Source organism: Macaca thibetana, chromosome 11 (assembly GCF_024542745.1).
Source record: "Macaca thibetana thibetana isolate TM-01 chromosome 11, ASM2454274v1, whole genome shotgun sequence".
Taxonomy (NCBI): domain Eukaryota; kingdom Metazoa; phylum Chordata; class Mammalia; order Primates; family Cercopithecidae; genus Macaca; species Macaca thibetana.
This window is the reverse complement of record NC_065588.1, coordinates 89023266-89311623: the sequence shown is the minus strand read 5'-3', so window position 1 is coordinate 89311623 and position 288358 is coordinate 89023266. Positions and strand designations below refer to the sequence as shown.

Sequence of the window (288358 nt, the reverse complement as noted above, 5' to 3'; positions counted from 1 at the left end):
TAATCTTCGAAACTGCAGTCCTTTGGATGGAGTTTTTTGCTTTTATATTCTTTGACGTCCTTGAGGGTTTGATTGTGATATAAGGCTCATTCAGCTGACTGGCTTTGTTTCTGGAATATTGTAGGGACCCAAGGCTCAGCTCAGCACTCCTGAGCTGTATGTACTAACCCTGTGGGGCTGGTACTAGAGCTCCAGCTTTGTTCTTTGGCCCCTTGAAATTAAGAACTTGCTGCGCTGGTGGGGGGTCAAAGTATTCCTGGCTAGTTGGCAACAATACTCTGATGGAGAGTGCTGCTCAAAGTACTTTGTTGTGGTGGTAGTGACAGGATCTGTGCTCATGTATATTTCAGCAGCAGCAGTGGCACAAATGGGGCACTGGTGGGCGTGGGGTGGGGGCAGGGTGGTAGCATCCAGGCACATGCTCACAGTGGCAGTGGGGTGGTGGAATGCACGCACACCACCAGTGGGAAAAGGGAAGTAGGGTCCACCCATGCAGACACACATGCAAAGCAGTATGTGTATGTGTTGGGTGGGGGCAGGGCAGGAGGAGGGTAGCAGGCATGGGCAAGTGTACATGGGTAAAGTGACAGGGAGAGGCTGCGGTTCAGGGAGGCTTCAGGTGGGTGTTTGCATGTCAGCATAGGTTAGTCTGCTGGAACTCTCCAATGGTTAAGAGTGCTCTGCCAGTGAAAGAGCTAAAATGAAGGCCCTCAGGAAGCACCCTGATTGGGCATCCAAGGCTATCCTGCAAGCAAACACAGCAAAGCTGGGGCTCCAGAAGAAGCTGGATGACAGTGGAGCACTCAGATTAGACTGGCCCCATCCCACAAGGAAGACTGCCCTGCTCGTCCAGGTCTGGCAGTCACCAAGGGCCAAAGCCACCCAGAGGAGCATGGCAAACCCTGAAGGATGGGCATCCCTGGCCATGCTCCACTGTAGCCATTCTCATGCCAAACCCTCTGGGCTCCACACAGGCTAGAGTTCTGTCCCTGCCACCTCTCTGAACAGCTCTCCTTGCCAGCTCAACTGGGGATCATGGGGTCTGCTGCACTAGAAGTCTGTAGGTCCATGGCGAGAGTAAGCTGATCCCCACCTGTTTAACTCACCCCTTCCCGAGGAACCACTGGGGGCCAGGAACGAGTCCTGGTGCTTGGCAGCCCTGTGCAGGATTCTCAGCTTCCTCTGCCTTCAGCCCGGGGTCTACTTCCTCCCTGCATTCACTTTCAATGCCTTACCTCCAAAGATCTGCTCAGAATATACTAGGTTTCCCTGATAGTCTGGTCTTTTGGTGGGAGATGCTCTTCCTGGCTGTGTCTAGTTGACCATCTTCAGAAATAATTTTAGAAATAAAAAAAAAGCATTGAACTGTTGCCACTTCCCAGCCTTAATCACCTTGGAGTGGCAGTGTCAGAAAATCTGGTCAACTGTGGGCCACAGTGGTGGTGACGGAGTAGAGAGTTGGTAGCTTGGGTAAGGATATTTGCAGTTTTGAATGGGTGATCTTTTTAGTTTCTGAGAACTCACAATTTATTTGCCTGTGCAGAGTGGCTACTGCTGCTCAGAGCAGCAGGTGGAAGCAAAGAAATGAGTTCCATTTTATGAATGTTTGATGCTCTCTTCTCCATGTAGAGCTTACACCCAGGACATCAAGCAGCTGTAGAGAATTCAGTTAGATTTTTAATCAAAGGAAGTATTGTGATTGAGCCTTTACATAGGAGGCTGAGAATGTCATTTCCTCCCGGCTGAGTCTTGCACAAAGTGATATTTTGAGGGCAACTTGACACCCCTGGACAGCAACTGGGTTGGGCAGTGTTGTGTACACACTCCTCTCTGCCTCTCCACACAAGATTCCCTCATGATGTTGCTAGTCTCGAGACAGTGGACTAAAGCAGTGTCTCAAAGAGAAGCCAGATAGAAACAAGTCAGTCATGGGGGCACTTGGGGTGTGGTGAGAAAAATGAGAAAGAAAACATTTGGCAGATCAAATTGGTCTCTTCCAGGGCTTGCTTCCATGTTTAGAGCTGCCCAGTGCTGTTATAAGGCAAAATGATTGACTGATGACCAAAGATAAACTGATTCTGAAAACACAGAGTGATAGCGCAGTGCTTGACACATGGTAGTTGATTAATCCACAGTTAATGAAGAGATATGAAAAGCAATTAGAGTTGGAAATAGTATATAAATTCCGTCAGGTCCAGGTTTCAATTTCTTAAGGGTATTTTGAAATTATTTTTGAATGATTAAGTAAGAGGACTACAGTGGATTGAAAGTATGCATTACCGGGGGTTATAAGCTGCCTCTGAGGTCCAACGAGGTTCTTCAAAGCCTTATCTATGTCTGGAGGGTGTTTTGATTTTTTTTTTCATACTTCACAACACATATTTTGAGGTTTCTTTTTTTATCTGAGTTTTCTTGAGTTCCTGTCTTCCTTAGTGACAACTAGATTCCAAACTCCTGATTCTCTGTATGATTTGTAACTGACTGCTATTAATGAATAATAAATTCCATATGATGGAATAAACTGTGCCATTGTATTTAATTGCTTAAATTTATGTCTCTCTCCCTCTCTCTCTGTTTCTCTTTTTCTCTCCTTACATATTTATCTATCTACCTGCAAGTCCTTGACTTTACTAATTGGCTTGTTTTCCTGATTTGATTGTTCTGACTCTCTAGAGGCAATTCATAAGCATATTTGTTCTATACATGTATTTTCCTAGGAGCTGAGCTGACCTTAAAATTCTGGTTGTACAGACTACGCATCTTGATTAGTATGTATAAGTAGACCATCTTAAATATACTTGTTGAATGTATAAGAAATATGGACAGGATTGTCACCATGCCAAATTAACATATTTTTCCATAAAAGAATGAAACCTACTTTAATGAAAACTAGTTATCTCTTATAGACTAGAAAAGAGCTTCAACAGTAGTTTAAAAGAAAACAGAAGAAAGGATTACTGTCAAGTCATCTAAGAACGCTTTTACAGGTATTGTTTTGTTTATTATTCACCGAAAACAGGGCTTTCAGATCAAATATACGACACCCAGTTAAATTTGAATTTCAGATAAGCAACAACAACAACAACAACAAGAAAACGATTAGTGTAAATGTGTCCCAAATATTTTGTCGTTATCTGAAATTCACATTTCATTTTATTTATTTATTTATTGAGACAAGGTCTTCCTTTGTGGCCTAGGCTGCAGTGCAGTGGCATGATCAAGGCTCACTGCAGCTTTGAAATCCTGGGCTCAACTAATCCTCCCATGTCAGCTTCCTGAGTAGTTGGTACTACAGGTGTGCACTGCCATGTCCAGCTAATTTTTTAGAAAACTTTTTGTATAGATGGAGTCTCATTATGTTGCTTAGGCTCATCTTGAACTCCTGGGCTCAATTGATCCTCCAACCTCAGTCTCCCAAAGTGCTAGGATTACAGATGTGAACCACCTCACCTGACCTTGAAATTAAAATCTAACTGGGGGTCCTGTATTTATATTTGCTTTTCTGGCAACCCTACCTTAAAACTACTTAGTTTACAATCTTCAAGCATCCTTTCATTTTAATGCCTGTGAAACAGCTAATCTCTTGGCTAGAATGGCTTGATGTCCTCTGAGGCAATCTGATCATCAGGTGGAATCAGTAAGTACTTTACTTAATATCAAAGAGAAAAACAACGGACTTAGAAAAAAGAAAAGGACAGAAAAATTAGCATAATTTATACAGCTTGGAAACTAGATAATGGGTGAGATGCACTACAATACTACTAATCTATAAAATGGTTGATTATTCTTAGATCAAAAGGTTTTTATAAGGTCATATCAGTGAAGTGGTGGAGTAAGGACCTTCTCAATATTCTCTCTTCCATAAAAACAATGAGAATGATTCAAACATTTATGCAATCAACTTTTTCAGAATTCTGGAAAACCAAAAGCTTGCAGCAATCTGGAGAATGTTTATTCAAGAAAATAACTGAAACTCAGAAATGGAGAGTTTGTGTCATTTTAACTTTTTCTATTTCCATTCCCACTTTTTGCAGCTCTGAGAAAGTCTTACAAAGCAACAAGGCAGCCACAAGCCATGAAACCAATGACATGCAACCACATTTGTAATGATCACCATGGAAACCAGCAACCTGGCAGCCACAGTAAAGGTAGAATGATACTGGGGCTCCTTCAAAGCCCCATTACCAGGGAATGACCATTATTTAACCCATCTCATAGGTCCCTGGAAGACCTCAATTGCAAGGCTGTCATTGTTTGACTTGAGTTGGAGCTCATGCAGTGAAAAGAGCCTTTTCTCCATGAATATTTATTAAAAACAATTAGAGGCAATTGTTTAACATTATGGCTGCCTGATGCAATCACCTTTTTAAAGATTATGACAGCAAAAGAAGTCTAGCATAGCTGACTCCATCTTGTTTCAAGCCTCACAGACTGGCTGTCCTCACTCATTCTTGGGTGTAGGTCAAGCTAATCATGGGAGACATTTAGTTTATAGTTTAACTTTGCATCAAGGATGATAATAGTCCCTCCCTAAAACTGACCTCCTCCTTAAAACTGAAACCACCTTTGTAAGACTAATGAAAGGCCACAAGATTAGGATTATGGTGTGGGGCGGAGCTGATTTCTGCTAAAATGTAGGTACTGTTAAATAATAACCAGCCATTTGTTCCCTAGCTTGCTTTTCTATAATGCATTATGGCTTAAGAGTCATGTGGCCAGATATCACATGATTTGTAGCTTCTACTTGGCCAGACTTGCAATTATTAAATTCTTTCTTTGCTGCATAAATCTGCTGTTCTGATTGCATTGGCTTTTCTGGACAGTAAGCAAGAGGAACCCATTAGGTGATTACACTGAGGTGGTGGATAAACATGGGGACAAAATAATAGAACAATGAAAAAACTTTAAAAAAGGAAAATAAGGGGAATGAGATGTCCACAGGGGGCTTTGACATGCTGTGATAGATTCCTGGGAGTCTAGAAGGCAATACAAATGAAGCTGGGCACAATGGCTCATGCCTGTAATCCCCAACAATTTGGGGGGCCAAGGTGGGCGGATCATCTGAGGTTGGGAGTTTGAGACCAGCCTGACCAACATGGAAAACCCATCTCTACTAAAACTACAAAATTAGCCGGGCATGGTGGTGCATGCCTGTAATCCCAGCTACTCAGGAAGGCTGAGGCAGGAGAATCATGTGAGCCTGGGAGGCAGAGATTGCAGTGAGCTTTGCGCCACCGCACTCCAGCCTGGGCAACAAGAGCAAAACTCAGTCTCAAAAAAAAAAAAAAAAAAAAAAAAAAAAAAAAAAAAAAAAAAGAAAAGAAAAAGAAAAAGAAAGCAATACAAATGAGTAGAACTATATGCATGCCCAGGGCTGTGTACAAGTTTGGGAAAGAATTGAGAAGGCTCTAAACTCTCACCTCTGGCTGATCTTGAAACTACACTAGCAGGAAGTGAATGCTAAGTCAGAGTTGAAAACTGCCTGGCTGAGTGTTAAAGGCAAGTTCCAACATGCACACAGAGCTCCTTAGCAAAGACTGAGAGACTTACACGTTCCATTTAAGAAAATTTCAGTCCAACCATTACCTAACCATAAAGTTAACTGAGTAGAGAGAATTGACAACTTATTTCCACAAGTACAAATATGGACATAAATGCTCATAGCAGGTGGACACAGTGGCTCCCAGTGGCTCCCAGGCTTAGCGCTTTGGGAGGCCAACACAGGAGGAAAGCTTGGGGCCAGGATTTCAAGGCTGCAGTGAACTATGGCCATGCCACTGCACTCCAGCCTGGGCAACAGAGTGAGATTCTGTCTTAAATAAATAAATAAATAAAATGACATGGGATGGGCACGGTGGCTCACACCTGTAATCCTAACACTTTGGGAGGCCGAGCCGGGTGGATCACCTGAGGTCAGGAGTTTGAGGCCAGCCTGGCCAACATGGCGAAACCCTGTCTCTACTAAAAATACAAAAATTAGCTGGGCGTGGTGGTGCACGCCTGTAATCCTGGCTACTGGTGGGGGCTGTGGTAGGAGAATTGCCTGAACCTGGGAGGCAGAGGTGAAGCTATTGAAATGTTAATGAATCAAAAATGAATTTCTAGTTTTATACAACAGTTCTTATCCAATTTAGGCTGGGTGCGGTGGGTCACACCTGTAATCCCAGCACTTTGGGAGGTCAAGGTGGACGGATCACTTAAGGTCAGAAGTTTGAGACCAGCCTGGCCAACATGGTGAAACTCTGTCTCAACTAAAAATACAAAAATTAGCCAGACGCAGTGGCTGGCACCTGTAATCCCAGCTACTTGGGACACTGAGGCAGGAGAATCACTTGAGTCCGGGAGGTGGAGGTTGCAGTGAGCCGAGGTTACGCCAGGGTACTCCAGCCTGGGTGACAGAGCAAGACTCCATCTCTCAAAAAAAAAAGAAAAAAAGAAAGAAAGATCTTTATAAGAAAAAGGTCCCATCCACTCTTCTGTTGTGGAAGGATTAAATCCCATATACCTTTCTAGGGGTGGCCCTTAATATCTCACACATACTTTGAGATATATAAACTTTTTTTTTTTTTTTTTGAGACAGGATCTCAGCCCAAGCTGGAGTGCAGTGGTGCTATCTCACTTCAATGGAGCCTTGACCTCCCAGGCTTAAGCAATCTTCCCGCCTCAGTCCCCCAAGTATCTGGGACTACAGGTGCACACCAGCATGCATGGCTAGTTTTTGTATTTTTGTGGGGATGGGGTTTTGCCATGTTGTCCAGGCTGATCTTGAACTCCTGGACTCAAGCAATCCTCCTATGTTGGCCTCACTAAGTGCTGGGATTACAGGTGTGAACCTACCACACTCCACCATAACAACTTTATTTTTTTTTTCATTAAGCATCTAGATGTCTCGAGTATTTTGAAGTCTCAAACATCCTCCCCTCTACCCCACCCAAATGAAGAGCATATGACCCAAATGAAGCCGGAAATATGAATCTAGAACATAAAGACACACAGATAGAAGAGTGGGGTTGATGGACACAGCACTGTGACTCACCCCTGTAATCCCAATACTTTGGAAGGCTGAGGCAGGAGGATTGCCGGGCAATTTAGCAACATCCTGTCTCTACAAAAAATAAATTTTAAAAAATTAGCCAGACTTGGTGGTATGCACCTATAGTCTTAGCTGCTCAAGAGGTTGAGGCAAGAGATTTTCTGAGCCCAGGAGTTCTGGGATGCAGTGAGTCATGATAGGGCTACTGCACTCCTGTCTGGGCAACAGAGCAAGAGCCTGTCTCAAAAAAAAAAAAGACTGGATTGAGTTATTAAGTCATTTTCTTGGCAGCATCCAAAATGTACTGATTCAGGAATTTCTGGTACTGAAGCCCCTAGAGATCCCCTAGTCTGGTTCTTTTTGAGCCTGACTTTTTCTTTTTCTTGCTTGAATTCTGTATTTTCTTGTATTATTCCAATCAGTTCTTTATTGCTTGAATTAGTCAGAATCTATATCTGTTGTTTGCAAGCAAAGGGCCATAACCGAGACAAGTGACAATGTGAGAGTGGTGCTGTGTTCTGGGCCAGATTCTCTTGAGTTGAGCCTGCTTGCAGACTGTGGGATGACCCAGTGCTCCGAGAATTTTCTTCAGTAATTCTGCTGTGCAATCTCCGATCTTCCTGTGCACAATACGCTGAAATATCACTTGTCCCTCACTTGGTGCAAAAACATTACATCATGTATTACGTTCACATCTGTTTTTTTCTTACGAGTCTGTGTTGATAAAAGTAGTGGTATTGATGCCTATAAGAAACCATTTTGATCACAAAAGTAAATAACATCCTTCATTTATAAAGTGGCCATTCAAATGATCCAAAATATGCCTCTATTATTTTTGACATTATCATTGAATGAAAGCACATGGCTTTAAAAAAAACAATTTGTGGCAAAGGATTTTCAGATCCTTGAAGGCAGATTTGAGAAATCTTGTCCTGGCTATTAGAGACTATTGTGATACATCTATTTTTCTTGTAGTTTACAGACTTCATCTTTCTCCCTGTTACCTCAGTGATGATCAGGTCCAGGCTTAAAAATGTGTAGCTGAGTGTCATATGTTTAAAAAATTAACATGCAAGGACATGAGCAGAAAATTCACAAAAAGGGAAGTTCAAATGGTCAATAAATACAGGAAAATGTGTTCAGTCTCAGTAGTGAGCAAAGATGTTTAACGTATTAGTCAGGATGGTGTAGATAATGCTGCCATAATGCTCAACCCTAAATCTCAGTGGCTTACAACAACAAAGTTTTATTTTTTGTTCATACTCATCATGGCTTACTTGGAGTCCTTATTCCATGTTGTTCTATCAAACTGAATACAGTATGTTCATGTTAATCAATTATGGGACCCAGGCCATTTTCTGAAACATTGTTGGTAATCAATAGCAGAAGTGAAAGAGAGCTCTGTGAGGTCTTGCTCAACCCAGAAGTGACACATACCATTGCTATTCACAACTCAATGACCAGACCAGGTCACATGGCCCTGCCTAACCTCAAGGGCCATAAAATTAAATCATTTTTTGTGTTTTGTTTTTGTTTTTGGGACAGAGTCTCGCTCTGTTGCCCAGGCTGAAGTGCTGTGGTGTGATCTCGGCTCACTGCAACCTCTGCTGCCTCCCGGGTTCAAGCGATTCTCATGCCTCAGCCTCCCTAGTAGCTGGGACTACAGGCATGTGCCACCAAGCCCAGCTAATTTTTTTGTATTTTTAGTAGAAACGGGGTTTTGCTGTGTTGCCCAGGCTGTCTCAAACTCCTGAGCTCAGGCAATCTGCCTGGCTCAGCCTCCCAAAGTGCTAGGATTACAAGTATGAGCCACCACACCCAGCTCATAAAATAAAATTTTACCATGTGCTTGGAGGTAGAAGCCAGAGGTATTTGGTGGGGAGCATTAATGACTATAACATACAATCAAAACAATAAGTTATTATTTTTCAGCTACCAGATTGGCAACTTTAAAAAACAGCTAAAACCTTTTTAAACAAAAAAGTTAAAATATAGAGATGGGGGCCGGGCACGGTGGCTCACGCCTGTAATCCCAGCACTTTGGGAGGCCGAGGTGGGCGGATTGTCTGAGGTCAGGAGTTTGAGACCAGTCTGACCAACATGGAGAAACCCCGTCTCTACTAAAAATACAAAAAAATTAGCCAGGCATGGTGGCACATGCTGTAATCCCAGCTACTTGGGAGGCTGAGGTAAGAGAATTGCTTGAACCTAGGAGGCGGAGGTTGCAGTGAGCCAAGATCACGCCATTGCACTCAGCCTGGGCAACAAGAGCAAAACTCTGTCTCAAAAAAAAAAAAAAGTGTGTGTGTATGTATATGTATATATATATATGAGAGAGAGAGAGAGAGATGGGGTCTCCCTATGTTGCCCAGGCTGATCTGAAACTCCTGGACTCAAGGGACCCTCCCACCTCAGCCTCCCAAAGTGTTGGGATTATAGATGTGAACCACTGCACCCAGCCCAGCTAAAATCTTGTCTCATCAAATATGTATAAACATCTATAAATTGGGAATGAAAGTTAATACATCATTTCTGGGGGCAATTTGACAGTATACACAAATACATATGCGCACACACACACACACACACACACACACACACACACACACACAGAGTGCGTACTCTTTACCCTGCAATTCCATTTCCAGGAATTCAACCTAAGAAGATATTTATACAATTGTGAAAAGATAAGTTTACAAAAGCATTTATTGAAGCATTTTATATAACGGTTGAAAATGGATACAAGCCAGCCGGGCGCGGTAGCTCATGCCTGTAATTCCATCATTTTGGAAGGCCGAGGCAGGTGAATCACCTAAGGTCAGGAGTTCGAGACCAGCCTGGCCAACATGGTGAAACCCCATCTCTACTGAAAATAGAAAAATTACCCAGGTGTGGTTGTGCATGCCTGTAATCCCAGCTACCTGGGAGGCTGAGGCAGGAGAATCGCTTGAACCCAGGAGGCAGAGGTTGCAGTGAGCCGAGATCACATCACTACACTCCAGCCTAGGTGACAGAGTGAGACTCTGTCTCAAAAAAAAAAAAAAAAAGAAAAAAGAAAAAGAAAAAAAAATTGGATACAACCTATAAATGCAGCAGTAGAGTAATGACCAAACAATTTACGCCATGTCTGTTAGATTAAATATTATGGAGCCATTAAAATTATGCTAGCAAAGACTGAGCATGGTGGCTCACAGCTGTAATTCCAGCAGTTTGGGAGGCCGAGGTGAGCAGATCACTTGAGGTCAGGAGTTCAAGACCAGCCTGGCCAAGGTGGTGAAACCTCATTTCTACTAAAAATACAAAAATTAGTAGGGCATGGTGACAGGCACCTGTAATCCCAGCTCCTAGGAAAGCTGAAACAGGAGAATCCCTTGAACAGAGGTTGGGGTGCCTCAAGAAACCCTTGAAGCAGTGAGCCGAGATCGTGCCACTGCACTCCAGCCAGAGCGACAGAGTGAGATGCTGTCACCCCTCCCCACACACACAAAAGGAATTATGCTAACAAAGTACTATGTTATTCTATAATTTTAAATGCCAAAGCAGTCTATATGCATTCAGTGAAACTTCTTGCTGCACGTTACAAGTGCAAGTGAAAAAAAACCACCAAGGAGTTCTCCCTAATTGATTCTTTCCTGATAATCGGAGGTTATCACAATTCATTCAACAGAGTCTGTACATCCACAATTAAGATCCTTAACCAGGACTGCCCCTCCACGGGTAACACATTGTGCTATTTTATAGCTCAGCTCTTCACCATCCACAGAAGCTACCCTGGGAGAAAGATGGTGGGCGTTGTCTCTTCACAGAGTGCTTCCACTTCCCTAGAAGCTCATTTATGCTCAAGACTAGGAAAGAAATAAGAGTACTGACTGTTTTCTTCACAATTCTTCTTATGGTTGAGTTTTCCTTCCCCAAAGAACCATCTCCTGTTTTCTATGGATTAGCAAAGTGCCCTGATCTTCTCATGCTGATTCATTTCCTCCCTTCCTTCCCATCTCCCTCTCTCCTTCCCTCCCTCCCTTCCTTCCTTTTTTGTTTCCTTCAAAGAAACATTTATGAGCAGTTTAAGTCTCAGGCACTATGTCCAATGCTGGGAATACTCCCAAAGAACAGACACGACCTCTGTTCCCATGGAGCATATTATTTCTTGGAGAAAAGAAGGAAAATAGCAATTGCAATATATCCCTGTGGCAAGCACTTTTGAAACGGCTCAAATGATCACTGCTTCTTGGTATTCATTTCCTTGTGTCATCCCCCTCTCCTGAGTGTTGACTCAACTTATGACTTGCTTCTAACAAATAGAACATGGTAGAGTGATAGGATGTCATTTTGAGATTAGGTAATAAAAAGACTCACTTCCATCATGCGTCCCCATTCCCCAACCCTTGCTCTGGGGGAAGCAAGCTGCCGTGTGCTCCACCAATACGTTACAAGACTGGTGTCATTTATCAGAAAGGGAAGGCAATTGTAAAACGAATCACGACGAAAGCAAAACAGTGTTATTAAATCCTAATAAAACAGGATTGTCTACTGAAAGCTCTGAGCCTAAGGCTTCCTTGCACCTTCTCCCTCCATCATTCTTAAGAAAAGAAGTGGTTTAACTTGTGCAGCAGCAATAAAAAACAAAAAACAAACAAACAAAAAAGAGAAGTGGTTTAAAAAAAACTAGCAGTACCAAATCAAAATTTTCTTCCTGATGTAATCAGCAGGATTAAAGTGAATTTGAAAAGAAATCACAGAATAACTATTTCAGCTATTGCTGTGTCTGTATAGTACTAAAACTCATCTCTTATTTGTGAGGCACTTTGAAAACACTGGCCTACACTAACCAGCCAAGACCCTCAGCCACAAAATGGGTTCTTTATTTGTCAAGGAAAGCTTCCTTCCTAGCCAGAGTAAGCTGCTGTTTCAAACCAGACCTAAGACAATAGTTCTGTATCTGAATGCATGGCACAGTACTATTCCATGAATTTTTACGGTGTGTTGACAAATTTTAATCAGTATATAAACTTGACTTCCCCCTTCCAGCTAAGGATACACATTTTTATGTATGTGTGACAGAAGGCTCTGTAGAGTGGAGCTGGGAAAAGTGTATCCCACTCTCCAACTGTATTAGTCAGGGTTCTCTAGAGGGATAGGACTAATAGGATAGATGGATATATGAAACAGAGTTTACCAAGGAGTATTGACTCACACGATCATAGTGAGTCCCACAATAGGCTGTCTGCAAGCTGAGGAGCAAGGAAGCCAGTCCGAGTCCCAAAACCTCAAAAGTGGGGAAGCTGACAGTGAAGTCTTCAGTTTGTAGCTGAAAGCCTGAGAGCCCCCGGCAAACCACTGGTGTAAGTCCAAGAGTACAAAAGCTAAAGAACTTGGAGTCTGATGTTCGAGGGCAGGAAGCATCCAGCATGGGAGAAAGATGGAGGCCAGTCTAGTCCTTCTATGTTCTTCTGCCTGCTTTTTTTTTGCAGGCGCCGGGGGGACTGAGTCTTGCTCTATTGCCCAGGCTGGAGTGCAGTGGTGCAATCTCGGCTCACTTCAACGTCTGTCCCCCGGGTTCAAGCCATTCTCCTGCCTCAGCCTCACGAGTAGCTGGGATTGTAAGTGCCCACCACCATGTCTGGCTAATTTTTGTATATTTACTACAGATGAGGTTTCAGCATGTTTGTCAGGCTGCTTTTGAACTCACCTCAGGTGATCTGCTCACCTTGGCCTCCCAAAGTGCTGGGATTACAGGCATGAGCCACTGCACCCAGCCCTTCTACCTGCTTTATCCTAGCCATGCTGGCAGCTGATTAGATGGTGCCCACCTAGATTGAGGGTTGGTCTGTCTCTCCCTGTCCGCTGACTCAAATGTTAATCTCCTTTGGCAACACCCTCACAGAGGCACCCAGGAACAATACTTTGCATCCTTCAATCCAATCAAGTTGACACTCAAAATTAACCATCATACCATCCTTAAGAAATATCACCTTTCTAAACTACTTTAAATTTCATGTTTAAAGTACCAAAAAAGAGCCCATATAGCCAAGACAATCTTAAGCAGAAACAACAAAGCAGGCTACAGTAACCAAAACAGCATGGTACTGGTACCTAAACAGATATATAGACCAATGGAACAGAACAGAGACCTCAGAAAAAACACCACACATCTACAACCATCTGATCGTCGACAAACCTGACCAAAACAGGAAATGGGGAAGGATTCCCTATTTAATAAATGGTGCTGGGAAAACAGGCTAACCCTATGCAGAAAACAGAAACTGGACCCCTTCCTTATATCTTATACAAAAATTAACTTAAATGTAAAACCTAAAACCATAAAAACCCTAGAAGCAAACCAAGGCAATACCATTCAGGATGTAGGCATGGGTAATGACTTTGTGACTAAAACACCAAAAACAATGGCAACAAAAACCAAAATTGACAAATGGGATCTAATTAAATTAAAGAGCTTCTGCACAGCAAAAGAAACCATCATCAGAGTGAACAGGCAACCTACAGAATGAGAGAAAATTTTTGCACTCTATCCATCTGACAAAGGTCTAATATCCAGAATCTACAAGGAACTTAAACAAATTCACAAGAAAAAAACAAACAACCCCATCAAAAAGTGGGCAAAGGGTATGAACAGACACTTCTCAAAAGAAGACATTTATGTGGCCAACAAACATATGGAAAAAAGCTCATCATCACTGGTCATTACAGAAATGCAAATTAAAACCACAGTGAGATACCGTCTCATGCCAGTTAGAATGGCAATTATTAAAAAGTCAGGAAACAACAGATGCTGGTGAGGCTGTGGAGAAATAGGAATACTTTTACACTGTTGGTGGAAGTGTAAATTTAGTTCAACCATTGTGGAAGACAGTGTGGCGATTCCTCAAGGATCTAGAACCAGAAATACCATTTGACCCAGCAATCCCATTACTGGGTATATACCCAAAGGATTATAAATCATTCTACTATAAAGACACATGAACACGTATATTTATTGCAGCACTATTTACAATAGCAAAGACATGGAACCAACCCAAATGCCCATCAATGATATACTGGATAAGGAAAATGTGGCACATATACACCATGGAATACTATGCAGCCATAAAAAGAGTGAGTTCATGTCCTTTGGAGTGACGTGGATGAAGCTGGAAACCATCATTCTCAGGAAACTAACACAGGAACAGAAAACCAAACACTGCATGTTCTCATTCACAAGTGAGAGTTGAACAATGAGAACACATGGACACAGGGAGGAGAACATCACACACTGGGGCCTTTTGGAGTGTGGGGGGTAAGGGGAGGGGGAGCATTAGGACAAATACCTAATGCATTCAGGGCTTAAACCTAGATGATGGGTTGTTTTGACGTGCCAGCAAAACACCATGGCACATGTATACCTATGTAACAAAACTGCACATTCTACACATGCATCCCAGAGTTAAAGTAAAATTAAAAAAAAAACCCAAAAAACTCCCAAACCAGCAAAAATAAATAACGTATTATTTAAGAAAAAAAAAAGAAAGAAAAGAAATATCACCTTTCTGTGGGAACAGTGAACTGGAACACTGGTCAGGGCAATCTATACTCATAGGCTGCAGAGCAGTAGAGAATGACCAAGTGAGTGGTCAAACTATCTTCAATTTTCTAAAACTTGCTATCTAAAAACCACCATTTACCTATAGACAAAAAGAGTCAAACTCTGTAAAATATTTGAAGAGATTTGTTCTGAGCCAAATATGAGTGACCATGGCCCATGACACAGTCCTCAGGAGGTCCTGAGAACATGTGCCCAAGGTGGTCAGAGCACAGCTTAGTTTTATGCATTTTAGAGAAGCATGAGACATCAATCAAATATATTTAAGAAGTGCATTGGTTTGGTCCAGAAAGGTGGAACAACTCAAAGTGGGGGCTGTAGGTGAATTTCAACATTTTCTGGTTGACAATTTGTTGAGTTTGTCTAAAGACCTGGGATAGACAGAAAGGGAATGTTCAGGTTAAGATAAAAGATTGTGGAGACCAAAATTCTTTAGAAGTCTTATAGTGGCTGCCTTTAGAGACAATAGGTGACAAATGTTTCCTATTCCGATTTTAGTTAATCTCTTTAGGATTGGGAGGGTCTGGAAGAAAAAGATCTAGCTATATTAATAGAGATTCTTTACAGATGCAAATTTTCCCCCACAAAGAACAGCTTTGCAGGGCCATTTCAAAATATGGCAAAGAAACATGTTTTGGGGGTAAAATATTTTGATTTTCCTCTATGTCTCCTAGTGTTACGCCAGAGTCAGGTTGGAAAGTAAATCATGATATATAAGGTTGAATAAAACCCATCTTATGATAATTTATAATTTGTAGGGCATGGCTGCCCAGACCTCTTATATAGAAATTTGGGCAAGATAAAAAAAATTAGAGGTTAGTCCTCACCAAAAGCACTTGGATAGTGCTTATGAACTATCCAAATTTCTAGAATTCAAAAATGTGGCTAATCCTACCATTTTTGGGTTGATGTCAAATCCTAACACATGAAAAGGGTTGTAGTTCAGAGATTAGTGGTCAGACTCATTCCACTAGCAACAAAGTCAAATTTCAGAATTCTTGCAATCACAGTTGCACTTTTATGGGAACAAATATTTCTTATTCGTTTGTTTTGCCAAGGCAATAAAACATGACTAGTGATTTGCAGTGATAATATTTTCTCCGAAAAACTTCCTGATGTGCAACTTGATTTTTTTTTTTTTTCGTTTCTAAAATATATTATGGAAACATTTTAAGCTTGTAAATGATTTGTTCCAAGTGCCAGTAGAGAATAGCATTTCCGGCTGGGTGTGGTGGCTCATGACTGTAATCCCAGCACTTTCAGAGGCTGAGGCCTGTGGATCACGAGGTCAGGAGTTCGACACCAGCTTGGCCAACATGGTGAAATCCCGTCTCTACTAAAAATACAAAAATTAGCCGGGCGTAGTGGCAGACACCTGTAATCCCAGCCACTGGGGAGGCTGAGGCAGGAGGAGCACTTGAAACTGGAAGGTGAAGTTTGCAGTGAGCCCAGATCACGCCACTGCACTCTAGCCTGGGCAACAAGAGTGAAACTCTGTCTCAAAAAAAAAAAAAAGAGAATAACATTTCCTAAAAAAACAATGGTTTCCTCTCTCAGAATTTTGGAATCTGCCTGATATATTTCTGGACAAATGGGATCAAACAGCATAGTCATACCCTGGAAGTGCAGAGGTTGGAAAAGAGGTGTACAGGGCATAGTTGGGAGTGTAATTTTGTGCATAAGAACAGAAGAAGAAGGTACAAGGTTAGAAAATTTGTATTATGCTTTTCTCCTTCACTGCAGAATTGGGCCATGTTTGAGAACCTGGAATAAGCTTTGCAAAAAATCACTTGTTTCCCCATGCTGCTATGTTCTACAGAACTTTCTGTCCACATTACTGTTTGACTGAATGGCCTATTTTGTAAACCAAATGCCACAGTATTTCCACATACCTAAATTCAAAGAAATATGCTGACCTACAGCATGAAAACCCATTGAAATATCAGACAATTTTTTTCTTGTTTAAATTTTAAGAGGTACTTGCTTAGCCTTGCCAAAATGATTTTAATTCAGTATCTAACTTGTATTGAAATGTTTGAATCCTGGACAGGAAAACAATAAAAGTTATGAGGGTTACAAAAAACAAACAAACAAACAAAAGAAAAAACAGGCATGGTGGCTTACATCTGGAATCCCAGCAATTTGGGAAGCTGAGGCAGGAGAATCACTTGAGGCCAGGGGTTTCAGACCAGCTTGGGCAAACATAGTGAGATCCCATCTCTACTAAAAATTTTAAAAGTTAAAAAAAAAAAAAAAGTAAGTCAGCCGGGCATGGTGGCTCACGCCTGTAATCCCAGCACTTTGGGAGACTGAGGTGGGCGGATCACCTGAGGTCAGGAGTTTGAAACCAGCCTGGCCAACATAGTGAGACCCCATCTCTACTGAAAATACAAAAATTAGCCAGGCGGGGTGGCACATGCCTGTAATCCCAGCTACTTGGGAGGCTAAGGTAGGAGAATTGCTTGAACCCAGGAGGTGTGTGTTGCCATGTGCCAAGATCATGCCACTGCACACCAGCCTGGGTGACAGAACGAGACTCCGTCTCAAAAAAAAAAAAAATAAAAAAAAAAAAGTCATGAGAAGAGAAGAGATTGGGTAGGAGGGAATCAAGTCCAACTTCCCCTTTTTTTTAAGAAATATTTGCAGTGGAGCATAGTGGTTCATCCCTGTCATCTCATCATTTTGGGAAACTCATGGTCAGGAGTTTGAGACCAGCCTGGGCAACATAATGAGACCCCTGTACCTTCAAAAAAAAAAAAAAAAAAAAAAAAAGGCCAGGTGTGGTGGCACATACCTATAGTCCCAGCTAGTCAGGAAGATGAAGTGGTAGGATCGCCTGAGCCTGGGAGGTGGAGGCTGCAGTGAGCCATGATTGTGGCATTGCACCTCAGCCTGGGTAACAGAGCAAGACCTTGTCTCCAAAAAACATAAAATAAAATAAAAGGATTTGTGCATCATCATTTTTTGACCTCTAAGAAGAAGCTTTCAATGAAGCAAAACAATTTTTTATTTGCTTAAAAGTTCAAATCAATAAAAATTACATTTAATTGGGACTTTAATAACCGAGGAAAAAGGACAGATGTCATAATCTAGTAGGTCAGACTCAAGGCACGCAGGGACCTGGTGCCTGACTGGTGGGGAGAAAGTAGTGGTTGGAGCCAGGATGGGGTACATGACATGACTATGAGTCAGACCCCCAAGGATGCTAGCAGGTGGTCCAAGTTGGTGTTCAAAGGGCATGGGCAGATTTGACGTTAATGTATCCAATGCTAATACCTAAGAGAGTCCACTTTACAGGTGAAGTATGGCAGTAAAGGCCTCCATGAAGAGGTAATGCCTCAAGTTAGCATGGAACTTGCTTGTGAATGTTCATCTTTTTTTATTATTTTATTTTATTTTATTTTGAAGCTAAGTCTCTCTCTGTCATTCAGGCTAGAGTGCAGTGGCGCAATCTTGGCCCACTTCAACCTCCACCTCCCGGTTTAAGCGATTCTTCTCCTGCAGCCTCCCGAGTAGCTGGGATTACAGCCGCGCACCCCCAGGCCATGCTAGTTTTTGTATTTTTGGTAGAGACAGGGTTTCACCATGGTGGCCAGGTTGGTCTTGAACTCCTGGCCTCAGTTGATCCACCTGCCTTGGCCTCCCAAACTGCTGGGATTACAAGCGTGAGCCACCACACCTGGCCTGTTCATCTTTTTAGAGTAGAGCCCTAGATAGCAACTTGGGGATTAGTAGAGAGTCTCCAGACCCCAGGAAGAGGAATGCTAAGACTTCATAGGGTTCTAGTTGGGTAGAGCTGGATTTTAGCTCTTGAGGCAGAAGTTCAATTACACAGACTAGCCTCCCACAGTGAGATTTAGGAGAGTATTATAACTCAGTGGATCCAATACAGGGATCACAGATACTATGTCTACAGAAAAACAGCTATTTCCAGAACACACCCACTTACAAAGGTGGACTTCAGTGACCCCACTTAGAAGGTAGGAGCTAACGTTAACATTAGGAAACCAGGCAACATTGTCATGGCAAGTAGCATCAGCCATACTCATTGAGGGTATGCCCTATTGGCAGCCCTGTATTCGATTTCTTGGAAAGGAAGTGTAAAAAAATTCATAGACTCCCAAATGTCCAAGAAACAAATGAAAGATGCAAGCTGGAGAACTGGAAAGCCAGTGACAGAATTCAGTCGAGGCCAAAGGCTTGAGAAGCAGAGAAGCCAATGGTGCAAATCTCAGTCCAAGACTGATGGACTGAGAACTGGGATGGGGTGGTGGGAGCCCTGGTGCAAGTCCTAGAGTCCAAAGGCCTGAAAATGGGGAACTCTGATGTCCAAGGACAAGAGAAGATAGATGCCCTGGCTCAAGAAGAGAAAGTGATGTCACCCCACTTCTGCCTTTTTGTTTCATTTGTGCACTGAACACTGACATTGGTGAGAGCAGAGCATATTCACTCCATTACTGATTCAAATGCTAATCTCTTCTGGGACCGCTCTCACAGACACATCCAGAAGTGATGTTTTACTGGCTATCCTAGTATCTCTTAGCTCAGTCAAGTTGACTCATATAATTAACCATCACAGTGCACTTATCCAAAATAAAATGAGGGATTAGTAGAAAATGAAAGGGAATGGTGAGTGACTAAAAATCAACAAATTTCAGGCCAGGCGCAGTGGCTCATGCCTGTAATCCCAGCACTTTGGGAGGCCGAGGATGGATGGATCACCTGAGGTCAGAAGTTGGAGACCAGCCTGACCAACATGGAGAAACCCCGTCCCTATAAAAAATACAAAATTAGCCAAGTGTGATGGCACACACCTATAATCCCAGCTACTTCGGATACTGAGGCAGGAAAATCGCTTGAACCCGGGAGGCAGAGGTTTCAGTGACCCGATATCATGCACTGCACTCCTGCCTGGGTGACAGAGTGAGACTCTGTCTCAAAAAATAAAATAAAATAGGCTGGGTGCAGTGGCTCATGCCTGTAATCCCAGCACTCTGGGAAGCTGAAGTGGGCAGATTACTTAAGGTCAGGAGTTTGAGACCAGCCTGGCCAGTATGGTGAAGCTCTGTCTCTACTAAAAATACAAAAATTAGCCAGGCATGGTGGAGGGCACCTGTAATCCCAGCTACTCAGGAGGCTGAAGAAGGAGAATTGCTTGAACCCAGAAGGTGGAGGTTGCAGTGGGCAGAGATCATGCTATTGCACTCCAGCCTGGGCAGCAGAGTGAGACTCTGTCTCAAAAAAATAAACGAATAATTAATAAATAAATAAAATGTAAAACAAAATAAAATACCATAGGAACACCCTGAAGAGAAGGGTTACTTTGGCCATGAGGCAATTTCACATCTCCTTCCATGTCCTTGTAGATTACTCTGAGGGACTGAAATGAAGGAAGGGTGACAACACCACATGGCAAATTCACAGCGGGTTGAATGATATTCCTATGCAATGGAGGGAGAAGGCAGAGGGCAGTTCAAGGAAAGCAGCCTCTATATGAGCCCCACAAGACCATGGCTGTGACTGTCTCTGCAGCATCTGTGTCCAAGACTCAGACATACACAAAGAATAACTCTGAAATCTGCATGTGACACAGAATTGAGAAGAATGACTGCAGTACTGTCTTGCCCTGAAATTCTGTTGCTTTAAACATGCATTCTACGTTGTATTTCTTAATGGAACATTTGCTTTCTATTAATTACCATGTCTTTGTGTTTAAATACATTTGGTAACTATATTCAAGTGACTTGGTAAATGGAGTTTCTAAGAGAACAAATCAATAACTTGATTGTCAGGCCTCTGAACCCAAGCTAAGCCATCATATCCCCTGTGACCTGCATGTGTAACTCCAGATGGCCTGAAGCAACTGAAAAACCACAAAAGAAGTGAAAATAGGCAGTTCCTACCTTAACTGATGACATTCCACCATTGTGATTTGCTCCTGCCCCACCCTGGCTGATCAGTTAACCTTGTGACATTCCTTCTCCTGTACAATAAGTCTCCGGAGCTCCCCACCGAGCACCTTGTCACCCCCGCCCCTGCCCGCAAGAGAACAACCCCCTTTAACTGTAATTTTCCACTACCTACCCAAGTCCTATAAAACTGCCCCACCCCTATCTCCCTTTGCTGACTCTCTTTTCGGACTCAGCCCACTTGCACCCAAGTGAAATAAACAGCCTTATTGCTCACACAAAGCCTGTTGGTGGACTCTCTTTACACAGACTGGTGTGACATTGATATTCTGGAATGTTAAATATGTTACAAAGTAAATTCATGATGCCAGAGTTAAAAACAAAAACATGGCCGGGCCCAGTGGCTCATGCCTGTAATCCCAGCACTTTGGGAGGCCGAAGCAGGCAGATTGCCTGAGGTCAGGAGTTTGAGTCCAGCTTGGCTAACATGGTGAAACCCTGTCTCTGCTAAAAATACAAAAATTAGCCAGGCGTGGTGGTGGGTGCCTGTAATCCCAGCTACTCAGGAGGGTGAGGCAGAAGAATCCCTTGAACCCAGAAGGTGGAGGTTGCAGTGAGCCAAGATCATACCACTGCACTCCAGTCTGGGTGACAGAGCAAGACTCTGCCTCAAAAAACAAAACAAAACATACAAACTCTTTAACATTCCTTTTTCAAACACAAGCTGTGCTGTCATCCTTTCGATTATTACCATAACATAATTTTGATTAAACTCTTAATTTTATTTCATTTACAAGACTAGGCCTAAAATCAACATTTTAACCACACCATGAAAAAATCATTAGCCAATTTATACTCACTCAGTGGTTGAAATGAAGTAGTAAAAACCATTTTGCTTTTCCTTCCTCTCTCTCCCTTTTCCTTCCCCCCTTTTCCTTTTTCATTCCTCCCTCCTGTCTTCCACAAACATTCATCCTTTTATGAGCCTGAAGCTTTTCTAAGTGCACACATTTGGAAGATAGAATACTTAGATTCAAGCATACTTAGCCAGTCATGTCCAGAATAAGTTTAATATGATGCAATTGACCTATTGTAATATCCATCCAGACATCTCACATGTTTTTAAACTCTAATTTTGGCCCATTCATCTTTGAGTACTGACTCACCACCATGCAGTTCTTGATTAGATTATTGTTCACCCCTACTCTGAGAGCAAAATAAGAGTGTGCTCAGCTGACTCTAGTGAGTCAGTGGACCGTCTTTTCATTTCCTAATTCTAGTTCTACTTCGGGATTGAATAAGCAATTATATACACAGCAATTGTAATTAAACCCATTAATTTAAAAAATACACATAGACCTTAACACATCAATTAAAATGGTTATAGGTTGTGTCTAACAAAGCATGGGAATCAAACAAGTAAATATTTCTACGTACAAAGGCTGAAATAGAAAACAAGACTGAGTATGTTTAACGTAGCTGATACATCACTGTGGACCTGCTTCCATGTCTTCTGCTGTTTATAGAAATGATTTTTTTTCTTTTTTTTTTTTTTTTTCTGAGATGGAGTTTCACTCTTGTTGCCCAGGCTGGAGTGCAATGGTGCAATCTCAGCTCACTGCAACCTATGCCTCCCAGGTTCAAGTGATTCTCTTGCCTTAGCCTCTCGAGTGGCTGGGATTACAGGCGCATGCCACCACGCCCAGCTAATTTTGTATTTTTAGTAGAGACGGGGTTTCTCCATGTTGGTCAGGCTGGTCTCGAACTCTTGACCTCAGGTGATCTGCCTGCCTCAGCCTCCCAAAGTGCTGGGATTACAGGCGTGAGCCACTGCGCCCTGCCAGAAATTATTTTCTTCTGTTGCTTTTGTTGTTGTTGATATTTGGTAGGCTGCCCAGGTCTTCTAAAGTAAGGACAAAAGATAAGAATTTGTTAGCTCTTGTATATGATGTTTATTAACATCCCAATGACACATGAAAAAATGTCCTGAAGGGTATCATTTATATTTGAGCTTATCTTGGCTGGGTGCAGTGGCTCACACCTATAATCCCAGCACTTTGGGAGGCTGAGGCAGGAGGATCACTTGAGCTCAGGAGTTCGAGACTAGCCTGGGCAACATGGTGAAATCTCCATCTCTAGTAAAAATACAAAAATTAGCGGGGCATGGTGGTGCCCACCTATAGTCCCAGTTCCTTGGAAGGCTGAGCGGGGAAGATTGCTTGAGCCTGACAGGTTGAGGCTTCAGTGAGCAGTGATCATGCCACTGCACTCCAGCTTGGGTGACAGAACAAGACCCTGTCTCAAAAAAAAAATATATAGTTTCTCTAAGCTATTCATTTTAAAATAAACTTGGAAATTCTGGCCTGGCGCGGTGGCTCAAGCCTGTAATCCCAGCACTTTGGGAGGCCGAGACGGGAGGATCATGAGGTCAGGAGATCGAGACCATCCTGGCTAACCCAGTGAAACTCCGTCTCTACTAAAAAATACAAAAAACTAGCCGGGCGAGGTGGCGGGCGCCTGTAGTCCCAGCTACTCGGGAGGCTGAGGCAGGAGAATGGCGTGAACCCAGGAGGCGGAGCTTGCAGTGAGCTGAGATCCGGCCACTGCACTCCAGTCTGGGCGACAGAGCGAGACTCCGTCTCAAAAAAAAAAAAAAAAAAAAAAAAAAAAGAAAAAAACCTAGGAAATTCTGTATGTTCAGCTAAGCTACTTTATAAAATGAAGTCAAGGGGTAAATCTTAACAAACTTGTCTGAATATAGATGAGGACTTTCCTATTTATTTTTAGGATAATCCTCAGTGGTGCTAACAGTAGGTAGGAAGTAGCCCCCATTTTAAAAAGGGTGTCTGAACACATGTGCACAGGCCTTACTATGACACAGTCATTCTTTCTGGTGCAGGAATCGTCACTCCCAAAATCCTATAGCAGAGAAGGCTGGTGTTTCATTAAGATGGATGCATCTTTGGGGGTACCTCACAAAAAGAGAGAGCACACTGGCATTCATTCTCTGTTCTACATAGGATGGAGCCAAGTGAAAGCAGACAGTAAAAGCACCCCTTAGAGAATCGATGGGTTAGCGAGAAACAGGTATGGGACTCGTACTCCTTGGCCAGGTGCTTGCTGGGCTGGAGGAGTGTGTAGGCCTGCCCAGTGCTACTACAGGAGTGAAAGACAGTTGAATGTTGGGGAGAACCCAACAAGGGTCTGATAGAGGCAGGAGGCAGGCAAATGCCAGGCAGATAGGGGCAGGTCCCTGGTGAAACCCAACTTTCAAGACAGAAACTGTCCCGCGTAAATACTCGGATGGGATTAAGAACCCACCTTCCTGTTTGGTGCACTTTCCTTTGATTGATCCCCACTCTTCACCTATTTTACATATACCTACCCTTTCCTAATTGGTTTTCTACATTGTTGTGCCCACCTTTGAGTGGTGTCTTTGCTATGACTGTTTTTGCATACTCACAAACCAAACAGCACACACTCCCTATTCTGAACCTGTAAAAAGCCCCAGGCTCAGCCATGTCAGGGAACTTTCCTGTCTTCGGGTAGGAGAACTACTCCCACCCCCCTGCCATGTCCCCTCTTTTTGCTGAAAGCTTTCCTTTCACTTAATAAATTCTACTGCACTCACTCTTTGATGTTTGTGTGTCTAATTCTTCCTGGCCATGAGACAAGAACCCAGACTTAGCTGAGCTAAGGAGCAAAAATCCTGCATCAGGTCTCCTGGAGTTTGAGGGGTATAGAGGAACTAGAGTGATCTCTAGTGGCAGGGCAAGGACAGATGGTTGCTGTGGCACCAATTACACCACTGTGGTTTGGCTGGGCAAGAATGCATAAGGTTATCCACGAACCACGGGGACACTGTAGAGACTGTTCACCAGATGGAGTAAAGGGACAGGCCATGTACCATTTCCTCAATGCTGGTCCTGCCTGTCAGCTGTCATAGAATACAGGGGAGGAATAGGGATGAGAAGAGAGGACAGGAGATTTAAATTGGATGAGAAATTAAAGTTTAATATAGACTGAACTATAATTTTTCATAGCTGAAAATGAGTCTCTTCTCACATCTGAGAATGGCCCCAAAGCTAAGATCTCCCTGAAATGTCATCCAGAGACCAAGAAGGGAGATCTGCTTGCTTGAAGGTAGCAGTAGAGAATAAAAGGAGTTTACTGATTATAATAACCAATTCAGTACATTCAATAAATTAGTTACACAGTTTATTTTAAAAGTAAGCTACTGTACCATCTAAGGTCTAACCTTGTATGTGTGTGTGTATGTGTGTGTGTGTGTGTGTGTGTGTGTGTGTGTATATATATGTATATATATCCCACAAAGAAAAAATAAAAACAAATTAAAAAAAAAAAAAAAAAAGAAACTTGAACCTGAATTTAGCCTAGCCTCTTCAACAAACTCTCAGCTTACAGGAAGTATGGGTGGTGGAAGAACCCATTAATGACACCAGGAGAAAAGTGCCAGCCCAATCCTGAATGTAAGAAATTCAACAGGACAAACAGCCTTACTTCTTCAATGAACACATAGCATGTTACAAAGTTAATTCACGATCCCAGAGTTAAAAGCATTAGAAAAGGGAGGAAACACAAGGGAAGGGGAACTATCATACATTAAAAGAGACTTAAAAATTTTTTTTCTTTTTTGAAACAGAGTCTCGCTCTGTCGCCCAGGCTGGAGTGCAGTGGTACGATCTCGGCTCACTGCAAGCTCCGCCTCCTGGGTTCACACCATTGTCCTGCCTCAGCCTCCCGAGTAGCTGGGACTAGCGGCGCCCACCACCATGCACAGCTAATTTTTTGTATTTTTTTTTTTTAGTAGAGATGGGGTTTCACTGTGTGAACCAGGAAGGTTTGGATCTCCTGACTTTGTGATCCGCCCTCCTTGGCCTCCCAAAGTGCTGGAATTACAGGCATAAGCCACCGCGTCCGGACTAAAAAAAGTTTAATTTCAATTAATTAATTAATTAATTTTGGAACGTTTCACAAATTTACATGTCATTCTTGCACAGGGGCCATGCTAATCTTCTCTGTATCATTCCAATTTTAGTATATGTGCTGCTGAGGCGAGCAAAAAACAGACAAGAGAATATGCAAAATATGTAATGTCTGCACTGTGTTTGAATTTTTATTTGAACAGCCATAGAAATACTCTTGAAACAATCAAGAAAAGTTAAACTTGGACTGGATATTAAATATTATTCTTTGGAGGCATGACAATGTTATTGTTATGTTTCTTTTCTCAAGTTCTTATGCATGAGGGAAGCATACTGAAATATTCACAGGTAGAGAAATATGATGACTGGGATTTGTTTTAAAATACTCTATTTCACATGTGAAATTTTCCATAATAAAAGGTTTAAAGGCCAGGAACCATGGCTAGTGCCTCTAATCCCAGAAATTTGGGAGGCTGAGGTGGACAGATTGCTTGAACTCAGGAGTTCCAAGACCAGCCTGGGCAACGTGGTAAAGCCCTATCTCTATAAAAAATACAAAAATTAGACAGGTGTGGTGGCACATGCCTATAGTCCCAACTACTTGGGAGGTTGAGGTGGAAGGATTTCTTGAGCCCAGGAGGTTGAGACTGCAGAGAGTCATGATCACAGCACTGTACCCCATCCTGGGCAAGAGAGTAAGACTCTGTCTAGATATCAGATACCTTGATTTTATTTTTTTAAGGTGTGAATGTGATATGGCATAAGGAAGTTAACTTCAGTTTTGAATACTGGCTATATCTTTTATCAGCTATATGACTTAGGAAAGTCACTTAACTCTTACAAGCTCCATTTTCCCTATTGCCAAACAAGAATTACAATAATTCCTCTTGGCCAGGCGTGGTAGCTCACACCTATAATCCTAGCACTTTGGGAGGCCAAGGTGGGTGGATCACTTGAGGTCAGGAGTTCGAGACCAGCCTGGCCAATATGGTGAAACCCCATTTCTACTAAAAATACAAAATTAGCTGGGCATGGTGGTGCATGCCTGTAATCCCAGCTACCTGGGAGGCTGAAGCAGGAGAACGACTTAAACCCAGGAGCGGAGGTTGTGGTGAGCCGAGATGGTGCCACTGCACTCCAGTCTGGGTGACAGAGTAAAACTGTGTCTCAAATAATAATAATTAATAATAATAATAATAATAATTCCTCATTGCAATAAAGATTTAATGAAGCAGGGCGTGGTGACTCACATCTGTAATCCTACTACTTTGAGAGACTGAGGTGGGCAAATCGTTTGAGGTCAGGAGTTCAACATCAGCCCGGCCAACATGGTGAAGCCCCATCTCTACTAAAAAATACAAAACTTAGCCAGCATGGTGATACATGCCTGTAATCCCAGCTACTTGGGAGGCTGAGACAGGAGAATCTCTTGAACCTAGCAGGCAGAAATTGTAGCAAGACGAGATTGTACCACTGCACTCCAGCCTAAGCCACTGAGACTCTGTCTCAAATAAAAAGATTTAATGAAATAATGTGTGTAAAAGGTTTTGCAAAGCACCTGGTAGAGTAAATGCAAGTATTAGCCTAATCAGATTTAATTTTCATTTCTCACTATGTTCTCATTTAGCTTTTTTGTTTTTTGAGACAGAGTCTCCCTCTATTGATCAAGCTAGAGTGCATTGGCACCATCTTGGCTCACTGTAACCTTCCCCTCCTGGGTTCAAGCGATTCTCCTGCCTCAGCCTCCCGAGTAGCTGGTATTACAGGTACCAGCCCGGCTAATTTTTATTTTTAATAGAGACAGGGTTTCTCCATGTTGCCCATGCTGGTCTTGAAATCCTGGCCTCAGCTGATCCACCTGCCTCGGCCTCCCAAAGTGCTGGGATTACAGGCATAAGCCACCGCACCTGGCCTTATGCTCTCATTTTAAGCTACTATCTTTGAGTTTATACTTCGTCTTGTTACCTTATGTCTGAAAACTGCAAAAGTGAAAATGTACTTTTAAAAAATTCCTCAGGAATGGATAACTGGTGAACTGGCTTTATATCTTCTCATCTTTGGAATGCATCCAGACTTGACCTTTGATCTGTTAGGTTTTTATGACTACAAGTAACAGAAATGAAATCTGACCAACTTAAGAAAAAAAAAAAAAAGGTGGGATATCTTAGAGAACAAGGAAAATCTGGATGTGGAAAGGCAGACTAAGAGAAATCTCAGGAACCAGAAAAAACCCCAAAATAAAAAATCTAAGTAGTGTAAATCCATAATGCTTAGCTGAAGAAAGTAAGAGACCTGAAGAAGGTCTCCATTCATCAGGATGAATGAATCTCAACTACGTCAATTCTCTTTTTCTTTTGGTGTTTTCTTTTTTTTTTTTAGATGGAGTTTCACTCTTGTTGCCCAGGCTGGAGTGCAATGATGGGATTTCAGCTCACCACAACCTCCACCTCCTGGGTTCAAGCAATTGTCATGCCTCAGCCTCCCGAGTGGCTGGGATTACAGGTATGTGCCACCACGCCTGACTAATTTTGTATTTTTAGTAGAGATGGGGTTTCTCCATGTTGTTCAGGCTGATCTTGAATGCCTGACCTCAGGTGATTCCCCCAACCTCAGCCTCCCAAAGTGCTGGGATTACAGGTGTGAGCCACTGCACCCAGCTGAGATTATTATCTATGTGGGACTACTAGTTGTTTTCCTGTACCCATTCTTTTTTTCTTTCTTGGCAATAGAGTTTTAGCTGGCTACATGCCTGCCTAGCTAAAGACTACATTTCCCAGCTTCCTTAGAAGCTAAATGTGGAAACGCTTTGACCCATGGCATATGCACAGAAGTAATATGTGAGATGTGCTCCTTGAGCCTACTTAAACTCTTCCCATGGCTGAGTGGAGGCTAGAACTGGAACAGCCACCTTGTGTTGGACCAATGGTAGAAGCAGAGCTGCCAGATTTAGCAACTAAAAATACAGAACACCCAGTTACATTTGAATTTCATATAAACAAGGAATACTTTAAGAAAAAAAATGCATGTCCCATGTCATATTTGAGGTTCAATATATTGTTAAGTAAGAATAGAACAAGGAGCAGAATGATGTGTATAAATTGGTTAATGATTTATAGGCTAGGTTATGTTTAGGAAAAGAAATCTAGCTTTCGTTTAAATATGACCATTCTGACTGATATAAACAATGACTTTATTATTTTTGTTTTTGAGCCAGGATCTTGCTTTGTTGCCCAGGCTGGAGTGCAGTGGTGTGATCATGGCTCACTGCAGCCTTGACCTACTGGGTTTGAGTGATCCTCCTACTTCTTCAGCCAGTGTCTACCACACCTGGCTAATCCATCCCATCCCCTCCCCTCCTCTCCCCCCCCCCCCCCCTCCCCTCCCCTCCCCTCCCCTCCCCTCCCCTATTGCTTTCTCCCTCCCTCCCTTTCCCCCTCCTTCACTCCCTCCCTCCCTCTCTCCCTCTCTTCCTCCCTTCCTTCTTCCTTCCTTCTTTCCTTCATTGCTTCCTCCTTCCCTCCCTCCCTCCCTCTCTCACTATCTCCCTCTTTCCTTCCTTAGCTAGACTCCATCTAAAAAAAAAAAGAATGAGGGGGGTTGGTTAGTAGATTTTCTCCAGTTTCTCCATGTTTTTTTACCTCATCACATCATTTCTATTCATCTCTCCACAGATAGGTAGAAAGAAGCTTTTCTCTGTTCAATCACCATTATGAGGGCTTGGGTATCCTTCATACAGCTGATTGAATTTACATTTAAATGTACTTTGGGTTTGTTTACTTTACATTACCCCCATTTTTCCTTTTAAAATAACTGTGGGACCAGGTGCAGTGGCTCACACCTATAATCCCAGCACTTTGGGAGGCGGATGCAGGTGAATCACTTGAGCCCAGAAGGTCAAGACCAGCGTGGGCAACATGTCAAAACCCTGTCTCTACCAAAAATACAAAAATTAGCAGGGCGTGGTGGCATGCACCTGTAGTTTCAGCTACGTAGGGGGCTGAGGCAGGGGGATTGCTTGAGCCCAGGAGGTCAAGGCAGCAGTGAGCCAAGATAATGCCACTGCACTCCAACCTGGGCAACAGAGTGGGACCCAGTCTCAAAAAAAAAAAAAAAAAAAAAAAAAACCAAAAAAACAAAAAACGAAAAAGGTAAAAAGTAAAAAAACAAAAACAAAAACAAAAACAACAACAACAAAAAAACCCAGCTGTGGTTTTAAAGGCAAATGGATCTGCATTAAACATTTTTTTTTCTTATTTATTTATTCCACACATACTTTTAAGTACATGCTGTATGCTAGGCAGTGTTGTAGGCATTGGGGATATAGCAGTGTACAGAAATGGGGAAATGTTCTAATGGAGAAGACAGTAAACAAGGTAAATATGTAAGATATGCTATATAATAGATAGTGATATTTGGTAAAGATATAAGAGCAGAAAATAAATTGTAGAAAACCAGATAGTGATGCAAAAAATCATTGTGTAATATAAGTGCAAGTAACCTTTGTCCCATAGAGATGCAGATGATTTGAGGCTGGTAGAGAGACTACAACCCACAGTTAGTTTTATTACCCTATGCGGCACTAACCAGTTTTTATGTAATTTAGTAATCATAGTCTAGCATTTTTGTTTGTTCTAGCATAGTCTAGCATTTGTTTTTTCTTTCATTGACTACCTGTCCTATGCCCCTTTGAACTGGCTTTCTCCTCTTGCTGACTCTCTTATCTATGAGCTCTTTGATTTTTTTTTTTTTTTTTTTTTTTTTTTCTGAAACAGGGTCTTGCTCTGTCAGCCAGGCTGCTGGAATGTAGTGGTGCAATCATGGCTCACTGCAACTTTGACCTCCTGGGCTCAAGCGATCTTTCTGCTTCAGCCTCCTGAGTAGCTGGTTCCACAGGCACGTGCCACCACAGGTGGCTAAGTTATTTTATTTTTAGTAGAGACAGGGTCTCACTGTGTTGCCCAGGCTGGTCTCAAACTCCCAGGTTCAAGCAATCCTCCTGTCTTGGCCTCCCACAGTGTTGGGATTACAGATGTGAGGCAGCATGCTCAGCCAACTCTTTATATATGTACTGTGAGAGCCATGGCTTTTAGCTTTTTAAAAATTATACAATGACATATAGAATGCACTTTATATGCTTCTGATTTGTTACATACATTTTAATGAGCGAACAAAAACCTAAAATGTATATATTTAAAAATGAAACAATAGAGATAAAAAAAAACTTCCTTGTGGACTGATTTTCTACATTCTAATGTTGATAGACTGTTAGGCATTAGAAATTATAATTATGGGGCCAGGCGCGGTAGCTCACACCTAAAATCCCAGCACTTTGGGAGGCTGAGGCAGGTGGATTATCTGAGGTTGGGAGTTTGAGACCAGACTGACCAACATGGAGAAACCCCGTCTCTACTAAAAGTACAAAATTAGCGGGGCATGGGGGCACATGCCTGTAATCCCAGCTACTTGGGAGGCTGAGGCAGGAGAATTGCTTGAATCTGGGAGGCAGAGGTTGCGGTGAGCTGAGATCGTGCCATTGCACTCCAGCCTGGGCAACAAGAGCGAGACTCCACCTCAGAAAAAAAATAAAAATAAAAATAAATTAAAATTATGAAGACCATAGAGTTATATGCGATGAAAGTTTATGAGAATTTTTTTAAATATATAGATAAATAAGTAAATAAAACATTTAAACTCCTAGAATGATATTGCCTCTTTACTAGTGTAACCAGCATACTAGGTATTTAAGTATTAGAAATCATTGACATTGCAGAGCTCTCGAGTCAGGTTGTCTGGTTTTAAATCTTTGCCCAATCACTTCTTGATTTGGGCAAGTTATTTAATCTTTTTAAACCTCATTACTGGCTGGGCGCAGCGGCTCACGCCTGCAATCCCAGCACTTTGAGGCCAAGGCAGGCAGATCACCTGAGGTTGGGAGTTCGAGACCAGCCTGACCAACATGGAGAAACCCTGTCTCTACTAAAAATACAAATTAGCCAGGCGTGGTGGCGCATGCCTGTAATCCCAGCTACTCAGGAGGCTGAGGCAGGAGAATCGCTTGAACCTGGGAGGCAGAGGTTGCGGTGAGCCAAGATCACGCCATTGCACTCCAGCCTGGGCAACAAGAGTGAAACTCTGTCTCAAACAAACAACAACAACAACAACAACAACAACAAAACACCTCATTACTTTCTACCTCACAGGATTGTTATGAGGAATAAATGAAATAAGAAGCTTAAAACAGTGCTACCAAATGCTCACTCAATGTTAGTTACAAACTTTCTGTTTAGTTATTTTTATCTTTGCAATGAAAAGTTACAATATATAAAGTAATACAGAGCAAGTAAGTAACCAATGCAGCTTCCTATCATTGCATAAATTACTTTTAAAATCATATACAATGTTTGCAAAGTTCAATAGAATAATGGTACTCAGTGTTGAAACATTCTTACCAAAGCTTCTTTAAAGTCGAAACATTGATTTTAAAAAGAAACACAAAGCTTCTTTAAAGTCAAAACATTGATTAATTTTTATCCATCTAGAGTCTTGTATTTTATCTTTATTTTATTGAACTACAGAACATTTTACAACCACAGGTAAACTGTGTTGTCCAGTGAACCCCAGGTCAACCACAGGTAAATTGTGTTGTCCAGTGACACCAGGTTTCAACACCGATACTTCTTTTGCACGGAAAAACAAAACAAAACAAAAAACCTCAACAAAAACCTTCCTAAGTGAACTGTTGCTTAAGTTGCTTGAGTAAGCAAGTTAAAATATAAAGAAAAGCTCTGGCAAGCATTTCTTTAGAGGATTTATACTTAAACCAAATTTTAGTAGTTATTCTTCAAACCACAGAAACAAGACACGAAAATAAAAATTCAATACAATTAAGCAAAACAAGAATGGATATGGCGCCCTCTAAACTGTAGGCATAGTTATTCAAGCCAAGTTCCCCCTAGAGGTCAGAAGCTGCTATGCAAGCTTGAAAAATGACTCGGTGGCTCCGAATGCCTTCAGCTTTTAAAAATGGCTTGCTCTTTCCAAGTGTTTTCAACTTTTTAACTCAGAGCAAAAGGTATGAGAGATTCTTTTAATCTACTCTACCTCACGGTATTTAAAATTTAGCAAGATTGTCAATATGGAGGGACAAATACGTATTGTTTTTGTTTCTTGAGACAGAGACTCACTCTGTCATCCAGGCTGGAATGCAGTTGCTCCATCACGGCTCACTGCAACCTCCCCCTCCTGGGCTCTGAGTAGCTGGGACTATAGGCATGGACCAACATGCTGAGCTAAATTTTTTGGTATTTGTTGTACAGGCAGAGTTTCATCATGTTGTCCAGCCTGGACTCGAACTCCTGGACAAATATATTTATTTAACTAACAATACTGCAACTGCCCAGTGGGTTCTCCTTGCCCACTGCCCAAACAGAGATGATTTATTAAGACAGGGGAATTGGAATACAGAGAGTTTAATTCACACAGAGCGAGCTGAATGGAAGACTAGAGTTTTATTACTGAAATCAGTCTCCCCCAAAATTCAGAGACTGCATTTTTTTAAGGATAGTTTTGTGGGTAGAGGGCCAGGGAGTAAAGAGTGCTGATTGATCAGGAGGTGCCAGCTGATGCACCATAATGCAGGGTCTAAAAAATATCTTGAGCACCAATCTTAGGTTTTACAATAGTAATGTTATCGGTAGGAACAACTAGGGAGGATTGAAATCTTGTGGCTTCTGGCTGCATGGCTCCTAAGCCATCATTTCTAATCTTGTGGTTAATAGGTTAGTCTTACAAAGACGGTCTGGTCCCCCTGGCAAGAAGGGGGTTTGTTTCGGGAAACTACTGTTATCATCTTTGTTTCAAAGTTAGACTATAAATTAAATTCCTCCCAAAGTTAGTTTGGCCTGCACCCAGGAATGAAGAAGGGCAGCTTGGAGAGTGTAAGCAAGCTGGAGTCAGTTAGGTCAGACCTCTTTCATAATTTTCTCAGTGTTTATTTTTGCAAAGGTGGTTTCAATACTCCTAACTTTTCTTGTTAAAATTACAATATATACTATTTCAGACTTTTTCTTCAGTATATGAAAGGATTTAAAGGTTTTTGTCACTTCTCATAAAAAAACTGAATTATTTATTAGTTTTAAATTTTTTCCCATCATCTTATGCAGTAACAACATATACAGCACAGTATCTTGAATGAATTGAGGAAAGAAATATAGCTCAGAGCAATCTGAGCTCTGTGAGGTCTGCAAAATGTGCCAGGCCCAGAGAGACATGAGTACATGACTTTAGTTACATCTTACAACCCCCCACCATCTTGCATCCATGCCCAGGGGTAATTGTTTTTTGTTTGGGGTTTTGTTTTTGTTTTTGTTTTGATACAGGGTCCTGCTCTGTTTCCCAGGCTGGAGTACAATGGCATGATCCCAGCTCACTGCAGCCTCCACCTCCCTGGCTCAAGTGATCCGCCCCACTCAGCTTCAAGAGTAGCTGGGACTACAGGTGCATGCCACCATGTCTGGCTAATTTTTGTGTGAGTGTGAAGATGTGGTCTCACCATGTTACCCAGGCTGTGCTCAAGCTATCTTCCTTTCTTGGCCTCCCAAAGTTCTGGGATTATAGGCATGAGCCAACATGCCCTTTATCAGGTTTTTGTTTTTGTTTTTGTTTTTTTTTTTTCCAGACAGGATCTCACTCTGTTGCCCAGGCTGGAGTTCAGTGGCATGATCATGGATTTTGTTGCCCTGGCTGGTCTTTAACTCCTACCTTGGCCTCCCCGGGTGTTGGGATTACAGGTGTGAGCCACTGTGCCCAGTCAGGGACAATTGTTTAAAGGCATTCTGGCTGGCATGGTGGTTCATCCTGTAATCTTGGCATTTTGGAAAGACAAGAGAATCACTTGAACCTAGGAGTTTGAGATCAACCTCGGCAGTATAGAGGAAACCTGTCTCTATTTAAATACAACTATTTTGAAGAAAAAAAAAGGCATTTTGTTTCTGACTAGCTGACCTGCCCATTATCTTCATGTTCCTGAAATTTGTGATACAAAGAACGTCTTACAGCCAATCAATAAATTATATATTTAAATGTAAGTTATTGGCACATATATTAGCCCATTATCACACTGCTATAAAGAACTACCTGAGGTCTGGCATGGTGGCTCATGCCTGTAATCCCAGCACTTTGGGAGGCCGAGGCGGGTGAATCACTTGAGGTCAGGAGTTCGAGATGAGCCTGGCCAACATTGTGAAACCCCGTTTCTACTAAAAATGCAAAAATTAGCCCAGCGTGGTGGTGGACACCTGTAATCCCAGCTGCTGGGGAGGCTGAGGCAGGAGAATCACTCGAACCCTGGAGGCGGAGGTTGCATGGAGCCAAGATTGCACCACCGCACTCCAGCCTGGGTGATGAAGCGAGACTGTCTCAAAAAAAAAAAAAAAAAAAAAAAAAAAAAAAAAAAAAAAAAAAAAGAACTACCTGAGGTGGGTAATTTATTTAAAAAAGAGGTTAGATTGACTCACAATTCCGCATGGCTGGGAAGGCCTCAGGAAACTTACAATCATGGTGGAAGGCAAAGGAAAAGCAAAGAACGTCTTACTGTAGCAGATCAGGAAGAGAGAGAGAGAGAGAGTTTCACTCTCTCTCTCTCTGAGAACCACCAGATCTCAGGAGAACTCACTCACTATTATGAGAACAGTAAGGAGGAAATCCAACCCCCATGATCCAGTCACCTCCCACCAGGCCCCGTCCATGACACGTAGGGATTACAATTCAACATGAGATTTGGGTGGGGACACAGAGCCAAACCGTATCAGTAAACAGCGTAAGACCACCTCTTCTTGTCCCTTAAAAACCTACTTGTGGCTGGGTGTGGTGGTTTACACCTGTAATCCCAGTACTTTGGGAGGCAGAGGCGGGAAGATTGCTTGAGCCCAGGAGTTCAAAACCAGCCTGAGCAATACAGTGAGACCCTCTCTCTCTCTCTAAAAAAAAAAAAAAAAAAAAAAAGTCAAGAGGATTGCTTGAGCCCACGAGGCACAGGCTGCAGTGAGCCTTGATTGTGCCACTGCACTCAGCCTGGGTGACAGAGAAAGACCCTTTCTCGTAAATAAAATAAAATAAAACAAAACCCCAGCTACTTGTAATCGCTGCTAGTTGGAGTATATATTCAGGGAACTTTGAGTCTATGTTCTAGGTTGCAGTCTTTAAAGCTGGCCCAGATAAACTCTCTACTTACATTACATTTGCCTCAGTTTAGGTCAACAGAACAACAGTACAATCTGGATTTTAATTGAATTGAGCAAACGGATATTTTTTCTTGAAGGCCACACAATGCTCTACAACCTGAGGAAAGAGGCATTAGGGAAAAGGAAGAGGAGGGGTATTGTATTTTTCCAAGTGGTTCTTTAATTTTCTTTTCAGGTTAATTTGTTTGTTGCTTTTTTCATCACCTAAATGCCTATTTTGTATATTAACCAAAATATGTCAATAAAATATATTTTTGGATCACATTTTTAGCCAACTAACTCATAACAAGCATAGTCCTGAAAAAGTTTAAAAAAGGCATATTGGGCTGGGTGCGGTGGCTTACGCCTGCGATCCCAGCACTTTGGGAGGCCGAGATGGGCAGATCAGGAGGTCAGGAGTTTGAGACCTTCCTGGCCAACATGGTGAAACCCTGTCTGTACCAAAAGTACAAAAAAATTAGCTGGGAGTGGTGGTACACGCCTGTAATCCCAGCTACTCAGGAGGCTGAGGCAGAATTGCTTGAACCCACGAGGCAGAGGTTGCAGTGAGCCCAGATTGAGCCATTGCACTCCAACCTGGGCTACAGGGGGAGACTTCATCTCAAAAACAAAACAAAACAAAAGTGTGTTGTGTTTTTTATGTTATCTACCAAATTTTAATATTAAATTTCATTTGATATTACTTAGAAGCAATGACATAAATAAAGGATGATTGTGCTGAGTTATCAAGTTTTTCTCTCTTAACAACACAAAAAGATTTTTCTAGGTAGAAATAGATACAAATAAGAGGAGAGAGGGAGTGTGTGTATGTACTTCTTTCACTAGAATATATTTTTACAAAATAATAATGTCCCTAGTAATAATACTTTGGAGTGCTTTACCATCTCTATTCTTTACTTACGCTGCCATCTATATGCGAGCAAGACATTTTCAGATTAGTATTTCACAAAAGCCATTTATTTGAGTCCTTACTGCATTACTTTAAAAGTTCAGACCATTCTAAGTAATCTATGAGTTTAATCAATGGTACCGTTAGAATTAGCCTCTGGAATCTTCTACCATTGAGTTTCTATCAAATTCTAAGGGGAGATAGAAGTGCTGTAGGTCTAAATTGTATGCAACCCATCATCCTAATTATATCATGTAGGGAGGCCAGCTGGCTAGCTGTCAAGAGACCTCAGGAAGCTCATTTACATTGGTAAATTCACTGTGGTACAGGCTCTGAATCTTTGCTCAGCAGGTTCAAAACTTGAATTTTTGTCAGCATGTTGAAAGTAAATTCTTCTCTTAGCAGACTCATATTATTCAAACATACAGAGGCTGAAATGGTATTAATTTACAATGGGCAACAAATTTTTTATGTGAGTTGTGCATTTACTCTTAGAGACAAAACTACCTGGGAAGACAAGTATAATTGAAAGTTTGGGGGGTATGTATTCAGAACGAGAGAAGGTAGCTGGAAGATGTACCTTACATTTTTGTCAAATTTGTCATGTGGCCCAGAGTGTTTTGCATGTGTGACCCAAGGTCTCTTCTTCCCTGTAGTTACAGGGTTGAGTACGAAAATGTAGGTATACATAGGCCATGTAGTTTAGTTTGGGAGGCAAGGTAAGACTTGCAGATGAGTAGGAATTAGACAGGTAACAGTAGGATGAGTGTAGGGAACATTCCAGGCATATGAAATAGCATATATAATGGTTTGGAAGTAAGGGAGAGACTATGATGAGCCCAGAAATGTGTAATAGTTCAGCATGCCTGAAGTGTACAGTGTAAAGAAAATAATGTCAGGCTGGGCACAGTGGCTCACATCTGTAATCCCAGCGCGTGGGAGGCCAAGGTGGGAGAATCATTTGAGGCCAGGAGGTTGCGGCTGCAATGAGCTGAGATCGCAGCACTGCATTCCAGCCTGGGCGACAGTGTGAGATCCTATCTATATCCAAAAAGAAAAAAAAAAAAAAAAGAGAGAGAGAGAGAAAGAAAGAAAGAATTCTTCTTCAGCACCCTATTATGTAAAACAGATACAGATAAAAGTAAAGCTATATCAGCTAACTCAAGGGTGAATAACACAGGGCCTCAATTGCTTGATTTTCTCCATCCACTGAGGTGACTTCTGAGGACTCTAGGGCTTCAAGGAACACACTTTCAAAAACACTAAACTCCACAAATTTAAAGAAACCTAAGCTCTGACTAATGGTGGAATGACATCTCTATACTACACTCTAAATAACTTCACCTGACCACTGTTCTGTCGTGAGTAGGTCTATGCAAACCTACCCTAACATCTGAGGAAGCTGAGAGGCTGAAGAAAGAGGCTGATATAACCAATTCTCAGAAAGAAACATTTAACAGGGATTTACAAAAGGAAGGCACAGTCTCAGATGTCCACAAGGGAGATGGTGGACCCCCATTCCATTATCCCTCAGACCCAGAGCTTATATATATATATCTTTACCATAGGGAAAGAATGTGTAGAACAATTGAAGTTGACTTCCAAGGAGAAGGCAAGAATGCTGTGTGAGTCTGGCTAAGGTAGGATTTATGGCCAAGGGCAGGATTCACTGTAACAGTGGAAAAAGTAGAAATCTTAGAGGCCTTCCTGGAACAGTGATTAATCAGATGTCAACATGGTGGATTAGTATCCAAGATGGAGTTGCTTTAGCTCCCACAAACCCACAAACATATTTCAGAAATAGCTTCAGATATTAGTTCTGTTTCTAAAATTTGTCCACACCATCTTTTGTAGTACTTTATATGTTGTCTTACATTTTGTTGGCTGCTCAGCTTGGGGTCCACAGGCAGGTCTTGCTTAGGAGACACTGGCATTCGAGAGTCACCCTGTTATCATAGACGGGAATTTTTGTTGTGCTGCCTTTACACTGTCTATGTTGTACTCTACCAACTTGAAGTTTAAATGCGATAGACTTGGCTATTGCTTATCACATATATTAAAAACATCATTTTAACATTTTTTATTTTATTTTATTTTTATTTTGAGACAGAGTCTCACTCTGTCACCCAGGCTAGAGTACAGTGGTGTGATCTCAGCTCACTGCAACCTCCACCTCCCAGGTTCAAGTGATTCTTGTGCCTCCGTCTCCTGAGTAGCTGGGATTACAAGTGTGCACCACCATGCCCAGCTAACTTTTATATTTTTAGTAGAGACGGGATTTCTATGTTGGCCAGGCTGATCTTGAACTCCTGACCTCAAGTGATCCACCCGCCTTGGCCTCCCAAAGTGCTGGGATTACAGGCGTGAGCCACCGTGCCCAGCCAAGAACATCATTTTTATTTTCATTTATTAAAAAAAATTATTTATTTAGAGACAATGTCTCACTCTGTCACTCAGGCTAGCATGCACTGGTGCTGTCATAGCTCACTATAGCCTCAAACTCCTGCATGCAAGCTATTCTCCTGCTCCAGCTTCCCAAGTAGCTAGGACTACAGGTGTGTGCCACCACGCCTGGCTAATTTTTAAATTTTTGTAGAGACAGGGTCTTGCTGTGTTGCCTAGGCTGGAACAGCATTATTTATAATATATCTTAAAATATAATTATTGTCAACAAAAAGAGTCAAACTGTGTAAAATATTTTAAGATATTTATTCTGAGCCAAATATGAGTGACCATGGCTCATGACACAGCCCTCAGGAAGTCCTGAGAACATGTGCCGAAGGTGATTGGGGTACAGCGTGGTTTTATATATTTTAGGAAGGCATGAGACATCAATCAAATACATTTAAGAAATACATGAGTTTGGTTTAAAAAGGCGAGACAACTTAAAGTGGCGTATTCCAGGCTATCAGTAAATTTAAACATTTTCTGATTGACAACTGGTTGAGTTTATTTGAAGACCTGGGATTAATGGAAAGCAATGTTCAGGTTGAGATAAAGGATTGTGGAGACCAAGTTTTATTGTGCAGAAGATTCTCTCACTCCAGACTTCTGAGAGACAGCTGGTTGTGGTCTGGTGTGGTGGCTCATACCTGTAATCCTAGCATTTTGGGAGGCCAAGGCAGGTGGATCACCTGAGGTCAAGAGTTTGGGACTAACCTGGCCAAATGGTGAAACCTCGTCTCTACTAAAAATACAAAAATCAGCCAGGTGTAGTGACACACACCTGTAATCCCAGCTACTCAGGAGGCTGAGGCAGGAGAATCTCTTGAACCTGGGGGGCAGAGGTTGCAGTGAGCTGAGATGGCGCCACTTCACTCCAGCCTGGGTGAAAGAATGAAACTCCATCTCAGAAAAAAAAAAAAAAAAAAAAAAAAAAGAGAGAGAGAGCAGGTTGTAAAATGTTTCTTATTGGACCTAAAAGCACACCTGACTCTTAGTTGATCATCTCCTGGATCTGGAAAGGAAGGAAGGAAACCAAAGGGGAAAGAGGATTCTCCATAGGATGTGGATTTTTCCCACAAGAGACTTTGCAGGACAATTTCAAGGTATGGCAAGGAAATATATTTTGGGGTTATTTTTTCCTTGTATCATAATGTTATGCCAGAGTAAGATTGAAAAGTAAGTCACTATAGGCCAGGCGCGGTGGCTCATGCCTGTAATCGCAGCACTTTGGGAGGCTGAAGTGGGTGGATCACGAGGTCAGGAGATCGAGACCATCCTGACTAACATGGTGAAACCCCGTCTCTACTAAAAACACAAAACAAAATTAGCCGGGCATGGTGGCAGGCACCTGTAGTCCCAGCTACTCGGGAGGCTGAGGCAGGAGAACAGCGTGAACCCAGGACGCAGAGCTTGCAGTGAGCCGAGATCGTGCCACTGCACTCCAGCCTGGGCGACAGAGCGAGACTCCAAAAAACAAACAAACAAAAAAAGAAAAACAACAACAAAAAAGAAAAGTAAGTCACTATATATAGGATAAAATAAAACCCATCTGATGAGAATTTATGGTTTGTAGGACATGACTCCCTAGGCCCCTTAGGTAGGAATTTGGGCAAGATAAAAAAAAATCAGTACTTAGTCTTCACTATTATTTTGAATTTTCCCTAATCCTGCCTTCAAATAAATTCAATGGAGACCAGAGACTTTTCTTGAGGTTATGCAAGTCAGTTAGGGCCTGGAGAAAACCAGCAGGAAGTACTAGAGAATTCATGTATCTCCCAACTCCTCTGAGCTCCTCATCTTTACTGCCCTCTCTACCCTGCCCTCAAAGGCTGAAAGAAGCATAGATCAATGCTAGGCTTCAACTAGTTAGTTCAATGATGTTAACATAATTTGTGAACCATTCAGTTAATTTAAAACCAAAAAAAAAGAAAAAAGAAAGAAAAAGCTATTTTAGTTGGGTTAGTGATCATGTCTGAATTCTAAAGAATTCATAAACTGTTTTGGCCTTGCTTATACAGAGCCATCATTTACACTTTGCTTATTTTTGTTGTGATTTTTTTTTTTTTTTTTGGTGAGATGGTGTCTTGCTCTGTTGCCCAGGCTGGAGTGCAGTTGCGCGATCTTGGCTCACTGTAACCTCTTCCTCCCAGGTTCAAGCAATATTGTGATTTTTTCATGGACTTGCTTCTAGTTGGAAGTGAATTATTTGGTTATAGCACAGGAAATTGACAAGAAGGGTGCCTTAAAAATGTTTTTTTGTTTGCTTGCTTTGTTTTGTTTTTTGAGACAGAGTCTTGCTCTGTCACCCAGGCTAGAGTGCAATGGCCCGATCTTGGCTTACTGCAACCTTCACCTCCCGGGTTCAAGGGATTGTCCTGCCTCAGCCTCCTGAGTAGCTGGGATTACAGGCGCCCGCCATCATGCTCAGCTAATTTTTGTATTTTTGTAAAGACAGGGTTTCACCATGTTGGCCAGGCTGATCTTGAACTCCTGACCTCAGGTGATCTGCCTGCCTTGGCCTCCCAAGTGCTGGGATTACAGGCATGAGCCACCAAGCCCGGCCCAATGTTCTAATTTATGGAAAGTAAGAAATAGGTTGTTTCCCATAATAAATACTGGGAAATTTTGAAGAGTCAAGAAACATGCACACACATTATGTAAAAAGAAAAAAGATTGTCAGATTGGATCAAAAGATTGTTGGATTGCTTTCAGGATTGTTGCATTTGGATCACTTCTTCGTAAATAGGAAGATGTTAGCTTGAGGACCTTTGGAAGTTAACTGTTATAGCAGTAATTATATACCTTTCATTCCTTCAATCCTTCATTAATTCAACAAATATTTATTTAGTGTTTACCACAAATTGAGCAATGTTTTGGTTTTGAAGTCGCAGCACTGAAGAGGGGACAAGATCCTTGTGCTCAGAAAATTGACATTCTTGTTGGGAAGACATATGCAGACAAACAAGATAAGTCAGAAATGGTAGTTTCTCTACCATGTAGAGAATTAGAATGGGTGACTACAGATTCAAAGCACTTTGGATGAGGTTGTCCTTAAAGACCTCTCTAAGGAAGTGACTTTAAGAGAATTATCTGAATGACACAAAATTAACTACAAGATGTCAGGAGAAAGCATTCCCTAAATAGGAACTGGTTGGTGTACAGGAAGGAATAGGTTTTGTGCAACTGAGAAAAGTTCAGAGCAGCTGGGGCATAGTGGGCCAAGGGGAGGATGTTCTAAGTGGAAAGCAGAGAAGCAGGCAGGCCCAGATCAGCAGGGCATGTAAGCCAGGATGAGGTATTTGGATTTCATTATGATGATAATGGGAAGCTACAATCTAGGAGGGCAGTGACATTTTTGATTTGCATTTTTAAAAGTTGTGCCTGGCTTCTGTGTAATGAATGGATTACACAGAAGGCAAAGTAAAAGCCGGAAGCCCAACTAGGAGACTATTCTAGTAGTCTCAACAGGAGATGAAGGGGCTATAAACTAGGGTGAAAGTGGTGAGAAGTGGCAGATTTGGGATATATTTTGGAGGTGGATCTGTCAGGATATCCTGATGGATTTGCTGGAAGGAAAAGAAGTGGTGAGATAAAGAGATTTTTGGTTTGAACCAACAATCTGGTAGTGATACATACTGAGACAGGAAAACTGGTGAAGAAGTTTTCAGGATAAAAATGAAACAGTTTTGTTTGGGCCATGTTAAGTTTGAGATGCTCACTAGACATCCAAGAAGAAATATGAAGTAGATATATATATATAGATTTCTTTTTTTGAGATGGAATCTCACTCTATTGCCCAGGCTGGCATGCAGTGGCACCATCTCGGTTCACCACAACCTCCGCCTCCCAGGGTCAAGCCATTCTCCTGCCTCAGCCTCCCGAGTAGCTGGGATTACAGGCACATACCACCATGCTGGGCTCATTTTTGTATTTTGAGTACAGATGGGGTTTCACCATGTTGGCCAGGCTGGTTTTGAACTCCTGACCTCATGATCCACCCACCTTGGCCTCCCAAAGTGCTGGGATTACAGGTGTGAGCCACCCCACCCGGCCTGATAGATGAAATTTAAAGCCAGGGGACTAGTTGAGATTACTTCCAGGCTGAGTATGACAGATAAAAGCAAGGGCCCCAGAACAGAGTAGGGGCACTCCAACATTAAGATATGCAGTAGAGAAGCCATCAGACAGAGAGACAACGGGCACTGAGGAGAAAAACCAGAAAGTATAGTGTCAAGGAAGCCAAGAGAATAAAGTAACTCAAGGAGAGAGTGGTTAACTGTTTTCTATATAGGAAACAGTCAAAGTCAAAACAATAAAGTAGTCACTGGAATAGGAAACATGCAGGTCGTTAGTGATCATAAGAACAGCCTTATTGGAGTCAGTGGGACAGAGGCTACAGAGGCTCGATTGGAAAGGGTCGAGAAGAAAATATAGAGTGAAAAAGTGCAGCAAGTATAGATGTGTAGGCCATCTTGAAGATCTTGAGAAAGAAGACAGAAATAAAGCGTAACAGGAATGCTGCTGGGCAACTGTTAAAGGAGTAATTACATACCTTTCCTTTGAAGGATTCCTTCAATCCTTCCTTCATTCGTTCAACAAATATTTATTTAGTGCTAATCATGAATTGAGCAATGTTTTAGTTTTGGGGTCACAGCAGTGAAACAGGTACAAGATCCTTGTGCTCAGAAATTTGATATTCTTGTTGGGGAGACATATACCTGAGATCTGTGGTTATTAACGCAGAATGAGCCCAACAACCCAAGTTATATATGTGTACCTCTAGTGATATTTAGACACTTTCCTATTCCTATATATGTGTGTGTGTGTGTGTGTGTATATATGTATATATTAGATGAAGTCTCACTCTATCACCCAGGCTGGAGTGCAATGGCGTGATCTCAGCTTACTGCCACCTCCACCTCCTGCCTTCAAGCGATTCTCATGCCTTAGCCTCCCCAGTAGCTGGGACTACAGACATGCAGCACCATGCCTGGCTAATTTTTATATTTTCTGTAGAGACAGGATTTCACCATGTTCACCAGGCTGGTCTTGAACTCCTGATCTCAGGTGATCCACCCCCCCTCACCTCCCAAAGTGCTGGGATTACAGGAGTGAGCCACTGTGCCCAGCCTTCTATTCCTATTGATTCTGTGCAGCAGAGAGTAGGTGGTTAATTGAACTTAACCAGGGTTTGGCCTCTGCTAGACAAAAGCAATGGAGGAAGAGAAAGGTGAAGAAGTGGCCGGGTGTGGTGGCTCAAGTCTGTAATCATAGCATTTTGGTAGGCAGAGGTGGGTGGATTACCTGAGCTCAGGAGTTCGAGACCAACCCTGGCAACACGGTGAAACCCCGTCTCTACTAAAAGTACAAAAAATTAGCTGGGCATGGTGGTGGGTGCCTGTAGTCCCAGCTACTCGGGAGGCTGAGGCAGGAGAATCGCTTGAATCCAGGAGGCAGAGATTGTAGTGAGATTGCACCACTGCACTCCAGCCTAGGCAACAGAGCAAGACTACATCTCAAAAAAAAAAAAAAAAAAAAAAAAAAAAAAAAGAAACCTGAAGAAGTTAAGCATATTTGCAAAGGGAAGATTGTAAAGTTGTACCACGGGTTTCAGGAGGGGTTTTGATAGAAATGAGTAGGCTAGGGAAATGACTGATAGTAAGAAAATAAGAGGGGCCAATGGATTTGAGGTCTTGCTGGGGATCAAAGTAAATAGATGGTGGGGGAATATTAATGCACAAGAGCTGAACAGATAGGAATTAGTGGTCAGACACGGTAAGCAGAAATGCTATGTGTAGGAAGCTGCTAGATTAGTGAAGGGTATTCTTACATGATTGTCTCACCCACTGCTTATTTTCTTTTGGAGTAATTAAGTTCTCCAGTGTATTATCCCAGTGATGGAGTTATCATGAATTGTGCAGGGGAGTACACGGATTTTCAAATAATCCATGTAGCTCAGCTGTAGATGAGAGCCTATTATATTATTCAAAGGATTCTACAGGAGAATTCCAGTAAAGAAAGTCTTAGTATGTAACATTAATAAGCAGTTTTAAACTTTCTTTTTTTTAAAGACAGGGTCTCACTTTGTCACCCAGGATGGAGTACAGTGGTGAGATCATAGCTCACTGCAGCCTCAACCTCCCTGGGCTCAGGTGATCCTCCCAACTCAGCTTCCTGAGTAGCTGGGACCACAGGCTCACACCACCATACCCAGCTAATATTTTTTTAGACGAGTTATTGCCATGTTGTCCAGGCTGGTCTGGAACTTCTGGGCTCAAGCGATCTGTCTGCTTCCATCTCCCGAAGTGCTGGGATTACAGGCATAAAGTCAGTGTGCCTGACCCTAAACTAATTTTTGAAAAACAAAGAAGAGGGAAAAAGTCACTTTTATCACCCCATGTTGCTGAGAATGTTTCCCATATTGTCTGAAAATAAAGCACCTCATGTTTAGAAAGATGGAAAAGTATGTGCTTCGTAAGGGCATTATCACTGGTGATTACTAATAAATTAGCTGTAGGCATGACTGTTCTGCTGCACCATCAAGAGACACACACACATAATAATAAACCAAATATATCTGGAATAGCAATATCGTATTACATTATATAATGCATAATACTTTACAAAATATTTTCCTATTCATTAACTCGTTTGCAAATAATATTTAATTTTGTGCTGCTTTTCAAAAGATCTGGAAGTACTTTCCAAAAAGCACTCCATTCATTGCTTCATAGGCTTCATTCAGTGTTCAGTTGTTTTTTTTTTCCCCCTCCCAGCAAGGTTAGTTCCATTATTCCCTCTCCTTCCCTGTTCAAGCAATATTAAAGGCGTCTCTTTTTCTACCAGGGTGTTAAGTTGAGCCTCTTGGCTTGTGAATATTGGCAGAATAGTAGGATGCAGAAGCTGTGACTTCTCGAGTTAAATAATGACATCGCGCCTGGAGGTCAGTTCCAAGTCCACGCCGTTTTGGCACGATATTTATCTGTGACCTCTTTTTTTTCTTAATCTATAAAACAGAGGCATTAATGACAATTTACTTCATATATCTATTATCAGAATAGGACTTAAAATTCCTTAGGAGGTCAAGCACGGGCTTTAGGAAAAGGAAAGCACAACATGTGAACATCAGCCTGTTAAAAACTGTTTTGATCTAGAAAAGACAACCTCAAACTTCTCTTGACAATTCAAATTCCAGCTTCTTCCTACCCTTCTTTTTTAAATCTTTGCTTTCTCTTTGGCTGAAATTAGAAGCAGGAAGGGAGCAGGGAAAGGAAACCAGGGGCTGGAAAAGGGCAGGGGAGCCCAACAGACCGGTTAAGCACGTCTGAGATTCTCTAGTCGGCTTCAACCCAGAGGCTAAGAGGCAGAGTCAGCGTTTCCAGCAGAAACGAGGATATAGCTCAGGCTCAATACCTTGTCCACAGTCAGGAGCAACAGCCGGAAGAGTGACCTCGACACATTTTACAAAACAGCCTGAGGAGTCCCCTCCTCCCGCCTGGGTCAGGGAGGGACACCCCCAGGGGTTCTCGCCCGCCTCCCACTAGCTGGCACGCGGTCGTCGCGCGGGCGCGGCCCTCTGACGGAGCCCAGGCGTGCGCTCCGCAGCCTCGGCGTTCCCCAGCTAGCCGGAAGAAGCTGCGGCGACAGCGTCCTGCCGCCTGTCCGTCACGCAGCCGCCCACGCTGCCACCGCTTCCGATTGGTCGCTGGCCCGGACCGGCCCCCTTCAGCCCCGCCTCCCGCCGATGGACAGGCGAGGGGCGGGCCCGCCGCCGCCCCGCCCCCCGGCGGCCGCGGGCGGGCCCGCCCAGCTGTCAGTTACGGGGGCCGCCCGGCGGGCGGGCAGGAGGCGCTCGCAGGCTGTCTAGTCGTTTGCTCGCTCTCTCTCGCGTGCTCCCTCTCGCCGCCTGTGGGGAAGTCGGGGCCGCCCGAGCGGCCGCCGCCACCGCCTCGCCCCGACCTCCTTCCAGGTCCCCTCCCGGCCCAGTCCCTCCCGCCCGCGCACCCCGAGTAGTCAGTGGCCCCGCGCAGGGTTTGGAGAGTCACCGAGGCGGCGCCGGGTGGTGGTTAAACCATGTTAAGGAGGATTTTACAGAGGGTAAGAGAGTGAAACCGTCTTTCCGGCAGCACGTGAGCGGGACAGCCGGAGCTTGGGGCCGCGGCGCGGGCGCCCCTCCTCAGCGCGGGCTCTTTCCTTCTCTAGGCCCCACAGCCCGGCAGGCTCTTAGGCCTCGGTCGCCTGGCCCGGGGGCGGGGAGGGCGGGTGGGGCCGGCGCGGCGGGGCGGCAGGCGGAGCCCTGATGGCCCCGCGCGTCGAGGCCTGGCGCCCGCTCCGGCGCGAGGCTCGGTCTGTGCGAGCAGGCTGCGACCTGGAGGGTGTGGTGCCGGCGCGTTCCTCCCGGGATCCCGGAGTGGGAATGAAAATGGAGAGTTGGTGCCCGTGGGACGGGCCGACTGGCCGCCTGCCGGGCTGGAGAACGCCCCCTGGGAGATTGCGGGCGGCTTGCTTCGCCCTTCCCCACCCGCCGCACTCCCCGTGTCCCCCAATTTGACACTACGCGCACCTGCCACACACGGCCCCGCTTTCTCCTTTGGGCCACATTGGAGGGTGGTGTGGTGAGCCCCGGCCTAGCTTGGGCCCAGTCGTGAGACTGACACTGGCAAAGTCAGCCGAGAAGGAAGATGTTACTCACTGTTGGAAACTTTTTTTTAATTAAAAAGACGTTTTCTGTCCAAGCCCCACTACCTTATTTTAGCTATCCGAGAATAAATCCGCATAAGCTTGATCAAGTGGTATACACTTAGTTTCTGCCAGTGCTGTCTCTGAAATCTGGAAAACCTTGAGGATAGAAAAATTAGAGCAGTAGAAAACTGTAAGTGTATCATTTAGGAATCAGTTACTAGAATAACATAATTCACATCTCTTTTCTTATAAGAGTTGTTGTACCTATCAACTGTTAAATTTTTTTGGGGGCTATAGCTTTTTTCTTTTCTTTTTGAGGCTGATAGGGTGTAACAAAATGTAAATGATTGAAAAGTAGGTGCCAGGCCTATTAGTTCTTTACCGAGGGAGTAGCATAACTAGTTCAAAGGACAAAAGAAATTAGTTAATTTGTAGGATTCAGCCGAGGAATGTGCGGAAGAGAGTTGAGTCATCCAGTAGATAGGAAGGGAGTGCTCTTGCTTCTGCCTAGCTTTCTCCTAAAAGAACGAAGTCATGTGAAACTTGGTCAGTTATTAGAGGGAGAAATAGTTAACTTCTTTATCTGACAACCTGTATTGACATTTAATTGTATTTTGCAGTGTTTTGTCAGTTTTAAAATCCCGATCAGCGATGATTTTGGCAGTAGCAAGGGCGTGTCCTTTACTTTTCCCATCACTTCCTTAGTTCAGCAGTAAAGACATCTGTGCATTATTTACTTTGAGGCTTTAGGAGATTTTTCTTTTATCAGACCTGGAGGAACTGATTACCTCATGTTTCAGATTGTGTTTCTGTCATAGTTCCGCAAGTGAAAATTAGTTTGCCCGTGGTTTGCTTTGAAGTTTACAAATAAAAGTGTTTACTGGTTTAAGAATGGCTTCTGTAGTTATAGATTGGTTTTCAGAAATAAGGGATGCTTTCTAGTAATCTTGGTTTGAAGTTAAACATGGAGATTATATGAAGATCATTTTTAATGTTGGTGCGTACCTATCAACTGTTAAAAAGCTTCCGTTGAAACTACAAAAGTGAAATTGATTGTGGTTGTTGCCAGAGATGTGATATTGAATCATCACATCCGAGTAAGTCAGTTGACAACTGAGTTTCTTAACGTCGGCGCTATTGGCATTTGTGACTGGATAATTCTTTGTCGTGGGAGGCTGCCCTGTGCCTTGTAGGATGTTAGCAGCATCCTTGGCATCTACCCCCACTAGATGCCAGTAGCATTCCCCTATATTCCCTTCGCCCTTGTTGTGACAACCAAAAATACCTCCAGATTTTACCAGATGTCTCCTAGGGGCAAAATTGCCTCTGATTGAGAATCAATGTGTTAAATGCATTAACTCTTTAATAGGAAAGTTTGAAGTGTTTTTCACATTTAAGTACTTAACTTTCTTTTATTCGGTGTATTTATATTGAGTTTCAGTAAATGCTAGTCTTCATGCTAAGGGCTGGGAAACAGTTGATTAAGCTGTGGGTCCTCCCTTTGGAACTCACAGGCTGTTTGGGAGGTGAACTTTTAAAATGACAGTGGTATGTAATAGAATAATGAAGAGGACAGAGGACCCAGGAGGCACTCTTTGGGAGGAGGTGAGAGTAATTAGGAAAAGCTTCAGGGAGGAGGGCATATTCACAGCTCAGAAGAGGGAAGGGCATGTCAGGCAGAGGGAACAGCAAATGCAAAGAGATGGAGTCATAAAAGGCGCACTCCTCACACTATGGGGAATGTGAACAGTTAAGCTTAGGAAGTGAGATGGTCTGTAGCAATTAGTAAGAGATGAAGCTACCGTGGTGGCTAGAGACCAAATTGTGAGAGGACTTAAGAGTCCCTTTGAAGGAGCTCAGCTTTTATCGTGTAGTTGGGTCAGTGTTAATGCTGAGTATTTAATAGGGACATTTTGATAAATGTCTTAAATCTGGTGATTTACTAGTTTAGAAGGTAGAATATATATTTTATTAACTCTGCAAGTGGTATTTACCAACAAGTATAACTTGAATCTTTAAATTGTGTAACATGGCAACCTAATTTACCCCACACTGCTAGTCTTATTTCTCAGCGTAGATATTAAGATATAAGATGAAAGCTATTGTTAATTTAGAGATTTATTTGCAATGGACTCCATGCTTTGAAATTATGTGGCATTCCTTTAACATTTTGTTTTTAGATGACCTTTTCATTTTAACTATTCTTATTCTGAATAGTGTCCTTTAAATAGCATTTTTTAAAAGAAGAAAGAGACAAAGTGCTTACAATCAATTAGAAGTCAAAGTCTTTGAACATCATCAGTCTCAGGATACTTTACAGAAATTTGGTTTCTGGTTCTTCTGCTTCTGTCCCTCCTTCTGCTCGTGCTCCTCCTTTTTCATTAGCTTACTAAGGTGTTTCTCTGAGGCTTGAAAGAGGCTAGAAAACAAAAACAAAAACAAAAAAACCTCAAACAAAACCAAAATGAAGTAGCTCCAATATGTATGTATTGAATATTTTACTTTAGAGTCCTTTGAAGAAAAACATGAATTTAAAGTACTTAATGGTTAGAAATTTAATCAACATTTAGTACCTTAGGCAGCTTGTAAACCTTGTTGCCATTTCTTTCTTAAGTATTATAACTTACTGTGGGCTGGCTTAGTGGCTCATGCCTGTAATTCCAGCACTTTGGGAGGCCGAGGCGTGCAGATCACTGAGATCAGGAGTTCGAGATCAGCTTGGTCAATGTAGTGAAACCCTGTCTCTACCAAAAAATACAAAAATTAGCCTGGCATGGTGGTGCACGCCTGTAGTCCCAACTACTTGGGAGGCTGAGGTGGGAGAATTGCTTGAACCTGGGAGGCAGAGGTTACAGTGAGCCAAGTTTGCACCACTACATTCCAGCAACAGAGTGAGACCTTGCCTTAAAAAAAAAAAAAAAAAAAGAAAGTAACGTACTCTGATTAGTGGTTTTTTTTTTTTTGTTGAGACATCTATTGTGGGCCTACTGTGTGCTGTGCAGACAATGATGGGTAAAGCAGGCATGAATTTCTGTGGAGTTTAGTGTCCAGTGGAAGAGAGGAATTGTTCAGAGATTCATACAACTGTACTATTGAATGAGTTCTAGGAAGGACAAACACAGTCCCAAGAACACCCAGCAAGAGGGCCCTGGTCTTAGATGTTGGGAAGGCTTCCCAGATTAGTTGTACATCTAAGTTTGATGAAAGTATTGCTCATTTATTGAAGTGAATTTTAAAAAGTGACAGCTAATGGAATGATTTTTTTTTTGAGTGGTTTTTTTTTTTTTTTTTTGGGCATGTTAGGAATAAAGAGATTAAGATATTAAAGATCCAGGACTAGAACTGAAAATAAAGAAGACATTAAGAAATGAAAGAACCAGGGCTAGTACTCAGTTTTCTTCTCTAATTCCAGTGGACTTTTGGTTGAGCTAAAGAAATAATGTAATTTAGTAGTTAAGAACATGAACTCTGATGCCAGACTCCCTGGGTTTGTATCCTATTTCATTTACTATCTGTGTAGTTTTGGAGAAGTTACTTCTCTGTGTCTCAGTAAAATAGTTGTAATAATACTACCCTCCTTACAAAGTGGAGAACTAGATAATTAATATGTATAAAAGTCTTAGCCAGGCACGGTGGCTCACGCCTGTAATCCCAGCACTTTGGGAGGCTGAGGTGGGTGGATCACCTGAGGTCAGGAGTTTGAGACCAGCTTGGCCAACATAGTGAAACGCTGTCTCTACTAAAAATAGAAAAAATTAGCTGGGCGTGGTGGCGGGCACCTGTAATCCCAGCTATTAGGGAGGCTGAGGCAAGGGAACTGCTTGAACCCGGGAGGCGGAGGTTACAGTGAGCCGAGATCATGCTATTTCACTCTCCAGCCTGGGCAACAAGCAAAACTCCATCTCAAAAAAAAAAAAAAAAAAAAAAAAAAAAAAAGTCTTACATGTTAGCTGCTGCTAATGTTGGTATTTTCTTGTTGTTTTTGGTGTTTAACTTTCTTTTCTTTTTTGAAACAAGGTCTTGCTCTGTCAGCCAGGATGGAGTGCAGTGACACCATCACGTTCACTGCAGCCCCTGCCTCCTAGGCTCAAGTGGCCCTCCTGCCTAAGCCTCAGGAATAGCTGGGACTATAGGCGTGAACTACTACACCTGGCTGATTTTTTTAAATGATGTTTTAGTGTCATTATAAACTCCAAATTTCTTTAAGGAACACTTTTCTTATCACTTCCTTTATTTTTCTAGTCTCCATTTTTTTTTTTGTAGATGAGGTAGATGAGGACTTAGAACATAGGTGCATTCATTTTATGTACTACTGAATATTTATTTTGTGCTAACTACTGTGCAAAACACTCTTGAGAATAAAAAACAAAAAACAAAACAAAACAAAAACCTGCTGAGCTTTAATGGAGGAGACAGATAAATAATTACAAAACAATGTGATAAATGTTGTAATATATACACAGAGGAAAAGTTTGTAAGCACAAAAGAAAAAGTAACTATGTGGTGGAGAAGGGGTGTGGTAGGGGAGGGCAAGGAATAGAGATTGTGGAAGTCTTTGCAGAGGATAGAAGTGACTCAGGCAAGGAGGGACAAAGGACAGAAGGGCATTTTAGAGATCGGAACCAGACAAATCCAAGGCATGATATAGTTTAATATAGAGTAGGGGGATTGTAAGTATTTCTGGATGTGGATGGGATGGTTGCAACAGGTAGCTTGAAGGGTTTTGGACCTTATACTGTAGACAGTAAGGAGCCACAGAGAATTTTAAAGTTACCAAATTTGTAATAAGGAAAAACCTCCAAAAGTAGTTCTCCCAGATAATCTTTACTTTATTTTATTTTATTTTTGAGGCGGAGTTTTGCTCTTGTTCCCCAGGCTGAAATGCAATGATGCAATCTTGGCTCACTGCAACCTCCGCCTCCCGAGTTCAAGCAATTCTTCTGCCTCAGCCTCCCGAGTAGCTGGGATTACAGGTGCCTGCCACCATGCCCAGCTAATTTTTTTCTTGTATTTTTAGTAGAGACAGGGTTTCACTGTGTTGGCCAGGCTGGTCTTGAACTCCTGACCTCAGGCGATCCGCCCGCCTCGGCTTCCCAAAGTGCTGGGATTACAGGCGTGAGCCACTGCACCCGGCCAGGGTAGAGATTTTTTTGTTTTCCTTTGTATGTTTTGGTCTAACATGGTGCTTGATGCCTGGTGGTTTTTCAGTAGTACATATTAACTACTTGGTGGCCCTGTAGAGAGGATGACTTCATTAGGGAGACATCAGCTAGAAAGTTATTGTTGTTCTTAAAATTGTTGCATATTGGAATCATTTGGAATTCTTAAAAACAAACCAGATTTTTGAGTTTCTCAATTGAATCAGAATTTCTGGACCTCTGGCCCTTAGTCTAGGGGATAATGAAAGCTTGAATTCAGGCAGTGGTTTTGTGGATAGAGAGAGAATAAAGTGATTTTCAAGAAGAGGAATAGAATTGCTAGAACTTGTTGACTTGTGAGTAGTTTGGGTAGCTGTGAGGGTGGTGGAATAGACCTAAGATTAAGGATAGAGGTGGAGGAAAAGGTTGGGGAAGAAGATAAAAGTGAACTAGAGGTCTGGACTTTCCAAGTGGAGATGTTCAGTAGGCAAGTCTAGCACTCAGGAGACAAGTAGAGGCGGGTGTTAGGTATATGTAAATGTTGAAGAAAAGTTGAGTCAAATAAGGACTGAGAAGTGCCCACTGAATGTGACAATTGGGTCATACCTATTTCGGTTGCAAGAGAGTCACAGGGGGAAATGAATGACTAGGAAGTAAGGGAATAGAAACAGGGAATATAGACTACATGGAAAGTGTTGAAATATTAAATGCATTAATGTAATCTGTCATTCTTTGACCATCTTCTAATAACTTTCTTTTTTTTTTTTTTTTTGAGACAGAGTCTTGCTCTGTCGCCAGGCTGGAGTACAGTGGTGTGATCTCAGCTCACTGCAACCTCTGCCTCCTGGGTTCAAGCGATTCTCTTGCCTCAGCCTCCTGAGTAGCTGGGACTAAAGGCATGTGCCACCATATCCGGCAAATTTTTGTATTTTTTGTAGAGACAGGGTTTCACCATGTTGTCCAGGATGATCTCCTGACCTCGTGATCCGCCTGCCTCAGCCTCCCAGAGTGCTGGGATTATAGTCGTGAGCCACTACACCCAGCCAATAACTTTATTTTCAAAGATTACAGATCTCAAATTAGTTTAAGTTGAAAGAGGGATTTATTATAAGGTTTCATAGTGATCTAAGATCTGGAATTACTGTATACATAGTTGGGTCTCTGGAGAGCAGGACCTGGAATGTGTCAGGGACAGAGGCAGCTCTTTTCTCTGTCTCACACTTTCTGGTGGACCACTGGCTTCTTATACCCACTTCTCTGTGCCTAGTCTCGCTGCTGCTTACTAAGTGTGGCCAGGATTTTGATGGCCATCTGACATGATTCCACATGCCTTTCACGTTAACTTTGCATAGCCAACTGGCCCAATGTCTTGTTTCCAAAATCCCAACAGAATAATCTAAAACGTTTTTCTCATCTTTCCTAGTCAGGTCATGCATAGGTCTCTGGATGGCCAATAGAATTGTTTCCTCTGGGTCAAGTGTCCATTGCTGGTCTAATCAACCAACGTTGGGGGTGGGGTAATATTGTGTCTTCAGGAGTTGTGGCAGCATGAAACACATCTTTTGTAGGTCGTTCTTCTAGAAATAAACCTTACCATGGCTCTGTAACAGTGATAATGTTTCTGATTAAGTTCATTTGGTTCTAGGAGTAAAGAATCTATTGGGTTAGCTCAAATAGGATGGTAATGGTTATAAGGATACATTCTGCAATTAAAAAAAGGTAGAATTTCATAGAAATCCAAGGCCAAAAAATGTCATATGGGGCTGAGCCTCTGATACATCTTTACTGGAAGTCTTTGCAGGATTAAGGCAGTGCTCTTTGGGAGCTCTGTAACAGGGCTTTATAGATTTTTCACTGTAGGGTTCATCTGTGAAAGGACTTAGTTCACCTGTTTGCATGCTTGTTTCTGCTGTTAAGTAATTTGTTTTTTTTTTTTTTTTTTGAGATGGAGTCTCGTTCTTGTTACCCAGGCTGGAGTGCAATGGCGTGATCTCGGCTCACCACAACCTCTGCCTCCCTGGTTCAAGCGATTCTCCTGCCTCAGCCTCCTGAGTAGCTGGGATTACAGGCATGCGCCACCATGCCCGGCTAATTTTGTAGTTTTAGTAGAGGTGGGGTTTCTCCATGTTGGTCAGGCTGCTCTTTTTTTTTTTTTTTTTTTTTTTAATTTTTTTTTATTATACTTTAAGTTCTAGGGTACATGTGCATAACGTGCAGGTTTGTTACATATGTATACTTGTGCCACGTTGGTGTGCTGCACCCATCGACTCGTTAGCACCCATCAACTCGTCATTTACATCAGGTATAACTCCCAATGCAATCCCTCCCCCCTCCCCCCGGTCAGGCTGCTCTTGAACTCCCGACCTCAGATGATTCGCCTGCCAAAGTGCTGGGATTACAGGCATGAGCCACCGCGCCCAGCATTTCTTACTCTTTATTCTAGTTTTCTTAATACCATGGCTTCTGCACACTCAGAATCTATGGTCTTTTGAAACTTTGGCTGGGTTGTAACTTTGATTTGCTCAAGTCCTTCAAGTACTCTTACTTTGTCTCATAACTACAGTGTATGTCTGTTTAGTGTCAGTTTGTACAGATAATCAATCATTTCTCTTTTTAATTTGTAATTCACAGGCCTAAACATGGGACCCAGCTGTAGCTGTTCATTGCTGCATTGGCCTCCCCACACCCTGCACTGGGCCATTTCACTGGTGGCTAGCTAGCTGGTTGAGTCCAAGTGATCACATCTGGTTAGTCAGCAGTAAGCATGGGAATCATATAACTTGGCTGTCTTGGGCTTTGTTCTCAACACGAACAGTGGTAGGACAGCTTACTTTAGGATGGATCATGGCTGTTGCATGCCCTATGATTGATTGACATATTTAGCACAAAGATGCATAGACATCTGTTTTCGTGTTGCATGGGCCATAACAGTAGATGCAATTTAATAAAAATCATCTTCTTTCCCTTATCTCAGTTTTTAATATCAGACTGTGGCTAAATTTTACATATGTATGCGAATATAAAATTTTTTCCAGTGTGTTGATGGTATTTTATTTTGACTTAATTAACTAAATAATGTTTGGAAAATGTTTTAAGAGTTCCTTCCTTTATACTGTGCTGTGCCAAAATAATTGCTTTGTGAATGGATTAAGTGGTTGGTAGGTCATATGGAGTTAGATCCCCAATAAAGAAGTAGGAGTTTATTTTGTTTTGTAAAATTTTTTTTTGTTTGTTTCGTATAACTTGTTTGCAACTGCCCATATATTTTAAGCAATGATTTTATTTTAAAAATATTTAAAAATGATAAAATATATTTCTGATTATGAAAATAAATCATACACATCATGGAAATTTGAAAAGTTTAGAAAAGAAAAATTGAGAAGTAGCATAGGGCTGTACCACTGTGGGTAGTTTAACTTTAAAAGCGCAAGACTCAAAAGTCAGATGGAATCTCAGCTCTTCCCATTATTACATTTGTGGTCTTAGCTAACGACTAAGTTAGCTTTTTAAACTTTTTTTTTTTTTCCCACTTGGGTAAATGAGAGCAATCTGTTGTCTTTACTCAAAAGATTGTTGTGAGGATTAAATGTTATAAAGCAATTAAAGTGCCTGGCATAGTGCCCATCATAGAGTTTACATCTTACTATTATTATTGTTAATAAAAATATAGTCTTTCATTTAGCAGACTACCAACTGATATTTCTTCAACTAGTATAAAACACAAGTTTTATGTGCAGGAATTTGAAAATACACATAATCTAGGGGAAGTTGATATCCAGAGCTTTATAATAAGATTTATGCCTCAGGGTTATTTTGGTTTTATTAAGTTTTTGATTATAAAGGCACCAGAGCATGTTAAGAACTCACTGAATCTGGAATCAAAGACCTGAGTTCAGGTTCTGCTTCTGCTACCAGTGTGATCTTAGGCAAATCGTTGAGCTTTCCTGGGCTTTATTTTCCTTATCTGTTCAATGAAGGCATGGGCTAGGTGATCTCTCTCTTTTTTTTTTTTTTTTTTTTTTGAGATGGAGTCTTGCTCTGTTGCCCAGGCTGGAGTGCAGTGGCGCGATCTGGGCTCTCTGCAAGCTCCGCCTCCCGGGTTCACGCCATTCTCCTGCCTCAGCCTCCTGAGAAGCCAGGACTACAGGCGCCCACCACCACGCCCGGCTAATTTTTTTGTATTTTTAGTAGAGAGGGGTTTTGCTGTGTTAGCCAGGATGGTCTCGATCTCCTGACCTCATGATCCGCCTGCCTCGGTCTCCCAAAGTGCTGAGATTACAGGCGTGAACCACTGCACCCGGCCAGTGATCTCTCTTTTTTAGTTTTTTTAGACACAGTCTTGCTCTTTTGTCCAGGCTGGAGTGCAGTGGTGGAAACAGCACCTGCCAAATACCAGGCTCCAGAAGATAGTAGGTCTCTTTCTTTACTGAGGTCTTTGTCCCTCTAGTGTATAGCCCTTTTTGATATTTCAAAGGCAAGTAAGGTGCATTATTGTAGTGTGACATCTAGATCCCCATTCAGGGTGGAGACACCTTCCTTTAGCTGCCTAGAGTCATGGCTGCTAAAGGCCCATAGGTGCATCTTTTTCTTGGACTTGCCCTTGTCGAAGGAAGCAACCTGCATTTAATTAATGATTAATGTGGAAGATATGCATTGCCTCATTAGAGTCTTATATGAAGGACTGTCCCCACTTCAGAACTCTTAGTAGGATTCACTGAGGTTGCTGTTGTGATTGTGTTACTGTTCAGTACAGTTCAGTTTCTCCCTCTACCCAATCATGCTTTCCTCTATGCCCACACAGGTGTTGTTCTTGAGATTATTTCCCAATAATCCTCTTGTATGCAGATTTCAGTCCCAGAGTCTGTTTCCTTGGGAACCCAAGTTACGACAATCATCTACTATTTGGATCGTCTCTCTCAAAATTTTTGCATTATAGAAAATGATTATATTAAGGATGGATTTTAATTTTATTAATTTTGTGGTCTACTTCTTTGAAACTGATTCTATATATCTTTTATAATGGGAATCTGTAGCCAGTAGATTCAAATTTTTGTTAGATTATAAAGTGTTACTTAACAGATTATTATTATTATTTTTTTTGAGACAAAGTCTCACTGTTGCCCAGGATGGAGTGCAATGGTGCGATCTAGGCTCACTACAGCCTCCACTTTCCAGGTTCAAGTGATTCTCATGCCTCAGCCTCCCAAATAGCTGGGATTACAGACACATGCCACCATGCCTGGCTAATTTTTGTATTGTTAATAGAGATGGGATTTTGTCATGCAAACTCTTGGCCTCATGAGCCACTGCGCCTGGCCACCTAACAGATTTTTTTTTTTTTTTTTTTTTTTTTTTTTTATTGAGATGGAATCTCACCCTGTTGCCCAGGCTGGAGTGCAATGGCACGATCTCAGCTCACTGCAACCTCTGCCTCCAGGTTCAAGCGATTATCCTGCCTCAGCCTCCCCAGTAGCTGGGATTACAGGCGTGCGGCACCATGCCCGGCTAATTTTTGTATTTTTAGTAGAGACGGGGCTTCACCATTTTGGTCAGGCTGGTCTCGAACTCCTGACCTCATGATCCGCCCAACTCGACCACTCAAAGTGCTGGAATTATAGGCATGAGCCACTGTGCCCGGCCCAGATTTTTAAGTTTGTTTCATAGTCCATGATTTTGAGCATGATCCACAGATCCTCTGTTCAAGAAATTTTATTGTCAGTACCTTTCCCTGTTCCCTTAAGTGAGTTTAAGACTTAAATAAAATGAAAAGTAGCTACTTCTTTAAAGTAGACCGTTAACCCTTATTTTGGTATGTTTTTGTATCTGTCTATTCATATTTGATGAATCAGAACAGCCTATGCTTTAAACTTGCCTAACATATGTAGGTCAATTTTAATCAGATGGAGGGTATTTTTAAAACTTTTATTATTTCACCTAATATTACTTATATTCACTTAATATTTCACTTAATATTAAGTTAATTGTATGATATCTGTAAACCCAAATGAGGTACTAGGAACTTATCTATAATGAGTTCTGATAGTCTCAGTCTCTTACAGACTTGGCTGCTTGTGAGAGACAAATTATTTTCACTAGTAACTTAAGTTTTAGAGTTTTAAATATGACCATAAGAAAACTAAGCATATACAGATATTGGAAATATGTTTGACATCCTTTTAGGTCAGCCAATTTATGGCTCCAGATCAGTCATAGAATGAGAATTTTGGAGGTGGAAGGTCCTGTGAATTCATCCTGTCCTTATAGTTTATCAATGAAGAAATTGAGATTAGAGAAGTTAGGCTTAATTGGTATCAGAGAAATGAACAAGAAACGTTTTGAGATTGTAGGGAAAATATCAGTTGAGATCCCGGAAACCTAAGTGTTAATTGCAGCTCTACCATTAGATAGCAGAGCATTGTCAGGCAAGCCAGCTATTCTTTCTTTTAGTTTCTTCATGTATGAAGTGACTGCAATTGGACCAAATGATTTCTGAGTACCTTCCAGCTTTTTTTGTTTTTGTTTTGTTTTATTTTGCTTTGAGACAGGTTCTTGCCCTGTTGTCCAGGCTAGAGTGCAAGTAGCCTGATCACAGCTCACTGCAACCTCAGCCTTTCCAGGCTTAAGAAATCCTCCTGGCTCAGCCTCCCTAGTAGCTGGGATTACAGGCCCACACCAGCATACCTGGCTAATTTTTTTGTATTTTTTGTAGAGACGGGGTCTCACTTTGTTGTTCAGGCTAGTCTTGAATTCCTTGGCTCAAGTGATACTCTCACCTTGGCATCCCAAAGTGCTGGGATTACATGCATAATCCACTGTGTCCGGGCAGCTTTTAAATTTTGATTCTAGGTCTTTTTTGTGCAGAGAGATGTACTTAATAATAATATTTGTCTATAGTGTATCTACTATAATGCCAGACACTAATTTAAACATATTTATTATTTAATCTTTACAACAATTCTGTGAGGCTGTCATTATTAGTTTCACTTTACAAATGGGAATTTCAGGCTTAGAGAAGTTAAGTAAATTTACAAAGCTTTGGCCAGGTGCGGTGGTTCACGCCTGTAATCCCAGCACTTTGGGAAGCTGAGGCGGGTGGATTACCTGAGGTCAGGAGTTTGAGACCAGCCTGGCTAACGTGGCGAAACCCCGTCTCTACTGAAAAGACAAAAATTGGTCGTGGGGGTGCACGCCTTTACTCCCAGTTACTTGGGAGGCTGAAGTGGGAGAGTTGCTTGAACTCTCGAGGCAGAGGTTGCAGTGAGCTGAGCTCACACCACTGCACTCCAGCCTAGGTTACAGGGCGAGACTCCTCAAAAAAAAAAAAAAAAAAAAAAAAAAGTCTATAAAGGTCTTGCTATATTGCCCAGGGGCTGGTCTTGAACTCTTGGTCTCAAGTGATTCTTTCACGTCAGCCTCCAAAGTGCTGGGATTACAGGTGTGAGCCAGTGTGCCCAGCCTCAGTGCAATTCCTGTCAGATTGCCACATCATTTTTCATAGAATTAGAAAAAACAATTCTAAAATTCATGTGGAACCAAAAAAGAGTGCGAATAACCAAAGCAGAACAAAGTGGGAGGCATCAAATTACCTGACTTCATATTATGCTACAAGCTACAGTAAACATGGTACTGGTATAAAAATAGTCGCAAGTCAATGGAACAGAATAGAGAACCCAGGAATAAAGCCACATACTTATAACTAACTGATATTCGATGAAGTTGACAAAAATATGCACTGTGGCTTCTGATTATGGGCCTGGGATCTGAGTGCAGGGCTAGAGGCAAGCAAAGGCAGGGCCAGAGGTCATGGGGGCATGGGCTGGTGAGTAAGTGGTAGGGGGAGACCCGCGAGTGTGGTGGGGGTAGGGAAATGCAGTGGGGAAAGAATACTTTATTCAATAAATAGTGCTGGGAAAATTAGATAGCCATATGCAGAAGAATGAAGCTGGACCCATATTGTTCACCATATACAAAAGATAACTCAAATTAACTGAAGGATTAAAGACTTAGATGTAAGACCTCAAACTAGACCGGGTGTAGTGACTCCCAGCACTTTGGGAGGCCGAGGTGGGTGGATCACCTGAGGTCATGAGTTCAAGACCAGCTTGGCCAACATAGTGAAACCTTGTCTCTACTAAAAAGACAAAAATCAGCCAGGAGGCTGAAGCAGGAGAATCGCTTCAACCTGGGAGGTGGAGGTTGTGGTGAGCTGACATCACACCACTGTACTCCAGCCTGGGCAACAGAGTAAGACTCTGCCTCAAAAACAAACTAACAAATAAACAAAAAACCTGTAACTAAAAACCCTGGAAGAAAACCTAGGAAACTCTCTCTGGACTTTGGCCTGGGCGAAGAATTTATGACCGAGACCTCAAAAGCAAATACAAAAACAAAAAAAGGAAAAAATGGGAATTAATTAAAGTAAAAATCTTTTGTACAGCCCAAGAAATAATCAACAAACAGACAACCTACCAAATGGGAGAAAATGTTTGCAAACTATGCATCTGACAAAGGACTAACATCCAGAATCCACATGGAATGCAATAAGAAAAAAACAAACCCATCAAAAAGTAAACAAAGGACATTAGCAGATATTTCTCAAAAGAAGACATACAAGTGACCAACAAACATGAGAAAATGCTCAACATTGCTACTCATCAGAGAAATGCAAATTAAATTAAAAATACAATGAGATACCATCTTATACCAGTCAGAACAGCTGTTACAAAAAATTATAAAACAAAACCAACAACATGTTGGTGAGGAGGTAGAGAAAAGGGAATGCCCATACATTGCTGGTGGGAATGTAAATTAGTACAGCCTCTATGGAAAACAGTATGGAGATATCTCAAAGAGGTAAAAACAGCTACAGTTCAATCCAGCAGTCCCAGTACTGGGTATATATCCAAAGGAAAACAGATCATTGTATAAAAAAACAAATCTGCATATGGCTGTTTATCACAGCACTTTGTACCACAGCAAAGTCATGGAATCAACCTAAGTGTCCATCAACAGATGATTGGATAAAGAAAATGTGGTTTATATATACCATGGAATACTACTCAGCCATAAAAAAGAATGAGATCATGTCTTTTGTAGCAGCAGTGATGGAACTGGAGGCCATTATCCTAAGTGAAATCACTCAGAAACAGAAAGTAAAATATCACATGGTCTCACTTATAAGTGGGAGCTAAACAATGGATACAAATAGACATAAAGATGGAAATATGGGGGAAGGGTGAGGGTGGGAGGAGAGTGAGGGATGAAAAATTACCTATTCTGTACATTATTAGGGTGGTGGGTACACTAAAAGCGGAGACTTCACCACTATACAATATGCCCATCTAACAAAACTGCACTTGTACCCACTAAATCTATAAAAAGAAAATAAGGTGGAAAACAGAATGGATTATCTAAGGTACCTTCACTCATATTGCTGGTTTTATCCATTGGGCCACATGTGTCCAAGGCTAATCTGGGTTTAGGTGGTGGCAGAGAAGTTTCCAGCAACAAGAGAACAAATCCCATTGTGCAGACAGACACCTTTCAAGTCTCTGCTTGTGTCTCATTTGCTACTACCATTAGTCAAGGCAAGTCTCATGGCCAGCCCAGAGTTTATGTAAGGGAGGATTACATAAGAGAATTACAAGGGCATGAAAACATAGGCCTGATTCATTGATGGTAATTACCATAACGAACTACCACTGACACCACTTTGTTCTTCCTTCTATTATGAGTAAATGCTGCAAGAGGAAATATACATAAGGGACATAGTCGAGTTTAAAGGATAGAAAGATTTCTTATTTGAGTAAGAACACTCAGAGAAGATTTTGTGATGCCATTTGGGTTAGATTTCAGCAATATTTGCAAAATGATCTTCTAAATCTTTCATTGCTTCTACATATATTAACTGAAATTTTTCTGTAAAGAACTTTTTGATATCAACCAGGGCTATTTGGTTATCCCAAATTTCAATGCATACTTGCAAGGCACGATAAAGACTTAATTGTTTTTCTTTGATTGCTGTTAGCATAAGAGTTGGTACACTAGCTACTTCAGCAGTGATCATTGTGGTTTTCTGAGTTTTCTTTTGATTTTCTCTTTCTTGAGAAAAGGAAGTTCGTAGATTTGAAAAACAGAAGTTACTTTTTAGAGCAGTTATAGGTTCACAATAAAACTGAGTGAAGGTTACAGAGATTTCCCATATACTTCCTGCCCCTACACATACACAGACTCCCCCATTATCAACATTCCCCGCTAGAGTGGTACATTTGTTAGGATTTGTGAACATATATTGACATATCATTATCATTTAGAGTCTGCAGTTTACAGTAGGGTTCACTCTTGGTGTTGTACATTCTGTGGATTTTGGGACAAATTTTTATGTTTCTACCGTTATAATACCATAGAGAGTACTTTCACTTACATACAAATCCACTGTGTTTTGCCTATTCATCCTTCCCTTCCTCTTAACTCTTGGCAAACATTGATCTTTTCACTTTTTTCTTGGTTTTGCCTTTTCCAGAAGGCATTTTCAGATTGGCTTCTTTCACTTTATATTTCACTTAGTAATATACGTTTAAGTTTCTTCATTGTCTTTTCATGGCTTAATAGTTCATTTCTTTTTAACGCTGGAGAATATCATCTGGGTGTACTAGTAAGTTATTGATTCACGCACTGGAAGATATCTTGGTCAATTACAAGCTTTAGCTATTATGAATAAAGCTACTTTAAACAACTGTGTCCACGTTTTGGTGTGGACAGAAGTTTTTAATTCATTTGGGTAAATACCAAGGAGTGTGATTACTGAATTGTATAGTAAGAGTATGTTTGCTTTTGAAAGGAACTACCAAACTGTCTTCCAAGGTAGCTGTACCATTTTGTATTTCCACCAGCAATGAATTCCTGTTCCTGTTTCTCCACATCCTTGTCAGCATTTGATGGTGGTAGTGTTCTGGATTTTGGCCATTCTGCTAGGTATATTGTGGTATCCCATTGTTTTAATCTGCATTACCCTGATGGTGTATGCTGTGGAGCAACTTTTCATATGCATGTTTGCCATCTGTATATCTTCTTTTGTAAGATGTCTGTCTATTAAGGTCTTTGCCTTGGTTTTTAATTAGATTATTTATTTTTTTACAAATAAATTTAAAGAGTTGTTTGTATATTTTGGATAATAGTCCATTAAAAGGTTTGTCTTTTGTAAATATTTTTCTCTAGTCTATGAGTTGTCTTTTTATTCTTGACAATGTCTTTTGAAGAGCTGACATTTTTAATTTTAATGAAGTCCAGCTTATTAATTCTTTCATGGATTGCGCCTTTGGTGTTCTACCTAAAAAAATAATGGACAAACCACAGTCTTTTTCTCCTATGTTATCTTCTAGGGTTTATAGTTTTGTGTTTTACCTTTAGGTTTGTGATCCATTTTGAGTTAATTTTTTTTTTTTTTGAGACGGAATCTTGCTCTGTCGCCCAGGCTATAGTGCAGTGGCATGATCTTGGCCCACTGCAACCTCCGCCTCACGAGTTCAAGCGATTCTTCTGCCTTAGCCTCCTGAGTAGCTGGGATTACAGGCACGCACCACCATGCCCGGCTAATTTTTGTATTTTTAGTAGAGATGGGTTTCACCATGTTGGTCAGACTGGTCTCAAACTCCTGACCTCATGATCTGCCCGCCTTGGCCTCCCAAAGTGTTGGGATTACAGGCGTGAGCCACTGCACCTGGCCTTGAGTTAATTTTTTAAAATTAAAATAAAAATATAATTATTTATTTTTGAGATGGAATCTTGCTCTGTTGCCCAGGCTGGAGTGCAGTGACGTGATCTTGGCTCACTGCAACCTCCACCTTTTGGATTCAAGTGATTTTCCTGCTTCAGCCTCTCGAGTAGCTGGGATTACAGGCGCCTGCCACCACACCTGGCTAATTTTTGTAGTTTTAGCAGAGACAGGGTTTCTCCACATTGGCCAGGCTGGTCTCAAACTCCTGACCTCAGGTGATCAACCCTTCTCAGCCTCCCAAAGTGCTGGGATTACAGGTGTGAGCCACTGCACCTAGCCTAAATTTATTAAGACGGGTCTCACCATGTTGCCCAGGCTGGTCTTGGGCTCCTGGACTCCAGTGATCCTCCTACCTCGGCCCCCCAAATTGCTGGGATTGTAGCCATGAGCCACCGTGTCTACCCTTGAGTTAGTTTTTATGAAGAATATAAGGTCTGTATTTAGATTTTTTTTTTTTTTTGCATGTGAATATCCAATTGTTCCATTACCATTTGTTGAAAAGACTATTGTCTTAACCCATTTTTTTTTTCTTTTTTCTTTTTTTGCTACTATTACAGAATCCCACATACTAGGTAATTTATAACGAAGCTTATTTGGCTCACAGTTCTAGATGCTGGGGAGTCTAATCACATAGCACCTTTCTCTGAGATCCTGTCTGCTGTGTCATCTCATAGCAAATAGGAAGGGCAAGAGAGCAGGTGTGATGGAGAGCTTATTTTGTTTTTCTTTTTTTGAGACAAAGTTTTGCTCGTTACCCAGGCTGGAGTGCAGTGGCGCCATCTCAGCTCACTGCAACCTCCACCTCTCGGATTCAAGCGATTCTCCTGCTTTAGCCTCCCAAGTAGCTGGAATTACAGGCATGCACCACCACGTCCAGCTAATTTTGTATTTTTAGTAGAGACGGGGTTTCTCCATGTTGGTCAGGCTGGTCTCGAACTCCCGAACTCAGGTAATCTGCTTGCCTCTGCCTCTCAAAGTGCTGGGATTACAGGTGTGAGCCACCATGCTTGGCTGCGAGCTTGTTTTTATAACAAAACCATTCCCGTGATAACTGATCCATGTTCACAATAATGGCAATCCATTCATGAGGGTGGAACTCCCATGACCTAGTCACCTTTTAAAGGCCTCACTTCTCAATACCATTACATTTGCAATTAAATTTCAACATGAGTTTTGGTGGGGACATTCAAGCAATAGCAACTATCTTTTCTCGTTGTATTGCCTTTGTTCCATTGTCAAAGATTAGTTGACTAACTCCTGGATTTTTATATTATGAACTCATGGATTTACATATAATTAGTGTGTTTCAGTCAGTTACAGTCAATGTTTTTTGCTGATGTGAAAATGATCTCAGCTGTAGCTACTGGGAGTACCTTCAAGGTGACGTTTGTCATTTTGACAGGACCTTATTTGTGTTCAAAAAGCTTCCTTGCTTTTTGGCACAATAATATGTTTCAGATTAATAAATTCCCTCTCCCATGTCTGGAATCAGCCATTTCTCTAGAAAATTCCTTTGAGTGGGGAGTGATGGTTAGAGACCATAGTATAAGCACTGAGGGCGCACTTTGCTTTTGGGTTGTCTTTGCTTTTAAGCTTTTGAATGGTAAGAATTATTGTTAAGAAGCAAGGCCAGGCGTGGTGGCTCATGCCTGTAATCCCAGCACTTTGGGAGGCCGAGGCAGGCAGATCACAGGTCAGGAGTTTGAGACCAGCCTGGCCAACATGGTAAAACCCCGTCTCCACTAATTAGCTGGATGCACTCCTGTAATCCTAGCTACTCAGGAGGCTGAGGCAGGAGAATTGCTTGAACTTGGGAGGCGGAGGTTGCAGTGAGCTGAGATTGTACCACTGCACTCCAGCTTGGGTGAGAGAGTGAGACTCTGTCTCAGAAAAAAAAAGAAACAAAAACCAAAATAATAATTCAAATTTAAGATATAAAATGGTTTTTTATTTATTTGATTCTGTATTTATATCATTTTTTCTTATGCTGAATATCTTGGTTCTTAACATTAGCAAATGTTTTTGCTAAAATATGCATAAATAGCTTTAAAATTAACAATATGAATCTTATGGCTAAGATTATTGAATTAATTTTACTGTTTCTTTTTTTTAGCAGTGTTTTTTTGGCTTTGTGCTATAACCCAAAAGGATATGTAGTAAAAACTCTATGTTCTTAAATACTTAAAATAATTATTTTGTCTGTTTGGTAATGCCTGCAATATAATACTTATTTAGGTTTTAAAAATTTTATTAAAAATTAAAATTGTGACAAAATATACATAATTTAAAAGATACAATTTTTACCATTTTTTAAGTGTACAGTCCAGTGGCATTAGATGTATTCACAATGTTGTGCAATCATAACAACTAAACTCCATACTCATAAAACAATAACTTCATTCCTCCCCTCCCCTGAACCCACTGTAACCACAATTCCACTTCCTGTCACTATGAATTTAATTGTTCTAGGTACCTCATGTAAGTGGAATTATATGATAGTGATCCTTTTGTGTCTGGTTTATTTCACTTAGCATAATTATTTCTAGCTTCATTCATGTTGCAGCATGTTATCAGAATTTTCTTCCTTTTAAAGGCTGAATAATATTTCATTGTGAATGTTTATACTACATTTTGTTTATCCATTCATCCGTTGGCGGACATTGGGTTATTCACATGTTTTAGCTATTGTGAATAATCCTGCTATGCACATTGGTGTGCAAATATCTGTTTTAGTTCATTTAGGTTTTAATTTTTATTTGTTTGTTTGTTTTGAGACAGTCTCACTCTGTCACCCAGGCTGGAGTGCAGTGGTATGATCTTATTGCATTGCAACTTCCACCTCCTAGGTTCAAGTGATTCTCCTGCCTCAGCCTCCCAAGTAGCTGGGATTACAGGTGCCCACCACCATGCCTGGCTAATAGTTCATTTAGGTTTTAACTGAAGTTCTTGATAAATGAGGATATTATTGACTAAGCTGGAGAACGTAGTGAGGAAAGTAAACTTTTTCCTAGGATGGTAAAGTGTTGAGATGAATGAAGAGTTTGGTTTGGTTACAATACTTGGAGACATCCATTACTTGATTTCTTAGTAAACAACTAGAAATGTGGATGTAGAAGTATGGAGTGCAGTATTAGGTTTCTTTTATAATCCAAGTGAGAGATGATGGCAACATGAATTAAGGTAGTGGCTAAGGAGATGGAGAAAGGGGGATAGATTCAAAATGTATGTGGGCAGTTGAATTAACTTGGTGATTGGATGTGAAGGTTAAGGAATAGAGACGAGTAAGAATGATGCCTTGGATTTAGGCAAAATGAGTGTGTGATGGTTCTGTAATCTGAGGTGGAGAATGCAGATGGGTGAAAGGGTTGAGCAAAGATAAATGAATTTGGTTTTGAATAAGCTGACTTTGTGGTGCTCTCAAGGCATTCAATTAGGTATATTTGGCAAGACGGGAAAATATGAATTGGAAATTCAGCAAAGGTCTGGATTAGAGTTAGTGTTTTTATTATTGTCAGCAATGGTGATAATGAAAATTTAGGGAGTAAATGAATTTACCTAAACTATGTGATAAGCTAAGAGGTCAAGTATGAAAACTCCCTGGGAACCCCTCAATTACTTTACATGAATGTTTTTTTTTGTGAAATAGTATGTGGTTTTTGCAAAGATACCTTCTTGCTTTGTCTATATGTTATGTTTTTAGCTCCTAATAGTAGAAAAAGGTTAGTGAGAGCCGTTTGTCTATGCATTTAGTATAAGGCTTGCATAATGTATTTAAAGCATTGTTCTTAAGGTCTGCATATAGTAAATGGCTTTTCAAACTTTTTGAATTTGTGAAAATCTTTCTAATTAATTTTTATGGTGGGATGAGGATGAAATAGAGTAACAAAATCAGTGTTGAAAGTTACATTTTATTTTATTTTTTATTTTTATTTTTATTTGAAGACAGAGTCTAACTCTGTCACCCAGGCTGGAGTGCAGTGTCGTGATCTCGGTTCACTGCAAGCTCCATCTCCCAGGTTCACGCCATTCTCCTGCCTCAGCCTCCCCAGTAGCTACAGGCGCCCACCACCACGCCCAGCTAACTTTTTTTGTATTTTTAGTAGAGACGGGGTTTCACTGTGTTAGTCAGGATGATCTTGATCTCCTGACCTCGTGATCCGCCCGCCTTGGCCTCCCAGAGTGCTGGGATTACAGACGTGAGCCCCCGCACTCGGCCCCGAAAGTTACATTTTATAAGAAATCCTTATAGATATCTTATAAATCCCCAAGATTTTGAGTTGTATATTATTTAATTTAATTATTGAATTTCTAATACTTGTATCCTTTCCAGTGTTAGAAATAATTTTGCTTAAAGAAAATTAGCCAGGGCCGGACATGGTGACTCATGCCTGTAATCTCAGCCCTTTGGGAAGCTGAAGCAGGTGGATTGCTTGCACCCAAGAATTTGAGATCAGCCTGGGCAACGTGGCAAAACTCCATCTGTATAAAAAAACACAAAAATTAGTCGGGTGTGGTGGCATGTGCCTATAGTCCCAGCTACTCAGGAGGCTGAGGTGGGAGGGTGTCTTGAACCCCAGGAGGCAGAGGTTGCAATGAGCTGAGATTGCACCACTGCACTCCAACCTAGGTGACAGAGTAAGACCCTGTCTCAGCAAAAAAAAAAAAAAAAAAAAAAGAAAAAAAGAAAAGATTAGTCAGGTGTGGTGGCACTCATCTGTAGTCCTAGCTACTCAGTAGGCTGGGGCAGGAGGATGGCTTGAGCCCAGGAAATTCGAGGCTACGATGAGCCATGACTGTGTCACTGCACTTCAGCCTGGGTCACAGAGTGAGATTTTGCCTATTAAAAAAAAAAAGAAATATGTCTAAATTATACTCAGTAAACAACTAGTCTGCAATAGATAAATCATTTATTTCAAAAAAGTTGTAGGTTGTTAAAACTTCTGTGACAGTGATATTTCTTTTTAAGATATTTCACGTAGTAAACAATAACAATTTTTCTCCCAGTAAAGTGCTGTTCTTTCTCACATTTGTGTTTGCTTCTTTGATAGTTTTTTGCAGAGATTAATGCTGTTTTATACTGATCTTGTAGTATGAATTTGTTTTTTGCCAGCAATCTGGGATACCCTATTTATTGCAGACATCTGTTCTTTTTTTTTTTTTTTTTTTTTTGAGACAGAGTCTCTCTGTCACCCAAGCTGGAGTTCAGTGGCATGATGTCGGCTCACTGCAACCTCCGTCTCCTGGGTTCAAGTGATTCTCCTGCCCTGGGCTCCCCAGTAGCTGGAATTACAGGTGTGTGCCACCACGCTCAGCTATTTTTTTTTTTTTGTGTGCATGTATTTTTAGTAGAGATGGGGTTTTACCAAGTTGGCCAGGCTGATCTCTAACTCCTGACCTCAAATGATCCGCACGCTTTGGCCTCCCATTGTTGGGGATTAGAGGTGTGAGCTACCGCACCCAGCCAACATCTGTTCTTATTTGAAGTAAATACTTTGAATACTATGTATTTTTTTCATAATTTCAAATATTAATATAATATTGTGTTATAATAAGAAATACATATTTGTTTTTTTTTCTTGTTTCTGGCATGGACTCTTAAAACTTTTGGAATTCCTTGAGTGATGAAGGTGAAAGGAGTGTCATTTGTCATTCATAATAAGTACCTTTTGGCAATAGCTGAGTTTATGCTAATAAGGTGATATTGATGGGCCCCTAGATAGCTTCAGGTTGGGGCCTGGTTGCCATAGACACTAGCCACAAGATTAAGGATATGGAACTTTCAGCCCTACCCTCTGACCTTCAGGAATAGAGAGGGGCTAGAGATTGAGTTAATCACCAATGGCCAATGACTTAATCAATCATGCTTACATAATGGAACTCTGTAAAAACCTTAAACAATGGTTTTGGAGATTTGCCTAGTTGTCGAATGCATTCATGTGCTGGGAAGGTGACATATCTCCAAATTCATGGGGACAGAAGCTCCTGTGCTTGGGACCCCTCCAGACCTTCCCTAACATACTGCTTCATCTGGCTATTTGTATCCTTTAAGATATCTTTTAAAGTAAATATAAGTAAAATGTTTCCCTGAGTTCTTTGAGCTGCTGTAGCAAATTATCAAACTTGAGGAGGGGAGTTGTGAGAGTTTCCCATATGTAGCCAAGGTAGACAAAAGTGTGGATAACCTGTGGACCTTTTATTTGCTATTGGTGTTAGAAGGGGAGGGCAGTCTTAAGAGACTGGTCCCTTAGTCTGTGAGGTCTCTGCTAATTCCAGATAGTGTCAGAATTCAGTTAAATTGTAGGACATAACAGTTGGTGTCTGCAGAGAATTGGTGTGGAAAACTCAAACATTTGTTCAGAAGCATAGTGAATAGAGAAATAGTTTTGTTGTAGCTGGTTTTCCTTTAGTTGGTCTGTTTGGTTGTAGCTAATTAAACATTAATGATAAGTGTTTGATAATTAGAATTCTCTGGATCTTCTTGTCAAGCCCAAATAGTTTTTTAAAAATCAGAAAACTTTTGGCCGGGCGCGGTGGCTCATGCCTGTAATCCCAGCACTTTGGGCGGCCGAGGTGGGCGGATCACCTGAGGTCGGGAGTTCAAGACCAGCCTGACCAACATGGAGAAACCCTGTCTCTACTAAAAATACAAAATTAGCCAGGGTGGTGGTGCGTGCCTGTAATCCCAGCTACTCAGGAGGCTGAGGCAGGAGAATCGCTTGAACCCGGGAGGCAGAGGTTGCGGTGAGCCAAGTTCGCACCATTGCACTCCAGCCTGGGCAACAAGAGAGAAATTCCATCTCAAAAAAAAAGAAAAAGAAAAAAAAAAAGAAAACTTTAAAAAGTAATATGACAACACTAACAAAAAATTATGGGTGGAAGTAGCTGGGTGGTTAATAAAATCATCTTAACACAAATCTCATCTTTTCAGTAATATAAGGGGGAAAAGTAACAACAAAAAAATCACCCTAACATGAAACTCATTGATTTTGTATGATTACCTTTTAATCTTTTTGTGTGTGTATATTTTTATGTAATTGAAGTCATAATATATTCCAATGTTATATTTACCTCTTTGGCAAATTCAGGATTTATATCATATACATTCTTTTCTTTCTTTTTTTTGTTTTTTCTTTTTTTTATTTCTCATAGTAGCTATATCATATATCATATGCATTCTCATTTTTCTTTTTTTTTTTGAGATGGAGTTTTGCCCTTGTTGCCCAGGCTGGAGTGCAATGGTATTATCTTGGCTCACTGCAACCTCCACCTCCCGGGTTCAAGTGATTCTCCTGCCTCAGCCTCCCAAGTAGCTGAGACTACAGGCACCTGCCAGCATGCCCGGCTAATTTTTATATTTTAGTAGAGACGGGGTTTCTCCATGTTGGTCAGGCTGGTCTCGAATTCCCGACCTCAGGTAATCTGCCTGCCTCTGCCTCCCAAAGTGCTGGGATTACAGGCATGAGCCACCGCTTCTGACTGCATTCTCATTTTTCTACATAACCTTCATACTTTATAACCTACACAGTTATCCCATTAATTGTCAAGACTATTGAACAGTTACGTCATAGTTTAGTTAACAGTTTCTTCATTTTAACATATAGGTTGCTTATGATTTATAAGCTGTTACAAATAATGCTTTGGTTGGAATGCCCTCTCATCTCTACCTGGAAAAGCTCTGCTCAGATTTTGGGCCTAAACAGTGCATGGCAGGATTTACAGCTTTTTTTTTTTTGAGACAGAATTTTGCACCGTTGCCCAGGCTGGAGTGCAGTGGCGCAGTCTTGGCTCACTGCAACCTCTGCCTCCCAGGTTCAAATGATTCTACTGCCTCAGCCTCCCGAGTAGCTCAGATTACAGGTACCCACCACCACGCCCAGCTATTTTTGTATTTTTAGTAGAGATGGGGTTTCACCCTGTTGGCCAGGCTGGTCTTGAACTCCTGACCTCGTGTTATGCCCACCTCGGCCTCCCAAAGTGCTGGGATTACAGACGTGAGCCATCGCACCTGGCCGGATTTACAGCTTTTTAAAGAGTTTCTATTCATTGCAAGAGATAGTTGCCTTGTCCCGATTACTAAGTTTTCACAGTGGGCCTGGCTTCTTGTTACCTTGCACATCCAGGGCGATTTTGGTTCTTATTACTGAACTTAGCTGCCTCTACCTGTTTTAGGTTCCAGAATCCTGGATACTCTATGTTTCCATTTTATTTTTGGTCCATTGTGATACTTACCTTGTTTTTAAGATTGGTTCCATCTTAATAATATTTGAAATTCTTTTTTTTTTTTTTTTTTTTTTGGAGACAAGGTCTTACTCTGTTGCCCAGGCTGGAGTAAAGTGGCATAATCACAGTTCACTGCAGTGTTGACTTCCTGGGCTGACGTGATCCTCCCACCTCGACCTCCCAAAGTGGTAGATTACAGATGTGAATCATTGTGTCCAGCCTATCACTTTAAATTTTTAGCATAAATCATTCCAATCCCATTCTTTTTGCAAAATAAAACTTTTATAAGTGAAAAAGTCAGAATGCTTTATATTGTTTATTTAGAGTTAATTTTATTGTTTTTGGGCTTCTCATTGAAATAAAGGAATTTTAGTGGTTTAAAAATAGAACAAGAATGAAGGCTGGGCGCAATGGCTCACACCTGTAATCCCAGCACTTTGGGAGGCTGAGGTGGGCGGATCATCTGAGGTCAGGAGTTTGAGACCAGACTGACCAACATGGAAAAACCCCATTTCTACTAAAAATACAAAAAATTAGCTGGGCATGGTGGCGTGCACCTGTAGTCCCAGCTACTTGGGAGGCTGAGGCAGGAGAATCGCCTGAATCTGGGAGACAGAGGTTGCAATGAGCCGAGATCGTGCCATTGCACTCCTGCTTGGGCAACAAGAGTGAAACTCCGTCTGAAAAAAAAAAAAAAAAAAAAAGAGAACAAGAAGTTCTTAGATAATTTAACAGCAATCATGAGGAGTATACTTAAAATATGGGCATCAAAAACCCCTATCTTGTGAGGGTTTCCTTGTTTTTTTCCCCGTTTACTCCCTGTGCCTCTTGGGCTTTACTTAGGTATATTTACTAGGATTATTTTAGGCAAATTTGAGAAAGGGTATTTTTGGTGGTGATAATAGGATTATGTAGAAGTACCTTATTTCAGGTGGCCATGGTGGCTCACACCTGTAATCCCAGCATTTTGGGAGGCTGAGGCAGGAGAATCACTGGAGCCCGTAAGTTCGAGATGAGCCTAGGCAACATACGGAGACTTCATCTTTACAAAAATAAAAAAAAGTACAATATTTCTTTGAATTACTTACTTCCTCTCAGTCAAGAAAAACCTTAGTGAAAAGCCATCTGGCATCTGGAAAAATAAAGGAAACAGAAATGGGGAAAATACAGTTCTTTGGAAGTATAACTTCCTGTTTCCAGTATCTTTCATTATTCTTAATACCATCGTAGTGTGAAGCTATTGAAATGTTAATGAATCAAAAATGAATTTCTAGTTTTATAGAACAGTTCTTTATATTAAATATCCAATTTAGCCTGGACATGTTGGCTCACGCCTGTAATCCCAGCACTTTGGGAGACTGAGGCAGGTGGATCAATTGATGTCAGGAGTTCGAGATCAGCCTGGTCAACATGGTGAAACCCTGTCTCTACTAAAAATATAAAAATTAGCTGGGCGTGGTGGTGTGTGCCCGTAATTCCAGCTACTGGGGAGGCTGAGGCAGGAGAATCACTGAACCTGGGAGGCCGAGATGGCAGTGAGCCGAGATCACGCTGTTGTACTCCAGCCTGGGTGACAGAGCGAGACTGTCTCAAACAAAACAAAACAAAACAAAACAAAAACAAAACAAAGTTTAAGTGCTCTTTTAAAACGTTTTCGCCATTTACTTTTTGCCACATCCATGAATGTATCATTAAATCCAGAATTGGCTTTTATTTATTTATAAATTCATGTCTCAATTATATTATTTTGGGAATGAATCTTGCTTTGGTGTTGGCAGGACTGTAGCTGATAAGAAAACAAGAAAATTTTGTGGGCATTAAATGAACACAGTAAAAACATACTCTGGATAAATTTAGACAGTTTTAGAATGTTAGATTTTGGGAAAATTTAAAGGGACTGTGGAGACTGAGGCCTGCTCCTCCATACTGTACCAGGAAATCTGAGATTCCCTAGGCTGAGAAGAACTTGAGGATTTTTTTTCTGAAAGCCCTTGAATGCGTTTAGATAAGTCGAGGGGAGAAATCTGAGATCAGTATTCCTCCTGTATCTGTGATAGCTAAGGATACATCATTGGAAACAGTCAGGGTGTTAACTACCTTTTTAAAAAAATCATTTGACTTTTGGTCCCTTTTGTTGTGATTCCTTGTTTCTGCAAAGCTGGCTGGGATCAGCATAGTAGGTTAAAAAAAAAAAAAAAAAAACCTCAGTGACAGAGTTTAGGAATCTCCAATCGCCCAAACATGTCACTAAAGACTTGAGCCTGGGCCGGGCGCGGTGGCTCATACCTGTAATCCCAGCACTTTGGGAGGCTGAGGCAGGTGGATCACGAGGTCAGGAGATCGAGACCATCCTGGCTAACACGGTGAAACCCTCTCTCTACTAAAAATACAAAAATTAGCCAGTGGGCGCCTGTAGTCCCAGCTACTTGGGTGGCGGAGGCAGGAGAATGGCGTGGTCCTGGGAGTTGGAGCTTGCAGTGAGCCGAGATCGCGCCACTGCACTCCACCCTGGGAGACAGTGCGACACTCTGTCTCAAAAACAAGAAAACAAAAAAACAAAAAAAACACTTGAACCTATCACCAAATACTCAAGATGCAGAAGATAAATTCCACCCAAGGGAGAATGACCCTCTGAAGAAAAGTTTGGAATCATTATCACAGCCATTGGAGGAGACATCCAAGAGTCATGTGGCTGAGGTTTCACAATATCTTGCTGTGCCTCCAGTCCAGAAAAGAAAGCTAGATCAACTTCCAAAAAAGCATAGGCATTTTAGGAAGATTGTAAGGACAAAGAAAATGAGACTGAGCAAGAGGAAGGAGAAAATAGAGGCCCGCTGCTCCCTCTCCCCTAATTCTTCCAGCACCTTTGGTCCCACCACAAAGTGAAGAGACTAGATTAAAAGCTGACCCTGTTCAGTGCCCAGGAAGATGATCCTGACTTTCCCAATGAGGACAGATTACAGTGTCAGCAGGATGAATGTGCCTCTGTAATGCATCAGGAATGTCAAATCCAGCCCTGTGAGCTCTCAGTGGCTCAGGAACCCAGGCCTTCTGCCATGACATCCTTGGCATCACTGCTTTGATTATTTCACAAGCTTTGTCTGCTTGTCTAGAAAGTGGAAACTTCCCAGAAGAAGGGTCAGCAACCATGCTGAGGCAGGAGGTAGTGCTCAGGTTCTGAGACCTGGCAATAAGTGCAACCTCTCTAAAGCCTGTAGCAAATTGAAGTTAGGCTGAAGTGGGATTTGATCTAGATAGGTGGTATCTAAAATTCATGTTTATTTCACTCATGTATTGGTTGGCTTAACCTTCTCTAACTTCTCTGAGGATGAAAGCCTTACAATTTCATCATTTTGGGTAGTGTCTCCTGATACTGACAACCAAATGGAGACTCCTCATATCCAGCTCCTCTCATTTTTTTTTTTTTTTGCCTTTGGCCAGAGATTCATTTTGCATTCTTCATCTTTAGTACTTTATTGAAATTCTGCCACTTTCTACCTGTTTTCGATAAGCCTTGGTGTGGTGGTTGCTACTATTCTTGGACAGGATAGTTATTGCCTCCTCCATCTCTTAACAATGTTTCTGTTTTTTTTTTTTTTTTTTTTTTCTCATTAGTAGAGTGCCTGTCTCTTTCTGAACTGTGCCTCTGATGTTCTCTAACCATCTTTATTGAAACATAGGCTGGGTGCAGGGGCTCTTGCCTGTAATCTCAGCACTTTGGGAGGATGAAGTGGGCGGAGGATCACTTGAGCCTGGGAGTTCAAGACCAGCCTGGGCAGCATCGTGAGACCCGTCTCTAAGAAAGAAAAAAAAAAAAGAAAAAGACATAGTTACACAGTAATGTTCCTTTTTTTTTTTTTTTTTTTTTTTTGAGATGGAATCTCGCTCTGTCACCTAGGCTGGAGTGAGGTGGCACGATCTCGGCTCACTGCAACCTCTGCCTCCCAGGTTCAAGCAATTCTCCTGCCTCAGCCTCCCGAATAGCTGGGATTACAGGTGTGCACCATCATACCCAGCTAATGTTTGTATTTTTAGTAGAGACGGGGTTTTACCATATTGGCCAGGCTGGTCTCGAACTCCTAACCTGAAGTGATCCACCCACCTCAGCCTCCCAAAGTGCTAGGATTACAGACGTGAGCCATTTCACCCAGCTATAATGTTCCTTCTTTGTCATCTTTGGTTGACAGAACCTCACAGAACCCTGAGTTCTTTTGAGAATCCTAAAGAACATAAGTATTTTAAAAAAGGTTCAAGATCATTTTATTTCCACCTTGTCATGGCATGCTAGGTTAATACTGTATCCAGAATATGAAATAAAAGTTTAATCTTATACCCTTCTTTGAAAAAGTATGTTTAAGAAGAGTTTGGGAGTTTCTCTGTAGCTTTAATTACTGGTTGTTATTTTGTATTTGTTCTAGTTTCCCGATTTATATAAAAATTATACAAGTATATAGGCATACTTGTATATAGGCATATCTCGGAGATATTGCGGGCTTGGTTCTAGATCACTGCAATGAAACAAGTATCGCAACAAAATGAGTCACATAAATTCTTTGGTTTCACAGTGCATATAAAAATTATATTCACAGCATACTGTAGTCTATTAAGTGTGCAATAGCATTATGTCTAATTAAGTAGATACCTTAATTAAAAAATCTTATTGCTGTAAAATGCTAACAATCGTTTGAGCCTTCAGTGATTTGTAATCTTTTTTCTTTGATGAGACAGAGTCTCGCTCTGTCACCCAGTCTATAGTGCAGTTGTGTGATCATAGCTCACTGTATTTTTGAATTCCTGGGCTTAAGTGATCCTCCCACTTCAGCCTTCCTAGTGTCACTGGTAGAGGGTTGTGACTGCCAAGTTGTCCAGGTTCTTGGCGTTTTGAATAAAGAATTGGACAAAATGCCCAGCAAATCAAAGAAAGAATGAAGCAACAAAAGAACAAAAGCAGAGATTTACTGAAAACAAAAGTACACTCCACAGTGTGGGAGTGGGCCTGAGCAGCGGCTCAAGGGCCTGGATGCAGAATCTTCTTGGGTCCAAATACTCCCTGGACGTTTCCCATTAGCCACTTCACGCTCACCTCATGTAAATGAAGTAGTAGCCCACAATCAGTCTGGTTGGTTGCAGAAAGCAGCCAACCAGAGGCTGAAGTAAAATTACAGAGGTCACACTCCTGTGCAAACATCTGATTGGTTGCAAAAGGCAACCATTCAGAGCCTAGGGTGAAGCTACACAGTTATACTTCTATGCAAATGAAGAGTTGCCTGCAATCTGATTTGTTGTGGATAGCCAATTTCCCATCTGCCGTTCAGAAAAGGTTAAAGGGAGTAGCCTCTGGTCCTTTTGTTACTTAGGTGTGGAAAGTTAGGGTTTTCCTTTCAATTTAGTTCTAGGAAGTCGCTGTGAAACAGCCTTAGGTTCCCTGCCTCCAGACCCTATTCTCCTGCCTCATTAGTAGCTGGGACTACAGGTGCATGCCACCACACCTTGCTAATTTTTGTATTTTTTTTGGTAGAGATGGGGTCTCATTATGTTGCCCAGAGTGGTCTCAAATGCCTAGTCTCAAGCGATCTTCCTGCTTTGGCCTCCCAAAGCACTAGGATTACAGATGTGGGCCACCTTGCCCAGCTAGTCATAATCTTTTTGCTTGTGGAAGGTTTTGCCTCTATACTGATAGCTGCTGACTGACCAGGGTGGAGATTTCTGAAGGTTGGGATGGCTGTGTCAATTTCTTTTTTTTCCTTTTTTTATTTTCTTTCAGTGGTGCAATCTCACTGCAACCTCCGCCTCTCAGATTCAAGTGATTCTCCTGCCTCAGCCTCCTGAGTAGCTGGGATTACAGGCGTGCACCACCATGCATGGCTAATTTTTGTATTTTTAGTAGAGACGGAGTTTCACCATGTTGGTCAGGTTGGAGTTGTGGCAGTTTCTTAGAATAACAATGAAGTTTGCTGCTTTGCTTTGATTAACTCTTCCTTTCATGAAAAATTTCCCTGTAGCATTGTTTGATAGCATCTTACCCACAATAGAACTTCCTTCAAAACTTGAGTCAGTCCTCCCAAAAGCTGCTGATGCTTTATCAACTAAATTTATGGAATATTCTAAATTCTTGATTGTCATTTTAACAGTATTCACAGCATCTTCTCCAGTAGTAGATTTCATCTCAGGAAACCACCTTCTTTGCTCGTCCCTAAGAAGCCATTCCTCCTCCATTAAAGTTTTGTCATGAAAATTATCAGTCATGCTGGGCGCGGTGGCTCACACCTGTAATCCCAGCACTTTGGGAGGCCGAAGTGGGCGGATCACGAGGTCAAGAGATCGAGACCATCCTGGCCAACATGGTGAAACCCCGTCCCTGCTAAAAATACAAAAATTAGCTTGGCATGATGGCATGCACCTGTAGTCCCAGCTACTCAGGAGGCTGAGGCAGGAGAATCGCTTGAACCCGGGAGGCGGAGGTTGCAGTGAGCTGAGATCACGCCACTGCACTCCAGCCTGGTGACAGAGTGAGACTCCGTCTTGAGGAAAAAAAAAAAAAGAAAATTATCAGTCACATCTTCCGGCTCCACTTTTAATTCTAGTTTTCTTGCTGATTCCACCGTATCTGCTCTACTGGAGTCTTGAACCCCTCACAGTCATTATGAAGGTCGGAATCAACTTCTAAACTCTTGTTAGTGTTGATATTTTGACTTCCTCCCATGAATCACAAATGTTCTTAATCACATCTAGAGTGGTGACCTTTTTAGAAGGTTTTCCACACACTCTGCCCAGTTCTGTCAGAGGAATCACTATAGTAGTTATAGCCTTACAAAATATATTCTTAAATAATAAGACTTGAAAGTCAAAATTACTCCTTGATCCATGGGCTTCAGAGTGGATGTTATATTAATAGGCATGAAAACAACATTAAACTCCTTGTATGCCTCCAGGAGAGCTCTTGGGTGACCAGGTGACTTGTTAATAGACAGCGATATTTTTGAAAGGATTTTTTTTTTCCAGTAACAGCTCTTAATAGTGGGCTTAAAATATTCAGTGATCTGGACAGGCGCAGTGGCTCACGCCTGTAATCCCAGCACTTTGGGAGGCTGAGGCGGGCGGATCATGAGGTCAGGAGATCCAGACCATCCTGGCTAACACGGTGAAACCCTGTCTCTATTAAAAATACAAAAAAAAAAAAAAAAAAAAAAATTAGCTGGGCGTGGTGGCAGGTGCCTGTAGTCCCAGCTACTCTGAGGCAGGAGGCTGAGGCTGGGGAATGGCATGAACCCGGGAGGTGGAGCTTGCAGTGAGCCGAGATCGGGCCATTGCACTCCAGCCTGGACAACAGAGTGAGACTCCGTCTCAAAAAAAAAAAAAAAAAATTCAGTGATCCATGTGGTAAACAGATGTGCTATTAATTAGGCTTTCTCGTTCTATTTATAGAGCACAGAGTAGCATTAGCATAATTCTTAAGGGTCCTAGGAATTTCAGAACGGTATAAATGATCATTGGCTTGAACTTAAAAGTCATCAGCTGCATTAACCCCTAACAAGAATTACCCTGTTCTTTGAAGCTTGGAAGTCGAAACTTGGAAGCCCAGTATTGATTTCTCTTCTCCAGCCATAGTAGTTCTAGATGACATCTTCTTCCAATAGAAGGCTGTTTTTTCCTGAATTGAAAATCTGTTAACGTAGACATCTTCATCAGTTATCTCAGCTAGATCTTCTGGATAACTTGCTGCAGCTTCTTCATCATCACTTGCTGCTTCACTTTGCATTTTTATGTTATGGAGACAGCTTCTTTCCTTAAATCCCATGAACCGACCTCTGCTACCTTCAAACATTTCTTCTGCAGCTTCCTCGTCTCTGTCAGCCTTCGTAGAATTGAAGAGATGGCCTTTCTCTGAATTAGGCTTTGGTTTAAGGGAATGTTTTGGCTGGTTTGAACTTCTATCCAGGTCACTAAAATGTTCTCAGCAATTTGTGCTCTTATCATTTGTGTGTTCACTGGAGTAGCACTTTTAATTTCCTCAGGAACTTTTTCTTTGCATTCGCATTTGGCTGTTTGGCACAAAGGCCTAGCCTTTGGTCTGTTTCAGCTTTCCACATGCCTTCCTCATTAAGCTTAATCATTTCTAGCTTTTAATTTAAAGTGAGAAATGAGCAGCTCTTCTTTTCACTTGAACACTTAGAGGCCATTATAGGGTTATTAATTGGTCTAATTTTAATATGGTTGTATCTCAAGGAATAGGGAGGCTCAAGGAGAAGGGAGAGAGACTGGGAAATGGCCAGTGAGTGGAGCAGTCAGAACACATACAACATTTATCAATTAAGTTTGCCATCTTATATGGGTATGGGTTGTAGTGCCCCAAAATAATTGCAGTAACTTCAAAGATCATTCATCACAGGTCACCATAACAGATATGATAATAATAAAAAAGCTTGAAATATTGTGAGAATTACCAAAATGTGACACAGAGATACAAAGTGATCACACACTTTTGAAAAAATGGCAGCAATAGATTTGCTTGACGGCAGAGTTGACACAAACTTTCAATATCTAAAAAGCACCACATCTGCAAAGTGCAATAAAGTGACACACAATAAAATGAGATATGCCTCTAAATAAATGTGCAAAGTATCTGCATGAGGGAAAAAAAAGGAATGCTGTCTATTCAACTGGAGGTTTGCTTATCTTTAACATAAAACATTTTTTTCAAGATAAAAGCAATTCAAGTGTGGATCTAAAATTCTGAAAAAAAAAAGTAGCAAAAACTAAAACTGAAAAACATGAAAATGAAGATTCCTGTTTTACTACAGAAATCATAATTTGAATTTTGGAATATTTCTTTTTAGTCTTTTTTCTTATATCAGTAGTTTTCATATATAATTTAAATCATGTATATTTTTCCATTGTATGTAGTTTTTATAATCTTTTTGATGAATATAGCATTATGAATTCATCCTTATTTGGCATTTAGGTTGAACATTTAGTAGTGATGTACAGGATGTTACATCTTGAGGCAAATATGTAGTGAGGTGTTTTGAATCTTGGGTGATTGAGGGGCATTTCAGTGGAGATGTCTAACAGAGAAGGAGTATTGGTTAGTGATTAAGAGCCATACTGCTCTAATTAAAATCCCTTCTTCCCTTTATTACCCATCTGACTTTGGGCAATTTACTTAGTCTCTATGCCTTGGTTCCCTCATGTGTAAAGTGTGGATAATGCTAGCATGTACCTATATATTTTTTGATGAGTATTATTGAGTCAGTTTTTGTGCTTTAAATCTCTTTTTACGCAGTGTTTTACTATGTTTCAAATTCATCCAAAAAGCAATTTGATATAAAAGTAACACCTAGATTTTAATAAATGATAATGCTAAGTGATAAATGGTGTAGGGGGAAAAGAGCTTTAACCCTTCAAAATGTGCCTCTGATGGTGTCATATCAAGTATTGGAGATGGATGTTAATGACTGGTTTGAATGGTAGGTGATGGGGACTTGATAACTTGGGCTGCATTGGTCTTTTTTGCACACTTGAATCACTGTAGTTTTAGTTTGTGTAGAAAAGAGAGCATTGCCAGCTGGCGCTGTGGCTCACGCCTGTAATCCCAGCACTTTGGGAGGCCAAGGCGGGGATCACTTGGGGTCAGGAGTTCGAGAACAGCCTGGCCAACATGATGAAACCCTGTTTCCACTAAAAATACACACAAAAAAATTAGCTGGACATGGTGGCATGTGTCTATAGTCCCAACTACTCAGGAGTCTGAGGCAGGAGAATTGCTTGAACCCAGGAGGCAGAGATAGCAGTGAGCCGAGATGGTGCCACTATACTCCAGCCTGGGTAACAGAGCAAGACTCTTGTTTTAAAAAAAAAAAAAAAAAAAAAAAAAAAAGAGAAAGCATTGTCAAAGAAATCAGATCTGCGTTTTAGTTCTGCATCTTCTGATTTTTTTGCTTTAACTTGGATCTTGAGAACTTTCTGATTTCTTTTTTTTTCCTCCTTGAGCTTGCATCTTGAGGACTTTCTGATTTTTGTTAACAGTACAATGGTAGTCTGAGCATTGTGGCTCACATCTGTAACCCCAGCACTTTGGGAGGCGGAGGTGGGCAGATTGTTTGAGCTCAGGAGTTTGAGGCCATTTTGGGCAACATGGTGAAACCTCGTCTTTACCAAAAATACAACAAATTAGCTGGGTGTGGTGGTGTGTGCCTGTGGTCCCAGCTACTTGGGTGGCTGAGATGGGAGGATCACTTGAGCCTGGGAGGCGTAGGTTGCAGTGAGCCGAGATTGCACCACTGCACTCCAGCCTGGGTGACAGAGCAAGACCCCAACTCAAAAAACAACCAAAACAAAAGAGTACAGTGGTGAACAAGTCACTTCCTACTTTAAATCTGTTTTCTTCTCTACAGAGATAACATCCATCTTATCTGTCTTAAGAGATGTCATTTTGATTAAATAAGATGTTTCGTGAAGGTGACTTGAAGACTTTGAAAAGCGTTGTATATATTTTATTAATTTAAAGTGACTGAAAATGAGAGAAATGCATATATATAAAGATTCTGATACAGCATTAGGTACAGTCTTCCATAAAGGATACTGTTAGTGCTGTTATTATTGTAAAGACATCTACTTTTCTTATGTGAAAAGGTTTAGATTATTAAATGGCCTATGAATATATTGTTAATGTCTGCTTTTTTTTCCCCCTTCTGTTTGTGTTCCAGACTCCTGGGAGAGTTGGCTCTCAAGGTTCTGATTTAGATTCATCAGCAACTCCTATAAACACAGTGGATGTCAATAATGAAAGCTCTTCAGAGGTATGATAATAACTTGGCAATAAAATTCAATAGTATTTAAGGGAAAATGAGCAAATATTTGGTGTAACAATTGGTGATTTGTATAGGAAAATTTCTCATAAGTTTTTCTTATAAGTTGGAATGTGACTTTTGAAACATACTTGTAGCTATATACCTGTGCCTAGTTGTGAGACAGAAAGTGTATATTAAGACTCTGAAAAATAATATTGCCAATTTGTCTTTAATGCTAATGCCATCTCACTGAAGATTTTAAAATGTGTGTTTATAAAGAATTACAGGTTAATTAGTATCTATGTGTGTGTACTGTCATGAACTATTGCACTAAGGAAAAACTGGGTTATCTATAAAATTTACATATTATTTACTATCTTCATGTATGACTTTGTAAGGACTTTCGTCTTTGATATTAAAGACATTATATTAAATATAAATATATTATATTAAAAATGAATGGAGAAAGTATTGTAAATAAGTGAAAAAACCTCAAAAAATGTGAAAATCAGCTTTAGTTGCATTAATATTATTTTTAATAAATAAGTAACATTGGATGATTATAGAAAAAAAGGAGATAAGGAATGTGAAGAACATAACACTGACCCATAATACTGCCACGAAGAGATCAAGACACTGACAGTTTGCTCTGACACTTTTGTCAGTTGCCCCTTTGAAGGCCTAGTTGTAGTCCTTACCCAGTCTTTTTTCTCTGCTCTCCTCCACCTCTTGGTTGACAATTGTGTATTGTGCATACGTTTCTGGATATGTCCTCTTTTTGTCCATTCATCATTCTGTTTTGTCTCTCTCTGACCATCTGTTTATTATTTGTCTCCATGTATATATATTTTAACCATAGTAAGATTTTACAAATTTGCGAGAGGGGAGGAAAAGTATCAGTTGGACTTTATTAAGAACAAGTTTCAGGAAATGTCTTTAAGAAAAAGTTCCAAACTGTGTTTGTGATATGATGAACTCAAAGGAATCTAGTAATAATTTAGTTGACCTCAGTCAGAACAACACCAAAAAACAATTCCAATGGGTATTGGTATTGTGCAGTGCTTGGCAATACTGTTAATATCGTATTAGTAGGATTAACTTCCTACTTTCTGAGATAGTTATTTTGTACCTTCTTTGTTTTGAAATCTGTCTCTTTTTAACCTTCTCTCAGTCACCTTATATATAACTGAGAAAATAGGAACCATTAGATAAATGTTCTTATTTTATCATACCTATGCCATACCTGTTTTCTCTTACTTTATTACACTGGAAAAAAGTCCTTTTTATCAAATTTCATTCCTTTTTCTTGTTCTCTGGATTCCATTCTTTTTCATTCTTAATTTATCCTCTCTCCCTCCTGCTACTTCACTTTTTACCTCTACTTCATATAATTCCCAATAACATACAAATTTGTTCCATATGATATGAAAACAAATAAGAAGAGAACACCAAAAAATAAAAAATGAAAAAAACCAAAACCAAAAACTTTTTCTCTGACTTGAAATCCCCTCTTCAGGTACCATCTATTATTTGCTTTCCTTCAGAGCCAAACTTCTCTAATATGCTGTTTACAGTCACTGGCTTCATATTTTATCTACTTAGATCTGTTATATCTTTTTGGTGAATTGGTGTTTAATAGTAGTGGAATAACCCCAGTTTTGTTTTGATTAGTATTTTGTGTATCTTCTTCTTCTTTTCTTTTCTTTTCTTTTTTTTTTTTTTTTTTTTTGAGACAGAGTCTCACTCTGTTGCCCAGGCTGGAGTGCAGTGGCGCAATCTTGGCTCGCTGCAACCTCTGCCTCCCAGGTTCAAGTGATTCTCCTGCCTAAGCCTTCTGCATAGCTGGGATTACAGGTGTGTGCTACCACCCCCGGCTAATTTTTTTTTCGTATTTTTAATAGAGACGGGGTTTTGCTACATTGGCCAGGCTGGTCTCGAATACCTGACCTCAGGTGATCTGCCTGCTTCAGCTTCCCAAAGTTCTGGGATTATAGGTGTGAGCCACTGCTCCTGGACTTTTTCTTTCTTTTCATTTTCATATTTTTTTGTTCCTTTTGTTTTAGGTGGGGTTTTTTTTTTTTTTTTTTTTTTTTTTTTGTTTGTGGCAAACAGCGTAACACGTGTCTTTTAACTGGGAAAACCCCTTTGAATTATTTTGGTTATTGATGTATATTGATTTATTTTTATTGCGCTTTGTACTTTCTCTTTATCCTGCTTTTCTGTTTCTTTTTCTCTTTTTGCCTTAGTTTGGATTTAACTTCCTTACTACACACTCTTTTCTGTGCTTCTGTAATACCACACTCTTCTGGTTTTTTTCCTACCTCTCTGGCTATTCATTCTTATTTGCTGGCCCTTTGGTAAGCAACCTTCACATGGTGGTGGAGTACATTGCTGGGGTTAGTCTTGGGTACTGCTACTAGTTTGGATATTATGCATTATATTCTGTTCATTTAGTGTTTCTTTTCTTTTTATGTTTTTGAGACAGAGTCTTGCTTTGTTGCCTTAGAGTGCAGTGACGTGATTTCGGGTCACTGCGATGTCCACCTCCCAGGATCAAATGATTCTCCCACCTCAGCCTCCTAAGTAGTTGGGATTACAGGCACATGCCACCATGCCCTGCTAATTTTTTTGTGTTTTTAGTAGAGACAGGATTTCACCATGTTGACCAGGCTAGTCTTGAACTTCTGACCTCAAGTGATCCATCCACCTCGGCCTCCCAAAGTGCTGGGATTATAGGTGTGAGTGACCATGCCCGGCCCATTTTTGTTTCTTTTGTAACATACATAATGTCTAAAATACTTTTCTCTCCTTCCGTTTCAAGGACCTTTGAATGCTTTGATATGGATCACTACTTCCCAACTTGTATTGTGGTTCAGTAGTTTAGATTTATCTTATTTTCTTTTATCTTCACAAATTAGAGGTTATTATTGTTTTTAGATTTATCCATTGTTTACCAGTATAGTTGTTTACCATTCCTTGTTGCATCTTCAGCCTTCCACGTACAATTATTTTCTTCGTGTTATAGTACATCGTTTAGGATTTTTTAAAATGAGGACTGATTTGCTAGACTCTCAGTTTCGGTCTAAAATTTTATTTCATGCTCATTCTTGAAACACGATTTTGCTGAGCATAAAATTCTACATACAGATCTTTTTTTTTTTGTCAGCACATTGAAAACTTCCATCTCTGTCTTTTTTCTGGGTCATATTGTTACTGTTGAGATGACTGCTTTTAGTCTATTTGGTTCTATTGAAGGGATCCTTTTCTCTACTCCTGTGGTTGTTTTTAAAAAATTAATCAGCCAGTCAGTCCATCTGTTCTAGTCTCTTTCTTTCATTTCCAGTTATATGTGTGTGTGTGTTTAATCCTGCTTGAGACTCATTGGGCTTTCTGTACACACCAATGTGTATTTGAAGTGTTTTGGAAAATTCTCGGTGATTATCTTTGACTGTTGCCTCAATTTTTTTCCGATATTGCCATCTAAAACCTAGATTAGATATACAGATGCTCCTCGATTTATGATGGGGTTACATCTTGATAAATCAGTCATAAAGCCAAAAATTTTAAGTCAAACTATCCTAAGTTGGGGGCTTCCTGTATGTTAACATTTCTCCCTTTATCGTTTATTCTATTATATGTGTTTTTCATTTTTATTTTTATTTTTTGAGACAAGATCTTGCTCTATTGCCTGGGCTGGAGCGTGGTCATAGTTCACTGCACCTCAAACTCTTGGGCTCAAGCAATTCTCCCAATCTGATGTCTCTAGTAGTGGGACTATAGGTGCACATCACCATGCCTGGCTCTTTTCTTTTTTTTTGTAGAGATGGGATCTCATTATGTTGCTTAGGCTGATCTTGAAGTCCTGGCTTTAAGCAATTTTCCTGCCTCAGCTTCCCAAAGTGCTGGAATTATAGGTGTGAGCCACTGCACCTCTCCCTGTTTTAGTTTTTAATTTTTTGGTTTTTGAGATAGGGTCTCCATCTGTGACTCTGGTTGGAGGCTGGTCTTGACTTCCTGACCTCAAGTTATCCTCCTGCCTTGGCCTCCCGAAATGTTGGGATTATAGCCATGAGCCACCGTGTCTTGTCTGTTTTATATTTTATATCCTTCTTTTTTGTTTTTCATTTTGGATTAAAAAAATGTATTATCCAATTAATTAAATCTTTCCTCAGCTGTGGAGAATACCTGCTGTTTAATATGCCCGTTAATTTTCATTTTAAGTGTCTTTTTTTTTCATTTCTAGAAGTTTTTTCTTTCTTTCTTTCTTTTTTTTTTTTTTGAGATGAAGTTCCGCTCTATCGCCCAGGCTGGAGTGCAGTGTCGCTATCTTGGTTCACTGCAAGCTCCACCTCCCAGGTTCATGCCATTCTCCTGCCTCAGCCTCCCCAGTAGCTGGGACTACAAGTGCCTGCCACCATGCCCGGCTAATTTTTTGTATTTTTAGTAGAGACGGGGTTTCACCGTGTTAGCCAGGATGGTCTCAATCTCCTGACCTCGTGATCCGCCCGCCTCGGCTTCCCAAAGTGTTGGGATTACAGGCGTGAGCCACCGTGACCGGCTTTTCCCTCCCTCCCTCCCTTCCTCCCTTCCTTCCTTCCTTCTTTCCTTCCTTCCTTCCTTCCTTCCTTCCTTCCTTCCTTCCTTCCTTCCTTCCTTCCTTCCTTCCTTCCTTCCTTCCCTCCTTCCTTCCTTCCCTCCCTCCCTCCTTCCCTCCTTCCCTCCCTCCCTCCCTCCCTCCCTCCTTCCCTCCTTCCCTCCCTTTTTCCTTTCTTCCTTCCCTCCCTCCCTCCCTCTCTCCCTCCCTCCTTCCTTCCTTGCCCTCTTCCTCCCTTCCCCCCTTCTCCCCTTCCCCTCCCCTCCTCTCTCTTTCCCTTTTCTCCCCTCCCTTCCCTTCTCTCCCCTCTCCCCTTCTCTTCCCTCCCTTCCCCTTCCCTCCTGTCCCATCCCCTCCTGTCCCTTCCTGTCTGTGCCCTCCCCTCCCCTCTCCTCTTCTCCTCTCCCGTCTCCTCTCCTCCCCTCTCTTCTCCTCCCCTCTACTTCTCTCCCCTCTCCTCCCCTCCTTTCCCCTCCCCTCCCCTCTCCTCCCCTCCTTTCCCCTCCAGTTCCCTCCCATCCCTTCCTTTCTCTTCCCTTCTCCTCTCCCCTCCCCTCGCCTCACCTCTTCTTTTTTTCACAGGATCTTGCTCTGTCACCCAGACTGGAGTGCAGTGGTGCAATCATAGCTTTCACTGCAGCCTCGAACTTCTGGGCTCAAGCAATCCTCCCACCTCAGCCTCTTGAGTAGCTGAGATTACAGGCATGTGCCACCATGTCCAGCTAATTCTGTTTTGTTTTTTTTTTTTCAAATTTGATCTTTCTTTTTCTTAGTTCCTTGTTCTTTGCTTCAATTTTCAAGCTTCTCTTTTATTTATTAAAACATTCAAATACGATTATTCTATATTTTCTGTCTGGTAATGTTTATAGCATTATAGTATTTGAAACTTTATAGGTTTGACTCTGTTGCTAGTTCTTTCTGTTGGATGTCACTCATAATGGCTTGTGGCTTGTTCTCTTGTATATTTTGTAAACTTTTTTCGATTGTGAATTTTTGTTCCTTGGAACTTTTCTTGTGGAAACTCTTTGTGGTCTATGTTGATGTTCTTCCAGAGAGGATTTGCTTTTGCCAGTGCTCAACATTATGTATTACATATATGTTATTACAGCCGACACTTGAACAACACAGGCTTGAACTGCGCAGGTCCACTTACATGTGAATTTTCTTCCACCTCTGCCACCTCCGAGACAGCAAGACCAATTCTACTTCTTTCTCTTCCTTTTCAGCCTACTCAGAGAAAACAAGGATGAAAAACTTTATCATGATTCACTTCCACTTAATGGATGGGAACATTAGAGAGGTGCTGTTAACTGGGGACTGCCTGAAATTAAGCTCTGAGCTTGAAATTCTTCAGATTATATAACAGCATACATTCTGACTACTAATCTAATTGAGAGCTATTGGTGGTTATGGATTCTCAGGGGAAATTATTTTTTCCATATGCCACCAATACTAAGGTACAGACAAGGTCTTGGTTGGTCTCTCTCTCTGTCTCTCTGAGGTTTGTTTCCTTTTTACCTTAACATTGAGTTTGGCTTCCTACCTTGGACAAGCTCTAGATTTTAACATTGTGCCTTTAACAGCTTCTAAGCAGAATTGGAAATATCATGGTCTCCAGGACATTAAAGAAATAAACATTAAAGAAATACTTTGGTGTGATTTATATAATATTTTATATTTTATAATATGTAGTTGACCCTTGAACAATTTGGGTGCCAACCTCCTGTGCAGCTGAAATTCATGTATAACTTTTGACTCCCCAAAAACTTAACTACTAATAGCCTACTGGTGACCAGAAGCCTTACCTATAATATAAACAGTTGATTCACACATATTTTGCATGTTATATATGCTATATACTGTATTCTTTTTTTTCTTTGCACATTATAAAAAAGACATTTATTCAGCATCATGATCAGACTATTACATTTAGCAAGCAACAGCATGGATGCAAAAAAAAAAAATCTACATTAAATCCCTTTGTTGGAATGCTTTACACTTTGCACAGAACAGAAATTAAAATGACTTGTTATACAATTAGTCACAAATACAGTCCTTGAGTTTTTTGCCCATATCCATGAGTATTTGTCTAAAACAGGTCTTTGTAGCAGCTAGGCCCTGCCACCACTGTGCTTGGCTGAGTTCACAAATCTGTTGTAACCTGTAACTTCCCTGTCACTTCTCTGGCTCTCCTCTCCTGCTAAGCTTTGTTTCCTAATTAAAATCTTCTGCCTCTGCCATAGCTACTGCTGCTACTGGAACTGCCATAGCCACCTTGGTTTCTTGGTTGGCAAAGTATTGGCCTCTACCACCATAAGGGCTAGGGCTTCTGTCTCCAAAGTTTCCTCCCTTCATGGGTCCAAAATTTGAAGACTGATTGTTGTAATTGCCAAAATCATCGTAGCTTCCACCGTCTCCAAAATTGCTTCCATCATTACCAAACCCATTATAGCCATCCCCACTGCCACCATATCGACCACTACCACTGAAGTTTCCTCCATTACCAGAGTTGTCATTCCCACCGAAACCACCTCCACGACCACCACCAAAGTTTCTAGAACCACTTCAGCCTCTTTGGCTGCATAAAGCACTAGCCATCTCTTGCTTTGAGAGGGCTTTCCTAACTTCACAGCTGTGGCCATTCACAGTATGGTATTTCTGAATGACAGTCTTATCCACGTAGTCATGGTCGTCAGAGGTTACAAAGGCAAAGCCCCTTTTCTTGCCACTGCCTCAGTCAGTCATGATTTCAATCACTTCAATTTTTCCATACTGTTCAAAATAATCTCTTAGGTGATGTTCTTCAGTGTCTTCTTTAATGCCACCAACAAATATCTTTTTCACAGTTAAGTGGGCACCTGGTCTTTGAGAATCTTCTCTTGAGACAGCTCTCTTTGGTTCCACAACTCTTCCATCCATCTTGTGTGGCCTTGCGTTCATGGCTGCATCTACCTCCTCCACAGTGGCATATGTGATGAACCCAAAGCCCCTGGAGTGCTTGGTGTTTGGATCTCTCATTACCACATAGTCTGTGAATGTTCCCCATTGCTCAGAATGGCTCCTTAGGCTCTCATCGGTTGTTTCAAAGCTCAACCCTCCAATGAAGAGCTTCCTCAGCTGTTCGGGCTCTTTAGGAGACTCAGACTTAGACGTGATGGAAGGGAGAAGAGAGATTTTAATGATGCTTCTTCGGCAGCGTCCGCGGGCAGAAAGGAGCAAGCTGATGAACGTGTCTCACTGTATTCTTACAATAAAGTAAGATAGAGAAAAGAAAATGTTATTAAGAAAATCATGTGGCTTATGTAGAAGAATGAAACTGGACTCCCTACCTTTCACCATATACAAAATGTAACTCAAAATGGATTAAAGATTTAAATGTAAGACCTTAAACTATAAGAATCTTAGAAGAAAACCTAGGAAACATCATTCTGGACATTAGTGTTGGGAAAGAATTTATAACTAAGTCCTCAAAAGCAATTGCAACAAAATCAAAAACTGACAAGCAGAACTAATTAAAGAGCCTCTGCACAGTGAAAGAAACTATCAACAGAGTAAAGAGATAGCCTGCAGAATGGGAGAAAACATTTGCAAACTGTGCAGCTAAATTTGCAGATATCAAAGGTCTAATATCCAGAATCTGTAAGAAACTTAAACGGTTGAACAAGCAAAAAAAAAAAAAAGCCATTAAAAAATGGTCAAAAGACACAAACAGGCACTTCTCAGAAGAAGATATACAAGTGGCCAAGAAGCGTGACAAAATGGTCCACATCTCTAATCATCAGGGAAATGCAAGTCAAAACCACACTGAGATACCATCTCACACCAGTTAGAATGACTATTATTAAAATATCAAAAAACAAATGTTGGTGAGGCTGCAGAGAAAAAGAAAATGCTTGTACATTGTTGGTGGGAATGTAAATTAGTTCAGCCACTGTGTAAAGCAGTTTCGAGATTTAAAGAACTTAAAACAGGACTACCATGCAACCTAGTAATCCATTACTGAGTATGTATCTCAACAAATACAAACCGTTCTACCAGAAAGACATATGTATTTGGATGTTCATTGCAGCCCTATTCACAATAACAAATAAATGGAATCAACCTATGTGCCCATCAGTGGTGGATTGGAAAAAAAAATATGGTACATATACACCACAAAATACCATGCAGGCATAAAAATAACAAAATCATGTTCTTTGTAGCAATATTGATGCAGCTAGAGGCTATTATCCCAAGTAAATTAACACAGGAACAGAAAACCAAATACGGCTTGTTCTCACTTATAAATGGGAACTAAACATTGGGTACTCATGGACAAAAAGGTGGCAACAATAGAAACTGGAGACTACTAGAATGAGAAGGGAAGGAGGCAGGCAGTGGTTGAAAATCTGACTGTTGGGTACTATGCTCAGTACCTGGGTGACAGGATCATTTGTACCCCAAACCTCAGCATCATGCAATATACCCAGGTAATGAACCTGCACATATACCCTCTGAATCTAAAATAAAAATTGAAAAAAAAAATAAAAAGAGGCCAGGTGCGGTGGCTCATGCCTGTGATCCCCCACTTTGGCAGGCCAAGGTGGGCAGATCACCTGAGGTCAGGAGTTTGAGACCAGCCTGGCCAACGTGATGAAACCACGTCTCTACTAAAAATACAAAACTTAGCCGGGCATGGTGGCGTGTGACTATAATCTCAGCTACTTGGGAGGCTGAGGCAGGAGAATCACTTGAACTCAGGAGGCAGAGGTTTCAGTGAGCTGAGATCGCTCCAGTGCATTCCAGCCTAGGCGACAGAGTGAGACTTTGTCTCAAAAAAAAAACCAAAAAAACAACAAAAAAAAACATATGACCTAGAAAGATTCCATAGAGCCAAAAAAGAAAAAAGAAAAGGAAAGTCATAACAAAGAGAATATATATTTACTATTCTTTAAGTGGAAGGTCATAAAGGTCTTCATCCTTGTCTTTATGTTGAGGAGGAGGAAGAAGTGGAGTTGGTCTTGCTGTCTCAGAGGAGGCAGAGGTGGGAGAAAATCCATGTATAAGTGGACCCACACAGTTCAAACTTGTGGTGTTCCAGGGTCAGCTGTAATAATATATAATATATATAATACATAATGTAATAAGTGATATTTTATATCATTTCATTGTTTTCATCAGGACAGTTCAGACTGTTGAGTACACCATATTGCTAGAAGCAAATGTCTTTGTTTATTGTTTATCCCATTCCAATTTGGCTTCCATCCTCAGTTTTTCCATTGAAACTACTCACTAGTAGTTTCACTACTAATTCTCATCTTTACTTCTTTATCCTCATCTTACTTTACTTCTTAGAACCATGTAGTCCAGTCAACTCTTGCTGTCTAATAATGCAATCTTTCTTGTGCTTCTCTGATACCTCTCTTCTGGTGTTTCCTAGCTCTCCAACTGACCTCCGTATGTGTAGTATCTCATTACTTCACCACCTTTCTTTCCCTCTTTCTTCCTTTCCCTTTCCCTTTCCTTTCCTCCGTTCCTTCTTTCCCTCCCCTCCTCCTCTCCATCTCACTCTGTTCCCCAGGCTGAGTGCAGTGGTGTGATCACTGCTCACTGCAGCCTCAATCTCCCAGGCTTAAGTGATCTTCCTACCACTGCCTCCCAAGTAGAGTAGGTAGCTGGGACCATAGGCACACATCCCCGTGGCCCTGCTAATTTTTGTTTTTTTTTTCTATAGAGATGTGGTCTTGCCATGTTGCCCAGGCTAGTCTTGAATTCCTGAGCTCAAACAATCCACCTGCCTCGGCTTCCCAAAGTGCTGGGATTACAGGCATGATCTACTACACCGAGCCCCTTTTCTAAAAAGCCAGTTAGATTTAGCAGTGGGAGGACTAACTCTTCCCTGATCTTGTGCCTGGAGAGAGCAGGCTTTTCTTGTTAGCATGGTCTGGTGTTTCCAGATTGTTGGCTTCTCCAGTATTCATTTCAGAATATATGAGGCAAAGAACTCATCAGTCTGTCATTCCTTGGCTGAGATCACTAACTGGTCTGCCTTCCTCTCTGTATCTTTCAGCATCTTCTTACATTTGTTTTATATATAATCCATGAATTTTAGCTGTACTTGGCAGAAGGAATAAGGAAAAGTGCATCTATGCCATTTTTTCTGGAACTGGAAATGTACCTATTTTAAAAATTAAGCCAGGTGTGGTAGCTCATGCCTGTAATCCCAGCACTTGGGGAGGCCGAGGTGGGCTGATCAGGAGGTCAGGAGATCGAGACCATCTGGGCTAACATGGTGAAACCCCGTCTCTACTAAAGATACAAAACAATTAGCTGGGCGTGGTGGTGGGCGCCTGTAGTCCCAGCTACTCAGGAGGCTGAGGCACGAGAATGGTGAGAACTCGGAGGCGGAGCTTACAGTGAAACGAGATTGCACCACTGTACTCCAGCCTGGGCGACAGAGTGAGACTCCATCTCAAAAAAAAAAAAAAAAAAAAAAAAAAAAAAAAAAAATTAGCCAGGCATTGTGGCACGTGCCTGTAATCCCAGCCACTTGAAAGGTTGAGTCAGGAGAATCGCTTGATCCTGCAAGGTGGAGGTTGCGGTGAGCTGAGATTGCGCCGCTGCGCTCCTGTTAGGGTGACAGAGTGAGACCACACCTCAAAAAAAAAAAAATTGGATTATCTTATTGAATTGTAAGACTCCTTTATACTGGGTGCAAGTCATTTGCATTTGCCAGTGTTTTCATTGCCTCCTGTTTACCGTGTGGTGAAGGAGGGATTTTGCCCTAGGGTTATGGGAATGGCTGAACACATGACACAGGACGGTTGAGATCAATAGCAGTGTGTTAGTTACATATGTTTACAGCCTAGGGGAGAAGGACACTACATGCCATGCATGGCTACATGAAGATTACATTTGGGAACAAAATGAACAACCAGGGGCTGTGGGAGGCAGGCTTGGTAGTATCAAGAGGCTGGCATACCTTCTGATTCCTAAAGAAGGATATGATTGGATTGTTTGGATAAGTGTGTGGGCTGTTGGGGGACCAGGACATGGAAACCCACTACGTAGGGATAAGCAGGCACTGTGCCTGGTCCCTGTGATCAGAAGGTCTGTTTGAGTAGGCAGCTTTATCTGTGGGAGCAGAATGGGGAGGCAAACTTGTGGTTAGGCCATTTGAGGCCCTCCCAGTTTCACCAGATGTCAAGGCAGGACACAGTATCGGGCCTTAATTTGGGTCAAATATTAAATAGAATTGGAGAGAGTAATTATTTTACTTTGTGAACTTAGGGGAATAGCATTTAAGGTTTTTACCACTAAGAATGATGGTAGCCATGAGTTTTTTTCTGATCAGCTTAAGGATGCTTTCTAGTTTTCTGAGAGCTTTTCCCCTTCCCTCCCTCCCTCTCTCCCTTCTTTTCCCCTCCCCTTTCCATTTGAATGAATTTTGAATATTGCGAAATGCTTTTCCCACATCTATTGAGATGATAATATGATTTTCCCCTTCCGTTGTTTTGATGATTTACATTGATTTTTGAATGTTGATCTACTCTTGTTTCTAGGATAAGCTCCACTTGGTCTTGCTGTGTTTTTATTACTATTTTAATACAGGTGGAGCATCCGTAATATGAAAATTCAAAATCTGAAATGCTCCACAACTCCAAACTTGAGTGCCGAAATGGTGTTCATTTCAGATTTTGGATTTTTTGCCTTAGGATGTCCAACTGGTAAGTATCATGTAAATATTCCAAAAAAAAAAAAAAAAAATTCCAGAATCCAAAAGTGTCTCAAGCATTTCAGATAATGGATGCTCAGCCTGTATACTGCTAGATTTCATTTGTTTATATATTTCTGGGGGACCTTTTCATTTGGTCATGAGGGATATCAGTCTCTAATTTTCTTTTTTGAAATGTTTTTGTCAGGTTTTGGAATCTGGATTTTCCTGGCCTCGTAAATTAGGAAACACTCCTTCCTATATTTTCTGAAAGAAATAGGCACTAATTATACCTTGAATGTTTGCTAGAATTCACTAATAAAACCATCTGGGCTTGGAGCTTTCTTTTTGGGAGGTGTATTGATTATTACTCAGATTCTCTGTTTCTTTTTCAGTTAGTTTTGGTGAATTGTGTTTTTAAGGAATCTGTTATTTCATCTAATGTGTTGAATTTATTGGCATAAATGTCTATAGCATCTGTAATGATAGCCCATGATTTTGGTAAGAGAGAAAATATTTTATCTTTTTCTTTCTTTCCTGATTATTCCTATTAGTTTATCCATTTATTAATTTTTAAGAAAGCCAACTTTTGACTTTGTTAATTTTTCTATCTTTTGCTTTTCTCTTTTATTGGTTTCTGCTTTTATATTTAATTTCCTCCATCTACTTACTTTGGATTTAGTTTGCTTATCTTTTTTCTAGATTCTTATGGTGGAAGGTTAGGTCTTTCATATGCATTTTAAATTTAATATGTGTCCTAAATTTAATGTGTAAGTTAAATTCTTGCCCTCCACCTTTTCCTGCCCCAACATTCAACTTGCTATTCTTTTAGCCATCTTAGAAAGCTGAAAATTGTAGAAAATCTCAGATACTGAAGCTAAGGATTTCAGAGCAAACTTGATTCTTCCTTTTCCTCAGTCATATTCAGTACATGATAAATCCTATTCATTTTAGCCCCCAGATATATCTTCAGTCCTTTCCCCCACCTTTTTTTTTTTTTTCCCCAAAGGAAGCTGTGTAGAAATTTAATTTTTAATTTTCTGGTAGCAAGGGGTCTTGCTATGTTGCCCAAGCTGGTCTCAAGCTCTTGGCCTCAAGCAATCCTCCCACCTTGGCCTCCTGAAGTGTTAGGATTACAAGTGTGAGCCACCATGCCTGGTCTTATCCTCTTCTTTCTATTTCTGCTGCCACCCTCGTCCTTCACCTAGATGATCATAAGGGTGTATTATCCTTATCATTTTAGGTCACTTCTCCAAAGAGCAACCAGAAGAACTGGAATCAGATCAGGCCATTCCCTGAATTAAAATCTTCATTGGCTTTAGGAAATGCCTGCTTCCAGCTTCTGCTGGAGGCTATGCTTCCCAGCAAGAAAAAAAAAAAAAATTCATTGGCTTCCTGTTATGCAAAATAAATTCCATTATATCTTATCATGGTCTGTAAGGCCCTACATATGTGGCCTCTACCTGCCTATCAAATCTCATCTCCTAGGCTGGGTGTGGTGGCTCATGCCTGTAATCCAACACTTTGGGAGGCCAAGGCAGGCAGATCACAAGGTCAGGAGTTCGAGACCAGCCTGACCAACATGGTGAAACCCCATCTCTACTAAAAATACAAAAATTAGCCGGGCGCAGTGGCTCAACCCTGTAATCCCAGCACTTTGGGAGGCCGAGACGGGCAGATGACGTGGTCAGGAGATTGAGACCATCCTGGCTAACACGGTGAAACCCCATCTCTACTAAAAAATACAAAAAACTAGCTGGGCGAGGTGGCGGGCGCCTGTAGTCTCAGCTACACGGGAGGCTGAGGCAGGAGAATGGCGTAAACCTAGGAGGCAGAGCTTGCAGTGAGCTGAGATCTGGCCACTGCACTCCAGCCCGGGTGACAGAGCAAGACTCCGTCTCAAAAAAAAAACAACAAAAAAATACAAAAATTAGCCGGGTGTAGTGACACGCACCTGTAGTCCCAGCTACTCAGGAGGCTGAAGCAGGAGAATCACTTGAACCCAGAAGGTGGAGGTTGCAGTGAGCCAAGATCATACCACTGCACTCCCGCCTGGGTGACAGAGCAAGACTTTGTCTCAAAAAAAAAAAAAAAAATTTAAATTTTAGTTTAGTTATCACCTCTTCAGAAAACCTTTTCTATTGAAATTGCTTAAGCAATAATTTTAATCCATTCTGTTACTGCCTTAACATAGACTACCATCAATCTTTAACTGTCACATATTATTGTAACTGTCCTCCTTTTTTTTTTTTGTCTTTTTTTTTTTCTTCCTTTTTGTGGAACACGGGGTCTCGCTATATTGCCCAGGCAGGTCTCGAACTCCTGGGCCCTGGGCTCAAGCTATCCTCCCGCCTCTGCCTCCCTGAGAGCTGGGATTACAGGTGTGAGCCACGGTGCCTGGCCTATGCTTATTATTATTATTTTTTTGTCTTTTTTTTTTTTTTCCCTGTCCTCCTTTTATCTGATGTTACCCACCTCCTATCTCCTTTCTCTTCCAACTGAATCTATTCTTTTAAAATATCGCTAGGATTTTAGGATGCCATTTTCCTGGTTAAAACCCAGGTTAGGCCAGGAATGGTGGCTCATGCCTGTAATCCCAGCACTTGGATGCCCAGGCTCGCGGATCAGTTGAGGCCAGGAGTTTGAGACCAGCGTGGCCAACATGGAGAAACCCTGTCTCTGCTAAAAATACAAAAAAAAAAAAAAAATTTAGCTGGACATGACGCTACATGCCTGTAATCCCAGCTACTCGGAAGGCTGAGGCATGAGAATTTCTTGTGCTTGGGAGGTAGAGGTTGCAGTGAGCTGAGCTCGTGCCACTGCACTCCAGTCTAGGTGATAAAGCAAGACTGTCTCAAAAACAAAACAAAAAACAAACAAACACCCAGGTTAATGGTTTTCAATCAATTGTCCTTAGAATAAAGTCTAAATTCTTTAGCATGTTCTAGAAGTTTTTTTGTTGTTGTTTATCTTCTTTTTTTTGGCGATCTGCTTTCTTTTTACCTCTATAACTTCATTTCTTCTCGTAGTCTTCTTGATATTTTTTGATCCAGGCATACTGAATTCTCTCTCTGTTTTTACAGTGCGCCACGTTTTTTCTTTTCTCTGGGGCTTTTCCATAAGCTAATCTCTGTACCTCACCTGCTTATCTTAGTAAGTTCAGACTGCTAATATAAAATACCACAGACCTAGTAGCTTATAAACTGTAGAAATTTATTTCTCATAGTTCTAGAGGATGAGAAGTCCAAGATCAAGGTGCTGGCAGATTTGATGTCTAATGAGGGCCCATTTCCTGGTTCATAGATGGTGTCTTATCCCTGTGTCCTCATGTGGTGGGATGGGTGAAAGAGCTTACTTTTACCCATTAGTTAGGATAAACTAAAAAATATTTATCCTGGTGGAGCTTACATTCAACCGGGTGGAAATAGGCAAAAATAAAAACATAGTAAACATACTAAACATGTATTGGCCAGGCATGGTGGCTCACGCCTATAATCTCAGCACTTTGGGAGTCTGAGGTGGGAGGATTGCCTAAGACCAGCCTGGACAACATAGGGAGATGCCGTCTCTACAAAAAATAAAAAAGAAAATTAGCCAGGAGTGGTGGCATGCACCTGTATTCTCAGCTACTCTGGAGGCTAAGGTGGGAGGATCACTTCAGCCCAGGAGTTCAAGGCTGCAAGTTGACCGTGATTGTGCCACTGCACTCTAGCTGGGATGATAGAGTGAGACCCTGTCTCAAAAATAAATAAATAAAAAATATATCAAGTTACACAGTTGGCGTTATTGAAAAAAATAAAGCAGGAAAGGGGGCATATAAAGTGTTCTTGGTGGCTGCAATTTTAATTAGTTATCAGGGAAGACTTCTCTGAGGAGGGGATAACACAAAAAGAACTGAAGGAGGTGAGGAAATGAGTCATGTGGATTTCTGGCGCAAGTATTTTTCCAGGTGTGTGGAACAGCAGGTCTCTAAGGTGGGAATATGCCTGTCATATTGAAAAAGCAACCAGGAGGCTAGTGTAGCTCTAGCATAGTGAGCAAGGGGGAGAATGGGTCAGCGATCAGTCCCGCCTCTTGTAGGGCCTTATAGACTATTATACAGACTTTAGTTTTTAACTGTTACCATGGTAGAAAGCTATCGGATAATTTTAAGCAAGGAAACGACAAGATTTGATTTGCATTTTTATGGGATACACTCTAGCTGCTGTGTGTTAGTGGGGTAAGGGTGGGAGCAAAGAGAGTGTTAGGAGGCTATTGTAATGATCTATGTACAGTGTGATGGTGACTTGGAGCAGAGTGGTAACAGCAGAGGTGCTGAGGTTCTGGATGCATTTTCAATATGGATCTAATAGGATTTTCTGATTAGTGGGGCATAAAATGTAATTTTTTCTTTTTTGAGGCAGAGTATCACTCTGTCGCCCAGTCTGGAGTGCAGTGACGCGATCTCAGCTCACTGCAATCTCTGCCTCCTGGGTTCAAGCGATTCTCCTGCCTCAGCCTCCTGCCACCACGCCCAGCTAATTTTTGTTTTTTTTATTAGCTTATTGGCCAGGATGGTCTTGATCTCTTGACTTCGTGATCCACCTGCCTCGGCCTCCCAAAGTGCTGAGATTACAGGCATGAGCCACTGTACCCTGCCTAAAATGTCATTTTTTTGGGTAACTTTTTCAGAGAGTCTGTAAGCTTCTTGAGGGTGAAGACCTTGTCTTATTTATCATTGTATTCTTAGCACCATACCACAACAGCTAGAACATAGTAATCACATGTCCATGTGATTTATAAAAACTCATATAGTACTTAAAAATTTATTTACTTTTTAAATTGACACATTTTAATTACACCTAGTTGTGGGTTACATTTTAATGTTCAATGCGTATCTATGTTGTATAATAATCCAATCAGTGTAGTGTATCCATCACCTCATTCATGTGTCATTGCTTTGTGGTGAAAGCATTGGAAAGACTCTCTTTTAGCTATTTTGTGATATATAATATTTCACTGTCAACCACAGTTATCCTACTGCGAGGTAGAATACCAGCAAGTAAATACTTTTTGAATGAATGACTGTATATGGAAACTTAACAGTGAACAAACAAGAGTAAAGTGAAAGTCAACCTAAAGCTATGGTGGCAATAACAAAACAGCCGGGCATTGTGGCTCACGCCTGTGATCCCAGCACTTTGGGAGACTGAGGCAGGTGGATCACCTGATGTCAGGAGTTCGAGACCAGCTTGGCCAACATGGTGAAACCCCGTCTCTACTAAAAATACAGAAATTAGCTGGGCGGGGTAGCAAGCGCCTGTAATCTCAGCTACTCCGGAGGCTGAGGCAGGAGAATCCCTTGAATCTGGGAGGCAGTGGTTGCAGTAAGCCGAGATCCTGCCACTGTACTCCAGCCTGGGTGACAGAGGGAGACTCTGTCTCAAACAAAACAAAACAAATGAAGCATATTTTTCTTTTTCTTTTTTCTCTTTCTTTTTTGAGACAGGGTCTCACTCTATTGCCTGGGCTGGAGTGCAGTGGTGTGAACATGGCTCACCACAGCCTGGACCTCCTGGACTCAAGTGATCCTCCCGCCTCAACCTCCCAAGTACCTGGGACTATAGTTGCACACCACCATGCCTGGCTAATTTTTTTTTTTTTTTTTTGTATTTTTTGTAGAGATGGGGATTTGCCATGTTGCCAAGGCAGGTCTCAAATTCCTAGGCTCAAGCGATCTGCCTGCTTTAGCCTCCCAAAGTGCTGGCATTACAGGCATGAGCCACTGCACCCGGCTGAAGCATCTTTTAAAAAAGAATTGTTTTGTAGTTCTAGCACTTGAGACTGTGGTCATCTGGAAGACAACCCTTTCATCAGTTAAAAAAAAAATGAACTCATGTTCCTTACTTTCATCCCTGGATAATCTCCTTTAAGGGCTATTAACAAAAGGAATAATTAAAGTAATGATAGCTAACATTTACTGAATGTTTTCTTTGTACCAGGTACAATGATAAGTGCATTGCATGTATTATCTTACTTAATTGTCATGATATTCATATGAAGTAGGTGTTATTGTTATTCCACTTAACAGATGAGGAAATTGAAGGTCACATAGCTACTAAGAGTGTTATGAATCCAGGATTCAAGCCCGAGTCTAGCTCTTAATTGCTACCCTGTCTTGCTTCCCATCTGGCATCTGTTTTCAGTCTTCCTCTCTTTCTTTGCTATTCTAAGTGACTTTGATAACTCAAGGAACATTTTAACCTCCCAGTTCCTTAATGTCAATGTCAATGATCTTTATTATCTCTTTTCTAGCTACTCAATTCCATGGCAGTACCTTCTACTGTATCATCAGGCACAATAGTTTCACCTGAAATATTAAAGTCATATCTCCCCATTCTTTACCATAATTATCCTCTCACAAACTTTCTTCTTCATATTCTCACTACTTCATTTCCTTGGCCTTGCTGAGTAATCTAGGTTTTTAATTGCTATCTTGTCATCTAGTCTCTCAGTCCTTCCCTTTCATCTTTAAGCGTACATCTAATGACAGGTCATATTTGTTGAGTACTTATAATATCTCAAGCACTGTATTTAGTATTTTATATACACAATAACTCTAGAAGAATATGTGCTAATATTAGTCCCATTTTATAGATAAGGACACTTAAGCAAAGCAAAGTGATTTCCTTAAGGTCATATAATGAGGCATTGGTTGAGCCCCAAGTCCACATCTGTTTTTGACACTGACACTCATGATGTTATAACATTTCATCCTCATTGCTGTCTTTATTTTATTTCCTTTCTCCCTGATGCTTTCAATTCTAGTCTCTCATCCTATTATTCTTTTTTTTTGTTTGAGATGGAGTCTCACTCTATTGCCCAGGCTGGAGTGCAGTGGTGCAATCTTGGCTCACTGCAACCTCCGCCTCACGGGTTCAAGCGATTCTCCGGCCTGAGCCTCCCTAGTAGCTGGGATTACAGGCGCATGCCACCAGGCCTGGCTAATTTTTGTGTTTTTAGGAGAAATGGGGTTTCACCATGTTGGCCAGACAGGTCTCGAACTCCTGACCTCAAGTGATCTGCCTGCCTCGGCCTCCCAAAGTGCTGGGGATGCAGGCATAAGCCACCATGCCCAGCCCCGCATCCTATTATTCTTATTTGACAAAACCTTAGGCCATACATAGATCAGTATAACAGCGCATATTTTAAAATATTGGTATTGTTAGGTATAGGGAATTTAAAATATTGTTTGAAGATGGTTTTATTTGCCTCAGAAAATTATAAGGAAGAATCATCTGGGAATTATGGGTGTGGGAAAGAATGGGATCTCAAACTAGTGGAATATAGTAAACACTAAAAATTACTTTCATTAAATTACTTTCAAGGAGAACTTCTTTGTCGAGCACATTATATGACAGAAAAGTATTTGTTATTCTTGCCAGTAATTTCTTAATCTCGGCTGGGCACGGTGACTCACGCCTGTAATCCCAGCACCTTGGGAGGCCAAGGCAGACAGTTCTTGTCAGGGGAGGGGTTGGAGACCAGCCTGGCCAACATGGTGAAACCCCATTTCTACTAAAAATACAAAAATTGGCCAGGTATGGTGGCACGTGCCTGTAATCCCAGCTACTCGGGAGGCTGAGGCATGAGAATCCCTTGAACCCAGAAGGTTGAGATGGCAGTGATCTGAGATTGTACCACTGCACTCCAGCCTGGGCAACAGAGTGAAACTGTCTCATAAATAAATAAATAAATAAATAAAATAAAACAAAAGCTAACTTGCCAATAATAGGTCTTACATAAGTAAGGACAAAGTATCATAAAACAGAAATAATTTTTAAAAGTGTCATAAGCAAAATAATATTTTAACTGAAGCAACTGGATACCATAATGAAAAGAAATTGAACCAATGCAAATTTATAGCATAAGGATGGGAACTAATTTTAGAAGTCTGACTTTGGATAAATTTTCACGTTTTGTACAGTTACCACTCGAAAATTTTCCTTATGTGTACTAAAAGAGATACACTAATTATTTTCTTGTTATTTCTCTTTGCATTGTCTTGTTTTATACAAATTTTTTTTGTATATTTTTCTAAAAGTTGTTATTTCACAGGGTTTCATCTGCCCCTTATGTATGAAAAGATGTATAACTGCTATTGATTTATCGGAGCATTACCAGAAAGTGCACGATGAAAATGAAACAAGAGGACAGGAACTTCTTAATGACTCAAGTGTTACTGTGGGTCCTGTATATTTTGTTTTAGCAGCTTGGTTTTGGGTTGCTCAAAATAGCTCATTTTTCCTTGCCTCGGTGTTGCTTAACTTTTTATGCTATAAGGGAATATGGATTGCTTTAATTATGCATGCTTAAAGGAAGTTTCAATAAGGAAAAGAGGCTCTTGGGAAGTCTGCGTGGTTTCTCTTACTGTTTGCAGCTGTCTTTCTGTGAATTTGTAAATAAATATAGAAATATAAGTTAATATTTTGTATCAATTTTGCCCTGAAATCAAAATATTAAGTGAATATTATTCCAACAGTGGTAAGTTGTATTTTTATTATTTTGTTAATGTTTCATTAATGGATGTACTAAAATGCTTTAGTATAAAATACTTTGCTCTTACATAGAAAGAGGACTTTGAGGCTGGGTGCTGTGGCTCATGCCTGTAATTCCAGCACTTTGGGAGGCTGAGGTGGGCAGATCACTTGAGGTCAGGAGTTCGAGACCAACCTGACCATTGAGGTCAGGAGTTTGAGACCAGCCTGGCCAACATGGTGAAACCCTGTCTCTACTAAAAATACAAAAACTAACTGGGGTGGTGGCACGTGCCTGCAAGTCTAGCTGCAGGGAAGGCTGAGGCACAAGAATCGCTTGAACCTGGGAGGCAGGGGTTGTAATGAGCCGAGATCATGCCAGTGCACTCCAGCCTGGGCAACAGAGTGAGACTCTGTCCCATCCCCACCCCCTGCCTCCCCACCCCCCGCCAAAAAAAAGGAAAGAAGACTTTGCATATGAACAGTTATTGTCCCTACTGGGGAAAATATACAGCATTAGAACTTGAATCTCAGACTGTCTCAATTTTCGTTTTAATTCCCCCAGACTTGAGGATGGTGACAGAATGACATACTCTCATAAGTAACAGTGGATCACTCCAAAAATATTTCTCGGTATTTCTCAGTATGTGAGGCTGCACATAACAAAGGCTGAGGAGGGGAGCAAGTTAGGGGAAGCACTGCCCATTTTCAGGCTGAAAAGAATTTCTCAGATGATCCTGATAATATGTTTTCTTTGAAAATCACTATGGTATTCCAAAAACAAAGGAAACATAGCTTTTAAAAAGTATTTTATAAATCTTATAAAATAATGCAAACTTTTGCACCAGAAAGACCAAAAATTACTTTTTTTCTATGAGGTAATTATGTATATAAGAAAGCACTCTCACCAACATTTAGTTATTTGACACATTAATGGAGTACCTTTTATGTGGCAGATATTTTGGCAGGTGAGGGAGATAATAGATGAATAAGGTACAATCTCTACCCCAGGGAGTTTCTATGATAGATATTATTTGCAAAAAGTGCAGTGGCTAATTCAGCATGAGAGGAACTCAGGAAAAACTTTGTAGGAGGACAGTTAAATGAGAGATTTTAACAGTGGTGGAGAAATGGGTGCATGTAGGATAATACTAATTAAACTAGCCGAAGCAGTGCAAGCAAAGATGGAGGCATAAAAGATTCTTGAAAGTCTGCTTAGCGTTTTATCACATGTTATCCTTCTGGACCTTGTGGGTCAACTTTTCTTCTTGATGGGCTAGCCAAAATCAAAATTAATAATCTCACCTACTCGGCACTTAAGGTAAGGGCTTTCCTTTTTTTTTTTTTTTGAGGCAGAGTCTCACTTTGTCACCGAGGCTGGAGTGCAGTGGTACAATTTTGGCTCACTGCAGCCTCCTCCCGGGTTCAAGAAATTCTCCTGCTTCAGCCTCCCAAGTAGCTGGGACTACAAACGTGCACCACCACGCCAGGCTAATTTTTTGTATTTTTTTTTTTTTTTTCCAGTAGAGATGGGGTTTCACCATGTTGGCCAGGGTAGTCTAGAACTCCTGGCCTCAAGTGATCTGCCTGCCTTGGCCTCCCAAAGTACTGGGTTTATGGGCTTGAACAACTGCAAGCCAGGGCTTTTCTTTTAACTAAAAGGATACTTGATGCAACAGGAGTACCTTAAGTATCTAGTTAAGGTAAGTTCTTAGCTGCAGTGGATATGAGAAAGGATTACAGATAACCAGACTCTTAAGTATATTGAATATATTGTTTTTAATCTTAAGTAAATTGTGTTTTTTGGAAGTTGGTGACAAATTTGAAATGACTAAGGGAAATAAATGTAGCTGGCTAGCTTTAGTGTATTATTGTTAGCTAACAGTCCTTCTCTGGAATTTATCTAGCAACCTCGATCCCCTTGGAGATTATTTAGAAAAAAATAGAGGAGTCTCATATATCAAATTGGTTTTCAAAGTCCATGAACTAAAGGTCATGCAGTCTGTTCATGGCACATCCCTGAGGCACTCATTCTAAACTCATTATACTTTTATTTTAAATGAATGATGGGTTTTAATAAACTTAAAAAAAAAATCTACCCATCCCATTTATTGCAGGTTAGCATTCCCAGAGCTAGCATGCTAAGAATTTTTAGAAATGACTGTTGAAATGCAAAGCAGGCAAACTATAAAATGTGGGTATAAGAATTAAAGAACCTTGCCAGAATTAATAGAGTAGAAGACATCTCTTCAGTGATAAATATTTATGTCTTGGAGGCATTAGGCAAAGGTTTAATGTCATCTGTTTGAGAAGATGAGGAATTATATGTATTTTAGAAAGATTTATTTTTATTAGAAATGTCCCCAAATTTAAGTTTTATTTAAACAAGGAAATCTTAATCACATGGAAAATTCACTTATGTGGAATATTTCTATAATATAATGTATATTACTGATTTCTAAAATTTCTCATTAGGAATGAATCATTTATTTCTGGAGTATTAATCTGGTAATTTTTGGAAGTTGTAAGAAGGTATGGCATACCTCAATGTGATCATTAGCTTTCTGGGACTCTTAGGTATCTGGAGCTCAAACCTGAAAGTGGAGACAATAGTCAAAAAGCCACAGTTGTGAAGATTAAATCATGTAATAAGGATGTAGCTTCTCCGAGGAACACTTTTTCATTTGCTTTCTAGTTCTTAGCAGAAGTTGAGACACAAAAGAGAAATGACAGGCTAAACATTATACAGGTACATGTACTGTTGCACTAAAGGCATATCTACTAGTGTTGTACAACAGTGGGTAGGAGATCTAAGAATGCCAACAGATGGTTTCGAAGAAAATGAGAGTAACAGCAGCTAGACTAACATCCTGACTGGGAACATTCATTCATTCAGAAGACAATGTTGAGTACCATATCTCGGAGCCTAATGTCATCATTGTATTCTGATGTCCAGAGGCACATCCTCAATACTACTATTTGCTCATTTCAGGAGTTTCATAGGAGATTATTGCATTTATCACCTGTCGTCCCCTGCCCTTCGTTCTGGCTCTGTGATCAGAACACACCTAGAAGCCTACTGTTTCCTAAATGTAACATGGCTATTCATAGTGTTTCCTGCACCTTTGTTTATGCTCCTCCGTTTGCTTAGAATGCTTTTTTCTCTGCCAGGTAAACTCCTATTTATTCTTTAGTACCGAATTCCAGTGACTCTCTCTCTCTCTCTCTCTCTCTCTCTCTCTCTCTCTCACACACACACACACACACACACACACACACACACACACACAATGCAGCTGCAATAAGGATGGAGATGAGACACATATATAATGTGTATATATATTTTTGTAAAGTATTAACTGCTGCCACAGGTGGAGTTGGATACTTCTCCTGCGTTCCCATAATTCTTTATCTATAATTGTATTACATAGCATTGTATGGTAATATTTGTCTACATATCAGTATCCCCAGAAAACAGTGAGCTTTGATTCTGCCACATAATGTGCATAAATACTAAATGAGGATATACATTTTTTTTGCATCAGCACTCAAGGAACAGGTTTTTTATTTATTTATTTTTAGTTTTTACATGCTCAGAGTACTTATTGCTTAGCTCATTTTCTCCCTTGGAAGATTTTATAATCTGTAAGCTATTAAAGATCTTCTGTTTTTTGGGCCAATTTTGCACTGCCAGGTTCTTTCATATTTCAGTGAATAAATATACAATATAGAAAAATATAGTATGTTTAAAGTACCACCTGTGGCCATTATGGAAATATGGATGAAAAAAATCCAATATGCTGTGTATTACAGTGAGTAAAGGAACTTGACAAGCTAATGAGGGTGCTCCTGGAGGGAAGAAGCAGTATACGCAAAGGCACAGAAGTTTGAAGTATGATGGCGTGCTCAGGGAAATGCAAGTATTTAGTATTGAAATATGGTGAGGGAGTTAGGGGAATGGTTATGCAGAACCTTGTATGCCATATTGATGATAAAGGTTGGTGAAGGATATTGAAGAATCTATTTTATAAAGATTCCTCTGGCAGCTCTGTGGAAGATTAATTAGGGAGAAGGAAGACTAGATATAGGAGCACTGTTTCTAATGTTATTGCAGTAGTCTGGACAAGAGATACTGAGTGTCTGAACATGAGTAGCTACAATGAGGATGGAGATGAGAAGATGGAAAGGAGAAATGTTTATGCTTAATGTTTTATTAGAAATGAATCAGAGGGAGAGTAGAGAGTAGTAGCCAAATTTTTAGGTTTCTAGTTCAGGTGAAAGGTGGGTGTTGGTGAGAAAAGGAGGTTTGGGAAGTGAGTCTTGCATTTGTTGTATTAGAGATGCCTGTGGGATGCAGGTAGAGATACATGTTGTTAAAGATGCATAAGAATTCTGGAGTGAGTTCTTGCCTAGATAGATGGATTTGGGAGTCATCAGCATGTCAGTGATAGCTAAAACCATTGCATTGTTATATACCTGGGAGAATGTTGAGTCAGAAGAGGAGGAGATCAATGAGAGACCTTGGGAAACAGTGATCTTTAAAAGGAATTGTATTTTGTTTTTCATAGAAGCAAGAGAAGATGACCATTCTTATATGTAAAAGCTGTACATTCTCATAAAATAAAACTTACTTTCCATAGAACCTTCAAAGTTATAATGTATTTACTTGTTTCTTACAGTGCAGGAGCACCACTGCCACACACATTCCATTTTATTTTTGTATCTGTAATGGAGGGGAATTTTAGAATTGTGGTATACTTGATGGAAGCAAAACAAGTTTATTTCTTGCTACCTTTAAGTAGCAGAATTGTATGTGTAATAATTTTATTATGTTTTTGCTAATTACTATTTTTTTTTTAATCTTTGATTTAATGAGTGACTACAAATATTCTTGTTTTTTTCTTTGAGAAAGAGTCTTGCTTTGTCACCCAGGCTGGAGTGCAGTGGCATGAACTTGGCTCACTGCAACCTCCACCTCCCAAGTTCAAGCGATTCTCCCGCCTCAGCCTCCCGAGTAACTGGGACTACAGGTGTGTGCCAGCACGCCTGGCTAATTTTTTGTATTTTTAGTAGAGACAGAGTTTCACCGTGTTAGCCAGGATGGTCTCGATCCTCTGACCTCATGATCCACCCTCCTCAGCCTCCCAAAGTGCTGCAATTACAGGCGTGAGCCACTGCACCTAGCCCACAAATATTCTTTAACATATGAAATTTTCATGCACAATAGATTGCATGAGGATATTCTTGTGTATTAGGGTGAAAAATGGGCTGATAGTGTTTTCAGAATTAATATCCAGTAATATTTTTTAAAAGTCAAGATTTTGGAGTAAGTCCTCCTCAAAACCCTTGTTTGTGTGTGCATGTGTGTGTATGTGCATGTATGTGTGTGTATGTGTGTAAAGTGTGGGAAACTATTATCTATAAAAACTTTGGAATGCAAATAATTTAAAGAGTAATTCAAAATTGAGAGTTTTCTATTTATATTGGATTGATGATGCTGAAGTATTATGTTATATATATGTGAATACACACACACACACACACACACACACATTTTTTGAGACAGAGTTTCACTCTTTTTGCCCAGGCTGGAGTGCAGTGGCACGATCTTGGCTCACCGCAACCTCCACCTCCCGGGTTCAAGTGATTGTAGTGCTTCAGCCTCCTGAGTAGCTGGGATTACAGGTGCTTGCCACCAAACCCGGCTAATTTTTGTATTTTTAGTAGACATGGGGTTTCGCCCTGTTGGCCAGGCTGGTCTCAAACTCCTGACCTCAAATGATCTGCCTGCCTTGGCCTCCCTAAGTGTTGGGATTGCAGGCAAGAGCCACTGCACCTGGTGGTATTATGTCATATTTTGAATATTACCAACAATTCGATGGATACAGAAGTTGAGTAAGTAATTTTTTAGAGTACCAGCACACAGTTGGAGAGAAAGCTGTGATTTGTTTGATTTGCCAATTTACTTTGCAATCAGGTACCCCTACAATATAAACGTCAGTGCCATCTTGTTAATCATTAATTCGGTTTCATGCATTAAGGTGTTTTTTCATATGTATATATTTTGCCTTCTCAGTTTTTTGAAGGCCAAGACTGTATTTTGCCATTTGTATCTTGTAGAGAACTTTGATAACACTTGAAATTATAGCCAATAAATATTTTTGAATAAAGTAACTAAAAAGTTAGATAAAAGGGCTTCTTTTAAGGTAGTCATTTATAAGGGTGAGTCAATGAGTTTAAGAGATAGTATAGCATATTGGAACATGGGATTTGTCTAGCAGACTTGTGCATCTTTTGGTTTAGTTAGGTTAATGATTCTAGGAAAGTAATGTAATTTTCTGAGGTTTAATTTCCTCTTCTATAAAATGGAGATAATAATACTAACAAAGTATTGAGAAATTTAAACAAAGTTGAATAGGGAAAGCACATAGTATGGAATTTAAAAATAATCATTATTGTTATACATTCCATCCTGTATCTAACAGCTATCTGTACTAGTGCTTCTCAAATATTTTTGATAGCAACCACTTAAGAAACACACTTTTCTGTCATCACTCAAAACAAAAGTTAATAAAACATTATTTATTCTTACTACATATGATGAACTCTAATATATTTTGTTGTAGAGAATTATTATTTTAAAGTTGTGGCCAGGGCCGGGTGGTGGCTTACTCTTGTAATCCCAGTGCTTTGGGAGGCCGAGGCGGGAGGATCACGAGGTCAGGAGATCCAGACCATCCTGGCTAACACAGTGAAACCCTGTCACTACTAAAAATACAAAAAATTAGCCGGACGTGGTGTCATGTTCCTCTGGTCCCAGCTACTCAGGAGGCTGAGGCAAGAGAATTACTTGAACCTGGGAGGTGGAAGTTGCAGTAAACCAAGATCGTAGCATTGCATTCCAGTCTGGGTGACAGAGTGAGACTCCGTCTCCAAAAAAAAAAAAAAAAAAAAAAAAATTGTGGCTGGGCATGGTGGCTCATGCCTGTAATCCCAACACTTTGGGAGGCTGAGGCAGGTGGACCACCTGAGGTCAGGAGTTCGAGACCAGCCTGGCCAACATGGTGAAACCCCGTCTCTACTAAAAACGCACAAAAAATTAGCCAGGAGTGGTGGCAGGCGCCTGTAATCCCAGCTACTTGGGAGACTGAGACGGGGAGAATCCCTTGAACCCAGGAGGCAGAGGTTGCAGTGAGCCAAGATCCCACCATTGCACTCCAGCCTGGGCAACAGAGTGAGACTCATTCTCAAAAAAAAAAAAAAAAAAAAAAAAAAGTTGCAACCCAGTAAGTTGATTTCGTGATTCATTAATGAATTGCAATCTAAAATTTGTAAAACATGGATCTTTATCAGCATCTTTAACATAGTACTCTAGTTGATAGTTTTAACCATATAATAATTCTGGGATTAGTTATATAGTTGTATTTGTTTTTTATATTTTATGGGGCTACACACTAATTTTAGGCCTTTACTGTGTTAGCTGTAGATTAGCAAGGAAATTTACTGACTAGAATACTGGTCTATCATTGTCGATATCTGAACTCTGTGGTGATTATGAATTACTTTTTTTCCTCTCAGTGATTCATCATCTTTTTTTTTTTTTTTGTTAGCATTACTGTGAAGTAGATTGGAACAGATATTATTTTACTAACGAGGATATCTAGAGAATGGAAGGATATGATGGCAGATCTTCTCAACTAATCTATATTAGAACTAACTTTTCAGATTAGACTTGGATACTCCAGCTATTAATTTATCTAACCTAAAAGATGGTTGCAAGGGCTTTCTTTGTATTTTGTAAACTTCAACTAGAATAGACAACGAAGTATCTTTGTATGATACTAGAATTTGGGATTGATACCATAAGATATAATTTACCTAATGGCACCATTGGTAGGATTAAGACATTTGATGATATTTAATAATATGCAAATTGTTGTTTCACAATATTAAATACTATTTTGAAACTTTTTTCTGCCCCTTTCTGTAGGGTTTCATATGTCCCCAGTGTATGAAATCTCTTGGATCTGCTGATGAACTTTTCAAACATTATGAAGCTGTTCATGATGCTGGTAATGACTCAGGTCATGGAGGAGAGTCTAATCTTGCTTTGAAGCGGTACAGTATGATAATTTTGAAGTATAATGTTATGGAATATGCATGTGATATCATTGTTTAATCATGATTAATTAGCTTATGAAAATAGTAACCTTTTTGTATTATTTAATTTAAATCTGTCGTCATTTAGCATATCCTTCCTCCATTATTGTTAAAAACTATTCAATCCTTGACCAGTAACTATCTATGCCAGCAACTACAATACGGTACATAGGTTATGTTTTTAATGAAGATTGTGAGTTAGCGAAAGAAGATTAAATTATAGTTAGCATATTGTGTGTAATATAAGATACTATTTGCTTTGATGACTTTATAGTAAGTTGTTAAAATAATGAATTTAGCTAACAATTAAAATTTAATTTTTAATTTAAAATTTAAAAAATTCCATTTATAATCACCAGTATAGCAATAAGCACACGTACACATTGTGTTTTTTGATAAGTTGTCTTCATCATTTTAAGAAGTAAAAGTAAACTAAAATATAACTACTTAGAATAGCATTCAACAATATAACTTGGCGTTTCTCCCGCTATTGGAGAGAACTCTTGTCTTTTGTCCCCACTGAGGGCATAAAAGCTTCACTTCATTGTACTTGTAAAAAATTATTTTTATGCTCTCCTAAAAAAAAACTTACTGGTTAATTAATCTGCTGTAACACAAAGAATACTACATAAAGGAAAATATGATAACCACATGAACTTTGTGGTTGATAGATAATGTAGAACTATAAAACATGGCGATTTTACTGTATTAAAATATGTGGGAAAACCAGTGCTTTTGGGAAGAACGGATCTTCCTTTTTAATATGACTGTTAATGCTCTGGGGTATTTTTATGTGTGAATTAATAATTTTGGCCACTATTCTTTTGTCATTTGTTAGGAAATAGATTAAAAATATGTGGTTATATTAAATTATATTATAAATGTTTTTATGTTTAATATCAATTTAATAGAGTTTTGTTTCAACTATGAATTAGACCATGTCCAATATATGAACTTTTAACATAAAGGCATCCACGGTCTACCCTTGTTCTTCTTAACTTTTCATTTAGTGTTTTAGTTAATTGAAGCCTGACTTCTGCCCTACCATTCTCTGGCAGTAGCTCTGAAGGCCAGCAGTAACCTGGATTATTTTCAGTTCTTATTTTGCTTGACCTCAGTTTTGATTGTCTTTACTCTCTGACAATCTACCCAAAGAGCCTAGTGTTTAAAACTATAACAGTTTATTAATTCTCATGATTCTTTGAATTGACTGCATAGTTCTTCTGCTTTAAGTGAGGTAGACTGGGGTTATAGGAAGACCAGAAGTTTCAAAATGGCCTCACATTCATGGCTGGAAGTCCATGTTGGATGCCAGCTGGGAGCTTATCAGGGGCTTTATGTCAGAGGCTTCATTTCTCTTTCATATGGGCCTCTTTATGTGGCTGCTTGGACTTCCTCACAAACTGATAGTTCGTTCCAAGATAGTATGTTCCAAGAGGAAAGAAGCAGAAGCTGCCAGTCTTCTTTAGGCTTGATTCAAAAGTGTCAGAGCATCACTTCTGCCATTCTATTGGATAGAGAAGTCATAGTGCCAGGTCAGATTCATGAGGCCTGAAGATATACTTTGTCTTTTAGTGGGTTAGTGGATTTTGTGTATAGGAAAGGAAGAACTTGATTGTAGTCATCTCTGTAGACTATCTACAACAACCACTGCAAAATTTGGCTTTGCCATCTCTCCTTCCTTCTAGTCTTCTGAGATGACATACCATTGTGATAATTTTTTCTTGATCTGTTTTGTATGCTGCCCTTCCTCTCTATGATCTACCTGGGGTAATATCTACATCCATAACTTCCTCCTAAACCACATCTCCAACCTAGAATTATCTCCCAACCTGCCTATTAGTTATCTTCCCTCAGATGTTCCCGAGGCACCTTATCATTGACATTTTGAAAACAGAGTTTATTCTGTTTTTTTCTAAACCTACTGCTTGTCTACTATTCTTCTGGAGAATGACAGCATTATCTTTCCACCCAGTCAGTAAAGCCAGGAAAGTAGGTGTGCTCATTTCTGCACATCTGCTCCTCCTTCCCCCATCTGATCTATCATAAAGTTTAGTTAATTCTCTTTCCTTAATAGCATATATTCTTTTACATTTTTTACTGTTGTAGTTTATTTTAGGCTTTAAATCTCACTCAGAAATGTTTTTTCGTATTTATAATTGACTCGCTGTCTTTAGTCTTGTACTCCTCCAATTAATTTCTCCATATTGCTGCCAGAATAATATTCCTTTTTTTTTTTTTTTTTTTTTTTTAGAGATAGGATCTTGCTCTGTTTTCCAGGCTGGTGCAGTCATAGCTTACTGTAGCCTCCAACTCCTGGGCTCAAGTGATCCTCCTACCTCAGCCTCCCAAATGACTGAGACTACAGGCATGGACCAACATGCCTGGTTAATTTTTACTTTTTTTTTTTTTTTTTGAGACAGGGTCTTGCCATGTTTCCCAGGAACCTCAAGAAGTTCTCAAGTAATTCTCCCACCTCAACATGCCAAAGTGTTAGGATTGCAGGCCTGAGTCACTGCGCCCAGCCAGAATAATATTCTTAAAATGCAAATTTGATTGATGTTGCTCTAAGTAATAATTTTTGCTGGCTTCTCATTGCTTACAGAATAGTTACTGCATGTGTTTCCATTTTTATCTTATTGTATCTCCTCTTCCCATTTTCCTACGCCTCAGTTTCTGACAATTGCATTCTACTCCTCTATAACACTTTGGATGATATGTGATTATGAGCAGGATATGTCTTTTAGATCAAAAGTCCACATGACTCGGGTGGGTCATGAAACCTTTTTGTTTTAAAGCCCTCTGTTCATCAGTTTATATGCACATTTCATCAACATCAATCATATTTGAAGCTTGATGCATTAGTGAGCTTTTTTAGACTAGATCTTTAAATGTATGTATGTAGATGTACATAGTACAAAATTCAAATTGTTCAAAAAAGTGTATGGTGAAAATTGAGCCCTTGCCACCACTTTTTCCCTAGCCTCTTTTTTTCATCAATTTCTTATGTATTCTTCCAGAGATATTCTATGCTTATATATTCATATGCTTATATCTACGTATAAATAAATATATAAATACCTGTAATTATATAAAAGATAGCAATTCTACGTTGTTCTGTACCTTTTGTTTCTCTCTGTATCTTATGGATTCTTTCATATCAATTTGGATAGACCTATCTTATCTTTTTAATGATAGCATGGAATTTTCTCATTCTTTGGTTGATGACTATTTAGGTTATTTGTCATGTTTTGCATACTTATGACATCATGTAAGTTCCTTTGGAGATATCCTTTGTACCTATTTGAGTATATCTATAAGATAAATTTGAATCCAGCAGGGAAAGACATGTTCCTGACATCCAGAATAATAATTCTTTATAATGGTGTTTCCTCATGAAATCTCTCTCCCGCAGAGGGCCTAGAATGGTCAGTTCACCATTCTTTGTCAGTTAGACGCTTAGGTGAGGGGAACAGAGTGTGAGAAGCTTCTCAGACAGGAAAGAGCATGCCACACCCAAAGGAACAGAAATAAGCAGTGTTGTGTGTGTGTGTGTATTTCCCCCCTTTTTACAGAGCTTTTTCTTCTTCTTTTTTTTTTTTTTAAGGTAGAACCTAGCATTTTATTTAGATCTTCATTAAACTGTTGGAATTGAGAACCAGACATGTGTAATAAACCTCCAAAAATAGATCCTGAAAGGCACTTTCTGCTTTGGGCAAGCAGTCATGGAATAAGCATGTAAACAAGCTGACTTCTCTATCACACCAGCCAAGTCAGTTTTCTCCATGGCCAGCCGCACCAGCTCTGCCCTCCCTTTGTTAACACCCAGCCAGACCCCCGGTAGGTCTAACCCAAGGTTTTTCTGTAGGACACCTTGGCCTACCTAGGAATGCTAGAAACATGTTGTTAAAGGAATCATGGTAATCATGGTATTGAGAGAAAAAAAGAATTTTGAAAGCTGCCATCTGAGGTGATGCCTTCTGTGTACTTATGCCATACCCCAGAATACAATAAATAAGCAATTAGAAAATGTTCAAGTATGAAGGGATTTCCTCCTCCCCGCCAAAAACACTGCTCTCTGAAGGAAGCTGACTTCTCTGTAGCTACATCAGCTGTTCAGAAAACTCATTAGACCTGGTTTTGAAAATAAAACAACATTAAAACCCTGGGAGGAGTTATCGTGCATGTGGAGTACTCAGACTTTCTTATAAAGAAAAAACAAGTTATCTGGTACCAAAGTGTGCAACCTGCAGACCCTCAGGGACTGCCCTGTGACTTCCCTGTATGGTATCATAAAGGTGCCAAGTGCCTGTTTTTCTAGAGCTAGGAGTTGGTGAGGTTTGGCTAGTGCTGAAACCATGCATAGGATTGGTTTACTAAATTAAACCTTACTATGTACGTCCTCCAAAATACAGCTGAAAGTGGAGAGATTTTGATTTGGTACTGTTAAAGAGGTGGCAATTAAGAGCATAAGCACCAGGGAGATGGTTTAATGGTAACTGCCTTTTTTGATGTCAGGCTAGAGCTCCAACTGGGAACTTCCATTACATGCAAGATTGACCAAATAGAGAACACTCCCTGACAAAGAGCTCATAATTAGAAATGGATCAAGTTCCAGGGAGGATAAGGGGAAGACTTCACATTCATAATAGAGCTCAAGACATTACAAATTCATGCTGACAGGACTGTGGCATTGCCAGACAGAGGCTATAAGTGGAACTACAAGTACTTTATGTGCACATTACAAGGACATTTTCACCATCTGGTGGGAAAGTCAATGCAATTAGGACTTTGGAGCATTGGGTCATAGGGCACAAATGTTCAATTTCAAAGCATTATTTACTACAGTGTTGTTTCTAGGCAGTTACATGGATCACCTGTGCTCACTAAATTCATTACAATGGTAAACAAAACACCTAGGGACAGAATAGCAAGCCCAACAAAACACCTAAGATTATTTACTACAGTGTTGTTTCTAGGCAGTTACATGGATCACCTATGCTCATGAAATTCATTATCGGTGAACAAAACACCTAGGGACAGAATAGCGAGCCCAACTTACCCACAAATGCTAAAATTCATGTCATTGACTAGTGACTACAACTGATCAGGCACTGAAACAGGACAGGAAAATTTAGGAAGGAGGGCCCTTTCCCTCAGAGCTCGAAGCCTTCTCTGTTGCCTACGCCAACAAGTATGGGGGAAAAAGGCTAACACTTTCAATATTTAAGCTTTTTGGGCACTTCCCATGGGAAGCTATCCCTACCAAAGTGACCATAGGCTGCAGTCCTCTGGCTTCTTCAGATCCAGATCCCTGACAATGACCCTAGGGTGGAGACTGAAATTCTTCTTTACAATCTCTAGTAGCTCTCTCTCACTCTTCTGAGAGGTACCATAATGGAAAACGGAGATAGATAATGGATGAGAAACTCCAATAGAGTAATAGACCCGAACAAGAATCCTTCTGCACAGACCTCCTGTTACAAGGGATTTTGCCACTGAATGAGCAGCATAAGCAACTGAACGGTTGACCTTAGTATAAAATCCTTTCATGAAAAGACACCTTCTCCGTGAACACCCCAACCTCCATAAGTGTCCACAATGGTTTTCAGTCCAGTTGTACAAACCAGTGTCACCCAGAGCCCCACCAATAACAAGTCTGCCACTTGGCTGTAGGTGGTAGATTATATCCTTATCAAGGTATTTTGCAGGCACAATGGCTTTGATGACTTTCTCCTTTAGGGCATCTCTCATCTCATCAAGACAAACCTCGTCATCATGCGGAACAGTTATAACAATTGTGTGGACTCTGATGGGAAGCATAGCACCTCAATCCTGCACAGTAACTTGAGTTTTAGAATCAGGGCATAACCAAGGCAAAGTGCCATTATGGCATAGTTCTGCCAGTTCGGCTTTAAGCTTGTATGCCAAGACAATGGTTAAAGGCATACATACACTCCTCAGTTTCATTAGTGGCATAGCCAAACATCAAGCCCTGGTGTCCAGCACCAATGTCTTCTTCATTTCTGTCAAGATGAACACTTTGAGAAATATCTGGTGACTGTTGCTCCAAGGCTACCAGCACATTACAAGTCTTGTAGTCAAACCCTTTGGAAGAATCATCATATCCAATGTGTTTAATAGTTTCACGAACCATTTTCTGGTAGTCAGCAGCAGCTCTGGATGTAATTTCCCCAGCAAGAAGGATCATTCCAGTTTTAGCAGCAGTTTCACAAGCTACTTTGGCATCAGGATTTTGTTGAAGGTGGGCATCAAGGACAGCATCACTGATCTGGTCACAGATCTTATCTGGGTGGCCTTCCCCCACTGACTCTGAGGTGAAGAGGAACATGCCCTCCTCAATGAACGCCTAGTGGAAGCTGCTGAGCTCCTGTTCATGTTGGTGTTGGTGGCGGTGAGTGGAAGTGGCGTTGAAAAGGAGCAGCAGCCAGACGGCGGCTGCGAAATGTGCAAGCTGCGGATGGCATTCTACTCAGAGCATAGAATCAGGGTGTAACCAAGGGTGGTGTGGAGTGAACCAGGGCTTTTTCTCAGTGTGAAAAAAAGAAGCCAATGTTGATAGAGCTAAATGAATGAAGGGGAGAGTGATAAGGCGATGACTAGATTATGCAGATTTATAGTCCATGTTAATGAGTTTAGATTTTATGCTAATTACAATAGGAAGCCATTGATGCTTATTGTTCGTAAATTAATGGGAGACATTTTGCCTCTTGGCTCGGGCACTTAACCGTCAGTTATATGGTTATTTCCATGAGAAAATGTTTTTCCATTTATAAACAATGAGCTTTACAAATAAAATTGTTTTTCCAAGGGCTTTATATATATGCCATTATATATAAAATCTTCCATAGTTTTTTTTTTTTGGAATTGAAAAACCTGTAATACTAATATACAATTACTAGCCATGATTTCTTAAGACAAGTTTTTTAATTAAAGGACATTAACTATTAATTCCTTCCCCCCATTTTTATTTAGAGATGATGTAACACTGCTCAGACAAGAGGTCCAAGACCTACAGGCTTCACTTAAGGTAAGAATAAAAATTATTATACCTTTTTATTTTCAGTGTTTCAGGTAATATCTCTTTTTAAATTTACTAACTAAAAATCTTTTTTATTAGGAAGAAAAATGGTACTCGGAAGAATTAAAGAAGGAATTAGAAAAATATCAAGGGCTGCAGCAGCAAGTAATTGCTTTTAAATACTTAAAGCATGTTTATTAGTTGTTTATTTTTATTGTTGAAAACTAAATACCTTTTTGCAAGCAGATGGCGGCCTGATATGAATAACTTCCTAATGGCCTACAGTGTATATTCTTTGTAATTCTGATAAATGCAAACAAATATATTAAGAGTGAAGATGTAATTTTTTTAAAGGTGTTCCATTAAAAATCAGTTACTACATGGGCCTATGCCTGTAATCCCAGCACTTTGGGAGGCTGAGGCAAGAGGGTTGCTTGAGCCAGGAGTTCAAGACCAGCCTGGGCAATACAGGGAGACCCTTGTCTCTACAAAAAATTTTAAAATTAGCTGAGTGTGGTGCCATGTGCCTGTGGTCCCAGCTACTTGAGAGGCTATGATCTCACCACTGCACTCTAACCTGGGCAACAGAGCAAGACTCTGTCTCAGAAAAAAAAAAAGAAAAAAAAAAGAATCAGGTACCTATATGTTGTTTTTTTAAAACCAGGCTATATTATTCTAATTTTTTGTAATATATCTAAATGGCCAAAAAAAAAAAAAAGAATAAAAAAATGTTCAAACAGTAGTGAGTCTTCAAAGCATTTAAGTTTCTGAAAAATTGATAATGACTAAAGTGTCTGTTGGTAGGGGAAAAAATATTAGTAGCTACTTATAGCTAGTAATATTATTTATTATGTTAGTGAAGATTAAAAACTGGGAAACCTGTTCTATTAACAATGTTAAGTTTTTTAAAAATGAAAAAATATGTATTTGTACATACATGCACACACACACATATTCTGTATGACTTTACATAAAAATAATACATGGAAAAAAAACAGAAGAAAATCACTGCAGTATCAAAAGTGGTTCTCTCTGAATAGGATTTTTTTGATGTCTTAGTTTCTGTGTAGTTTAATGTATTTTCTAAGTAAATGCCTTAGTTATTATTTTTATGCTGAAATTATATTTTATTCTGAAATTATAGGAAGAATCAAAGATTATTGAAATTTTACCAAATCCACAGTCATCATTTGTAAGAATAAAAGTAGTTACCCTTCAGCAATAATTCTAATATTTTTGTGAAGTAATTAATAATCCCTTTGCATATTATCTTGTCATATTGTGACTTTCAGAGAACCTTTTTTGCTTTTTAAAGCCTTTGCACCAAGAATTGGCAGTTGGACTGAAAAAGACAAAAACAAATAAGTAAATGACAAGATAACCAATCTTATTTCTATTCAGCTTCTCTAACTGGTGATTCTGTTAACATTAAAGAAGTTTTTAGTAATCTAAAATACTTACAGCTCATTTACTCATGTTTTGTATAGATGCCATTAATAATTAATCGAATATGGGCTGTATTCTTTTCTGTATCTGAAAACAGAGTGGTAATTGTTTACTACATTTGAGATGACTATTTCACATTTAATACACTTAAATAACTTCTCCACGGTGCAAGGTGTAAGTTACCTTGGCAGGAAATTTACCTTTGGGGGGAAATATATTTTAAATACTTACGATTCTTTGCAATCAGTATGTCTTAGTTCAATGTAAAGAGAAACAAAAAGTGAGATATACTAGGAAATGCCTTATTAAACTCTTTCAGATGGGTATAATTCTTTAAAATACAAAAATAATGCCAAAGTAGTATATTATTTTGTTCCTAATGCATGTGACAAATTAAGCCTTATGGAATCTGTTATTTCTGCTTCTTTTAAAGTTGACTTGTCCTGAATTAAAAATTTATGCTTATAAAGCCAATTTTTTCAGTAGTGATAGTTTTGATAGCATGTTTTAACTAATGCAAACGTTCAACTATTATAGGTGTTGTGTTTGATTGTAATAAGAAGCATGATTTGAAGTATGATTTCACAAATTGCGTGGTTTATTGCCAAAGAGAAATTTTCTTAGGTTCACAGTGCTTAAAAGGGGGAGAAGTAACATGAACAAATCTTGTGGGGAATATCAATTGATGAGGTATACTAACCATATAGTGAATAAGCTCCAAAATTATTAAAGTCTAGTCATCTATCAGGATGGAAGCAGGTTTTTGTGAAAAATAAAGTCTAAAAGGATTGAGGTGTACCTTTTTATATGAGCAGTCTCTCTGGAGAGATGGCATCCAAAACAGTGGAGATACCGGACAATGGGGATCTCCTCCTGCTAGAGGAGATGTAGGTGTTGGCTGGCAAGACTCAAGGCTCAAAGGCCAACAGGATGTGGTCCTGTTGCAGCATGAGCTGCCAATCTGAAAGAAAGCAACTGATAGAGTGCAGCCTGCCATGACCTAAGCTTTCAAAGTGTCTTTCAGACTCTTTGGTTAATATGCATTTTGAAGTCCACTAGTTGAGGTCAGTAGCTCAGATCTGGGGTATGATAAGGTCTGATGTAATTCTACTGAAGAGAGGAGAAGTTCATGCCAAGTTCTCACGTATGGGGTCTAACAAGTATCACATGCTTGAGTGGAGGGGGATAACACTCCAAGTTCTTATTACAGCAAAATATATAACATCCATGTAGCAAACTATGTTAGGGTTTGAAATTATTTCAGAGCTACATGCTAACACGATTGAATGTTGCCAGTTGACTTAAGTATTTGTTTTAGAATCTATATTTATAATTACAATAATTGCGCTATTTATTTATTACTGAGTTCATGGAATTTAAGATGACCACAATAACTTCATATATATTAACATACAAAAAAAAATCTATGTTAGAACTAATAAACTGAAGTTAGATCATTATGCTAGTCTGCCTGCTGGTCTCTTACAGATCTGGAAGAATGGAAACTACCAAATTTAGATTTTCACCCAAATCTTACTACTTACCTGAAAGAATGTGACTTTCGAGATTTTTTAAAATTGACAATTTTAACAGTCTTATCTTTTCCTTTTAATTCATTTGTTTATGTCTTTTGTTTTAATTGAGGAGGCTAAACCTGATGGGTTGGTGACTGATTCATCAGCAGGTAACTTTACTTAAAGCAGATGTTTTTTCAGTTTTCTTTTTCTTCTTATTTTCCTTTCTTTTTCTTTGATGCCTGCTAAATGAATTTTGTTTCATGGTTATGCTTTATGGCTCTAAAACAGTGAAGATAATGGTCTTATTCTAGGTTTAGAGAGTTACATGTGAACTTCATACTTTAATCAGTTAACTAAAACTTTAGTTTTCTTAGTTCATTATATTTTGAAGTAAGGAATAAACTTCTGGAATATTACATTAATATGATTGTTTAATGAAATTTTAAGTCTATGTTAAGAATAAAATAGTTTCTTTATGATGAAGTATTAGGAGTTGATTGCATACTTTAATGAATTAAAAATTTTAAGGCCTTGGTCTTAACCATTTCTAATTAATCCTGCTTTATAACTAATTTTATCAGAGGAGCAGAATGTTTTCGTTTTTGAGCCAGGCTTGATGGCTCATGCCTGTAATCCCAACACTTTGGGAGACTGATGGGGAGGATGGCTTGAACCCAGGAGTTAGAGATCAGCCTCAGCAACATAGCGAGACCCCCATCTTTAAAAAAAAAAAATTAAAAAAAAAAGAATGTATTCCTTTTGGCTCAGTTGATGGATATAGGAAAAGAACTGTGAAATGTTAAAATAACTTTTAATCAAATATTTATAGATTATTTGGCAGTGATTCTAAATATTCCTTTCATTTGTATTGTGTTTTTAAGTTATGATTTGTACCTTAAATGAAGCAGATATACTTAATTTCTTGAAATGTCAAAACACTCTACTTGTAATTGGATAATAAACTTAAGTTGATCATCTTTACAACTGTAATGAATATAAGTAATAACAATTTAGCATATGTAATTAACATGGTATTTGAATAACCATGGCATTTTTTTGTAGAACTACAGTCTTTGGAACAGCAATTAGAAGAAGCCCAAACAGAAAATTTTAATATTAAGCAAATGAAAGACTTATTTGAACAGAAAGCAGCCCAACTTGCTACTGAAATTGCAGGTAAATTGTATTAGAATTTTTTAGCCATTAAATCAGTCTCATTACCTTTTTGCCATTATATACCCCAGCAATAAATATAGTATTTTAGTGTGTTAAAGCATCTGTGATAGACTTACAATGGTGATTAATGGAATTTAATGATTTCAGAGTTGCTATGTAAATTATTTTGTTTGTCCTCTAGCTGCCCTCCGTCAAAGGACTGGTGTTTCTCTGTAAATTCATCTTGAAATTTAGAGAAGATACATTTTCTTCTATGACATGCTTAAAGATTAAAAGGAACATTTTAAAGAAGTGAATTAAATAATATAGTATAAATGTAATACTTGGTTATACTATCACATATATATTTTTAACATGTGCTTTTAGGTAAAATGTGATTAAGTATACATTAAAATGCTAATTATTAATGTTGAGTGAAATTTATGTAGACAGAAACAGTTAATTAAAGTTCATTTTATGTAATTAAAAATATAAATTTACTGTATTATATATTTATGGTTATCTAAGGAATGACAATTTGAATTAGAGTGATATACAGATATGCAGAGTAATATACGGGAACTTATAAAACTGCCCTTCCCTTAATGTCATAAAACTAATATTTATATAACTATCTTTAATTAGATATAAAGTCAAAGTATGATGAAGAAAGGAGTCTCCGAGAAGCTGCTGAACAAAAAGTGACACATCTGACAGAAGAATTAAACAAAGAGGCAACTGTAATTCAAGATCTGAAGACGGAACTGGTAATTTAGGAATTATTTATTGAAATGTACTCTTATGCCTTTCTAAATTAAAAATAAAATACATACCCTGAAGGAAAATGTTTAAAAATATAATTTGAGTGAAAAGAAGGAAATAAGGAATTCCGTATATTCTACCACCTGCATATATATTCTGTATATGATTTTAAAAATAAAAATGGAATGTTATGATACATAACTTACTACCTTAACATTTTTATTGTTTCTATCTAAATATATCTGTAATTTTAGTAGTTTATATATCTGCATCTCTGATCCTGGTCTTCTCTTGCATGTTAGTTTTACAGATTCATCTGCTTTTAGGGTACTTTGTGTTGAATTTCTAGCTTTAATTTCAAATTCAACAGGTATAAAATCAAAGTAATCATGTTTCCTCATTACTGTATTTCTGTTATTGGAACCATACTTCTCTAATACTCTCCCAAGACTTAATAATCTTGGATCTGTCCTTGACTTTCTTTCCTTTATTTAGCTCTCAATAAATATATAAATTAACTACATCCAACCTGCAGCATCTATGCTTACATCTGCTCCTTCATTTTTATTCCTAGGATAGGAAAAGAAGGAATGTGGCATTTTCAAGTCAGTGTTATGACCAATAGATGTAGTTTGTGAAGGAAAGGAAAACAAAGTAGTACAGATAATTGTGAATTTACTAGACTGCACCTTGAGTAGTAATACTATTAAATGCAAGGTAGGGTGGGAAGAAGTGACTTATTGTGGGAGAAGATATCAGTGTTCAGTGTTTGGAATCTAAAAATTGATATTGAAGATTGTTTCCCTTTTGATTTCTTTGTAGTGAAATTATTCTAAAAATGTATATTATTTTAGTTTTTCACTTTAATTTTTAATTAAAATGTGTTGCTTCACAGCTTCAGAGACCTGGTATAGAAGATGTTGCTGTGCTAAAGAAGGAACTGGTGCAAGTTCAAACACTAATGGATAATATGACCTTGGAACGTGAGCGAGAATCTGAAAAACTCAAAGACGAATGCAAAAAATTACAGTCACAATATGCTAGCTCAGAGGTAATGAAATTCATGGTACTTAAATGTGATTCATATTAGCTTGTCTAGTATATACTATTGAGTGAAGCCAGGATTTGAGATTTTTCTGAGTGGCCTATCAAAGTATTTGTCTTTCTTTCATTTTTAATCTGAATAATATTTGTTTATAGTCAATGTGGTTTTACAGTCAGTATGTTTTGCTTTATAAAGCTAGACATTAAGAGAGGAATATTTGCATAAAGATTGTTATTCTGTTTAATAAATGATATATGTCGCTGACATAATATTTAAGGTTAAATTTACTCAAGGTTAGTTGATAAACAGTAATTGAGTTTGTCTTAGTTTGGTAGAAATAAAGGAACAGTGATAGCATTTTCTACAATTATATTACCAATTTTGTTTAGAAAAAATATTTAAGAAAGGCTTATTTTGTAATAAGCGTATTTCTTTTTTTGTTTTTTGAGACAAAGTCTTGCTCTGTCACCCAAGCTGGAGTGCAGTGGGGTGATCTCAGCTCACTGCAACCTCCACCTCCCAGGCTCAAGCGATTCTCCTGCCTCAGTCTCCCAAGTAGCTGGGATTACAGGAGTGCGCCACCACACCTGGCTAATTTTTGTACTTTTAGTAGAGATGGGGCTTCACCATGTTGGCCAGGCTGGTCTCGAACTCCTGACCTCAGACGATCTGCCCGTCTCGGCCTCCCAAAGTGTTGGGATTACAGGCGTGAGCCACTGCGCCTGGCCATAAGCTTATTTCTAATTGATAGACTTTGAATTATGAATTTGAAAGAAGTTTTAAAAGGAGCTAGTCTAACATTCCATCAGGACTTCCTTTTATGGCAACCCTGATAAGTGATCCACAGTCCTTGCTAGTTGGTGTAGGGTGTGCATATTTCTTCCTAAGTCTATTCTATTGAACTGACATTTGTTTCCCTGTAATTTACATGCACTGGTTCTAGTTTTGTCCTTAGGAATTACATAGAATAAATTGTTCCTCTTTCCACATGAGGTATTTGAAGACTGCTCATATTTGCTCTGAGTATTTTCTCTTCCAAGATAAACATTCTCAGTTTCTTCTACTATTTCTTACATGACATGACTTTGGCCTGTAAATCCCTTGTATAATTATGTCAGCATATAACAAACTCTAAGATATATAATAAATAAATTTGCTTAAAAATCCTAGCCTTTGTCCTTTTTACTTTATTATAGGAGACATTTTGTTATGACTACTATTATTTGTAGTCTTTAAGCTCCCTTATGTAAAGTAGACCTCTGATTTTCTTATTTTCAGTTTAAAAAGTTGTAACCGTGACATTTTAATTTGAATCTCTTTCTTAGAGTTTTGTAACTGGTGATTTAAAAGCCACTCTATTCATAAATAGTAACATGTCATCAAGCTTTGGGGTATACGTATTATAGATAACCCATGTCTAATTCATTTTTAAAAATCTTTCTTCTTTATCTTATGGAAAGGGATGGTGAAAGTTTGTGGATATAACACACATAGGCATGTAAGGCCTTGTGATGCCTAACACTTCACTCTCTAACTTACGGTATTTGGATGCAGATTTTTCAAAATTGACACTTTGTAGCCCAGTAACACTTAATTCCAAACATTTTCAAACAATTTCAGGTGGTTCATGAACTTCCTGAAGCCAGGTAAAAGGTCTTGTTCTACAGGTATTATTAATCAGCAAAAGACAATGAGTAATCTGTAAGTACAAATGTGGAATCAAAGAGAGGCTGAATTAGAAGTCGCATGAGGAAAAGTTCTTTTCAGATGTTAGTGTAAAAATACCTAAAGCTGGGTGAACCCAGTCATTTATTTCTTTGTTTCAGTAAGAACTATTTTTGATTAGATATGTCTGCCTACTGGTATTTCTCAAATTAAAAAAAAATTACACTCTCTTTTGATTAAAAAATATCTTAAATGCTATTTGAAATTTTAAAATAAATGTATCATGGTGACAAAAATAGAACCAAATTAATGGCAGTTTTAGGAATACATATTTTAAAGTTGAGTCTTCTCTGACTTATTCCACCTGCAAGTTTTGGAGTTATACTTGTTAAACAAATAGAGTATTAACAAGGAAATAAATTTACATGTTTACTTGCCATTTAACAAAATATAGACTGAGTATGGTGGCTCACCCCTATAATCCCAGGACTTTGGCAGGCTGAGGCAGGCAGATTGCTTCAGTCCAGGAGTTTAACCAGTCTGGGCAACATGGTGAAACCCTGTCTCTATAGAAAGTTAGCCAGACGTGGTGGCACGTACCTGTACTCCCAGCTAGGTGGGAAGCTGAGGTGAGAGGATTGCTTGAGCCCAGAAGGTTGAGGCTGCAGTGAGCCATGATCACACCACTGCACTCCAGCCTGGGTGATAGAGGCAGACCCTGTCTCAAAACAAAACAAAACAAAACAAAACAAAACAAAAAAGTGAGAGTATAATATAACTTGCTAATGGGAAGACATTTCTAAGTAATATTTTATCTAAGAGTTACTCTAATTTAAGAATTACTCATTTCTAAGTAATATTTAAGAGTTACTGTAATAAATTCTTTTTAAGAATTTGTAGTGTGTTTTATGAATTTATATTATTGTAGATTAAAATACCTTTATATCTAAGGGGAAGAAGTGATTTAAGATGAAAAAGCTATGATTAGAGTTTTTTGTTTTTCTTTATTTAACAAATTATTTTTGGTTGAGATGGAGTCTTGCTCTGTTGCTTAGGCTGATGTTGACCTGGCCTCAAGCAGATCCTCCTGCCTTAGTCTCCCAAAGTGTTGGTATTAAAGGTATGAGTCACCACACCTGTTCTATGACTAGAGTTATGAAAGATAGGGAGGTGAAAGAATTTAGTGTCTTCCTCCATGGTCCTCCTACAAACAGGGCTAATTGTAGGAAATAGTTGTTTTTTGTTTTTTGTTTTTTCTAGAAAAGATATTTCTAGGAAAGAAGGAAGACGGCTTAGAAATCAGTTATTCGTGTCTTCATTTAAAGTTTCATAAAAGTTTATCCTTTCAAGTATTTGGAAATAAATTTAGAAAGGAATTTATTTGTGCTGAGTAACTGAATAGGTGATTTAATATTTCATTATGTTTTTAATAAAACAAGAATAATACTTATTACCTATTTAATTAATTAATAGATATGTAGTGATGAATGAGATCTTGGCTATGTTAAAATATTTTGAGTAACTTTAGGAAGTGGTAACTTAAGAGTCAGAATAATATTATTATTAGAAACAAACACTTACTTTTTTGAGCACCAGTAGGTTTTGGATACTGTGTTAGACACTTAAAACGTGGTCTCATTTGTTTCTAATAACCCTGTAAGTTAACTATTAAGTATGTTTTACATATGAGGAATCTGAGAGGCAATGAGGTTAAGTAAATTGTTCAAGGTCACACCTAACATAGAAGCTAGGGTCAGAACTCAGGTCGTGTCCAAAGCCTGTGTTATTCCCTTTTTATCGTGCTCTCTCCTAATTTAGGTGGTCTGATGATTGCCTTATAAGTAAATCTGTGCTATTAATCTTGTCCTAATACTTAATGTTAATTTTTGTATTTTGCCATATTGTGTGTTGTAATATTTGTATTGGGTAATAGCTAACTTTTGAGTTATGTTATACCATTTCCATATGGAAAAAAATTACTGTCTACTTCATTTTATTTGTTTATAACTGCATTTGTTTTTTAGCATTTCCTTAATCTGAATATATGACGTTTTATTAATTTATTAAAATTCAATTCTATTTATTCTCAGTTAAGTATGTTAGTGAATTATAGGACTTAATACAACAATTTTTATTATAGATGCTGCCGTTTTTACCAAACCTAAATATTGGCATCAGAAACAAAACACATACAAAGGAATTAAAGAAGCTTTATTTTTAAGGGCCGAGTGCAATGGCTCACACCTGTAATCCCAGCACACTGGGAGGCCCAGGCAGGTGGATCACCTGAGGTCAGGAGTACAAGACTAGCCTGACCAACATGGTGAAACCCTGTCTCTGCTAAAAATACAAAAAATTAGCCGGTGTGTGGTGACACATGCCTGTAATCCCAGCCACTTGGGAGGCTGAGGTGGGAGAATCCCTTGAACCTGGGAGGTGGAGGTTGCAGTGAGCCAAGATCATGTCATTGTACCTTGAGCCTGGGCAATAGAGTGAGATTCTGTCTCAAAAAAAGAAAAAAATTATTTTTAAATGTCAAATAAACATTCACTTCAAATTAATGGCAATTTTAGGAATATGTATTTTAACATTTATTTCAAATAAATGTTTATTTGACTAGTATACCTGGTTGGGGCTGAAGATGTATAATCTGGTGTACGTTATTAAGTATGTATGTCCTTGTGTTTATTACTTTTATTGAATGCATACCTTATGAATACATTGACTTCTTTTTGCCTGGGCATTTTTGAAGGCATGTAGAAAATATCTCATTCTAAAGCATTTGAAAATTCTTTATAAACAATTGGCTGTTTTGTGGGTTGGAAATAGAGGATTTAAAGGTTAAAAAGTATTATTTATAAAAGTCTACATTATTGCAATATCTAGGCTGTAATCAACTTGTATTTGGTGTAGTATTTAATGGAAATGATTTTTAAAGAATTTTATGTTTTTCCAAATAAACTCATTTGAATCCCAGTTTTAAGAGCTAAAATGCTTATGTAGATATGGAATAAGTATGATTAGACCCATGCATAGCTATGAAAGTATTTAAATATCTTTTAAAGTATGCTTATTTAAGAGACTAGACTTGCAGGCATGTTTGGTTATTTTTATTATGTGCTCAGTGTGTACTTTTGTCAGTCTTGTCTGCCACCTTTCATCCACCATTTTATTATTATTTTTTCTGCTTTCTAATGGAGATGCTTAAATTTGAGGTAATGTGATTTTGGGAGGCTTTTTAATATTAGTAATACCCTTAATGTATCACCTTCAATTGTTATATGGCAATTTTATATTTTAAGGCAATCTTAGAACTTCAAAGATATGCCCATTTTTGTTTTGTTAATCATGCATAGTTTCAACCATTTAAAAATGATTATTTACTAATAGTTGTAGTATATTAAAACAATAATTTTTTTTTCTTGGCCATATTTTATTTTATTTTATTTATTTATTTTTTTAAGGTAAGAATTTCTTTTTTTTATTATTATTATACTTTAAGTTCTAGGGTACATGTGCATAACGTGCAGGTTTGTTACATATGTATACTTGTGCCATGTTGGTGTGCTGCACCCATCAACTCGTCAGCACCCATCAACTCGTCATTTACATCAGGTATAACTCCCAATGCAATCCCTCTCCCTTCTCCGCTCCCCACAATAGGCCCCCGTGTGTGATGTTCCCCTTCCTGAGTCCAAGTGATCTCATTGTTCAGTTCCCACCTATGAGTGAGAACATACGGTGTTTGGTTTTCTGTTCTTGCGAAAGTTTGCTGAGAATGATGGTTTCCAGCTGCATCCATGTCCCTACAAAGGACACAAACTCATCCTTTTTTATGGCTGCATAGTATTCCATGGTGTATATGTGCCACATTTTCTTAATCCAGTCTGTCACTGATGGACATTTGGGTTGATTCCAAGTCTTTGCTATTGTGAATAGTGCCACAATGAACATAATTTTTCTAATGCACCAGCAGGATGTTTGCTTGAAACATCATTCCTTATTTTGTAATGTAAAGTTTTTTAGTAAAAATTCGTATTGAATTCAATAACATTTCAGACAATCAAGGGAAATGCAAACTGTTTTATAGGATCTAATGTTTCCTTGGAAATAAGCATCTATTATCTATTTGGAGGTATAATTACTCATTCCTTTACTGAGTTTTTTTGGGTTTACCAAGTGTCAGGGACTGCTTTAGGTGTGGGGATTAAAATACCGAATAACACGGAATACTTGCTCCCATAAGGCTTAATCCTTTCTGGAAATCAAGCAACAGACTGTACAAGTACACTGAATCATGATAGAAAGCCAGGTAATAATAAGGGCTGTGAGGAAGAAAAATAAAGCACGTATAGGCCGTAGTGGAAGTGGGAATACTGTAGAACAGTTTTAGAGTGGTCGGGGAAGATCTCATGGAGGATATGTGTGAGAAGAATGAAATAAGCAAGAGTCAGAGTTAAGCAGTGGGAGCTAGGATTCCCAGTAGGAGGTTAAAGTCCGAGGCATGTATAAGCTTGGCCTGTTAAGAGAAGAAAGTCAGTATGAACAGAGATCTTTGAACCTCACCATAGTGATGTCTGAAGAGGGAATGTATTTACTTTTTTTCCTTTGTAATTATTGTCTGTCTTTAATCTTTATTTTGTCCCCAAATATAAACATAATATGTGATTATTGTAAAAGATTAATGATTCATAATGTACAATAAAAAAGGGGAAACCTTTCCAGAATTCACTCTCCTCACTCCTCTTCTTCATAACTAAAGTCCGCCTCTGGATGTATAAGTCTTCCCACATCTTTCTTTCTTGTCCCCTTGAGTAAATTTTAAAGTTTTAAGTGCTGGAATTTATCTATGTAAAAATCTTAGTTTTCACAATATCTAAATTTGTTGTACAAAGTGTAAATAATACACTTAATGTCCAGTTTTTTAGTTGTTAACCTTATGCAATCATTTGTAAGAGCATATCTAAAAGCTATAAAATAGGATACAAAAAAGCTATAAAATAGTATATTTTTGGAGTATGTTTGCTTTACAGTTTCCTTCTTTCATAAGGAAAATTCTATTCTTATTCTTACTAGAAATTCTTATTTCTACATGTTGGAATTTGTCAGCAAGACAGACCTTACACTTGGCTTACTATGTTTTATAAACTTCAATATGAAATCATGATATTTTAATGAGATACACACATAATTTATATTTTAGTATATACTGTTATTATTTCTGTGCATTATGTGCCGGGAACCTCTGCAAATTTTTTTGATAAGACAAGTAGGGATTTAAATGTGATACTGTCTTTTGTAATAAATTGGCGTTTTTGCTATATGATTAAAACATAGTAAGTTAAAATAGTCAAATTGTTCCTGATGTTTCTTTTAACATCTGTAACCCTACTAACAAAAAAAATTTGAGATTCAAAATTTTTAGAAATAGTAATTTGAAATAAACTTGCAATAGCTAAATCCATTTCAAGGTTACATGTTCAGTTTAAGACAGATGGTTTTAGGGTAGGGCTTTAACTTGAGTGTAGTTGAAAATACATGAATATATCAACATTTTCTTCTTTGAATTATTTAAGATTATATATATATAAACATATCAGCTGTTACATATGACACTGAAGCACTGCGTATAAGGTGTAACAATATGGTAATGTTACAGATTGCCTTTCATTGCATCGGAATTTGTACATTTAAGTGAATGTTTTCCCAAAAATGTCAGGCCATGCATGTATCTCAGACATACTCCATTCCTAAAAACATTTTTGAAACTTATTTTAATTGACTTTTAGTCCATTTGGAACACACTAAAAAAACTAATTTTGTTAATTTATGGTTATTAAAATAAGCCCAAGAATTTGATCATTCAGTTCAATCACTTCTGGTCTTTAAAATAAGCCCAAGTTATTAAAATAAAATGGTTATTAAATAAAATAATTATTAAAATAAAAGAAGCTCAAGTGTTTGATCTTTCAGTTCAATCACTTACCTTGCTTATAAACTTGGTGGTTTCCAAAACTTAAAATCAAAGCCACCATAAAATGGATGAGGATACACCACTGAGAATTCCTTAAAAAAAATAAGTTCCACACACTCTGGAGGGGTTTCCAAAAGAAGAGTAACCGAAGATCTCTTGAATAATAGCATTGTTGCCACGATAAGTTAGTAGCCTTCTGAGATTTCTCCCTTGAAGATGAAAGTACTCATTTGTAATATATGATATGAATAAGTATTTATAAGTATCAAGAAAAAATTTAAAACTTGTATCTTATTCATATTATAAAGTTTATTCAGTAATAAAGAAATAGACACTGGAAATGATTGTAACTTTATTTATAAAGTGGAAAGTAAAGCCAATAGGCAATATTAGAAATATTAATATAATAGAAAGTTATTTTGTCAGTGTCATTTGCAGCAGACCATACCTAAAAAAAAATACTTAGTCTTTCTCTCTCATGGTTCAGCTTTTATGTATTAGAAATTTATATTTCCAAGATCTTTGCTTACCTCTCTTTCTCTTATATTATTTTTAAATGATCAAACTGTTGCTTTAGTTATAAAATGTGATTTTCACATTTTTTAAAATGTTAAAATGGGCTGGGCTCAGTGACTCATGACTGTAATTCCAGGAGGCCGTAGTGGGAGAGTCGCTTAAGCCCAGGAGTTGGGGACGAGCCTAGGCAACATAGCGAGACCCTGTCTCAACAGGAAATAAAAAAATTAGCTGGGCGTGATGGTCCTAGCTACTTGAGAGGCTGATGTGGGAGGATTGCTTGAAGCAGGGAGGCTCAAAGCTACAGGGAGCTGTGATTGTACCACTTCACTCAAGCCTGGGTGACAGAGCAAGACCCTGTCTCAAAAAAAAAAAAAAAAAAAAAAAAAAAAAAAATTAAAATGCACTAAAGCAAGTTCCTTCCTGATGATTATACCTGACCATATAGTGATTTAACTTAAGGAAGCTGTGTATAACTTCAGCTTGATAACTTCTTTGGACAAAGACATTTTCATTATAATTTAGAAAGATGATTCACCAGTAGCAAGCCCTGTGTTGCATGTTTGCACATGTCTTAAAGTAAAAGGATAGTTTTACGCTATAGAAGTTAGAAAATGTAGACATAACTGGCATATTATCTTTAAATTCTGGAAGATTTAAATTCTGGAAGATTGAAGAACCAGTAAATTTAGGTTTGCAGTTTGATACTTCAGAAACTTAAAGTAGGATGCCAAATTTTCATTTTATGTATTAATAAATAAATGAAGTTGTGCATCTTGGATAAATTGTAAAAATTCGTTGTAAGCCGAGAAAAGCATAATGTGGCAGTACAGGTGGTAGGATAAAGAACAAAATAGAAAATTCCAACAATAAAAAATTTGTTTTCTTAAAACCTTTGTATACTTTCATTTTTTTAAGTTTTAAAAAATTTAGTTTGCTTTAATTTTTTTTGTTTTGTTTTGTTAGGCCACAATAAGCCAGCTAAGGAGTGAACTTGCCAAAGGCCCCCAGGAAGTTGCTGTATATGTACAGGAACTACAAAAACTGAAAAGTTCAGTTAATGAATTAACACAAAAAAATCAGGTGAGAATTTTAAAGCTATATATAATAGTAAATTGATTTCATGTATTTTAAATATTAATATTACATAATTTAAAAATATATTGGCATAGTACAATGTAATTTATTCTGTATTTTTTTTTTAGTGTTTAATATGTTCACATTATTATGCAAACCAGTCTCCAGACCTTTTTTCATTTTGCAAAGTTGAAATTTTATAACTGTTAACTCTACATTCCTCATTCTCTCTAGCTCCTGGAAGGTTCCAGTCTACTTTCTATCTCTAAAATTTGACTACCCTAGGTGCCTCATATAAGTGGAACCATACAGTATTTGTCTTTTCAAAATGTTGTTTTTAAAATTTTTTCAACCTTGGGTTACTACATCTAACAGTATTTGTCTTTTTGTGACTGACTTATTTCACTTAACATAGTGTCCTCAAGGTTCATTCATGTTATAGCTTCTGTCAGAATTTGTTTTTAAGGCTGAATGACATTTTATTGTGTGTATATATGTTATTGATTCATCTGTCGATCAACACTTGGATTGCTTCTATCTTTTGGCTGTTGTGAATAATGCTACTTTCAACATGGCTGTACACATATCTCTTTGCCACGTTGCTTTCAATTCTTTACCTGTAAGTGGAATTGGTAGATCATATGATACTTCTATTTTTAATTATTTGAGGAACTATCATACTGATTTTCTTTTTTATTATTATACTTTAAGTTCTAGGGTACATGTGCATAACGTGCAGGTTTGTTACATATGTATTGTGCCATGTTGGTGTGCTGCACCCATTAACTCGTCATTCACATTAGGTATATCTCCTAATGCTATCCCTCCCCCCTCCCCCCTCCCCACAATAGGCCCTGGTGTGTGATGTTCTCCTTCCTGTGTCCAAGTGATCTCATTGTTCAATTCCCACCTATGAGTGAGAACATACGGTGTTTGGTTTTCTGTTCTTGCAATAGTTTGCTGAGAATGATGGTTTCCAGCTGCATCCATGTCCCTACAAAGGGCACGAACTAATCCTTTTTTATGGCTGCATAGTATTCCATGGTGTATATGTGCCACATTTTCTTAATCCAGTCTGTCACTGATGGACATTTGGGTTGATTCCAAGTCTTTGCTATTGTGAATAGTGCCACAATAAACATAGGTGTGCATGTGTCTTTGTAGCAGCATGATTTATAATCCTTTGGGTATATACCCAGTAATGGGATGGCTGGGTCAAATGGTATTTCTAGTTCTAGATCCTTGAGGAATCGCCACACTGTTTTCCACAATGGTTGAACTAGTTTACAGTCCCACCAACAGTGTAAAAGTGTTCCTATTTCTCCACATCTTCTCCAGCACCTGTTGTTTCTTGATTTTTTAATGATTGCCATTCTAACTGGTGTGAGATGGTACCTCATTGTGGTTTTGATTTGCATTTCTCTGATGGCCAGTGATGATGAGCATTCTTTCGTGTGTCTGTTGGCTGTATGAATGTCTTCTTTTGAGAAGTGTCTGTTCCTATCCTTTGCCCACTTTTTGATGAGGTTGTTTTTTTCTTGTAAATTTCTTTGAGCTCTTTGTAGGTTCTGGATACTAGCCCTTTGTCAGATGAGTAGATTGCAAAAATTTTCTCCCATTCTGTAGGTTGCCTGTTCACTCTGATGGTAGTTTCTTTTGCTGTGCAGAAGCTCTTTAGTTTAATTAGATCCCATTTGTCAATTTTCACTTTTGTTGCCATTGCTTTTGGTGTTTTAGACATAAAGTCCTTGCCTATGCCTATGTCCTGAATGGTATTACCTAGGTTTTCTTCTAGGGTTTTTATGGTTTTAGGTCTAACATTTAAGTCTCTAATCCATGTTGAATTAATTTTCATATAAGGAGTAAGGAAAGGATCCAGTTTCAGCTTTCTACTTATGGCTAGCCAATTTTCCCAGCACCATTTATTAAATAGGGAATCCTTTCCCCATTTCTTGTTTTTGTCAGGTTTGTCAAAGATCAGATGGCTGTAGATGTGTAGTATTATTTCTGAGGGCTCTGTTCTGTTCCATTGGTCTATATATCTGTTTTGGTACCAGTACCATACTGTTTTGGTTACTATGGCCTTGTAGTATAGCTTGAAGTCAGATAGCGTGATGCCTCCAGCTTTGTTCTTTTGGCTTAGGATTTTCTTGGCAATGTGGGGTCTTTTTCGGTTCCAAATGAACTTTAACGCAGTTTTTTCCAATTCTGTGAAGAAAGTCATTGGTAGCTTAATGGGGATGGCATTGAATCTATAAATTACCTTGGGCAGTATGGCCATTTTCACAATATTGATTCTTCCTGTCCATGAGCATGGAATGTTCTTCCATTTGTTTGTGTCCTCTTTTATTTCATTGAGCAGTGGTTTGTAGTTCTCCTTGAAGAGGTCCTTTACATCCCTTGTAAGTTGGATTCCTAGGTATTTTATTCTCTTTGAAGCTATTGTGAATGGGAGTTCATTCCTGATTTGGCTCTCTGTTTGTCTGTTACTTGTGTATAAGAATGCTAGTGACTTGTGCACATTGATTTTGTATCCTGAGACTTTGCTGAAGTTGCTTATCAGCTTAAGGAGATTTTGGGCTAAGATGATGGGGTTTTCTACATATATAATCATGTCATCTGCAAACAGGGACAATATGACTTCTTCTTTTCCTAACTGAATACCCTTTATTTCTTTCTCTTGCCTGATTGCCCTAGCCAGAACTTCCAACACTATGTTGAATAGGAGTGGTGAGAGAGGGCATCCCTGTCTTGTGCCAGTTTTCAAAGGGAATGCTTCCAGTTTTTGCCTATTCAGTATGATATTGGCTGTGGGTTTGTCATAAGTAGCTCTTATTATTTTGAGATACGTTCCATCAATACCGAATTTATTGAGAGTTTTTAGCATGAAGGGCTGTTGAATGTTATCAAAGGCCTTTTCTGCATCTATTGAGATAATCATGTGGTTTTTGTCTTTGGTTATGTTTATATGCTGGATTATGTTTATTGATTTGCATATGTTGAACCAGCCTTGCATCCCAGGGATGAAGCCCACTTGATCATGGTGGATAAGCTTTTTGATGTGCTGCTAGATTTGGTTTGCCAGTATTTCATTGAGGATTTTCACATTGATGTTCATCAAGGATATTGGTCTAAAATTCTCTTTTTTTGTTGTGTCTCTGCCAGGCTTTGGTATCAGGATGATATTGGCCTCATAAAATGAGTTAGGGAGGATTCCCTCTTTTTCTATTGATTGGAATAGTTTCAGAAGGAATGGTACCAGCTCCTCCTTGTACCTCTGGTAGAATTCGGCTGTGAATCCGTCGGTCCTGGACTTTTTTTGGTTGGTAGGCTATTAATTATTGCCTCAATTTCAGAGCCTGTTATTGGTCTATTCAGGGATTCAATTTCTTCCTGGTTTAGTTTTGGGAGAGTGTAAGTTTCCAGGAAATTATCCATTTCTTCTAGCTTTTCTAGTTTATTTGCATAGAAGTGTTTATAGTATTCTCTGATGGTAGTTTGTATTTCTGTGGGATCGGTGGTGATATCCTCTTTATCATTTTTTATTGCGTCTATTTGATTCTTTTCTTTATTAGTCTTGCTAGCGGTCTATCAATTTTATTGATCTTTTCAAAAAACCAGCTCCTGGATTCATTGATTTTTTGGAGGGTTTTTTGTGTTTCTCTCTCCTTCAGTTCTGCTCTGATCTTAGTTATTTCTTGCCTTCTGCTAGCTTTTGAATGTGTTTGCTCTTGCTTCTCTAGTTCTTTTAATTGTGATGTTAGGGTATCAATTTTAGATCTTTCTTGCTTTCTCTTGTAGGCATTTAGTGCTATAAATTTCCCTCTACACACTGCTTTAAATGTGTCCCAGACATTCTGGTATGTTGTGTCTTTGTTCTCATTGGTTTCAAAGAACATCTTTATTTCTGCCTTCATTTCTTTATGTACCTGGTAGTCATTCAGGAGCAGGTTGTTTAGTTTCCATGTAGTTGAGCGGTTTTGATTGAGTTTCTTAGTCCTGAGTTCTAGTTTGATTGCACTGTGGTCTGAGAGACAGTTTGTTATAATTTCTGTTCTTTTACATTTGCTGAGGAGTGCTTTACTTCCAAGTATGTGGTCAATTTTGGAATAAGTGCCTTGTGGTGCTGAGAAGAATGTATATTCTGTTGCTTTGGGTTGGAGAGTTCTGTAGATGTCTATTAGGTCCACTTGGTGCAGAGTTGAGTTCAATTCCTGGATATCCTTGTTAAGTTTCTGTCTTGTTGGTCTGTCTAATGTTGACAGTGGGGAGTTAAAGTCTCCCATTATTATTATATGGGAGTCTAAGTCTCTTTGTAAATCTCTAAGGACTTGCTTTATGAATCTGGGTGCTCCTGTATTGGGTGCATATATATTTAGGATAGTTAGCTCTTCCTGATGAATTGATCCCTTTACCATTATGTAATGGCCTTCTTTGTCTCTTTTGATCTTTGTTGGTTTAAAGTCTGTTTTATCAGAGACTAGAATTGCAACCCCTGCTTTTTTTTGTTTTCCACTTGCTTGGTAGATCTTCCTCCATCCCTTTATTTTGAGCCTATGTGTGTCTCTGCATGTGAGATGGGTCTCCTGAACACAGCAAACTGATGGGTCTTGACTCTTTATCCATTTTGCCCATCTGTGTCTTTTAATTGAACGATTTAGTCCATTTACATTTAAGGTTAATTTTATGTGTGAACTTGATCCTGTCATTATGATATTAGCTGGTTATTTTGCTTGTTAGTTGATGCAGTTTCTTTCTAGCATCGATGGACTTTACATTTTGACATGTTTTTACAATGGCTGGTACTGGTTGTTCCTTTCCATGTTTAGTGCTTCCTTCAGGATCTCTTGTAGGGCAGGCCTGGTGGAGAAAATCTCTAAGCATTTGCTTGTCTGTAAAGGATTTTATTTCTCCTTCACTGATGAAAGTTAGTTTGGATGGATATGAAATTCTGGGTTTAAAATTCTTTTCTTTAAGAATGTTGAATATTGGCCCCCACTCTCTTCTGGCTTGTAGAGTTTCTGCCGAGAGATCTGCTGTTAGTCTGATGGGCTTCCCTTTGTGGGTAACCCGAGCTTTCTCTCTGGCTGCCCTTAACATTTTTTCCTTCATTTCAACTTTGGTGAATCTGACAATTATGCGTCTTGGAGTTGCTCTTCTCGAGGAGTATCTTTGTGGTGTTCTCTGTATTTCCTGAATTTGAATGTTGGCCTGCCTTACTAGATTGGGGAAATTCTGGATGATATCCTGCAGAGTGTTTTCCAACTTGGTTCCCTTTTCCCTGTCACTTTCAGGCACACCAATCAGATGTAGATTTGGTGTTTTCACCTAATCCCATATTCCTTGAAGGCTTTGTTCATTTCTTTTTATTCTTTTTTCTCTAGACTTCTTGCTTCATTTCATTCATTTGATCTTCAATCACTGATACTCTTTCTTCCAGTTGATTGAGTTGGTTACTGAAGCTTATGCATTTGTCATGTAGTTCTCGTGTCATGGTTTTCATCTCTATCAGTTCTTTTAAGGTCTTCTCTGCATTAATTATTCTAGTTATCCATTCATCCATTCTTTTTTCAAGGTTTTTAGTTTCTTTGTGCTGGTTACGTAGTTTCTTCTTTAGCTCTGAGAAGTTTGATCGACTGAAGCCTTCTTCTCTCAACTTGTCAAAGTCATTCTCCGTCCAGCTTTGTTCCGTTGCTAGTGATAAGCTGCATTCCTTTGGAGGGGGAGATGCGCTCTGATTTTTTGAATTTCCAGCTTTTCTGCCCTGCTTTTTCCCCATCTTTGTGGTTTTATCTGCTTTTTGGTCTTTGATGATGGTGACGTACTGATGGGGTTTTGGTGTGGGTGTCCTTTCTGCTTGTTAATTTTCCTTCTAACAGAACCCTCAGCTGCAGGTCTGTTTGAGTTTGCTTGAGGTCCACTCAAGTTTGCCTGGGTATCAGCAGCGGAGGCTGCAGAAGATAGAATATTGCTGAACAGCGAGTGTTGCTGTCTGATTCTTGGTCTGGAAGCTTCGTCTCAGGGGTGTACCCAGCCATGTGAGGTGTCGGTCTGCACCTAGTGGGGGATGTCTCCCAGTTAGGCTATTCAGGGTTCAGGGACCCACTTGAGCAGGCAGTCTCTCCGTTCTCAGATCTCAACGTCTGTGCTGGGAGAACCACTCCTCTCTTCAAAGCTGTCAGACAGGGATTTTTTTTTTTTTTTTTTTTTTTTGAGACGGAGTCTCGCTCCAGACAGAGACTTTTACATCTGCAGAGGTTTCTGCTGCTTTTTGTTTAGCTATGCCCTGTCCCCAGAGGTGGAGTCTACAGAAGCAGGCAGGCCTCCTTGAGCTGCAGTGGGCTCCCCCCAATTCGAGCTTCCTGGTGGTTTTGTTTACCTACTTAAGCCTCAGCAATGGCGGGCGCCCCTCCCCTAGCCTCACTGCCACTTTGCAGTTAAATCTCAGACTGCTGTGCTAGCAATGAGGGAGGCTTCGTGGGCGTGGTACCCTCCGGGCCAGGTGTGGGATATAATCTCCTGGTGTGCCGGTTGCTAAGACCCTTGGTAAAGCGCAGTATTAGGGTGGGAGTTACCCGATTTTCCAAATGTTGTGTGTCTCAATTTCCCTTGGCTAGGAAAAGGAATTCCCTTCCCCCTTGTGCTTCCCAGGTGAGGTGATGCCTCGCCCTGCTTCAGCTCTCACTGGTTGAGCTGCACCCGTGGACCACCATCGACTGCCCAACACACCCCTGTGAGATAGCAGCTGGAGGCTGGAGCTATTCCTATTTGGCCATCTTGGGCGCCCCCTGCCATACTGATTTTCATAGTTGTAACCCTTTTATATTCCCACCAACTATACCAGGGTTCCAGTTCCTCTACATCCTCACCAACACTTATTTTCTTTTTCTTTTTTGAGAGTGACCATCTTAATGGGTATAAGGTGGTGGTATCTCATTTTGGCCTTGATTTACATGCCCCTAATGACTAGGTTGTTGAACATCTTTTAATGTGCTTGCTGGCCATATGCAACAAAACTGGGTTCTGTTGTTGTTATTGAGTTGTAGGAGTTCTTTATATATTCTAGATACTAACCCCTTATCAGATATGTGATTTGCAAATATTTTATCCCATTCTGTAGTTATGTTAAATTTTGATGTAGTCTAATTTATTTACTTTTATTTTTGCTAAGGTCTATTTGGTGTCATATCCAAAAAATCATTGCTAAGCCTAGTGTCATGAAGCTTTTCTTTTGTTTTCTTCTAAGAGTTTTCTAATTTTTAGGTCTTACGTTTAGGTTTTTGATCCATTTTGATTTAATTTTTGTATATAGTATAAGATAAGGGTCTAATTTTATTCTTTTGTATGTGGATATCCATTTTCCCAGCAGCATTTGTTGAAAAGACTGTCCTTTCCCCATTGAATACTCTTGGCACCCTTGTCAGAAATTATTTGACCATTGTCTTCGTCTGTTTGGGCTCCTATAATAAGATGCTATAAACTGGGTAGCTTATAAACAGTAGAAATTTATTTTTTACTATTTTGGAGGCTGGGAAGTTCAAAATCAAGTTGCTAGCAGATTTGATGTCTGGTGAAACACTGCTTTCTGGTTCATAGATGTTGCCTTCTCACTGGGTGCCACATGGTGAAAAGAACAAGATACCTCACTGGGGCCTCTTTTGTAATTCAATTCATGAGAACTCAACCCTGAGGACCTAATTACCTCTGAAATGCCCACCTCCTAATACCATCTCCTTGAGGGTTAAGTTTCAGTATATGAATTTTGGGGGGACACAGATATTCAGACCATAGCAACAATATATGCAAAGGTTTATTTCTGGCTGTCTATTCTATTCCATTGATCTCTATGTCCATCTTTATGCTAGTACCACACTGTTTTGATTATTGTAGCTTTGTAATAAGTTTTAAAATCAGGAAGGTAAGCCTTCCGCTTTGTTTTGTATTTTTAAATGTTAATATTTTCTGCATTGTTTCTTTATAAATGAACAACATTGGCCAGGCGCAGTGGCTCACGCCTGTAATCCCAGCACTTTGGGAGGCCAAGGCAGGCAAATCACCTGAGGTCAGGAGTTTGAGACCAGCCTGACCAACATGGTGAAACCCCATTTCTACTAAAAATACAAAAATTAGCCAGGTGTGGTGGCACATGCCTGTAATCCCAGCTACTTGGGAGGCTGAGGCAGGAAAATCACTTGAACATGGGAGGCAGAAATTGCAGTGAGCTGAGATCATGCCACTGCACTCCAGCCTGGGCCACAGAATGAAATTCCATTTCCAAAAAAAAAAAAAAAAAAAAACACAAACAAAAACAAAAACCCAACAACAACAACAACAAAAAAACAAAAACAGAAAAGCAACATATAGTATTGTGTTTGGGGGTAGGGGAGGTACTAATATTAATACTTTTTCCCTTTGTCTTTACTTTTTTAGTGATGGGGCAGTAGAGAGTTATTAAACCCTTTTATTCAAAGATGTGAATGTGTTGGTTCATTTGTAATAACCTGAACTTAACATTTTGGTGAAATATAGTAAGGAAAAAGTTAAGAAAGAAAAAAATAGGGCATAAGGGAAAAAAGAGAAATATGCTTAGCTATAAATACTAAACCTCCTGCCAACAGCCGTGTGTATGAGCTTGGAAGTAGATGCTCCAATCCTAGTCAAGTTTTCAGAAACTGTAGCTCTGGCCAGCAGCTTACTATAACCTCATGAAAGACCCTGAGGTGAAATCGCCCAGTTAAGCCACTTCTAGATTCCTGACTGTCAAAAACTATGTGAGATAATAGATACTGTTTTCGGCTGCTGCCGTGAAGTTTCAGGGTAATTTGCTGCCCTTGGCCAGCACTTCTCTTTACATTCTCAAAATGATTAAGGACTCTAAAGAGCCATTTTTGGGGTGAGTTTACAGCTATGGACACTGGCCATATCGAAATTTAAAAGGAATTTAAAAATATTTATTTATTTAAAAAATATTAACTCATTAAATATTAACATAAATAACATTTCTTATGAAAAATGACTATTTTTCTAAAACACAAGAATTCAGCAAGAAAAATAGTTGTGATGTTTTACATTTTTGGAAACCTCTATAATGTCTAGCTTAATATAGGACAGATAGATTCTCATATCTGCCTTTACATTAAATCTATTGTAGCATGTGGTTGAAGTATATGAAGAAAATTTAGTCTCACACAGATATGTGGTTGGAAAAGGAAGGTATATTTTAATACCTTTTTCAGATAATTGTGGCTTTCTTTATTTGATACTGTGCTCAAATTTGATAATAGTATCTTAAAAGTTAGTTATAATGTAGAATCTGAAACCGTATCAGTGGACTTTTTGTACCCTTTAACATTAAAATTTGGTCTATCTTGCCTTTTGAGTGGATCTTTTCCTGTGCATGATTTTGTAAGATCATGCATTAGTCATGTGGAAAATATTGGTTCATTGAGTTACTCAGATCTTCCAAATTTTGACACATTTTATTGTACAATATAAAAACAGTTACATTTGTCAATATCACTATGAATCTCAGAATAGGCTTTAAATATGAGGAAGCTGTCAAGCTCATGGTGGTGGATACATGTTTTCCAAAATTCTAAACTGTATTCGAAAGCTTGAGTTTTATTACTGACAACAAATGCTCTCAATTCTATTCTTTAAAGTGACAGATTTCCTTCCTTCTCAAGTCTGACTAAGAATAGTTTATCGGTCTTTCTAGTAAAAGTGGTTTCATAAAAAAAAAAAACCACGTGTGGCTAGTTCAGTGTAACTCAGTCACATGAGTACTTTTCTTCATGACAACTGTATTATACTTTGGTGTGGAGCAGAAATGCTCCATGTATAATTCCTATTTTTTATTTTTCTTGCTACTACAAATATTCAAATATTATAGCTGGAACATTCATATATAAATCTTATGCATTTGTACAAGAATTTCTCTATGTTAGATACTCGAAGTGAAATTCCTGTCCTGTAGGACAGACACATGCTCAGATTTACTAGATGACCTCCAGCTATTTTCCAAAGTAATTATACCAGTTTACCATTACCCCTTTCCCCATCAACTCTTGGTGTTGACTGATGTTTAAAATATAATCTTTTATAGCTGTGCTTTTCCCTAGTAAAATTCTAGATCCTTGCTCCCCTTTTATCTCCTGTCAAACTACACGGAGAAAACTTCTACATAATTTAGTTTTGCCTTTGTCCCTCTGTTTGATTTTTAATTTCTTTGAACCCAGAGCTTACCTTCTATCTCTTGGAAGCTGACCAGGATATGTAGAGTAGCAATTTACATGCAGTGGGTGTTTACGATCAGTGTAATTTATTATGTATTTCTCAAACATTAAGCTCCTAATAAAGGACATGATTTGATATTGGTAGCTGAAATGTACAAATACTCTAGCATACATTTTGTGTGTGTCTGTGTGTATATTCACACATGCACATTATTGAAAGAAGTACTGTGGCTATTTTATGAATAATACATAGAATCAAGATTATTTTAGTGTGTTCGAATTGGAACATTACTTATTAGGGAATAATAAGACCTTCTACTAATTTTAATAATGCCTTACATAAATTTAACACTTTGCAGTTTTGTTTTGTTTTTCCCAAAGGGTTTCTCTGTTCAGGATTTGGTCACCAGTCAGTACAAGCCCACAGTTGTTTCTGCCTTTTCTTATTATCCTCACTATCTGCCTCTCTCACCCCTCCTTACCCCATGTCTTTGGTAAACCATAATTATTGACAGTGGTGATTTTCAAGTGCTTTGAATTTGGAATCTCTCTACTTGGTCATTTGAAGGCTATTACATGAAATGTCCTGGGCAGCTTTTGTGGGTCACAGGTAGTATCAACGTGGATAGGTAACATTGCAATATATAACGGATGGAAAAGATAATTGCTTTTGTGTTAATGTCAAAGTTTTCAGGTTTAAACCAGTATTTTATAATTACTAGTCTTGAAAATGTAAAAACACAATGGAAAAATTGAAGAAACTTTCTTCTTAGTTTTCAATAAAAATAACTTCTGACATTTAAACAGCTCAATTAACTGTTACCTTATAAATTCTAAACAAAATTATATTGCTTATCTACAGTCACTACTGTAATATAATATAGGTCATTGTAAGAGACAGATAGTTTTTGGGTCTCACCTTTCATCCCTTTTCTGTCCTCCATTGCTCTCATTTTTCACCAGCCCCAGTTCTAAGGTGCTCACATGCCGAAGTGGAAGCCAGATTTGGCCAGTAGTTATTATATAGCTGTGTCTTACCACTGCATTGCAAAGTGGTATATTGATAAGAACAGTATGGTACACTGGTCACAGGCATTCTTAAATCTCAGTTTTGACACTTACCGTCTGTGACACTAAGCCTCTGAAAGTCTGTTTACTCTCCTGCTAAGAAATATTATTATACCCACTTACCTCTTAGGATTAATAGGAACATTACATAAATTAATAGAAGGTAAAGTGCTTATTGACTTTTAGTAAGCACCTTAGTGAATGTTGGTTGTTGTTGGTGTTTTTATTTTTCATAAATGAGAGAGAGTCTTGCTCTTTTGCCCAGGCTGGAGTGCAGTGGCATGATCTCGGCTCACTGCAATCTCTGCCTCCCTGGTTCAAGAGATTCTCCTGCCTCAGCCTCCTGAGTAACTGGAATTACAGGTATTCACCACCATGCCCGGCTAATTTTTGTATTTTTAGTAGAGTCGGGGTTTCACCATGTTGGTCAGGCTGGCTCAAACTCCTGACCTCGTGATCTGCCCACCTCGGCCTCCCAAAGTGCTGGGATTACAGGTGTAAGCCACGACACCTGGCTGGTTGTTGTTTTTAATTGTTAAGTGTTGTGATACAGGATTGGGTCAAGACTAAGATGAGAGTTTTCCTAATTTACTGCCTAGTAAATCAGAAAAGGCTTTTGTATAAAACATAACATTTTAGCTGAGTCTTTAAGGTTGCTAAGGAGCATTTCACATGACAGAGGGATTAAGATATTTCATTTTGAGAGCTAGGTGTACAAAAGGCATAGAACAATGTAAGAGCATATGTATCTCATAAAATAAGAGACATTGGAGAGCTACAAAGTAGTTTAATTTGTTCATTCTCACCAAGCTATTCTGAGGAACAAGTGAGATGAGATCTCTGAAATAACTTTGTAACCTATAAAGCATTAAAAAATGGCATTCTTTTTGTATTCATTTTATTACTTGAGCAAGTAACAAACGAAAAATGGAGCCTAATATAGGGAAATTGTCACTGTAAGAATATATATTGAGATAACAATTGGTGAGAAAATAAAAAGGGACTGGATATTTGGAAGGGAAGAATTTTGCTTACCCAAATGATAATTAGGTTATGACAAAGGAATAACATGCATTTTATAATTTAAATTTGAATAGGATATATTTTAGGGAGTACAAATTGATTTATTGAATGTCTCAGTTGTGTTATGAAAAATGTATTGGATTTAGAACCATAATCCATGACTCTGCCGTTTGACCAATCATATTAGGCTCTGTCAACTTCACCTTCCTCATCTGTAAAATCTCTATCTTATATTTTGTTGTGAAGATGAAAATGGAGAAGTGAAAATGCTCTTATTATTTTTTAATGAATTTCACTATACTTTAAAAAGTCACTCTTCAAAAACCTTGTATTCACTATAATATTTTCTTCAGATTCCATGAGAAGAGCATAATAAAAGTGAAAAGTTTTAATAATAAAGTATAGTTAGCCTTTTGCCTGTAAAAATTACAAAGTGTTAGTGGATTAGGTTCTTTTAAAAAGAAAGAAAGTGGTTCTGGTACTTTTAAAGAAAATTTAATTCTCTTTCATCTGTGTAATAATGCTGGTAGATTTTGGTTATTTTTTTTTAGGACAGGGAAATTTTAAACAGTCCCTAGTTGTTGCCATATATTTTTGCCTTTTAAAGAGTGAAACTATCAACCGGGCACAGTGGCTCACGCCTGTAATTCCAGCACTTTGGTAGGCCGAGGCAGGTGGATCACAAGATCAGGAGATCAAGACCAGCCTGGCCAACATGGTGAAACCCTGTCTCTACTAAAAATACAAAAAATTGGCCGGGTGTGGTGGCGGGCCCCTGTAGTCTCAGCTACTTGGGAGACTGAGGCAGGAGAATGGCGTGAACCCGGGAGATGGAGCTTGCAGTGAACCGAGATGGTGCCACTGCACTCCAACCTGGGTGCTAGAGCGAGACTCGGTCTCAAAAAAAAAAAAAAAAAAAAAAAAAGAAAAAAAAGTGAAACTATCTCAAGGGTGTATAGAAATGGTGGGATTAGTTGGTTACTTTCTAAGTAAGTCTGTGAGGAAGAAGACTCTAACTCATTATGAGCCTTAATTTTTGTAGCATATTTTGAAAGGTATGTTCCACCCAAGTTCTCAGTGTGTATGAACATGGTTGCATTTATGAAATTCAGTAACTTAGAATTCTCTTTAAAAAAGATTATTTATAGATTAATAAATAGACTTAATTTGCTTACAAACTCTAAAACAAATGTTGTTTTCCTAAATAAAACAAAGGTAGAATTATGTCAAGAAAAATTTGGAATTACAAAGAAATTTTTATAAAAAGACAATTTTTCTAACATATAGTTGAATCAGAAGTGTTATTTTTTTCTGTAATTTTCTTGGCTTTGTGTCTTTTTTTCTGTTTTTGTTGCTTGGTCAAGGCACACATCTTTTAGCTAATTTTGCTGTAAACTTAGTGTTTGCTCTTCTTACTTTTAAGTCTGTCTGTCATCCTCTCTTATACATATTCTTTTTTTTTCTTGTTTTTGTGACAGGGTCTTGCTCTTGTTGCCCAGGCTGGAGTGCAGTGGCGTGATCTTAGCTCACTGCAGCCTTTAACTCTTGGGCCCAAGCATACCTCCTGCTTTAGCCTCTCAAGTAGTTAGGTCATACCGCCATGCCTGGCTAATTTTTTTTTCTTTTGTTAGAGATAGGGTCTTGCTGTATTGCCCAGGCTGATCTTTAACTCTTGACCTCAAGTAATCTTTCTGTCTCAGCCTTACAGAGTGCTGGGATTACAGCTGTGAGCTGCTGCACCTGGCCTCTGTTATATATACTTTTATCATCTTTCCGGACACTGCTTTTCCATAGTATATTCCTGTTTGATAATTAACATTAGCTTATTTTTTCTTAGACAAATGTTCGAGAACCTTTATTCCTGCGTTTCCCATGTTGGGGAATGCAACAATAAAGATCTATTATCTATTATCCCCTGTCAGATAATAGGGTTTTGCTGTCACCCCACCTGAAACTTGTTTGCCTTTTCCTTCGTGTCTTATACATTTATATAGAGCAGATGGCATGTATCATGTGTATGTATTACATGATTTTTCCCATCGCTTTTGAAACCAGGCTCAAACTTCATGGTATTTAGATGCTCTTACTAGTTAGCTCCCCTTGACTTTGCTCATTTTTTAAAAAAACTGTGCCTTAAGAAATTTGACATACTTTTCTATTAGTCAATTCTGACTCGTGCATTATGTTTTAACTTTCTTAGAAAGGTTTTTTTTTGTTGTTGTTGTTGTTTTGTTGTGTGATTTCATTTAGAGTATATTCTGTTTAAGGTATGAAGGCTTTGATTGGTCTCTCCTATTTCAGTATCATCCCCTTCCAGCACACTGCATATTAGTTTGTACACTAAAGGTCCACTAACTGACTCACCAGGTACTTACAATAGCTTCTTATCCTGGCTGGATGTCTTACAGAATTTAGTTAAAATTCTGATCCATATTTTATGCTTAAATATGTTTACTTTAAAGTTTAGTGTTAATTTTTACAACCCCACTGAGACTAGGCTTTGACATTAGATTAGGTTGGTTGTTCCAGGTCTTTGATTAGAAGTGTTATTTTTATGTTTTATACTTGATAGCATTGAGTAAAATGACAAAATTTAAGGCAGGTGAGTGATAGCTTTAGATCATTTTTTAATACACCTAGAAAAAAATTTGAATTAGTCTTAGCTTGTGACTCTAAAACTTGGTCTTTAACAAGAAGAGCATAAAACGATGCAATCAATAGGTTAGGTGCATTATAACAGTGGATGATACTGCTGCGCTAAAGCTCTTACCAACTATGAAACTGCACAGTGAAAAATCAAATTTTGCATAGTATATTGTTACTCAAAATAATTTGTTGGTAGAAAGGTAGTTTCAATTTTTAACTCAAATGGAAGAATATAAATATGTCACATACCCTTAAAAATCCAGTAGATTTTATTATTTTTATTTTATGTCAACACTTGCTTGGAAATTCTTAAGTTGTGTTAGTAGAGTTTAGTCAAGTGGACCAATACTGAAATCACGAATTAGTATGTAATGATTTAATTCTTGACTAGAACATTGTCACTGTTTTATATTTTAATATTGACTAAAATGTATACTAGGAGACAGTACTGCTCCAAAGATTGTTCGAATAATTGGAGTAATTTAAAATATTAGAAAAGGAAATAAATTGTTAAATTGATATTTTAGACCTTGACAGAGAACTTGCTGAAAAAAGAACAAGACTATACTAAGTTAGAGGAGAAACATAATGAAGAATCTGTGAGTAAAAAGAATATTCAGGCAACCCTTCATCAAAAAGACCTAGATTGTCAGCAGCTTCAGTCAAGATTGTCTGTATCTGAAACCTCACTGCATAGAATACATGCAGAACTAAGTGAAAAAGGAGAAGCTACTCAAAAGCTCAAAGAAGAATTATCTGAGGTAGAGACCAAGTACCAGCATCTAAAGGCGGAGTTTAAGCAGCTACAACAACAGAGAGAAGAAAAAGAGCAGCATGGGTTACAACTCCAAAGTGAAATTAATCAAGTAAGAGCTGTTAATTTTATTTATTGTAATTCTCCCTCTGGTTTCTTCTTCATGTTCTTGATGGTTATTTGATCATAATATAGTTCATGTTGAAAAAATATTGTCATTTTAAAAGATTAACTCTTAACTTTTATATCCTGTAGTGTTGTCAGATCTCATTTCTTTTAATTTCCGTTTCCCTTAAGAAAAAAAATTATAATATCCATTTTACAGCTTTGTGGGGAATTGTTTATGAATTGATATTATAAATTGCTTAGAATGGTACCTGGGGCATGTAGGTACTCACAAGGTTTTAGCTATTATAATTAATTTAAATTGTTGACCATTCTTTCATTTGAAATTTTTTTGTTACAAAATTTTAAAAGCATCATTATTATAAAACAAGCAGCATACAGATTATTTTTTTAAAATCATGTGTTTTAGGGAAAATTTTTTTTGAAAATAAATAAAAATTAGATATTTCATAGAAAGTAAATCAGCCCTAATGCTGCAGCTATTTTCTATAGGAAAATAATACATGAATTACATATATATAGAATATATAATATATATTATTATTTATGAATATAATATATATTATATATTTATGAATATAAATATATATTTATATAGTGTATATATATACAATATATCATATGATATTCATGTCATATATTGATATATATAATTCATATATTATTTACCTATATGGCTTATATTTTGAACTATATTATTTACCTATACAAAAGCATTTTGTATAGGTTAGTCTAGCTTAAAGGCACAAAGTATTTTGTATAGGTTAATAATATAGTGGCTATCAGATGAAGTTTAATACAAGTTTTGACTTTGCCATTAACTTAATTTTTTGCCTGTGTTCTAATTATTGCGTTAGGTAACATTGAAAATTGGTTGAAAATGGAAATTGGGGGATATTCAAGTCTTCAGCTACTTTTTTGATAATGTTCAGCTGTTTTTCTAAAATGACAGTGATACTTTATTTTACTATAATTAATAATTTTCATGGCTTTCTATCCTTTAGTAATAATAATAATAATGATTATGTTAGTAATTTAATGAGCTTCAGTTATATTTCAGAAATTAGAGTAAGCACTTCACATATGCTAATACTAATTTTTGAGTTTGGACTGTGAGTTCCATGATACAGTGAATCAGAAGAGTTAAAAATATTTCTGTAACATGTGTTCTCCTTCCCTGTTTCTGCTAGCCCTGTCCTCCTTGTTTCACTCTTAAACCACTCTAACAACTGCAAACTGATCTGCCTTCCTACTTGCCCCTGACAAACTGATCCTTTATATAGGCATCAGAGTAATCTATATTAAAGGCAAATCTTACCATGTTCCAACCATGCTTTAAGCCCATTAATAACTCTTTATGACCTAATGGATTAAGTTGAGGTCTCTTGTTGTAACATGCAGTATCCATAGTGGTCTTGTTGGCCTTCCTCCTCAGCAATTTACCCTTCTTTTCCTTATTCTTCACTGCAAGAATACGGAAGTGTCTTTAGTTTTTTCCTATATGTTGTGCTGTGTCTTGCTTTTGTTGTATCATTCAGTCTGCCTTCTTGACCTGAAATATTCTTTTCATTCTTCTTCACCTTGATAGATACTATTTACTTCACTTGTCACTTTTTATAATTTTTTTTTTAAAGAACAAGATCATGTTCTTTATAGCAACATGGATGGAGTTGGAGGCCATTGTCCTAAGTGAACTAATATAGGAACAGAAAATCAAATACCACATGTTCTCTCTTAAAAGTGGAAGCTAAATATTAAGTACATATGGACACAAAGAAGGGAACAACAGATGGCCAGGCCTGCTTGAGGGTGGAAGGTGGGAGGAGGGTGAGGACCGAAAAACTACCTATTGGGTACTGTGTTTATTACCTAGGTAATGAAATAACCTGTACACCAAACCTCTGTGACATGTAATTTACCTATATAACAAACCTGCACATGTACCCCTGAACCTAAAATAGAAGTTAAAGATTTGAAAAAATTTAAGAAATACATTTAGAGGGTACAAGTGCAGATTTCTTGCATGTATATATTATGTAATGGTGAAGTCTGGACTGTTAGTGTACCCATTGCCCATATAGTAACCATTGTACCCAACAGGTAATTTTTCAACCCTCACTCGCCCCCCTCCCAGCACTCTCCCTAGAAATCCTTTCTAAACATGCCACTGCTTCCCCACACTCAAGATAGCTTAAGCATGTACATATCTTTAATATTTTACTTATACCATAATATAGTTTATTATCATAATTTATGTCTTTCTTTACTAGACTCTGAACTCTTTGGGTGCAAAGACTATGTCTTATTCATTTTTTATTTTTACTACCTGGCATTTTACTTGGTTTTTTTTGTTGTTGTTGTTTTGTTTGTTTTTTTTTGAAGACAGAGTTTCACTTTGTCACCCAAGCTGGAGTGCAGTGGCATGATCTCGGCTCATTACAGCCTCCATCTTCCGGGTCCAAGCAGTTCTCATGCCTCAGCCTCCTGAGTAACTGGGACTTCAGGCATATGCTACCACACCCAACTGATTTTTTGTGTTTTAGTAGATACGGGGTTTCACCACGTTGCCCAGGCTGGTCTCGAACTCCTGAGCTCAGGCAATCCACCTTCCTCAGCCTCCCAAAGTGCTAGGATTACAAGTGTGAGCCACCGTGTCCACTCAGCATTTTGATTGTTAATCTGCTTATGTTTTAGTGAGTGAATGAATGAATAAATGTAAGCATTCATAATGGAAGGAAACTGAGCCATGGCGATATCAATGAATAACTTAAACTAACTTACATATTTGAGTTTTAGTTCAGATAAACAAATTTAGCATTTATGCTTTCTTTTTTCCTTTTTCTTTTTCTTTTTTGAGATGGAATCTCGCTTTGTCTCTGCTGGAGTGCAGTGGCAAGATTTCAGCTCACTGCAACCTCCGCTTCCCAGATTCAAGCCATTCTCCTGCCTCAGCCTCCTGAGTAGCTGGGATTACAGGCATAAGCCACTGTGCCTGGCAGCATTTATGCTTTCTAAAAGACACATGCCTCATTTACTAGGGGATACAGAAATGAATAAGAAACAGTACCTACTTTTAATAATTATGTAAATCTTAGGGCAGGATAAGGCAAGTACTATAGATCATACTAAAGATTATGAGAATTATAATAAAAGGATTCCATATATTATGGGAAATTGGAAGAGTTTCTTTCTTCTGTTCCTGCCTGTAGTACTTCAGCTGTTGTAATTTTTTATCCAATTATGTGATCAGGAAATCTTTGTATTAGGGAGAGGTGGTACTTGGAATTGGGAATATCAGATAGATTTTGACAGGTGGCAGTTTGAAAGCAGATGTGTCTTCCAGCCAGAGGGATTAGTGAGAGCAAACTAGTGGCAGGAAAGTGTTGTAAGAGGCAGGAAGGGACACTGATTTCCTGTTAGGATAGAGTATGTATAACTGGGGTGGACTACTCATGATGGTTCTTAACTGCCTTAGTTTTAATTGGGTGGCATTTGTAAAGTTAATGAATGAAGGTCACTATATATATATATATGATCATTTCCTCTATTTTATTTAGAAATTATGTGCCAATATGAGGACTTGGGAATGCACTGGGCAGTATCCAATACCCAAATATAAAACGTTAACTGTAGTAGTTCTTGGCTATGGAAAACCAACAAGAATCACTGTGGAATTTTAAACAATACTGTAGAATAGATCTGAGTGTGTACTAAGTGTCTTGATTTTTAAGTTGTATTTTATTCTTTTAAGTTTCTGAAAATTCCAACACTTATCTCTGAACAAGAGCCTGCATTTGTTTTAAGAGAGCAGTAACATAACACAAAAACAAAAATTGTGATGTTTAACCATAATTGTATGTGATTCATTATAATATATGATTAAAATTCAGTTGCAGTTAAAATTACTATATAAAATCTTAGGTTTCCCCAAAGTATCATGAAAATTAAGATATTGTACTTATTTTGGTGAAAGGTAAAACATTGTTTGGAAAGTAGGTGGTCGTGTGTGTGTGTTTATACATATGTACATACATTTTTTTTCTTTTTTTAAAGTTACATAGCAAACTTCTGGAGACAGAGCGCCAACTAGGGGAAGCTCATGGTAGGCTAAAGGAACAAAGACAGCTTTCAAGTGAAAAGTTGATGGATAAAGAACAACAAGTGGCTGATTTACAACTCAAACTTTCTCGGTTAGAAGAGCAGGTAAGCTAGCATTTATTGATAGGCTTGAGGTATCTTTAACATGATTATGATTCATCAATCTGTTAATTGTCAGAGCTTTAATTGGACTTTAAGTAAAGTGCAAATTTATTACTCTCCAGTAGCAACATCCTGCTTATTTACTACATTAAGTCATTTTGTTGTAATTGTATTTCCTAAAGTTCTCAACAAAAATGCACAAAGAAAACTTACTCTTTCAGCTTTAGGCAGGAAAAATACTGGGGGCGAACCCATCAGGCTGCTAGAGTCTTCCTACTCAGGAAGGACTACTTCCTAATGAAACAGTAAACTATGAATTGTTGGTAAATTCATTAATGACATGTAGTTGGTATATATAAACTTTGAGTTTCCACTTAAGGATTTTTGCTTTTAAAAATTAAGCATGTATTTGAATGCTGTCCCTCATTAGACTTGCAGTTGCTATAAATGATGCCTGTAATATAAAGTAAAAGTTATTAAATTACATCTTTATTGCAATTAAACACATTATTTTTTAGTTTTAAGTTTTTAATATTTAATTTAATTTTATTTGTTTTTGAGACAGGGTCTCACTCTGTCACCCTGGCTGGAGTGTAGTGGCACAATCTCGGCTCACTGCAACATCCGCCTCTTGGGTTCAAGCAATTATCCCGCCTCAGTCTCCCCAGTAGGGACTACAGATGTGCGCCACTACGCCTGGCTAATATTTGTATTTTTTGGTAGAGATGGAGTTTTACCATGTTGACCAGGCTGGTCTTGAACTCCTGACCTCAAGTGATTTGCCTGCCTCAGCCTCCCAAGGTGCTGAGATTACGGGTGTGAGCCACCATGCCTGGCCGGAATTAAACACATATTCTACAATAAAATCTGCAGCTTCAGCAATAGATTTTCTTCTAGACCTAAAATCTTAGATGTGGTAAATGATCGTATTCTTTTCCAATAAGTGATAATTACGACTATTAAGAAAAAAAATAAATACTGATATGTGGTTTAAATTATTGTTACAAATTTATATGTAATTCCTTGATCATACTAGTTTACAAAAAAATTAATAAACTAAATGCCAGCCCGGAGAAAGTTCTTTTAGGATAAGCCTATTTATAGAAAATAGTTTCTTTAACATGAGATTAAGATTCTATAAGTAATGAGGTACTGCTTTTTTTTTTTTTTTTTGGAGACAGTCTCTTTCTGTCGTCCAGGCTGGAGTGCAGTGGTGCAATCTCGGCTCACTGTGACCTCCGCCTCTCGGGTTCAAGTGATTCTCCTGCCTCAGCCTCCCGAGTAGCTGGGACTACAGGTGACTGCCACCACACCTGGCTAATTTTTGTAGTTTTTTTTTCTTTTTTTAGTAGAGATGGGGTTTCACCATATTGGCCAGGCTGGTTTTGAACTCCTGACCTTGTAATGCACCCGCCTTGTCCTCCCAAAGTGTTGGGATTACAGGTGTAAGCCACTGTGCCCAGCCAAGGTGCCGCTGTTAAAGTTTATCTTATATATTACCTGAATTTATTGTTCTGTTCAGACTTCAGAATTGAAGTAATGCCAGATACTTATGAATGATAGCATTATGCCTTTAAGTTCTCAATTGACAATCTGCGTTTTTTTAAGTTGAAGGAAAAAGTTACAAATTCTACAGAATTGCAGCATCAATTAGATAAAACAAAGCAACAGCATCAAGAACAACAGGCTCTTCAGCAAAGCACCACGGCAAAACTTCGAGAAGCTCAGGTAAACATTAGTTGCGTTATTAGCCTTGTAAACAAAAATTAATTACCATTACATAGAATATAAGAGAAAAAATAAAATTAATTAATCCAAATCATTATCCTTTTGTTGTGGTAAAACTAGAAAATACAAAATACTTGATTGTGAGGGATTTTGATAATTTTGAAGTCTGGATAATCAGAAAATTCTTTTTCTTTTGATTACTATGTTGAAACGTTTTTCCAACTTAGTGTAAAATATTAATTATAAACAGATTTATTATGTATTTATTACATTTTATATATTAATTTAATTAAATTTATTAGATTTATCTATTAAATGTGTTTAGTTAAATAAATTTATTTAAATTACTTATAAATAATTTATTCATTATTGTTTCTTATTGATTAAAATACAATATTTGGAAAATCAAAAATGTTCGAATAAAATTTTCTGGCATCGTTAGCCCAGTAAGGAAGAATATTTTGTATTTCCTTCAGTAGAATTTAGTATTTGTTGGTCATTTCTTTTCCTGCTTTATAACCATCATCTGAACATTGGAATTGTAGGTGTAGAAAATATAATTGTTTGGGTTAAATTTATACAAAGTCTGCAGCGTAGCTTAGAATACTGAAAGAAGTTTTCATTTTGTTATGGTAAGGGGAGATTGTCCAAATATTGAAATGAATTTGACTTTGATATGTTTTAATTATTATTATTATTATTATTTTTTTTTTTTTTGAGGCCAAGTCTCGCTGTTTCGCCCAGGCTGGAGCTGGAGTGCAGTGGCGCTATCTCTGCTCACTGCAAGCTCCGCCTCCCAGGTTCACACCGTTCTCCTGCCTCAGCCTCCCGAGTAGCTGGGACTGCAGGCGCCCGCCACTGCACCCTGCTAATTTTGTGTGTTTTTAGTGGAGACGGGGTTTCACCAGGATGGTCTCGATCTCCTGACCTCGTGATCCGCCCGCCTCTGCCTCCCAAAGTGCTGGGATTACAGACGTGATCCACCGTGCCCGGCGTTTCACTGTGCTCAGCACTGTGAATAGACAGAGTGCTTGCCCTCTAGGAGATGGCAATCTAATGACATGTATGTAGAAACAATATTGTAGTTTGAGGGAGGCAATAAATAATATGCCCTTTTCTTCTGAGCTTGGAGAGTGGCCTGGGAGTCAGATGAATAGAGATCAAAATACTGGATTCATTTATTTGTTCTTTTATTTAGTTAGTCAAAAAACATTTATTAACCTCTACTGTCAGCCAAGGAACTGATTTTGTGAACTTAGCAGTGAGCAAAACAGACAAAAATGTCTGCTCTCATGGAGCTTAGTGAGAGAGGCAACGATAACCAAGGTAAATAGGCAAAATATATAGCATGTTAAATGGTGATAAGTGCTATAAAGATGAAGGAAGGAGGGATGGGGAGTTGGAAGTGTTTTGGGGTGACCAAAGTTGGGACTGCGGTGTTAGGCCTCTTTGAAAAGATGAAAGACCTTAAGGAAGGAGAAGCCTGTGATTCAGAGAGAAGAACATTAGTACGTTAAATGGTGCAGAGGCAGGAGCATGTCTCAAGAATAACGGGAAGTCAGGGCTGGAGTGGGAGAGTGTTAGAAGAGTTAAAAAGGGCAGGTCATAGAGCTCACAGGATATCAGAACCTCTAGTGCCTCATAGGTAATTTTAAGGACTTTATTTTACTTTGAGTTAAGATGAGAAACCATTGGAGGGTTCTGAGCAAAGCAGTGATACGATTTGACTTATGATTTCACAGAATTATTCTGGCTGATGTATTGAGAGTAGACTGTACAGGTACATAAGTAGAAGCATAGAAATTAGCTAAAAGGCTACTACAATAATCCAGATAAGAAATGATGTAGCTTGGATTAGAGTGGTAGTGAGAAGTCAGATTCTAGTTTTGCTTTAAAGGTAAAGCTGACTGATTTATTGTAGAGTATTCAGAGAGAACTTAAGGATGACTCCAAGGATTTTATCCTGAGCATTTAGAAGGATGGAGACCAGACAAAATGAAGATGGAGAATCCCACTGGATTTGGCAATATGGAGGTCATCGATGACCTTGATTAGGGTGATTTGCATAAAGAAGTGAGACAAAAACCTGATTGGGGAGGGTTCAAGAGAGAATGGAAAGAAAAAAGTTTGATAGAGTGAATATAGATAACTCTAGGAGCTTTATTGTAAAGGTCAAGGAAGAAATGGCAATCGTAAAGCAAGTGTGAAGAATTTGGTATAAGTCAGCAGTGAAGTGGGCTTTCTTATACTGCACCCAGAATTAACTTTATTAGTTTAACCACAAAGCTAGAAATGGCAGCCTTTCACCTTTTTGCAGACAGGTTGTCTGTCAGACTGAGGGAACAGCAGGGACTCAGTTGAACATGGTTATTTGTTCCTTATTCTGCACTGTCCAATAAGTTTAAATTCTTATTCCCTGGGGAGGAATACAGAAAGGATGAAAGACGGGCCAGGCAAAGTCCCTCATTACGGAAACATGAAAAGTCCTCACAACTAACAAAAGAGATGTAATGAGTCTAGTTCTAGGTGTGTATATGTATATAAAATTACTACGGTAGCATAGAGAATAGTTACCTAACCCAAACAGAGTCTGGAAAAGAGCAGCTGTGGAAAACTTTTTAAAAGTGACAATCTAAGCACAAAGGATGAGTAGATATTTCTGGGATGCAGAGATGGTGGTAGTGAGAAGTTTATTCCAGATAGAATTTACAAGGATGAAGGATACTGAAACTAGTGTGAACTAAGCTCTTAGGTTTTGCTGTACCTTGAAGTGTAAGTTAGAGATTACTTAAGAAATCAGAGCATTAGATATGGGTAAGTTTATAGAAGATCTCATGTGACATTTGTATTTCAAGATGGAAAGATTTTGAAGATGGAAAGGTATTGAAGGTCTTAAGAAAGAATTGCCATAGTCAGATTTGCTTTTTAAATACATTATTCTTGTTGATGTGTGCAAGATGGATTTGGGTGGGAATATTCTGGAATGAAATGAATTAAAAGACTAATATATGCAGCAGTTCAGATGAAAAATAATACTGGTCTTAGTTCAAGCAGTTGTTGAAGTCATAGGGACAAATGTGGGAAATACTTATAAGGTAAAAATAAATGAACAGCACTGGTTGACTTAGTAGATAAAAGGGATGAGGGAGAAGGGGTGTGACTTCCAGGTTGGTAGCGTTGGGTGCATGGTAAATGGAGGTGTCATCAGCTGTGTTAGTGAATGTGATACAAATGGCCATCTCATAAGGCAATGCGATGTGTTCAGTTTAGGACGTGTCTTGAGGCACCAGTGCAATATATTTAATATTTAAAGCTTGGAGGAGGGAATTGTGTTATATATGTTAACCGAGAGAGACATCAGAATATATGAAGTAAATGGAATTATTAGAGTAGATGTGATCAGCCAGAAGAGAGAGTATAGTGAGAAAAGTAGATAATTGGTAACATAAGACTTCTGAGAAACACCAGCCCTTAAGGGATGACTAGTTAGAAGAAGAGCAGCCCCAGGAAGAGTGAGAATGGTCAGAGTAATTAAGAAGAACCTGCAGAGTGGAAGCCAAAGGAATAGGAAGGTTCGAAAGTTAGGGGTAATCAGCACCTTCAAATGTGGGTTTGTGTGGTGGCGATGCTCAGTATGATAAATGAAAAATACCAATTAGATTAAGCAATTAAGTAAATTGATAATTTTGCTAAACATAATTTCAGTAAAGTAATAGAGGTGAAAATCTGATTGTCGATTAATGAGTAAATGAGAGATGAGGAAATTAGGAATGTAAATATAAATTATTTTTGAAATGTCGATGTAAATTGTTTAAAGACAGCAGAAACTGGAGGGGGATGTGTCCTGGGGAGTGTTTTTGAGAATAAGAGAGACCTGGACATGTCTATAGTCTAGGACAAAGGGATTCATAGGGAGGGAGTTATTAAGGATATTGGGGGAGAAGCGGCTGAGGGAATAAGGTATTGTTAAGAAGCTTACGGTGTTACTGATACGCTGGGGGAGGGTGAAATTAAACTCATCCACTGAAGCTTGAGGAAAGGAGGTAAATATGGAGTGGGGCATATATACATAGCTCCATATATCTATATATATAAATATATGTATATATTGTTATATGTATATCTATATATGTCTCATGGATCAGAAGAAGAGTAGTAGGAGATGAGTTTAGAGCATTGGAAAAAGAATGTGGTTAATTGAAGGTTTCTTGTTAAATTCTAGTTTATAATAATATAGATTTATATTATTAAACATAGTTCTAATTAATTGTATGTGTATATAATTATATATACACATATTATTTTATATAAAATTTTTTTTTGAAAATCAAGATTGATCATTCCTGAAAATCTCATGTTTCTTGATAAAGTTGGAGATAGTAATAGCTGAATATCAGGCAAGCAGAGATTGAGAATGTAGAGATAATATGGAATCTTTTAAGTAGTTATTGAGGGGAATATTTGAGGGTGAGGACCTCATTCAAATAAAAAGCTTGACAAGATAATTCTGAATATATACTGTAATGGAAGTTGAAACCAGAACCAGAAATTTGTAGTAGCACCAATCTATGGAACCTTGTGATTTTACTCCAATAGTGCTTAGAAGTATAGGAATGGAGAATTGGGCTTTTTTGGGAGTGGCTCTTGGAAATTTTTGGGTGGAAGGAAATGGACAATGTGGTTGAAAGAATAGTTAAGGTTAGTTCATATCTATATGGGAAGTTCACGAAGAAAATCTAGGCATATGCTGAATATATTAGAAGGAAATTGATGTCTCTGACATTGAATAACAGAAATTAGGTCATTAAATTGGAAGGCAGTAAGTTGTGGTCATAGAGTAGGATAGTTAGAAATTTCTAGCTGGAAGAATTTCAGGTGGTTACAAATCCTATATGAGTGTGTGAAATGTGGAATGAGTAAAGGTCCAGGAATTAAGATGATATGAATGTTGAGGCTATGCTCTTAATTATCTATGTATTTTGTATTTCCCAGGAAATTGGCAGAAATTGGGATTGAGAGAAAGACTAAATCAGGTCTCAAGTCTTCAGTGAATGAGGTAGGGATTTATAGATGATAGCAACAAAAAGTAGAGAGTAGAATAAGTAAATGGCATACTCCCCAGAGCAACATGAAGCTTTCACATGAGGGAGAGAGTAATGGCAGTGAAACACCAGCAAAAGGTCACCCTCCTCTGCTTGCCCAGTGGAATAGACATTACTGACCAGAGCAGGGTGAGGGGTGAGGGAGAATTGGCATCTGTAAAGGGAGAATCAAATTTCAGTTAAGACTTGGAAACAGAGTGACTATATATCTATATCTATACATCTATATCTATATCTAGATATCTATATCTAAATATGCAGATATATATCTACTATGTAACAAACCTGCTCATTCTGCACAAGTATCCCAGAGCTTAAAGTGTATATATAAATATCTGTATCTACTATATCTATCTGCAGTAGATATGTCTATATCTACTATGTAACAAACCTGCTCATTCTGCACAAGTATCCCAGAGCTTAAAGTGTATGTTTAAATATCTATATCTACTATATCTTTCTATAGTAGATATATCTATATCTACTATCTCTATCTCTATCTCTAGATATAGATATTTATATATACACTATAAGCTCTGGGATACTTGTGCAGAATGAGCAGGTTTGTTACATAGTTACACATGTGCCATGGTGGTTTTCGGCATCCATCAACCCGTCATCTAGGTTTTAAGCCCCACATGCATTAGGTATTTGCTCTAATGTTCTCCCTCTCCTTGCCCCGCAACCCCCAACAGGCCCCGGTGTGTGATGTTCCCCTCCCTCAGAGTGACTTTTATGGAAAGAAGCTTAGGCCTGGAATTCTGATTCCAGATTAGTGGAATGTAGAGAGAGGATTTATCTATCGGTGGCAGGAACAGAGACTGAGAGGCAGAGAGGTTTGGTTGCCTTTTGTCATTTGACCGAAACTTAGAAGGATGAGAAGTATGCTTGAAAGTGACTGATCTCAAATATTTTAATATTGGTACAAATCATGAGAGTACCACATGGTTGCTGGGTCTGTGTCAGCAGAGTGGTGTGAAAGTAAAAGAAGAGGGATCCCTTGCTGTATCGATAGAAAAGTTCTTTTAGTGTATTGAAGTGAGCCTGCATGTATATGTGATTTAGAGTGTAATAATTTATTTTTCTATTCATTCAGCGACTTTTTAGAATATATGTGTCAAATATCTTGGATATATCAATGACTAAGACACAAAAATCCTTTTTAGAGTATACATTTTTAATAGAGGGTGGTTGGAGTGAGGCAGATCAGCATGACAAATAAGCAAATTATTTAGTGTGTTGGAAAGTAAGCACTATGAAAAGAAAATGATAACCAAGATAGGGAATATTGGGAAAGGCTGAAATTTTAAATGGAATGGTCAGAGTAGTCCTAATTAAGAAGGTGATGTTTGAGCAAACATTTGAACGGGGAGTAAACTATATGACTGTGTGGGGGAAGAGTTCCAGGCAGAAGGAATAGTTAGTACACTAAGGCTTCGAGGTGGGAGTGTGCCTAGTGTGAGATTGAGTCTCATGTGTCTGAAATTAGGGTCAGAAAAAGAGTAGTAGCAGGAGGTCATATTAGAGTGTTAGAAAAAAATGTGGTTGAGAGTTTTTTGTTAAATTCTAGCTTATAATGATACAGATTTATATTATTAAATATATAGTTCTAAGTACTTAACTAAATTTACCATGTTAAAATGTAATAGTTTTAAGAAAATGTAAGACTGAGAATTTGAGTGATATAATTTATTGTTAGTCATTTTATGTTTGAGGAATAATTTTTTAAGTTCTCTATTCTTAAAGTAGTAGTTTTCAATTCTTTACAGAATGATTTGGAACAAGTTCTACGTCAAATTGGCGATAAGGACCAAAAGATCCAGAACCTTGAAGCTTTATTACAGAAGAGTAAAGAAAATATTTCATTACTAGAAAAGGAAAGAGAAGATCTTTATGCAAAAATTCAGGCTGGTGAAGGAGAGACTGCTGTTCTTAACCAGTTACAAGAAAAAAACCATACACTGCAGGAGCAAGTAAGCTTGTAAAATATATTATATTTCTAAAATTTACTTTTGTCTCTCTAAGTCTTACTAAGTGCTTTATTTAAATGATTCTTCATTCTTGCTCTTTTTAGCACATTTTAAATGTTATATATTTTTTGACAAATAGCATCTCATGTACCTTAAGAGGCAGATTACTATTATAGTGAAACATGATTTGACAAAGGAAAATTTCTCCGTTCATGTCCCTGGATGTAAGTTAGTATGACTATGAATAAACTATTTTACATTGTTAGCTCACTGGAAAAACAGAAATATTAATAGTGCATACTTGCCTAATGGCATTTTGTGATGTTTAAAAAAAAGAATAATGAAATGTATTCATAAATTGAAGATCTTAATCAAGTGTTAGTTTTTACTGTGTATTAATATACAGACTTAATAGTAACATATTTTGATAAAGTATATGTCTTTGCATCATGTATAGCCAATAATAATTTTGATAAGTTGCCTTAATGTTTCAACATTAAAATGTAGTTTAAGAAAAGTTTATAAAATTTAGATAAATACATTTTCAAACAAAAAAGAATTTGCAGTTGCTTTTTTGGAAGAATTGTGTAATAAGAGAGTTATTATCTAAACGAGAAAATATTTGAAACAAAGTGTCAGAAGGCCATATCACTTTTCTCAATTTAAAATTAGAATATAACAGATTTCCCTCCACATTTCAAAGTTAGTTTTGAAGAATTCTTTAGGTTAGTTTTTGGTTGTATACAACTTGGCGTTGCTTGTCATATAAATATGGTCAGGAAGCCATGCATTCATTTTAAAGAATAAAATAAATCTGTTTCTGGCCATATTGGCATAGTTAATACCTATTTAGCTCTTCTACCATAAACACCAAGAAAAGTGGAAAAAATGTACAAAACCACTGTTTTCAGACATTGGGCAATAGGCAGTGCAGGACTGTGATCCCTGAGAGAAGAGAAACAAGTGATATGAACTCTTTGACCACGCTAACTTTTGATCCAGAGACATTTTCCAGACTGTGGCACAGCCTGGGGGAACCTAAGGAAAGCCCAGTGGTCTATGTGAGATATTAAATTAAATTGAGAGACTGAAGTTCAGGGAGGTTAAGGCAGATTGAATTTGTAGGGTAGGATACCAGAAAGGAAAGAGCAGTACAGAGAAAAAGCTTCAGTAATCTGCTTAGGAATCCACTTGAGGCTTTATTGAATGCCAAGTTTTGTACTTGTAAAGTGGGATTCTATGAGGCCAGACAATGAATACTATCAAGGAGCTATAGGCTGAAAAATTACTAGTGCTTACACAGGACTGGGAGATGTTCAGGTTCCAGCCAATCAGAAGAAAGGTGTGGCTGAACACTTGGAGTATTCAGTAGACATATCAGAGAGGTCGTACCTTAGGAGAGGAGTAAGGCTAAACTAGCCCTAGAGTAAAAGCTGCCATACACCTGACCTTACAAAGTGTAAAAAATACCTTAAAAGGATCCAGTAGAACCACAAATATATTAAATACGTGCTGGGACAAAACATTCTTTGAAAGAAGACAACAGAATCGAGAGTGGTCACAATAAATAGTGAAAGATTACTACACATGTGAAGAAACAGAAACAATGTGAGCCATGACCAGGAGAGAAATTATTCAGTGGAAACAGACCCTGAAGTAAGAGATGATAGAGTCACCAGACAAGTACTTTAAAACAGCTCTTCAAATATGCTTATGGATAGAAACAAAAAACTATAATGATGGAGACAGACGTGGAAATGGCTGGGTGCAGTAACTTGTGCCTGTAATCCCAGCTACTCTAGAGGCCGAAGTGAAAGGATCACTTGAGCCCGGGAGTGAGTTATCACTGTGCTATTGCACTCCAGCCTGGGTGATGGAGTGAGACCCTGTCTCTTAAAAAAAAAAAAAAAAAATTGAACTTTTAGAGATAAAACAAAAATACATGAAATGAAAATTTTATTGGATGTACTTAATAGATTAAGCAAGTAGAAAACAGTATCAGTGAACATAAAAGACAAGGCAATTGAAACTGTTCTCAATGAAGTACAGAAGGAAAAAAGGTTGGGGAAAAACAGTGACCCATGGAATAGTATTATGTAAGCTAGCATAATTACAATTAATGTCACAGAAGGGTGGGGAGGAGGAAAATAGAAACAAAGGCTGAAAAAATTTTAATTTTTTAGATTTTTTCTGTATTTCAATGGATGCAAATAAAAAAATGTAATTTTTGATTAAAAACATGGTCAAAAAACTTGGTGAACTCAAAGCAAGGTACATCAAAGAAATGTCAAATGACTTGGATTTCATCTAAATTTTAAAAAGTATGCTCTTCAAAAGATATCATTATGAAAATAAAAGCCATAACACAGAATGGGAGAAAACATTTGCAATACGTGTATCTGACAATTCAGAAATGCCCAGACATATAAAGAAATCTTGTTACTTAACCAAATCAGTGATTGGCTGGAATTAGAGATGGGATGGGAGGAATGACTGCAGAAGGGCATGAGGAAACATTCTGGAATAATGGAAATGTTCTTTATCTTGATTGTGGTGATGGCTAGTTAAATGAGTGTATGCATTCATCAAATCTCAAATTGTACAACTTCAGTTGAATGAATTTTATATAACTTACAGCTCAATAAAGATTATTTTAAAAGGAATATCAGTCTTTGAATTTAATGTTATTTCTTGGTATTTGAGATACTATGTTGACATATTTTGGAAAAGTGAATAATTTTACTTGAAAAAATTTGAGATAAACTATCATAAAGCAGTTTAATATTCTCATGGCTCTTAAATTTAGGTTTCTGAATTTTTGTTATATCATTTGTGAACTTCATGATTAATCTTACTTGTATAACAGGTAACTCAACTAACAGAGAAGCTGAAGAATCAGTCAGAAAGCCATAAACAAGCCCAGGAGAATTTGCACGACCAGGTACAAGAGCAGAAGGCACATCTTAGAGCTGCACAAGACCGTGTCCTTTCTCTAGAAACCAGTGTCAATGAATTAAATAGTCAATTAAATGAAAGCAAGGAGAAGGTCTCCCAGCTTGACATACAGGTAATATTAAATTTAATGTTTGTATAAAGCACCAGTTTTAGACCATCAAATGTTTTAAATTCTGTTTTTATCTCTTTTTGCCTTGCATATTAATTGAAAAAAATTTGAAATAGGAATTAGATAAAGGCTATATCTAGACAATTAGTTGAACTTTCCTGTTTGACTCTCTCATCCGCTTCCCCGTCTCTGTCTTTCTCTCCCTCCTCCCTTCCGTCGTCTTCTCACTCTTCCTCTCTCCCCTCCCTCTCTCTCTCTTTCTCTCTGGCTCTTGCTCTCGGGTGTGCTCTCTCTCTCCTCAAGCTACACTTGGTGAAATCACTAAATCTTTTAGATTTTCCCTGTTTTGATCATGCCATTATTGTGTTTGATATTCAAATTAGTTTGATATTATACCATTAGATTTCTATGTTAAATATTTTTTTACTTTGATTTTTTAAATCTTCCTTTATAAGTCTGACTTCTGATTAAAAAAAAGAAATTCCACCAACAGACACATGAAAAAATGCTCGTCATCACTGGCCATCAGAGAAATGCAAATCAAAACCACAATGAGATACCATCTCACACCAGTTAGAATGGCAATCATTAAAAAGTCAGGAAACAACAGGTGCTGGAGAGGATGTGGAGAAATAGGAACACTTTTACACTGTTGATAGGATTGTAAACTAGTTCAACCATTTCGGAAAACAGCATGGCGATTCCTCAAGGATCTAGAACTAGAAGTACCGTATGACCCAGCCATCCCATTACGGGTATATACCCAAAGGATTATAAATCATGCTGCTATAAAGACACATGCAGACGTATGTTCACTGTGGCACTATTCACAATAGCAAAGACTTGGAATCAACCCAAATGTCCATCAGTGACAGACTGGATTAAGAAAATGTGGCACATATACACCATGGAATACTATGCAGCCATCAAAAAGGATGAGTTTGTGTCCTTTGTAGGGACATGGATGCAGCTGGAAACCATCATTCTCAGCAAACTATTGCAAGAACAGAAAACCAAACACCGCCTGTTGTCACTCATAGGTGGGAACTGAACAATGAGATCACTTGGCCTGGGGAAGGGGAACATCACACACCGGAGCCTATTATGGGGAGGGGGTGGGGGGGAGAGGGATTGCATTGGGAGTTATACCTGATGTAAATGAGGAGTTGATGGGTGCTGACGAGTTGATGGGTGCAGCACACCAACATGGCACAGGTATACATATGTAACAAACCTGCACGTTATGCACATGTACCCTAGAGCTTAAAGTATAAAAAAAAAAAAAAAAAAAAAAATTCCCCTACGTGGTGCCATATTCTTTCAGAAGTCTATATAGCAGTCTTCCTCAATGAGTCAATCATGGCGTGAGCAGTAAGACATAATTTTTTCTCCATTCTTACTATTGATTTCTTGTTCTGTGATATAGAATAGAAATTTATAGAAATAGTTCAAGGCTTGATTTTACTTTAAGATAATGATTCCACTGGAAATAAGGAATATAATTAAATAATATGACTGGCATACTTATTAGAACTTGGAGAGAATATACATTTCTTTCTTTTTTAAAAAATTATTTGCTAGATGTATATGATAGCCTGTTACGTGGATGTCCAATGTAAGGGGGAGGGGAATGGGGAGGGAATGGGAGTCTAGTGACAATGTGAATGTACTCATGTATTAGGACAGTCTGTGATTCTTTCTGTGTTGCAGGGTCCTTTCCTTTACAAAAGATTGCCCTTCCACTGCTATTCATTTCAGAACTAATTCCAACAATGAGATCAGCCCATTTTTTTTGTTACTATCATTGCTCCCATTATCACCTTGATAGTAACTTCTTCTTTGCCATTACTCTGAAAAATGTTACCTGTAGATATTTTTTAAGTTTTTGAGGCTTTTTTCAAAACTACTTTAACTTCTTTATGAACTAGGGTTAGTTCATAAAGTAGGATGTATGGCCTTACTTTTCTTTTGAGAATTAGGACTCTGAGAAAAACCTAGTGCTTTAAGTGATATTATTAATAAAAGAATGTCAACCGAAACTGCTTAGCCAAAGGGTATTAGCTGTAGCCAGCTGTAGCTTAACTGTCAAGGTAATGTTTTTTTCTGGAGTGTCCCTTTAACTATACAAATGAGGCTTTTAAGCTGTTTCTCAGTTTTAAGTTCTATAATACACCTTTTGATCCCTAGTTCCACAGTGCTTCCTTGTGTGCATGATCAGGATAGCATCAAGGTACATTATTATTAAGCACATGTATGAGGGCACTTCACTGCTTTTACTGTTTTAAGGGCTTTAATGCAAAAGTTGCAACAATCGTAGCCTTGTAGTAATTGGTACTTAGTCATTGCCTGTAAAAAGGGCAAAGAGAGGGGCTGGCTATATGAATAGCCACATTTCCCTCCCCCCATCAGAAGCCTTTCTAAAATAAGGCAAACCAGTGGAGCAATTATTTAATTTCCCCCAAAATTTCTTTGTATGCTACATAACTTTTGGAATATACATATATTCCATTAGTTGAAGCATGCTATATAAAAAAGATCATGAGTGATTATCATATGTTAAAATATTTCATGAATTTTTGGTTCCTCAGATAGATGAAATGCCATATGTAAATAAAGCTGACTTCTGCAAAAATATATTTGTAGTCCATGCTATATATTCATCAGTATAGATTTACTATGTATTGTTTAAAGGGAAGATTTCTTTAGTTTTCACCTTTAAATCAATGTAGATGTATACACCTTGATGTAACTATTATTTCCGTGAAAATTATTTCGATATTGAGAAAAAATTTGAATTTTTCCTTCAGCTTGTAATTATCCATACAGTGTAAATCTTGGATTTCTTATGTTCATTGATCCTCTCATCAACCAGCTAAAAGAATGCTCCCCCAATTTTTACTCTTTTCTCAAAATATGTTAATTTTAAATATATGTTTTTACATATATATTTTATTTTTTGCTTTTCTTTCTTTTTTTATTTCTGAGACAGAGTCTTGCTCTGTCGCCAGGCTGGAGTGCAGTGGCGTGATCTCAGCTTACTGCAACCTCCACCTCCCAGGTGAAAGCGATTCTCCTGCCTCAGCCTCCCGAGTAGCTGGGACTACAGGTGCGTGCCACCATGCCCAGCTAATTTTTGTATTTTTAGCAGAGACGGGGTTTCACCATGTTGGCCAGGATGTTCTTGATCACTTGACCTAGTGATCTGCCTGCCTTGGCCTCCCAAAGTGCTGGGATTACAGATGTGAGCTACCGCACCTAGCCTATTTTTTGTTTTTCGTATTTGAGGTGAGTTGTACTAAAGGTATTCAACACTTAAAAGTGTTACTTTTGATAACAAGATAGATCTTTTTGCTTGTTTGATTTTATCGGCAGCCTTTAATTTTTAATGTTTAATATTTTGACTGAGCATCAGAAATAAAACCCTTTAAGTGAGAAATTATCAGGGAATACTGAATTTTACAAAGTGCCAGTTGTCTGGCTGAGTCCTTAAATTCTGTAATTCTTGATTATCTTTGGAGTCATCATTTTTGGGGGCGTGGTTATTTACTTTATCATAATAGTGGTAGACTTTCAGATATTCACTTCTGAAAAACACAGTGGCGTTTTCCTGGAAAAAAAGTGTACCTTTTGTTTCTTAGCAAAGGAATACTGAAGTGTTTTGGAATCATATAAGGATAGCTTTTTATTGTTTATCCAGCATTATTAGGAGGCTTCTCCCCTGTCATTCCTATTTTGGGAATTTTTCACATGCATATTTTTCAATATATAAATCCATTTGTTTCTGTGAATGACTTAATTTTTAAATAGTTTCTTTAGTCACAAAAGCAGTGTGCATTCAAGCAAGAGGAAATCAAGAACTAAATATAAATTAAATAATTTATAAATTTTGTTACAGATTAAAGCCAAAACCGAACTGTTGCTATCAGCAGAAGCAGCAAAAACTGCCCAAAGAGCTGATCTTCAGAATCATTTGGACACAGCTCAAAATGCATTACAAGATAAACAGCAGGTAGGGAAACAGATGCAATTTCATACTCTCTATCACCTAGTGCTTTGGTAGATAAACAAATTGCAAACATGTAAAGACGATACCCAGTTTTGTATAATCTTGTGATAGACTTGCTTATCCCCCTTAATTTCTCCATGAGTTCAGAACCGGTTGAGTAGTAAAGGTGAGGGTCACATAGATGGAGATAAAAATAACAGCTTTGTTTTTGATAAAGCTCTACTAGTGTGCAGCTGTGGTTGGTTTCCTGATACTGTCCTTCTCCCCTAGCCTAGACCTTGGTGTAGAGCAGTACTATTTACTCCTAACTTTTGAATTGTTGCCTCATCCCTTCACGTGTTGGTGGTTGGAAGGGGCAGACCTCCACATTTGCTTTTAGTAGGTAGACTGGACCATGACCCAAATGTACTTGCCACTTGGAAGTGGGAAAAGGAACACTATATATTCTACCTCAGTTATAAGAGTTACTCGTTTCTTGGGAATAGGAGGAAGTAAGGAGCTGGAGGGAATACAGAAGCAGTACTCTGGTAGAATAGAAGCATCCTACTTCAGGGTCAAGGTGAATGTTGCTGGTAGATTTTTCTTAGCTTTTACTGGTAGAAGTTTTTAAATTTTACTTGCTATTCAGAGAGTAATATTAGTGATTGGTCTTTCTGGTTTTTTTCTTTTCTTTTGAGATGGAGTTTTGCTCTTGCTGCCCAGGCTGGAGTGCAATGCTGTAATCTTGGCTCACTGCAACCTCCACCTCCCGGATTCAAGCAATTCTCCTGCCTCAGCCTCCCAAGTAGCTGGGATTACAGGCATGTGCCACTGTGCCTGACTAATTTTGTATTTTTAGTAGAGACAGAGTTTCACCGTGTTGGTCAGGCTGGTCTCGAACTCCGACCTCAGGTGATCCACCCACCTTGGCCTCCTGAAGTGCTGGTATTATAGGGGTGAGCCACCGCACCCGGCTTTATTGGTCCATTTTTTAAAAAACAATACAGAAGTATATCAAGTTAAAAAACAGAACAAAACGGTTTTCTATATTTACCCTTTACCGAAAACCCATTTGAATGGAATGTTTGCTGTTAAATTTGGTATGTGTCCTACTTTTGGTACATAGTCGATTTACTAGTAATTTTTATTTATTTATTTATTTTTTTGTGCAACTGAATATTCCAAATGAATTGAAAAGCATCATAGATGTAATCACTGTAATTTTTTTAAACATAGTTTTTAAAAATGGTGTCTTGAACATTGAAAATATTTAATTATAATATAAAAGTGTTACTTTATTATTAGCCTGGCTAATATTCTGTTTTGGCTTCTAAAATGATTCTTCCTAAATAAACACTGGAAAGTTATTAAACTGTTATACATATAAACTTAGGATCTCAGACTACGCAAGAATTGAGTTCATGTCGTTTATACTGGTAGGTAAGTCTAGCCTCTGATATATCATTGGACTTATCTGAGCTCTTACTCCAAATAAAATTAGAGTTTTCAATTTTACTTTGAACATTTGGCCACTATGATATAGTAAACCTTACCAAAGTTTTCTTCAATTGTACTTTTCTAAAGGAGTTAAATAAGATTACTACTCAGTTGGATCAGGTCACTGCAAAGTTACAAGACAAGCAAGAACATTGCAGTCAGCTGGAAAGTCATCTTAAAGAATATAAAGAGAAACACCTCTCTTTAGAACAGAAAACTGAAGAGCTAGAAGGTCAAATTAAGGTTTGTATAAAAGAAGTTGAATTTAGTTACATTTTCTACTTCAGTAGCAATGGAATCTCATGATCTACATGGAATCAAAGATTTTTAATTAACAAAGGTGAAGTTGTGGTATAAAATTTTTTTAATTACTTGTAATTTTTCATGTCTTAATTTTGAATTATATCTTTATTTTTAATTTCTTCTTTAATGAGCATCTTTTATAAATGGCAGTCAGCTTACATACTGATTCCATTGTAATGTGTTACTTTTTCTAAAGACAGCTAACCAGAGATCTACTCTACAATTACAAGGAACTTACCAATTTTTTGTTGTGAAGTCTTTTCTATTCCTTCATTCTTCCATCTCTTACCAACTTACTCCAATATCACATTTCAGATATGGTAGACTTTTTCCTTTTTAGAACTTTATACCCTTTGGACTTTGCTTCTAACTTAGTAACACATTGAGACTATAGTAAACTGCATCTTACTTTAACACAACGCCAAGTGAATGTGTTGATTTACTGAAGAGATAAGATGATTAGACATCTCAGAAGGATTTGACCTGAGTTTTTGTGTCCTTTAAATTAGAACCACTTGCTGTTTAACTGCCTTTGGCTAAAAATAAAAAAATGAAAAATAAATTTAAAAAATTTGAGCTACTATCAGTTAAACAAAAACTTCTCAAGTTACTCTATATATGTAACTTACACTTCCACAACCCGCTGAAGCATGTGTGTATGATTTTAGAGTCATGAAATGTATACATGTACATACATACCAATATAGTAAGGGGGAATAATTACATTTACAATTCTAAAGGTTCCCTTTTTTCTTTATGGCAAATGATAATAGCAAAGGCAAAGTACTTTAGGCATGGTTAAAAATAATAGAAGGATTATTTTACTGCTAAGTGTCTAATGAATATTCTGTTTGGGTACCTATTAAAAACAGTGGTTATTTAGAACTGAGTTTTTATTGTGATTATCAGCTCTAACACTTCGTAATTATCATTTTAGGGAGTATTTTATATTTTTTATATAGACATGCAGAATTAATTTAGCTACATCAAATATCTTTTATTTAATGAATATTTTCAGTGTAGGTCAATGGTAAGGGCTACAGGTACTAATCAGTTTATAAAATATTTAGTGTGCAAAATCACTACCACTGCAAGGAAATACATTGTGTAAAGCTTTTCAAGCTTCTATTTAACAGTTTGATTTTGTAAATTTGTAAAACCACATACATAATTACATGTATACATGTGAGATGCAAACTATATTCTGAAGAACAATGTCATCTAGTCCAAGAGATTAAAGAAACAAAATCAGGAACTTAATTGCTTTATATTTAGGATCAGTAGGTGTTAATGAGAAGGAGTACATGAGAACTTCATTTTAGTTTTAAATATCTTGTAATTACATCCGTGTTTTTAACTGTGACTATAAAAGATAATATGTTTTAAGTGAGTACATTAGTAAACCCATTAACTTATTTTTTCATACTTGAGTTAATAACTTTTACTGAGGTAATAACTATTTATGTTTCTATGTTTCTTTTAAGTTGATTGTTTTATTCAGAATTAATTTTTTTTTTTTTTTTGAGATGGAGTCTTATTCTGTTGCCCAGGCTGGAGTGTAGTGGTGCGATCTCAGCTCACTGCAACCTCTGCCTCCCGGGTTCAAGCCATTCTCTTGCCTCAGCCTCTTGAGTAGCTGGGACTACAGGCACGGTCCACCACGCCTGGCTAATTTTTTTTTTTTTTTTTTTTTTTTTTAGTAGAGACAGGGTTTCATCATGTTGGCCAGGCTGGTCTCGAACTTCTGGCCTCAAGTAATCTGCCTGCCTCTGCCTCCCAAGGTGCTGGGATTACAGGTGTGAGCCACCGTACCTGGCCAAGAATTAATTTTAAACATCAACACTTAGTGGCTGTCTATCATGTATAAAGCTTTCTGCTGGATCTTCTGAAAGATTTTAAAATAAATAACACCCTTAGTAATGGTTTCAGAATATGTTTTTTATTATAATAAATATTTTATGTTTTTTTGTGTGTCATACCTGTTTGAATGTAAACAAATGTTATAATATTTAATAATGGATTGATAATTACTAATATTAAAATGGCTGCCATACCATATTTCTTTCATAGAAACTAGAAGCTGATAGTCTCGAAGTTAAAGCAAGCAAGGAGCAGGCTTTGCAAGATCTACAACAGCAAAGACAGCTGAACACAGATTTAGAGCTTAGAGCCACAGAATTGAGTAAACAACTTGAAATGGAGAAAGAAATGTAAGCTAAACCACTTTACTTACAAATTAAGGGAAAAGATTTTAAACTAGTATTAAAATTTCCTTCAGATTTGAATTTTGCTATCATCGTGCTTAAAGATTTATTAAATATTTATTTTGTGTTGATTTTATAAACTGAGGTTAATGTGAATGAAAAAATAATGCCATCATAATATGGTTAAACTTCACTAGAAAGGACGGAAAACTTAGTTTTATAAAATTTGGATCATCCAGTCTCTTTTCAACAATGATATGGTGCTCATTTCTCTGGCATAAACCTTGTTTTGAGTTGTTCACAAATTTGAGTAAATTACTGTAAAATTAAAAAATTCGGGGATATTTATGTGTTATCCAAAAGTAGTTAGACTTCTAGTTATACCAAATAGGGAATGGATTCTTTCTTAAAAGAAGTGATCTTCTCAGCCTGGGTAGCATAGCAAGATTGCTTGAGCTCGGGAGGTTGTGGCTGTCACACCACTGCACTCCAGCCTGGGCGACAAAGCGATACTCTATCTCAAAAAAAAAAAAATGACCTCAGCTTTTTGATGCATTTTGACAGATTGTCTATGTTTATGAAGACAAAGGAAATACAAAAACCAGTGTGCCTTCTTGTTTTTATTATTGGTGCAAAATTCACACATAGTTAAATGCACAGATTTTACATATGTACTTTGAGTTTTAATAAGTGTATATTCTGTGTATCTATGCATCTAGCCACAACCCCATATAGGACATTGTCATCAATCCAGGAGCTTTCTCACTTGCCCTTCTAGTCAATACCTTTCTTATCCTTTTCCTGTAGACAACCACAGTCTGTGTGTCTACATGATATCCTGACACCAGTATCATGGTGTTGGTACCTAATATCATAGTACCTAATATCATATAATTATGATATTGAAAGTTATAAATGTAGCTAAGTTGGTGTGGCATAACACACAAAAGAAACCATAAGATATTTGTAATATACCATAAGATGGTAGCTTTATGATATTAAGTACTAATCCTTCACCTTTATTATTTTTCAAGATTGTCTTGACTCCTGTAAGTTCATTGCTTTTCTATATACATTTTTGTATTAACATGTCCATGTCTACAAATAAAACTGTTGGATTTTGATTAGAATTGCCTTGAAGCTATAAATCAATTTGGGGAGAAGTGACATCTTAACAACACTGAGTCTTCTAATACACAAACATGTATCTCTATCTACTTGGGCCTTCTTTAATTTCTCTGAGCAGTATTTTACTGTTTTTAACATAGACATCTTGTACATCTTTTTTTTTTTTTTTTTTTTTTGAGGCGGAGTCTCACTCTGTCACCCAGACTGGAGTGCAGTGGGGCGATCTCAGCTCACTGCAAGCTCCGCCTCCTGGGTTCATGCCATTCTCCTGCCTCAGCCTCCTGAGTAGCTGGGACTACAGGCGCCCACCACCACACCCGGCTAATTTTTTGTATTTTTGGTAGAGACGGGATTTCACCGTGTTAGCCAGGATGGTCTTGATCTCCTGACCTCGTGATCCGCCCACCTCGGCCTCCCAAAGTGCTGGGATTACAGGCATGAGCCACCGCACCCGGCCTTGTACATCTTTTGTTAAATTTATTCCTGAGTATTTTTTAATGCTATTGTAAATGTAATTGTTTTTTAAATTTAATTTTCCACTTACGGCTAGTATAAAAATGCAATTTTTAAATATATATTGACTTTTCTGCCCTTTAACCTTGCTCAATTTACTTTTTAGTTTTAGTAGTTGTTTGTAGAGTTCTTGACGTTTTCTAACTAGACATTCATGTTATCTCTGAATAGAGACAAATTTACTACTTCCTTTCCAACCTATAGGCCTTTTATATCTTTTTTCTTGCTGGCTAGGGCATCCGGTAACATTTTGAATGTAAATAGTAATGGCAAACATCTTTGCATTATTTCTAATCTTAGGCAGGAAATATTAAATGTTTCATCATTAAGTTTGAGGTTAGCTGTAGGTTTTACTGAGATTCCTTTTATCAGATTGAAGACATTACCTTTGATAACTTTTATATATTAAAAAAAAATTATCGGCCTTGTGGTTTATGCCTGTAATCCCAGAACTTTGGGAGGCCAAGGCAGGCAGATCATCTGAAGTCAGGAATTCGAGACCAGCCTGGCCAACATGGTGAAACCCTGTCTCTACTAAAAATACAAAAATCAGCTGGGAGTGGTGGCACATGCCTGTAATCTCAGCTGCTCGGGAGGTTGAGGCACGAGAATTGCTTGAACCCAGGAGGCAGAGGTTTCAGTGAGCCAAGATCATGCCACTGCACTCCAGCCTGGGCAACAGTGCGAGACTCCATCTCAAAAAAAAAAAAAAAAAAAAAGATTACAAAAGAAACAATTATTGTGCTTGGATTGAATTTTATCACCTTTTTTTTCTGTATCTGTTGATATGATCATATGGATTTTCTCTTTTATTCTGTTAATATGGGCAGTTACATTTGTTGATTTACTATTAAACCAGCCTTGCTTTCCTGGAATAAATTAACTTGACTGTGCTGTGTTACCTTTTTATGTATTGCTGTTTTTGATTTGATAATACTTTGTTAAAATTTTTTCATATATTTATGAGGGATATTGGTCTGTAGTATTCTTTTAATATCATTGTCAGGTTTTGATATCAGAGTTATCCTGGCCTTAAAAAGGAATTGAGAAGTATTTCCTCTTCTTCTCCTTTCTGAAATAGTTTGTATGAGATGGATATTATTTTTTTCTTAAATGTTTGATGAAATTCACTAGTGAACTGGCTAGGCTTAGAGTTCTCTTTCTGGGTTGTTTAATTTGGGTTTCAATTCATTTAATAGATATAGAGCTATTCTAATTTCCTGATTTTTTTTCTTGAGTCAGTTTTGGTAAATTGTGTCTTTCAGAAATGTGTTCATTTCCTCTAAACTTCAAATTTATTGGCAATTGTTGATAATATTATACTTTTGAGGTCTGTTAGGATCTGTAGTAGTGTTCCTCCTTTATTCTTAATAGTGGTAATTTGTCTTTTTAAAAATCAATTAGAGATTTATCAGTTTTATCAGACTTTTGTAAAAAAACTTTTGATTTAATTTTGTAAATTTTCTATCTTATTTATTTCTCCTCTTTATTGTTTCCATCTTTAGACCTTAGTGTTTACTTTGCTTTTTTTTTAATAGCTTTTGAATGTGAAAGCTTCTCTGTGTCTGTCTACATTTTGTAGTATCTGTTTCTTTTTTTCAGTTACCCGCTTTTCACTTGTCAATGCTAGATGTAAGATTTCTGCAGATGGTAGTATGTAGCCCTATTCTAATAACATCAGTGTATTATGACAGTTTTGCCACAGATGGAATAAATTATCTTTTTTTTTTTTTTTTTTTTTTTTTGAGACGGAGTCTCGCTCTGCCGCCCAGGCTGGAGTGCAGTGGCCGGATCTCGGCTCACTGCAAGCTCCGCCTCCCGGGTTCACGCCATTCTCCTGCCTCAGCCTCCCGGAATAAATTATCTTGAAGGAGGGTATCTTTTATAATTTGCACTAAAGTGCTCAATGAATTCATGGCTCCTCTGAATATAAGGGTGGATTGGTTTAGAAGATATTGAGACTTATAAGATTTATTGGTATATGAAATTTCAAGTATCTCTAGTGGCAGAATGGGTGTGTGCTTCTGAATATATATAGCCACAAAAGTGCTTAGCTGCAGCATCATTCCTTCACTCCCAAGGTAGAATTAGTCTCTTGCCCAGCTTACCCTTGATGTTGATGCTGAACTTGGGTCCTGCCATGATGAGATCTTCAGTGAACACATCACTCACCATTATTTTGATGGATGACAATCAGTTCCACCCAATTCATTTGAATGTCTTCATATGACTGGTTACATTTGATTACATTTTGTCTTTAAACACCAAATCACCTACTCTGACTGAGTTGATGGACTTGACTTGTGTCAAGGGGATGAGGACTCTTGACTGTTCCAGTAGTAAAGGTAGAGACTAAGAACCTGAGAAAAGTCCTCTTCAGAAAGATGAAATAAAACACATCAGAGTTGATGATTAAGTTGTTTCATACTTTCATGGTTTTCATCCTTGTTTGGGGATAAGATGGTGAAAATATTCTCATTTTCATATCTAGTAAATTGGGTCCTGATACTTTGAATCGGAGGTTATAGAAGCACATCTTGTGCCTCTGGGGTGGCATTCCTCCTCACTGTAGTTTCCAGTGCCTAGGTATTTGAGGAGCATATCTGATCCATTACATTACCAACCAAATGGTTCGTCATTATCTCTAGAATGCAGTCATCAGTCCATGAAGATCATCTTTGAGATAGCTTTTGTTCTTTTCCTCAAAAACCCTGCAGGCCCACTGGTTCTTTCTGTTTCCAATGGACCCAATGGAAGTGGACCCATTTTCATTCTATGTTCTAATCTCATGGTTCAGAATTCACTTACAGGGCTCCCACATCCTATTGGGGTAGGAAAACCTTTAAAACTAAGATCTTTCTTGTCTATGTACTTTGTACATACATTTCTCCTCTTAGGTCTTACATTTCTGGAGTACTACTTAGGCAAGGAGGGCTGGGGTCCCTTCTGCTCTTATATCAGATAAACATATTGAGACTTTGACTAAACCCCACCCATGAGCCCAGGGCTCAGCCCAAATAAGAAGATACAGGGCTTCCCTTTTTGAGAGCCCACTTAAATTTATATACCCAATGTTTCCCTCCCATCTTACAATGTATTTTCATTCCTCTGCAGCTTAATGTATTTTCTGATTTCCTTTGTGATTTCTTCTTTAATGTGTAGGTTATAAGTATGTTTACTTTCCAAATATTGAGGCTCTCCTAGATATATTATTGTTACTGATTTTTTTTTTTTTTTTTTTTTGAAACGGAGTCTCACTCTATGCTCAGGCTGGAGTGCAGTGGCATGATCTCGGCTCACTGCAACCTCTGCCACCCAGATTCAAGCGATTCTCCTGCTTCAGCCTCCCGAGTAGCTGGGATTACAGGCGCCTGCCATTATACCCTGCTAATTTTTATATTTTTAGTAGAGATGGGGTTTCACTGTGTTAGCCAGGATGGTCTCGATCTTCTGACCTTGTGATCCGCCTGCCTTGGCCTCCCATAGTGTTGGCATTACAGGCATGAGCCACTGCGCCCGGCCCTAATTTCTAATTTAATTCTATTGTGGTCAGGGAACATTCTTGGTAAAATTCAAACTTTTGAAAATAAGTCTTATTTAAGGCCCAGCATATGGCTTATCATAATTAATTTTCCATGTGCACATATATGTACTCTGTGTTATTAGGTGGAGTGGCCTATAAATAACAATTACGGTGCTGTTCTTATTGTCTATATTCTTGCCAATTTGTTCCTCTGGTTGTTCTATCAGTTTCTAAGAAAGAGATATTATAATTTCCAACTATGATTGTGGACTCATATATTTCTTCTTTGAGTTACTTAAAAAAAAAAACAAGAAGTTTCACAGTGACTATGTAAGCCTCTATTTCTGTTTTGCCTTCTTTGTTTCACATAATCTTATGATTTTGTAATTAATTTTGAAAAAGTTAAGCAGCATATAAATAAATATACTGAGTCTTAATTTTAGGGTTGCTTGACAGGGATTTTAACTACATTAAAATGGTAAAATAATATTAGTGTAATGACTTTTCCATTTGGATCTTTAAAAATCAGGGAGGCATAGTATCTTGTGAACCTATTAAGCTTTAACATCTTTTCTAGCTATTTTTAAGGAGGTAAAAGTGTGTTTCTAGAACTAAAAAATCAGATTTTGAGGTATAAATACAGTTTTGATTTTGTATTAATACACAATTTCAAATACTTTATTAGTACATCTTTTAACAACCTCCCTTTAACATATTGTTGAATTATTTTTATTGGTTTTAAATTTATTCTGATTACATTGGAACTAGTGTGCATTCTAGAAATGCTGTTACTTAGCATCTGGTTTTGACTTTAAAAATGGCTGTTATTTATAGTGTATCGGGGGTTTTGCTGTATAATTTGCATAGTTTCTTTTATGAAAACAATAAAAGTCTATAGCTTTCTAAAGCTATAACTTTATTTCTTCATTCTTGTTGCTTTTTTCATTCATGTATAAGAGACCTATATTAAGGAACAAATGATAACAAATCCTTTGTATAATCTGCTAGGTTCTAGGGTTAAAGTAAATCATTTGTCTTCCCTCTATATTGTAAATAAAATATTTCTTTTATTTTTTTACTTTTATTTTTTTCTAGGTTAACCATAAATATTTTGAAGTTTAAGAACTGTCACACATAATGTGTTTCATGTTTTCAAGGAAAGAGACAAAGTTCTCTCTGTGTTGAGAACTAACATAATAAATAGATTCTTTATGGAAAAACGTTTCTGGCTGTTATAGACTAAAGGGTCTGTGATACATAGTTTTTTTCCCTGGGAATTAGTTGTAGTGGACAAAAATGCATTAAGTCAGGAAGCTTAGATAGTTTTGTCTTCACTACTAACTTATATGACTTGGGAAAAATAATCTACATCTGTTAAATGATCAAATGAGATGTTCTAAAGTATTTTTCAGTGGTATGATTTTATGAAATTAGATTTTACTTGTGAACTATACGAAAAAACTTTCAGAACTCAGTAATTGTTTATGATTAATTTTGAATGGTAAATTAGAAATAGTAAATTATGTGTTATTTAAAAAGTTTTTAAAAAATATTTAGAGTATCCAGTACAAGATTGGATCTACAGAAAAAATCTGAAGCCCTTGAAAATATCAAGCAAAAGCTTACCAAGCAAGAGGAAGAAAAAAAAGTCCTGAAACAGGAATTTGAAACTTTAAGTCAAGAAGCAAAGATTCAGCATGAGGAATTGAATAACAGAATTCAAACAACAGTAACAGAACTACAAAAAGTGAAAATGGAGAAAGAAGCTTTAATGACAGAGCTTTCTACAGTAAAGGAGAAACTATCAAAAGTTTCTGATTCTTTGAAACACTCCAAAAGTGAATTTGAAAAGGAGAATCAGAAAGGAAAAGCCGCTATATTAGACTTGGTTAGTAGTTTACATTTACTTTCTTAAGTAGAAGTGATTATTTTATTTAAAATGTACTTATTTTTCTGCTTAATTCACAGTTTGCTTTTCTTTCCACATTTAAATAATTTAAAGCAGTTCTTATGAGGAAATAAATTGGGATTGCTTAACCTGAGAAGAAGCCCAAGATAATAATGTGGGGGTGTATGCACCTGTGAGCACACCATTTTCTGAAGGCCAAGAATATTTTCAGTTGAATATCACAGTCTTTCTCATGTGTGTTATGTTCCTTCCTGTTTGGTGAAAACATTTTCTATCTGTACACTTTTCCTATTGTGATCACTTTTTAATTTATTGTTTTCTAATTTTTCTTGCTTCCATTTTCTTGAAGCCCATTGCTGTAAAAGTAGTGTGGCAAGTTAATTATAATGAATTGTGTGACATAAAATGTGATTTCTAAAGTGTTCTAAGATATCATCTTAATATTGTTTAAAATATGTCATTGTGACTTGGTTGATGATCAAAACCCTTAGTGTTTTGTTGTCCCTCCTCCATTATTTCTGTAATATTTTCCTAGTTTTATCATTGAAATGGATGATCCTGTCTCAGCTCATCGATAATTTTAGTTTATTTCCTCGTGTGTTTCTTACTAAGGTTATAAACTAAACTTCTTAAGGTTATTACAAATATTTTTTATGTAATATAGTTTTCATTTTTTTTAAGGAGAAAACTTGCAAAGAATTAAAGCATCAACTTCAAGTGCAGATGGAGGACACACTTAGGGAACAGAAGGAACTGAAAAAGTCACTTGAAAAAGAGAAGGAGGTAAGGTTTTCTTTTTTCTGTAACATAAATGTATAAAGTATAGTAAGGTCTTTATATTTTCAAATAAATATATAAAGTATGTTTGTTCTTGGCAGCATTTCCACAGATAATTTTTTTTATAGTTTTAAGAAAATTAAACATTTTCACATTGATATTTAGGTCATAGGTTTATTTCTCTGAAATATAACAAATCATGTATATAGTTTAAAACTGTTATTTGTATTTTACCTACTATTAAAAAGACTTAAGCTAGTTTATAATCAAAGGTCCAAATAAAGAAATATAATTAATAAAGGTAGAAAATTGAGTCAGCTAACTACAGAGTTAAGGACCATTTTTATGGTTGAAAAAAAATCTTAAAAGGCTTTCCATAGAAATGACCTTTATTTCATGGACTCTTATGGCTCTTTAATTCATGGACATTTATACTCATACTAATGTATACTTGATAATGGTTGTAGAACAACCAAAATGTTTTTCTGTAGTTAGCGCTTCTGTTGTTTCCAGCAAAAACAGACAAGCAAACGAGTAAACAAACGGATATAATATATGGTTGTTACTCTCTGAAGCCATACCTGCGAGCTGCTAGAGTCCAGGCATGCAACTTTCTAGAAAATCGGATTTGATAAAGGAGCAAGACATAGTACTGACAAGTATTTGATGTGATTGTATTCTAGTTGTTGATTGAAAGCAGACTTGTGTTGTAGATGCCAGCCATGTAAGTAGCAAAATTATAATTGCTTCATGCCCAAGTTCTGAATCAAGATTGTACAAATTTATATTCTGGCTATGCCATTTATTAGCTATGCCATTTTGCCATCTTTTAGACCAAATACTTAACCTCTGTGCTCTGGTTTCTATATGATAGAGTCTACATGAATCTGTGTGATAGAGTTATTATGAGAAATAAATGTGTTAATATCTTTAAAGTACTCAGGACACTGACTATAATGCAGTAAATGCTCATACTAGTTATTATTTTGTCCTTGGTTATCATATCATATCATATCATCCTTATTGTCATACTGTTTGACTCCTGTTTTGCATAAAAATATTTGCTATTCATTGTGGAGATAAGCTGAGACGTCTATGTATAACAGTAACATTTTTTCAAAGGTAACTTTGGATATGGTCAAATGCTCGAATGTAGTGCTAGATTCTTAGTGAAATATGCATAGAATGTGAAAACATGACTTTGTTTGGAGGGTGGGAGATAATAGTGATTTACCTTGGTGATAGAGGAACCTCAATGTGACTTCTGTATGATGTCTGAATTTGAGCAGAAACATATCCTGGTGGATTGTACAAACAAGATAGTAGTAAAATATGCCCCAGATCTCTAAATGAGGTAACTATTCTGCAGTGTATTATTATTATTATTATTATTTTAAACAGAGTCTCGCTCTGTCACCCAGGCTGGAGTTCAGTGGTGCAATCTCAGCTCACTGCAACCTCCACCTCCTAGGTTCAAGCGATTCTCCTGCCTCAGCCTCCCAAATAGCTGGGATTACAGGTGCCCACCACCATGCCTGGATAATTTTTGTGTTTTTAGTAGAGACAGGTTTCACCATGTTGCCCAGGCTGGTCTCGAGCTCCTGACCTCAAGTAATCTGCCCACATTGGCCTCCCAAAGTGCTGGAATTATAGGCATGAGCACCTGGCCTGTGCAGTGTAATTTTAATGTCATCAGACAGATACTAAATGTATTTTGTCAAAAGTGATTTTGGTTTTATCATAGTTACTATAGAGCTATTCTTTGTGACAGCTGTGGCCAACAGGCTTAGTGGCATATGAGAATATTCTTTTTTTTTCTTTTTTTTTCATTATTTTTTGAGACGGAGTCTCTTGCTCTGTTGCCCAGGCTGAAGTGCAGTGGCATGATCTCGGCTCACTGCAAGCTCTGCCTCCTGGGTTCACGCCATTCTCCTGCCACGGCCTCCCGAGTAGCTGGGACTACAGGTGCCTGCCACCACGCCTGGCTAATTTTTTTGTATTTTTAGTAGAGACCGGGTTGCATTGTGTTAGCCCGGATGGTCTCAATCTCCTGACCTCGTGATCCGCCCGCCTTGGCCTCCCAAAGTGCTGGGAATACAGGTGTGAGCCACCGCGCCCGGCCGAGAATATTCTTGAAAGACAATAGACGTCCAACAATCTAGACATTGATGTTAACATACCTATTTTCCGTGATACAAGAGAATACTAATCTAGATCATTTACAAGCTGTAACTATACAATTATAAGTTAAAAAGAAAGGTAGTGTTAAACAAATAATAAAGATTAATCCAGCATGTCACCTAATAGTGAATAGTGTTGGTTGTGAAATCAGTAGGAGGGCAGGTATCTTTATTAATTATCTGTAGCCAACAGCCTCAGTAGTTTCTTCCTAGAGTAGTGCCTGGAGTGTAGTAGTTACTCAGTAAATTGTCTTTTGAATGAACAAATGAAGGCTACATAGATTTTTTTTTTTTTCTTTCAGGCTTCTCATCAGTTGAAATTGGAACTCAATTCAATGCAGGAACAACTTATACAGGCCCAGAATACTTTAAAACAAAAGGAAAAAGAAGAGCAACAACTTCAGGAGAACATAAATGAGCTAAAGCAATCAAGTGAACAGAAGAAAAAACAAATTGAAGCACTCCAAGGAGAGCTTAAAATTGCTGTTTTACAGAAGGTAGTGATATATTTGTTTACTTTTTATAAGAAGAAAAACTTGGCAATTAAGAAAATAGTATGATGATTAATACAGACAGATGAGTTGCAACATAGAAAAGTTTACATAAGCTAAATTTTTTCTAAGTTTAATGTATGAAAGCATTTGATTATATTATCAAATACCTGAGTCTGGATTTCCATTCACTATAACTCTGTTGTCAGATAATTGTTATTTAAAATTATAGTACTAATCATTTGATAGACATGAAACTACCTTTTTAAAAATAATATATAACTGGCCAGGTGCAGTGGCTCATGCTTGTAATCTCAGCACTCTGAGGCAGGCAGATCACCTGAGGTCAGGAGTTCAAGACCAGCCTGGCCAACATGGTGAAACCCCGTCTCTACTAAAAATACAAAAATTAGCAGGGCGTGGTGGTGCATTCCTGTAATCCCAGCTACTTGGGAAGCTGGAGCAGCAGGCAGAGGTTGCAGTGAGCTAAGACCACGCCACTGCACTTCAGCCTGGGTGACAGAGGAACTCTGTCTCAAAATACTACTACTACTACTACTACTACTACTACTACTACTACTACTACTATATAACGAACACTTAAGGAAATAATTTATGCAACATTCATAGTGTATTAAAAAAATTTAAAGGGATTTAAAATAAATCATTCTTATTAAGGGCTGAGAACAAAAATTACAAGTGGGATATCTTAAAAACATTCACTAGTGTAAAGCTTCATATAGTTTTAATTATTTAATATTTTAATGGTTTCCGTTTCTAAACCTATTCTAATTTATTACTGAGCATGTTTTTTATTCTTAAGTGTTTTAATGCTTGTCCAGACCAAGAGTTAGTAAAAATGGATTATACTTAATATGAAATATTTGAACAAAATGAGTTCCTTCTCTACTGTTAGTATGTCCATGTTAATTTGGTCTGTGGAGAAGAGAGTAGAATCCCTACTATGTAGAATAAACTAAATATATCATGCCATTAAGAGTTGGCTGTCATACTACTAAAGTACAAAGTATGTAAATTAAAACAATCAAAAATACACATTTTATGTTGACCACTGTTTTTGTAACTATTATTATGCTACTTTACAAAATAGTAGTTCTCTAATAATACAGCCAAGAGTAGAAAAATGTGTCTATTATTTTGTTTGTGTTACCATATGTAATCAAAAGTCAACATGTAATTATCACAGTACATACTTGGTTGTATGCTTTCATATCCTGAGGTCATTTTCTTCAAAATATACTAGCCTTGTATCCAAATATTTACAAAATCTTCATTTTTACAGCATTGTAACTTATGAAATAAAAAATACAAGTATTTTTAGCCTGTTTTCTTATTTAAAAATTATGAGTTATAATAATATTTTGTTTGGATTTGTGATTAATATATATCGCCTGTACAGTTGACCCTCCATATCTGTAGATTCTGTAACTGCAGTTGGAATTGAAAATATTTGGGAGAAGAAAAGCAATAAAAAGTAACAGTACAGCATTAAAGAATAATACAAAATTGGCTGGGCGCAGTGGCTCACACCTGTAATCCCAGCACTTTGGGAGGCTGAGGTAGGTGGATCACTTAAGGTCAGGAGTTCGAGACCAGCCTGGCCAACATGGTGAAACCTTGTCTCAACTAAAAATACAAAAATTAGCTGGGCATGGTGGTGTGCACCTGTAGTCCCAGCTACTCCAAAAGCTGAGGCAGGAGACTCACTTGAACACCAGAGGTGGAGCCTTGGCTCTCTTGTAGTGAGCCAAGATCACGCCACTGCACTCCAGCTTGGGCAACAGAGTGAGACTCTGTCTCAGAAAAGCAAAACAAAACAAAACCAAAACACCCAAAATTTAAAATACAGTAAAACAACTATTTATATAGCATTTATGTTGTGTTAGGTATTGTAAGTAATCTAGAGATGTTCAAGTCAGGCAGATCTGAATTTAAATTTTGCTTAATTTTATTAAATTTGGACACACATTAACTTACTGGTCATAGAGAAATGATTCATCCTTCTGAGCTCAATTTAATGTTGCCATAGAGTTGTTGTAAAGATTGAGATAATGTATTTAAAGTTTCTAGTACTGTGACCCATACAATGTAGAAGTAAAACAGTTGTTGGATATTATATGGAAGTATAGCAAACTGTGACTTGAGAGTGTCAGTGTATAGGGTAGACCATGTAGTAATAGGCCGTGACAAAGTTATCATTGTCACTGGCCCATGGTGAAGTAGGGAAAACAAGGATAATGTTTAAATGGGTATAGATGTATGTGTGTACACACTTAAATATATATATAAAACATAATATATATACACACATTATATCTAGATATGTAGTAGTTTTATGTCTACAGCTATAGAGTTATATATATAAATAGATATCTATAGATACATAGTTTTTCACATTGAAGGTCATAATGCACTTATACATTTTCTACATATATATAAATAAAAAGTAATATTACAGCATTAAAAATAATACCAAAATTTAAAATACAGTAAAAACAACTATTTACATAGCATTTATATTGTAATGCTGTGTTACCTAATGGTATTGTAAGTAATCTAAAGATGATTTAAAACATTTTATATATAGCATAAGACTATTTGGGAGTTACTGATCTAGAATCAAGAAAGCATGCTGTTAAGTCAACAATCCCTCACCAACTTTGTTGAAAATCTAATGTGGAAATATAAAATGAATAGGATATGGCCCCTTACTCTCAAGCAACTTATAATTTAATGAGAAAGCAAAATGTAAGCGAAAGAAAAACGTATTATATAATGGAGCAGTTATCAACTGTTGCATTTGTCTGTTTTTTTTTTTTCCATTTAACTTCTTCACTAATGGATTTGAGTTCTTCAAAGAGAACTTTGTCTGTTCTAGCAAATAAGCTCTTAATCATTTTTAAAAAATGAATGGATGAGTTTGTCAGAGGAAAAATATTGAAAGCCCAAACATGAGCCCAAAGAGCTATTATGGCCATTGTTGAGACTTCATGGAGAGCTTAGTTAAGAGTCAGAACAATAATTAAAGAGTAAGAAACCTAGATTTATGAAAAAATGTTAAAGAAAATAAGTAGTATTTTAGAAAAGAAAATGTGTAATTGCATTATGACCTTCAGTGTGGAAAAGATATCCAGCAGTTCTTCAATATTAATTGGAGGAAGAACTCTATGAAAGGAAGATGGCATGGGATGTTATCAGATACTGTGTAGGGAGATCAGCTCTCTGCTCCCCCATAGGCAGTTAGCACCAATTCCTATCACTCTGTTTCCTAGGTTTCTTGAATCCTTCCTTCTCATTTTCCACTGCTACAGCCTTAGTCCAGACTTCTTTTTCTCTTATCAATGCGGGCTCTTTTTTGGTTCCATATGAACTTTAAAGTAGTTTTTTTCCAGTTCTATGAAGAAAGTCATTGGTAGCTTGGTGGGGATGGCATTGAATCTATAAATTACTTTGGGCAGTATGGCCATTTTCACAATATTGATTCTTCCTATCCATGAACATGGAATATTCTTTCATTTGTTTGTGTCCTCTTTATTTCGTTGAGCAGTGGTTTGTAGTTCTCCTTGAAGAGGTCCTTCACATCCCTTGTAAGTTGGATTCCTAGGTATTTTATTCTCTTTGTAGCGATTGTGAATGGGAGTTCACTCATGATTTGGCTCTCTGTTTGTCTGTTAATGGTGTATAGGAATGCTTGTGATTTTTGCACGTTGATTTTGAATCCTGAGACTTTGCTGAAGTTGCTTATCAGCTTAAGGGGATTTTGGGCTAAGACGATGGGGTTTTCTAAATATACAATCATGTCATCTGCAAACAGGGACAATTTGACTTCTTCATTTCCTAATTGAATACCCTTTATTTCTTTCTCTTGCCTGATTGCCCCAGCCAGAACTTCCAACACTATGTTGAATAGGAGTGGTGAGAGAGGGCATCCTTGTCTTGTGCCAGTTTTTAAAGGGAATGCTTCCAGTTTTTGCCTATTCAGTATGATATTGGCTGTGGGTTTGTCATAAGTAGCTCTTATTATTTTGAGATAGGTTCCATCAATACCTAGTTTATTGAGAGTTTTTAGCATGAAGGGCTGTTGAATGTTGTCAAAGGCCTTTCCTGCATCTATTGAGATAATCATGTGGTTTTTGTCATAGGTTCTGTTTATGTGATGGATTATGTTTATTGATTTGCATATGTTGAACCAGCCTTGCATCCCAGGGATGAAGCCAACTTGATTGTGGTGGATAAGCTTTTTGATGTACTGCTGGATTCAGTTTGCCACTGTTTTATTGAGGATTTTCACATCGATGTTCATCAAGGATATTGGTCTAAAATTCTCTTTTTTTGTTGTGTCTCTTCTGGGCTTTAGTATCAGGATGATGTTGGCCTCATAAAATGAGTTAGGAAGGATTCCCTCGTTTTCTATTGATTGGAATAGTTTCAAAAGAAATGATACCAGCTCCTCCTTGTACTTCTGGTAGAATTCGGCTGTGAATCTCTGGTCCTGGACTTTTTTTAGTTGGTAGTCTATTAATTATTGCCTCAATTTCAGAACCTGTTATTGGTCTTTTCAGAGATTCAACTTCTTCCTGGTTTAGTCTTGGGAGGGTGTATGTGTCCAGGAATTTATCCATTTCTTCTAGCTTTTCTAGTTTATTTGCATAGAGATGTTTATAGTATTCTCTGATGGTAGTTTGTATTTCTGTGGGATCGGTGGTGATATCCCCTTTATCATTTTTTTATTGCATCTATTTGATTCTTCTCTCTTTTCTTCTTTATTAGTCTTGCTAGCGGTCTATCAATTTTGTTGATCTTTTCAAAACACCAGCTCCTGGATTCGTTGATTTTTTTGAAAGGTTTTTTATGTCTCTATCTCTTTCAGTTCTGCTCTGATCTTAGTTATTTCTTGCCTTCTGCTCACTTGTGAATTTGTTTGCTCTTGCTTCTCTAGTTCTTTTAATTGTGATGTTAGGGTGTCGATTTTAGATCTTTCTTGCTTTCTCTTGTGGGCATTTAGTGCTGTAAATTTCCTTCTACACACTCCTTTAAATGTGTCCCAGAGATTCTGGTATGTTGTCTTTGTTCTCACTAGTTTCAAAGAACATCTTTATTTCTGCCTTTATTTCATTATGTACCCAGTAGTCATTCAGGAGCAAGTTGTTCAGTTTCTATGTAGTTGTGCAATTTTCAATGAGTTTCTTAATCCTGAGTTCTAATTTGATTGCACTGTGGTCTGAGAGACAGTTTGTTGTGATTTCTGTTCTTGTACATTTGCTGAGGAGTGCTTTACTTCCAATTATGTGGTCAATTTTAGAATAAGTGCGACGTGCTGAGAAGAATGTATATTCTGTTGATTTGGGGTGGAGATTTCTGTAGATGTCTGTTAGGTCTGCTTGTTGCAGAGCTGAGTTCAGGTCCTGGATATCCTTGTTAATCTTCTGTCTCGTTGATCTGTCTGATATTGACAGTGGGGTGTTAAAGTCTCCCATTATTATTGTGTGGGAGTCTAGGTCTCTTTCTAGGTCTCCAAGGACTTACTTTATGAATCTGGGTGCTCCTGTATTGGGTGCATGTATATTTAAGATAGTTAACTCTTCTTGTTGAACTGATGTCTTTACCATTATGTAATGGCCTTCTTCGTCTCTTTTGATCTTTGATAGTTTAAAGTCTGTTTTATTAGAGACTAGGATTGTAACCCCTGGTTTTTTTTGCTTTCCATTTGCTTAGTAGATCTTCCTTCATCCCTTTATTTTGAGCCTATGTGCGTCTTTGCATGTGAGATGGGTCTCTTGAATACAGCACACTGATGGGTCTTGACTCTTTATCCAATTTGCCAGTCTGTGTCTTTTAATTGGGGCATTTAGCCCATTTACATTTAAGGTTAATATTGTTAATGTGTGAATTTGGTCCTGTCATTATGATGTTCGCTGGTTATTTTGCCCGTTAATTGATGCAGTTTCTTCATAGCATTAATGGTCTACAGTTTGGCCTGTTTTTGCTGTGGCTGGTACCAGTTTCCTTTCCATGTATAGTGCTTCCTTCAGGAGCTCTTGTAAGGCAGGCCTGGTGGTGACAAAATCTCAGCATTTGCTTGTCTATAAAGGATTTTATTTCTCCTTCACTTATGAAGCTTAGTTTGGCTGGATATAAAACTCTGGGTTGAAAATTCTTTTCTTTAAGAATGTTGAATATTGGCCCCCACTCTCTTCCGGCTCATAGGGTTTCTGCCGAGAGATCCGCTGTTTGTCTGGTGGGCTTCCCTTTGTGGGTAACCCGACCTTTCTCTCTGGCTGCCCTTAACATTTTTTCCTTCATTTCAACCTTGGTGAATCTGACAATTATGTATCTTGGGGTTGCTCTTCTCGAGGAGTATCTTTGTGGCGTTCTCTGTATTTCCTGAAGTTGAATGTTGGCCTGCCTTGCTATGTTGGGGAAGTTCTCCTCGATAATATCCTGAAGAGTATTTTCCAATTTGGTTCCATTCTCCCCATCACTTTCAGGTATACCAATCAAATGTAGATTTGGTCTTTTCACACAGTCCATATTTCTTGCCAGCTTTGTTTTTAGTCTAACTGTGTCTTCTTGCTTTATTTCATTAATTTGATCTTCAGTCACTGATACCCTTTCTTCCACTTGATCAAATTGGCTGTTGAAGCTTGTGCATGCATCACGAAGTTCTCATGCCATGGTTTTCAGCTCCATCAGGTCATTTAAGGTCTTCTCTACACTGTTTATTCTAGTTAGCCATTCGTCTAATCTTTTTTCAAGGTTTTTAGCTTGCTTGCAATGGGTTCGAACATCCTCCTTTAGCTCAGAGAAGTTTGTTATTAAGACGTAGGCCTTCTGAAGCCTATGTCTGTCAACTCGTCAAAGTCATTCTCCATCCAGCTTTGTTCTGTTGCTGGCAAGGAGCTGCAGTCCTTTGGAGGAGAAAAGGCACTCTGATTTTTAGAATTTTCAACTTTTCTGCTCTGGTTTCTCCCCATCTTTGTGGTTTTATCTACCTTTGGTCTTTGATGTTGGTGACCTACAGATGGGGTTTTGGTGTAGATGACCTTTTTGATGATGTTGATGCTATTCCTTTCTGTTAGTTTTCCTTCTAACAGTCAGGTCCCTCAGCTGCAGATCTGTTGGAGTTTGCTGGAGTTCCACTCCAGACCCTGTTTGCCTGGGTGTCACCAGTGGAGGCTGCAGAACAGTGAATATTGCAGAACAGCAAATATTGCTGCCTGATCCTTCCTCTGAAAGGTTCATCCCAGAGGGGCAGCTGCCTATATGAGGTATCTGTCAGCCCATACTGGGAGGTGTGTCCCAGTTAGGCTACTTGGGGGTCAGGGACCCACTTGAGGAGGCAGTCTCTCCATTCTCAGAGCTCAAATGCCATCCTGGGAGAACCACTGCTCCCTTCAGAGCTGTCAGATGGGGAAGTTTAAGTCTGCAGAAGTTGTCTGCTGCCTTTTGTTTAGCTATGCCCTGCCCACAGAGGTGGAGTCTAGAGGCAGTAGGGCTTGTTGAGCTGTGGTGAGTTCTGCCCAGTTCAAGCTTCCCAGCCACTTTATCTACTCAAGCCTCAGCAATGGCGGGCCCCCCTCCCCAAGCCAGACTCAGAAGTAGCAGCTTTTTGATGCTCATGGCTGCTGTCAGGAATCCAGATTTCTGCTTGATATAGATATGTCAGTCATTCAAGTGGAGACATCAGGAAGATACATGGATATAAGAATCCAGAGTTCGGATGGAAAGGTTGCAGTTAGAGCAGTTAGGGACATAAATTTGGGAGTCAGTTGTAAAGAAGATCTTTAAAGCCTGGGACTAGTTGAGATCTGATTTTCTTTTCTTTTCTTTTTTTTTTTTTTTTTTGAGATAGTGACTCTCTGTCACCCAGGATGGAGTGCAGTGGTGTGATCTTGGCTCACTGTAACATCCGCCTCCTGGGTTCAGGCAATTCTGCTGCCTCAGCCTCCTGAGTATCTGGGATTACAGGTGCACGCCACCACGCCCGGCTAATTTTTGGATTTTTAGTAGCGGCGGGGTTTCACCATGTTGGTCAGGCCGGTCTCAAACTCCTGACCTCAAGTGATCACCCACCTCAGCCTTCCAAAGTATTGGGATTACAGGCGTGAGCCACCATGTCTGGCCTTGTTGAGATCTTCTAAGGAGAGAGTGTATGGATTAAAAGAGGGTCAGCAATAGAACTTTGGGGTGTCTCAACATTCACAGAAGTAGCAGAGGAAAAGGAGCTAGTAAAAGATTTTGAGAAGTTATGACCAGTAAGGTAGGAAGAGAACCTAAAATATAAGGTACCTTGGAAACCAGTTGAAGAAAGTGTTTCTAGAAGGAGACATAATCAACTGTATCAGGTACAACTGAGAGGTCAAGTGAGGTGTTAAAAAGGATAAGAATATAGGATTTTGGAACATGGCAGTTACTAATGACTTCAACAGTGATTTTATTGGAGTAGTGTATTTTGAAAGTCAAATAACTATTTTCATACTATGCATATGTATATGTTTTAACTATGTCATAATTTGTGCATATCTACTGAATCTTCTTGAAGACTAAAGACAAGTTTAGAGTTTACGGGAGCTTTAAAACTTTGTGAGATTTTCTTTTTCTGCCTTGATATTAATTAAGATGACCTGTAGAATTTCTTAAGTTATTCTTGCATTTCCAAGAGTAGAAACTATATATTAATACTTCAACAAAGTAATGGCTTCTTACTTTCTTTCATGTACAAGTTTCCCTTAGTTCCACCTTAAATTATGTCAGCTGAGGCACCTAGCACTGCATGTTCCCACAGAATGTAGTTGTTACTCTTTCTCCTGACACCTGATAGTACTTCCCAGTGAAATGCCTTTAAAAAAAATTAATTAATTTTGTGTTTTATGGTTTTTAACTTGAGACTTGTTAAGATTTTGTAATTCTTTGACTTTATAAGTAATTTACCCCATTGAGGTAGAATTTTGAGGCATAAGTACAGTTCATCTTATTGTTTGGAATTTTCTTCTAGGTGTCTGGATTTTACTTTATATTTGTAATTGGTTTTTGGAATGCATACTGTTTTAAATAACTATTGTATGTTTCAGACAGAGCTTGAGAATAAACTACAGCAGCAGTTAACACAGGCAGCCCAGGAACTTGCAGCAGAGAAAGAGAAAATATCAGTATTACAAAACAACTATGAAAAAAGTCAGGAAACTTTCAGACAGCTTCAGTCTGATTTCTATGGGAAGGAATCTGAACTTCTAGCCACCAGGCAAGATCTTAAGGTATAGTAAACTATACTGTACCATAAAATCTCAGTAAGTTTTATAGACATTCATTAAATGATCTATTTGAATCCAAATGGACAAGGAAATGTTAGTATTTGTGGAATAGTATGCTGTTTTCTGTTAAATTACTTTTGTATTAGCATGCTTTAAAAAATTGTTTTATATTATAACGAAATAATGATATACATAAATGTGGGCATTTAAAAATGACGTATTTGTAATAGTAAGATAATTTGGATATATCTTAATTGTGACACTGTTAACTTATGTAAATATTATGCTGTCTTTATGTGCAAATAACTTTAAAGATAGGCTGCTGTTAAGTTCTAAATATAAACCGCTTGTGAAAAAATGCAAGCAATTTTACCATTGCTTGTCAGGCAATTCTGACTTTAGTTATAATATTTGTCAAGTTCCCAATATTACTGGATTGCCTAATGATTAAAATTAGGAGATTATAGCTCAAAATAAACTTACCCTTAATTATATAACAATGTATATAAATTTTGTCTTTGGTAACATTATTTGATTAGATAAAGTATCAAGTTTATTAAATTTAAGGATAATGGGAAAAGGGTAAACAATTTTTAGGTCACAGGAAAGTACCAGTTTTCTAAGGAAAATTGAATATTTGTGTTCTCTCACAGAAGGTTCAGCCAGTTTTTTTTCCTCTCTCTCTTTTTGTTAAGGGGAAATTCTTTCTCTGTTTCTTTCCTGTGTTTGGGATTTTTGTTTATTTAATATAAAGTACATATTGCAAAATTCTGAGAATGAAAGAATATTAAAATGTTTTATTTAGATAGAGAGCATATATTTTATCCATAGGCTGTTATAGGGAATTATGAAGGAGGTGGGACTTGATTAGGTCCTGAATTTGAATACATAGAGACTCCTGAGAAAGGTCATTTTATTCAGGGGCATATTGGAGAAAAAGTGCCGTAGTAAGAATGAGTAAAGCAAGCACATAGTTAGCATAATTGCCTTGCTGGCATACTAGTTTATGTTTGGAATTAAGGTTTAAAAGGTTGAATCTAAATTGTGAAGTATCTTAGATGCCTAGCAAAGATGATTGGATTTTATATTTGAGGGGAAAAAGTGAAAAGTCTAAATAGAGAAGTAAAATGAAGAAAATAGTACTTTAGAAAATAACCTAGTAGTGGCTTGCAGACAGCTTGGATTGGACCTGGAATAGACTAGTGGTGGAGAGATGAGTTGAGAGGTTACTTTCTTTCTCCATAAATTCTAATAGTCGAGGTATAAGTTGATTAGAACGAACGTGAAAGAGGATGAAATAGAGGAGATTAATGGGAGAGAGAGAAAAAACAAAAGGGCTGAACCCATACCTGGCTGCAAGGATTTGACAAAGAGATAGGATTGGGTAAAATAATTTTCACAGTGCCAGTAGAATATCTGTATATCTATCTATGTATCTATGTATCTATCTATCTGGAGGTAAAAATTAGCAATAGTTGTTATTAAGAAAAAATACCACACAAGATTTAGGTAGTGTTAAATTATTATTATTTGTCCTTACAACACTATTGAAAGTATTGAAAGTCAAGGAAGCTTTGTGGAAGAGTTTGGGCTTAGCCTAAAAACAGTGAGGAACCACTAAAGGGAGTTACTTACATTTGTATTTTAGGCAAATGACTCACTACAGATTGAGGAATGAGAAACATGGCTGAATGTGAAGACCAGAAAGGAGACTTTGCAGTAGTCTAAGCGCAAGATGATGGTGGTGTGGGCTGGTAATAGCAAGGATGGAGAAAAGTGCATGAATTTGAAGGATATTTAGGTGATGGAAGAGATGAAACTTAATGATTGATTGGAAGAGTCTTATAGAAATCACACTCTTTCCATATGGATGTCATTTACCCAAAGCATAAGCCAGTAACAGGAACAAACATTAAATCATCAATGTTAATTGATTTGATTGATATTCTTGCATTAAGCCAGCGATTTTTATTATGCTTGAAAGCTATGTTGTGTACTAATAATTTCATACATGAAAGAGTAACTCAAATGTAAATAAGGGCAAAAAGAGAAAGCTGAGGGACAAGGCTGCCATAGAGTTTTACAACTTATTAAGGGACCTTGGATAGACCCTCTATTCCAAAGCTTTCTTTTGCCAAAGAGAGCAGGCCCAGTGCTTCCTTTTGCAGAGAAGACAGGACTACTGCTATACAATAACAGAACCATGGTTAAATCTTAGTTCTGATTCAAAGTCTGCCATTCTTTCATCATTTCACTAGAATTTTTTATACAAAAGATTGTTAAATGTTATATAAATGCTTTTAAAATGAGAAGTGTATGAACTACTTAGGAAGCTAATTTTTTTTTTAATGGTAAATTCCTAGGGAAGTTCAGATATTTATAGACTTAGATAAGAGATGGCCATCAGTTATTATTTTTCTTTCACTTCAGTGATGTTGTATGGTCTTGTATATAAGAGAGAGAAGAGGCGAGATTCAGAGCCTTGTAACGTGACACCCACCTATGTCAACGCTATCTAACATGGGTTGGCAGTGCACAGCATGGGCTAACAATGTCTATTCTAGACATCGGTAAAGTGAAAGGTAGCCTGGCCTGATGTATGCCTTTAGCCCCATCTGCTGGATTACTTATGAAGTACTTAAGTTTGTTGACTGGATATTTCAGATTGGTTATGCTGTGCACTACTCTGTGTTGTCCAGGAAAGGTAGGGGTAGAATTTAGCTGTAAAATTTACACGCTGAGTGAAGTGAAAATTCTAGGATAATAGATTTAGAATTAAATGTAAATCTTCTTAGCCTAGTACTCTCTCTATAACATTGCATCAGAAATCAAGTAAAAACAACTAAAAATATGAAGGGTGTGTTTTGTTTTGTTTTGTTTTAAGAAAGAATGGGAAAACTTGCTGAATAGACAAAAACAATAGCTACCATAGAACACTGCAGAAATCATTTGTTTACTGGGGTACTATAATGTGATTGGCATAATCAGGGTCAAGGTTGGTATTTGATCCATTTAGGGATTTGCCTATTCAAGAGGAGTAGATGGGTGAAAGATAGTCCCAACAAAACCATGGAATGAGAGATGGGGTTCTCTGAGGGAAGAGATGCTGAGCAGATGAAATAATATGCAATATTATTATAATTTGCAATAAGAAAGACGAAAAGAACATATAAAATGCATGACAGTATAAATGTTCATCTATGTCATTGAATGACAGATGAAAGCTCAGAGGCAGGGGAAAACAGTATGTCTTGGCATCTTCAGAAAAGATTTCATGGAGCAGTCCAAATTTTGAGCTTGACTTTAAAAAATAAGTCACTGGGTTTAGTGAGTTTACAATTTTATAGGCTGTTATTTAAACCATGGGCTTTTTGGAAATCTTGTGGTTAGAGGTTAGGGGTGCTTTCCAGGCTCTAACAAGCCTTGGTATTTTTAAACATTAGATCAGGATCTCTATTAACTAATTATAGTTGTTGTAGACTGTTTGAACTGGACTTTGTCAACTTTTCTCCTTTTTTATGTGAAATCACTCTCACCCTTTGTGACCCATAGGTCAGTTCCCACATGTTTTATAGAGCTTTCTGTAAACCCCACTCCACAGCGTCTCACACTGGTTTTCTGTGCATTTGGCACATAGCGTATACCCTCCTGCCCTGCATAGCTTCCATTTTACATGCCTGTTCTGCTTTTCGGGCGATGTACTCAACTCCCTTAAGACAGAGACCAGCTTGTACCCTCCTGTTCTGTCTTAACAGTGTTCTCAATTAATGGTTAGCTGCCTGATTAGTAAAGAACTAGCTGACGTTAATTCTTTCCTGAAAAAAGCCTCAAGGGGTTTAGTGTTCTACTGGCAGTCATTGAAAATTAAGATTTAATTTATATCAGAAAGGTATAACTGGGTTACTGGTAAGAAGTAAACTTTCTTTTTCAGGAAGCTTAAGAATCCTCATAAATAAGATCTTTATTTCATTTTTTTTTAACAGAATACTTGTTGTATACAAGCCTACTCAGCAGGGATCCTTTCCTAAATTACATTTTCTGCCTCCTTTTCAAAGGAACTGTACCTCTAGATTAAGAAAGATCAGCTTTTTCCAGATCTGATGGAAGAGATCAATTGGATCTCTTACCCTGCTGATTCTTCGCAGTAGCAGCTGAGAGTGGCAAGGTTCTTACCATACCCATTACCTACCTGTTACCATATTTATCCCCAAATGAAGTGTAATGAGTGAAAAAACTTCCCCTTTCCCCAGCTTCTTCTCTTCAAAATACTTGGGCTTTAAAACAGTCAACAACTATGGACGATGTTAAATGACAATCACTGCTTCTACAATATAGATGAGAAGAGAATAGTGTGCCTTCTCAGGATACAGCCTCAGATGTTTGGCTGAATTTTCTCTTTTTTTTTTTTTTTTTTTTTGAGACGGAGTCTCGCTCTGTAGCCCAGGCTGGAGTGCAGTGGCCGGATCTCAGCTCACTGCAAGCTCCGCCTCCCGGGTTCACGCCATTCTCCGGCCTCAGCCTCCCGAGTAGCTGGGACTACAGGCGCCCGCCACCTCGCCCGGCTAGTTTTTTTTTTTGTATTTCTTAGTAGAGACGGGGTTTCACCGTGTTAGCCAGGATGGTCTCGATCTCCTGACCTCGTGATCCGCCCGTCTCGGCCTCCCAAAGTGCTGGGATTACAGGCTTGAGCCACCGCGCCCGGCCGAATTTTCTCTTTTCATTGACTTGATCAGGTTGTCAGCTGTGAAGTAGTTATTTTTATTCTGTGACAAAATAATCCTTCCTATTTGTTTCAGGAAAAACTCTCTCAAATTGTGTTTTTCCTCTACTCTCACACCGCAACAATTATCAACACAGAAGACTTCTGTGACCAAACATAGGGGGATTTTCCCATACACACACCAAGAAGCAGACACCAACTGGGCGTCTTCCAATTCAATTCCAACACTATTTCTCTAGAGATAGTGTCAAATCCCACAGATTGAGGGCTCAATCCCCAAGACTGCTCCCTACAACTCCAAACACCAATCATAAATCCAGGCTTCCAGAACTTCTGACCAACCAGCTGGTTTCAAGTTGGGGTTTTCATGACACCCTCTTTGGGTTCAGTTAGTTTGCTGGAACAGCTCACAGAACTCAGGGAAAACTTATTTACATTTACTGATTTATTATAAAGGATATTACAGAGAATTCAGATGAAGAGATGTGTAGGGCGATATGGGGGAAGGGGCACGCCACCCTCCAGGAACCTCCATATGTTCAGCTATCTAGAAGTTCCCCAAACCCAGTCCTCTTGGATTTTTATGGAAGCATTCTTTCACCCAGGGTATGAGGCAGGACCCTCTCAGGGAGGAGTCTTAAGACCCACAATCAGAAAGTGGGGTGGGGAAGAAGATTAGAGGCCTGCCTAGGGACCAGTGGAAGGAGGGCAAGAGAGGAGATTCTGTTTCCTGAGACCTAACCTACCCAACATTGTAGCAAAAAACTGTAACAAAGGACATGGGAGTTTTGATTCAGGAACCCTGGACAAAAACCACTATGTCATAACACCATACTATTTATTACTATTTTTAGCATGTCAAGGGACATCATGGAACCTACCAAATGTATATGTATGCATAATGAAGCATTTAATTATATCTCTTTTAAAATTGTTTTCTTTCACATTGCCTTATGACTTTAACCATATATATGTTCTCTGAGTGTATCTGATATGGTCCCTACTTACTTGGTATTCTTTCATATCAACTAGCCAGTATTGAAGATGTGATCAACATTCAGCAAATACTTTAAATATTTATTAGTAAATAGATTATTTTTAGAGGCTTTGGAATTGCTTCCATTTTACTAAATATTTTATATTATAAATGTTTTCTATAAGCAAGAGAGTTAATATTTTAGAATTCTTTCTCTTTTACCTGGTCTTACTGATGGGTATAATATGCCATTTTTTTTTAGTATATTGCTTTCTACAATGTTTATATTAACTTATGTTTCTCTTGAATTAACTAAAAACATGGCATATAATAATTTGGGAAAATTGTTTTTGTAAGTCCATAGAAGAGAAGCTTTCTCTAGCACAGGAGGACTTGATTTCAAACAGAAATCAAATTGGAAATCAAAATAAATTGATTCAAGAACTAAAGACTGCCAAAGCTACATTGGAGCAGGATTCAGCAAAGAAAGAACAGCAATTGCAGGAGCGATGTAAAGCACTACAAGACATTCAGAAAGAAAAGGTATTGCATGTTTCTGACCTAAATCTACAATCTTAGAGTTACAATTGTCTTAGAGATCATCCAGTCAATCCTCTTATTCAGTACAGGCATCATCCTTATTTTCAACAGCTCTCTCAGAGGGACCTCTAGTTTCTGACACTTTTGATCATTGGGATTTTAATGCTAGGAAGTACTTCTTAATGGCCTCCTAGTTATTTCTACCCTTTTTTCTTACTGCCCTTTTTAGTTTTACAAACAAATCAATTTTTCACACTATAGATCCTTGGTTATTTCAAGAAAGATAATATAGTTCCTCAACTATTTCTCATATAATGTTATCCTTTAGATGCGTGAATGAGATAATAAAAGATCTAGAAATAATTCTGAAGTGTGTTAAGGATTCTTAAAATTAAGAACCAGAATGTCTAAGGAGTTTATTAAGTTACAAAGTTGAAAGCATTCATTTATTAATAGATGACCAGTACATTTTAAAAATCACTTTAAATTCTATATGAAAGAAAAATTCAGATCCTAGGGAAGAGTTTATTTTTTGTTTTATAGTTGAAATCATACATTCGTATTAGCTGACAGGATATTACTCTGCAGTGTATAATCCCTAAAATTCTTGGTATATTCTGAGTGGTTCAGTTCCTGAAATTTAATTTAAAAATGTTTTGTGGGTGTGGTGATGGTGAAGCTGGAATGAAATTCATGATTTGTGCTTCAGGTTTAGAGAATTCTAACAGAACTATTGTTCATAAGGCCAGGTTTGATGGCTCATGCCTGTTATCCCAGCACTCCCAGAGGCCAAGGAGGAAGGAGTGCTTGAGCCCAGGAGTTCAAGATCAGCCTGGGCAACATAGTGAGACCTTGTCTCTATTAAAAAAAAAAAATTAGCCGGGCATGGTGGTGCACACCTGTAGTCCCACCTACTTGGGAGACTGAGGTGGGAGGATAGCTTGAGCCTGGGAGGTCAAGGCTTCAGTGAGTGAGCCATCATCTTACCACTGCACTCCAGCCTGGGTGATAGAATGAGACCCTGTTTCAAAAAGAAAAAGAACTGTTGTTTATAGGAGTTTAGTTGTGAGAGCTTTACATCAGACAGACTTGCTTTGTTTTTGGCTCTACCTCTGATAGATTATTTCATGTCTCATAAACCTTTGTTTCCTCACCTAGAAAATGGAGATTTAAAAATCTACATATACTAGAGATTAACTGAGATAATATGTAGTGCTCCTAACTAGATGCCTTATATAAAGATAGTGATAGTAATAAAATAGGAGTTATAAGAGTAAGAATGGTAGTTTTGGCTAAATTTTACAACATCATTACTCTGACCAGGTACTCTTTATCTCACAATATTAACTATAACTATTTAATGTTTACAATTATTATTGTTGTTCACACTGTATAAATAAGGAAACACGCAAGAACCAAGAAAGGGTAAGTAATTTGCCCAAGTTAGGTAGAAAGGGGCAGGAGCCAGTGTCATCAATAGTAGCAGTCATTTTTATTACACCCATTTTCATTTAAGCATTTGCTTTAAAATTATTTTAAAATATATCATTTTTCTACAGTCACTGAAAGAAAAAGAACTAGTAAATGAAAAGTCTAAATTGGCAGAGATAGAAGAAATTAAATGTAGACAAGAAAAAGAAATCACTAAACTAAATGAAGAACTCAAGTCCCACAAACAAGAAAGCATAAAGGTATGTTAAGATAATCATTTTTCCTGCCTTCTGTGTTATATTGTTCTTTAAAGAAATATATATACAAATACATATTTATTTATTTATTGAGAACTTGCTGTGTGCTAGGCAAATTGTTCTGTTGTTTCTGACAAATACTCTTGCCAGAGTGCTTTTGTATTGCATAATACCTGTACACATATTGAAATTGTTACATTTGTTTTTACATTACCAAATGAAGCAAAGTAACCCTAAGAGTTTCAATCTCAATGAAATGATAATCAAGAGATGTATTGATTTAGAAAATTATGCTCACGGGTAGTAAATTTCAAAATATGAAAGAGTTTAGAAGTAAGATTTAAAGGGATTGTTTATTCAATTATTTTTCTTCCTAAAGTCCTTTCATAATCTGCTATTTTTAACATTTTACCTGTTATAAGCATAAACAGGGTACCCATTGAAGAAAACTAATTGTTTATTATTTGCTTTGTAAAATACTAATTTCTTAAAAAAGGTTAGATTCTTGAGAGCACTCATAATGCCCTTTGTGTCTGTCAGCATAGTTTTCATTTTGGTTTTTAATTAATTATCCCTTTATGTTCCTCTGTCCTCTAGAATGCGACTTCCTTAAATCAGGGAATGTGTATAATTCATCTTTATGTTATGTCCCCAGAACCTAACTCAATGTGTGATAACTAAATGATGATCAGTAAACGTTAAGTGAGGAAAGGCAAAATAGAGAGTACAGTTTGTTTTCTTTCTCCACATAATCAAAACGTATACATTTTTTGTCACCTGGATTTAAATGATTGTTGAGCAGGACATATAATCTTGCACCTTTTTAACCAATTGTTTAAAATACTGAACTTTTAAGAATTTCGTAAGTGGGTAAAACCTATATTCAATCTATTGTAATAAATTGCATAAATTTTAGCTACATTTTGAAATATTTACTATGAAGGATGATTTATTTTTGGCCCTACTTTTTCAATAGGAGATAACAAATCTTAAGGATGCTAAACAGCTTCTAATTCAGCAGAAATTAGAACTTCAAGGAAAAGCAGACTCCCTGAAGGCAGCTGTTGAGCAGGAGAAGAGAAATCAGCAGATACTAAAAGACCAGGTGAAAAAGGAAGAAGAGGAACTGAAGAAAGAATTTATTGAGAAAGAAGCTAAGTTGGTCAGTGAGTTAATCAGGGGAAGTATGTTTTGCAGTAGAGCTTTAAATCAATCCAGTGAGAGGACTATTCTACTTATGAGATCTGATTAAAATGCTTTCCTAACATTTTAGTTTTTGATTAAGAAAGGAGATCTTATTTGTTTAAATAGCTGACATGTGGTTGGAAATATTTTACCCTGTAACCATATTTCTGTTTATATAAGTGAACACTGAAATGAAATAAAATTTTAAAAACCTTTTTTTTTTTTAGTGTCAGAAACCAAATAACCGCACAACTATGTAGATCTGGTAAATGGTGTGAATGCTAGTCATGTGAAACCCATTTGTTGGGTCAAAGCGAATGTTGATAAGGGGGAGCGGAAACTTGAGTTTGAAATTATGATGAACAAAGTCTGCTTTTCCTTTCCTAAGTTGCACATGCCAGATGGGAAGCATCTGGCTTTCCTCTGTTGAATTAAGTCCAAATATGCCCAGATAACTTGGCCATTGAATGTTTTAGTTGAAGAGTTTCAATTTTAACTTCAAACAGTCATTTGAAGGTTTCATAATGGTTTTTGGCAGACTGATAGAGAAAAGAAAGCATATGGAATTGGGAGGAATAAGGAAATTTCAGCTTTGTCTCTAGGGCACCTTGCTATCCCTAACCATATGTGTCTTTCCTGCTCTGGTGGAGAAAAAGATCTCATATTGTGTCACTTTAGCTCACCATCATGATGGTCACTATCCATCATTTCAGCATTTTGACCTTTGAGCCAATTCGTATTACATAGATGCTTGTGGAATCAGGTTTATTAATGTGTAATGAAATATGTTCTCCTGCCTCCATTCCCAAAGAAGCAATAGTATTTATATTGCCAATATTTTAAATTTAATAAATCACATTTATTTTGCACTACTTTTGTAATAGATTTTCCCCCCACTTTTCCTTTTTATCAGCATTCTGAAATAAAAGAAAAGGAAGTAGGAATGAAGAAGCATGAAGAAAATGAGGCTAAACTTACCATGCAGATTACAGCATTAAATGAAAACTTAGGCACTGTGAAGAAGGAGTGGCAATCTAGTCAACGGAGAGTTAGTGAGCTCGAGAAACAAACGGATGACTTACGGGGTGAAATTGCAGTATTAGAAGCAACGGTTCAGAATAATCAAGATGAAAGGAGAGCACTACTGGAAAGGTGATTGATACCTAGTAAAATTAAGTTTATTTCCATTGTAAGTGATAAAAAGATTGTCATATTCCATAGTTTTTAAAAATAGAAGAATCTTGAGAAAAGTGCATAAGCCTCTATAGGTATTTAAGTTATAAATATTAATTTAAAAATTAATCTGTAAAACAATCAGATAGTCAAAATTAATGTATTATATATTTTAAATTACTAAAGTAGTCCGTTATCTATACCCTAGAAGGGTCTTTAATGGTTTTCTAAAAAATTACCTCTTTGCAATCTATTCCAGATGTCTTAAAGGAGAAGGTGAAATAGAAAAGCTTCAAACCAAAGTATTAGAATTGCAAAGAAAGTTGGATAATACAACTGCAGCAGTGCAGGAGCTGGGCAGAGAAAACCAATCACTTCAGGTCAGTCAACTATTGATATGAGGCAGTTTTTTAGTCTAGAATTGACTTATTAGTGAAAAGCATATTTTTAACTTTTAAAAAAATCTCATGTTTTATAAATACTTTCAAATAGCTACTGTCTGTTTAGCAGTATTGTAGGTTTTATGTATACTTAAATATAAAAGTAAAGAACTTGTTTCAGAGACCTCAGAGATTCATTAGGAAGCCATGTCATTCATGAATTGTTAGTATACGGAAAGAACTACAAAATTCAAGAATACCAAAGAATATATGAGTCAGTATGTTTTAAAGAAGTGATCTGAGTATATGCTCAGAGTTACCAGGAAAGATTCATGATTATGTTTAGAATGAATTGGAAATCAGCAAAAGTTAGCAAGATGTTTCAGGAATAAAATTCCATGAATTTTATTTGGTCTTTCAGATTTATGAATATAGCTACTTTTGACAATAGAAGCTGACCAGTGTATTTCTGATTTTTAAAAATTTTATTTCATGGGTCATATTGTCAAAATTTCATAGAACTCTGGCAGCAAGTTAGAAATAATCTAGCATTCTTTAAAATGTTGAGTAGTATAATAAATATATCGATACTTTTTTAAAAAACAGATCAAACATACACAAGCGTTGAATAGAAAGTGGGCCGAAGACAATGAAGTACAAAACTGTATGGCCTGTGGGAAAGGCTTTTCAGTAACAGTGAGACGGGTAAATACTTTTGTTCATATAACTGTTTCTGGATTTCATTTCTCACTGATAATGTTTTAACCATCAAAATAGTCCTTCATTTGATCGAATAATTTTCTGTTTATCAGTAAACTTTAACAACAACATAGAATAACTAAACTTCATGCAGTCTAGCTTCTGGTTAGTATATGTGTTTGAATTTTACTTTTAAATTCAGTCTTCCAACTTAGTTGCTGTCTGGGACAATCATTTTCTGAACCAGTGCGCCAACAATAAACTCATGTTTTAGTAATCATTGGGTTCTTTAAAGGAAGAAAAAGCAGAGATATTTTTAAAATATATTCTAAATACTACCATTGTGTTATGACTTCAGTTTATATTTCTATTGGAGACATTAGTGCCTGAAACATTTGGGAATTAGGAATAGTTTTTCATTGGATAGAGATACTTTATAAACACTTTTTAAATGCCTCCTCTGGTTCTTTTGAGAGTTCCGTGATAAATTCTATATAAAATGTTTAGCATAGTGTTTGATAAATAGGAAACATTCAATTTAATTATAACAAAGAGATTAAGTTAACATATTGAAACATTATATCATTAAATATTTCTAATGCTAATGTACCTTCACAATGTAGTTGGTGGTATTCATGTAGTTTCATAATACTTTTGGTATAGTTTTTATTCTTAAAATTGTTTAAATTTTGTCATTTACAGCATCACTGCCGACAGTGTGGAAATATCTTCTGTGCTGAATGTTCAGCCAAAAATGCCTTAACTCCTTCTTCCAAGAAGCCTGTTCGTGTGTGTGATGCATGTTTCAATGACTTGCAAGGATAATGGGTTATCCCAACTTCAGAGTAATATTACACTAACATTAGATTTTTAATAAATGTACTTAATAGAGGTCTTGGACTACTATTTGGTTTGGACATTGGTTGCAATACTAGACCAAATAGGAATTAGTATATTTTGGAATGTTATGGATATCAAGTAAAACTCTTCTATTTTTGTGAGACTTGGCCTTATCATCTTTCATTACTTTTTTCCCATTTAGCCCCTGGAATAGCTTTCATGCCAAGTTTAGAATTAGCCAATGAAATGTAAATAAACTTTGGACAGAAAATAGCAATGTATTTTTTTAATATAATTTCATTATTCACAAATGAAGAATGCAATTCCATAGCTTACTTCTTTCTCCTAAATTTAATGTACAAAAATGTACATGGATGATATTATCACTTGTTGCTGTTTTTGTTGCACAATAGCACATTAATTATATTAAATATTCTCTTTGTGAAGTTATGCACAGAACTGTAACATTTCCTCTACCTTTTTCTCTTATATGTAGGTTCATAGCTCAGTTGCATTGTTATGTTATGAATTTACTACTTGGGTGTTCTCAATACAGTTTATCTTAAAATATGTAGTAACCATGAATTCAAAAATGGTTTCTGTTTTAACAATATTAATTAAATTTTCTTGGGTGGATTTTATAAAAACCTGTGTAAAATCAATTTGCTTACTTATGGTTATCTGGGGTTGTATTTCAAAGAATAGGGTTAATTTTTCTTTTTGTCTTTTTCTGTCTCTTTCTTAAACTCCCACATATTGTCCATTTAGAATCTTAGAAAGCCTCTTACCCTAGCCCTCAGTTGGAGGATGAATAATAAACATTATATAATGTTCTTATTCTCGGTTTCTTTTAAGTGGGAGGTCTTTTGAGGTCAGCCTGCATATCATACCCTTATTTTGTCTCTCTAGCATCTTCAGGAACCTGAGTTTGCTTTTTACATAGATCTGATTTTTTCCTTTATTTGGTTTAACCTTTTCAAGCATAGGTCAGCTTCATGTATTTGTTTTATAATTTTGCATCTTAAAGCTAGTAACTAATATTGCTGTGGTCTTATTGGTGAAAACAAAATATAAAATGGTAAGAAGACATTAAATATTTTACTTTCTATTCTTATTCCCTATTGGGAAGAATTTTTAAAAGTTGTAAAATTGACTTAAAATGGTTCTGAATTTGGTGTTCCATATCAACTGTTCCCAGTTTTACTGTTGTGAAATTCCCTTTAAGTAACTAACACCTAGAAATAGAGTGTCACCAAAAACAAATATATTTAGGAATCCCAGAGTTACAATAAAAACTAAAACAACATGGCTAAGCACCGTAAGGATAATTAAGAATTAGCTTATTTGTATTCTGAACAATGGTATCGAACTTTAATTTAGCATAGTCTTATTAATTTGGAAAATTGTAAAACATCTCAAGAGAGAAGTTATTAATAATTGGTTTATTAATCTTTCTAGAGAAGAAATGTATACATTCATTCAGTGCAATCATTTTATAACAGTAGTTAATATTTCATTTATACTAGTTTATAATATACATTTGCTTTCAAATATTCTGAAATGAAATTATATTTATGCTATACCTACAATGTATGTAAACTGAAAGAGATCACTACGTATTTGTTTAATTATTTAAAAAAATTTTTAAGTAAACCCTGTTGTCATTAGCTATTAAGAACATCGATTAAGTTCCTGGACTTGGATAAACATATATCCTTGAGCATATATAATGAAGAAATACCGTGGCTCTTTATTAAAAATAATAGTTGGATAATATAAACTGAACTATTTATGTAGTTTTATATACTTATAAATCCTTCCAAATAGTTTTAATTCTATAATTTTACATATAAATAACTTAATAAGTGTGCTGGAAAAACACAGATGTTCACAGCACCACTTTTTTTTTTTTTTTTTTTAGATAATAAAATTCCATGAGAAATCTGGGTTTGAATATTTGTTCACTTTGTCTCCTAATTGGACACCCTCCAGGCCTTCTGTCTGTCTCCCCTTTACCCCCAATATATTCACAAAAAAATTGTAAGACAAGTAACCATATATAGGTGTTTGAATGATTTTCTCATTTTTATCTAACTAATTTCATTTCATAAGTCCCAAGTAATTTACCTACCATAGACTACTATACTGATAATATAAATGAAACCCAACATTTTTTCCTATGAACTCTCCCCAGTTTAATGTGTTTTGAAAACAAAAATTTTAATTTTTTTCCTTTTAATTAAAAAGTCATCTTTGAAGTCCTTATTGGCTGTACATTTTACATGTTTGCTGGTACTATTATTTTGTCAGTGAGTTAGAGCTGGCATGTACTGCTCTTGGCTTTAATGAAAAGCACATTGGCATAATGTTAGTAAATTCCAAACCCCGGCACAGAATGTGAGTTAAAATTAAGTCTTGCTGGGTTAGTGTACAATAAACTATACCTACAGACTTTTTTTTAATAGAAAGAAGACAAAGCTGCTGGTATATGATTTGTTCCTTTGAAGAAAAAATGAGGGAAACAAACACAAAAACCTCAGTGCAGTGTATAAATAACATTTTGTTCAACTACCTCTTAATGTGGAATTATCTACTTTAATAGTTTCCTGACAGTAATGTTAAATAGTAACTGCCAAATTTGTTATTTTCCCATCTCTCTTAAAAAGTCTTTATGATTATTTTATATAGTTTTGAGAACTTTAAAGCCACTTTTTTTTAACCTTACATTTGCATAAAAATGTTTAGCTTTTAAGTAGAGAGCAAATTATGATTTTATATTTTGATATTCATGACCTGTTTGACTATAGGAGTTTTTTTTTAAAAAATGCACTTTGGCTGTAAAACCATGGATGATTTGATCCATAAAATTTAAATGTGCCACCATTATAGTATTCCTAGACATGAGCTTGATGAATGGTATTCTGTAATTATCATGTGCCACACATTATCGTGTCTTAATTGCCCTTAGCCCAAATTTTAATGATCAATTTGTTATTGTTGCAGATGTGAATATTGTGCATAAACTTACTAAATTGATGTAAAATTGTATAAAATAGAATTAGAAGTCACTAAGTTCTTTCTGTGTAGAAGTAATAAATTTATTGTAACACAATGCAGTTGTGTATATGACATTCTGTAATTCCTTGAACTGGATCATATATTCATAACTTCTGTAGATACTTTTGCATGAACATTTTCTCATTTAGTTTTTGGGTTCATTATTTGTACTGTGTTTACTACTTGTGATCATGTAGTTGTGCCTTATTTTGTGAGAAAGGTTAGCTCAGTAAATATTGCAATTTCTAAACTCAGTGATTGGGAGGTTATTAATTATAAATGTAACTGATAAAGTACACGACAGCATTTAAATCTGTATAAAGAACAATGGAAGGATCCTTATTAAATTGTTGCTTTTGTTTTTTTTAATATGTTTAAATATTATATTAAAAAACATTTCTTTCTAAACTAGTTGTATTCTGTGACTATAAATTGTTTTGTCTAACAAAAGAGAGAACACTATATTAACCATTTTGCATTAATTTATTTACAGAATATTAGGACTTTGCACTTGGATATAGACAGTGGTGTTTTAATGTTGTTCAATTTAGAATAGTAATTAAATTCCTGATCTCGAGAAATTATTAATGCCATTTTGTTTTAGACATTCCATTTAATATTGTAGAGAATTAACAAAACTAAAAACAAAAATAAAAAATATGTAATTAATCCCTTATTTCATAAAGATACTTAAAAATTTTATTTATTTATTTTTTTCTCCTTCCTGTCCCCAAAGATACTTTTTGGAAGGCCCAATGTGCCATTGTTTTTCTTCCTGGGTGCCACGGTTCTAGAATGGTTTTTGTTCCGACCCCCACGATCCCTTCATTTGAATGTGCTTCATTCTAAACCCTCTGAAGAGTTTAATGTGCATATCCTCAAGCATCTAATATGTTGTATATTAGACATGTATTTTGTGAGCTTTATAGAATTCCAGTTTATGTGCAGCGTATTCTTGAGCTGTTTTACATATTTTGTTGATTTAGTCAGTCTGTCTCTCCCTTTAATGAGATTCAGAGGGAGACAACTACCTTTATACATGTAAGTCAGCCTGTGGTTGCTGGATTCATGGGACTATAGGAGTTTGAGAAGTCACCTCGTCTTAGTCCACTGCTCACCTCTGAGGTTGGTTTATATCTAAAAAATTTGCAAGACGATTGTTAATTAAAAAATTTTTTTCAGCCAGAAATTTCTTTAAAAATCCTCTCTTGCATAATCTATATTGTCTTCTCCTGGACATAACTGCTTTTAGTCCCATCCAGATGCCATCTCTAGAAATTCACTTGAAGTCTATTCTCCCCTTTGCCTTCCCCCCACCTCATTTATTCTTAGCTATTAACAATAGTTACTGTCCTCCAGATTGTCCTTTTATTTTTTTCTTCTATTAAATGTCTGACATTATTATAAAGAGATTATTAGTCTCCATTCTAATAGTGCTTGCCTTGTACAAAAGCCTTTCTGCTGCACTTGTCTTTACTGCTTTGTTTGCATGGTGAAATTTCACCTTCCTCAAGGAATTACTGTGCACATGACTTGCCCAAATATTATCCTCTCTATCCCATTCTTTAGCTTAACAAAATCAGCTAAGGCTTCAGTTGCCTTGCAACCAAATTTGATAAATTTACTACTTTCACTTTGCAAATTGCAAAAGGTACGAGCCTGAAGTGGAAGTTTGTGGACTTCATTTGATGCAATAATCTGACCCTAAGAACTAGTTCCTTGAATGTAGTTAATAGTATATGTCCTGTCATAATATAATAATTATTCCAACTGCCTTTCATGATAAAAATTCTGAAGAAATTTGAAGTCCTGCCAAATAAAATTAAGTGACTGTACTGTGCTAACACACACACACACACCAATCAAAACCAGAAAGTATTTTTATGGCAAACACCATCATTCTTCAAAAAATAAAGAGACAGATACCTTACTATGTCTATGAAAATCTACACTTCACAACAGGCCAAGAAAAGCCATGCAAAAGGGTTAACTGGTGAAAGCCAGATTTTTTTCCCCCCGCTATCTTAAAGTAATGGAATTTAGTCTTTGGGGTTTTCTACTTCCACGTTAGAGTACTGTAAAGTATACCTGAGAGGAGTTTGAGAATAGGAATTTTAAAACTGCTATTAAAATGTACTTATTTATCGCTTTGTATATTAAAAGAACAATCAAGCTTTGTATCTAAAGAACTATCATTGTGTTTGAGGCAGGACTATAAAGCAGTTAAGACTGATTGACAAGCCATGAAGGAAAATTGGTTTCATTATTTTATAGATACACACAAAGTAAGATGCTGGAGTTCATATTGGACACAAGCAGTGAACATTGTTTTCCTTCTGATACTCCATTTATCTGATCATTCACCCTTTACAAATTAGCACCTTTCTTCACTCACACCTCTTACAAGCTTGACGGAAGCATTAGAAGGTAATCTGGATGTCGGTATGTATCTGTCAAGAAATTCCTCAGAGTTCAAACTTGTTGCAGTCATTACTCCTCTATACTGAGGATTTTCCTAGCTCAAATTTTCAAATTCTGGAACTTCTTTAAAATGCAAATTTCCTTCCAGCTTATCACTAGCTAAGTGTTACAAAAGTTTGAATGAAATAATAACTTAAACCCTAATCTTCTAAAAAGGCATGCTACTTATTTTAGGTCCCTAAATTTCAGAGGATTCAGCGGGCAATGTGAATAAAGATATTTTCTTGGTTTCTTGACTCTTGGTAAAGCAAGAAATTGCAGTTGTTATTTGTGCCATCCATGTTTTCTGTTGAAAAAAGAAAAAAATACATAAATAGAGATTAGAATGTTAAGCTGACAATTTCTCACATATTTGGGCTAATATTTTCTGCTATATTTATTGACCAGCTCTTTAAAACTGAAGACTAATGAAACATTTGCATATTTTCTTTCTTACATCTAATATAAATACTTCTAATCATACAGGAAAATGCAGATGGGCTAAGTGAGTATGGTATGCACATTGGATAACAGTTATGAGTAATCAAACAATAGTCAATGATAACTCATTAGAAAAATGAGTACTGAGAATACATGTAGTTTGAACATGGCATTGCTGGAATATCCATTCTCTGTGGAAACAAGTTCTCAACCTGTAGTATAATTTGAAAGAGACAGAGGGCAGTGACCCAGGAAATTGAATATTGCATTTATTGTCTGGCCACATTGTGGCTATGATGAAAGCCTACCAGGGGAAATTCAAAAATAGAAACTTCTAAGATAGAGAAACCAGAGTCAGGCAACTGCTCTTTCAACTTCATAGCTGTAAAAACAATGGCAGTTTTTCAAAGGTTGACAAGCTGACTTGACACAGATGGTTATTGCACCAGGCCCTCCTTAAGCTAATATCCTATTATATGCACTTAGGAAATTGATTGGAGCGTCTTGAAAGTTCATCATGCAATCCAAATCGATGCTTCCCCCATTTCCTACAGAAACTGCAGAACTCAGGCAGCTCTTGAGCTTCTCCAGGAGGAGAACTCTGCAAGCGTGAGGAAATTGTTCCTCAACCCTGCAAGTGTGAGGAAATTGTAAATACTGAGGCTTTTGAGCATTATATGGACTAGATGTATCCCTCCCGTCCTCCCAAATCTGCCCTTCCCAAGTGGTTGAGAGAAATATACAAAACTTTCCATTCACTGTTACTTAAGAGGCTGGGGGTGAGCTTATGTAAACTCTGAAGAATCAAAGACCCACAACATTAAAATACATACTTTGATGTTTTCCGTTTGGGCTTGTAATAAGAATGCTGCTATACACTGTCGATATCTGTTTTCGTGTTGTATAAGAAAAGCATTTCTCAGCCCAAAGACTAGAAAAAGATATTACAAAGACAAAAAGCCAAATCATTTCATATGAAATCCAAACAATTTCTTAGTACAAGAACCTGGGGTTTGTTTTCTATTTGGCTTATTTTTGTTTTAATGAGGGTGGGAGGTTTATGTAGGTTATAAATTTTTTTTAATTTTGTTTCAATGCCAAGACTCCACTATGTCCAAATAAAGCCCACTCTACTATAAAAACCCTTTCTTCTTTAGCTCATGACTTCTGATACTTGATGAAATGCAACTATGGCTTAAGTATGGGCCCCTCCTCATAGAACAAGCTAAGCATATGAGGTAGATTTTTGTGTGTGTGAAAATATAAATAAAAATATACAAAACAATATAGTATTTTCTTTTTTCTTCCTCACCACTCCTTTAAAAATTTTTATTTTTGTGTTTAAAGGGAAGTCACATCCAACCACGGTTTATAAACAAATTAAGACGTGGCAAAAATACAAAACCACCTGAATACTTCAGGCCAAGAAAAGCCAAAAACCACTCAAATAAAATCCAGCATCCACCAAACTGGGTGAAATGTAAAACAAAACAAAAAGAGACGTTGGCATGGTTTCTGTGTTTGCAAGAGAGAGCCTGTTCTGTCATTTTCTAGCTGGTCTCAAAGAAAAGGAGAGAGTGGGAGAGCAGATTTCTTTTTTTTAATATAGCAGGAGCTCTTTTCAAATGAAAGTCTCTTCTTTGAATTACTAATACAACACAGTTCTGAAGCTTATACATTCTTTTTTTCTTGAGACAAAGTCTTGCATTGTCGCGGGGCTGGAGTGCACTGGCGGGGTCTCGGCTCACTGCAACCTCCGCCTCCCAGGTTCACGCAGTTCTCCTGCCTCAGCCTCCTGAGTAGCTGGGATTACAGGTGCCCGCCACCATGCCTGGCTAATTTTTTTATGTTTTTAGTAGAGACGAGGTTTCACTATGTTGGCCAGGCTGGTCTCGAACTCCTGACCTCGTGAACTGCCCACCTCGTCGTCCCAAAGTGCTGGGATTACAGGCATGAGCCACTGGCGCCTGGCCCTGTACATTCTTTCTATAGTCAGTGTTTAGAAACAAACAAACAAACAAAAACAGGCCAGGGCTGTCTCCTGCCCATATCAAGTACTTCAGAGAAGAGAAAAAATGAGCAAGTGACATATTCTTGCTGATCATTAAGCTGATGCTTGTCTGCTGTCACTATTTGTATTTGTTGGAGTTAGTTTAACTCAGGCTTATCTGAGGAGGGTTGGGCTTCTTTCAGAATCCAAGTGAATAAAATACTTATTTTCTTTCTTTTTTTTTTTTTTTTTTTTTTTTGGTGGGGGGGGATAGAGTCTTGCTCTATCACCCAGGCTGGAGTGCAGTGGCGCGATCTCAGCTCACTGCAAGCTCCGCCTCCCGGGTTCAAGAAATTCTCCTGCCTCAGCCTCCAAGTAGCTGGGATTACAGGCACCCACTACCATGCCCAGCTAATTTTGTGTATTTTTAGCAGAGAAGGGGTTTTGCCATGTTGGACAGATTGGTCTTGAACTCCTGACCTCAGGTGATTCACCTGCCTCGGCCTCCCAAAGTGCTGAGATTACAGGTGTGAGCCACCATGCCCGGTCAATACTTATTTACTTAACTGCAAGAACTACCCCAGTATCACAGATTATACTCATAACAATCTAAACATCCTAATTCCTAAATTCTACTACAACAAATAAAGTCTGTTAAAATTCTGCTACAACAAATAAAGTCTGTTAAGGAGAGGCCATAAAATTCTGTCCAGCTTCTCTTCAGTGAGAGGACTTAAACCTATTAAAATGACTTTCTGGGGAAAAAAAAAAAAAAAAAAAAAGCTGGCTGTGTTTGTTTTACTCTATAATTCTTTGCCTTATAAATTCCCTGTAGCAAGGTGAGGCTTTAAAGACCAGGTTGTTATTCTTGGCTGGTTTTTGGAATTCATTTTCCTCAAAAACTGTAACTGTACTTCTAAGTTACTCCAGGCATCCTTGCTCCATTTGGTTTGTAGTATAGGTACAAGGGACTTTATAAATGAAAGGACCTGCTAAGCTAGGCCTGTGAAATACAATTTGGAGAGAGTATCATATATAGGCAGGAATAGCTCTTTTTTCACTGACATTCTAATACAATAATTGACACCATTTTAAAAGCATTTTCTATGTACTGGGCACCATACTATGTTTTTTCTCTGCATAGCAACCCTATGAGATAGGTCAGCTAATTCCTACTTGTAAATAGGAAACAAATTAATCTTTCCAAGGTCACAGAGCTTATAAATGATATAGCCAGGATTTGGAATTAGGTCTTTCACTCCAGAGCTCAATCTCTCTCTTGTCCTCATTTACTTTTTCCTACTCTATAGCTACTCTGCCTCATGTACTGTATCTAATTAGTCAAGTTAATAGGCCCAAAGAATGAGAAAAATATTTTTAAAAGGAACAAGAGACGGTAATTAAAATCAGAAAATAAAACGGTGGAAGCATAGTTGTTTTTGGTTTTGCTTTTTGAGACAGTCTCACTCCATCACCCAGGCTAGAGTGCAGTCGTGTGACCTTGGCTCACTGCAACCTCTGCCTTCTGGGTTTAAGTGATTTTCATGCCTTTGTCTCCCAAGTAGCTGGAATTACAGGTGTGTGCCAGCATGCCTGGCTAATTTTTTTGTATTTTTTCACCATGTTGGCCAGGCTGGTCTTGAACTCCTGACCTCAAATGATCAGCCTGCCTCGGCCTACCAAAGTACTGGGATTACAGGTGTGAGCCACTGTGCCTGTTCCCAGAAGCATAATGTTTTTAAAAAGATTTTTTAATTAAAAAAAAAAAAGAAATAGAGGAGAAAAAACATGCATCTTTCAAGGTAATCCAGTGATGTCAGATTTCCCATAAAGTTCAAGTCTTCAAGTTGGCAGGTTGTGACTACACTGAACCCTCAGCCGAGCTGCTTCCTCTTCCTCATGGGTGTTCTGGCACCTTTCTTTACTCAAGTCTATGTGTCAGGCCACAATCTCTAACTATAAACATAGCCAATCTATAGTAATCTATAACTATAGCCACTGTAGCAGGAGAAGAAATTCCTAGCATAGGACGCCCTCTACTATGATATTTTTCCCCATGAAAAAGTAAACTAAACAAATTACAGAACAGAAGTGATTTCTAGCCGCCACATACTGAAGTTTTGTTTTATCTGCATTCCTCTGCCATCCCTTGGGCAGGTAAGAGGCTCACACTGAAAGTGAGCACACTCACCAAGCAAAGGTTTTGCAACCTTGACTACCCCTTTTGTGGCTTGCTCCTGAACCACTGTCTGGCTTGGCAGATTTTGGCCTACATAGATTTTGGTCCCAGTCAAGTCAAATACAAGAGGCTTTAAGGTCTGCCCTGTTACCTTTCATCAAATCTTACTGAAAATAGAAAGAATGGATACAGGAGGCAGAAGCTATCTTTCTGGATACAGGCTTCCCTTCTGCTCTTGGAGAGAGGTTATATTAATTCATGGGTTAATATGTAAGGCATTAAAATTTTTACAATTTATTTATTTTTATTTTTAGAGACAGGGTCTCATTCTGTCACCCAGGCTGGAGTGCAGTAGCAATCACAGCTCACTGCAACCTTGAACTCCTGCGCTCAAGCCATCCTCCAGCCTTAGCCTCCTGAGTAGCTGGGAATACATGTGTGTGCTGCTGTACTTCACTATTTTTTTTTTGAGATGGAGTTTCACTCTTGTTGCCTAGGCTGAAGTGCAATGGCTTGATCTTGGCTCGCCACAACCTCTGCCTCCTGGGTTGAAGTGATTCTCTTGCCTCAGCCTCCCGAGTAGCTGGGATCACAGGTGTGCACCACCACACCTGGCTAATTTTGTACTTTTAGTAGACACAGGGTTTCTCCATGTTGGTCAGGCTGGTCTCAAATGCCCAACCTCAGGTGATCTGCCCAATTTGGCCTCCCAAGGTGCTGGGATTACAGGCGTGAGCCACCACACCCAGCCTATTTTTTTTCTTTTTTTAATAAGAGACTGGGTCTCACTATGTTGCACAGGCTGGTCTCGAACTCCTGGCCTCAAGCAATCCTACCGTCTTGGCCTCCCAAAGTACTGGGATTATAGGCATAAGCCACTGCACCCAGCTGGCATTTAAATATATAACTTAGTTATGTAGCATAACTATGTAAGTATTTGCTACTGTTGTTTGTATATTCATTCATTCACTCTTTAAGGTTTCTCTATTATGTATGAGTCAGTCCTATGCTCATCACTGAAGCTCTGGGCTTGGCTGCTGGAGTGGGAATTGAGGGGGATGGTGAGCGCTTTCTCTTTTCCAGCCCCTCCCATGGGGACAGGAAGTCAGTCCCCACCTGCCTGGCCTCAGCTGGTCTAGGAGCCTCTAGCCAAGGCAGAGTGGTGTCTGCTTCCTCCTGAACACTGCCGCCCACTCAAGCCCTGAGTAGACTGAAATGTCCTGGAGTAACTCAGAGTCCCAGGGCTTTCTGACAGAGGATTTACTGATCTTTCATTATTCTAAGAGCTCCCCAAGGCCAACGGCTGTTCCTTATTCATCTTTGTATCTGCAGGGCCTGCTGAGTTCTTGGCTCTCAGGAGATACTCAAGAAATACTTGAATAAAAGATTAAAAATGATATATATTTCTGATGCATGTGTCATGTAGATACATGCATATGTATATGTGTGTGTATATATATGAATATATATATCTGGCATAATTATTTTAATAGAGTATAATAAAATATCTTACTCTTGCAATCTGGTAATGGTTTCTCAGTGTTTTAATAATAGCAATAGTATTAATGATGATACTGTAGGTAACAATATTAGCAGCAACTATCATTTATTGAATGCATCACATTTGTTATTTAATTTTCATAGAAACTCACTGAAATAGATATTATTATCCCTATTTTGCCAAGGCTTAGAAAACTGAAGTGCCTTGTCTAAGGTCATACAACTAGCAAGTAACAAGAGCTATCACTCAAGCACTGGACACCATAACTAATTCATAGAGTGAAAGATATATAGACACATAGGAACACAGTCTTGTTTTTATGAAGACTTAAATTGGATTTATGTCCTGCTACCAAGAAAGGCCAACATAAAACTCTGTGATGAGCTGAATAATGGAAACAGACACATACCTGACATATGGAGTGGTTCAATACTTTTGACTACCAACCTATCTAGTGGAATAGGCTGATCGAGTACTGTACACGAACCACCCTCTTTTATTACTGCTTGCAACTCAGGAGTAAGAGAAGGACACATTAAACCAGGGTCTGAGCCTCCAAGTTTCTGAAATTAACAAGAAAAATAATGCAATAAACAGGAAATAAATATTGGCACACTTACCTAAAGTGCATCTGTAAGCAAATAGATTCTGAGAAACAATTGCCTAAAATCTATTATTGCCTAAAATTTTACTACTCTTTCTGAATCTTGAAAAGCATCTCCCCAAAGCATAGTGATTTATAGCAAAGTGTTTATTTTATTATTGTTATACAATTTTTTTTTCTCAAGACAGGGTCTCACTCTGTCACCCAGACTGGAGTGCAGTGGTGCGATCTCAGCTCACTGCACTCTCAACCTCCTACATTCAAGTGATCCTCTCATCTCAGCCTCTCAAGTAGCTGGGACTACAGGCATACACCACCATGCATGCCCTGCTAATTTTGTTTTTCATTTTTTTGTAGGGATGGGATCTCACTATGTTGCCCAGGCTGGTCTTGAATCCGTGGGCTGAAATGATCCTCCCAACTGTATGTCTGGGGTCTAATACTGAATTCTAAATAGATTCTATGCTCTAGAATTTATAAATAATTTAAATTGTTTTGAGCACATAAGATGATGATTTTTTCCAAAAGGGGGTAAAAATTAAAAATTGTGACCTGCATGGTATAAATTGTACATAAAATAGCAAAGAGGCATGTAAACTGATACCTTTCCTTACTTTAGGAATCAACTTGTGATGCATAAAACCAGAATATCAGTTTATTATATGTCCGACATGGGCTGCCATTAATTCATATACTCTGATTTGTACCATTAATTGATGTGAAGGTCAGCTATGCAAGCATCAAGGTTTTTTGAAGGGGGTAGAGATTTTTCAGAACTTGGCTTGTTCAGACATGCTAGTCTGAGTAACTTATAATGGGAGGTCATACAAATTCCGAAACTGTGACTCTTAATATTCTTGTACACCCATTCCCTCCCCAACCACCGATTACCTATTCATAGATTGATTAATGGGTATCATTTTATTGCTTAAAGATTTAGCTCAACTAACCAACATGGCATGTAGAAGCTTAGTTTATTAAAAGATATGAGATAGCTAGTCTCATGATCTTATCTATGCAAGGTTAGTCACTTGGTAAAGAAATGAATGGAATAAAGCAACATTAGATATCTCCGACTATTGAAGACACTGCATTTCTCTTCCCACCTCTGCGAGCGGATGTCTGGGAGCCTTAGAGAAACTTCCCTACCTGATACCACTCAAACACACCATTCAGGAAACAGATTGTGAAATAGTAAATTAGACAGAAAGCCTTTTGGGGACCAGCAACAGATCAGTGGCTTAATGGGTAGTAAAAATAACACCACCAATAATAGTAACAAATAATACTTAAGTAACGTGAAAAAAAATCCCTATTCCCTATAGAGATTTTGCAGCTCTAGCTCTTAGTTGACTCATTTTGTCTGTGATGCCAGTTGCATACACGTTTGGCTTCTACACTTTTTATATAGGTAGACACGAAGAGATCAGGGCTCCCTCTCATCTCCACCCCCAAATCATTATTTCTCAGAAATAATGTGAGCTTTCAAATAAGAATGAGTGTTGAATACCACCTCGACACAAGACAGTAGACAGTTCAGAGGGGTCCTACTCTAGCTGTTTTTGTTGTGGTGGCCAATTCAGTAAAGGAACGGGCCAAAATGGACATAGATGTTTTGAGTTCCTTTGCTTGGGCAGGTCAGGCAAAGTCCTGTGGCTTCTGGGACTTAGCTTGCAAGTATATAGATTAAGTTGTTCTAAAAATGTATTCCTCTTTTGACATTCTTGAGAAATGCAACTCGCATTTTTTGTTTGTTTGTTTTATTTATTTAATTCAGAGCTTTATGACTAAAAACGTCAATATTTTATAGTGCCTTCATTTTTTTAGAGGAAAAGATTCAGCCTGATGTAAAGGAATATTTTATATTTTTACCACAATTTATTTAGAAATATTTCTAAACTCATTTAGCAAACTTGTTTAGAAACGTATTTTGAAATAGCAGCATTTTACCTTTTTGTTGCGCTTAGTTTTCGTAACTAAGAGGAAATCATTGAAGAGAAACAGATAAACATCTAGGAATCTTGTGCTTTCTGCGGAAAAAAAGAGAAGCTGAAATGGGGACTTGAAACTGTTAAGTAGAAGAGTTTTCCTTCCTTCCTTCCTTCCTTCCTTCCTTCCTTCCTTCCTTCCTTCCTTCCTTCCTTCTCTCTCTCTTTCTTTCTTTTTCTCTTTTTTATCAGTTAATTGTTTAGAAAACAAAACCAGGTGGCTATTACAGCACCCCAGGGTCTCCAATCATGTAGGTCACAAAGCTGCCCGCCTCAATGTTGAATTGCTTTATTTATTCCTAAAGCAGAGACTTGATGAGAGGCCAAGCTTCTAACATTAAAGACATTGAATTTATGATGTGTCTCATTTGAATCTAAAATAACTCAGATGATATTTGTAGTGGCTTCAACTAAGCCGAGAGTAAATCCATCAACTGATTGAACTTGCAGCATTTTTGCCCCTTGATTCCTCTGGGTGGTTATTGGCAAAGGCACACATAACCAGAGAAAAGGCATTTTCTCACTGCTATGAACTATGCTATTGTATCCCTCAAATTTCATATGTTGAAGCCCTAAACCCCTAGTGTGGCTGCATTTGGAGTAAGAAAGTAATTAGGGTAAAATGAGTTAATAAAGCTAGAGCACTGATCCAGTAGAATTAATGTTCTGTTGAGACACCAGATACCCCACTGTCCCCCACCCCTCATCTTGAAGAGAGTGCTCATTAGGAGCTGAATTTGCCATCATCTTGACCTGGGACTTTTCAGTCTCCAGACTGTAAGAGATAAATTTCTGCTGTTTAAGCCAGCCTGTCTGTGATATTTTGTTATGGCGGCCTAAGTTGACAGTCATTAAAACTACTTATTTCTCAAGTTTTAGAATGTGTCTATAAATGTTTAGATATTCTCCATGTGTTTCATATTTACAACCTTTTCTGATATTAGCTTTAATAGTTACTTAAGGCAAAAAGCTTTTCTTCAGTTTTCCCTAAGAAGGGAATAGTAGTAGAAGAGAAACCAAATATTAGAATAAGGCATCTCCTTCCTTATTCTACTCTATCCCTTAGAAATTAGAAAAAAGGGTTAAATGTAAGTGATTTCAGAGGAAAAGGTTTTTAGAGGGGGTTGTGACAAGTGCTTAGAGTAATCGTAGGAAAACTCAGTAATTTTTTTCAGCTTATTCTATTATACATATTGTTCTAGAAGTTCTTTCTTATATGTTTTTACCACTGGAAGATTTAAAGCAGTCGGTACAACATTTAGGATTCATTTCTATCCCCTCTTATTCTAAGTTTAGAGAAAAGATTTTTTATATATTTGCACAGAGGAGAAATCAGTTATTTTATTCAAATTAAATAGTCCTTGAATAGTTTTAAAAAAATCTTATCAGAAACTTAATTTTTCATAAATCAGGTTGTGGCAAAGACTCCTGGATGTCCCTTGAAAACCATTCTCCCCTTCTCTTGTAGCAATGGAATTCCCAACTTTTAGTGAGGACCCATCCACAGAGAATAGAGACTACATTTTCTTGCTGCCAAGTGTGACCAAGGAGCTAAATTCTGACCAATGGAATGTGAGCCAAAGTATGCAACTTCTGAGTCATATTCGTGAAGGGCAGGGCCTAGCTCTCTTGTCCCTGTCTCTCCTTCTCATTGGGTAGAAAGCAAACATATTGGTGAGTCACCTTGGGCCACACAGAAGAAGGCAATACCCTAGATTTGGCTACAAGACAGCAGGAATCTGGATTCCTAATGACTTCATGGAGTGGAGTTGTCATATAGGTTGAGACTTAACAAGAGAGAAATAAGCTATCTTTTTTTAACCTGTCTGTCTCCAGTCGCTGAATCTATACGCCAACTGATAAACAGGGCTAGAAATGGTACAACACTAGACCTGTGAACAGCCAGCTCAGCCTGCCATAGCAAAATACCACAGACAGGGTGGCTTAAGCAATAGGAATTTATTTCTCACAGTTCTGGAGCCTGGGAAGTAGGTCAAGGTGCTGGTCGATTTGGTTCCTGATAAGGCCTCTCTTTTTGACTTGCAAATAGCCACCTTCTGGATGTGTTCTCACATGGCAAACAGAGAGAGTGAGCTCTCTGATGTCTGCTCTGATTAGGATACTAATCCTATCAGATCAAGGCTCCAGCCCGAGTCCCTCAGTTTACCTGCATTTCTTCCTTACTCCAAGCATAGTCACACTGGACGTTAGGGCTTCAACATGTGATTTGTGGAGGAACACAATTCAGTCCACAGCAACCTTCAAACCTGTAAAATGTGCTATTACCATCCTCTGCTACTCATGTACGTGTCAGCTCAATGATCATTGTCAAAATGAAATAGTTTTGTTTTCTCCTTCTAATTTCAACTATTTTATTTTGACAAACACGCAGGGAGCACACCTTCTACGTGTTCCAGATGTTATTCTAGATAATGTTCCATACATTATTCTAGAAAGTGATAATTATTTTAGCTACCATTTATTGAAGCCCTAGTTTTCCACCAAGCAATTTATGAAACAAATTATGAAAATGTGTACCTTCTGGGAATGAGAAAGTATACTTATTTGGTTATAAGAGCACAGTTTTTAAGGCTGGAAGAAATTCGGAAACACTGTATGTGTTAGGTATCATCACATCATTTTCATCCTCATTGTCATCATCATTATCAGCAGCAGCAATAACATTTATAAAAGAGAATAAGAGCATTTAAATTTTCCCAAAGTCTACAATTGGTGCTAGATCCCCTGACTTTTGGTTCAATGCTTTTTTCATTTAAAATGATGTCCTGTTTCTTCACTTGATCTTAGCCAAAAGACCAAGAAGCGAAACGTCCTGTTTCTTCAACACTATCACCCTGCCCCATTAAATCTCCATGCTCATCTCTGAGTCCAGTCTCATGACTTTGCACTTGACTTGATACCATGTAGACTACATCATATGGAGTCTCCATCTCTGATGGAATTTGACTAATACAGCTCATGCCATTAAACAAGTGCCTGGTGTTGGTGACATTACGTAGTTCATCTCCATGCTACCACATTTGACTGTACAAGAAGCATTTTCTGGAAAAGTTGAGTCTGCTTGTAAAGAGCCTTTCTTAGGTGAGCTTCCAATCCACACATCTATGACAGTCACTTTGAACCCATGCGATGCATGAATTCACATCTGACATAGCCTTTCACCCACAAGGAGATGCTCCTCCAGCTTCCATGTGGGTTCTTATTATGCCCAAACCTGAACCCTAAAATTGACTCCCTGACCCCACTCCCTCTACCACCCACGACATTATCAACAAAACTTTCAGATACATAGATTAGAACAGTTTTTTATACTCATTTCCTCTTCATCCACTTTATCGATCATAAAGTCCTCCTGGTTTTGCCTTTGCAATATCTCCCGTATCCTTTTCCATCATGCCCATTTCTAATGTTTTAGGAGAAGCTGGTGCATCTCACAGTATTGGGAGGTAGGGAGGAAGAGGGAAGGCGTGAACCAAAGTCTCACATAATTTCAGGTGAGGCTAGTTTTGGAGGTAAAGATAGATGCTGGAACACAGATTATGTTTTGTTTTATTACTTTGATTTGTTCTTGTCATAAAATATAATTACTTTGAAGTTGTAAATAACATTAAAGAAAAGTTAAAATTGTTATCTTTTCAAATGAAAGTGGGGAGTGGGTGAACAACAGGTTAAAAATGGTAGAGCAACAGACAGGCCCAGAGTCTTCTCACTTCATACTGTTCACCACTGAACTTCCAGTTTCACCACTGATCTCTCTGCTTTGGTCTCCTCTATGCCATTTTGAAGACTGCTTATTAACAATGCTTTCTTCAACACCCTTTTAACCGATCACTTCCCTGTCTGAGAGCTCAATGACTTCTGCTTGCCTGCAGTTTCCTGGCTGGGTCCTTCTGTTTGGTTTCCAAGGCAGTTGCTCTGATTCTGGAAGCCAGCTGGACCAACGCAGCCTGGCTCCAGCTGGTACTCTGTCATTCACCCACCAGGTGAACTTGGGCATGATACAGAACCTCCCTGAACCCCAAATCTCTCACCTGTAACAAGGGATTAAAAGCAACTTCTCTATTTAACTTACTGGAAAGAGACAACGTATGAAAAAGCCCTTGGATATAAAACACTGGACATGCCTATCTTCCTTGTTTAACAGCTGCCAGGGGGGTTTTACATCCTAACCTGACATCCAGACTACCTCTAAAATAGAGCAGAGTTTCAATATACACGTATTAAGGGATTATTTCCCAGCCCCTCCCCACCAGATATCACATCACCACTGTTACGCAATCTCCCATCCCACAGGACTTCACACTCAGTAGGTACCTGGTCAAGATTTTGTGCAGAAATGAATAAATAAATGATTCTAAATCTTATTTCAGCCAGGCAGCCTTTCTGGTCATCATGATATTTATTGAGCGTGAACTTTGTGTCAATCATTCTTTTGCGTGCTTATACATCTGTTGGTTCATTTAATCCTCACAATAAAGAAAGGTAAACTGAAGCACAGGAGATCACTGTAAATGGCCCAAGGTTGTACAGGCAGAAAAGGCTGAGCAGGGAGTGAGCCAGGCAGTCAGCCCCAGGGGCTTGGCTTCCTATGTACTCTGCTAGAAACTAAGCTTCTGCAGGGACTTCTGTCTCCAAGACTTCTCTGGCTCTGCTCTTTATCTGAATGACCTCCCTCCTGTCCTTCCACTGACCTCATCCTTCCTGCCCCTCCAAGCCCACCTCCAGTCCCACGGACTGCACGAAGCCTCTCAGGGCACTCCAGCCTCAAGGACTCTCTTCTTTTCTGAACTTATCCTGCAGGTCTGGTAATAAGGCAGAGCTTCCCAACTAGAGGGAAAGAATTATACAGAATGCGTTTTTATATCTTCCAATGGCACCTACCTAGCACAACTTGTACTATATTATAGATTCTCCATAAACATGTGAGAGCTTGATTGTCTGGCTCATTGGAGGAGTACAACGGTTGTGATGATAACACCTGCCATTGACTGAGAGTTTACTAGATCCCAGACTGTGAGCTAAGTTGCTCTTGTTTGTTGTTTTAACAATCCTATGGAATAATTACAGTTATCCCATTGCAGAGAGAAAACAGAGGGCACCTAGCTAGCTGTGTTGCGAAGTCTTCATTCAAGCCTGAGTCTGTATGGCTCCATAGGGTGCTCTCTGATTCACACCCTCCATCACCTGGAACATAGGCAAACACAATTCCTCCTGCTCTTCAATTACTGGCAGTCAAACAAGATACAAGGCGGCACAGATGCTGGGTTTTTAAAGGAAGCAGTTATTTACCTGCCAGAGTCAATTTTCCTTCATAGAGAAGGTGTCTGTTGGTTGGTGACAAGATGTTTTCTGCTGTGTGTTCTTTAAAGATGTGTTTCAAACACTTGTAAAACAAGGGAGAAAATAAAAGAGATGTTGTTAGTGATCGGAAGAGAACATGTTTAAAAAGCTGGGGCAATCAACTCCATCTAGAAAGTTCATGACATTTGGAAATGCCGGCAGACGGACATGGGAACGGGAAACAATGAAAAAACCTCTCAGAAGGACCATCATAAGAATGGCACAGCGACCTCAGCCTCCCCGCACACAATGCCCTACAGATGAAGACTTTACTTCCTGTTCTGGAAACTAGATTTATTCTTCAAGTGGACAGATGGGGACATCTAAAATGATTGTATTTCTATCTGAATGCCCAACTTCCAGAAATGGACAGAAGTCCTAATTGATTTTTTTTTTTTTTTTTTTTTGTACCTCTGGAATGAAAAACCTTTTATCTCTATCCCAAAGCGGTGGCCACGCTATAATCTCCTGTAGGTATCTAAATTTTTGGAAATTGTCCAGCCATTTCACTTTTCCTTCAAGGTCCCCTGAAAGACAAGACATAGTCAGTCTTTTTAGGTGCATGTGACATTGCATATAAATTTTAACCAAGGTCCACAGGAACCATTTAGAAGCACTGGCCGCCCCTGGAGCCAGACCATATATTAAGTTCGTTTCACATATTGCTTGCTGTTCATGCGTCTTAGAAAACTCACTAATTTGAAATCAGTCTCTTGCAGAGAAAAATGAAGCTTAGCTAATTTAATTCAGTAGGTTGAAAGTATATTGTGTATTCTTATTTCAAGAATACTAATAAAATCCTTGGTAGTTTTCTCTTATTTCCTAGACCACACAGCCTGTAATTAGAGGAAGAAAAAAAATCAGACTAACAAGGACAGACATATGTTTTTGTCCCAATCGTAAAAGTATATTTTCACTTCATGATCATGGTGATTATTTCTTTTTTAGTAGGAACTCAATTTCTCTTTGGAAGGTTTATATTCATTTTCCAATGTTTTCTAATAACATGTTGCTATTGAGGGTTTGAAATGTTTTTTGAAGACATGCAGGGCAAGTAAAAGACCTGCAGAATCACATTGTTAGCAGACCTCTTCAGAATTCACCATCTTTAAGATAATAGACTTAAATGGAGGCCACACAGGTCTCTTCCCTCAACAACAGAATCCATCTTTCACTGAGAAATCTCCAGAGGTGCTGCGTTATCTTTCCTCACAAACTCATCTAAATGAGTCATAATCCTTTTTTTTTTTTTTTTTTTTTTGAGACGGAGTCTCGCTCTGTCGCCCAGGCTGGAGTGCAGTGGCCGGATCTCAGCTCACTGCAAGCTCCGCCTCCCGGGTTCACGCCATTCTCCTGCCTCAGCCTCCCAAGTAGCTGGGACTACAGGCGCCCGCCACCTCGCCCGGCTAGTTTTTTGTACTTTTTAGTAGAGACGGGGTTTCACCGTATTAACCAGGATGGTCTCGATCTCCTGACCTCGTGATCCGCCCGTCTCGGCCTCCCAAAGTGCTGGGATTACAGGCTTGAGCCACCGCGCCCGGCCAATAATCCTTAAGATTACTTCTAAAGCTTAAAGAAGTCATCTTTAAGAGACTCTTTGTCTTACTCACTTGATAAACTTAATTCCAGCTCTTCAGGTAATTTTAGAATCTGAATAAAAAATTTAAAAACAGAAGAAAAACCCAATTAAACAGTCATTTTACCTTTTTTTTTTTTAAAGCACCTGTTCCAGGCAGTATCATTTTACTTTTAAATTTGTAAAAGAAAAAACAATTATGTACAGCTGAATATTACCAATTTGAATTGTTCCCTTTTGATGCCCATCGGGAAACCTTGGTTTATGGGCATAAATCATGAACTTCTTTATGTGAATTTCAATTATACAGAGTTACACAAATAAACTTAAGTCATCATAGGGCCTGCTCAGTTCCCATCCTCAAATTTCAGTTCTAAAGATTGCAGTTGGCAGTAGTTTCACATTGACCTTGGCTTTTGGTGATCTGAGAAATGATGAATGGTAATTTATCCTCTGGACACATTTTCCATGGTGTTTACTCCCATTTGCTTTGTGTGTGGGGTCAGTTTGGCTGTTAAAAACAAAGTGCCTTCAGTTATCTGGGAAGTAGAACTTTTCCTGCCTGAACTCACTTCTGAAACACTTGGAGACAGAGCCACATCCTGTGTAAACTTGGTGCTAGAGTTCTCATAGTGTTCGCCAGGATGTGACTGGAGCCCATTGTTCTGTGCGTATTTGATTTACAATGCACTCACACTTGAACCCACATTTCCAAGAGCCATGACCTCAAATCAATGGAATTGCCTCCTAAGATGGAAGCCTAGAGGGTTTCCAGGAGTCACAAGGCCACAATTCTTCAATTAAGCTCACTTATCTCAGGGACTTACGGATGGACTTTTCCACCTTTTCCTTGATGGAGTAGATCATGATTTTCTCAGCAGAGTCCATGCTCCTTTTCCAGATATTCTTCAGCAACAATGGATATCGAGTGAGCCTCTGAAGTGGGGCCACTAGTAGCTCAGGCAGGTGGAGCCGTCTGCATTGTTCATTTTGCTCACACCACTGGGGAAGGCAAAAGTAGCCACATCAGAATGATCTACCTCACCCATTGAGCCACTAAGAAGCCTGGATATGAGAGGTTCTTGGAGATTTTACTCAGTAACTGCAGGCCGTACTTGTGAGTGTGCTGGGACAGTTTATAAGCCACAAATTAAATCCCCTAAAAAGTGCATGTTCCATTAGCGGTAGTGATAAGATGTAATAATAGATGTGTTCCAGCCTTGTTTACCCTTCTCATTTGAGAGTGAATTTACTTTTGCCCATTAGCCTTTCTTCCCAGGCCCTCAGGGGAGATTTCTGGTTTCACCAGCTTTGTTCCCATCCTTGTTGTGATGCAGTTAGGAGAATTGAGAATTGAGACTGGAGAGGCAGGAGGGCAAAGGAAGGATTCTTGCTTGTTGGGTCAATTCCTTGACTCCCCTTAGCTGAGGAGGATCAAGGTAGTGATAAAAAACGAAGAAAAAAGAAAAGAGAAGTTGAAGGGGCTTAGTTGATCTAGAACAAAAAGGGGAGAGGAGAGAGGTAGAGATGTGGACAATTTTCAATAGGGAGAGTTTGGAGTTGGGATTTGGAAGAAGAGGCAGTTCTAGGGTATGCCAGCACTGGGGAAGACAAGAAATTTTAGTAATTTAGTTTAGTAAGTATTGCCATGGGTTATACATTGGGGTTCCATAAATGGTGTTTGAGAAACCTCAGTAAACATGAGAATAGCTTTTACATTTGTTTTATCTGCTGTGCTATTTCTTTGAATGTGAGCTTCCTTGAACTAAGGGGCTCTGACTTTAATGAAGGTGGCAAATGAGGCATGGAGGTGGTCACTGGCCAGCATGCAGATGGGTACATCAGGAAGGAGTAGAGGGGGTGGTGTGTTCTATTCCTCTTCTCTTACCCTGTCCACTCACACCAAATTGACCCTGAGTTCAGTGATAAAGGGATTAATATCAACCGAATGTTTGCTTTCCTTCAAATCCACGTAATATTACTTTTAATGCCAAAAACTGCAATTACTTTTGCACCAACCTAATAAAATCCTAACCTTCAATGGGGTGGTATTAGGAGGTGGGGCTGTTGGGAGGTGATTAGGCCATGAGCATGAAGCCCTCTTGAATGGGATTAGTGTCCCTATAAAAGGGGTCCTGGAGAGCTCTCTAGCTCTCTTTCCACCATGTGAGGCTACAAGAAGAAGACAGCTGTCTGCAACCCAGGAGAGGGTCATCACTAGCCCCTAACCATTCTGGCACCAGGAGACTTTCAGCCTCCAGAATTGTGAGCAACAAATTCCTGTTGATTATAAGCCACCCAATCTATGGTGTGTTGTTCTAGCAGCCTGAATTGACTACAACAGGGATCCCGCCCTTACACTAAATATTTCTCCTGCTGCAGGCTGTTGCCTCATTTCTTTTCCACCTTCCATTCTCCTTTCCTTCTCCAGGTTAAATCCTTTGCAGTGTGACCCAGATCCTTCAGGGCCATCCTCAGGTGGGCCAGGCACACTGCAGGAGACTCCTGCTGCATCCCCAGAGACACCTTCAAGTCCACGTGTCAGCCCTTGCATTTTGAAGATCTAGGTACAATTGGCTCAACTCCCAACCAATCCAATGGCCTGTGGAGGTCCAAACTCCTCCCCTAGATATTTACCAACTCAGGGGACTGAGATTCTAATGGCTTCCTCTGGCCCCTGAACTCTTGTTTCCATGTACACTGTTTCTTTCCTGAACAGCATGGAACAAATGTATCCTTTTGGTTTCCTATGTGAGTTTCTGCTGTAAACCCCCTCATGACATGTTTTGTGAGTGTGCATATTTATTTTACTGAAGATTTTGGGTTGTGAAGAGGGGTCAAATACACAGCCCACTAGCCCCTACTATTTTGCTGGCTCCATTCTCTTCTTTGGAAAGAGAGAGCTCTTTCTCTCTTCCTCCTTAAACCCTCCCTTTATCTCCTAGCCTCCTGCCTAGCAATTTGCATTTGTCTTTCATAGCTTGACCTCGTCCTTGGTGGGGTGAGGTGGAGTCTCACTCTCCTTCCACACTATCAGCCCTTTTTTTTTTTTTTTTTTTTTTTTTTTTTAGGGAGATGGGGAACAGAGTCTTGCTCTGTCACCCAGGCTGAAGTGCAGTGGTATGATCACAGCTCACTGCGGCCTCGACCTCCCACCTCAGCAGTCAAGCAGTCCTCCCACCTGAGCCTCTCACATAGCTGGCACCACAGGTACAGGCCACCACACGTGGCTAATTTTTAAATTTTTTGTAGAGACTGGATCTCACTATGTTGCCCAGGCTGGTCTCAAATTCCTGAGTTCCAGCAATCTGCGCACCTCCCAAAGTGCTGGGATTACAGGTGTGAGCCATAGTACCTGGCTTAGCTGGATGTTTTGGAAAACATCCTGAGCTCTTCATCATGGGGATGCTGCCAAATTCAGTCTTCTTGGCCGGGTGTGGTAGGTCACGCCTGTAATCCCAGCACTTTGGGAGGCCGAGGCAGGAGGATCACTTGAGGTCAAGAGTTCAATACCAGCCTGGCCAACATGGTGAAACCCCGTTTCTACTAAAAATACAAAAAAAAAAAAAAAAAGAAAAAAATAGGAGTGGTGGCGCACACCTGTAATCCCAGCTACACAGGAGGCTGAGGTGGGAGAACCACCTGAACCTGGTAGGCAGAGGTTGCAGTGAGCCAAGATAGCACCACTGCACTCCAGGCTGGGCAACAGAGCAAGACTCTGCCTCTAATTCAATCTTCTCCTTTCCCCTACGTACAGATGGCTGGCCATGAGAGTGAGCTCATGGTGCATGGTGAACGGAGCTCTAGGAGCTGGGCTCTGAGGACCACCTTCTCTCTCTGGGCCTCCGATTTCTCTTTTTAGACAAATTAGGCAATGTGCTGAAAGATATGGTCATTCTAGGGCAGAGGTAGGATTTGAATTCAGACCTGTCTGAACATGATGTTCAATCTCCTACAATGCTCTGTTGTAAACAACATTATTGTAGAACTTAAGCCTGTGTTATGGGCTGCCTGAAATTGACCTATAAATGCAGTGGGGTAAATTTACCCTTAAGGCCAAGCTTTATGAATGTATGTACTTTATCCTGGTGCACATTAATGGGATTAGAATTCTTCAACTGTTTTAGTTTTATTTATTTATTTATTTATTTATTTATTTAGACAGGGTCCATCTGACTCTGTCACCCAGGCTAAGTGCAGTGGTACAATCATGACTGACTGCAACCTCAGACTCCAGTCTGGCTAGATGGCTCTTGGCTAGATGATCTTCAAGTTCTCCTCCAGCTCCAAATGACTGTGGTTCTCATTGAGGTTGGCAGGGATGGAGACAGAAGCAAGCACGACAGATGAAGAAAGGCTGGGAGTGGAGGGGAGCAGGGCTGTGCTTTAGCGGCTGATTTCCATGTTGACTCAGGGACAGCATCGTTCCAATGATACCTTTGAGTCCTGGACCTCTTGGGTGCCTGGGAATCCTTGTAACTGATTTCTCAGCAGCAGTAGGCCCCTGCCGTCCCAAAACCTCACCGCCCCAGGCCACTGCCCCAAATTGCCCTGCTGTGGGAAACAATTGTGGCTGCCAGCATGCACTGGTATTCAGGGTCAAAGTGAAAACACCAAACTCCTCCAGATAAAAACTGGCAAGAAGCATCTGTGGTAAATAATTTAGACAAGGATCCAGGCAGGGATGTTGGAAGCGTTTGTGTTTCAGGAAACTTCAGAAGAGAGAAAAAGAATGGCTTGACATTATAAAAGTGAAGCTGTAAGTTTTCCTTTCATCTCTCTATTGACTTCATTTTTCAGGTCCGTTAGGGAAGGCAAATAACACTTCATCGAGAGAGATTGGACATAAAAGGCCTTTTTTATTGATGAGTCTAGATCAATGGATGCTACTTTTGCTTTATAATAAATATCCAATGTGCTTAGGGGAACTGTGAAAGGATTCAAGGGCCCCAGATGAAAATATGTCCCATCACTTGAGTATGGGAGGTTGAGGCTGCAGTGAGCCATGATGGTACCACTGCATTCCAGCCTGGGTGACAGAATGAGACCCTGTTCCAAAAAATAAATAAAATAAAATAAAATAAAATAAAAAGTCCTAATAAATCTGTCTTAATGGGATGCAGCATTAGGATGGGGCAACCAGAATTCTTGGAACCTCGGGAAATTTACTTACCCTTTCTAAAATTTATCAGTAAAATGTAGATAACAAGAGTAACTACCTCATTGGGATGGCGAGAGGTTTTAATGAGATAATCCACACAAAGTGCTTAAAACAGAGCGTGGCACATCTCAAACACTCAGTCCATAGCAGCTAGAGTTCTTAGCCATTGTTAGTGGCGTCACACGAAGAGACTTGGTATGAAGTTCCCAGTTTCTTCCTCTGCATTATTTTGTTTCTAAAATAGTAAGCAGGAGGATCGCTTGAGCTTAGGAGTCTGAGATAAGCTGGGCAACATAGCGAGATCCAATATCTATAAAAATTTAGAAAATTTGCCAGGCATGGTGGCATGTGTGTGTAGTCTCAGCTACATGGGAGGCTGAGGTGTGAGGGTCACCTGAGCCCAGGAGTCTGAGGCTGCAGTGAGCTGTGATTGTACCACTGCACTCTAGCCTGGGTGACAGAGTCAGACCTTGTCTCAATAAATAAATAAATAAGTAAATAAATTAAAAAACAAACAGTAGGAAGAATTCTAATCCCATTAATGTGCACCAGGATAAAATACATACATTCATAAAGCTTAGCCTCATGTGGTATGGAGGGTTTAGAGGTCATTTATCACTGCATTTACAGGTCAGTTTCAGGCAGCCCATCACATGGCATAGGTTTACATTCTCCAAGAACGTTGTTTTCCAACAGAACATTGTAGGAGATTCAACACTGGGTTCAGACAGGTCTGAATTCAAATCCTACCTCTGCCCTAGAACAACCATACCTTTCAGCATGTTGCCTAATTTGTCTAAACTCCCGGAAAATGGGGACAATATCAAATTCTGCAGTTAGTGTGTAGACAAGAAGATGAGGGATGACCAGGATGTAGCACAGTGTCTAGGCCATAGCAAGGGCTCAAACACTAGTCACCATGAGTATCTGTGAGTCTCTCCCTGACCTCTCACCTTTGTTTCATGAGGCTAATAGTTCCACGGTCATGGGAAATAGCCCCAAGGAACTGGAAATAGTTCTGATATGAAGAGCACTGGATTTTTTGCCTGAAAATCTTTCTATGGTTCTTTCTTTGCCACCTATTGGCTATGTGGCCTTGCAAATGTCATCTAACCTCTCTGAGACTCGGGGACACAAAGGAACAATGTAATCAACTTTACAGGTTTGTGTTCAGAATTAAGAGATGTTTGAGAAAGTGTCTGGTAAAGTATTATGCATTGTAAAAGCGTCACGTGGTCTGGGTGTGGTGTCTCACGCCTGTAATCCCAGCACTGTGGGAGGCTGAGGCAGTTGGATCACTTGAGGTCAGGAGTTCGAGACCAGCCTGGCCAACATAGAGAAACCCCATCTCTACCGAAAATACAGAAAATTTGCCAGGCATGGTGGCAGACACCTGTAGCTCCAGCTACTCGGGAGGCTGAGGCAAGAGAATCACTTGAGTTTGCAGTGAATCACTGGAGTTTGCAGTGAGCTGAGATTGTGCCACTGCACTCCAGTCTAGGTGACACAGCAAAATTCTGTCTCAAAAAAAAGCATCATGTGTTATAACAGCACTGTATTCTCTACCTACTACCTTTCCCAAAATATCTTTGGATGCCACATACATTTTTATTCATACACAATTTTACATATGTATGGGGCACATATGATATTTTGATATATGTGTACAATGTACACATCAGGGTATTTAGGATATCCTTAACCACATTTATTAACATCATTTCTTCATGTTGACAACATTTTAAATCTTCTAGCTATTTTGAAACACACAATAAATTATTGTTGTCAACTATAGTCACCCCAGTGGGTTATCAGGCACTAGAACTTATTCCTTCTATAACTGTATGTTTGCACCCATTAACCAACCTCTCTTTACCCCTTCTCCCCACTTCCCAGACTCTGGTAACCATCATCCTACTCTCTATCTCCATGCAACTAACATCTTTTAGCTCCCACATATGAATCAGAACATGCAATATCTGTCTTTCTGTGCCTGGCTTATTTCACTTAATGACCTCCAGTTTCATCCGTAAATGACAAGATTTCATTCTTTTTTCTGGTTGAATAATATTCCATTGCATATATATATATATATATAATATTTTCTTTATCTAATCATCTGTTGATGAACACTAGATTGATTCTATGTCTTGGCTATTGTGAATAGTGCTGTAATAAGCATGGGGGAGTAGGTATCCCTTTGATACACTGATTTCTTTCTTTTGGCTAAGCACCTAGTGGTGGGATTGCTGGATCGATGGTAGTTTTATTTTTAGTTTTCTGAGAAACCTCCATTTTGTTTGCTATAACAACTGCGCTAATTTACATACCCACCAACAGTGTACAAAAGTTCCCTTTTCTCTGTATCCTTGCCAGCATCTGTTATTTTATTTTATCTTTTTAAATAGTAGCCATTTTAACTGGGGTAAGATGATATCTCATTGTGGTTTTCATTTGCATTTCCTTGATGATTAGTGATGTTGAGATATTTTTCTTTTTTCAACCTGTTGGCTATTTGTATGTTTCATTTTGGGAAATGTCAGTTCAGATTCTTTTCTCACTTTGTAATGGGATTTATTTTTTTGATCTTCGAACTCCTTGTATATTCTAGGTATTAGTTCCCTGTCAAATGAATAGTTTGCAAATATTTTCTCCCATTCTGCAGATTGCCTCTTTACTCTGTTGTTTCCTCTGCCGTGCAGGAGCCGTTTGGTTTAATACCGTCCCATTTGTCTATTTTTGTTTTTGTTGCCTATGCTTTTGAAGTCTTAGCCCTAAAATATTTGTGTAGACCAATGTCCTCTAGTCCTTCTTTTATGTTTTCTTCCACCAGTTTTATAGTTTCAGGCCTTATAATTCATTTGTATTTGATTTTTAGATATGGTGAGAGATGGGGTCTACTTTCATTCTTCTGCATGGAGATACTCAGTTTTCCGAGCACTATTTACTCAAGACAGTGTTGTTTCTCCAATGTATGTTTTTGGTGCCTTTGTCAAAAATCATTTGGCTTTGAATACATGTATACAGGATTTTCCAAAGTTATTTGAAAACAATAATTGGACCTTGTTAAATTAATCTCTTCCTCAGCTTGGAAGGGAGAGAAAGGAACCTGGATTCTCCCAGTTTGGGGGCCTACCTAAGAGTCTAATCCATCAGCTTCTAGGGGAAACATTCACAAAATGATTATTCATGCATTTGGAAATCTAATGAGCTATCAGTTTTCAGTTTGGGTAGCAAATGAAACATTAAAGGTCCGAAGCTACAAAAATATGGCCAAGTCCCTTCCCTAAGATTATTCCCCTTTTCTCATCCTTGGCACACCCAGGCTTCCTGGCATATCAAGGCCGTGGCAGAAGCCCACTGATTCACAGCTGAGTCATTGGGAACCATGGGAGCCTTTCCTCCCAAGCCTCTGAGGTCATGCTCTGGCAGGGGCTTCTTGCAGCTGCAGGGAAGAGCTGATTTTCTGGAAAGGCTTGGACCATTTTCTCTGTATGATCCAAAAGGGCTCTGGCACAGGACTGAAAAGGTCCAGTTCAGACTAAAGAAATATCAAGGCAGGGACCAACAGAATTAGGGAAGTCAGGGGAAATTGGTTTTAGGCTTGGCTACTAGAAAATGCTGAAGGCCCCCGGCAGAAATTTCTTTTAATGCTGTGGGACCCAGAGCTGCCATATTAGCGCAATTCCGGAGGCAACATTGACATTGTGCTTTATACTCTAATCAAGGGGGCAGCACGGATGTAGAATACAGTGTAAATGACGCCGCAAGTTTCTGTCCTGGAACTAACTCCTGCAAGAGGCAAACTTCTAAGTCACAAAGCTCAGGTTCTTACTATAGTTTCTCCTTACAATGTACCAGTTTCTACCGCAAATAAAATAATGAACAAAGAAAACATTTTTAAGCCCCAGCCAAAATCTCAGGAGGGATATTAGATAACATAATGTTTCCAGATGTGCACCATTTAATATTCCTAAGTGTGCAGTGGACAATGTATTTATGAGGAAAGCAGATTTATAGTTAAAACATAGTGTTGATCATTTTGTTTTCTTCTTCCCATTTAATTTAAATACAATCATTCCCAGTACACATGACACCCAAAAAGCACCAGAAAAATTATGAAAGAAAAGAAAACGATACTTTACTTTTAAATAAATTCCAAAGTCATCTCTCTGCCTCAGGCTCTCAAGATAAAAGATAGCAGCTGAATAGTTCAGGCAGTAGGTCTGGTGGCTCTGACAGAGACTCCCTCGGAAATACTGCAAGAAAGGAAGAGCAGAAGGAGGATGAACACAAGTGAAGGAGAGCATTGATCCCTGACAGACTATTTCTCTTATCATTAACTAGGGAAAAGTGGAGGAGGCGCCATGATCAAGCAGGCACTACAGCTGCGTGGAAATACACAGGTAATCTCCAAGTAAACATTATTTTAACAAAATATGGTACTCTCATAATAAACAGCTGACACCTCAATAAATAGTCTTTTTCTCCTTATACTTAAAGAAAATTCTATTTAGGCCGTCTTGATTTAATTCACCCCTTCACTTCTGTTTAAGGTTTCTTCAGGCGCCACATCCTGCAGGACACCCAGTAACAAATATTGCCTTTGATTTGGGTGACCCTGTTGGTTGATGTTAAGTTTGTGTTGATACTAAGTGATTAAAGTAAGGACACTTGACTTTTCATCTGATATGCCTCAAGAATTTCCATGCATTTAATTTTGCTGGCTTCTAAACATGTAGAAATTTTGGACATCTTGGCTGGGCGCAGAGGCTCACGCCTGTAATCCTAGCACTTTGAGAGGCGAGGCAGGCGGATTGTCTGAGCTCAGGAGTTCGAGACTAGCCTGGGCAACACGTTGAAACGCTGTCTCTACTAAAAAATACAAAAAATTAGCTGGGCCTGGCAGCATGTGCCTGTAGTTCCAGCTATTTGGGAGGCTGAGGCAGGAGAATCGCTTGAACCCAGGAGGTGGAAGTTGCAGTGAGCCGAGATCGCACCATTGCATTCCAGCCTGAGTGACAGAGGGAGACTCCATTTCCAATTAAAAGGAAATCTGGGACATCTCTACTCAGCGTACTCTATCTAGTAGCATGCATTTTATCCTACTCAGTCTAATACTTGTCTTCCCTTTTCTTCATTATTTTTATTTAATGTCTTAAACTTGCTATAATGACTACACATTTGTAAGCCACCTAAAACTGTTTTTAGAATAAGGCAATTATATATATATATATTTTCATACATATAATGGGTAAACTGAGCACACTGAACTACATGCCACCATCTCAGTTAAGCGTCTTTCTTGGGAATGATGGTTATTCTTTTTCTCTTCAGCAATTCTTCTGGCTTGTTACTGGCAGGCACTCTCTTCAGGATTCCATCATAGTGTCTACCATGTTGTTAAGCCTATGTGTCCATTGATAGGTTTATTGATAATATAATGACTCATGGGCTGCATTAAGGAATTTCCAATAGTATCCCAATGTGGTGAACTGGAGAAAGAAAGCACACCTGCTGGTGTTAGAGAAAGCAGACCCAGCCTGAAAAACCACTAACAGAAGTGACAGTAACAAAGCCAGAGATGGTGAAACCTACAAAAATATTTTGTTATAGGACCTTAGAAGACAAAACACTATAGGGAGCAATGTCAAGTTTTGGCTTCAGCAAGAAGTAATTTGAAAGATGATGTGAGTTTATTTTGGAGGGGAATGTTGATAGCTGGGCCTTGAAGAGAACTTGGAGGTAAAGGGAGGGTCTTCTCATGAAGCACTGAGATGCTTGAGGAATGTCAGAACCAGGAGGTAACTGGTTAGAGGCCAAGATTAAGACTCACTAATGGGGCTGCGCGTGGTGACTCGCACGTGTAATCCCAGCACTTTGGGAGACCGAGGCGGGTGGATCATCTGAGGTCAGGAGTTCGAGAGCAGCCTGGCCAACATGATGAAACCCTGTTTCTACTAAGAATACAAAAATTAGCTGGGCATGGTGGCGCACACCTCTGGTCCCAGCTACTCGGGGGGCTGAGGCAGGAGAATTGCTTGAACCTAGGAGGCAGAGGTTGCAGTGAGCCGAGATTGGGCCACCGCACTCCAGCCTGGGTGACAGAGCAAGACTCTGTCCACCCTCCCCTCCAAAAAAAAGAAAAATAGAGTCATTAATGGTCAGGCTTAGATATCCAGTTCTACCACCCATTGGCTCTGTGATCTCAGCCAAATTATCTAACTTCTCTAAGCTTCAGTTTCTATCTCATTGACTTGGTAAATACAAAAATTAGCTGGGTGTGGTGGTGCATGCTTTTAATACCAGTTACTTGCGAGGCTGAGGCATGAGAATTGCTTGAACCTGGGAGGCGGAGGTGGGAGTGAGCTGAAGTCGCACTACTGCACTCCAACCTGGGCAACAGAGAGGCTGTCTAAAAAAAGTAAATAAAAAAACAACTAAACAACAAACAAAACGTCCAAAGATCTTCTTATTTCAACCCATTTTCAATGTTCACTAAAGGATCTTCCCGCTTATTTTTGCCTTGTTAAAACTCTTCCTTCTTCATGTATCTTCTCAAGTGTCATATCCCCAGGAAGCATTTCCTACCTGTGACTGCCCTACTATGCTTCCCAACTTACAAGGTTTCCTTTGTTGGACACTCATGATATTTATGTTTCTTCTTTTCCCCAGCATTTATCTTACTTTGATTATATAATCATTAGTGTCATTATTGGATTAATTTCTCCCCAACAAGACTTAAAATTTCTTTCTTTCTTTTTTTTTTTTTTTTGAGGCGGAGTCTCGCTCTGTCGCCCAGGCTGGAGTACAGTGGGGAGATCTCAGCTCACTGCAAGCTCTTCCGCCTCCCGGGTTCACGCCATTCTCCTGCCTCAGCCTCCCAAGTAGCTGGGACTACAGGCGCCCGCCACCATGCCCGGCTAATTTTTTGTATTTTTAGTAGAGATGGGGTTTCACTGTGTTAGCCAGGATGATCTCAAATCTCCTGACCTCGTGATCCATCCGCCTCGGGCTCCCAAAGTGTTGGGATTACAGGCGTGAGCCACCGCACCCAGCTGACTTAAAATTCCTTAAAAGCAAGGAGCTTGTTTAATTTTTCACATTATTGTATACAGGGTATTGGCTCCATATATAGCACTTAGTAAGTTCTCAATAAATCTCAATCTGTCTTTTTTTCTTAAAAAGTGAAGTTTAAAAATTCAGATTTTGCTAAATGAAATTAGATTAAAATTAGATTAAAAATCTCAAAGTAAGAAAAGTAGGGGAGGATGTCCAAATGTCTACTCAAGAAATAAATAGCACTTATCAAACCCGGGGCACAGGTTTTCCTCTTTTCTCCTCATTTCACCCACAGAAATATGATCAAGGGTGTTGATGAATTTGAAGGTTTATTCTGTTTCTTTCTGAGAAATTGGTACTTTCGTTAAAACAACTGAATCATGTAATTAGCAGACACTAAACTATTGCCATGAATATTGCTTTAAATTGAAGTAATTTAAAAAACAGACTTGGAAATGGCTTTTCCATGCATGCAGATTTTTGTGTTAATAAAACCTACACAGGAGATGTGACAATGGGAAAACAGAATCTGCAAGTTATTTTTGAAAATGTTGATTGGTAGAGAAAGGGACAGTTCTTTTGTAGGAGGGTGGAGGTAGAACTTTCCCAGGGAGAAGAAAAATCAAGTAGGGTATAAACAACTGTCTTGGGAGGTGGGTAATGCTACTTTATGAAGCTGAGATCTCCCGGAAGGAGTTTACCTTTGTGAGTACGGAAATAAAATCCAGTGATGAGGAAATATCAGAAGCGTCTACATAGTCCTTGATGATGCCAAAGAGACTGTTCACAAAACCAAGGCTTGTCTAGGGACAGAGAGAAAGAAAGCAAAAGTAGGCACACACCCAGGGTTAAGGAATAAACATTTGTTGAACTTCAAGTATCATTCTTACACGTTTCCCATTTCAAATTTATCTCCTAGCAAAATTCAAAGATTTATTTCCTCCACTCTCCAATACACATTTTCTTATAAGTATTTCTTTTTTTTTTTTTTTGAGACGGAGTCTGGCTCTGTCGCCCGGGCTGGAGTGCAGTGGCCGGATCTCAGCTCACTGCAAGCTCCGCCCCCCGGGTTTACGCCATTCTCCTGCCTCAGCCTCCCGAGTAGCTGGGACTACAGGCGCCTGCCGCCTCGCCCGGCTAGTTTTTTGTATTTTTTTAGTAGAGACGGGGTTTCACCGTGTTCGCCAGGATGGTCTCGATCTCCTGACCTTGTGATCCGCCCGTCTCGGCCTCCCAAAGTGCTGGGATTACAGGCTTGAGCCACCGCGCCTGGCCTCTTATAAGTATTTCTTATAAATAAATTCTTGTTGTTGTCTCTCTTTCTTTCCTTTTAAGAGGAAAAATATTATTTGTTTATAATGTATGTGAGAAGAGGACATTCAGTTGAAAATAACCATTTATGAAGATGATGGAGATCTTAGGAATGTGTTTACTTTTTAAAATAGCCATGGAAAAATGACAAATAAAGGGTAACTAATATCTACAATTTATGGGAAAGGCATCAATGGATATTTCAACTTCTTTCTTATTAACCTGAAGTCCTGACTGGGAATGGAATATGGAGATATATTATGGAATACAAGCCATAAGAACAGACCAAGTATGAATTTTCGAGATCTTCTAGTGAATGTTAAAACATGACTACTAAAATCTTCCTACTTGGCTCACCTGAGTTAACTCCTCCAGGTTTGCAAAAAGTCTCCATAAATCCACATCTAGGAGATATTCATGAGTTTGCAGATATTTTAGTGTATTCATAAAGATCTTTGAAATAAAAAATATATGCACATTAATTTCTATTTTTTAATTTTGAAACATACCTTTTGCAAGAACATTAAACATAAACCTCCTGGGTATAACTTTACAAAACAATGGAGAAATCAGCACTCTCAAGGTTTAAATGCTATACTCAAGACAAATGATCACATTTAAGCTTCACAGAACATATTGGAAATGAGCTTTTCAGTATGAAAGTTGTGGTTGCTTAAGTCAATTCTAACAACATTCCTATTGAACAGAATCTGTCCAAATGGGCTTCCTCTGCTTCTAGTGCCAAAGAAATCCCAAAGGTTCTCTTCTTGCCAACACTACTAACTTGAGAGCAAAACGATATTCATGGTGTGTTCTTATATGCTTTCTTCTGCAAAAGACCCAAATATACTTTACTTTCAGGGAATTAAAAGTAGAGATTTAGTGAGTTAATCTCTGATAACTGGTAAAATGTTTCAGTTGTTTAGAGGCATTAAACATGGATGAAACCATTAAGGGAGTTTTTATGTTATTTTTACTTAATCTGATGATTTCACAAACTGGAGAACTACACAGCAAGTCAAAAAATAAAAATAAAAAAAAAGAAGTACAATCCTCACTTACAGCTAGCTTGCCCTTCATTCTATAAACTGAAGAGAGAGCAGTTTATTGAAAAAGAAATACTTTGCGTACATAAGACGGGAAGCATTCAAAGGGACAAAAGGACAAATTATTTCAAGAATGTTAGGGGTTAAAAGACTGGGCTTTAGATAGGTAACCTTCTCCAATTCCCATTCCTGTATTATTTCATTAGTGTAGCGAGTGGTTCTTGAACTTGTGTCAGAATCACCTGGCAGCTTTGTTACACCAGAGCTTGCTGGACCCCACCCTCATCTATGATGGGGTCTGAGAATGCGCATTTCCAGCAAGTCCCCAAGGGATTCTGATGCTGCTGGTCTAGAGGCCACCTGTCGAGAACCACTTAGACCTTTCAAAATCCATGGAGTATTGGTTGTCTGGAAATCTGTCAATATCCAAGCATTTAAAACATGATTGTAAGAAACAGAACTCATTACTACAGATAGATTGGGACAATTTGGAAGAAATACTACTATTGTTATAAGATTCTTTGCTTTACAGAAATTTTGCATTTAAAAAAAAATGCTGAGTCCTCCAGTATATTTATTTTATGAGTCACAAATTTTTAACTCATAAGCGCTTTTGGAAAACATATTGATTGTGTAAAAGGAAGGTACATATATTCTTTAAATACACTGAGGTATTTGACAGTGAGCTCAAATTGGCCTTTTCTTAAACAGGAAATGTTATTTTGAAAAGCTTGGACAGTTTACAGTGGGACAGAAAGTTCTGTGGTTCCTTAGGACAAGGAAGGTGGCATAGCTCAGGGGCTTAGTTCTCTGCAGTGAACATTTATCATTACCACCCCCTGCAATACTCCTCTTCCCTAAAAACAGGCTGGTTTTCACCCATGTCTACTCTTCCCCAGGCGGCACATGTGCCATGTGGCAAGCTGATCTCACTCCCAAAGTTGGGTCTTGACTGCCTTAAGCCAATTGGCACATTCCTTCCTTACGGAGCTAGTGGATTTGGCTCACGGGTGGGCATGTGATCTAAGCCAGTCCAATAAGATTAAATCTCAAGACTTTTGCTATGAATGCTGAGAAGATCTCTCTCTCTCTCTCTCTCTCTCTCTCTCTCTCTCTCTCTCTCTCTCTTCTCTCTGGCCATTAGCTCAAGGATAGCAACCATGCTGTGACTACAAGAGAAGCCAGCCATAGGATGTGGCTAATGCCATGGAAGGCAGGGTGAGAGATGGAAAGAAATGTTTTTTGTTTTGTTTTGAGCCCCTTGATCAAACATGTCTTGAATTCTCTCCCACCTCTGAACTTGGCAGTCACAAGGACTAACAAAATACTGTATTATTTAAGCTAGTTTTCTATTACATGCTCTTGTAAGCATCCTAACTGACATGGTCTCTAAATTTCAATTTTCTCCTAGAGTGTCTTTGTGTTTTACATTTTGCTAAGTTAAGGATTTAGCACTGTGATTGACAAAAAATATTACTTACAGAAAATAACTGACGTTTGTATAGCACTTGATAGATTTCAAAGAAAACTAATTTGATCATCATAATGGTCTTATGAGATAGCCAGAGATGGTACTGTCATTTCTCCTTTACAGCTTAGGACAGGGACTGTCAAACTATGCAGGCTGTGAGCTTAATTTGGCCTGCCACCTGTTTTTGTAAATGATGTTTTCTGGGTGACACAGTCAGGCACATTCCTGTAGACTGCTTTGGCACTGCAATGGCAGAGTTAAGTGGTTGCAACAAAAACTATATAGCCTGAAAAGCCCAAAATATTTACTATCTGCACCTTTGCAGAAAAGATTTGTCAACCCCTGGTTTAGGATATGAAGGACTACACTTTGCTAAGGTCACAAGGCAAATCAGAGGCAGAGCCAGGGCTTGAACTTAGGTCTGCCAGCACAGTGCCTTTTAGCTGTGTAAGACAGTCATCAGGATGCAAAAGTATTATGGTCAGAGGCAACCTTGGGAGCTGTGTGGCCCATCCTCCCCTGTGGTCCTGGGAGGAAGCTGCTCTATGGTTCTCTTCCTTGCTTTATTGTTCTTCTAGAAAAAATTCTCTGTCCTGAGCCTCACCAGAGCATAGCTGCAGCAGTGTGTAACCATACAGGTGCTATTTACATAGGAGACATCATGAATATACCATGTAATTCAACAGTACTAAATTGCATGTGTATGGTAGCCCCCGAAATCTGCAATGGTGGCCCTGCAGCTGATAAAAAGCAGTCACCTGGCACTGTTCACGAGGGAGCAAGAGCTCCAAGAAAGGAAGCCAAGGAAAGAGGGAATGGACTGCCTGAGAAGGGTGTGAGCTCCCTGGCTCAGGAATGTGCAAACTGGTGAGACAAGGCAGAAGAGATTCATTCAACATCGGATGGGACACTGGACTAGTTCGCTAAGAAGATCTCATCCAATGTTAAAGTATAAAAAGACAGTAGAGTAATAGGTAAACAAAAATAAATGACAAATAAAAATTTTCACGATCCCCTGAAAGAGGGAGAAAAAAACCTCACCTCGCCTCCCTTTCCCTCTCTTTTCCTTCCTTCCTTCCTTCCTTCCTTCCTTCCTTCCTTCCTTCCTTCCTTCCTTCTTCCTTCCTTCCTTCCTTCTTTCCTTCCTCCCTCCCTCCCTCCTTCCCTCCCTCTCCCTCCCTCTCTCTCTCTCTTTTCCCTCCCTCCCTCCCTCCCTCCCTCCCTCCCTTCCTTCCTTCCTTCCTTCCTTCCCTTCTTTCCCTTCCTTCCTTCCTTCTTTCCTTCCTCCCTCCCTCCCTCCTTCCCTCCCCTCTCCCTCCCTCTCTCTCTCTCTTTTCCCTCCCTCCCCCTCCCTCCCTCCCTCCCTCCCTCCCTTCCTTCCTTCCTTCCTTCCTTCCTTCCTTCCTTCCTTCCTTCCTTCCTTCCTTCCTTCTTCTCTCTCTTTCCTTTCTTTCTCTTTCTTCTCTCTCTCTCTTTTATTTCTTTCAGAAGAGGAAAACAAGTGCCCAAAGAAACAAATTTTCCATCTACTACAAAATTAAGCCTGGCATTACCATCTTAAGAACTAATAAATGGTCCAAAAAATAGGTGCATTCACTTGTGAAAAGTTCCCACATGGCCTCTTGCTGCTTTCTCAAGTCTAATTGATTGGTCAGGAGTTTGTGATGTGTTTCCATGACTTCATCCCAGGTCTTATCCTGTACATGAGGAAAAAAGAGAGAAGAAAACATTTCCACCTCAGTGGATTGACCTGTTGGCTATTTGCTTTGGCTTGCAGTTCCAAAGGGCCAAGCAACCCCTGGAATCATGATTTCCTGCTTCAGGCCCTGGACATCCCTCTTGACAGTGACTCCCCAAGTGACCCAAGCCATCGCTTTCTCTGTGGGGCTCTGGGATGCCAATTCCTCCTAATACACAGCATGAAATGCACAATGTGCATTATTTCTAGTTTAAGATTCAAATCAATTCAGATCGATGATGCTTTGAATTAAGCTTGAGAATATCATGAGTCTTTTTCAGTTTATTGACATAAAAACTCAAAGAACCCCAAACCCAGGACTGGGAAGTCTGATTCCGGGTTCCACTGGCAAAACTTACTGAAATTAACTACTGAAGAAGCATGAAGTGAGAGTTTTAAAGCTCAGGGAGACCTTTAGAAATCGTCTTATCAAAAACAACTTAACGTTTCCAATGAGGAAATCCAGGTCCAGAGAGATGAAGAGTAGTAACAACCACTTTTAACATTTGTAGAGGCTTTCTGGCCTATGAAGTGCTCTCACACTTGTTACCTTATTTAAGATAAAATGGCTTTCCCCAGCTTTCAGTGTGTTTGAGGAGAGCAAGCCCTGTTCAGTCCTGGGTTCCTCTCTTGCATTTTGCTCTTACTGTAAACAAGGCAGTAATCTGGCAGCTTAAAACACTGACCCTCCCCTCCCCACCCCACCAAAAAATTAAAAGAAAAAGCCATGCCCCACAGGAAACAGTTGGAAAGATACCTTCAGACTGTAGAAGTCATAGCCCCTGAAGTTGGTAATTTTCACAGAGGACAGGCAGTTTTCCATATCGGATGTGCGCTTGTGTTTGTCTTTGCCCTGCTTAAAGATGGTTAGAAACAGGATTTTCAAACATGGATTCTTTAATGACACAACTTCGGCAGCCTTGGTATCTTTCGTTCATTCCCTAACATTCATGATAAGAGATGACATATTTTGTCTTTAAGCAACTAACAGTTTCAAAGCCATTTCTGAGCTCTAGTAGGAGCCACAGAACCACAGAATGTCAGACCTGAGGGCCACAGGCCCATGAGAATACCTTGTCCAAACCTCTCATTTTACACATTAAAAAAAATCCTAGGCACAGAATGGTCAAACAGCAAACAGTCTTATCATGCCTACCCATTGGGGTGACATAGCCTTTGCAGTTTTAACTTTTCCAAACTCTGGACCCTAAGATTTAATTAACATCAGAAGGTACCTCAGACATATTGGTTCAGCCCTTATTTTAGCAGATGACAAAATAAAGCCCAGTGTTAAAGCGACTTGTCCCAAACAATAATTTTCTGTTACAGAATACCAGAACATGCTGGAAACTCTACTTTCCTTAGAATGGAATCACCCACTTACTTTTGTTGTAGTCATTTTTTCTTAATAATATTTGTTTAAAAAATCTGATTGCTAAGATAATATATGTTTATTGTAGAAAACTTGAGAAACAAACAACAACAACAAAAAAAAACCATGAAATGTGTCTTCACCCTCACATACCCATTGGAAATATCATATTCTGATCACATTAATAATTAATTTTTAAACAGCACAATGTATCATATTCACACATCCTTTTGCAACTTGCTTTTTAAATTTATATTGTGAGCATTTTCTTTTTGGTTCATTCACTATTCTATTGCAATATCATGAATTGCCCACTTAAAGAGTTCATTTTACCAACCAAAGCAAGAAGAAGCTATCAAATAACAACGTGCAAGGCTTTTAAAAGTCAGCTTGGCTGCATTTCAAGTGAATGCTTAGGACAAACAATTTTTCGACTTGTTCTGTTGCCTCAGGGTGCACGATATTGGCATGGATCTAAACAGTTTGGTGAAAGTTAATCGGTGTTGTTTTCATGAGCAAGAAAGGCACAGGTTATCTACCGTTGCAGGTAGGGGGCTCCCTGCGCGTCTGAAAAGAGACCCTGTCATAGTTTCAGAATGTGCTAATGGGTTGTGGCTGGTTTCTCTGGTAGGGTTATGGCACTGAAAAAGGAAACCTATTGTAGACTCATTAGCCTCCACAGCAGCAAAGGAATCTTGGAACCAGTTAAAGACCTCCTACTGCAATTGGGACATATGCCTTTTGTTGATGTCTGAAACCATAGTGACTGCATGTTGTGGAAATGAAAAATCAGCAGCCAGTTGGAAAAGAAAGAGGCTGAGACAATGGAAGGAGCATTGGAGTTGTGGGAAAGTGGGTGCCAGCCCCGTGTTTTGAAGGGCACTCACCATGGCTCTCTATGGGTTTGACCAGCCTCCTGGCCAAATGTCTGGGTGGGTATTCCAGTGAGGAGAGAGGAGACCGTTCTCCCAGTGGTCACATTAACTCTTGAAAATGACACGCCCATTTAGTACCTTCTTGCCTCCATTGTGGTAGCAGTAGTTAGGAGAGGCAATGAAAAGCATTTGAAGGTTACTTGAGAGAATACACAGGGTAAAGAAAAGTGAGATGCCAAGGTTAATTCTGGAATCTCAAACTTAGTAACTAAGAGGTAGGTGGCATGAAGATGTGCAGTAGTCACTGGTGACGTGGAACTGGAGCAAAATTGAAGGTTAAGACTGAATATACACATTTTTGGAGTGATTGACAAATCAATGAGAACAGGTAAGATCTATGAGAGCTCTAACGAGAGAATGAATGAAGGAGTTTCCAGGTCTGGTGATGGGGACTCCTACAGTTGAAGGAGCCGGGCCACACAGGGCTAGAACAGACTCAAAGCCAGACTTCTTGGAACACTGGATGCTCCATAGCTTATGAGCTGTGTGTCCTCAGGCAAACTAGTCGACCTCTCTGAATCCATTTCCCCATTTTCAAAATGAGAAGTAATAATGTTAGCTACCTTGTTGGATTGTTGTAGAATTTATGAGTTCACATGTGTTAACTGACATGCATAAAAAAGAATACAGGTAAACAGTAACAGTGCCTGGTAATATGCTAGACATTATAGATGTGTTTGCTTTTATTACTAATATTAAACTGATGGGAAGAAAGGAAGGAAGAAAGGAAGGAAGAAAGGAGGAAAAGGAAAAATCTGTAATAGATTGGAAAAACACATCACAACATAGAAGTGTGTTTGTTATATTGATGTGGATTACCATTTATAGAGATATGAATTACGTGATAAATAACGATAAGAGGATAAAGGAAACAATGTTAATTTTAAGAAAACAAGATATTGTGTTCTTGTGAAAGTGAAGCTTCTAGAAATGACTTTCTCTTCATTGCTGAAAACATTTGCTGAGAACGTCCACCAATTATTCTTCCTTTGTGTATCTCCCTCATTGCCTCCCTCCCTCCAACACAGTGCCAACCATTTAGCATGTTTTCCCCCACCACCCACAGTTTACTTGTCAGTCCCATCTTCTCAATTGTGAGCTGATAATGGGCATCTTGGCATCTTAGATATCTGTCCCGGTACTTGGCACAGTTGCTCAACACATGTGTGGAGAACAAGTTGCTTCTTTGTGGGGGAAAAGAATGGATTAATCCCAACAACTTGTAGGAGTGCCCTTCCTTAGCCAAGTTCTTCCCTTCCGAAAGCATATTCTATCTCTCAGGCAGCCCTCAGAGCTTCCCTGTCCTGGATAAGCCCTCGGGAGGGCTTGGGGGAGATGCCCCTTCTCCTGAGATCTCAGATGTGATTGGTGACCAGCTCTGCCTCTGTTTATTCGAGGAAAGAGCTCAGGAGGGGCTGCGTCATAAGCCTTGTCTCAGACCTGTTAGAAAGACAGACAAAGCATGTCTGTAAATGACTGGTGAGCAACAGCCCTGGTGGCAATAGTGTTACAATTTTACTAACAATTTACGATTTGCAGCTCATAATGTTTAAGAGTATGTTCCATATAAACGTTTTATTTTGGGGAAAAAAAGTGAAAGTCAATCATACACTTGGCTATGAGAATAAGTCGTTTTCCAAACCCTAATTAAAGATACTACTACTAGTGATACGGCCAAGATTGACTGAGTGTCTGCGTGTGCCCGGCTCCGGGGTGGGCTCCACATGCATTATAAGGCATTCATTACAACCACCCTGTGAGGCTGGCACTGGTCTTCTGTCTTTTACAGGGAAGATCTGAGCTGAGGGAGAGTAATCCATTTGGCCAAGGTCATAGGGCAGTAGGGGAAGGAGCTAGAATTGGAACTTCAGAGGACTTTTTATTTAGCAATGGGACTTAAAAAATAGCAAGGTGTGTGTGTCATAGAACCACTGTAGATGTCAGCAACTGATGCCAAAGTGATTGGCAAGGCCATGTGGGCAGATTTTTAACAGAATGAGGCATAGTAACAGTCCATAAGGCCCCGCTGCTGCTGCTGGTTGTGGTGTGTAAGTCATGCAACTAGTACTGCTGGGAGAACACAAATCAGTCCCTCTCCTCCCTCTAGAAAACAGGAGGAGTCCAGTTGTCATCATGAACATTCCCTCCCTCTTCCCACAGCATGCCAGAAGGAACGGCTTGACTGTGGCCACCCTTGTCCTAGGCAGTAAAGTCTCAGGGACCGCTGATTGAGATGGATAACTCATCAATTATTGATGGAACCAAGAATGAATTCAAACCCACTAGGATTAATCCAGTCGGCTTTCCCAGAAATAGAAGTGTATTTGCGGAATCTGTTTCTGTCAGGTCTCATTCATTTTTCAATGTTCCCAATATACATGGCACTAACTGCAAACTGGGGCATACATTTGTGCAAGTTTGCTTCATCGAGTGAGCTGCTTTCTAAGCAGCAAGCTATAAATGTAGTGTTGTAAAGCATCACTATATTAGGATTGCTTTGTGTGTTTTTTTTTTTTTCAGAGCTAATTAACTACTGGCAATTAGCACTGTTTCGCTGCACAAATTGGCAACCCTTGGCATGTTCCATAGCCAATACTACGGATGTGATGATATCATTTATATTTCACGTGCCATCTGTCTTTATGCAAAGATAAAGCAGAATGAAGAGGCTCTTCAGCCATTTCTTACTTTCTTAGCTACAGGAAGCTTAATTAAAACAAAAATGGCAATTTGCAACACTTACCACTCCTCTTTTGGAGAAAGGCCATCTTGGCTTTCTGGATTCTGGGTGAAATTAAAGACAATATATTATTACAAGTACTTAGAGTTACTAGTGACAGATCATTGCAGTGCTTTACAAAACCTGCTTTTTGAAAATTAGCCAAACAGAATTCATCCTGCTTTAATTATCTTTCTCTTGAGAATGCACAAAATGAATATTTATATTTTTGCAGATGAGTGAATGAAGCAATGTTGCAACCTAAAAGTTGGTGTTCTGTTGCTGCCTTAAGGTGGTATTGTCCTATTTCTTTACTGGTGTATTACTTAAACTCCTTTTCCTCATCGCTTGAGGAGAAATCTGTAAACTATACTCTAAGATGTTGAGTAATTTATTTAAGACAGGGAACCAGAGCACTTTGGGGCTAAAAGGAGAGGTCCTTCATTTTCACACTGTCTTACCAGAACCCTCCCACCACATGCAAACTTCAGTAGCCTGAGCAAATGGGAGACTTGGAAACTGCCTTCACTCATAATCCCCAGATGTGGTTAAAGGAAGACTCCCAAAATAGAGAACATTAAAACATCACCAATTTTTATGTTGGGGCTTCTTGCTTCTGGCCATCAACTAGGAGTTGCTTCGACTTGAGAAAGAAGCCATTATTCAATCCCTCATTCTTTTGAAGACCAGGAAGGAAAGAGATTCGACTGGGTTCTAGCCTTTTGAATTTTATGCTGTTTGCATAAAGTTGTAATGCTACCTAGCAAAAGCTGAAAATTGTCTCTTAGGTGTGGGTGGCATGTTCTGACCATTCGGTAGACAAAAGGGATGTCTTATACGTCCATCTCTCTTTCTATCAGATCCCCCAGGAGATGGTGTGTAATAATTCAATCAAAGGAAGCAACGATCTGAGCAGCATTAACTGCAAAGATGTGCTTAAGGCACCTTCCCACTGTAACCTTGGGAGGCACCTGCCCAACAGATTATCCTCGCATTCATTTTGACCACGTTATTGATCTTTATTAAAGGGAGGTTAGGTGGACTCTCCCTTAGGCACAAATCAGCTTCACCACACTTAGCTCTCCCCTGCCTGGTGGTAAATTACTATATCCAATTTGAACTGCAATAATTGGGGTCTCTGATCCTTGGCCAATTTCTCTCCTGTGCTTTTCTAGCTTTGGAGCCTTGGGAAAGCTTTGTGAGTATTCAGAAGATTCTTGAGTCTTTATTGAATCCACAATCTTTCATTATCTGTCTTAAATATACAATTTTGCTAAACCAGAATCTTGATTTCAACTATATCTGCGGGTGACTCATATGCACTGCAAAGCGTGAGCAGCACTGCATTAGCCCATGACTTGGGAACATGAGGTCTCTATTCTAAACTCCTGAGAAGAGGGCAGAGGGGTATAGAGAGGATGCTGCTTATCTTATGCTGTGTGGTATCTACCATGATGCTAGGCACACACAAAAATAACAGCTAGTGAGACGTAGAAGCAGCGATGACCTTGTTCCTTAGTATGTGGTTCTCAAACTGTAGCTGGCATCAGAATCACCTGCAGAGCGTGTTAAAAAAGACTGCTGGCTGGGCGCGGTAGCTCGAGCCTGTAATCCCAGTACCTTGGGAAGCCGAGGCGGATGGATTACCTAAGGTCAGGAGTTCGAGACCAGCCTGACCAATATGTTGAAACCTCATCTCTACTAAAAATACAAAAAAATTAGCCAGGCGTGGTGGTGGTCACAGAGTGAGACTCCGTCTCAAACAACCACCACCACCACCACAACAACAACAAATAAAACAGACTAACAGACTGCTGGACACCACCCCCAGAGTTTCTGATTCAGAAGGTCTTGGGGGTGGGGAGCCTGGAATCTGCATTTCTAACAACTTCTCAGGTGAGGGCAAAGCTGCTGGTCCAGGACAGCCTTTGGGAACCACTGTTCTAGTTGTTAACTAATTGAGAGCATTCTAAAGCCTCTTAAAATGTACTAACCTCTGTTAAGGCCACATTGTGTTTAGAACTAGCTTGGATTTCTAGGGGCATGTCCTCAAGCAGATCACTTAACCCCTCTTGGTTTGTTCACTTGGATTATTGTATCACATGAGACAGTAAGTAGATGTGAAAGAGTCTGTAAAAATAAAGAGCTGTAAACATGTTATGATTTATTCACTGGTGGCCCTGGGCTTCACATACAGGAGACTGCAGCTGCCCATACAATAGATGACAGATGATGACAGATGCAGGCTGGTAGAGAGGGTACCGGACTCACAGGCAGGAGCCTTGATTCCATTTCTCTGCACAAACTAGTTGACCCTATGACTAGGCCACTTCTCCTTTCTGGGTCTCACTCACACATATGTGAATGAGGGATGACCTGCTGGTTTTCAAACTCTTTTGTCAGGTGTCCGAGGCTCCTGGGATGCCTTGGAGGTGAGTCTTTGGGGCTCATCCCAGCTGCAAGCATTGCAACTTCACCTGGATTTGTTTTATACATTGGATTTCCAAGTAAGGATTCTTTTGTAAAAAGAACCAAACCAGTTTAAAAACCAACAGCATGGATAATCCTTAAGTCTCCTCTTAGCTCTCAAAGGCTTTGATTTACCTATCCCAAGAATCTTGAAGAAAACACCCTGAAGATCCTAATTGTTCTTTTATTTCACAAATGAGATGAAGATGCAGCTTTATGCCTAAAGCTGCCTCTCTATCAGACACTCATCTGCCACCGCCACCTCTGCCTCCCCATGGTACCACCCTGGTTGGAAGATACCAGTGTGAGGCTGAAGCCCAGGAGTGGGGTGGGAGAGGAACATGACAGCAATAATGGGGAAGCTACTCACCAGCCTGGAGAGGGCACTCTGATCTAAGATGCTACACCTGTCTCAGGTCTTGGACCTGGGATAAGACATTTGACCGGAAGACATTTTAAGGGAAGAGTCACACCTTATTCATCTCTGTAAATGGAATGCCCAACACCAAGACTGGTACTCAGCTGGTTCCAGTAATTCCAGTAACAGCTGGTGCCTGTTGTCATTGGTGAGGCTGATTCTAACTGGTCAGTGCATCTATTCTACTAATTATTCAATATTTTCAAAATTCCCCCTGGTTATGGCAATATCTGTTCCACAGCGGGCATGGAATGAAAGTATACTGAATGAACAGAACCTGAATTCAGCAGCAGAAGTGGGTGGCATAGGTAATCAGCAGCTCCATCTGACACCAGAAGGTCCCCAGGGAACACCTCAAGTCCAGGTAAGTTCAGCACCACAGAACTCCGCCTGTGCTCGTAGAACCTGTGCTCAAGAGACAAAAGGAAAACCACGCCGAAATATCATCTTACACCACTCAGAATGGCTATTACTAAAAAGTGAAAAACAACAGATGTTGGCATGGTTGTGGAGAAAAAGGGATGCTTATACACCATTGGGGGGAATGTGAATTAGTTCAACCGCAAGGGAAAACAGTATGGAGACATTTCAAAGAACTAAAAATAGAACTACCATTCAACCCAACAATCCCACTACTGACTATCTACCCAAAGGAAAAGAAATCATTGTATAAAAAAGACACCTGTACACATATATTTATTGCAGCACTATTCCCCATAGCAAAGCCATGGAACTGACTTAAGTGTCTATCAATGGTTGATTAGATAAAGAAAATGTGTGTGTGTGTACACCATGGAATGTGATGTGTGTGTGTGTGTGTGTGTATATATATACACACACCCCCCCCCCCACATAGAATACCATGCAGCCATAAAAAAGCATGAAATCAGCCAGGTGCAGTGGCTCATGCCTGTAATCCAAGCACTTTGGGAGGCTGAGGTGGGCAGATCACCTGAGGTCAGGAGTTCAAGACCAGCCTGACCAACATGGTGAAAACCCGTCTCCACTAAAAAAAATACAAAATTAGCTGGGCGTGGTGGTGCATGCCTGTAATCCCATCTACTTGGGAGGCTGAGGCAGGAGAATTGCTTGAACCTGGGAGGCAGAGGTTGCAGTGAGCCAAGATCGCGCCATTGCACTCTAGCCTGGGCAACAAGAGTGAAACTCCGTCTAAAAAACCAAAAACGAAACAAAACAAAACAAAACATGAAATTATTTATTTCCTTTGCAGCAAAATGGATGGAGCTGAAGGCCATTATCCTATGTGAACTAATCCAGATACAAAAAATCAAATATCACATGCTCTCACTTAGAAGTAGGCACTATACAATGGGTACCTATGGACATAAAGATGGAAACAATAGACTCCAAAAGTGGGGAGGGGTGAGGTGGGAGGGAAGTAAGTGTTGCAGAATTAACTACTGGGTACAAAATTCAATATTTGGATTATGGGTATACTAGAAGCCTGATCTCCATGATGCAATATACCCATGGAACAAATATGCACATGTACTCCCTGAATTAAAATATTTTTTTTAAAAGATGCAAGGAGAGATCTTAGAGCTGAGTTAGGCAGGTTCGTAGTTCAGACCACCTCTGTTCATGCAGAATGGCTGCGAGCTGCCTGCTGCCGCTCCGTTAGGAAGGACTGGGAGGCATGGCAGGGCTGTGATGACACAAACGCCCCACACATCTACTCACCACCTCTTCGAGCCTTACTTGCCATTTATGGTTTTGACTAATCCCAAGCAGAAGAGCTCACCTAGACATGTCAACACAAATGCACCTTGCTTGTTCTGACTCGGAAGGATATTAGGAAAAAGACTTCAAACACAGAAGTCTTTGCAAATTATGCAAACTGCCTCAGAAGGCGGCAGGATCCATGGGGGTGATCATGGTACCCCTAATCATCTGAAGCTGGTTGTTTAAAGTCAGCTACTTTTATTTTTCCCAGAGAAAAATGAGAAATATTGTTAGAAAAATTCATCACACAGGACTATCTACCTGCTCCTTTCCCCTGCCCTTCTCCTTTCCCCTGGCCCATTTCATGAAATGTGTCTGTAGGATGTTCACAAAATTAATGGGTGATGTCACAGACATAGTGGGGAACAGTGCCAAAGCCACCAGGCATTTGCTCAGCGATATCCAAGGAGCAAAACTGGTCAGGCTGGTAAGGGGTCTGTCATGCTGGGGACCTTCCTAATAACATGGAATTATAGGGGCTCACAGTTATCTCATCAGAACTATTCAGATATTTCTTTGGTCTATTCTAAGGGACAGAGATGCAATTTCTTCTGTTTATTGACCAATGTAATCTTTATATTTTCACCAACAAATAGCATATATATGCTACTTTACATAGAAAGAAATTTGTCTTGATTTACCAACAAAGGCATAGCTGTGAATTGCCTGGAAAGTGGAGAGCCCAGGTTTGTCACACCCTTTTGGATGCTATGATTTTGTCTATTGCCATCTAGCACTCTCCCACCCGCAAAGTGGCGGTGCTTGGATCCCTGTTAGTCTCCCTATCCCAGTCCTTCCTCCACTCTTTCCATTTTCCTACCTAGCTGCTGCTCAGGTCCTACCAGGCTCTGCAGCCAAGTTCCGTGCTTCTGACCTTCTATATGAGTGACAGCCTTTCTGCCTGCACTTTCGTCTCTTGCCTCTTAATTGCACATTCTTGGATCCCATGCCCTCTTTCTTGTCAATATGTCTAATGTTGGAGTGTATCATGCCCTGTTAGGTTCCTCATGCTGCTGATGAAAACCGGTGTATATTAGCATATCCTGTGGAATTAATTATAAATACCTATCCCCAAGTCCCACCGTGGAGATTCTGATTTAGTAGATCTGAAGTGGGCCTCTGTATCTGTATTTTTACCCAGCTCCCTGGATACTCACCACAATTAGAGAACAATTAATTTTGAGGTTATAAGTAACTTGATATAGGCCTTTCCTACCTTTAGGTTTTGAGTATTATTTCACATTTTCAGCCTTTGGCAAAATCTTTTTCAAATCATTTTACTTATGAATAGTAGAACAAGTTGTTTAGGAATTTATAATTAGTGGTCAACTTATATTCCATAATTTTCTGCAAAATATATGAAGTAAGAATGCCTCAGACTGTTCAGATACACATTGTAGACACAAAAGGAAGTTCATTTTCAGTTATAAAAGGCTGCTTCCTCCATGAAGTCTTCCATGATACTCAAAGGAAATAATTCATATTTATGCACTCCTCTGTGTCTCCACCAGATCAGGGCCTCAACATCTTCTGATTATTGTAACATGGTCACTTCTTACCTTGTTTCTCCACCTTTCTTTTTATCTCCTTGATTCCATCCTATACACAGTCACTAGATGACTTATCTAAAGGTGAGTTATCTAAAATCTAAGTCTGAACTATCCCTCCCTGGCTTAAGACGCCTCAGGAAATTCTCATCTTACACCAGATAAACACATTTTTAAAGCACACACACAAGCTTTCCATGATCTGGCTCCATTTACCTGCCTGATATTCCTCACTTTGCTATTAGATCTCTGGAAATAGGGAATGCATTGTAATTCCCCATACAAAATGGTGTTTCCCAGCTTGGTGCTTTGGCTGGGAATGTTTTATTCCTTCCCTGCCTTCCCCAAGTCTGTCTAACTCCTACTCATACTATGAGATTCAGGCCTATGGATTATCTCTGTTAAGGCGCACAAAGGGGAAGTACTTAAGTAACACTGGGCTCAGCTTTATTCAATTGTCTATATTCCCTGGGGTTTTGTAATCTGTTCCACCTGCCTTTTCTCTGCTCTTCTATTACTTTTTTTTAATTAGGAAACTTTAGGAGAATGTGGTCATCCCTGTTACTGTAATAATAGATAATGTGCCAACCCAATGTGCATGCTCTTTCCTTTTCTTGCTATTAAAACTCTGCTTTGTCTGGGATGGTATGTGCTGAGGTCATAGACTGACCTGCTCTGACTCTCTTGCAGCTAGTGAAGGCCATGTGACCCAAACCTGGCCAATGAGATTTAAATGGAGGCTCAAGCATGTGAATACTAGAAAAAGTTTTTCAAAGGGGACAGACTCAGCTAGCTTCTTCTGTTTACCCCCTGTCCTTTGCCTTCTTGCTGTCCGGAATAGATCTTGAAACCTGAACGTATACCGTAACTCTTGCAAAGACAATAGCAGAGTAGAAAAACAGGTGCCTGGGATGTGGTTATGTTACCAAAAACCCACCCTTTCCTTACCTAGGTCATTCTAGTTGGGTTCTGTGACATCCAGGCAAATGCTATCCTTACTGACACAGATCTCTCATACTGGATTCGTCCTGCAAGGATGAGGTCATCTTTCAGCATTCTACACTCCTGTTTGACTTTTTCTCTACTTTATGATTTGGTTTTATAAGAAGATCATTAGGACTACGACTTCTTACAACTTTCCTTTTTTGTTTGCCAACTCAATGTCCGTGATAATTATAAGGATGGAGGGAACTGAATTAGGTGGGAGTTGAGAAAGTTAAAATAATTTGAATGAGAAACATAATTCTACCTTCATCATATTGCATACAAGACATTGGGATTGACACATAATTGATTAGCAGTGTACAAATCCAGCCAGGAAGTTTTATAACAGTCTTCAGAAGGTATTATATAACACAAAATGCTGAGAGCTCAGAAAAAGAATACCCCTGAAGAGAAATGTCAGAAGCTTCCCCATCAACTGTATAGTTCTCTTGATAAAAATCTAAAAGGCACATAATGGGATTTTAGCATTTAAAGATGGCAGGGATTGAAAAAATTACAATCATTTGAATAAGAAATATAATCTAGGGGAACTCTTGGGAAAAAATGGACTCTTTTGAGCTTGAACTCTAGATGTTATACACTCTAGTATCATTACATTTGGTAGTTTCCCAAGATTCTATAAACTGCTTTTCTATTTCCCGGAGACCTCAGAAAGCATGTAACTACTATTGGGGTAGAAGGATTTGTCTTCCCTGACCCCTTCTTAGATGGCTTATATGTTTCTGTTCCATGTTTCTATAGTTCTCTGGAGTGGTGGTTAAGAATGTGGGGTCAAATTTCATGGATTTTAATCTCAGTAGTGTGACCCTTGGTTGAACGACTTAAGTAACCTCTCTGGTCCTTACTTTGCCATTTGGGAAATGCAGACAATAATAATATTGTGTGAGGATGGGCTAAATTAATACAAAGCACTTAGATCAGTGTCCAGAACTTGGTAAGCAGCCAGTAAACGCTATTAGACTGATTATTGAATATATTGTAATATCATGTTTTATTTATGTGTCTTTTCCATTAGACTGACACTCCTTAAGTAAAAAAAACATGTCTTATAATCGGTTGTGTTGGTAGGTGCTAATTTAGAACTTAATCCATTGTTGCTGATGAACATGAATGAATATTCTCTCAAGAAAAGTGTCTTATGCTTTGTAGATTCATGTCTTCTTTCCCTTATCACCCTAAGGTCCAGCACCTGGTCTGAATTCCTCTGTTTAGTAAGGGCTTAATAAACACTTGTTAAGTAAATGGAACAATAACCCAACCCACATATACTCAGAGTGATTGATCATTGCCATTTCCCTACACAAACTCCTGTAGAATGTGTACTCCAAGAATAGCTAGCTGTGTACTGTTCTTTAAACACGCTGTGCACTTCACGCCTCCATGCCTTGGCTCAGGTAGTTCCCATCTGCCTGCCTAGCTGTACTTTGTCTGCCTGAAAAACTTGTATTCATCTTTAAATTCTAGCTTAGACATTCCTCCTCCATAAATCTTTTCTGACCCACTCAGGGAGGGACAATTCTCTCTCTTCCCCTCCCTTTTCTACTCCTACCTTGTCTCTTTATAATAAACACATTGAAGATTCATACTGGGTCTTATAAATCACAGAATCTAATCAGTTAGCATGGAATCTGACATAGAACAAGTATTCAGATAAACTTGTTGAATAAATAGACATGTCAACCTATAGATCAAAATACTGACAGTCCTCAAAGACATTTGTTTTTCCATTCTGGAGCATAAATGAATAATTGTATGCATATACAAAAGCAGAATACAGTTTGAGTGCTCACCCTCCCCCAATTAAAAGTGGTTGGTTGCGTTACCCCTATCCATTTTGCTCTTGTCCGGGATACCTTCTGACATCGTGCATCCATTGGGGGCACAAAGGTCAAATTTGGAGTTGAATTTGCACATAGGTAGCAGGGAGAAGACAACCGGCTTATGAATGGCTTGATCCATGACCTTGACTTTTTGCCTTGGTGTTCAAAATCCACGAATGCTAATTCTGGAAAGGTGAATATGCCCCTGGAAGGGCATAACAAAATTTCTGTGGCATGAAATATATTTTGCTCATCAAAAGACAGCATGAGTTAATAAAAATATCAAGAAGCACCACTGTAGCCATTCAGAGACCTAGGAAAGCAATCAGAGCATCTGCACCAGTAACATGAAGAGACATGGATTGGTGCGGAAAATGTGCCTCGATGTCGAGTCCATGCCTGGCAGTGGACTGGATTTCTGGGCACTCTAGAAAAGACCCGGGTCTGTGCCAGCTGGGGTTGCTCAGATCGTGGGATGAATGAAATTAACTCATATAGCTGTATTGAGTTCAGCGTGACTTTGAATTTAGGTCTCATGGTGGGTGGAGTGTGATCCAAGCTGGTATCTTCTTTTTGGCTGTTTTAAATATTAGGGTTGTTTTTGAATAAACGTGGCATTCACGCAGGATTAATGTCTCCAATTCTGGATTGATCATCCACTGGAAGCAATCATTGTAGTGAATTCAGAATTCTCATCCCCCTCCCCAAAACAAAGTGGTATCTGTGTGGGGTAGGGGTGCCCAGTGTGAAGAGGACAGGGGAGGATATTTTTAGAGACTGGATTTCCTCCCAGGAGGACTAAGCTGGTGAATAAACTAATAATAAATGCAAACTATTTGGGGTGTGGCTGGCAACCCATTGTCACGGTTTAAGTACAGTATAACTCCATGCCACCCTTTAATTATTTAGAAAAACACAAGTAAACAAATATCCTTGATAAATGCTTTTTGGTGTTGTTGTTTTATGCTTGGCTATTCTTTGCTTCAGGACAAGCTTTGGAACCCCGAGGTATAACTGGGTGTCTGACCCAGACTTTGCAGCTCTCTAGGGCAGGACACTCCTCCACTGGCTTTCCCCACCCCCACCCACCATGTAGAAACCCCAATACAGTCACTCTTTCACTAACCCTGAGTTGCGTTGCCCCAAGCTGGTCAGATCCGAAGGGACTAGTCCCATGGCTGCTGGAATAATCTTGTCTCCCTTCTGGTACCAGAACGTCTCCTTATTCTATGCTCTGCTGAAGATCTGAAGGTCTATGGCGTAGGCTGAGAACGCAACAATTCAGAGAATCCCGGGAATTCCCCCCACCCCACTGCTGAGCAGGCCGTGCGCCCATGCGCCAGCACTCAACAATGAGGCGGCTCTCACGTGCTGGTGCCAGAAATGTCTCTGGCTGCTGGAAATGGGTCCCCCAGAAGACCTCAAATGTCTACATTTTGTAAGCAATAGACTGATCTTGGTGAATGTTATTCTAATTTAAAATCAGCTGGCATTTACTAAGAACTGATTCTTCTTAGACACTTTGTTAAGTGCTTTACATGCATTATCATATTGATTCTCACAAGCACCCTATGTAGTGGAAATTACTGTTCTCATTTTAGACCAGAGGAAACTGAAGCTTAGAGGGATGCATAAGGAACTTACCTAAGGTCGCACTGTTGTAGTGAATGACAGAGCCCGAATTAGAAATTCAATTATGCAGGTCTGACTCCAAAAAGACTTGTAAATGGGAAGAAGAGAAAAAGAGACTACCAACTATTTTAAAGCACAACAAAATTTAAAAAATGGTGTGATGATGCTTACTACTTTAGGAAAAGGAATGGGGTAGAATGGTTTGAATGGTGACCCCCAAAAAATGGTATGTCCACATCCGAACCTCTGGAACATGTGCATATGGCCTTATTTGTAAAAAGGGTCTTAGCAGATATGATTAAATTAAGGATCTAGAGATGAGATTATTCTGGATTGTCTGAGTGGGCCCTAACTCCAATGACAAACGTCCTTATAAAAGACACTTAAGAGGCCAAGCTCAGTGGCTCATGCCTGTAATCCCAGCACTTTGGGAGGCCGAGGCGGGCAGATCACCTGAAGTCAGGAGTTCGAGACCAGCGGCCAAGATGGTGAGATCCTGTCTCTACTGAAAATACAAAAAATTAGCTGGGCATGGCGGTGCACGCCTGTAGTCCCAGCTACTTGGGAGACTGGGGGAGGAGAATCACTTGAACCTGAGAGGTGGAGGTTGCAGTGAGCTGAGATTACACCACTGCACTCCAGCCTGGGCAACAGGGCGAGACTCCGTCTCAAAAAAAAAAAAAAAAAAAAAAAAAAAAAAGACACTAAGAGAAGAGACACAGCAAAGAGAGAAGGGTATGTGAAGATGGACAGAGGCAGAGATTAAAGTGAGGTAGCCACAAGCCAAGGAACACCTGCATGAAAAAGCAAGCGAAAAGTCCTCCCTTAGAGCCTTCAGGGGAAGTATGGCGCTGCCCAGACTGTGATCTCAGCCTTCTGGTTTCCAGAATGGAAAGAGGATAAATTTCTGTTGTTTTAAGTCACCTGATTTATGGTAATTTATCATAGCAGCCACAGGAACAGTCCCATTGAGTGGCAAGGGCACCCAACTTAGGACCTGGATTCCCAACTGTGACCTTGGCCTGTCGTTTCCCCTGGCCGCCAGTTCCTTATGTGGAAAGCAAGTGTGCTGCTTGAGGCTGCCTGCATCTTGAATGCTCTAGTGTGAGATCCAGGAGCATCATTCTCCTTCTATCCTTCTGTGGCCGGTGGGTGCGGACAGTAATTGTGTGGTGACCTTTATCTTGGCAGAAATGTTTGAAGATGATTAATTCAAAGTTCCCCTTTTAGAAATATGACTAATAGATCATTTACATTTTTCAAAGATTCCTTCTGTGCAGCAGACTTAAACCAAGGACTATTAGTCTTTAATTGTCAGGTGCAAATTTTAAGAAAAAATAATAACAAAGGCTAGAGAATATGGTAAGTACAACTGCCCTTTAGTGGTATGTGTGTCTTAAAAGAACAAAAATCTTACTGAAGGCACTGCAACTTGGATAAAGCATAGTCTTATATTTTCCTTTGCTACAAATGTTGCCCAGTGATTGTTGTTTTTTAATCAGGCAGCCTTCTCAGGCCCTATTCATCAGAAACTGTAGTCGTTGTCTGGTAGTAAGAGTTCACGGTAAATGTAGTCTTTTTCAGCAGGCAGCTTTTCAGCAATTGTGTGACTAGAAAAAGTAGGTATTCCATTTTAAGAATCATAATGTTTTACCCTATGCAAGAAATATAGCGCAATTTGGAATGCTTGCTTATAACTATGGGTTGATTATACAGGAAGAACAAATTAAGCATCAGTAAAAAACTTTTTCTAAAAATCTCTTTTAAAAATACTCAAAAGAGAAATGACAACTCTACTGCCAATTATTGAACTATAGCTCTCTTGGTTAAATCTGGGATATATTTTTCCATTATGAGTCTCAAAAATTGTTGGGAATGCGCTTTTGTATGTTTGACTATGGTTTCCAATTCAACTTTCTATCAAAGTATTCCATTTGTTGGAAATGCAAATGAGAAGCAGATAGGATGAGGAACTTCTAGTTTACTGCCTAGAATCTGGTACCGTGATGGTTATTTCTCATAAATGTGGAGTGAACAAATGGAAGACTTGTACCCTATACATCAGTTTGAACACAGAACAGAGATGCCTCTTAAGAGTCTCATCAGTGTGTGAGAAATTCCATGTACTGTGATTGTGGGGTCAAATCAGTAATATTTTTTTGAGCACACGTGTTCAGAGCACCATGGTAACTGCTGGTAACTGCGCAGAAATCTCACCAGCTTTCTAGGTTACTGTTTTTTATGGAAAACAGTCAACATACTCCCTTGTGGGATTAAGCAATACTTGTACAAATCCCCACAAACCCAAAGTACACTCAGAGACAAGCACAAAACAACCAGGAAGATCGAGGAGGTCGAAAGGAGATGGAGGGAGTCAAATAAATAGTTGGAGGAGAAAACACAAAACAAAAGGGGACCATATAATTTTCCCTAAAAGGCATGTCCAAACCCAACTACCAATCAATTTCCTTTTTCTTTTCTTTTTCTTTCCTTAAACATTTATTGGACACCTACTAAGTGCCAGGCAGTGTTCTAGGTACCAGGGATAAGGCAATAAGCAAAACAGATGAAAATCCCACTTTCCTGGAACTTACATTCTATTAGGTTGGTGCAAATGTAATTGTAGTTTTTGCCACAATTAAAAGTAATGGCAAAACCCGTAATTACTTTTGCGCCCAACTAATAGATGAGCTGATGCTGGTGGAAGAATGGCACGTGGTTCCCCTTGCACCATGCCCATGTCAGGAAACCTCCCCAAGGCTGCAGTCTTCTCTTTTGAGTAGTGAGCAGTACACTGCCTATTAGTCTCTGAATCCTGTCCAACAAGCCTTAAAGCCCCAAAGAAGACGACAGAGTCTTCTCCTCTAGTATGTTCTACAGTTAACAGACAGTGCTAGGGACATAAAGGGTTTTAAATAAAAGCATGTGGGGTATAATATTATATTGTATTGAACCTAAAGGTCAGATACATTACATTTGATGTGCCTGATGTTAGAATATTTAGCTCTGGGGTTAGAAAATTTTAGAGAGAATAAGTCAATGACTTACATGTGGGAGGTGCCGAATGAATGGTTTCTCTAAAAATAACCATAGCTACTCTTTGAGTTGTATTATTTAACCAGTTAAAAAGAAAGACCTGTGAGAGGAACACTACAGGTGTGCATTGCTTAATGATGGGGATATGTTCTGAGAAATGCATCCTCAGGCAATTTTGTCATTGTGTGAACATCACAGAGTGAACTTACACAAACCTCGATGGTGTGTAGCCTACTGCACACCTAGGCTGTAAGGTATCACCAGTGGTTCCCAGGCTGCAAACCTGTACATCATGTTATGGTACTGAATAATGTAGGCAGCAGTAACACAATGGGAAGTATTTGTGTATCTAAACGTAGACTAGGTAGAGCAAAACTACATTATTATAATCTTACAGGACCACTGTTGTACATGAGGCCCATTGTATTAACACAGGGCGTGACTGTATTTGTATCTCCACTTCATGGATAAAACCTTCAAAGTTTCGAGTGCTTAAGGAAATTGTGCAAGATCTTGTTGCCACAGAGAAGGGGAGATAGGATTTAAAATCAGGGAGTTTGACTCCAGTAGACTTTAACTCCAGGTCCTGCTGCCCCCTAATGGTAACCCCAGATGGATTTGACTTTGGGGGAAGTTTTACTGGCATTTAATACTTTTGTTTGCTTGTTTTTTCCTCAAGACAGACTTTCAAATATCTCACCATTTGGCTTTCATGCTAATGTTGCCCCAGTGCTATTATGGATATATTTAACTTTTCTCCTACTTTCTATGTGAGCATCAGAAGGTTAGTCTATACTCTTATAGAAATGTCACATGTACGTTTCTCTTCTCACTTTCAGGGCTGACCTGAAAATTAGGTAAGATGGACAGCTTCCTATCAATACAAAATGTAAGGGATGCTAGGAATGTTTCCCTATTCACAAAATCATCTCCCTCACTTGCTTCTGATGTTTAAAATTTCCACCAGCACAGTTTCACTGCTTGGCTTCAAGCTGTCTTTTGTGAAAATGCAAATGCAACGGGCATAGATAAGTGGCACTGTAATCCAAGAAGCCTGCCAACCTGCCTGACTTCCTTCTTCCATTTATCTTTTTGGAAGGAGACTCTTTCTGGGTACCGGATGCTAGAGGTTCAGAGATAAATAAGAAGCAGTCTCTGCTCTCAGGAACGTTTTGATTCTTGGGGGCAGATGAATGTAAAAGAAACACGATATAGTGTTTTAGAAATTATGATGGAGACATTTATAAGATGCGGGGAAACCCAAAAGGGAGAAATGTACTGGCTGTACTTGGAAAGATGAGAGTATATGTCCCTTAAGCCTAAATTCCCTCCCACTGGCACAAGAATGAATTGTGAAGATTTATTCTAGTGATATTTCTAGGGGCCATATTCTAGTGATAAGAGAGGAAGGTTTGAAGTAAGCATGAGTTCACTTAACTATTACAGAGTGAGAGAGGGAATGGCAGGAAGAACGAATTCACAAAGCAAAACCTGAGAGCAAGGATTTACCAGTTAGCCGATTTCACAACTATGAGTATATTGGGCACTTACCACTTACACATTGTCAGGTTACATATTAAAGCACTATAATACCTATAATCCCAGCACTTTGGGAGGCCGAGGAGGGCAGACAACTTGAGGTGAGGAGTTCAAGGCCAACCTGGCCAACATGACGAAATCCTGTCTCTACTAAAAACACAAAAATTAGCCAGGTGTGGTGGTGCACACCTGTAATCCCATCTACTTGGGAGGCTAAGACAAGAGAATAAGACAATTGAACCCAGGAGGCAGAGATTGCAGTGAGCTGAGATTGTGTCACTACACTCCAGCATGAGTGACAGAGCAAGACTCTGTTTCAAAAACAAAACAAAACAAAAAACCCAAAACCACTATTGTAGAATAATCAGTATTTTTGAAAAAGGTTTTATATCTATTCTGCAAGACAAAAAATTTTGCTGTGATTGGAAGCCAGAGGCAAGCATTTCTTAATTGTATAGGCCAGGGGTCAGCACACATTTTCTATAAAGGGCCAGATAGTAAACATTTTAGGCTTTGTGGGCCACGCAGTCTCTGTTGCAACTCTGGCATTACAGTGCTAAAACAGTCCCAGGCAATGTACAAATGAGTGGGCGTTGGTGTGTTCCAATAAAGCTTTATTAACAGAAACAGGTTATGGGCTGAATTTTGGCCATGGGCCATCGTTTGCTAAATCCTAGTTTAGACCATTTGATAGGCCTATTATTATTATTATTATTATTTTTTTTTTAGGTAAGAACCCTCGCTCTTAGATAGACAGTGGGGCCTCATGCAGAGCTCTTCACTCTTCACCTAACATTATATGACCACGCAGCCTGGCAAGCAACTGTTCAAGGAAGTGGGCTCTTTGAACAAATGGCTGCTGCAGAAAAGACTGCAGAGACACGTGGAAGAAGAGAAGAGGGAGTGAAGAGAGACGGATTGGGGATCTGTCTGGGTTTGTTTATTTATTTTTTTTTTAGTTCTTGTTTGTTAGTAGTAATGTAAGACTCTTGTGATGGTTAATACTGAGTGTCAACTTGATTGGATTGAAGGATGCAAAGTATTGATCTTGTGTGTTGCCAAAGGAGATTAACATTTGAGTCAGTGGGTGGGGGAAGGCAGACCCACCCTTAATCTGGGTGGGCACCATCTAATCAGCTGCCAGCAAATATAAAGCAGGCAGAAAAATGTGAAGATTTGAGATTGGCCTAGTCTCCCAGCCTCTGTCTTTCTCCCGTACTGGATGCTTCCTGCCCTCGAACATCGGACTCCAAGTTCTTCAGCTTTGGAACTCTGACTGGCTCTCCTTGCTCCTCAGTCGGCAGACAGCCTATTGTGGGACCTCATGATCATGTGAGTTACTACTTAAGAAACTCTCTATCTACTATCTGTCTGTCTGTCTGTCTGTCTGTCTGTCTGTCTGTCTATCTATCTATCTATCTATCTATCTATCTATCTATCTATCTATCCATCCATCCATACCATTAGTTCTGTTCCTCTAGGGAACTCTGACTAATATGGATTTTGGTACAAGGAGTGGTTCTAGAGGAACAGAGTATTAAGGATGGAGTTCTTTTATTGGTTTTGGGGCTTCTGGAGTTGGCTGCTTCATATGATTAGATCCAAAAATGCTGAGGACTCTACTTCTAATAGTATGGAGAACACTGATAATCCTTGGCGTGAACCGTTTAGAGAGTTGTGCAACATAAATGCATTTGACACTCCTGATTCACTGCTTGTGAGAGGCAAATTTAGTGACTTTATACATAATACCTTTGACCATATGTGGAGAACTGAGGAACATAATGAAGCTGGTTGGTTGCTCCTAAGTTCAGTGGACAAAGTGTTGAGAGAAAATGATAAACTCGGGGATTCTAACTCCTGGCTTCAGAAGCAGATACTAAGCCTCAAATGTGCTAAGATTGCCCTGAGTGAGAGTCTTATCTCCTGTAGAGAAAGAGCTGAAATTGTGGAAAAATAGACAAAGCTCTTATTATGCGAGTGGCTGACTTGCAATGAAAGGTGCATGCATAGTCTCGCCAGGTGTCCACTGTTAAATTGAGGGCATTGACTGGAAAAGAATGGGACCCTGTAACTTGGAATGGGGATGTGTGGGAGGGCCCCGATGGAGCAGAGTTTGTAAACTCTGACGAAACTTTTTTGCCTAGCTTCCCCATCCCCAGTAGTGGCAACATCCCCACCCTGACCCATGCTGCCATCAGTCTTTCTACCTTTGTCTGGGGAGATAAACCCTGCACTGCCTGAGGCAATAGTGATGGCCTTCCTTGAGGCAGTTGGCAGGCAAGATAACGTTGATTCTCCTCAGGAGCCTCCCGCAACAACCTTTTTTGCCTCTAGACCTGTAACTGGTCTAAAGTCCCGGCAGGCCCTAGAGGTGAGGTTGAGAGTGTGACTCATGAGGAGGGATCCTACACTTGAAAATAACTACTTGAGTTTTCTAATTTATATAAACAGAAATCTGGAGAACGGGCATGGGAATGGATATTAAGGGTGTGGGATAATGGTGGAAGGAACACAGAGTTTAATCAGGCTGAATTTATTGATTTGGGCCCACTAAATAGGGACTCTGCATTTAATGTTTCAGCTTGGTGAGTTAAACATGGGTCTAAAAGTTTATTTCTTGGTTAGCTAAACTATGGATTAACAGATGGCCCACTGTGAGTGAGCTGGAAATGCCTGATCTCCCTTAGTTTAATGCAGAGGAAGGGATCCAAAGGCTTAGGGAGATTGGGATGGTGGAGTGGATTAGTCAATTTAGACCTATTTATCCCAGCCGAGAGGGTCAGAAGATATCCCCTTGACCAATGCCTTGTGCAATAGATTTGTGACAGTAGGACCTGCATCTGTGAAGAGCCCTGTAATTGCCCTTCTCTGTATGTCAGATCTAACGGTGGGAACCACAGTCATTCAACTACAAAATTTAAATACAGTGGGAATAATTGGATCCCAAGGTGGCAGAGGCCAAGTGGCGGCACTCAACCATCAAAGGCAAGGTGGGCATAGCTACCATAATGGACAGAAGAGGCAAAGCAGAAATCAGAACAGACTGACTCCTGTAGGGCTCTGGCATTGGCTAATTAATTACAGTGCTCCTGGAATTGAAATTGATAGGAAGCCTACTACATTCCTACCTAATTTTTATAAGCAGAAAACTTCTAGGTTGAATGGACAAGACTAACTTGAATTATAAAAACAGAGAATCATGTTTTTATCATGATTCAAGTGATAAAACATCATGGCTCACGTCTCAATCAATTTCCAGAGACGTGAGCCAGTTTACAAACCCAGAACCCCTTGAATAAAGGGGAGGCCAGGTCTTCTTGAGGAAGGACCCCACTACATTACCGACAACTTATGTAGTGAATCTTTTTTTGATAGGGAGTCTTGCTTTGCGGTCCAGGCTGGAGTGCAGTGGCACAATCTCAGCTCACTATGCAGTGAATCTTTCTCCCATCTCTTCCCTAAGGAGACCTCTGGCCTTTTACCAAGGTAACTGTGTAATAGAGAAAGGTAAATGATCAGACATTTTGGGGACTACTAGACACTGGCTTTGAGCTGGGGTTGATTCCATGGAACCCAAAACATCATTATAGTCCTCCGGTTAAAGTAGGGGCTTATGGAGGTCAGGCAATTAAGGAGTTTTAGCTCAGGTCCAACTTACAGTGGGTCCAGTGGATCCCCAGACTCATCCTGTGGTCATTTCCCCAGTGCCAGAGCACATAATTGGCATAGACAAATTTAGCAGCTGGCAGAACCCCCATATTGGCTCCCTGACTGGTAGGGTGAGGGCTATTATGGAGGGAAAGGCAAAATGGAAGCCATTAGAGCTGCCTCTACCTAGAGAAATAGTAAATCAAAAATAATATTGCATCCCTGGAGGGATTGTGGAGATTAATGCTACCATCAAGGACTCGAAAGACACAGGGGTGGTGATTCCCACCACATCCCTGTTAAACTCTCCCATTTGGCCTGTGCAGAAGACAAATGGATTTTGGAGAATGACAGTGAATTATTGTAAGCTTAACAAAGTGTTGACTCCAATTGCAGCTGCTGTACCAGATGTGGTTTCACTGCTTGAGCCAATTGAGCCAATGAACACATCTCCTGGTACCGGTATGCAGCCACTGACTTGGCGAATGCCTTTTTCTCCATTCCTGTCCATAAGGCCCACCAGAAGCAATTTACCTTCAGCTAGCAAGGCCAGCAATATACCATTACTGTCCTGCCTCAGAGTATATCAACTCTCCGACTTTGTGTCATAATCTTATTCAGAGAGACCTTGATCGCTTTTCGCTTCCGCAAGATCTCACACTGCTCCATTATACTGATGACATTATGCTGATTGGATCCAGTGAGCAAGAAGTAGCAAATACACTGGACTTATTGGTGACACATTTGCATGCCAGAGGATGGGAAATAAATACGACTAAAATTCAGAAAACTTCCACCCTAGCAGAATTTCTAGGGGTCCAGTGGTGTGGGGCCTTTCAAGATAGTCCTTCTAAAGTGAAAGATAAGTTGCTACATTTGACCCCTCCTCCAACCAAGAAAGAGGCACAATGCCTAGTGGGCCTATTTGGATTTTGGAGGTAACACATTCATTTGGGTGTGTTACTCTGGCCCATTTATTGAGTGACCTGAAAGGTGGCCAGTTTTGAGTGGGGTCCAGAACAGGAGAAGGCTCTGCAATAAGTCCAGGCTGCTGTGTAAGCTGCTCTGCCACTTGGGCCATATGACCCAGAAGATCCAATGGTGTTTGGGGTGTCAGTGGCAGACAGAGATGCTGTTTGGAGCCTTTGGCAGTCCCCCATAGGTGAATCACAGCAGAGAACTCTAGAATTTTGGTGCAAGACCCTGCCGTCTTCTGCAGATAACTACTCTCCTTTTGAGAGACACCTCTTGGCCTGTTATTGGGCCTTGGTGAAAACTGAACATTTGACTATGGGTCATCAAGTCACCATGTGACCTGAACTGCCTATCATGAACTGGGTGCTTTCTTACCCATCTAGCCATAAAGTGGGTCATGCACAGCAGCATTCCATCATCAAATAAATGGAAGTGGTATATACATGATCAGGCTCAAGCAAGTCCTGAAGGCACAGGTAAGTTACATGAGGAAGTGGCTCAAATGCCCATGGTCTCCACTCCTGTCACCCTGCCTTCTCTCCCCAAGCCAGCACTGATGGCCTCATGGGGAGTTCCCTATGACCAATTGACAGAGGAAGAGAAGACTAGGGCCTGGTTCACAGATGGTTCTGCACGATATGTGGGCACCACCCGCAAGTGCACAGCTGCAGCACTACAAGCCTTTTCTAGGACATCCCTGAAGGACAGTGGTAAAGGGAAATCTTCCCAGTGGGTAGAACTTCAAGCAGTACACCTGGTTGCATACTTTGCATGGAAGGAGAAATGGCCATACGTGTAACTATATACTGATTAATGGGCTGTAGCCAATGGTTTGGCTGGATGGTCAGGGGTTTGGAGGAAGCATGATTGGAAAATTGGTGACAAAGAAATTTGGGGAAGGGGTATGTGGATAGACCTCTCTGAGTGGCCAAAAACTGTGAAGATATTTGTATCCCATGTGGGTGCTCACCAATGGGTGACCTCAGCAGAGGAAGATTTTAATAATCAAGTGGATAGGATGACCCATTCTGTGGCTACCACTCAGCCTCTTTCCCCAGCTACTCCTGTCATCACCCAATGGGCCCATGAACAAAGTGGCCATGGTGGCAGGGATGGAGGTTACACATGGGCTCAGCAACGTGGACTTCCACTCACCAAGGCTGACCTGGCTATGGCCATGGCTGAGTGCCCAATTGGCCAACAGCATAGATCAACACTGAGCTCTTGATATGGCACCATTCCTCAGGGTGATCAGCCAGCTACCTGGTGGCAAGTTGATTATATTGGACTTCTTCTATCATGAAAAGGGCAGAGGTTTGTCCTCACTGGAATAGATACTTACTCCAGATATGGGTTTGCCTATCCTGCATGCAATGCTTCTGGTAAAACTACCATCTGTGGGCTCACGGAATGCCTTATCCACCATCATGGTATTCCACACGGCATTGCCTCTGACCAAGGTACTCACTTTATGGCCAAAGCAGTGCAGCAGTGGGGCTCCTGTGCATGGAATTCACTGGTCTTATCATGTTCCCCATTATCCTGAAGCAGCTGGATTGACAGAATGGTGGAATGGCCTTTTGAAGTCACAATTGCAATGCCAACTAGGTGACAGTACTTTGCAGGGCTGGGGCAAAGTTCTCTGGAAGGCCATGTATGCTCTGAATCAGCATCCAATATATGGCACTGTTTCCCCCATAGCCAGGATTCACAGGTTCAGGCATCAAGGGGTGGAAGTGGAAGTGACACCACTCACCATCACCCCTAGTGATCCACTAGCCAAATTTTTGCCTCCCGTTCCTGCAACATTAGGTTCTGTTGGCCCAAGGTCTTAGTTCCAGAGGGAGCAACACTGCCACCGGGAGATACAACAATGATTCCATTAAACTGGCAGTTAAAATTGCTACCTGGACACTTTGGGCTCCTCCTACCTTTAAGTCAATTGGCTAAGAAGGGAGTTCCAGGTGCCCGCCACCACGTCCAGCTTATTTTTTAAAAAAACATATTTTCAGTAGACATGAGGTTTCACTATGTCGGCCAGGCGGATCTCAAACTCTTGACCTCAAGTGATGCACCTGCCTGGCCCTCCCTCAGTGCTGGGATTATAGGCATGAGCCATCGTGCCCAGCCTGTCCTAGCTATTGTTTTAAAATTTATCAAGACTATTTTTGTTATTTTCTCATAAAGATTCCATATGGCAATGGAAATTACCTTCATGTTATTTTTTTTTCCCAAATGGCTTGATGCATCCCATTGATTTGCCTTTATGTCTGCTGGCTCCATCTAATAATCAGAGCTGGACCCAGACTTTACCTGCTCTAGGAAGCATTCCTTGATTTAGGACTCACAAACACACATATAGCACATCCACCCCTGATGTCTTCTCTAACCGATTATTTACTGAAAACCTCCAATTAGATGCTTCCTAGGTCCTCAAACTCCACATGTCCAAACCTGAACACAAAACCTACACTCCAACCACTCATATTTCATTTATTTACCCAAGTTTATCTAGGTCAGTGAATGGACACCTTAGTTACCCAGTTATATAAGCCAGGAAGCTTGGAGGTTATTCTTGAAGATTCCTTTCCTTCACCCTGATAGGCTACCATGCACAAAGTCTGGGGGATTATATCTCCTAAATATCTCTTGCATTGAGATACTTCTTTTTAACCCCACTGCTTCCATCATAGCCTAACTTACCAACTTCTCATACCTGAATATTTGAATTATTTGACTCAAGTCTACTTGCATCTAAATCCCAGGTATATCTGACATCCATCTGATCGTATCAATTCGTTAAACGGTTTCACACTGCTCTCAGGACAAGGAATAAAATTTATCTACATCTTATTAAAATAATTCGACTCTAAACATCACTTTTTTTTTCTAAGACTACCATTTTTCACTTTCTTTGACACAAATGAACTAGATCTCATCTTAGAGCTTTATTCTGTTTCACACGTATGGAAGATTTACACTAACATCCCCACTCTTCCCTAATCCTGACATCCCTACACGTTGCCAGGTAACATTTCAATGCTCTCCCACTGTTGGTAACATGTAATTCCCTGACCCTGAGTTCAACTGAGTGACTTGCTTTGGTCAATAAAATTAGATCAGATTCAGAGCGCAGGCTCCAAGAGGCCCTACCTGTTTCTACTTGTCCTCTTGAACCTCTTCCTTCACTGTATAAAGAATATGCTCTATTGATCCCATGAACCCATGGGAGCCCTTTGATCCCATGAGCAGGTTAAGGAACATTTGGAGTAGAACTGCTCAGCTAAACCCAGCCTAGAGAAACTCACCCTCAGGGAACACAGAGATTTATAAGAAACAATAACTGTCTGTTACTTTAAGTGGTTTTTTTATCTAGTAATAGCTAACTGATACACAAACATAACAATTTGCATTTTCCTACTGCTTGGTAAGTATCTTCTACCTTTGTTGATACATTTAGGCCAAGGTGGATTAAAATCAACAAAGAACGTTTACATGGATGTTATCCTTACTGCTATGAACATTAAACTATTGCTTGAAGATTGAGGCCCAGTAATAAAATGGCAGCTATTTCTCCAAAAAAATCCTCTGTGACTTTTCAAATGAAATGAGGGCTTTCCTGCCAATCCCGCAAGTCAGGAAGATAAAATTGGGCATGGATCTTTCCCTTGCTGCTACAGAAACTCTTCATCCCTGTCAGGGATGGCAGATCCATTCCTACAACCAAGGGGCCATGCTGAAAGTTCAGAGCTGGTTTCGGAAATGACACAGACTACTTCATTCTGGATAAGGGCACAGTCTGTCACAACAGGTTATTTTAAAGGTCACCCTAGATGTAATCAAGACATCTTGTTCCTTTAATTTTTTGTCCTCTAAATTTTTCTGTGAAAAGCTGTTGAGTATCTCTGGCCTTTCTATTTTCTCTACCAGACAAAACGTATTACTAAGTGGATGTTAATTAAGCCACAGGGCCAAGACATTGACAATTCAAAATGAAAACTACGACTGCATATGGTATTGTATCCTGCCCCCAAATGCTGTGCTCTTAAAGGGAGACTCTTGAAATGAAAACTCTTACACTATAAATGTGAAGAGTGACTTGAGTGCTGTAAAACAAAGTGTATTGGTTAATATACCGTCAGCTTTGTTACGTCAGGGCAGAAATAAAAATCTAATAGTAAATAGTCAACAGATGTCATAGCACCGGAGAAAATAAATGCATACTCACCTGGATGGGTGCAATTCTTCTCCCTGAAATAAATTTTAAGAATATGTTTTAGTCTTATTCAAACCCATTCCGAACTCCAAAGCAAACATGTTGAAAGGAGAAACAATGAGCCCTCCTAGTTACAACATATTTTACATTTTGGTGGGATTGCAAATTTGAATAACTAGCTCTTTCTCCCCTTTTAAATCAGTGACACCACATTGTCTTTAAATAGTGTGCATTTGCAAGAGGGCCCGCATTGCTCTCGGGTACCTGACAGACCATCGGTAAGCCTGGCCTTGGTGCATCCTTTCTTAAAGTGCCTCCAAGGACAGAAGGAAGTGAGCGAGATCATTTTCTTTCTTCCCCAAATTGCTGCCCTCCTTTCACTTAAGAGCCAATGCTTCCTAAGAGAATGTGTCCCCTCAGTGTGACTTCCTGTGCTGTGTCCTTTTTAGGATCTACTGGCCCTTGGGGGAGCGAAGCAACTCTGAGATCTATTTTGCTTTGTGTTTCGCCAACTGAGAGGCCGGAGGCTTAGAGCTGTGTTACCTGAGGACTAGGGCGTTGTGGGGTGGGGCTGGACAGGAAGGGGCCTTCTTGCAGCAGAAGAGAGGCCTGGTGAAGGGACTCTTCACTGACAGGCTGAAGCTCAGGAGGGAGATACTTGTCAGTGGGCCGGGTTTGGGGATCCCGTGAGTCAGCTGCATTCAGGGCCCTTTCAGGTTCAGAGGTCAATCTTGAGTGGAGTCTCAAGGGTGACAGCAAGTACGAAGAATCCTTTGGGCTTCCCGGCAGGCTCTTGGAAAGGTAAGGTGGGGAGCCCGCAGGCTCTCTCCAGCTTCCCCAGGTGGGCACCTGCAAGGCATCCTGCTGAGACAGTGAGTGCCAAGTCCCACAGCCACGGGTCCTTAATCTCCTCAAAGTGGGCGAGGTGGAGATGCGGCCTGGGGCTTGCCGGTCAAACTGGAGGAGGCTCCCCTGGTTCTCACAGTGCTGCTTTGGCAGGCTCCTCAGCGGAGGCTGAGGAGAGGCTCCGCAGTCTTGGGGTGGCACCTCTAGACAGAATGACTCTGTTTTCTCCATAAAGCTAAGAGGTTCTACCATGGGTAGAAGGTTCCAGAACACATCTGAGTTACTGTTCTCTGGATCACATGGAAGGTGCTCAATTTCTGCATCCAAGTGCCATACTTCCTCTAGTAGTTCTTTTCCTTTTCCAGAGGAGAATGTCAAGCAGGTTGCTGCATCTTTAGTGAGGAAGAGCAGACTGTGGAATCTGTAGCAATTGAGGGAGACTGCAGTGAGAAAAAAAGATCTAAAATTTCAAAGGAAAACTTTTAATTCTTCATAGGAGATAGAGCTCAGTTCGCATCAGCATCCTTTACATTCAGAAGATAATTAATATATAAGACTCCAGCATTCTCATCTAAACAGCGTATTGAAATCTGTTTACTGTGTACTTAAAATTCCTTCTAGGTTCAAACAAAAAAGCCTTTAAAAACTTTGATCACTTAAGATACTTCCCAGACCACATAGCTCCTCTCCTTGTGATTATTCTAGTTTAAGGGAATCAAATACACATTAAACCCTCCTATCATCTACATTTATATGTGAAAGTACATACTTTGGTACATTCCTAGGATGCAAGAACAAGGAAAACAAGGTTCCTTCCCTCAAGGTTTAAATTACAGAATGAGACAGGCTTTGAAGGTAACTGATGTAAAGTATCTGGCAATGTCTTTTATCTTAGATTCTATCAATCTTTACATTTTGAAAAAATGACTTGCAAGTTTGAAAAGAAAAACCCAGATGTCACCAGGTACCCTACTGTTCGTGACTGGAGGTGTTTTTTGCGATCCACGCATGCCGAATTATCTCTTCTTATGCTCAAGAAAAGCTGACCCTTCTATTTCACAACTTGATTCATGGGAGTGGCTTACTGCAGTTTCGTTATTCTGTACTTTCCCACATGAAGAAGGCATGTGTGGGAGAACATCAATCCTTACACATCCCCTATGGCATGAGAGTTGATGCTTGATGATTTACAGACCAGGCGTGGGACTGTGGGACGGGCAAGAGACCCACCTTCCCTGGCCCCAGATGGCGTGGAAGGTGGCTTCAGACTGTGTGTGGATTGTTTGTGGATGGAACATTAGTAGTTGACCGTATATTCTAAGATCATCAATAATAGTTTTAGTAAGTTTATCATTCTAAAGCAGAACTCAGCAATCTGAAACCCTTCGGCCACATTTGGATTGCCAAAATGTAAGAATGGCTAATAATTTACTTCTTATAATTTTTAATTGCAAGGACAATATTTTTTAGTAGAACTTTTCTAGAGTATATTATCTGTTTCTTTAACTTGATATAGAGAAGGCTGAAAACCAATAAACCTTTTCCTCATTACCTGGCCTCATTCTGTTGACTATCATTCCAGTACTTTGCCAAAATACAGTGATTACTACTATGTTTACTCTAGTTCTGTGGAGAATACAATAATTGTTGCAGGTTTTTACAGCCTCTGAATATTCACTCCCACACCAAATGACCCCACACTGAGGTACTCCCTAATTTTTATTCCTTACTTCTCACTATGTTTTGTGCACTTCCCGATGGCAACCACTCTCTCCTCTTTGTTTCTTTTAATCTGTGTCAGGCATAGAAGTTCAACAACCTTGTGAACAGATAATTAATAGGCTGTTAGATCTATTCCTATCAGTAGAGGAGGAGCTCAGTGTTTTAACATTGTCATAACAATGTTGTGACTTGACATTGATTTTGGGGATTTTGTGATCTCTTATTTTGCTCCCTGACTCTTATCTTGTTTAAGGTCAAATAAGTCCAGGCACAGAGGCTCATGCCTGTAATCCAAGCACTTTGGGAGGTGAAGGTGGGAGGATCACTTGACCTTAGAAGTTTAGGACCAGCCTGGGCAACATCGTGAGACCCCATCTCTATAAAAATTTTTTTAAAGGCCAAATGGAACCCACAGGTACTGGATTTTAGACTGGTGAGTTGTTTGAGGAACTACTTAGATGCAAACTAAAGTCAATTCAACTCTTATTCACAAAAGAAATCTAAAATTCTTAATGTTGGGTTTGCTTTATTTTGAGCTGAGCGCTCAAAATGCATGAGGTACCCTTTTTTGCAGAGTGGAGGAAAGAAGGCAATGCCAGTTTAGGAAACTTATGTTCAGTTAAGGTGAGATTGTATTAGTTTTGGTTTTAGATTGGTAATTCCCGGATGCTGCTCTGAAGGTTGATACTAACATTGCTGAAGAGGCATGAAATGGTCCCTCCTGACCATTGATAAAATAAGGTACATTATTGCTACATGGAGAGGCCAGTTCCTCATCAAATCTATGGGTACTTTGTTTCTTTTTTGTTTTCTTTTTAGAGATGGAGTCTGGCTGTGTCGCTCAGGCTGAGTGCAGTGGCGTGATCACAGTGCACTGTAACCTCAAACTCCTAGCCTCACAGAATCCTCACGCTGCAGTGCTCCTGAGTAGCTGGCACTATAGATGCTTACCACCATACCCAGCTAATTTCGAATCAATAGGTACTTTCACACATACATACAATCAGGGCCGTTCTATTATTTTTCTCCTTTAGAAGACTGTCCAAGTTCTAGGCAGCAACAATGTTAAAGGAATTCAGTATATTTGCATAGGCACTTGCATAATAGTTAGATCAGATTTCTTAGTCTTTGGGTTTCCCCTCTGTCCTTTTGGCCTTTTCCTCTCCTCTTTTGAGGAGTTAGGATACAGCTTTGGGTTTCCTTTGTAGTCGTTCGGACACAGGGGTGTAGCTGCTGGTAGAAAGCTATTTATGGCCAATAGGATTCACATCGGTAAGTATTATTTATTAGCCACTGTCTTAAATATTGGAACCAAGGCAATAGTAACTGCTGACATGATGCACTGCAGAAATGCTGAAACTTTAAAAACAGCAGGGCTTTGGGAGGTGGTTTGCAGAGAGGCAGGAAGAGCTCAAGCAGCAGAGTAAATGGATCTGGTTTCTCTTCCAGTATCACTGCCAACTGGCTGTGTGACCTAGGACAAGCCACTTCTCCTCTGCCAACCTCTGTGCAGCATTTACCAAGAGGTCATCAAAGAACCTCCCTCACAGGCCTGTTGTAGAAATTAAATGAGATAATGGCCAAGGCTCCTGGGAAGCTTTCCCTCAATGACTACACCCAGTGGGTCTGGTAGAATCAAAAGTTAACAGTCCATCCATTCATGCTAACTCTTCTCCTTTATGTTTAAAAGAGGTAATTAATACATGATCATCATAAAGAAAATTCACCAGCCTTTGACCTTCCAAGCCTTGAGAATCCAGCAAACAGCCACCCACACTGTTGGGGAAGCCATCTCACTGTACTAGAAATGAAACCATTATAGGTTAATGATTCACTAATTCTAATGAGACCTGGGGAGATCAGCAAAACAAGCTAACCTGATAGCAACAGGACAAAAGGAAAGTGCAAGAGAGAAACCCAGAAAGCAGCTGAATGTTACCTTTAATACCTGTGAGACGGTCTGTCCCAACTGCACCCAGATGGGTCCTGAGGCTCCTCAGAGCCTGAAGAACCAGAGTGAGCTACCGGAGGAGGGCTCAGAGCAACCAGTTCCACACCTGTTAACAATGCGCCCTCCCGGCTAAGTGAAAGCAAGCTTGCTACCAGCTGCAACGAGGAACTGGTCTCTCCCCTCCTTAGAGACATTTCCAGTTATTTGTTTATGAAAAAGCCTAAAGGGAAGCCAGTACAGAATCTAGGGAGCCTAAGAACAAGCCAGGTAAACAATGGCTGATCAAATACAGAAATGATGCAAATGTAGCTTTTTACTTCCTCTTGGGGCGTTCAATAAATCATCACTCATAGTTTAGTGAAGCAGTTCTGGGTTTCTATTTCATTTATTTTCTCTAAGGTTGTGAGACACATTCTTTGGGACTCTACTTTCTTCATATCATCAAACATTTTGTGTTGATCTATTTTATTAATGACATGCTTTGATAAGCATTGAATAATAGAGGAAATGATTAGAGCACCAGGGAGCGAATTTGGGAACATTAGTTTTCAAATAATTAAAATGCAAATGGAAGAGCATTTATATCTACCAGTATTCTCATTAGATCAGTACCCCAAAGAATATTTGATGCCTAGATGGAGATAATGCATATGTATGCAGCATTAAACAAAAATGTCTATAGACTTTATCAAAACAAAGTCGAAGTAATTCTAATGAAGTCTAATTCACTGAAGTTTTCATTGCTTGGACTCATTACAGACACTCTCCAACCCCTGGAACTAAAATTTTTTCTTTTTCTTTTTTTGAGACAGGGTCTCACTCTGTCACTCAGGCTAGAGTGCAGTTGCACAATCTTGGCTCACTGCAACCTCCACTTCCCAGGTTCAAGCAATTCTCCCACCTCAGCTTCCTGAGTAGCTGGGATTACAGGTGCACACCACGAGGGCCCAGCTGACTTTTGCATTTTTAGTAGAGACAAAGTTTCACCATATTGGCCAGGCTGTTCAAACTCCTGACCTCACGTGATCCACCCACCTCGGCCTCCCAAAGTGCTGGGATTACAGGTGTGAACCACTGTGCCCAGCCAGAAGTCTGCATTTGACAAGACTTCCAGGTGATTATTACGTGGGTTAAAATTTGAGAACCACTGCTGTTAGGGGAAAAAAAAGGTCTAACTTATAGATGTTGGCCTTGTGATAACCTTTATATTAGTCTTCAATTCTCTTATATTGATCTTACTAGATCATCATTGACTTAGAACTTTGAAAAATGACTTGATCTCCTGCCCTCACCACTATTGCCAACATTACCATAACTCAACCAAAAGTAGGATATCAAAAAATATCTATTTTGCCAGCGTGGAGCCTGCATAAATAGTTCTGAGCTCCTGCCAAGGACGTCTAGAAATGAATTGCTTCAATTTGGGAAGGAAAAAAATGAATAAAGTCTTTTAGCTTTTAGTTTGTGGAAGGAAGGTCAGACTTTTATCTACCAATCCCCTCACGCACATGGGATTGTAAAGCTGTCTCTTCTAGGGGATAATGATAATGGAATATTTGATCCCAATGCAAAAACTTCCAACCTCTGGTTGTAACTTCAAGAAGGAAATTAAGGATCTTACAGAAAGGTCACAAAGGATTATCAGGGAAAAAAATGTGCCACCTCCATCTGATTTGTCAAGGAGATGGCAATAGGGAGGCATTTTGGGTGGGGAAGGGATGCCCTAGAGTCAGTTTTTCCTTCAAGACCCTGGGGCAACCTCACTGTGGCCCTTTCTCAGATGACACATGGAGGTGTTCTCCAATAGTGCAGAGGGAACAGCTTGCCTCAGTGTTTTTTGCCTATGTGTAGTTTTATGTTTATGTATGCTTTGCTTCAATAAAAAGTATACCTTAAAAAGTGTCTATGCTAAAAGATGACAACCTGGTTTGCTTACTTTCTGGCTTTGAATTGGCAAATTCTTAAAAGATATTTTCTTTCTGGTTGTTGAAAAGAGGTATGAGATTTTTTGAGCTTCCTTTTAGGTTTTAGGGTTACAAAAATTCAGGTGTGTAATATAGCTGGACATGGTGGCTGATGCCTGTAATCCCAGCACTCTGGAAGGCCAAGGCAGGCAGATTGATTGAGCCCAGGAATTAGAGACCAGCCTGGGTAACATGCTGAAACCCCGTCTCCACAAAAAAGTACAAAAATTAGTTGGGTATGGTGGTGGGTACCTGTAGTCCCAGCTACTTGGGTGGCTGAAGTGGGAAGAATGCTTGGGTTGAGGTTGCAGTGAGCCGTGATCATCCCACTGTACTCCATTCTGGGTGACAGAGAAAGACCCTGTCTCTCAAAAACAAACCAAAACAAAAAAAAGGTGAATATCAGATGAATATCAATGCATTTCGATATCTTTCAATACTTCCGAGTTATTTATTCAGGAAAAGTTTCTAGGTAGTACATATTCTGAGCTGTTTCATACCCCAAAATGACTTTATTTTGCTCTCACATGTGCAGGGCATGGAATTCTTGCATCATGGTCTTTTCCTTTAAAGGTCCATAGACTTTTTTTCCATGATTTTCAGTCATTAATAGTTGAACTAGGAGGTCAACAGAATATTTGTTCTTTGCTGGGTACCATATTTTTAAATTTTTTAAACTTCTTTGTGAGATTGTGTATGTTCTATTGAAGTGTGAAATTAATTTATATATATATATATTATTTTATTGGAATTAGGTCTTGCTATATCACCCAGGCTGATCTCAAACTCCTGGACTCAAGCAGTCCTCTTGCCTTAGCCTCCCCAGTAGCTGGGACTACAGGGAATGCAGCTAATTTTTTATTTTTAAAATTTTTTTAAGAGATAGGGTCTTGGTATGTTGTCCAGGCTTAAGTTTTTTCTTTCATATTTGAAGGTAGAGATGTTTACCTAGCATATGTCATAGTGGGTTCTGTTTACCAAATATCTGGTGTGTACTCTGTATTATTTAAAATATTTTTTCTAAATAAGAAATATTTTCTGTGCTATTTGACATTTATCTCTCTTCCACTGATTCTCTTTCTTCATTCGCATTCTTCATTCTCTTCACTTCACTCTTCACTTTCTTCATTCTTTCTTCACTCTTCAGAGTGAAGTTATCACTCCATTCTGATATTTTATCTTTTCTCTACATTATTTTTATTGCTTTTACCTTAGGGATAATTTCTTGACACCATCTTCTACTTGGCTATTTTGCTTGTTCCATTTTCTGCATAGTCCAAATTGCCTTTAACTGTTTCCATAATGACTTTAACATCAATTTTACTTTCAAGATAAATAGGAGTATTTCAGCTCAATTTTTTTTTTTTAGACGAACTTTCACTCTTGTTGCCCAGGTTGGAGTGCAGTGGTGATATCTTGGCTCCCTGCAACCTCCACCTTCTGGGTTCAAGCGATTCTCCTGCCTCAGCTTCCCAAGTAGCTGGGATTACAGGCATGTGCCACCATACCCAGCTGATTTTGTGTTTTTAGTAGAGATGGGATTTCACCATGTTGGTCAGGCTGGTCTTGAATTCCTGACCTCAGGTGATCCACCCATCTCAGCCTCCCAAAATGCTGGGATTACAGGTATAAGCCACTGCTCCTGGCTTTGCATTCTTTTTTTATTGTGAAATGTTTTCATGGTGGCAGACTGTAGGTTCTTGATTCATGTCAAAAATATGGATTATTTAGTGTGTCATGAACTGAGGCCTATGATTAACTCAGTTATGTGTGGTCTAAAAATTGAAGTCAAGGAATCATGAATTATAATTTCTAACTTTTGCTGTTTTTTGAAATAACTCTGTTTCAAAGAGTAGCTCTACTGAGCCATCTTAGAACTTTTTTGCTTTATTCTTATGACTTGTAAGCTCTTTTACTAGGCTCAGTCATTATTCCATTTGCCATTCCTTAGAGAAGGATATCTTTGCTTGCCTGGTGTTGATTTGGGGTTAACAAATGATTTCACTGGGTTCTGATTGCTTGCTCAGCAATTTTGCAGGTTAAGGGGCAGGGACCTAGAGTCACAGCTGCAGCCACAACCAGCACATAAGCTGGGTGCCATCACACTCATTCAGGAATGAAGGGCTCCCAGCCTGGCCAGTCCTTTGCTTGCTTTCAGACTTGTGACCAAGAGCCACATCTGAGGCCTTCACGGCCACTGTGCATTCATACAGCTCAAGTGAGAGGACCCGAAGGACTGGGCTTCCCATGAATTCCCTATGCTCTCTTGCCTTCTGAGTCTTGGAACAATGCCATCTCACCTCTTAGAATTGGAGTTTTAGTAGACATTTGTTAGCAGCCTCCCTGCACCCATGATCCATTCTCCTTTCCAGAGTCATGATTTCCATTTAGGTTCCATGTGTTTCTCCATGCTTATTTTATTCCCAGCTTAAGGGGTGGAACACTAGACCTTGGCTCAGTCAAATCTGCATTTCAACCCCCAGGCTGCAAGGACAGGTTTAGGAGATCAGCATGTGACCCAAGCCAGTCCAATCAGTGTGACTCTCAGAAATTTTGCAGAGAATCCTGGGACAAAGACTCTTTTTTTTTTTTTTTTTTTTTTTGAGGCAGAGTCTCGCTCTGTCGCCCAGGCTGGAGTGCAGTGGCGCCATCTCGGCTCACTGCAAGCTCCGCCTCCTGGGTTCCCGCCATTCTCCTGCCTCAGCCTCCCGAGTAGCTGGGACTACAGGCGCCGCCACCACGCCCGGCTAATTTTTTTGTATTTTTAGTGGAGACGGGGTTTCATTGTGTTAGCCAGGATGGTCTCGATCTCCTGACCTCGTGATCCACCCATCTCGGCCTCCCAAAGTGCTGGGATTACAGGCTTGAGCCACCACGCCCGGCCGACAAAGACTCTTTGCTGATGGATGTGGAAGAGGAGGCAGCCAGCAATGGGAACGGTTGGCAGACACCTTGAATCTATGGGGTGGAGGAGCCAGTCTTAGAATATATCTGACACCATGACAGGCAGAGCGGAGTTAGAAAGAACAAAACAAAACTGTGCTTTAGTGACATCCTGAGTAGCCGAATCAGTCCTCCTCCAATGCTAGAAAGAGATTCCTCTACATTTGTTTCCCCAAGTCATTAAATTTCTTTTGTTGTTAATCAATGTGGAGTCATGCTTTCTTTGCTTACATTCAACTGCATCCTCACAGATAGAGAGGCATCTGTGGGAGTTTATTAGTTCCTCTTCCTCCCTTCCAGAAAGATTGCTTTCAGAAAGAGGGCAGCTTTCAGCGTCTTCTTTTGATCCAGGACCACTCAGACTGTGTCCGTGATTCATTCTCATGCTGCTAATAAAGACATACCTGAAACTGGGTAATTTGTGAAGGAAAGAGGTTTAATTGACTCCAGTTTAGCATGGATGGGGAGGCCTCAGGAAACTTACAATCATGGTGGAGGGGAAGCAAACACATCCTTTTTCACATGGTGGCAGCAAGGAGAAGTGCCGAGCCAAAAAGGGAAAAGTCCCTTATAAAACCATCAGATCTCATGAGAACTCACTATCCTGAGAACAGCATGTAGATAACAGCTCCCATGATTAAATTACCTTCCATCGAGTCCCTACCACAATATGTGGGGATTATGGGAACTACAATTCAAGATGAGATTTGGGTGGGGACACAGTCAAACCATATCAGACTGTATCAGAAGAATTAACTCTTCTAGATTTCTAGATTATAGGTTAGCACCAATCCTTGATTTCCAATGGTCATGCAGAAGTGTTTCCAATGTGATTTTTTTTTTTTTTTTTGAGACAGAGGTCTCGCTCTATCACCCACATTGGAGTGCAGTGGTGGGATCTCGGCTCACTGCAAACTCCGCCTCCTGGGTTCATGCCATTCTCCTGCCTCAGCCTCTGGAGTAGCTGGGACTACAGGCACCCGCCACAATGCCCAGCTAATTTTTTAATATTTTTAGTAGAGATGGGGTTTCACAGTATTAGCCAGGATGGTCTCGATCTCCTGACCTCGTGAACCCCCCACCTTGGCCTCCCAAAGTGCCAATGTGAATATTTTGATGGTTACTGTATTAGTTTTCTAATACTGGATAACAAATGACCATACATTTAGTGGCTTAACATATAGCACACATTGATTATCTCACAGTTTTTGTAGGCGAGGCATCTAGACACAGCTTATCTGAGTTTTTTATTGTGGCCTTGTGAGAAGGCTACAATCAAGGCATTGGCTAGGCTGCATTCCTTTCTGGAACTCAGTGTCCTCTTCCAATCTCATGCGGTTGTTGGAAGAATTCAAGTCTTTGTGGTCGTAGGATTGAGGCTTTCAGTCCACAGAGGCCACCTCCAGTTCCCTGCGATGTGGTCCTCTCCAAAGGCAGTTCAGACCACAACTTGCTTCTTGAAGGCCAGTGGGACATTTTGTCCCTCCAGTCTGGTAAGATGGTCTTATAAATATATTGTAATATAATCACAGGAGTAATAGCCCATCACCTTTGCCATACTCTATTGGTTAGAAGCAAATCCCAGGTTCTACTCAACCACACTTGAGGGGAGGGAGTTACTCAAGAGTGTGGCTTGGAGGTTACATTAGGCTGTGTCTCTCACAGGCATTTCAGTAGTAATTGAGATTTGTTTTCTAATTAATGTGTAAATAGGCTAAGATATGTCCCAACTTCTAGCACCATACCCTTCTTTTACTCTGTTTTTGATGTCAGATTGGCTTGAAGAATGGCTTTAAGTGTTTCTGAGGGATAGAAGCTAGTGTGGAAAAGTGAAAGTAAACCAAGCAACTGTGCATCAGAGAAACTTAGGAAGAAGGCACAGCTGAGGTTCTGCAATTCCTAAGGCTGCCCCTGGCTCTGCACCAGCCCGTCTGTTTGCCAAGACCCAGCAGAGACACTGTGGGGTTTATTTCTTCTGTTTAATTTTAGTGTGGGCTGCTTTGAATTTTGCTTTGATAATCAACAGGGGCTCACAGTAATGCTTAGACTTACATGAATGAATTTGTTTTGATATTGACTGAACCAGCAGCAAATCGTCTACCTTGGAGAGTGAGGAGATGGGATTTAGGTGTGAAATTCATTTCTGAGTTGTGCTGATGTCCCAAGCGGCTGCTGATTTACCTGGTACACTTCACTCAGCTCAACTCAACCAACTTTTAGTTCTGACATTTCTAAAGTAGTTCCCTTGTCAAAATTCTAGATGTGAAGAAGTTAATAACAGCAAAAACAGCCAGCCTTGGAAATGAATTTTAAGAGCCAATGGGGGAAAAATAAGCCTGTGGATTTTATTTTTAAATGTAGCAAAAATAGAACAGATAATTAGGCTGAAAATTATCCTATTGCTGGTTCTTTTTGGTGATTTAGGACCCATTGTAAGACTTCATTCACTTTCCTGTGATTCCTGTCCCTAAGTCATAATTCTAGCGTGATTACGTCAAAATTATCTCCACAGTAGTCAATTGCAGGGTTACACACAGCGAATTAAGACTTCAGGTGGTGAATAAACAGAAACAGCAGGAATCCTGGAAACCGAGAGCCATAAACCTTCTGTTCTTCTGAAAATGCTCCTGAGGACAGCAAAGAGTGGAGAGAGAAGAAAGAAAATGTGGCTTGTCACATAAAGCAAGAATTATTTCTAAATGAAAGGAAGGTTCATTCAATTTTCTCAAATGACACTCATGAAGTTTTCTCAAACAAGGGAACTCTATAAGAAGGATCAAATTACTAACACAATTTATACAAATAATGCGATGAAGGTAAAGCTTTTTCAAAATGTAATGCCTCTTATTTCCTATTTTCTATACAACCTACAGTCATTGTATAAAGACAGAGTTATCTTTAAACTTTTGTGACCACAGAGCACTTTACCTGATTTTATTTTTTGTTTCCTTTGCAGGTAGAAATATTTCTCAGATTATTGTTTAAGGGATTATCGTAATCAGAAATTGATTTATGCCTCATTTTCCATGTATGGTGAGAGCACTTATTGGGGAATGATCCGTGTGCACGGCTGATTATATCACATTAGATAGTTAAACAATCACTTGCAATTTATGGGTGTTATTTCTTTTGGCAGATGTTGCTGTATTTGATTGTTATGCATTTTGTTTAACCCTGGAAGAGCCCTTGTGCATGGTTAATGATGTCACAGCTCATAAGATCAGTCAAATTAGCTTAGTAAGGATTCTATGGATCCATTTTGCATTGTCTGAAAAACCAACAACTTTATTATTATTTTCTGCTTCTCATAGATAAGGATAATTTTTTTCACATGCAGGATACTTTAACGTTGTATCTAACAATAACTCTCCTGCTATCTTTCAGGGCAGGATGAGCAAATAAGTTTAGGTAGGTTAAGAAAGACCAACTATATTCCAAAGAGGCTCATGAGAGTAAGTGTGGATGGCAGGGTATTGAGAGTATTATTTATAAAAATGGCAAAATGGTTTATATACAATCATGCATTTTTTTCATTTAACAATGTATCATGGGCATTCTTCTCTGTCATTGAATATACATAAAATTTAAGAGCTATATACTATACTGCAGGATGGAATTACAATTATGTAATCACACCTGAATTGATAGCACTGTCATCTAACATACAGTAGGACATTGCTCAACTAGACTGGTTTTCCTCCACTCCTTCTCCCAGTGGTTGGATCCTTTTTCCCTTGGTTTGAGTAGGGCTGATTTTCCTTTTCCCTTCCCCCAACACAGAACCAAGACTGCTCAATCAGAACAGCTTATCACTGTTTCTGCATGTGATTGGTTAGGAGTTGACAGGCATTACAAGCTGGGCCATCAATACTTTTGCTGGCCTTCAAAGAAGCCGGTGATCTTTGCTCTTTGATTACATGCTGCAAAGATGATGTCAACTGGGATTTGCTCATAGTCGTGTTTATTACTGATACGATTTGGCTGTGTCCCCACCAAAATCTCATCTTGAATTGTAGTTGTCATAATCCCCACGTGTAGTGAGAGAGACCAGGTGGAGGTAATTGAATCATGGGTTTCCCTTCCCCTATCGTGTTCTTGTGATAGTGACTTCGTTCTCATGAGATCTGATGGTTTTATAAGGGGCTTCACCCTTCACCTGGCACTCATTCTCTCTCCTCTCCT

The 288358-nt window shown here is 39.1% G+C and overlaps 3 protein-coding genes, 1 non-coding gene and 1 pseudogene across 7 annotated transcripts; 1 reads left to right on the top strand and 4 right to left on the bottom strand.

The window, feature by feature from the left end:
• Positions 1 to 25515: 25515 nt before the first annotated feature.
• LOC126931965 (U6 spliceosomal RNA) lies at positions 25516 to 25622 on the bottom strand. The gene has a single exon (XR_007718060.1). It is a non-coding gene; the product is annotated as a U6 spliceosomal RNA (small nuclear RNA).
• Positions 25623 to 46855: 21233 nt separating this feature from the next.
• Positions 46856 to 210192, top strand: EEA1 (early endosome antigen 1). Its single transcript, XM_050747138.1, has 29 exons — positions 46856 to 47157; positions 83583 to 83675; positions 112460 to 112587; positions 119626 to 119680; positions 119771 to 119836; positions 122762 to 122801; positions 123697 to 123810; positions 124435 to 124556; positions 125447 to 125602; positions 134718 to 134834; positions 150328 to 150666; positions 154734 to 154883; positions 156489 to 156608; positions 163480 to 163683; positions 166547 to 166747; positions 170640 to 170753; positions 172314 to 172469; positions 174600 to 174739; positions 181455 to 181785; positions 182488 to 182589; positions 185066 to 185260; positions 194347 to 194529; positions 200580 to 200765; positions 202322 to 202453; positions 203427 to 203612; positions 204549 to 204787; positions 205068 to 205188; positions 205795 to 205893; positions 206590 to 210192. The coding sequence occupies exons 1-29, from the start codon at positions 47134 to 47136 to the stop codon at positions 206710 to 206712; spliced, it is 4236 nt and encodes a 1411-aa protein (XP_050603095.1). The 5' UTR covers positions 46856 to 47133; the 3' UTR covers positions 206713 to 210192.
• LOC126930313 (heterogeneous nuclear ribonucleoprotein A1-like) lies at positions 90479 to 91293 on the bottom strand (annotated as a pseudogene).
• LOC126930311 (S-adenosylmethionine synthase-like) lies at positions 117926 to 119124 on the bottom strand. Its single transcript, XM_050747214.1, has one exon. It carries the CDS (start codon positions 118979 to 118981, stop codon positions 118544 to 118546), a length of 438 nt encoding a protein of 145 aa, XP_050603171.1. The 5' UTR covers positions 118982 to 119124; the 3' UTR covers positions 117926 to 118543.
• Positions 210193 to 210248: 56 nt separating the features above from the next.
• PLEKHG7 (pleckstrin homology and RhoGEF domain containing G7) lies at positions 210249 to 279529 on the bottom strand. 4 transcript variants are annotated; one of them, XM_050747177.1, is made up of 16 exons: positions 275294 to 275998; positions 274763 to 274785; positions 253864 to 253991; positions 250724 to 250764; positions 246431 to 246526; positions 245489 to 245632; positions 241776 to 241871; positions 240809 to 240910; positions 237191 to 237304; positions 228712 to 228886; positions 226720 to 226835; positions 226258 to 226351; positions 220910 to 220989; positions 218765 to 218918; positions 213519 to 213616; positions 210249 to 212551 (listed from the first exon to the last, which is right to left on the bottom strand). In XM_050747177.1, exons 1-16 carry the CDS (start codon positions 275846 to 275848, stop codon positions 212444 to 212446), a joined length of 2124 nt encoding a protein of 707 aa, XP_050603134.1. In that variant the 5' UTR covers positions 275849 to 275998; the 3' UTR covers positions 210249 to 212443. The 4 variants fall into 4 exon arrangements, with proteins under 4 accessions (XP_050603134.1, XP_050603131.1, XP_050603132.1 ...); XM_050747174.1 differs by lacking the exons at positions 274763 to 274785; positions 275294 to 275998 and adding an exon at positions 260828 to 260956 and having other exon boundaries at positions 246431 to 246529; XM_050747175.1 differs by lacking the exons at positions 274763 to 274785; positions 275294 to 275998 and adding an exon at positions 260828 to 260956.
• Between the last annotated feature and the right edge of the window lie 8829 nt (positions 279530 to 288358).

Coding starts and splice junctions, on each gene's coding strand:
- EEA1 (XM_050747138.1), top strand. CDS start 47,134: ATGTTAAGGAGGATTTTACAGAGG. Junction 112,588..119,625: donor TCTAATCTTGCTTTGAAGCG/GTACAGTATGAT, acceptor ATTTTTATTTAG/AGATGATGTAACACTGCTCA. Junction 185,261..194,346: donor AAATTGCTGTTTTACAGAAG/GTAGTGATATAT, acceptor TGTATGTTTCAG/ACAGAGCTTGAGAATAAACT.
- LOC126930311 (XM_050747214.1), bottom strand. CDS start 118,981: ATGTTCCTCTTCACCTCAGAGTCAGTGGGGGAAGGCCACCCAGATAAG.
- PLEKHG7 (XM_050747177.1), bottom strand. CDS start 275,848: ATGGTAGAACCTCTTAGCTTTATGGAGAAAACAGAGTCATTCTGTCTA. Junction 253,992..274,762: donor GAAGAATTGCACCCATCCAG/GTGAGTATGCAT, acceptor TCTTGAGCACAG/GTTCTACGAGCACAGGCGGA. Junction 213,617..218,764: donor TGAACCACTCCATATGTCAG/GTATGTGTCTGT, acceptor ATCTTTTTCTAG/TCTTTGGGCTGAGAAATGCT.